The sequence below is a fragment of the Ambystoma mexicanum genome, chromosome 10, assembly GCF_040938575.1.
Source record: "Ambystoma mexicanum isolate Mex_15411 chromosome 10, UKY_AmexF1_1, whole genome shotgun sequence".
NCBI lineage: Eukaryota > Metazoa > Chordata > Amphibia > Caudata > Ambystomatidae > Ambystoma > Ambystoma mexicanum.
The window spans coordinates 375848516-376092308 of NC_090932.1; the positions used below are offsets into that span (position 1 = coordinate 375848516).

At 45.5% G+C, this 243793-nt stretch overlaps 1 protein-coding gene across 1 annotated transcript; it reads right to left on the minus strand.

Moving 5' to 3' along the window:
* Window positions 1-47844: 47844 nt before the first annotated feature.
* On the minus strand, window positions 47845-241599 carry TTI2 (TELO2 interacting protein 2). Its single transcript, XM_069617966.1, has 7 exons — window positions 240954-241599; window positions 220254-220440; window positions 187903-187995; window positions 175690-175877; window positions 174993-175136; window positions 48421-48583; window positions 47845-47989 (listed from the first exon to the last, which is right to left on the minus strand). The coding sequence occupies exons 1-7, from the start codon at window positions 241505-241507 to the stop codon at window positions 47909-47911; spliced, it is 1410 nt and encodes a 469-aa protein (XP_069474067.1). The 5' UTR covers window positions 241508-241599; the 3' UTR covers window positions 47845-47908.
* Between the last annotated feature and the right edge of the window lie 2194 nt (window positions 241600-243793).

A 243793-nucleotide genomic window follows, 5' to 3' on the forward strand; every position in this document is an offset into this window, starting at 1 on the left:
AAGGAACAGAGGGCGGGTAGGAGAAATAAAGAGCCTAAAAAGACCCATTTTGTGGAGGAGGTTTGAATCTTCCAATTTGAAGGAGAGGGGTCCTCGGAGGATTCTGGGAAAAGGATCTTCTCCTTCATGGATGGGGCGGGGGGGACTCCTCACAAAGAAAAATGGGTCCCAAGAAATCCTGATCAAGACTGGGTAGATGTGGGGCCCGAGTTTAAACCGCCCATTATTGAACCCCAGAATGACCAGTAAGAAAATCTCCTTGTTCAAACCAATTCTGGGGACTGCCTCCAAAAAGGGGGGGCAGCCCAGAATCAAAACCAGAGGAGCCCATAACTCCCCCCCCCATCTCCAACTGTCACCTTTTTCTTACCAGTTCCCAAGATCCCAAACAAAATCCTACCCAAATCACCCCTCTGTCAGAATCCAGAGCAAAGAAATTAACCCACCAATTGGCAAAAAATGCGCATTATCTTTGCCTCCTTGAGGAGATGGAGGGAAGATTTTATGCCCCGGTCCAAATACAGGGGCAATGTACATTTTTGGCACTGGTGGACACTAGATCCCAAGCCACCTTCTGTCAAAAAGGGCCTTTGATCAGTTGAATTCAGGAAGGGGGGGAGAAATACCAAATCCCTCTCACCCCTCTTCCTGGACAACTTCAGAACTTCGATGGGAATGAAATTCCTGTCGAGGGGACTGCGGATTTAGACATTAACATTGGGTTACACAAGGTGATGCACCCAGCCATAGTTATGACTCCAGAGGACACACCATGTTTACTAGAGAATGACATCCTGCATAGACTGTCTCCCCTCAAAGATTGTGTAAACAAGGTCCTCTGGAGCCAGACTAACCGACCAATAAAATTAAAACATAGTGTCAACCATGTTATTTTAAATGGCACATGCCACATGGTTGAACAAAAACCTGACCAAATTGAATTCCATTTCCAAAATAACCAAATCCCTGACGTGACAGTGATTGCAGTGGGACAACAAACTGGTGATGGGAAGTCCTCTCCATTTCTGAAAATCAATCTTACTTCCAGTCGCAAGTGGCATTCCACACTGGAAGGGAACACTCTGAAATGCTATACAAATTCACAATCAGAAAATCCCACTCCTATAGGCCAAAATGATGAGAAATCAGCTCAAAGCTTGGCTGACGTTCAGAAAATTGGAGAGCAGTTGTTCATCCCTATTCAGTTAAATGAGGGGAAGGACTCTGTTCTCGCCAACGGTTAGAGCTTCATCAGCGAAGCCATGTTCCGAAAACTCCCAAAAGATCCAGCCATTCCAACATTTAAATTGATAGACAAATGGGAAATGGACCTGGAAACACCCAATTCCAGACATCTCCTGCCTAGCAGGTGTATGCTCAAAATTTGGATAGGCAATAAGAGCATGGTCCATAATTGTTGGGTCGTGCGAGATGTCCCTGCTGCATTTTATTTAGGCAGCGACATTCTCAATCGCTTTGCCATTAGTTTGGACCTAATAAACTTCAAAGCCTGGTCCCGATAAGCGAGTAATCCCATGGACTTTGATGACCCAGAGAAATCATTTCAGTCAGCTCAACTGCTGCCGTATGCAGTTGAAATTCAGATTGGAAAGGAAGTCACCATCCCAGAATGGACCCGACTATTCCCACTTAAAGTAAAAATTAAAAGAGGACAGAAACTGAAAAATCCTGATGCTTATGTTAACCTCAATGCCCACTTCCAACAGCAAGGGTTAGGGTTAAACCCAACACCACTATTCAATACAGTACACGACAGCATTCCAATAGAGTTGGATAACAGCGACCTAAAGCATATCACTCTGGGTGCAGGCACCATTATTGTAATGGCGGTTGATGACCAACATTTTTCCATAGATTTAGGTAACAAACTGATAGGACCGATCCCCAATGATGTTTTAACAGTGATAGCGACAATGACAACACCAGACAGGATCTTCACTCAGCAGGGGGGGAATTTCCTGGTGTACTCTTCCTGCCCTTATGGTAAGGAAGATGTGACCTGTGACTTCAGGAGGGATGAGGTGATCTTTCACGTCCAGCAGGACTGCCTTCCCCACCTGAAGCCATCAGTCCAAGTCAGTACTCTGACCAGGGACTTCTCCACCCAGCTGGAGGAGGCCGCTGAGATAGCCAAACCAGAAGTCTTTCCGGGCTTCAGGCAGATGGTTGAAGAGAGTAAACCTAGCTGATGCCTGTGAGACTCTGGAGCAGAAGCAAAAGTTGAAACAAGTTTTCTTAGATTTTCAAGATCTCTTTGCGGTGGACTCAAATGACTGTGGTTGCACCGACATCCACACAACAACAATTCCCACGGACCCTGGCATGACTCCAGTGTTTGTGAAGCAATATTGCTTGCCTCTTGCATCAATGGAGTCCCTTACTGAAATAATTAAGAACCTTTAGTCCTGTGGGATAATTCATCCAGTCCACAGCACCTTCAATAATCCGGTGCTGGGGATTTTGAAACCAAACGGCCAGTGGAGCCTCTGTGCTGACCTAAGGGAGCTCAACAAACAGGTCCACAGGTCCACACTTCCCGATGGCCTCTTCCCTACATTGACCAAGGGCTGGCCCAGATCCAGAGGTCAAAGGTATACACTGCCATTGACCTGACCAATGGATACTGGACTGTATCTGTCAGTAGGGAGGACCAATACAAGCTGGCCTTTACCTTCGGGGGCAGCAGTACACTTGGACTCCCTTCGGATACATCAACTCGACAATAAATTTAACATCTTTCTGCATAAGGACATGCCCGACTTGGGTGAAAGGGGTAACCTGGCCTATGTAGATGATGTTCTAATCAAAAGCTCAACTGTGGAGGAACACATAGCTGAGATCTGTTATGTTCTGACACAGTTGAGGGCTGTCGGAGCAAAACTCTATTTCCAAAAGGCACAGTGGTATAGTCTCGGGGCATGAGATAACTCCGGAGGGTCTCTGTCCCCAGGAAAAGAAAGTAGAAGCACTACAGACAATAAAAGACCCCACAAATCTGCGGGAACTAAGGAGCCTCCTTGGACTGACTAATTACAGCAGAAAGTTGAGGATTACGCAGAGATGACAAGACCCCTGATTTATCTGTTGAAGGGGGGGGTCAAGTGGGAGTGGGGTCCAGAACAAGCCGAGGCAGTAAGACAACTCAAAAGAAGCCTCTCACAAGCGCCTTGCCTACCTTACCTTGTCAAAAACAAGGAGTTCTTGGAGACAGAGTTCTCAAATACATGCTTGACTGCAGTATTATATCAAAAGCATGACAAGGTCAATAAAGTAATCTCCTATGCGAGTAAGACTTTATCCTCTGTGGTGGAAAAATTCAACGATTGTGAGAAGGCACTCCTGGCAACGGTGTGGGCATTAAAGAATTACCGCCCGTTTATCCAGGTGGAACACATCATAGTGGAGACTGCACACCAACATTTGCGATATCTTCAAAGTGACAGAATCCGGGCCGGAAATGTGAGTAATTCCCGATTACTTCCTGGATTCTGTCAATCCAATGCTTTCCTGTGGAGGTCAGATGTGGCCAAAACAAGAAGAGTCCCCTCGCGCAAGGCCTGGTTGACTTGCAGGATTGTGCCAGGGAAAACTGTCTCGAGGACAAAAGTCTTAAAATCAAGGACAACATGGAGGCATACCTTAATTCCTAAAATTGCAACCAGATTGAGGGATCTGTAGCTCAAATCTTCCCTATTATCGTAACACAGTATGATTTGAGTAACTTCTATTCAAACATTGCTTCTGTTCCGAACTTGATCCATGGTGTTGGGTTCCTGTTTATTTCATCCTTCAACATTCCATACATTATGTTTTTGTTGTTTCCCAAATAAACATCACATTTTATTTCGTTTTTTGGAATGCAACGGGTTAAACCTTAAGTTTTTTCATCTCAAACACTAACTCGAATCATATAGACCTGAGACATCCACAGAGATGGCTGAGGCTAGATACCTGGCGTTTGCAGAAGACCTGGTGGAAAACATTTTGGCAAATCCATCTATCCTAGGCACAGAGGGTATACCAGAAACAGGAAGTAGTGGCAATGAGTGGAACAAACTTGAAATCCTGAAGAAACAACTGATCCGAACGGAACTGCATGGCACAATAATGATAGAATATCTACGTGCGCATGAGACTCCCATGCAATTAATAATCAGAATTGAACTTCAAATCTTTCTGGAACAGGTCCAATTCAGGAAGGATTGGTCTTATATATCAAATAAGCGCACAAGAGATTGGCTTGTGCTCATTATAAGCACAACAAAGACAGTATCAGAGAAAATGACGAAGGAGATCCAAGAAAAACAGGACACCTTGAAAACATCTACTGCCATTGCCCTATACAAAAAAAGTATCGAAGAACTCAATGCTACAATGAAAGATTTCAAGGAATTTAACCTTAACAAAAAAAGTGGGTAAATTAAGAAAAGATCTTGCCAGTTTCACAAAAGAAAAGATATACCCCTACGTAACCGATGCCTATTACGAAGACCAGAGCGAAACAACTGTACAAACTGGCCAAAAGTATAACCAATACAACAGAAGGTGAATACACCCACGCCCAAGACCATCCAATTGGACTTTTTCCAGTGGTAGTTCAAGCGGAAGTAACCAAAGCTTAGCAACGACAAGTGGCCCCTCGGATATACCCAACAGCAACGCCCCCACAGCCCCTCAGTTTTTTCACCGGGGACAGGGAAAAACAAGGAACAAAGGGAAAAGGCCAATGGAACACCCAATGGCAGAATCAATCTCCTCGAGTCACACACAGCAGGGGACGGGGGTGGGCAGGCACTCCACCATAAAAAAGAAAACCGTGACCTGGCAGATGGATCATGATACATCAAGCACAAGACGACCCAATAGAAATATTGCTGGAGAAATACAAAGAAATGTTCACATGATACAACCATCTACAACCCAGATACTACCCCTTTGTGAAAACTCATTGGTAATGAACCTCTCTAAAATGGCCCTTACACCGAACAACATATACTTTTGGAAAAGGGCCTCTCCTTCGTACCTACTGCACAACATGATCCTTTTCAAACCCGGATCGAGGCAGCCCAATTGATCCGCAAAATAAGATTAAAACAATACTTTGGCACCCTGACGGTGACGGAATCTGACGAAAGGTCTGAAAACGGCGCTACGGACCTAAAAAACAAATTACCTTTTATCCACCACCGAATGGAATATCTCCAGAATCCATTACATTCGAAAAGCGCTCTTTAAAAGCATTGAAAAACTTGAAAAACAACAACACCAGACTTTTCATAATTTTTCAAAACAAGAAAAAATAGCTCTAAGAGCACTGGCAGACAATGACCAGATTGTAATAAAACCAGCGGATAAGGGTGGAGCGACTGCAATACAAGATGTGGAAGATTACAATAAAATGATCCTAACACTTCTCCAAGATCGAACCAGCTACAGAAAGTTGGGTAAAGATCCCACTGAGGAAATCCAGAACTTGATCCAACCCACCTTGGAAGAAGCCATTGCTGAAGGCCATATTAGCCTAAAAGAATATGAATTTCTATCTCCAAAAACACAGAGGAGACCAGCATTTTACACCTTACCTAAAGTTCACAAAGGGAAAACACCTATCCCGGGAAGACCCATAGTATCAGGCATAGATTCAGTCCTGGAACCCCTTTCCGAATTTGTAGATTTCTTCCTCAGACCAAGAGTTAACAAAATGCGCTCCTATCTCAAGGACACAACGGCTGAGGGACCGAAACTTTGATACAGAAATCCATCTACTGGTAACTTTGGACATTGAATCATTATACACACGAATCCCTCAAATGGCCACTTTGCAAGTGCTTGAGAATATTCTCAGGAACCTGGATCCACCGCTAGATACTCAAGTAAACTTGATCATGCAGCTGGCGGAAATAGCACTCACCAAGAACTATTTTCTATACGAACAAACATACTTCGAGCAAATATCAGGCACAGCGATGGGGGCAACCTACGCACCAAGCCTTGCAAATCTGTATCTAGCAGCCTTTGAGGAGGACACTATCTATCCTAACACAAACCCTTGGAAACCTCGGATAGAACTTTGGTCACGCTACATAGACGATGTCCCGATGATATTCAGAGGCACTGAACAAGAACTCACAAGATTCATGATCTGGCTCAACGAACAAAACAGATATTTGACGTTCACTGAAACTCATAGCAAATCCAAGATACACTTTCTAAATCTCCAACTTGAGGTACGCAACAATACCATAACTACATTGGTATTCAACAAACCCACAGATAGTAACTCCTTGTTGACATTTTCAAGTTTTCATCCGGCCAGCCTGAAGAATAACTTACCTTTTGGCCAATCCTTAAGGTATAGAAGAAATTGTTCAAACATCTTGGATTTTGAAAGACAATCAGAACATCTGGTGAACAAATTAAAGAAGAGAGGGTACCTTAGACAGACCATAAAACAGGCCCTAAAAAGAGCATGCAACATACCATGCGATATCACTCTGGAACAGCATGAAAAACCAAAGAACTCCGAAGACAAGGTAACAGCTATTTTTACTTTTTCTCCTCTCACCAATGAACTCAAACAAGAAGTTCTAAAACGTTGGGCTATTTTGAACGTAGAGGAAACAAACTTGGCTCCCCCAAGATTTGCAATGAAAAGAAACAAGAACCTGAGGGATTCTCTCGTCAAAACCTACAAAGAAAAAAGCCTCCCTCTTGAGACACTGTGGAATCGTGAAAAACCATCAGGACACGCTCCATGTGGGTCTGTCAGTGCCTGCCCTGGAACTATGAGAACTAATACCATAGGTATTGGATGGAGCCATCCATGGATACAGAAAGATATGACCAATTGTAACAGCAAGAATGTAATTTATCTTATTACATGCCCGTGTGCCTTAAGGTATGTAAAGATGACCACCCGTCCGACCAGAATAAGGCTGGCAGAGCACCGCTCTTGTATACAAACTAAAAAAATCCCAGCACCCATGGTGGAACATTACTTGGAAAAGAACCACAGTCCAACAGAAATCCAATAGACAATCCTTGAAAAGGTGAAGATTCCAACAAGAGGATGCAACATTCAAAACCTGCTGTTCAGACGCGAGCAAATGTGGATATACAGACTCCGCACAGATGTGAAAGGCTTAAATGAATCTATGTGCTGGCAAACGCTAGCAACTCTTTAACTATTGTTTACTTGTCTTCCCTTTAATTTGCCTGTCCTAAGAATTATATGTGGACTCTCAAGATCTTTCCTGCAACATAACTGCATCTCAAATGACACACCAGTTGCTATGATTTATTTGTTTGACACCATTGAGCATGTTGTTGCAAGTACGAACCAGTTAACCTTACATTCTACGAGATTTTTCAGTCCTTGCTACAGTGGTATCCATATTCTGTACACTAATTGTATCTAGCACTTTTTGTGACACATTGAACTTATCAACATTTTTTCCGAGAGCGCTATGTATACAGATGCAGTCCCATTCGACGTTCCAGAACACAAACTAAATGTAATTCGGATTCATGTTATAATAACCTCTATGCCCCCAGAATGTTTGAATGGCACGTCTCCACAGTTAGCACTTTAGTTTCCACCTTTGGACACAGAACCTCTCAAATTATCCTGGTTCATTAGCCCTCTTCATGGCATCACATTCCAATACTTTTCATCCCTACAACACACCAATATGGCCCCCTTGACTGTGGTCTGTTTTTTGTGTCTCACGGCATTACAGCAACAACACATAGTGAATCACATGACTCTGCACGCAACGATACAAACATATCGGAGATGTAGTTACACAAACTGATGTCGCCGCTGGGAATGCATTACCAGGAATCACCCTGATACAGCGGGAGGTAAGCACAGCACATAATGCAACTATATTAGCTACCTGCCCCCTGTTACCACGGCTCTCCCGAGAATATGGTAGAGGACTATTGACGGAATTCTGTACTGAGTCCCTGCACATATACCGTAACCTTTGTTTTGGCTCACGCACACCATCCTGCTTAGTGCAATCCAGTAATAACTGCAACGGGTTGCCCGTGAACACTTTAGAGGACTATGTATATAGCCCTAAGCAGAGCCTCTGTATACATGCCTTGACCCTTGTCTTTGGTTTGTGCATTCCTTGCGCCTATTGAGCGCACTCCGTGAAGTACACACCCACAACTCTGTCTCCTAGAGACATTGTTGTCTGTACTAGCCACCAAAAATAGACCCCATAATGGGGCAGTCTCCCAAAATACATCCCCTGTTTCTAACAAAGAACTAGGATGTGTAAATCACTAAGTGTAAATACACCTGATAGTTTGGGATTTCTCCAGCTGGTTGATGTGCTCCTTGAGGCCAAACTCCTCTCGAGTTGACCTTTGTAATAACAAAGCTAGTTTTTAATGATCTTTTTGAACTGTGTAAAATTGATGCAAGCGTGCCGGCTGGCATGCAGCTTTAGTTCCACCACACCCTAATTGAAACCTTACAGATAATACTTTCTCTATAGGTTTCCAAAGAATGCACGATAACTTTGGATTCAGAACATTCGCAATAACTATGCTTGTGTGAATCCAGGACCCTGACACATGGGAGTTGTCATCTTTGATGGGTAAGATACAGATATTAGTATGACATTCAATCTCCACAAAGGAACCTGTGGGATATGTCCCTAATGGTCTTTCTTTTCTCTATCTGTCCCACTCCCCATCCCGCTCTTTCACCACACAGGGTAACAACCTATTGAATACTACAGATTCAATACCATTCGAAGAAGAAATTAGACCGCACACTAATCAGTGCCGGTCCCCATAGCCCTAAAGAAAGTGGTCTCAGCAACACCTTCACCACTGAAACCGGTCGGCTTTTGTGTGACCTGACAAGACAAGATACAGATCAGAGAGATCCTTTAATCAGGCCACATTTCAATCCCAATAGTAGGAGGGATTGTGTATTTAAAAACCTTGGGAACAGAGTTTCTAACAAGACATGCATCTCCGAACCTGAAGAAATAGGAGTTGTCTCAAATTACCTTTGGTGCTAATAAATATTCTGTGAAGTGAGTTCACGTGATATAAATTCTGCCTCTCGATTTATATGCTGCCTCCACTCTCTGCCCTTTGCAACTTATTCAGAACAGGACTGCAAGACTTGTCCTTGGCCTCAAGCCCAGGGATCGTATCGCTCCAGGACTGAAATCTCTGCACTTTCTCCCAGTGGCTGCGAGGATTAAGTTCAAAACCCTCTGCATTGTACACAAGGCCTTCGGGGGTCTGGGGCCGCGGATACCTTCAACTCGCTCTTCCTAAATATCTTCCTTCTCAAGCTCTTCGCTCATCTGCCTCCAACTCCCTCAGGGTCAGTCGCTTCTCCAAGCAACAAGTTGGTGGCAGATCACTCTCTTCGGCAGGGGCCTCTCTCTGGAACAGCCTTCCTGCCTCTCTCAAAACTCGAGGAGAACCATCTCCAGTTCCGGAAACACCTCAAAACCTTCCTCTTTGCTTCTGCTTTCTCTCCTCCCCTCCCTTGCTGAACTCCTGACTGAAATTGCACTGGTTACCTAGCCACCCTTTTTTTGATCTCTGGCCCAGGCCCACCTGCACTGCCTCCCTGGCAACCCCTGCACTTGGGGACAGTTTTTCTGTATCCCTTCAGTCCCCCTACCAACACCTATGTCTGCACTCCTTGCACTTGCCACAATCTGGCTGTTTTATTGGTCTTATTTTATCTTATTTATTACTCTTTCCCATGTACGGCACTTTTCCCTCTCCCTTCCCCCTCATGCACTTTTCCTTTTTCCCCCCTTCCCATGCACTTGCGCGATCTGAATGACACCTGGCCTAGTAGGATCGTTGTCTGTCCTCCCTTGTCCCCCCCTAGCCTCGTCGCACCTTGAAACACTTGTGTATAGGCGCATTGTAAATGCCATATCATATGATATCATATATCATATACCAGAAAAGTATTTTTTCAGCCGAGAGACATTAGACCATCTCCTCTATTTTTAACCCGTTGCATTTAAAAAAATGAAATGAAATGTGATGTTTATTTGGGAAACAACAAAAACATAGAAAAACATAATGTGTGGAATCTTGAAGGATGAAATAAACAGGAACCCAACACTATGGATCAAGTCCGGAACAGAAGCAATGTTTGAATAGAATTTACTCAAATCATACTGTGTTAGAATACCTTAATTCCCCACACAAAGTCTATGAAGAAGACAAGTGTGAGGGAATGCCCACTGTTTATGTGGATGGGTGCTCCTACCATGTTGACAACAACGGGGAAAAGGAACTTGTGGCCGGCGTGGGGAATGCATGGGTGAATGATATCCCTGAACCCTCCGCTGGGTACAAAATCGATCCCCAAAATAGTCAAGTGGTAGAGCTGATGGCTGTGCATCAAGCCATCCTCACTGCTGTCCAACACCAACTCATGAACTGGTCATAATCACTGATTCAGATTATGTACGGAACGGGTTTGTGGAGCACCTGGTTAATTAGAAAACCAGAGGCATGCTATGTGCTAATAATAAACCATTAAAACACAGAAAATGTATACAAAATATTGATGATCTGGTCACCTTGAATTGGATGACCATCTATTGGAAAAAAAATCAAGAGTCATTCTAAAGTAGAGGGACCAGACAAAACTGGAAATGGCCTAGCTGATCAGCTGGCCAAAACCGTCGCCATCCAAGGGGATCTACTTGAGATAGAGTCCAAACTGGGGGAAATCCAGGTCACTGCTATCACTAGGTCCCAGACAAATGCTCACAATGAACTCTCAACTGCACAATGGAGTAAAGAGACCCCAGATGCTGATTTGATTACGGCTCAAAAAGGGGATCCAATAATCGGTAAGTTTTATCAACACATTGAGGACCCTGAGAACTTTCCCCTGACGGATACCGATTACATTGGGAAAGAGGACCTCAGAGTGTTGATGAAATGGTATCAGGTAATATCCCCATGTATATGGTCGCCGTAAATATCATCGCCGGAAAAAGGTTGCGGCGATATTATATGGGTGACCATATATATGGGGAAAGGGGCAAAACAAACAAAAAATTAAAAAAAAAAAAAATTTGGGGGTTGCGGGGGTGTCCTAATGTTGCCACAAAAAACGGCCATTTTTCGGCAATATTTTTACATGGCGAGATTTTTGTGGCGATATTACATGGAACCGATGAAATGTCCAAAAATGTTACGAATCCAAGACGGTTTTGTTGGTGAGGAGATCCATATCTGGCCATGACCAGTGGGTGGTCCCTACCTTATTCTGAAGCCCGATGCTAAATCACGCCTATAATGCGGCCACAGCCGGTCATCTGGGGTTTAATACGACATTAGAAATCTTGCAAGAGGTTGCATACTGACCACACATGGGGCAGGACCTCCACCAATGCTTGAAGGGGTGTCTTGTGTGTGCACAATTTCAACCAACATCACTCGCACACCGTGCTCCCCTCCAAAAGAGGGGGATGACACTACCTTGGTCAGATTTGCAAGTTGATTTTATTGGGCCCGTGATTCGCTCCTCGAGAGGAAACAAGTACATGTTGACCGTAACATGGCCGTTCACCAAATGGGTGGAATATCTCCCGGCCCCAAATTGCAAAGCAGAAACAGCAGCTGCCCTGATGATCAATTACATCACATCTTCTCGCGTTTTGGACTACCCCAAAGGATTGAATCAGACCATGGTAGCCACTTCACTAGCGAAGTGATGACAAAGATGTGGGAGATACTTGGGGTCAAAAGGAAACTACACATTGCCTACCGCCGTCCTCTAGTGGTGGAGTTGAGAGGTACAATACTATTGTGATCATATTAAAAAAGGTTGTGGCAGATTCTGGGCCAAGTTGGGACATTCGATTACCCTTTGTCCTGATGGCCATCAGAACTACCCCTTCCTCAGCAATGAAAAATGTCTCCATTTGAGCCGATGACTGGACGAAGGATGGTGCTACCCCAGCATCTGCTCTACAGAACCCAAGAGCAGACCTTGATAAATGCCTCCACAACTCACAAGTACGTTGAGAATCTGAGAAAACACCTTCAACATGCTTTTGCCTATGCTCAGCAGAATCTAGAACGATCTGCAGACAGTATGAAGACCCACTATGATCTTAAGACAACTTAAAAGGAATATCAAGTAGGAGACCGGGTCTACTTGTACGATTTCCAAAGGAACCAAGCCAAAGAGCGCAAATTCCTCCCAACTTGGCGGGGACCTTTTAAAATTGTGGACAGACTCTTACCAGTCGCCTACAGAATCCGCATCCCCAAGGGCAGTTTGACAGAAGGGGAAGACAAGTGGGTCCACATAAACCAGCTGAAGAGTTGCCACCCCAGGCATACTTTGCGGCAGATAGAACGGCTTACCGGAAACCCAGAGGGGGGAAGTTCTGGATACCTAGAAAAATTACTAAATATTCATTGATTGCACCTAAGAAAATGAGTAGAGGATCACTGAAGAGTAGATAGGGAATATTGCCAATTGTTAACCAATGCAAGTGTCTTTCCCACTGCTAGCATCCCCCCCCTAAAGACGTGTGGACACAGTAGTGGGAACATTTCCATAACCATGCTATGTTCCATTTTCTAGCATTGAAATTAAGAATCATCCCAAGAAGCACCAAGGAGGACCACTCGGGGACCGGGAGGAAGGACCCATGGAGCCCAGGATGCCACTCCATACTCCCAACCGGAACCAGCAAGGAGAGCGTGTCGCTTCAATCACTGACGGGAGAAGCCACTGAAGTTCTCCACACGGACAGAAAAAGAACATCCCAATCTCCCGACTTCTCCTTGACAGGAGGTCAAAACCAAGTCAGGAGGGGGGGGGGGGGCTCTGTGGGATGTATTGACCCACTCCGCTATGCTATGCGGCATCACTCTGATAATATGGTGCAAGGAACTGCAACAATGGCGGCAAAACTCTTGTGCATGCCAAAAACCTACAAAAACGCATGTTTAAACGCACAAAAAGATGGATGTACAACCTGCCACCCATGGTGCATGTGTGGTGGAATAGAGCACACTGCAGAAAATGTGCCGGTGGGCTCCATGAACAGCAACAGAGGGCAGAGAGAGAAGCAGCACTTTGCAAATGAAACTCCAAAATGTGCCTATAAATGACATTTGCTTTGTTGCTAAAAACTCCAAAATGCCTATAACACAACACTTCTCAACATCCAAAACCTTGCTTGGCGCTAAAATTCACGTAATCTAATGAAGCATTGCGAACATACAAAGTCCTAATGTGAAGAGCAAAACATTGATCAGAAAAACTGGATTGTCTGTAAGATGACAGCCCCTGTCAGAATCTGGGTGCAGTACCTTGGGCTACCTGAATGACAGCTGGCAAATGAGTTACTGATAAAACTTCAAAGTGATCCAAACTAAAAAGTCTGCTGGATTAGCAAACATAAAAAGGATTGTGGCTAAAAATAAAACAGATCTCAGTTGCTTTCTATCCCACTGAGTTAAAGCTAAGAAAGTAATGTATGTATGTTTGATGCAACAAGTTTGGTTTTTCCTGGATCTTTAATTAAGAATAAATTAGCTTGGCTGAGCTACAACCCTTCGGAAGTGGACAAACAGGTTTCTTCCAGGGGGAGGGACATTCTCTCAGCAGAAACTCACAGGGAGATGATAATTGTGGGTTAACCCAGACTTTTGTCTACAGAAAGAGTGAACAATAGCAGACCCTTCAGCCCAGGAAACAAAATTAAATTGTGAGAGGGTCTTAAATGGCTCCTGGAAGGAACTTCCCCAAGGAGGGGCATGCTCCTGGACTCCAGGGAGAGAAAAAGGGGCATACTATTTGCTGTTAAGCATGAACAATGAACAATTTTCAGAGACTCATAACTTGTGATTCAAAGTGGTGAAAAATATAAAAAGGACAAAGTTGTTAATCTAATTTCTGGCTACATGTTTTAAGAGGCGACAGAAATGTGTGATATGTTCTGGACAGGAATGGCAATATATGTGGTTTTATGTGAACAGTATTAATCCTAGCATTGTGAAAATTTACACACACATCCCTATGTTAAGCACACACATTTGTGGAAATTTGCATAAAGTTTGGAAATTGTGTTCATAGCAAAAAGGACAAAATGTTGTTGAAAGTTGAAACAAGATCCCACAGCTGCAGGGTTTTGAATAACAGATGCTACATAAAATATGGAATCTTTGTGTGTGACTTGTGTAAAGGTGATCAATGTAGAAATGTGTATTTAGTATAAAATTTGATTTTGAGACTAGTGGCTAAAGGGAGGTTTCTAAGAACTGTAAAGCAAACCATAAAATGTGACATCATACGGCCTTGATCCAATCACTCAAATGCAAGGCGGAGATGGAAGTTTTGATCGAATCCCAGCTCACAGGGGCTAGCTTAGCTAAGCCGATCCATACACCCACTTTGTGATGTCATTTGAAAGGATAAATAGAGACAGCTAACAACACATCGGGACTCACTGATCCAGTCACTTTCCTGATTCCGGCGAAGCACTCTGATCCAGCATTCTAAATCCAGCCTTTAACATCCTTCCAGATCCGGATGCCAAGACTCTTGCCAGCAATAGAGAACTATTGATTTTCAGCAAGGCCCAAATCCTCAACTTATTCTTGCAACCCAGTGAAGCGCTGTGGTGTGAGAAGGCCTTTTGAACTAGTATCCTGAAGTTCTCTGGCTTGCTTGAGGAAGGGCAGGTTCTGTGCAAATCCGGTGACCGGCCTAGCTGATCCGATCCCGTGCATGATGTGCTGTTCTTAGACCAGATCCAATCCATGACCAGATCCAATCCATGACCAGAACGGACGGTCTAATTTAATAACTTATTCTGCGAGGAATAATAGGAAGAAAAGTGACCCATAGTATATTTGCATTGTCTTATCCCAATCTCAACCCATCCCATCTGTAAATTCAGAATCATAGTTTTGTCAGAACTTTTCGTGCGCTGATTTCTCTCATTTGTTTTATAAAATCATAAGTCATTAGTGATTTTGAGTAACTAAAGTGAATTCCAGAAAGACATAGAGCATCCACCACGTGAAGGGTTACGCCGGCCACATAACTGTGGAGATTCATGTGTGGCATCCTATTTTGCAAAAATGCCTCTCACTAAAACCTCTACAGCTCCCTCAGTTTTTATGATAGAAATGAAGTTTCAACTGCTACTTGTACCTAACATCCTGAGCTATCCAGAGAACCCAAACCCACATTGCATCTCCCGTTATAGCGAATATCGCATAATGACAAGTTTGCCGCGATTTTACATTGAGAAATTTTGCACGTGTGAAATAGCTTTCATTTAATTCCCACTTGGACTTTAAGATTTCAAATGTTTTCTTCTGACTAAATCATTGCTTGTGATGGTGTGCAACTGTTCAAAGCGGCTCCCATAAGAATTTATAACAATTTAAGTATTTTTGACCACATTTGGTGTTTTTGCTCAGTTAATTCCAAAGACAATTTCAAAGCCCTTCTGACAGCTGAAAATTCAATTCCGTTTTTCTCTTGTGTTTGAAGGGGGAAGGTTGGACTGATATTCTGTTTGATTTGTGCCATTCCTGAATACCTGCTCTCTCTTCCCAACTCTTTACATTGCTTATTCGGGGGTTGGAGAGTGTTGCAGGGGGAACCTATAACCATAGTGCCATCTGTTCCAAACCAAAAGTATTGTTGTCTCTGCTGTATTTGTTTTTGTGCCCATTGCTGATTCCTAGTGCATTAAAGAGATTATTCAGTGTTCTGTCACACCATTGGTGATTGTTGCTTACCTATTAAAATATATTATGATAACATTTTAAATACATAAATAAATATTTACCTTTGCAAACTAGCCTGATTCCTGGTTCAGTGTGACCGGGGGGGTGGGGGAGGGGGGTCTCCGGAGAAGGGTGCGATATGAGTGGTATATCATTCAGCATTCAGAATATTGAACCTATAGATAAAAATAAATAAGGGTTTCATTCACGCACTACATGCCGGGCGGGACTTGGGTGTATGCTGGATTGAAATCACTTACATCAGCAACAAACCAACAATGATCCTATTAAAAAAGGTGAACAAGGCGCAACCTGAACCGTGTACCTCCTTCACCACTTTTGATAACATGGGCTGAGGGTATAGTATATTCCGTAGAAGGCGATGCGAGTTGGTAATAGTAACAACTGAAACTGCATTAGTACAATTCTTCCAAAATAAAAAATGAATAAAACCAGGACTTCAGTCAAGATGCCACTGCCGATTGGTCCAACACAAGCTTGTTTGCATGGGTTTTATTCAGGCAGTTGTAACAAGTATTCTTTTCCCCCTGATGTTATACCCAGAGTGCCTAGTCTGCAGGAAGTGGGAATGGGCAGCAAGTTTGGGGAACCCTCACAAGATCCAACATGGTGGAACACCTCTTTGGACTGTACCACTATGTGCTCTGGAATGCACATGTGACCTTTGACACTGCTGTGCTGCAATTGCAGGATGGGGACGTCTGGAGACCATCCCAGCCAATTCATATTGGTGGACCATACTTTTAGAAGGAAGCAAAAAACTTGATAAGCAAAGCCCCTTACTTATACATTTCAGGAAGGGGCTCATGGGTTCCTCTTAAAGTATGGTTCCTCCCTAACACTAGGTCCACATATTCTCCACTCCCCACCTAACTGAAAACTGGGTGATCTGCTTCCTCCACTGGTTGCTTGAAGATCTCTTGCTGCAACAATGGCCTGTTCCCACTGATGGCTCCCTGCACTCCTGTATCTCTGTTTCCCTGTGTACTCCCTCCTATGACACGGGGAGTGGTGCGTTGATTCTTGAAGCTAGGCCCACGCTCAACAAATACCCTCATCATTTTATGTAGTATAAATCAAAAAGGTTCAGGCTATACCATCTTCACAGATAACCATTTAATCACATTAATGACATAAAGGTCACTCTACCTGTCAGTGTTCGGAAGCAGTTCCCTGGTAGGGTGCTGTCAGGCAATACCTTAAAACAGAAATATTGTTGGGACCAGTTCTTCGACCAAGACGACCCTGGGTTCAACAAAGTCTATGGTTAAGCCAAAAACCAAGCAAAAGAGGAAACCCAATGCCATGAAGTGCAAGCCTTCTACTCTTGAGGAACATCAATCTGAGGCTTTGATGCTTGTCCAAACGCCTTAAAAGGAGATAGATATCCTAGACAATGTGTCAACTTCTCTAAGACGCAGAGACAATCCTGAATTGCAAAATACACTTTCAAGAGCAGACTTGGCTAAGGGTGAAAGGGAGGGCCCCTCCCTTGAAGGCTGGCCAGCTATCATTTAGAGGGAGAGCCTCCTGGGGCACACAGATCTATTGGGAAGATGGGTTCCTGTACAGTTCATCCACAGAGGACACACTTAAGAGGCAACAGGGTGATGGTGGTGACCCCAGGCTGCGAGGCCCTTCCTACATCTGTTGACACAAAGGTCCTTTTGGTATCAAGATGACTAAGGCAAGGTTATCCTTATATTTATACTGGCACAAGATGGAAGGCATTGAAGGAGCTGCCTCACTTGTTAGCTATCTGGCAAGTCTGGTACCAAGATCCAGGCAACTATGGAGACACTCCCTGCTATAGGGATGCCTTTTGAGATTTGACATTGTCAGTTCCCTTGATCCTCCCACTTCGTCATGGAATAGATGTATCTAGGTGGTACAAGATCATGCCATAAGATAGCCAGAAGCCATCCCACTTAGAACAGTAACTGCCAAGTTGGTTGCTAAAGTCCTTCCTGTCATTTTTACCAGAGTTGGATTTTTTAAGTAACTTGTGTTTGATAACCAACTTCATGTCCAACTATTTGACAGAAATCTGTAAGGAGTGTGGTGTAACATGTATGTTTTCAATCACGTACCATTCTCTAACCAATGGGTTGGTTGAAAGCATTAACTAACTCCTTCAGAGAAAATACTGGTGTTCTATAGGGGGTCCCAGATAGGTAAGTGTGATATCCTTCTACCATGTTCCTTATATGCTTACAGAGCTGTTATTTATGAGATTCTTTTCAGCCTCTTTGAGCTACTCTTTGGCCACTTGATCAAGGCCCTTTGGCCTTTGTGAAGGAATGATGGAAAAATCATCTTCAACTCCAAATCTGAACATTGTAGACTGTTAGTGAGTGTTAGATCCGAGTAAAAAGAATGACACAGATGACAAACGCTATCCTGCATGCAGGCCCATCTCAGGCCTTTCAGTTGGATTTCATACCTGGATCGGAGGCGTTATTAATGGAATCTCTGTCAGAAACTCCACTGGCTGGGTTGGTACCGGATTACCCTGTATGAGGTTTGGCCTCCTGGCCAGTCATGTTCATGCTTCTTGTTCTATTTCCTGGTTCCATCACCTCCATCCTGAAAATCCTCACATTGAGGGAGAGTGATTTCAGGAACTCCACTGCCACAGGTCGGTCCCTTGGCCCACATGGGGTCCTGTCAATCTGGCATGTCACTGTGAAGTGGCATTGGTACAACCAATAGATATGATGAAAGTAGAAATCACCATAAACTACATTACCCAGCAATGCATCAGTCGCATGATAATGTGTGCAGCCTCACTTTTATATGATATTTTATTTGTATCGCGCTTGTACACAAGTGTTTCAGAGCGTGACAAGGCAGGGGAGGGGAGGGGAGAGCAAAACAACGATCTTACTAGGCCCAGTGATATTGAGAACGTGCAAGTGCATGGGAAGGGAAAGGGGAAAAGTGCATGGAAGGGGGAGAGTGGAAAGTGCAGAGTAGAGGAGAACAGATAAATAATAATAAATACAAATAAATAGATAATGAAGCAATAACAGGCGTAGTGCGGTCAGCAAGTGGCAAGAGCTGTGTTTACGGCAACAGAACTTGGTAAGTATGATAAGTGCAAAAAAAGAAAAATGGGGTGTGGGGAATTGTGGGGGTTACAGATAGAGTCCCCAGTGCGAGTGGTAGCCGGGAGGCAGTTCAGAAGGGTGGCAGGGTGAGCCGGTACCTGGGCCCGGGGGACCGAGGGTGGCCAGGTGCACATTGCCAAGAGAGCGGATCAGCAGGGCAGAGGGGGAGCAAAGGCAGATGCAAAGAGGAAGGTCTTGAGGTGTTTCCGGAACCGGAGATGGTACTCCTCAAGTTTTAAAGTGGCAGGGGGGCTATTCCAAAGGGAGGCCCCAGCCGAAGACAGATCTCCCCCGAGCTTGTTTCTTTGAAAAACGACTGACCCTGAGGGAGTTAGAGGTAGAGGAGCGAAGGGCTCGAGAGGGGAGGCATTTGCGGAGGGATAAGCTGAAGGTATTTTGTGCCCAGGCCCCAGAAAGCCTTATGGACAATGCAGAGGGTTTTAAATTTAATCCTTGCATCCACTGGGAGCCAATGGAGAGATTTCAGAGCTGGAGAGATAAGATCCGAGGGCTTGAGGCCAAGGACAAGTCTTGCAGTCCTGTTCTGGATTAGTTGCAGAGGGCGAAGAGTAGAGGCAGGTAAATTTAGAAAGAGGCTGTTACAATAGTCCAACCTAGAGAGAACCAGAGCTTGGGAGACAATGAGCTTCTGTGGGGGGGGGGGGGAAGGAGAGGAAAGGAAATATACCTCTGAGGAGGAGCCTTAGGAAGTTTGACTTTTTAGAGACCTCCGAGATGTGGGAGGAGAAGGAAAGTGTGGAATCAAAGATGACCCCGAGGTTCTTAGCAGGTGGGGATGGGAGGAGGGCCAAGCGAGGCCAGCCAGAGAGAGGGGGGAAAGGAGAAGGTGTGCCGATGAGGAGGATCTCAGTCTTGCTGGCATTCAGGCAAAGATCATTGGCGGCACACCAATCTTGAATGGCAGTTAGGCAATCCGAGATGAGAGAGGGAGAGGAGGTGGCCGAGGGCAGCCTCAAAATGAGTCGAGTGTCGTCAGCGTAGCACTGGAAATGTGAGCAGAGTGGCAATGCAGTGGGCGAGAGTTGCCAGGTATTGGTTGAAAAGCCAGGGCGAGAGGTTAGACCCCTGGGGAACACAACAGGTAGAGAGGAAGATGGATGATAGGAAGGACCCCAATTGGACCTGTGAAGGTCGATCAAAAAGGAAAGAGGTCAGCCAGGCCAGAGCCTGATCAGTGATACCCAGGTTCTGATGGAGACGGTTGAGCAGGATGGTATGGTTGACCGTGTCAAAGGCAGAAGAGATCGAGTAGGAGGAGGAGGACAGAGGGAATGTTAGAGTCAAGGTTGGGGAGCAGATCTTCACGGATGTTCAGAAGAGCAGTTTCCATAATTCTGCCCGCTCTGAAACCAGACTGGTGGTCACGGAGACAGCCAACAGAATCAGAATGAAGGTTAAGCTGAGAGATGGCCAGCTTTTCCAGGAGTTTACCGAAAGGGAGTAATGGAGATTGAGCAATAGCAGGACAGGAAGGATCCGCCGAGGGTTTCTTGAGCAGAGGATGCACAAGGGAGTGTTTCAGAGGGGAGGGGAAGGCTCCTGAGGCAAAGGAAAGGTTGCAGAAATCAGCAAGGGCCTGAAGCGAGGGTGTCAATGTGGTCCTTGATGGTTTTAGAGGAACAGGGATGAACCTGTTTTGATGAGGCTTTCATAGATCGGACTTGTCTAGCAACCTCATCAGGGGAGAAGAGAGGAAAGGAAGAGAAGGAGGGAGGGGGGTGGTTAAAGGGGGTTTAGCAAGCACAGACTGAGGGGGAATAGGAAGGGGAGGGTGGACAACATGTCCTGGGTTTTTGAGATAAAGTGAGTGCAAGGTCATTGTAGAGAGCCTGGGAGGCAAGAGGAGGGGTAATGATTGCAGCAGGGTAGGCAAGCTCTTTGCAGATTTTAAAGAGTTCGGCCGAGTTGTTAGATGTCGCAGAGACACAGGTTTGAATGTGGACTCTCTTCTTGGTGCGGACAGAGTCTGTACTGCCTTTGGAGCAAGTAACAGGCCAGTTTGTCAGAGGATGAACAAGAAGCCCTCCATTTCCTCTCAGCCACCCTACACTTACGTTTAAGGGTAGCTAGGTCGGAGTCACACCAGGAATTACACTTGGCTTTGGACTTCAAGCGGATCCTCATGACAGGGGCAAGAGCATCAGGAGTAACAGAAATGGAAGTGTAGAGAAGGGAAACGGTTGTGTTCGGGTGTGAGTCAGCCGGAGGAGGAGGGGGGAGAAAAGGTGGCAGCGAAAGCCTCAACTGACACACGCTTCATAGGACGGGCAGTGTAGGTGTGAGCTTGGCTTGGGGGGAAGAGAGTGAGAAATGCGAGGAGAGAAGGCAGTGGTCACTCCAGGATACAGGAGTGGTCAGAGGGATAGAGAGGGGGAGGCCTGAGGATATCGGGACATCAAGTGTGTGTCCAGCAGAGTGTGTCGGGCCAGAGGGGAGGATAGAGAGTGAGAGGGAATTGCCAAGGTCACGAGCAGAGATGATAGACAGGGAGAATCGAGATGGATGTTGAGGTCACCAAGGAGGAGGAGTTGAGTAGTAGAGGCCAGGAGGGGGGAGGAGGAGAGGTCAGCCCACTCGGAAAGAAAAGAGGTGTTTGCCCAGGGGGCCGGTAGAGAGTAGCAACAGTAAGAGAGTGGCTAGGAGAGATTGAGAGCCTGCAGACAAGGCATTCGAAGGAGGAGTAAATCTGAGTGGGAATGATGGTGGCAGCAATCCATTCTGGAAAGATCAGAGTTACATCCCCTCCGGGCCGGGAGGATATAGGTGCGGAGAGGATCTTCTAACCATCAGGGAGGAGAGTGTCAAAGCTCGAAGAGGAATTGATCCAGGGAGCAATGCAATCCTTAACAAGTGTATACAGGCTTTTGTGTGGCAATAGTCCTCATTTTTCAGGGATGCGAGAACCACGCCTCACAACTGCCAGCACGGGAACTGTGATGTATGTTTTTGTTTCAATTACTGTTCTGCTGCTACCCGTCCTGTTTTTGTTCCGTTCTTCGGCTCTGCTTCACCAGACAGTTTAGGCCAATATCAACTCTCCTGCCTTCGGATCCTGCTCTCTTTGGATCTTCTTTATGGCTAGTCAATTTAGCCTGTTTTCTGAATTGATGATAGATATGTAGGACAAGTATGGGGTTTGCTGTATGGAAACAATTTTATGGAGTGAGACTGGGCTATGCTGGACTGATTTATGAATTGTAATCTCCTTAATCTGATCATAACCAGTCCTGATGGGGAATATCACTTGATGTCACTCAATGCCAGTGACCATCTGCATTTGTCGTAATTGAACTGATTATAGTCACAGGCACCAGCCTTAGATCTCTATTATTTATTATGCTTATGTGATATACATGTCTCACTTACTCATGCTTTTCTATTGCAGCTAGGGGGGATCTTGATCTCTTAGTCTCCTGGTGGGTATTCTTTCTTGCCTTCTATAGACCTGAGAAAGGGAACAGGATTAGGAACTGTTCCCTCTCTTTATGGGTGCATGAAAGGGCTGAAGACTGACTTTGGGTAATTTTTTCTATCCCCCCCCTTAGTGAGAAGGGGGCTAGACCCGACAGATTAAAGAGCCATCTTATTTTATGCATCCACTAGCCACCATGGAACAAGCACCAGAGCCTGTGGCTTCGCCATATAGGCCACTAATGTCCAATTAGACTAGTTAAGGGCCAGGCATCACCCCTTAGCCGATAATGCACCAGGACTGGAGGCTTAAGCCTTGTATGTCCCAGAAGGACAGCTAGCAGTTCAGGCAACTATAGGAGGGTCAGTATCTATGATCCGCTTTCCTTCGGCTACACCGAAGAATTTGTGTGGTAACCTCAAGTTTTCCCAGATCCTTCTTAACCAATGCTGTGCACATTTTCTTTCTACATTAGCAATTTTGCCAGACTGTGCATCTAAGGCAGCCTTCCTATAATATTTGGGAGGGATGGCTTTTGCCTGGGACAACCCTCTGCTGGTGTGAAATGCCCCTCGATTATATGAATTTGATGCTTTGACTCAGGCTCTTGTCAGGGTTTATACCACCTGTTAACAGTACAAAGCATCACACAAAGGTCTGGGAGCGGCTCTACTGAGAACAAACATGGCTTAATAAGCTGTTCTATGGGTGGGTTCCGACACAGGAGGGTCTACAACCATGTTTTAGCTCAATGTACCTTTCAGAGAGGATAAATATCCATTTGCATATCCGTCTGGTCATACCCACCTGGGCAATCCAGCACCCAAATGCTAGGCAATACTCCTATGAACAAAACTTCCAACAGCAACCCCAGACACGTCCTGCTGACCACAGTGGTGAAAGAAAAAAGTTGACGACTGCGGTTTGCATGTGCAGTTCAGACAAAGTTGGGGCAGTATTTTGAATGAATGTTCCCTGTTTAGTGAGTAAGGTGCTGAGCAGGGCTGTATGAGGTGGTTTGTGGCCTTAAGGCTTTTTGAGAAAGTGAAGCATAATGCCTACCTCTTAAAAGAAGAGCCTATTTCACCGAGTCATCCACTTGAATCCCTGAACTTGAAATACAATAGTAACTTGGACAGAAGTTTGTGAGATAGCATTTCCATGTAAATCCTTTGTCAGGCCCTTAATCGCAGAGTGTCGGATTACAGGAGATCTTTTCTCGTGCAAACAGATGCTCATGAAGCAGGTATTGGTGCAGTTTTATCCAAACTAGCAAAGGAACACCCTATATACTTCACCAACAAGCAGATTAAGCAGAGAGTTGAAGTTGGATACATCTAGAGTGCTTTACAATCGTGTGGTCTTTGTGAAGTCAAAGCTCATCGGGCGAGGTCAACCTATACAAATTCAGACAAACCCAGCTATCCATCAAATAGTGCAAGAACATGGATTTTGAATTGCCAATACTGCGATTATTGCATATATATTGTAATGCAATCTTTTCATATACATTGAACAATTTCAATCAATTTCCTCAAATGCTGGTTCATTTGTCCAACAAGTTAATTGATGTTGATTAATGACACTGAATTCTGTAACAATCTTTACACTAACAGAATTCTATGTAATCCTCTGAATCCTATTTCGTGCACGTGGAACAATTTCAAAACATTCCTCAAAAGACTTTTCTGAGTCCATATTTACTGCGCAACATTAACGTTTAATTGCATGCAACAAAATCTGTCATCAATGTATCCTGCCCAAATGAGCTTTGACCCACCAGGTCTTTTTCCAGGTTTAGATTGAGGCTTAATTTCCATATTTGGTGCACTTGCATAGCAAGCTGTGTTGGCATTACCATTACAACGCAAACTTACTCTGAAAGACAAGCAAGAGATTTTGAGCTGCTACAGAGGCCCATGGCGGTTCTAACCAGGCCCTGCGGTGCGAATGTGTTAAGGTGGACAGCGGCCACGTCTTAAACACATGCTTGGTTTTCTGCCGATTTTTAGGGTACAGAATTTTAAAGGGGCAGCATCATTATGCTCTATGTGAGCAAGCCAATGCTTGTCACAGGGAGACCAGGACTGTTGATTTTGGGCGACTTGGTTAACATTTCTTGGGCATAGGTGCACCTTTGATAGGTTTTAGAGGGTTGGTGCACTTGCTAACTTCCCTATCCTATCGAGCGGGATTTACTAACCTTGGGTTCCTCATCCACTAGCATGAGGAGACCGCTTCCCCTCTTAGACACCCCACTATAAAAGTTTCCAGAATCAGGAATGAGCTTCATTACAGAGTGAATAAATCTCCCCATGATTCTTTAATATTTTCCTCACTCTTCTCCATCTCCATCATGAAACGAAAACTGCTACTCTTACTTTTCCTGGGGAGACAAAGAAGACTTCTTCTGTGGTATAGTATGAGGAAGACCATGAGGTTCTCTAAAATACCCGACTGCCTCAAAAACAGCACCAATCAATAATACCAGAATACTATCCATTTCCCCATGGGAATCTGTGACAAAGTCAGAGGGTCAACCGCACATCCTGTCTGCCTGAGAGTAGGTCTGCCAGGACCTGATACACACCCCAACCTGACTAGCTAAGCATCCTGACTATCATCTGTGCAAGGTGAAAAAGAGCTGCAAAAGAAGAGGGGAGTAGGGTGTGGGGGTCGGTCAAAATGGGGCATGGAGATAAAATGTGTCCTGTCAGTAAGAAAGGAGGTGAACCAGCTGAGGACGGTGCCCGAGAGTTTTATCCTGTGGGCTAGGAAGTCTAGTAGAATGGTGCAGCCAATGATGTCGAAGGCTGCAGAGAGGTCCAGGAGTAATAGTAGTGCTGGGTGTGCATTGTCAGTGATATTGTGGAGGTCATCAAGGATGTGACCTGTAGCAGTCTCTGTGCTGTGTCCAGATTGAAAGCCACATTGGAAGGGATTGAGTATGTTGTTTGTGGTGATGGGTTTTTGCAGTTGGGTAGTGGCAAAGTGTTTAGAAGGTAAAGTGAATAATGTGCCTCTGCTCTGTAGTAAATTCGACAGGTATAGAGGTAAAAGATGCATCCTTGCTGCATTACCCTTATTTGAACTGATAGTCACTTTAGTAAGTCAGGATATAGAAACAGTACAGGTGCTGCGCCAGGCAGACATAGAAAATCAAAACAAGTTTATTAAAGAACTTAAGAATGTATTAATGGTCCATTTAGAAACATTAGGTACCGTAACCCTTAAGTGGTGTATAGGCCTTATTAGACACAATGGGCCTCATTACGAGTTTGGCGGTAGCCGTGCTAGGTTGCTGCCGGGGTCGTGAAATTGCCAGCACCTGGCAATGGGCTATTACTGGGGCATTCCAGCCCCAGCGGACCCGGTAATTGCCCATTGCCGGTAATCATTACTCCCCATGCCCATTTGAGTCCCAATGGGAATGGGGAGGTCAGATGCACCGGCACCATTCACGAATAGTGCCGGTGCAGCCGACCTGGTCTGTGAGCGTGTGCCACTCTCTCCGCCAGGTCAGACTTGGCGGGCAGAAGGGCACCCGCTCGCAGACACGTAGTTTGCCAGTCTGGAAATAACAGTATCGGCAAGCTTACTGGTACTGTTTCTTCCAGACCGGCAAACTTGTAATGAGGCCCATTGTTAGGTTGCTTTGTAATATGATCCTTGAGATCAGGATACAACATAAGTATATGCCAGTTTTTTCAAAAGATTCTTCAAATAGTTTTGTTTTCATTTGAATATTGGATAATTAATCTAACAATGCCTTTTTTGGATTCACTCGTGTTGAGTTTCAAACTATTCCGTGCTGCGACACTTTCTCTTACTTTGTTGACACATTGGTTTGAGTAACCCATGTTTAGGAACCTGTTTTTGATAGTCTCACATTCATTTTGGTATCGTGTGTCTGTGCTACAGTTTCTCCTAGCCCTACTAAATTCGCTAGTGGTATGTTGTCTTTGGTGCTTCTTAAATGTGAGCTGTCAGTGTGTAATGTAGCATTCACCTCTGTCTTTTTACGATACGTTTTTGTTTGTATTGTTTCTTCTTCAATGAAAATGCATAGATCTATGCATAGATCCAAGTAGTTAATCTCATCCTTATACTTTTGTTATGGTCTAATATGAGGCTCAGCCCAAAATTGTTTGTTCATGCATACATCAAACTGTGTAGCACTTCCTTTCGATATAATTAGCACATCGTTGTTGTATCATAACCATTTTACAACATTCTTGGATAAGATAGGGTGAGTCGTTGCGTGTTTGTGTTCAAATTCTCCCATTAACAAATTAGCTAAAGATGGTGCCAAACATGTCCCCATTGCTATACCTTTTGTCTGCTGACACAATTTGTCAATGAATATGAAAACATTGCTTTTTAATACAAAGGCTAGTAATTCTTTTAACATCTCCACAAATAAAAAGTAAGATGCCGATACATTATGAAGTGTGTACAAGTGTAATCAGCATTATCTAGTGCCAGCTTGTGATGAATGGATGTATATATTGCTTTGACATCCATTGTTCCAAGCATGTACTCCTCTTTGCCAAATGGGGAAATGACTTTATGACTGCACAATTTGATTGCATTAACATGTACAAAATTAATAATCTGTAAAAAAAAAAAACATGACACTGCTTTATGAAATGACTGTACTAACACAATAATTGAGAACAAGTAGAACACAAAATGGTAAATGTTAGATACATCGTTAAGCAACCATTTACTAAGAAAAGATTGATGGCAAATTAACTGTGATAATACACCAAGGTTTTCCGGCTTATAACAGTTTTTTTTGATTGTGCAAGGCCTTGATAAAACCTGACAAAGGGAGAAACATTAGCATGTACCACCATCAAGTTAATGTTGGCTCAGAAAAGAGCTTTCTAATAAAGCACTTAGGACTGTGCTACTATACCTAATGTTTCTAAATGGACTATTAATACATTCTAAACTTCTTTGACAAACTTGCTTCGATTTTTAATACATCCCGGCGCAGCAACTCACCTAACTTTTTCTATACTGGGTAGTGGCAAAGCATTTCATGATTCTGGCAAGGTATGGCAGCATAGTGATGTGGTGGTAATTTTCGGGGAGGGTGGGGTTGAGAGATAGTTTGAGGATGGGCAGGATTTATCCAATTTTGAGCGCAGAGGGTTAAGTGCCATGTGAGAGACAGGAGTTGATGTTCAGCCAGTGGGTAGTGATTGTTGCGGCTTAAGATGGGATACATAATTTAGGCAGGTTTTGTTTTGGCAGTAAGGGTGATGAGGGTGTCTGTATCAAAGGGGTGGAAAGAGTCGCATGTTTGGGAGTGAAGAGGGGTCTGGGGGTAGTGAGCGGGGGTAAGAGTGCTGAGGGGAGAACCGGATGTGTATTTTGTAGTAGACGTAGACCATGAGGGATTTGCATACTGCAGTGAATGGGGGTTTGGATGGTGGTTTGTAGATGGATTTGACATCGTTGAATGGTTTCTCTGTATGAATGGGCGGTGGATTAGAGTTCCTGGATGTAATGAGTGCCTTTGGCATTGCTTATGAATGTTTTCTATTTGTTGCAGCAGTCTTTTGAGCAGTGTTCTCGTGGTGGGGTATGGTTTGTTTTGCCAAGCTCTTCCTAAGGCTCTGGCTTCATGTTTGATAGAGAGGAGGGAACTGTTGAATCATAATTGATGGTGGTGGCTGTGGGGTTTTTGTGTTTTGAGGGGGACAATTTTGTTGAGTTCGTGTATGGTGATGTAAGGATTGAAGGGCGGGATGTGTTTGGGGAGGAAGGGGTGGTATAAGTGGTGCAGAGGCTGTGTCTGTAATGGGATTGATTTGTCTGGATAGTGTAAGGAACTCACGGTGGCAACAGTAAAGACAGACACAAGTGATCACAGTTCAAGGGTGTAAATTGAACTCTATATTGGGTGAGATAAACACCTAATCTAAACCTAAATCTAAGATGGGAGCAAGCTACGACTATCAAATAATAAGGCAGTCCTAGTGAGGTCTTGTCAAATAAAAAGGGCCTATGCTAAAAATAAACAATTGCCAATCCTTACTACTAAATAAAAAGAAAATGTAGGATAATGTCCACCAGAAAAGAAAGACGCGTTCACAAAATGATAAGTCGTGATGGTATGGCTGGGTCTCCCTTCCCCACGTTTGAAGCAGGGGACAAGGAGGGTCTCTCAAGCACAGCACACTCCTTGATCTCATCACCACGAGGTTCACAGTTCCAGTTCAACAATATCAAAACCTTCAGAGGCAAAGTATCTTCCCTGCACTACCTTAGATTTGGGTACTGTTTCACTGCTGTGTTCCTTTTAATTCTATGTGCATTTTACACTGCTGTGTTCACCTAAATCTAGGTGCATTTCACTGCTTTTTTTTATTGTAGATTCATTTTACACAGCTGTGTTTTATATAGGTGCATTCTCCCTGTTTGGTACCTTCAATTCCAGGTGGCATTTTACCCTGACATGTCTCTTAAATCTAGTTGAATTTCCACTGCTGTGTTCTCTTCAATCTGGGTACATTTTCCCTGCTGGGTTCTCTTTAATCAGACCCTCCAGCTTATAGCGATTTTTGCGATCCTACAAAATGCTGTGAAAAATGGCTGTTTACGCAAAAACTGCTCTTTTTGCAAAAACATCCACAAAAATTGGTGTTTTTGCAACAAAAAAAAAGAAAAAAATACTCAAGGGGCCAGTTTCTCAACTTTTTTTTTGACTCAGGAAATTAAATGCACAAGCACATCTCATCACTTGAGCAAAAAAAAAAAAAAAAAAAGCAAAAAAAGCAGTCCGATCCACAAAGGACATCTGAATGGACGCTTCTTATATGCGCCTATTCAGATGTACTTTTTCACCCCTTTGCGCAAATCAGGTGGCGTTTCTGTGCATTTAAAAGCGCATCCAAAATTGACAAGCAAGATGCGCTTTTAAATGTGGCGAAATTGTAGGCCATCCTAGCGGCCACTTTAAATACGTGCATGAGGGGTGCCACTGCTTTACAGGATCTTTATTGACCCTACTGACTCATGCAATACTTAAACATGTTTTATTTATTTATTTTAAGTGCGACAGCTGCTGTCTCACTTGTATTTCTGTTCCCCAAATGGGATAGAAATGTGTTTTTTTGGGTTGCATTTTACAGTGGCAGGACCCTTAAGGGCCAGTCACAGTGAAATGCACAGGGAGCCTGTAGATCATTGTCGGGAGAGAACACAAACGTATTCAAGGCGGCTGGCCAGCACATCATTTGCACTACAGCTCAGTCCCGTGGAAATGCGCAGGTCACTTTTGAGATTAAGGTGACCTGCTCATTTTAAAAAATGGGTTATATAAAAACAGTACATCCTCTGCTCTATTTTTAGATGCCTTCTTTTTTTAGGCCACAATCTGGTTTTCTTCAAAAATTGAAAAATGGTCACAATATGTGAGAGAAAGGAGGGAGAGTCTAAGTGATGGGTGAGCTGTGGTGTGGTAGGCAAGAAAGAAAAGGGAGATCAGAGGGAGAGCAGTGGGTCAGTGGGGGAAGCGGTGGGCAAGAGAGCAGAGCAGATGCAGTGGAGCGGTGGGCCAGAAATCAGAGAGCAAGCGGAGGTACAGAAAGTGGAATGAACGTGGGCTCAGGGGTAGTAGTGGGCCAAAAGCAGAGAGCGGTTGGCCGGAAAGGGGCAGTAAACTGCAGATTGGGAGAAAGGATGAGGAAAGAGTGCAATAGAAAGGGAGAAAGGATGAAAGATGCAGAAGTAGCATGCAACGACTGTATACTGCGGGAGGAATTGGGGAGCGTACAGTGCGAGTTGGGAGTATGATTTGGAGTTTGGCGTGCAAATTGTGACTTGGCAGTGTGGCGGAGCATGTGAGTATGTGTATGACTGAGCATGAGGTTCATAAATACAAGTTGTGATGGGGAATTGGTGAGACGTGTGAGGTGTGTTGGTGAGAGAGGTGTGTGGATGTTTGCTGGATTGGGGAACATAGAAGGGGAATATTTTCAGCATTACAACTGATAATGATTAATAACATTAACAATATTAAATAGGCATGCACATTAAGCCAAAAAAGGTAGCCAAAACAAACACTGTTCTGCAAGCCAGAGACATCTAGGACTCTATTTGATACAAAAGATATATATATTGACACCCTAGGCTCTCTTGTAGCCTTGCACACGGCCTCTTTCCTGCAATGTACCAATCTTGCACCCTCCAGTCAATAGAAATTGCGCTGCAAAAGTGCCGCCATAAATAAAGGTTTGTGCCGCAAAATAAGCGATTTCATGCCGCAAAATCCTGGGAGGGTCTGTTTAATTCTAGGTGCATTTTTCAGCATCTCTCATATCACCTACCCAGCCCCTCCAACCCATCCACTCACACCCCCCTGCTACCAATTTGTCTCTGCTCCCTAGTCCCACATCTCCAAGTCTTAGCTCTATTCCCCCTCCCTCACCATACCCCATTTGTCCACCTATGCACTCCATGTAAGAAAAAATATAATCATTGGGTTCGATATGAGAGCCGTGCGCTAGCGACCACCCTCAACTGGAATCTGATGTCCAAAAACCGGCAGTGAACACCCTTTCTCCATACCCACCCACCTGGGGTTTGGAAAATGTGAACATGAGTGATGTCTGAGAAGGGTGACTCGCGCTCTCGGTATTAAACATCAAAAAAGTTATTGCTTGGATGATTCAATTTGGATATAGTAATCAAAGTAGCAAAGAGCAAATTGTAGACACGCGTTCAAACTTAGTAGTTGTTTTCAAGGCCCTTTTCCTAAGAAACAGTACTGAATCCTTAGTGGAATCTTGTCCCTTGGTGGATCGGTGAAAAAGCAGAATATGTGACGTGTAGTGATAAGCACTACGGAGCCAATGCTTGTCACGTCTGAAATTATGTCATGTGTCTAGATCAGCTTGATGCTAACATGTTATTACTCAAATCTCTAAATCGGTCACATCTTATCTCAAGTTTTCAATGAGGACTGGAATGCCCAAGCGGCAATCAAAGGGACAAATCCCTGCTCCGTGCCCCCCCCATGATTCCACCACTCTCCCCACGACCGTTGCAAGCACAGGCCTTTCAGCCCACCCTTCATCTTCAACAACACACACCACAACCCCCTGTGCGATCAGGAACACGCGCCCCTTCCTGAAATCAAACCTGATCTCTTGCATTCTCAACACCACCAGCTTGGTCTCTAAAAACAAATGTAACATCTTTGACCTTATCTTGGATGAAAACCCAGACATCCTCTTCATCACAGAGACCTGGTTTGCAGACTATGAACCCATTGCACACGAGGCATTCCCCCAGGATACAACCCAATTGTTCAGAACAGACCCAGAAGAGGTGGTGGGCTAGCCATCCTACACAAACACCATATACCTTCTCAAGGGCAACTTAGCCAGCAGCACAGATGATAAATCTCGCCATCTCTCCCTGGCTACCTTGCACAGCTTTCTACTCATTTAGAGACCCCCTTGCTACAACAAACTCTCTCAGTGATGCTCACTTAACTACCTTCAACCAATATTCGACGCTCATTATACTAGGAGATTTCAACATCTGGTTTTACCCCCCCCACCCCCTTAAACCCAATGACCCGCTCTTTCACAGATGACCTTTAAGTAATCAATCTGACAACTCATTTCACTACCCACTAAAACCGAAGGCCACACACATATCCACTCTGCCCAACGCCCCCTAACCTGGACAGATAACTACACAAACTTCTCCCTACCAACCCCACCAACCGCCCCCTCCCAGGGCCATGTCTGGCCTTCACCAACCTCTGTTCCCCTCACGCCACACTCTGGAATAAAGTGATTATCACCGCGACATACCCAATTCCCTGCTCAACTCACTCTCAGTACTCTCTCTCCAGGAAGGCCCTCCCTCCATTAAACTCTGATAACTGTCTCTCCACCGCACTAGCACAAACACAACCTATCGGAAATCAGGAGCCTTCCCCAAATGGTACACCACCCACCTCAAATCTATCTAAACTCTCAAGCACCGACTGGAACCGAATTCAAGTGATTTGCCCGCGGCTGAAACTACCGCGGGCAAAACGTTTACATGAGAAAGGTGCGAACTACCAAAAGTTTGAAAATTTCTTATGCGAACACACATACATACTCACACCCACCACCATAACACCCCCCACCAACACCCCCACCCATACCGCCAACATAAACAAACCCCACTTACCTTCATCTTCACGCTGGGTTCCTGCAGCACCAGTTCCCTTTCACTTCCGTGATCGGGAACCGGCGCTGCAGGGTCTTTTTTTTGTAATTTATTTTTTTTTAAACGGAAGGCTGCGGGGGAAGGGGGTGTCCCCCGCAGCCCCCGCTCACTATAACAGAAAGTATAGTGAGCAGTGAGCTGGGCGATGCAGAGGATAACCCCGCAGCCCCTGTTTTTATTTCAATGCTACCACCAAAGGTTCGAACTTTTGGTGTTCAAACCTTTGGTGGTAGCATTTTTTAGAACTTTTGGTCATTGCAACCATTTTTTTACAGTAAAATCGTCCTACACTACTGGAACCGACCTGGAGAACCAACCAGACTCCTCAAAACAAAACCTCCCTGGCAAGACTAATAAGGGCCTACAGGTTGTAAACTAGAAAAGACAAAAAAACATCTATGGGAACAGAATCAAACTCTCACAACCCAAGCCAGAAATTGCACAGAACCATCTCTGAATTCAAGTCGCCATGTTGCTCAACCCCAACCCCGCTTTACTCCCCAATCCCTATGCAATTCCTTGTCTGAACATTTTCATAACATTGCTATCGATGGGCATAGTGCCATCCTCTCTAAAACAGCAATGATCCCCCGCCTGCTCCCCTGCCCGCCTCCTGTCCCCTACCCCATTTCCATCTTGATGTAAACCCTCTCCTCTTTCTCCCCAATCTCACACAAGGAGTTCCTCAGGCTCCTAGCACAAAGCCGCCCCCGCCAGGCTCCCCTGGAGACCCATGCCAACTCACACTCCTCAAGAACATCCATCATCAACCTGCATAGGCAGCATTGCACGGTCAATCCTTAACCAATCCCTCACCTCAGGAATCTTCCAGCAAGACTTCAAAACCTCTGATGTAAAACTCTTCCTAAAAAAAATCTCCTTAACTACCGGCCCATTTCCAACACCTGCTTCATGGCCAAACTCATGGACTGCACAGCATACAAGCAGCTCTGGCACTTCACTAAAGCCAACAAACTTCTTGACCCAGCCCAATCAGGCTGCAGACCCCTCTGAGGAACCGAGTCCTCCCTGGTGTCCATTTGGGATGACCTAAAAACAATGGATGCAGAAGGTAGCGCTGTGCTCATTCTTCTTGACCTCTCAGCCGCCTGCGATACCATCAACTGCACCATACACCTAGATAGGCTACACTCCTTAGGAATCAAGGACACTGCTCTCACATTAATCGCCTCCTCCGCCATCTCTAATCGCTCACAAATCATGCTCCTGTACCCTTTTACCTCCACCTCTCGCCCAGTGCTGAAAGGGTTGCTGCAGAGAGCATTCCCATCTCCCCTCCTCTTCAATATCTATTTTAGCTCACTGCCTGCACTAATCTGCTCACACTGCATCTGTTACAACTACGCAGATGACTCAGATCATCCTCAAAATCCCAATATCGCCAGGCACTACCCGTCCGGATCTTTTATCATGCCCCTCTCATACAGACCACTGGATGGTGACCAACCACCTCATCCTCAACCCTGGAAAAATAAACATCTTAGTATGCAGCAAAACAGCTCTACTTCCCCAACCTATCCCCTGGCCTCACTCTCTAGGCCCACTACACCACCTGCTAACTTCCACTTCAGTGAAAAACCTCAGATGCATGCTGGAATCGAATCATCCCACTCCGAACACATCAACTCTGTATCCAGAACCTGCTTTTCCCACCTATGCATCCTCAGGCAAATCACCCCATACCTCACCTACCCACACAGAATTTCTGCCATCCTCACTATCATCCTCTCCCGCTAAGATTATGCAAACTGCCTTTATCTCAGAAAACTCCAAAGAAAACAAGATGCAGCAGCCCACCTGCTCTCATTGGCCTCACACCTAGAGAGCACATTAGCCGCACTGAGACTCCTACACTGGCTCTCTAATGGCTGGACATCCTTTAAAGCGATGTACATTGTTCACTGTGACATCTACAAGACCAGTCCCAAATTCCTTCAAGATAAACACATACACTACCAACCCTCCAGGACCCACAGATCCGGCGCAGCACTTCTCCTCGTTATCCCCCCCCTTGTCACTCCACCAGACTGTGAGGTTCCTCCTCCATACAGGAACCCACCATCTGGAACTCTCTCCCTCTCCACATCTGCCACATTGACAACCACCTCACATTCAGAAAGCCCCTCAAAACATGGCTATTCCCTTACTCTTGCTGAATCCCCCCTTCCACATTATCCTGGACTACTCACACACAAGCACTGGCCCAGGCCCACCAAAACACCAACAGCTCACGTTTCGCAGCGGCCCACCGTGATAAACTCACCCCATTCCACTCCCACAGATGATCACACATCACACCCTCCCCAGACCTACCAACAGTCTAAATGGTGCACTCTGGTTACCGAACAACACCTGAAAATCTGGTAGCACCTTGAACCTTGCCACTGAAAAATGACTGGACAAGCAGACGAGGCCTGAAAAATGCACCAGGGCCACAACCAAATTCCCACTGAATACCTAGAGGCCCTGCACCTGCAGACCTTCCCCCTATAAAAGGGGGCTTGCCACAAAGACGCAGAATGCTCACTTAGACATATCACTAGAGGTAGCAATTGCAGCGCCCAAGTTTGATTTAGGGACAGGACATGTTAGGCACTTAGATGGATTGCCCCATGTAATTATCAAAGGTGCTTGCCCAAGCACTCGGAACGCTCAATTCATAGGTTCACTGGAGGTAGAGAGGAAGTGCGCCAGTTCAATTTGGGGTATAGGACATGGTATGCACTTAGATGGATTTGGGGGCAGGAATGGTGATGCACTAAGATACTCCTGGGGGGGCATAAAACAACGCACTTAGATGGTTGTTTCTTTTGGGGATGGGAAATGGGTCATAGGTGAGACCTGTACAATATGGGCAACCACCATGCCACAGGGTTGGACCTATATATGTGGGTAGGCCTGGCACTGCATCTAACTTACACATGTGGTTCCACTGAAAGCATTACACCTACAAGGTTTCAACTTTTTGTGGGTGATATATATATATATTCAATGAAAAAACGTTGTTAAAAGGGACGTTATGATAAAGTTGCACTAATAACCTATGAAATTCAGTAAAAAAAACGTTGTTAAAAGGACGTTATGGTTACAAGTAAAATCGAAAACCCCCTGAAATTCGCTAGTTATGGTAAGTCAAGCAACCATAACTCGCGCCACCACCGTGCATTGCTAAGACTAACACCCAGGACATCAAAGAGGACATCACAAATATCATTGATATTGATAACAAGAGGTCAACAAGGGGCATCATAGGAGGGGGGGGACAAGAGGAAGACATGGGGCATGAGCGGGGGGTGGGGGGGAACAGGAGAGAGACACGGGGCATGAGCGGGTGGTGGGGGGGGAACAGGAGAGAGACACGGGGCATGAGCGGGTGGTGGCGGGAACGGGAGGGAGACACGGGCCATGAGCAGGGGGTGGGGGGAACAGGAGAGACACGGGGCATGAGCGGAGGATGGGGGGGAACAGGAGAGACACACGGGGCATGAGCGGGGGTGGGGGAAAAGGGAGGAAGACACGGGGCATGAGCGGGGGTGGGGGGAACAGGAGAGACACACGGGGCATGAGCGGGGGTGGGGGGAACAGGAGAGAGACACGGGGCATGAGCAGGGGTGGGGGGGAACAGGAGAGAGACACGGGGCATGAGCGGGGGTGGGGGGAACAGGAGAGAGACACGGGGCATGAGCGGGGGTGGGGGGAAATGGGAGGGAGACACGGGGCATGAGCGGGGGGGGGGAAACGGGAGGAAGACATGGGCATTGAGCAGGGCGTGGGGGGAACAGGAGAGAGACAAGGGGCATGAGCTGGGGTGGGGGGAACAGGAGAGAGACACAGGGCATGAGCGGTGGGTGGGGGGGAACAGGAGAGAGACACGGGGCATGAGCGGTGGGTGGGGGGGAATGGGAGGGAGTCACGGGCCATGAGCGGGGGGAACAGGAGGGAGACACGGGGCATGAGCGGGGGCGTGGGGGGAACAGGAGAGAGACACGGGGCATGAGCGGGGTGGGGGAAACGGGAGGAAGACATGGGGCATGAGCAGGGGGTGGGGGGAACAGGAGAGAGACAAGGGGCATGAGCGGGGGTGGGGGAAACAGGAGAGAGACACGGGGCATGAGCGGGGGTGGGGGGAATGGGAGGGAGACACAGGGCATGAGCGGGGGTGGGGGGAACAGGAGGGAGACATGGGGCATGAGCGGGGTGGGAGGGGGAACAGGAGGGAGACACAGGGCATGAGCGGGGGTGGAGGGGGAACAGGAGGAAGCCACGGGGCATGAGCGGGGGTGGAGGAAACGGGAGGAAGCCACGGGCATGAGCAGGGTTGGGGGGGGAACAGGAGGAAGCCACAGGGCATGAGCGGAGGGTGGGGGAACGGGAGGGAGAAACATGGCATGAGCAGGGGTGGGGGAACAGGGAGACACGGGGCATGAGCGGGGGTTGGGGGAACAGGAGGGAGAGACAGGGCATGAGCGGGGGGTGGGGGGAACAGAAGGAGACATGGGGCATGAGCGGGGGGTGGGGGGAACAGGAGGGAGACACGGGGCATGAGCGGGGGGTGGGGGGAATGGGAGGGAGACGGGGCATGAGCAGTGGGTGGGGGGAACGGGAGGGAGACTGGGCATGAGCAGGGGGTGGGGGGAACGGGAGGGAGCCACAGGGCATGAGCGGGGGTGGGGGGAACAGGAGAGAGACATGGGGCATGAGCGGGAGGTGGGGGAACAGGAGAGACAAGGGGCATGAGCGGGGGGTCGGGGGGAACAGGAGAGAGACACGGGACATGAGCTGGGGTGTGGGGGAACAGGAGGTAGACACAGGGCATGAGCGGGGGTGGGGGGGAACGGGAGAGCGACACAGGGCATGTGCGGGGGGTGGGGGTACAGGAGAGACAGGGCATGAGCAGGGGGTGCGGGGAACGAGAGGGAGACACAGGGCATGAGCGGGGGGTGGGGGTGAACGGGAGGGAGGCACAGGGCATGAGCAGGGGGTGGGGGGAACAGGAGAGAGACACGGGGCATGAGCGGGGGTGGGGGGAACAGTAGAGAGACACGGGGAATGAGCGGGGGTGGGGGGGAACAGGAGGTAGACCGGGCATGAGCGGGGGGTGGGGGGACGGGAGAGACAGGGCATGAGCGGGGGTGGGGGGACGGGAGAGACACGGGGCATGAGCGGGGGTGGGGGGGAACGGGAGAGAGACACAGGGCATGAGCGGGGGGTGGGGGGGAACGGGAGAGACACACGGGGCTTGAGCGGGGGTGGGGGGAACAGGAAAGAGACACGGGGCATGAGCGGGGGTGGGGGGAACAGGAGAGAGACACGGGGCATGAGCGGGGGCAACAGGAGAGAGACACGGGGCATGAGCGGGGGGTGGGGGAGAACAGGAAAGAGACACAGGGCATGAGCTGGGGTGGGGGGAACAGGAGAGAGACACTGGGCATGAGCAGGGGGGGTGGGGGTTAACGAAAGGAAGACATGGGGCATGAGCTGCTGGTATCTTACTGTGCAGGCGGCAGATCCCGCTCCTCAGCCCTCCGCAGGACACCGTGTGGCGATGGCATATATCCTGGCAGTCCGAGCAGCCCGGGACGGGTTGTATGCAGGGTATCTGTTGACAAAGCCACTCGATGCGAAAGATAAACAAAGATGGCAGGCTTCTTTGAAAATACGACGCACTGCACGCTTCACCGCAGTCAATGGGAAAGTGCGTCACATGTCCGCGGACATGACGCAAGCCGCTTGCCCAATCCCTGTCCTGTCCGCGGAGCAAACAGGGAAGTGTGTCCGCAGAGCGGACATAGATATCACTAATTTTTTTCACTTACATTTTTGTCATTTTTAAAAAAAACTACTGGATGGATTTACACCAAATAAAAAAAAGCACGCTTTCGGGACCAAACCGCCGCTCCTGCCTCAAATTTGGTGCAAATCCGTCCAGCGGTTTGGGCTGTAGGCGTGAGCAAAGTTTTGGGACCCCCCCTATAACTTTGCCCCCCCTGGACTAAACCTCACCAAAACTTTGCAAAAAAAAAAATCAGAGTGGGCCATATACTTTTTTTTGCAAAGTTTGGTGAGGATTCGTCCAGGGGGAGCGAAGTTATAAGCTGCCCAAAAAGGGCTCTTCCTATGGAAACAGCAACTTAACCATAACTACATGGCCACTACCGTGGCCATGATATAGATATATATATATAATACATTACTCACCGTAATCGTATTTCTGATGCTTGTATCTGCTTAGATTCACATGCTGTGCATAGGCCGACATCTAGTGGAAGCTGCAATGTATTAAAGTTGTTTTCAAAACTCAAAAAGGGACGTCGACAGGGCGTGCCAGTAATACTATCCCTAATGTGACTTTCACTGTACCCATGATCCCTCACGCCTCTAAGTCCCTCCGATTGTTATTTTTCTGACATGAGGTAGCATGAGGTGTAGCGGGAGTACAGTTGTATTCAAGCAGATACTTATCAGACAAGCTCATAAGCATCCATGCGCCTTCTCTCCGAGGGGAGCAAGGGTGGGTTGCATGTGAATCTAAGCAGATACAAGCATCAGAAATACAATTACGGTGAGTAATGTATCCCTTCTGAGGCTTGTGGAATCTGCTTAGATCACATGCTGTGAATAGATTAGCGATCAGTGGAAGAAGAAGGAGGAGGAGGAGGTGGGATGCGAGAAGGTTCATGAGCGAATAAATGTCTTAGAACCGCTTGTCCCACTTATGTATCTGTCTTGGAATGAGTGTCAATGCAGTAATGCTGAGTGAAAGTATGTATTGAGCTCCATGTAGCTGCTTTGCAAATACTGTCTAAGGGGACATTTGAAATGAAAGCCAGAGTGGCACAAGTACCTCTTGTGGAGTGGGCCCTCAGCGTAAAAGGCAGTGTTTTATCCAATAAGCAATAGCACAGTTGGATGCATTTGACTATCCACCTAGAGATGGCATTCTTAGAGATGCGGTCACCTGCTCTGCCTGGCGCTATGGAGACAAACAGTTGATCTGTCTTTCTTAGCGGGCTGGTCTACGTAGTAGAGAACCGCTCTCCTCACATCTAGTGTGTGGAGTTTTACCTGAGCAAAGCTTTTGGGCTCCTGGAAGAAAGCCGGTAGCTCAATAGACTGGTTTACGTGAAATTTGGAGATGAATTTAGGTGCGAACCTAGGGCGAGTACATAGAACCAGCTTGTCCTTATGTATAGTAAAGAAAGGATCCTGCACTGACAATGCTTGGATTTCACTAACCCTTCTTATGGAAGTGATGGCTACTAAGAAGGCAGTTTTATAAGTCAGGTGTTTGAGACTAGACTTGTGCATAGGCTCGAATGGGGGTCCCATGAGCTTAGCGAGTACCACATTGAGGTCCTAAACTGGCGGTGGGTTAGAAATTGGAGGGTGGAGTCTCTTTACCCCTTCCATAAATGCTTTGATGACTGGTACCTTCCACCGTGAGACCTTGTTATGGGAAGTGGTGTAGGCTGACAAGGCCGCCAGGTGGACTTTTAGGGAGTTGAACACTAACCCTGCATCTAGCAAGTGGAGCATGTAGGTTAGAATGTTAGATGGAGTACAATCTATGGGGTTGATTTGCTTAGTCTGGCACCAGATTACAAATCGTCTCCATTTGTCATAATAACAGTGCCTTGTGTTTGGTTTTCTTGATTCCTTACAGATATCCATGCATCTTTGCGGTAGAATCAGATGGCTGAACTCTGACTTCAGGAGCCATGCTGCCAAGTTCATTGATTGTGGTTGTGGGTGCACTGTTAGTCCCTCGTGCTGGGTGAGTAGGTTGTACTGGCACGGGAGCTTGATGGGAATCGCATATCACCAGTTTGCGCAGATGTGGATACCACGGTTGTCTTGCCCACATAGAAGCAACTAGGATAAGCGTAGTCAGTTCCTTGTCTAACTTGTTCACCACCTTCCTTATGAGAGGAGTTTGGGGAAAAGCGAAGGCAAATTTCCCCAACCAGTTCATCCATAGGGTGTTCCCCTTGGAGCCTGGCTGGGGGAACCTGGACGTGAAGTCTGGGCATTAACGATTTTCGCTTGTGGCGAATAAGGCTATAGTTGGGAAACCCCATTGAGAGAAGAGTTGTTCTACGACTTCTTTGTGTAGACGCCACTTGTGTTCCTCTGGTAGGGGATCTCTGCTTAATGAGTCTGCTAGAGCGTTGAGTTCCCCTGAAACATAGTGTGATTACACGAACATTCCGTCTGAGTGCCCATTTCCAGATTTTCTGTGCAAGCCTGGATAGATTTGGAGAACGTGTACGCCCGTTTGTTGATATAAAACATTGCTGTGGTGCTGTCTGTTAGGATCTGCACTGATAGGTTTGTTAAATGGGGTTCGAATGCCTGAAGGGCCTTGAATACTGCCAGAAGTTCCAGCACATTGATGTGGTTCTGAGCTGCAGTGTGAGACCACAGACCCTGAGCTGTGTGGTGAAGGTAGTGAGCCCCCCACCCTGCCAGTGAGGCGTCCGTTGTGACCACTGCCTGTATCTGTGGGTCGTAGAAGGCTTTACCTCTCGTTAGGTTTCCTCTCGTCCAACAGCGAAGATTGTGTACAAGTGTTGGCGAAACGACCACTAGATCGTCCCATTGACCGCTTGCCTGAGACCACTTTTTCGCCAACCACTCCTGTACGGGACGCAAGCGCGCGAGGAACCAGGTATATGCAAGATGCCATCATGCCCTTTTAAACGCATTGCTTTGCGAGCCCTTATCTGGCGGCCGGCCTGATAATGTGGTATTTGCAGTAACAAATTCTTTACTCTCGCCTCTGAGGGAAAAGACCAATCCTTCCTCTGTGTTTAGGATGGCTCCTAGGAACTGTTTGGAAGTGCTTGGCACTAGGCTTGATTTTTTCTCGTTGATTGAGAAGCCCAATTGAAAGAGGAGGTTGATTGTTGTTTGGATGTTTTGTCTGCAAATCAAAGGCGATTCACCTGTTATGAGCCAGTCATCCAGGTAAGGGTACACGGAGATTGCTCCCCTACACAGGTGCGCTGCCACTACCGCCAGTACCTTTGTAAATACCCTTGGAGCCGAGGCTATTCCAAAGGGCAGCACCGTGAATTGGTAGTGCACGTTCACTATCTTGAAACGCAAGAATTGTCTGTGCGCTGGGAACATTGAAATATGAAAATAGGCATCTTTCATATCCAGTGTTGCCATGTAATCCCTTTTTTAGTAGCGGGATTACCTCTTGTAGCGTAGTCATGCAGAACTTTTGTGGCTTGACATACTTGTTTGCAGGGTGCAAATCTAATACAGGGCACATTGGTAGATCTTTCTTTGGCACAAGGAAGTAAGTTGAATAAATACCCGTTTACCTGATCGGTTGGGACCACTTCTATGGCGTCCTTTAATAGAAGCACTGTTATTTCTTCTAGAAGGATCTACTGATGTTCCTCTGAGTGGATCTTCTGTCAAGGGGGTGGTCGTGGGGACATTGAAGTAGTTCTATGCAGTAGCCCCCTGCTACCGTGGACAGCATCCATCTGTCCGAGGTGATACCCTCCCATGCTTTGGTGAAGTTGGAAATGCGTCCTCCTACTGGAGATGCATGGGAGGGTACCTGGAGCGGAATGTCTCTTGCTCTGAGGTGGGGTGCCACCTCGAGCTGGGCCTCTGCCCCGACCACCACAACCTCTGCTTTGCCCTATGGATAGCCTTGGAAGGCCCGTCCTTGATTATTGCCATAGGAACCTTGGCCTTGATTGTAGCCGGATATCCTCTGTGAATTTTGGCCCCGAAAACGGTGAAAATTACCATTGCCCTTTTGACCAGTAGGCTTGTTTGTGAGCTGACCTAAAGATTTTAGAGTGTCATACTCATCCTTTGCGGTCTTAAGTGCATCTTCTACAGCCTTGCCGAAGAGCACATTAGATTCCACTGGCATATTTATTAGAGTGGCTTGTGTCTCTGGCCTAAAGCCTGACTGGCGAAGCCATGCATGCCTCTTTATAATAATCCCCTCCGCAATGACCCTTTCCGCATTGTCAGCTGCATTGAAGTTTGATTTGCGAAGGCAGGTCGATACGGCCCTTCCGTCTGCTGCCACTAGAGCCAGTTGCGATTTAAGTGGCAACGAGGCAGATGAAAGTAATGCAGAAATCTCCTCCCACTTATGGCAGTTTTAACTTGCCAAAAGTGTAGCATTGTTGGCAATTCTAGTAGGATAAGCCGCGGAGGAAGCAACCTTTCTGCCCATGGCATATATCTTTCCTTATCTGGTGGGGCCCTCGGAGGAAGCAAGGGGTGTGCCTGCTCTTTTTCTTGTTGTGGTAACAACCAATGAGTCCGGTTTTAATTGGCCTCTTATATATAAGGGGTCTGATGGTGCAGGCCTAAATAGTTTTTCCACACGCGGGTTAACCTCCCATGTGAGATTGGGTGCTTCGAAGGAAAGCTGAATCCTGCGTTGGACCGATTTCAATAGCGGGATAAACAGACCTACTGTCTTTTTATCCCCCAGTATCTGTTCAGCAAAGTCTCTATCTTCCTGAACTGCCAGTGTGTCAATCCAGAAGTGTTCTGCCGCTTTGGCTAAGACTTCATTTAGGAGGGGTTGATTGTCAACAGGGGAATGGACTGGAGTGTCCTGCTTGAGAGGGGAATCTATGGAGTACATAGTAGCCTCCTGGTCTGCATCTGGGTCCTCATCATCCCCATAATAGAGTTAATCTGTATCCTCTTAATTAATTTGAGGGTCAGATGTTTCCACAAAAGAGAGATCTATTTCAGGGTCATATAGATCTATAACTTTGCTTTGTACGGGGACATTAGAGCGAGACCTCTTAGAAGGCGGTTGAGAGGGTAGGGCAGAGGCTTGAGAGCCGGAAGGGGCTGAGGTGGGAGGAGTGGAGTAAAAACTTTGAAAGTAATCTGGGTTCTTTTCATAAAAATTTGCCATGAAGGTCATTCTTTGCATAACCCTGTCGATATCTTGTGAAGAACATTCCTTCGAACTTGGGATCACAATAGGTTGAGTGGAAATACCCATATCCTTATCAGTGGGAGGTATAATCTTTGGCCTAAAGTCCTTAGGTTTCTCTGTGGGCTTGGACAATATTCCCTTTTGTAATTACTTGTCCCTAGTCGGACTCCTGTCCCTATGAGGGGTCCTAGAGGACTTTTTATGATGTTTTTCCCCACCCTGGGGCCCAGAGGAGTGTTTAACAAACTTCTTGGGGCCTGCTGTTTTATCAGACGAACATCGAACTTCGGGTGTGGGAGCCGAGGCTTCGTCTGCGGATGATCGATCTTCGGAAGGAGTTTTTCGTGCGACACCCTTGCCGTCTTTCGACGGTTGAACCCGGTCGTGTGGCGATCTTGAACGAGATTGCACAGAGGACCGGGACTCGTTGGACCTTTCACGGGGTGTCGAACGCTGTCGAGTATTCAACTCGTATGTCGAATGTCGACCTGGGGCTTATGTGTTTGGTGGTGTGTGCTTTTGTACTGCTGCCGCCGCCAGTTCTAGTCCCCACAACATGGCCGCCGGCCTGTCCTATGGGGTCGGGGATCTGCGTCTGAGTAGCTGAAGCTAGTCCAATGCCCTCGCCGTCCAAAAGTGCGGCGTTGCTGCCATCACTAAAGGCTCCCTCTACCTCCATGGCCTCGAGTTGCCTGGCATAGTGTGCCCAGCATTTGGTGGAGCAGTCCTTCAACGTCTTAGGCTAGAAGAGCCTGCACGCTCAACAAGACATTTTGACGTGGTCTCTCGGGAGACACAAATTGCAAACTAAGTGTTTGTCGACCCAGGGGAATTTGCGATTACATTTAGGGCAAAACTTAAATGGTGTATTTTCCATAATTATGGGTTATGGAAATGGCAGCTGGGCGAACAAAGTGTAGGAAGGGGAGAATATGCATTCTAAAATGGCCTCCTAAAACGCCGCCCCCCCCCTTTCTCTCTCTCTCTCTCTCTCTCTCTCTCTCTCTCTCTCTCTCTCTCTCTCTCTCTCTCTCTCTCTCTCTCTCTCTCTCTCTCTCTCCTTTCTGGGCCGAGGCCCAGTGCGGCCTTCCAAGGCCGTACGGTCCGTCACGATGGTCTCCGACGGGCAGTTTTCTTTTTCTTTCCTCGGCATGGTGTTACAGCAGTCGATGAAAGGGTAGAAAGAAAAACTATTGTAATTGTAGAAAGTCAATGGCTTATCGCCGAAAGGAACTCTGCTATATGTGTCCGTCTAGCATGGCGGAAAAAAACTATCTGAGGGGCCTCGACGCGCGAGGGATCATGGGTACAGTGGACGTCACACTAGGGATAGTATTACTGGCACGCCGTGTCGACATCCCTTTTCGAGTTTCGAAAACAACAACTGTAATACTCCACAGCTTCCACTAGATGTCGGCCTATGCACAGCATGTGATCTAAGCAGATTCCACAAGCCTCAGATAGATCATGATGGGTCCAAGACATACTAGAGACTTTTGTATGCCATTATATCTAAGATCGCCTCTGTCTTTATTTGCAATATGCTTAAATGATCTGGTTTTCCATACAACAGCTTCGTTGTAAGATGGCACCCATTTTATGCCGCTGCGTGTAGTCCATCTATTAGATGAGGACAACTGCGCACGCGCATGGCTTAAACATAAGAAAAACTTTCCAGTCCTCGTAGATGAGGAACGCAAGGATAAGAAACGGAAAAAGCTCAGATCGGACTGAGTAGGTAAGAATAGAACTACGTTTACATTTTGCGCCCGATGCTGTATTCAGCAGTCGGTTTCTCAGGGACACTACGTTCTATAATTATACACGAAAGCGAAAATGATGAAAAAAAATGCACACACGCTGGATGTGTGGGAGTAGGCCGTCCGAATTTTTTTCGGGAGAGCTGACCAAGAAATATATGTTTCTACAGGTCGCACAGGAATATGATAGCAAATATGCATCCTTTACAGTTAGCAGTTACCCGCACTCCCTGATGTTGAGAAAAACCACAGAGGGTAAGACAGGTTACCTTTTTGAAAATTGTTCCGCAACTATTGAGTAATTGAATAAGCATAGGTATTAAATATAAACATTGTTCCCCCTCCCTATTTTTTGTATCAACTACAAGTGGGGTGCTTTTTTTTGTAGAAGAGTGATTTGAGAGAACTCTTGTATTGCGACAGTATGGTAACACATGCTGTGGCCCTGAAGAAAGTGGATAATGATCTGATTCGGTCGGCCAACACATGACCCTTTTGCAGAGAAGGAATAGCACGAAGCGGCATTTGAAGAAAAGAAATTCCTTTTAGCATTTCTTCACTTTCCTCCCATGCGGGTAGAAAGTGTTTTTGTAAGTGAGACATTGCACCAGATTAGAACACTTGGGTGCAACTTGTATTTTACGTGACACCAATATATGGTGATCCTTTTTAATGTACCATAACAGGAGCCAAATAGGTCCTGCAAAGTACTTTTAAAGTGTGATTTTTGCAGAACAAAGGAAGTTAATTAAATGTGAGGAGTTCCATTCCGCAAAGCAAATTACACACGCCAATGTTAAGGGGTTTTGAAAAACTTGAAAACAAAAGAAAAATATCAAATAATCAGATACTATTGTCTTGGTGACTAGATTAAGATAGGGCAAGTTACTTTACTCCTATCCCCTCACCCTAGATAAGCGGCCTACCAGCGCTGGCTAGGGATAGAAAATCAATAGGGTTTAGATAGATATGTTGGAGGGCAAGATAGACTGAGGCTACATACATGGAAGGAATGTGTGAAGGAATTGTGAATTTTTAATAACCTGTGATTCTCTTGTGTGATAAGTAATCTGGGGATATCAACAGGTGTTTTCCCCATTAGTCCAATTGTATGTTTGTGGTCCACTCAAAGCATTGCACCTACAAGGTTTCAGCCAACCTATGACGCTCCAATTTACTTGCTATGCAACCCCTTTGCATCTATAACTGCTCAGGCTAGCTGTGCAAAGGCACAGTGGTTACATGCAAGTATCCCCTGCCAGCACGCTTATTAGATTACCTGGTTCATCTTTTTAGTATGTGGAAGACATGTAGTAGCTAAGTCTATTTAATGTATTTGCCTATTGCACTCAAAGAATCCCACTAGCCAGGCCCTCCAATGGTAGCATTCTAACCCCACAAGATGCACTCTGACTACCAGCCTATCGCTTTGGGAGACTTGGGGGTAGACCAGACCACAGTGCCAGAAAATAAATCAGACAAAGCGACATCAAAGATAAACTCTGTCCTAGTTGGTATGTATAAACGCATCACGTCTGTGGACACCTGCCACAGGCACGGCTCTCCATCCATGCACTCTAGAATGCAGCTACAGCTATGTCAAATTCGGTCGAGCGGCTCACATAACTTATCACACTGAAACCCCTGACATCCCTCAACACCACTACCATTAGTATACAGCGACAACCTACAACCTCAAGACAAGTCTGTCTAGATGGGCCCAAATCGAGTCTCCCTCACTAGCGCTCAGTCTTGACAACAGACAACACCCACCAGGTACCTGACCTCTTGCGTTGCTTAATGGAGCCCAGCCCGCCCTCCTTGGCAGAATGCATCTTAAAGACTACACTTCGATCTTTTTCAGATACCTGGACTTCGGTCCCCGAGGGTGTTCCACCCACAAAGTGCATTGAGGTCATACAAATGGGACAATGGCGCTATACAAATGACTACAATACAATGGTGTTGTTCCTAAATAACACATTTCTTCCCCCCCACTTCTCGTATGATGTGAAAAGTAGCACTTCTGTGCTGCATGGAAGGCTTCTGGCTGCAGCCTATTGGTGACTGTTTGAAAGAATCAACAAACTCTTCTGTGGCAACATCTATCAGCCAACCACACTGATGAAACAGCAGAACGTTTTAAAAATAGTACTGACCATCCTGCAAATGAAAAAAACTTCAAACTACAAGAATTCTCCTCAGTGGTTCCTCTTACTGTCTGAAAAGAACATGAAGCTTCTATGGATGGAACTCGGTGAGGGGCTCTGAGTCGCAAGAGCAGGCTGACGAAAAGTCCTTGGGTTCTCAAAGAGGCACATAGCTATTTAGCAGCATACTGTGTTTACATGATTTAAAAAGCTATTTTTACTAATGAAAGTTAATTTGAAAGAGCCCTCGCTTCTCAGCCTTAGTGGTGTGGATCTATCAAAGAGACAATAATGGATAAATAATAGTATAGAAGGTATTTAGAAATGTTACTATCACTCACAAAATCATTAGAGCAAGTCTAAGAAAGGTAGAAAAATAAACTTTAATAAGCTGAGTATTTGATAAACAGTGCAATATCTGCTTCAGGTCAGACATCCTGTTGCACTTTCTCTAAACATTGTAATACTTGTGGTTCTGTGCAGGCGTGGGAAATTCCTTCCAGTATATCCTGAAAAAGATAAAACATGAGTAAATTGCTCAACATTTCACAGATAACGGCTTTGAATATGGTTGCAAGCTTCAGTGTCAACTGTCGCTCAAGAAACAGCACACGACTGAAAGTTCATGCACCACAACTGCACCCCGACACAGGCGCCTTATTAAAGAACGTAGCAAGCCTGGTATCGCATAAGAATATGCCACAAATTAAGGCACTTGTCCTGGTACCCCTTAATGCAGTTTTTCTGTAGTACATGCATGTAAAATAAACCAGATTTCAAGCTCTTCTATTGTCAGAGGCTAGACCAATGACACACATACTTTGAAAGGATTTGTCTTTGATCACATAAATCCCTAGAACGCTCTTCTTGTTGTGCCACATTAAATGTTGGCCCCCCTGGCCAGAGATTCCCCTTTTCATTTTCAGCGATCTCCACTTACCTTAATTTGTCGCTCTGAGCATCGGTCAAGGAGAATGAGGCAATGTGTGGCCTCCTGCAACATATCGGATTTAACATGCGGTGGGGTGAGACTGCAGTCAGTGGCCACGTCATATATAAATCGTAGGAGTGCCTTCAGCAGCACAAGGAGCCTGCAGGGTATTCTGTTTCAAGAGGGAGAAAAGAGTAAAATGATTAGCTTCACAAGACGGGAATACCACTTCAGTAGCACATTAGCCTGGGAAGTTTCCATGAATATAAGAAAGGCGTTTACAACCGTAGAATCGCATAGCTAGGGGAAGAGCAACTGCAATATTCTGCAAAGTTGCTAGTCTCAAGAAAAGCAGTCAATTAACAGAAAGGATTGTAAACATGCCGATTATTTTGATTGCCAATTCGACATCTGGGGTGAGGAGGAAAGAGATATCCTGACCTTTGCCTTTTATCCCCTCTTTTTTTATAGAGTACTGAACTGGGGTTTCATACAGCTGCATTGTTTCAGCTATTTTTAACAGCTATAGTGGCTCGGACACAACAGAGGGACATGGTTACATGCTTTGTAAGTGTATCCTCTGAATGTGAGCTGTGGGGAGCGGCCGAGTGTTTGGCAGGGGAAACAGAGGAGAGTGTTCAGTGAATTGATAAAGCATAGTTAAATAGGTGTTTTGAGCTTTGTATTAATCTCCCCATGTAAATGCAATGAAAGGTCAAAATGTTAACCCGTTCTCAGTGTTAAAGTTATGGGTATATTTATATATAATCATACATGTTTTAATAGACTTTCTTTTGAAAGTTTACACTTTGGGCACTTTTGATTCAAATCGACCAAGTATATATACATGTATATGTGTATGTGGGATTAGTGGGGGGGGGGTAGGGGGGGTGGAGGGGTGGTTATGAGGTACCCCTGTTTTTAAAAAAAAGGAAGAGGAGCCAAGATGGCGAATGAGACTGTAGAGGAACATTTTGTTGCCAGTTCCTGCTCCCTCACCACTGTCATATTGAACAGTCGAAGAAAGAAAAGCCGTAGATGGGACGCCCTGCATCGTTCCTATACGGCATTGAGTGTATGAGAGCTGTTTGGCACTCAGACAGCCATACAGAATGTACTCTCACACTGAAAGTATGAAAGAAATTTGCATGGAAGAAAGCTACATGGAAGGATGTCGCTTGCCAAGATGTCAGAATACATCAATGAATACCATGGACAGACGTTAAAACGAAATCTGACGAGGACAAAGTGTCAGAAGAAATATGAACCTATATTGAAAAAATCTGAAAATATTAAGTAACAATCTAACTGAAGCACTTAGAGTAGCGAACATAAAGCTAAAGTAATCATGGATCTCAAAGAAGACAAAATAACTTACTGACCAATAACTGTAATTATGCAGTAGCGCAATGTAGAAAGAAAACCTACAGAAGCTTGCTATAGAGGAATATATAATGTGGCAACGATGGCCATATTAGGAAAATGGATGACGGCTCACAGTGAATTGAACTAAGCTACCTCAGAGACAGGCCAGGCTGTAAGAATCAGGAGCTTGGAAAAAGGGCTCCATGAGCAGACCAGACGATAAGTCAAGGTTGGCACAGAGCAAAGATGGCATTTAGGGGGATAAGCGCAAAGCATAAAGGGAGAACAAGGATAAGTTCTGAATTTGGGACATTCAATATAAATGAAGATGAAAACATCTGTGAGAGCCAAACTGCATAATGTTCATATGAGCTGGAGTGAGCAAGTCTCTAGAGGGCAAAAGAAGCAACAGCACCCTGCACAATTTAATCAAAATGCAGTTAATGGAAGGTCGAAATTGACAAATTCGTGGTCTTTTCACATGTGACCCAGAAGTCAAAAACAAAGCCTATTCATTAGACCCTCAAGTTAACATAGTGTTGTGCTCACACTCCCTTGAATGTTTCAGGACAGTGAGCAGCAACAAGGTCAACTACAAACGGAAGACTTAGGCTGATGGCATACCAATGACAGATGAGATTAATTAGAAAAATGGGGAGTAGTCTGACGGGATTCAAACACCTAGGTTTCATTTCACGTACGTGCTGCTAAGGATCCAAAAGTCCAAGGTTGAGATAGAATTTCAACCAATCAGTCGGGTTGGGGGACAACCTAAAACAATGTTGTAGGAGCCAATCCACTGTTGTGTCCACTATAATCAGTACTATATGTGTTTAGAGGTAGTTCACGGCGCGCCCTACAGACAAGGGGTAGCCAATGAAGCACTACTCCTTAGATGTTCTCTAAGTAGATCTGTTCCCTTCACCAATCCCTTCCCTGGATAGGTTTTGTATTTTGCCACATAGAATGACGTCATAGATGACGTATATTGAGGTGTAAGACCTCTATGTAATCAAACTTGGGTGGCAATGTACAATCAGTCTGATGTTTATCAGGTCTCCCCATTTAATTGAATTGATAATAAAGTAGTACATTGCCATATTCCTCAAGGCTGTCCTGTTATTTGGTTTGTGCCCATTACTGCAATTCCATCTAGCACAAAAAATGCTTCAAAGTGCCAAAGCACAATTTGGTAGCAGTGTGGATGGTTGCGGTGTAGTCGTCCTAGGCCTGATCCAGACCCCTGGATCGCTCGGCTACTCCTGCCATTAGCCAGACGACCGCCGTTTTCTGTCGAGATCAGCACGCAGAGTCATGTGTGAAGATTTGATTGGCAGGTCCCTCTTTAACGAAATTCCTGGATGGAAGGTGCCCCGTGGATGGAAGGGGAACTGGTCAGTTCAGGGGGAGAGTCGATGCCGGAGGACTCAAACTGAGTCACGGATTTAAGTAGAACATCAAACGTGGCAAAAATAGAGGGAGAAATTGTGTTATAAATAATAAATGTAAAAAGTAACAATTTTTTGGGGGGAGATTATGAAGAGAAGTAGATTCCTCGATTCCTGGTTTCGAGGAAATTGAAGGTTACACACTAAGATAAAGGGTATTAAGGATTTCTGAGGCAAGGCCTGCGGAAGAGTTGTGTATCAAACTCCAGAATGGAGTAAAACAGTGAAGAAGATACATTTACGAAGATGATAAAGGAAGGCTTACGCAGTCAAAATTTCAATAAGTACACATGTGGGGGTATAAAACTGTTTAAAATAAATCTTTGGTTGTGTCTAGACTGATAAATATAAAACGATAGTAAAAAAATTTGAGATGGGTGAAAATAATGACCAAGAGATTGACGTCAATCAGGAAGGGAAAAATCAAAGGAATGTAATACAAGTAAAGAAGAGACTCTTTTAATGTACTAACACCACAAGAATGATAATACAAATTGGTAGAAAGTGTAAACGAAGGAGGAAACAAAATATCACAGATTTTTTAAAATAAAGTGAGCAGTTTAAATATATCCCGAGTGGGATTATAAACGGTGATTGATGGTGCCTGCGCCAATTGATCGGTGCAGTATATTTGATCAAATAAAGAATGAAATAAAACAACGGTAAGTGTCGACTATCAAAACCGATCTGTCATCATGGGGGATACACCTCTCTTACATTTATATACAACACTACCAAGATGCACAGTGAAAATAAGGAATTTTCATTCGGAATGGGTTTGAGGCACGACTAATAAGACACTCATACCGTGGCCTCAGGAGGGTTCACTGTCAAAAGACATATTGTGGCATACAATGACATATTTGCATGCCACATATAAGGGAAACAAGTTGCAGAAAAGGCTAGCCATTTTGGATTTGGAAAATGTACCAATGCGAGCAAGAAGATCCAGCGCATAGGGAGTGGATACTCAATCAGGATAAAGGGGAGGATAAAATGCCATTGGCTGCGCTTTCACCTCCTGAAGAGAAGAGCACGGACAAAGAGGAGAAGGCATTTTACACTTTGAAGGAATTAAAACCAGTGGAAGGGTATGTTAATCCAACATATGCGCCCCCCGCTTATAGAAGTGAGAATAATGTGGAGGAGAGCAAAAGCGGAGAACGCAAAGATATAGCAGCGCGCTATCAAAGTGAGCAGCATGATGAGAGGAAGGACAAACAAGACAGACGAATAGAGAAAGAAGCAGGAAATAAAGTTAAAGCTAAGGAAATAATAGTACAGAATTAATGGATGGGAAGACAAATATTGCTTAAGCTAGACAATAAGGGCATTGGTTGGGTTCGAGAAAGAGAAGAGCAGGATAGAAAGAGAAGGAAGAAGAAAGAGCATACAAGCAAGAGAGGGACAAAGAGTGCAAGTGAAGGGAAAAACAAAGAAGACCCGAGGAAAGAAATGAAAAGGAGAGGCTTGCAGAGAAGAAACAGGAAGAGATAGAAGCCCAAAGAATGAAAGCACGCTATGTGAGAAACCTGAATGTGTCTCCCTAGCTAGTCCCCGGGATCTGTAATCCAGGTGGCCAGGACACAGCCATCACTATTGGATCCAGGTCCTGGGCGTGGACCAGTGAGGGAGGATCACCTGAATGGGGGGTGTTAGGTAAGATTTGGTGTAGTACTCTTTGGGTGCACTATAACAACCTTTGCCTCCTGGCAATAGGGACCCAACCTTTGGTATAAGTCTGAACTACACAGGTTGGTAGTGTGGATGGGCAGCCATGCTTATCTCAAGAGGGGTCAATGTGAGCAGTAGGGTAGTTACACAGAGAAAGTATTCAAATACACACAGATACTCAAGGTTTCTTGATAAAACTATTAATCATTGATTTACCAGTCAGTTAACCAAGCCTTCTTCAGAAGGGAACACTATAATAGCAACACTCAAATATATTGCAAAAATACACACTCTTAGGGTTTTCAGGATCAGCAAATACGCATTGGGGATGGCACACAGACACTTCCTACAACCTCAGGTGACTTAAATAGCTAGGACCCTGTGGACATTAATAGATCACTGTTGCATTCAGAGTATGCTTATAAGAGTGTCAAAGGAAAGAGTTATTAGAACAAACAAGAGATCACAAATCTTCTTAAGGAGGCAAATACTTTTTGACCCCCCAATGCAGAGTAAGTAAACCCCTTCCTGGAAGGACAGGTGTAACACAATGCCAGAGGAGAGGAGAGTCATTCAGTGAACCAGGCTAAGCCAATGTCGATGGACAAAAGTCTATGTGGCTGAAGTACTTCTTGCAGGTAAGTAAAAGCCTTTGCACAATGTTTTAGAAGTCTTTGAAGAAAAAGAAGAATCAAATGTAGGGTCACAAGCTGTTAGGCTTGTGAGAGTAGAAGATGCAAGCAACTCTACAACAAGAGTTAAGTTCTCTTTACAGTACCTTTGGTTAGAAGAAAAATGCAGCAGAGGACTTCTGTTCATGTGCAGCTCTGCAGATCCGGTTGTTCCTGGGCCTCAGTCGTGGGGACAAGACGGAGGACTTCTGGGGACTGCAATGGGACGGTCACCGACAGCAACCAGCAATCTTCAAACAACTTCGGTGTTTCAGCTACTTGCATCTACCGCAAAGAACACCACTGTGGTTCCTGGCTGTTGAGATGGGCTTTCCTTGCTTCTGGGGTCCAGCACTCTGTTGAGGTGGCTCAAGCTCGGTCAGTCCTGCTTCCTGGGAGTCCGGAGGATCTTCCTGGATCTATTGGCCAACTTAAAAGGAACGCATACTATCTGGTGTTCATCTCCCTGGCTATTCGGTTCCAGCAGCGACTGCTGTGGAAATTCAACCAGCTCCGAGAGGATGTCCAGGTGGCTTACTTTGGAGTTAATTGGTCCCACCAACTCAAGGGAAGAAGTCGTCCTTGCAGGGCTTCTCTAGTCGAGGGGAATTTGGAGCTTCAGCACAGCAGCAAGGCTTCACTGAGCAAACCAACAGTCCAGGAGTTTGCAGCAGGCGTCTCTTCCAAGTTCTTCTTCGGATTCCTTCATCCAGTGGTCAACTCCGCCTTCCAAGCCAAAAAGCCTCGCCTTTTATAATGATGATGTGATAATGATGTGTTATTTATATAGCGCCTTAATCCAAAGCGCTTTACAGAGCACATATCTACATACAATATCACCCAACCGAAATTGGTACTCATTTATCGACCTCGGAAGGATGAAAGGCTGAGTTGGCCTTGCTGAGATTCGAACCCGCGACCTGCAGATCACGCTCAGATCACAGCAGTGAGCGATGAACCCGCTGAGCTAGCTTACCGGCTTTTATGCAGGTTTCTCCCATTCATTCCAGCCTAGCTGTCAGCCACCCAGTAGGGTGGCTGTCCTTGCCGGACAACCAGCCGGCCAATCGCCTAAGAGTGTATTCTTGTCTCCTAGGAGACTAAGCACAGGGTGTTTCGGGCACCTGCCTCACTTCCTACCCCCGCCAGACATCATGGAGTCAGAGGCGGGTTTCACTCGTGAAGCCCGCCAAAGAAACTGAACAAAGGGACCAAACCTCGTTTGGCACGCAGAGTAAATCCCAAGAAGGACCTAAACAACAAGAAATGGCGTAAAAAGAAAACCAGGGCCATTTTGACAAAAATGGCACCCATGGGTGCTTCACTGCAGCTACGAATGCAGTCCACGGTAAAAACACCTCACGGTAGTAAAAAGTAATCCACTGCCACCAGCCATTAATTGTGTAAAGGGCAACATAAAAATGTTACATGAGAAACTAGACAAAGGGGATACTAAGTAACCCCTCCAGCACAGTTTTGTAAGATGGTGTGTGCTGCGTAGAAAGTTACAAATGTAAGTAAAGTCAATTTCACTTTACTGCTCTTGGAAACAGTAGATATCCAAGAATAAGTTATTTAAACCTTGGGAAATCTGAAAGGCTTTCCCTGTGCCACTGCAGTGAAGATGCTGTGTGACAATGCAAAAAGATGCCTATGGAGTTTGTCAGAATCCAAAATCCAAACGAAACACAGAGTTTAAATCACAGAAAAATACATGAGAGTGGGAAAAGGGTCTCACTCTCTCCATGTTAAACATTAAAAAAGTCTTAGAGTCCAGCAAAAGTGCTGGGGGTCTCTAAGGTGGAGAGGAATTAGCACATTTCTGAGAATTCTTCCTAACAGGGAGTCCTCAGGGAGTGTCACACACCGACAGGCGAGACACATCATCCCCCTTCCCACAGCCCCCCTTTCCACCACGAACACTTTTGCACAATACAAACGACAACAGACTAACACCAGAGCCGTTTATCTGACATGTCCCTATAGCAGGATCTGGCAAAGTCAGTCAACTGATCTGAATAGCACACACTCAACGGCCCTTTCAATTCCCCACAGGGATAAAAGGTGGAGCCAGAAAGCACAGTTTGAGCAAGGTGAGCACGGCAGACAGCACGACGAGACGGCTATCACATGGCAGTTCAAGAAAAGGAGAAAGGCGGCAGGAATCGAGTGTGGTGAGGAGAGAAGTGACCTTGCCCTTTTCGTCCCAGACCTGCGGAACCTTCATGCAAGAGAGCCCAAGACCACAAACAATAGCACAAGTGTCTTGCAGCATATGTCAATGGTACACAGAGCAAGCTTATGCCGATAAGCAGGAGCGAGGGAAGCTCCGGTACCTGTGGTACGGGCCTCGACTCCCAGAAAGCCAACAACCAAGCGGTTCATCACAGTCAGTGAGTTGAGGGGAGAATTGATAAGAACCTAGCCGTGTGGAGTGAGAGAATTGCAAAATGGCAATTTTTAACCAAGTTCAAGGAACTGTGAATTAACTGTAAAAGTGGTAATGGGAGACCAGCTGTAGCGGGAAACCGGCACCACGTGGGTGCTAACTGAAGAGACTCTGGTCGATCCGCATCAGAGAAAATTACAGATACCAGCAGGCCATAGGGGAGCCTGCGGAATAGGTAAAAGTGGTCACACTGAGGGTTACGCACAATCCCTGTACAATCGAAAGACTTTAATCTGCAAACTAACTGAAAAGCAAGGGAAGTGAATCCCACATTGAGAGAAACAAGGGACGTGAATCCTGCATCGAAAGAAAGCAAGGGAAGCAAAACCTGTAACACTCGAGAGTAAAGTGAACGTGAAGTCAAGAAGGGTCAGCACCCAGAAGAGGGGAGATCTAGGGGTGAACCCATCACCCAACGAATATTGGAAACAAACTTTCATTTGTTAAAAGGAACTTTTGTTTTTTGTTAGCTGAACAAGTCAAGCCCTCGAAGGCAAGAGACTCAAGTGAAACAAGACTTGGCCATCGACAGTCCTGCAAGCAGGCGGAGACTGTACTGTGCTACAAGCTGCCATCTTACCCCGTGGTCAAAAAATGGGGAAGGGAGACCCAGGCCACTGCAACCTGACATTATTTTGAGAACACTTTTCTTGAGAAATTCCCCACACCCTTGTTTTTGTATTAGGTGTGAGGTTTGGCAATAGGCTTCTTAGTATAGGCCCTTCTTGTGTTCTTATTTTGACAATGCCAATAGGACTGCCTTATTATTGTTTGATGTTCGACGCTTGCCCCCATCTTAGATTTAGGTTTAGAATAGGCATTTTTTTAACCTGCATACAGAGTGTTCAATAAACCCCCTTGAACTGTGATCACTTGTGTCGGTCTTACTTGTTGTCACCATGAGTTCCTCACAGTAGGTTGCAATGAAGGCGAGAAGATGAATCGAGGGATATGAGGAGAAGAGAAGAAATTAATAAAAATAGGGGATTAAAAGATAATGAAATAGAATATTTATGCAATAGGAGCATAGTGCCGATTGATGCACAAAAATAATTGGATGAGAAGAGAGGGTCACAACAGCCCCGTAGGGAACTGCAAGGAATGCCACGATCAGCATGGGCTGGTGGACAGTATACAGGAGACATGAACAAAGGCTTGGGAAGCTATAAATGTACAGAACCCAAGATAATATAGATGGATCTCTATTCAAGGGAACTGAAGATAGATCTGGTGAAATCACAGAACATTGTCTTTAAACAGATCTGACCCCGAAGACGCAGAAGGAGACAACAGTCACACAAGCTGGGACATAATGATGTCAGACGAAGAAAGGGAGGAGAATGAAAGGGTGCAAAGAGAGGGCACAGGCAGGTTTTTAAAAGAATCGAGTGCAGAAAATGGGATAAAACAGCAGATTTACAGGACCTTAAAAGAAGGACACCATAATCAACCCCCTATGTTGAGCGACGAGCAACACGATCACGCAGTACAGGGGATATATCCACACCATATGTAAGCAGGTTAAGACCAATATCAGGAAGGAAACTAATGGGTGAGGCTCCTTATGTTGAGCGACGAGCAACACGATCACGCAGTACAGGGGATATATCCACACCATATGTAAGCAGGTTAAGACCAATATCAGGAAGGAAACTAACGGGTGAGGCTTGCTCTGCCTTGAAGACAAGGAGCGTAGGTAAATATGATTGTGAAGCAGGATTTTCACAATTCCCATTGTTGGCGAAGGGGGGGGGGATGACCACAATGTATACCATGGCCACAGATGGCTAAAGATAATTTAAGGTGTAAATTGCCGAGTTTAACTTCTGGTGCGGAAAAATGGATTTGTGGGTTAGAGAGGATGATCTCAGGAATGATGTTAGCTATAGGCGACAAAATTCTAGGTGAGCGAGCGGACGACATTTGGAAATTAGCAGAATACGCAGGTGTGACTACGCAAAACACATAATAGAGCACCATTTAATAATTGCAGAGCAGAAGTATGCCGAGCGCTCACAGTGCAATATTCCGATAGATCAGACATGGGTAGGATCATGACTAGGAAAATGGGTTAGGATGAAGATCCTGTTTATATTCAAGATATTCAGGATAGATGGAAGCAGGAGACTTGCGAACCGTGGGATAAAATGGTAGCATTATTTTACCACATTTTGTGTCAGGGGCTGCCTGAGCCGGTGCAACTGCAATTGAAAAAAAAATAGGTAGGAATGGAAGCAAAGCCATGGCCAGAAATACAACTGGCAATCAAGCATCACTGACGATTAATGTAGGAGAAAAATAAGAAACCAGAGAATAGAAAGCAGGCGGAAGGAAAATTAGTTCAGAAACTAATTGTCCAAAATAGCCATTGAGGAAGCGGTATTGACCAGTAATGGACGGGTGACACAGGAGACACAGTCAGGGAAGCAAAATCAGACTGGGTACAATTTTTGGGCAAGAATAAGAGGGAATGGGCCTAGAGGAATAGGACAAGGTGGATTTCGAAATGTTCAGGGAAGAGGAGGATTAACAGTAGACAGCCACATCAATGTTGGAATTGTGGGAGAATGGGACATACAGCTGGGACATGCAGAAGCAGAGGAAGCATGCAACAGAATTGGCAAGCTCCAAGAGGGAGGATGGGTTATATGCCACAAATGAACACAGAATCGCAGGAATATTATGCTCAACAAGGAATATTATGCCCAATATTACACGCATACACCGACATATGCGCTGCAACTCCCACAATTGCAGTCAGCACTGCTGCAAATGCAATCGCTGCAGGGGCAGCCACCGCAGGCACCCATGCAAACACAGCAGGCCCAGCTACAGCAAACACCAATACAGCAGCCAATTACCACAATGGAACACTACTTCAGGAACACAACAGGAACCTGCACCCAAAATGAGGAGTGTAACTGCGATAGGAGGAAATCCTTTCACAGGTACGGTGGTGGATTTATATACACAATAGCACAGCCCAAAGAGTGACTTGATGTGTTCAGTACCATCAGTAATACCATATCCCCATGATGAACCAAGGGTCAAGGTGACAACAGAAGGCAGGACATTTTCATTTTTAGTAGACACTGGAGCCACTTGTTCCTGTGTCCACGAAGGAAAATATCCAATGTCAGGTACTGCCATGAATGCTCAAGGGTTCTCTGGGGCGACAAATAAAGTTCCCTTTTCCAGATGAATTGGCCATTTCCATAGGAGAACAGGACATGCCAATGCCATTATTATACTCTAGGCAGTCGGCAGTCAATATATTGAGACGTGACTTAATGACCAAACTTAACATGACGATATCTTTCACAGACGTAGGAATAGTGTGCTCTACTCCAGGGATACACTATATGAATGTGGGAGAGTTTATACTAACCTTTATAGGCCAGAAAACATTACAAGGAGTGCCTTTAGATCCAGAAGTATTTTTGTAAGAGTGACCATTTTATTATTAGGGTTACCCAGGTTTTAAGGTATAATATTGAGAATACCATATTCATTTTTGTTTAGGTCAGAAATCCCTATGGACGATGAGGAAGGGCAGATCGTTCTCTTAGAATTAGAAGCAGCTGTGGTCAGAGAAGAAAGGGTGAAAAGGGTGATGCCGCATGGGACAAATGATGAAGGAAGGAGATGGAGAAGAGTGAGCCCTCTGTGAAGGATACAGGTTGACAGCTTTGACAAACAAAGGACTGTTTAGAGATTACTATTCTGATGAAGTAGTACTTTTTATAATGTATCACTTATTGGAATAAAGTAAAGAAAATAGAAATACTGCAGAGAATGGCATTGGTAAAAAGAAGACTGACATTTTTTCAGAAAGATTTAGAGAAGGTGCCAGAAATGTTGTGGACCAAGAGCCCATATGATGTCCGTTTATTAAAAAGGGATAGGTGCAATTAAAATTAAATTAAAATCAGGAGCTCTTTTACCACAAGCAAAGCAATACCTCATGTCTAGAGTGGCGGATGGAGGTATATTTCTGCTTTAATGAAACAAGGCATATTAGTGCCATCAGACTCATTATGTAACACGGCTGTGTAACCTGTGAATAATCAAAGGGGTGTCGTGGAGATTTATTCAGGACCTTCGCCACCTCTAAACAATATAGTCGAAGCAGAGTTTCCTTTAGCTCCAAATCCTGCGACGATACTGTGCAACATCGGTCAGCAGCCACAATTGTCGAAATAAAGAATGCATTCTTTTAGATTCCCCTTCATGAAGGCTCACAAGATTGGCCTTCCTTTTTGTATAGAAATACGCACCCGAAGCATACTGGTTTGCCTCAGGGCTACTGCGAGTCTCCTTCGATCTTTAACAGAGTCCTCCAGATGGACTTGGGTAATGTCCAACTTGAAAGTGCAATAATTCAGTATGTGGGTGACAAATGTGTAGTGAGACAGAAGATGTAGAGAAGACTCAGTTAAACTCAAGACAATACTCTCAGAGAAAGATACAAGGTAGAGAACGAGAAATGACAATATTGTTAAGAGGCTGTCTTGTATATAGGACAGTTGATCTCTCACGAAGGGAGAAAAGTGACACCTGAAAGAGCAAAAGCGATCATGAAAACTGAGCACCGAAAACAGTGAGGAAAATGTAACAGTTTCTAGGCCTATACAGTTATTGCAGGGCTTGGGGTTTCGATTACAGTACATACAATCACTTTTAAAAGGGCTCAAAGAAGCGCACGTAGATAAAAAATGCCATTGGGAGGGTCGGGGGGGGGGGGCAGAGGAGTTGTTTTTATTGATGGCCCTTCACAAATTGACAAAATGACTGGGGAAAGGCATACTAGGTCAGCAGTAGTGAAACTGAATAGATAAGATGAATTTGAGGTTGTAACAAGCACAAAGTTGTCTTCAAATTATACAGGAGCAAAACAGAAAGGTGATGGCTGGAAGGTTTTGAATTAATCATAACCACGGACAAAGCTCTGGGCAACCCTCCAGACCATAGCTTTTCAGCCTGCCAAGCCATTACAGAAGGGGAAAAGCATATGCAAATCAGGCTTGGACCTACCAAAAAAGGGGCAATCCAGCCCGAACTGCTAGGTCACATCCCATCTGCACGAGACCACAAGCATCCCCAGAAATGTTTCAGCCTTGTTGGGTGTCATCAGTGATGAGTAGCTTGGGTCTCTAGGCCTGGCAGACTCGGGACCCACGCCTGGGCATACTCGTCCCACTCGGGGTGACTTTAGCAAAACAGAAAGGTGATGACTGGAAGGTTTTGAATTAATCATAACCACAGACAAAGCTCTGGGCAACCCTCCAGGCCATTGTTTTTCAGCCTGCCAAGCCATTACAGAAGGGGAAAACCATATGCAAATCAGGCTTGGTCCTACCCCAAAAGGGGCAGTCCAGCCCGAACTGCACAGGCTGCAGAATTAGTGGCGTTCATCAAACTGCTGCAAAGCTTTGAGGATGAGGAAGTGATGGTTTATTCTGACTCGGCCTATGTGACGTCAACTGTGCACGCAGGTCTGTCACGCTGGAAAAGGAGTGGCTTTGTCCATGCAGATGGCACTTCGGTGCAACATGCAGCCCAGTTGGATAGTCGAGCTCCACAAGAACAGGATTTATGGAGAAAGTGGGTGTGTTCTTGCTAGGTAGGAATTAGTGCAGTCCAACTGGTGTGGAACTAGACAAGACCTATATCTTGGTCTTAGGTAACCCACCTTTTAAAATAGGCCTGTACTACACAAGTTGGTAGTGTGACTGAGCAGCCAGGCTTACCTTAAGAGGGGTAATGTGAGCGGCAGAGCTGCACAATGAAATCAGTAAACACACATATGCAAGTAAACATTTACACACTTAAAGTTATAATGTATTTATACACAACTATATTTAAAGCATTCTTTAAAAAGCAGCAGTTAGTTGTAACATTAATCCCAAATTAGGATTCAATTCAAAACAGTGAACAATAAAGCAGGTGAGCAATGAATTCATATGTTACACATGTTCCAGCACCCAGAGGTGACATCAGTTGAGGTCAGTATAACATTTATTTTGGTAACAACTTTGCATATTGAGTTCTTTAAGGAAGGAATGGTTAGGGTTAGATCAGAACAGACTGATAAGTTGTAAGCACCGTTAGATTCTCCCAAAGGGCTGCAGGCAGTCTATTATCCGAGCATCAAAGTGTTCAACATTTAAAACCTGCAAAGGAACAAGCACTGCCAAAGCCAATAGAATTGGAATGAGGCCTTTAGGGAGCCAGGACAGCCAAAGTCAATGGGCAAAGTCAAAGTTCTGATGCACGTTTTCTTAGAAACATTTTCTTAAATAGTCAGTGTTCAAAAGAGAAATCACAGCAACTCAAGTAGACTCTCCTTTAGAAAGCACAAGCTGTAAGACCAGTGCAGGTAAGTTGAGGTCAACTTAGTGTAGGGTTAAATCGCACTCCCAAAGTTTGGAAGCACCCAAAATAGCAAAAGGATAATGCACCCGAAGCCCCACAGTACCTTTGAAATGAAGTTGTTCCAGCTGGATGTCTTCTACATACAATGCTGCAGACCGTTGTTCCTGGTCCTTGGTCATGGTGACAAAAGGGAGGACGTCTGGCGGGCTTCTGCGGCAGCACTCGAGAGAGGGTCTCTGCAGCAATGGATTTCCGTAGATTCAGCAGCTCTTTGTGGTCACCTTTTCTCAGCGTCAAAGAAAAACAAAAAGATCCAGTTGGATTTCCTTGATCCTTCGGTCCTGGACACTGGTGAGGGGACTCTGGATGCAGATTTCTTGCTTCTGTAGGGTCCTCTGGATGCCCACGAAAATCTGTCCTGATTCGCACGACAATCTACTCACAGATAGTTGAGGTACCCCGCACGTATTGGGCTTCTGCAGGCTTGGAAAGTCGCAAATCGGGAGCTGCGCCAAAATAGCGTTTGTCTCGAGGCTAGTTGGTCCCACCAGCCTAAGGGAGGAAGTCATCCTTTACAGGTCTTCCCTGTCGATTCAAAAACAGGGTCAGCACAGTAGCAGGGCATCGCCGGGCACTTTGTGGTCCAGGTCGGTGCTGCTGGCGTCTTCTATCTTCTGCTTCAGATGTTGTCCTCCAGTGGCCAACTCTGCTCTTAGTCCCAAACATCTCGCTTTTCATGCAAGTTCCCATTCATTCACAGCCCTAGGCTGTTAATCACACAGCAGGACAGTCAGCCGGCAAAATGGAACTAGTTTCACTCAGGCACACCTAGAGACAAAGGACTGGAACATTTTGGGACTCTTCCCTCACTTCCTGCCTTCCCAGACACACTGGTGCCTGGACGGTATTCAGTGCTGAAGCCCGTCAAAGGAAAAACCCACAAAGGACTCAACCCTGATGCAAACAGAGAAAAAGCCTAGAAGAAACTAACAAGAAATGGCGAAAAAGAAGTAAGGGGGTCACTAGGTGGTAAAAAAGAAACCACTGCCACCAGCTATTCAAGTGAGTTAGGGTAACAAAATGTTACATGAGGAATGGGTTGAAGGAGTTACTATGTAACCCCCCCAGCACTCCACATAGGGTGGTGTGTGCTGGACCTATAAAGTAAAGACAGACAGGGGTCATCTTACTATTCTTGGGAACAGTAGTTCACCAAAGAAAATGTAGTTAAACATTAAGAGACTGTCTCAGTGGCACTGCACAAAAGGTGCTGTGTATCACAATGCAAAACGCAGATGCCTATGGAGTTTAATAGACTCCATAAAATAGCAAGGAACATAGAAAATCAGAGTCAGGAAAATACACGACTGAGTGAGAAAAAGGCCCCACTCACTGTCTCTAAGGTTAAAGGGAATTGGCACAGAAATTAATATTCTCCCCAACAGTTCATTATTCCCCACTGAGGCAATTTGGAGGCAGGATGGCACTGGAAAGCCAGTTATGCCTCTAGCATTTTTGGGAGTAGTGCTGGAGCAGCTTCACTACCCAGCACATATGACTTGAGAGAGTCTAGCTGCAACAATTGCAGAAGAGTGGTTCTCTCCTAATCTCCAGGAGCATGTGGCACAGTTCATTGTGAATTGCATTATGTGTCAGCAAAGTTTGTCTTGCATTGAATTTATTTCTAACAGTAAGAGGAGCAATTCCTAGACCCAATGGCCCATTTCAGCATCTACATATAGATGATGTATATAGTCTACAGATATATAACGGCTACAGATATATCCTGGTCGTAGTATGTCCTTTTTCTAGATGGATAGAGGCAGGTCAATGCACACACCCTGATGCTTTGTGCGCTGGCAAGTTTCTGGTATGCAAGATGTTCCCTAGGTGTGCGGGGGGCGCGCATTTTCGTCTGCATATCACCCACAGGCCATTGCTAACTGATGGAGATTAAACGGACTCCTCAAAGAGAGGTTAGCCAAAATCATGATTACTTTAAGAAAAAGGGTTTGTTGCATGGTCTGCCCTTGCTTTGTTTACAATGAGACGCCATCATGGTTCGAATCACCATCTAACTCCTCACGAGTTGGTGACTGGATGCTGTATGAGAACCCAATTCACTCCAACTAGGGTAAGAAATGATGCCCACAGTGTTGGGAGGGCATTGTGTGACGAAATGCAGGATTATTTAATAACAATGATTGCAAGTGTTTCTTTCATGTCTCAACAGATCAAGAACAGAAGGGAGGGGTCAAAAGGAAGTATCAAAGACAATCAATTGCATGAAACAGAAGATTTGCTAAAACCCCCAAGGTTGTATCCAGGAGAAAAGGTGCTTGTGCGCAAATTAATTTGCACCTGAAGTATGCCCCGCTTTGAGGGTCCTCCTGAAGTGGAGGAAGCTAGCCCCAATGCAGTGAATTGAGGGGGCGAAGAGCATGGCTATATCTACACGACGTAGGCGAAACATCAGCCCCCCCGAAGACATCCCAAGAGAAGTAGTTCTGCATGTGCCGATTCATCCAAACGAAGCAAGAGAAGTAGTTCTGCGCATGCAGACCTGCCAAATGGCTAGAAACGAGAATAAGGGGAAAGAAGTGCACACAAGCACTATAGATTAGGGTTCAATGTTTTTCAAAACCAGCGAAAGAACATTGGTTTCCAGATTTAACAGGAGAAAAAAAGACTTGCAACTACCTTAGAACACTCCTTTTAGACAGGCTCAAGAGACAATGAGAGAAGAGTTCCGGACTTTGAAGAAGGAAGAGCATTGATCATCGTTTAGGATGCCCATCATTACACTAGAATATACATTATCTGTTCTTTTTTCCAACATACTGGAGACTTATCCAGCTTTAATGCTTTAATAAGAAGAGGAATCAGTATTAAATGTTTGGAGGACCCCCAAGAACAATTGTATTGTCTTGAGAGTGATACTTGCAATAATATTTCAGTTTTTGATAAAAAAAGTGATTAAAAAGGAGAAACATTTATATATTGAAGTAAATGGAAGATGGAGAGACTTTAACATTTTAGAGATTCATTGCCATCCAGACAAATGATAGGTTTTCATGTGATATTGATGGTGATATCAGCTGGTATTCTGATTTTCGTTTTCCTCATTATTATGGTAAAACGTAATGTTGCAAAAAAATGGCACTAACATTGCGGGTTTAAATGAAACATCCACTGTTGTCCCCACTAAAGGTATAAGCAATGTGTTTTACAATACAACTAGGATTCTATTTCGATTTAAAAGTGATTTTGAGGGAAACCAGGAAGATAAAACACATATCTTGATAATTCAGCTCATTTAAAAAGTAACCTTTGGTACCATCACATAAAAAATGTGGGAAGGAGAACGTCAGACAAAAGTTGTGTGTTCCCTTATACCTTATGCTTTGGGAAAAATTCATAGCTACAGAAGTAACAGTGAAAAAGGCACATTGCCTGACACCTTGCACTTTGCCTAACCAGAGGACAATTCCAAGGCAGGACAGCATCCATAGTATGGGTGAATAAAGTAACATCGCCAAGAGAAGGCAATTATGTACAAGATATAAAGTCAAGAGAAAAACAAGAAATGAAGCACCGAATAATAAAATATGAACAGCCTGGAAAAAGTGGAGCAGGAATGAAGACTGAAGAAAATAAGGTGCTCAAATATGAAGACAAGATTGGGGAGGAAAGACAAGAATGTTGCGAACAAGGCCAGCTATGAATTAAAGGAACACTGCTTACTGCCGAAGGATGGGCTGAAGGTATGGTTGTGTGCAAAACACGAGCATTAACCGGACAATTGGAAGCAGTCATGGTGAATGTAGAAAAAAATGTATTGACCAGTGGCCTAAAACTGCACGATTGTTGACATGAGTCGGTGAGGGGGAACCCCTGCAAATACTACCTCTGAAAAATGTAAGTGTGGTCGAGTTTCTGACATTCAAGGTATTAAAGAAGGAACAGCACAGGGGTTGAAATTGCGAATCATGGAGCAGGAGCTGAAAGTAGCTCCTGGGTGCCAGTAATTTTACTGTGTGACCAGGAGCTACTCATGTGAGCCAGGAGCTTTTAAAATTAAGCTTCATTATTATGCTGTTAGAATAGTGCACGTTTAGTGGATATCAGATCAAATAAATTATCTTTTTATTGTTCTTATGGTGCTAATCTGTGATGGAAGGGATGGCTATTTTGTAAAGCGTTTCAGCATTAGAAATATATGCCACATAGAACATAAATTTGAGAAAGCATAAGCAGGTATATCAGTTTCTAAAATCAGATGGGGGACCCCTGTGGTGAGACAAATAAATGCAATGTCAATGTTACTCATCAACTTGATACTTTCTCTGATATTAAAATGCATACCAGACTTCAAATTTTCATTCGAAAGCATTGAACCAAATGAATATTTGTAAGACCTAAATATCAATTGTTGGACTAAAGAAATGTGTAAATTACTGGCATGATTTTGATTATTTAGAAGGACCATGTTATATAGTTCTCAACACCTCACTCCCGCAGAGCTAGAAATGATGTTCCCATTTGTAATAACTGGTGCATAAAACCTAGTAGTTTAGAAGTTTTACCAGACATGGCTCAGTTGTTAAAATAGCTTAGACAAGACAAGCATAGAGGGCTCGGCTGCATCATCCTATAACTCAGTATCAACAGGACGTTTTTTTTTTTTTTTAAAACTCTTTTTATTGACTTGACAGCACAAACAAGGTCCAGAGGCAGACCGCAAGGCACTGACACAATTTACAAACAGTATGAGGGAAAAGCATATACAATAACATGAATGTAGTATGACATTAAATGGCAACACTCCGAGAGTAATATACCGGTCCCGGGGTGATATGGTATTCAGGGGGAAACATCAGGGGATGTAGGAGAAGATGTGGGGGGTGAAGCCATGGCAGCAATATAGTCCCGAAATTTCGGCCATATGTCTCTCGGTCTAGAGTGGGGGTGTTGTATAGCGCTCCAGGACTGCTCAGTGTCGTGAGCCCATGTGACCGATCTGAGCCACTGGGTGTAGGTGGGCCCTCTGGGGCGAAGCCAGCAGAGTAATATGCAGCGAACTGCCAACAGCATGCTGAGGCCTGCCAATTTCTTAGCATCACGGGAGAGCTGTGGGAAATCGTGGAATAGACAATGCAATGGAGTGGGGGTGATTGGGTGATCTAGAATATCTGATACTGTAGAGCAGATGTCACGCCAGAACTGGGATAGATGGGGGCATAGCCACAGCATGTGTATATAGGAGGCCTGATCCGCGCCGCATCTAGGACAGGTAGGTGGGTTAGTGTGAAACATGCGGTGAAGTCTCACGGGTGTGTGGTGATATCGGTGTAAGACTTTAAACTGGATGAGCTTAAATTTAGTGTTGTAGGAGACCTCATGAGTACGGGCACACATCCGAGCCCATCTCTCATCAGTGATTTCGACTTCAAGGTCCTCCCCCCATCTGCGTCTGAGGTCGGTAAAGTGGGGGGCCGCTCTGGCCTGAAGCAAGGAGTAAAGTCGCGACACTTTGCCCTTGAAGGAGAGATATGAACAGAGCTCCTCTACTATGGGTTCATCGGTGGGCAAGGTGGGAAACTCCGAGTAGGTGGACCTGAGGTGTGCTCGCAGTGAGGAGTATTGTAGCCATACGGAGGGTCGTCGTCTAAGTGGGGGAGGGAGGTCCGACCATTCTATGAAGTTTCCCTGTTCGAATACATCACGTAAACTAAGGAAGCCGGCGGTGGCCCAGCGGTTGACCACCGTAAGTGGGATATGTGGAACATCGGGTAGGAAGTTCCATAGGGGGGAGGTCCCCGTGAAAAGGACGGGGTGAGCCAACCATGGACCAGAGTTTAGTCAGCGCCAGGGATGTGCATGCTACCGGGTTCATAGAATCTAATGGGGGAGAGAATGGGCGAAGGACCAGGGACCCAATCACTCGGTCACAGACAGCCAACTTCTCGAGGCGGACATGAGGGGGGGGGGGGGGTCAATAGTGTTAAACCAGAATGCAGCAAACTGCGATTGGGCCACCACCCAGTATCTGACGAAGTCGGGTGCATTAAAGCCACCCAACTCTTTAGGAGCAGTTAGTGTACCCAATTTGAGCCGAACGGCCCCCGAATGCCAGAGGAATGTGTTGCATATGGTGCGGAGAGTTTGAAAAAAGGCATCCCCAGGCCACAGTGGAAGATTGGTAAAGCGATACAATAATTGAGGTAATACGATCATTTTGAGTATGCCTATTCTGCCCGCCAGTGATAGGGGAAGCCTAGTCCAGCTTGAGGTTTTAGCTTCAAGCTTGGTCAAGTAAGTGTGATAATTGTCGTTTCGTAGCTGTGCCGTGTGCCTGGAGATCCCCACTCCCAGGTAGGTAAAGCTGGAGGACGCCCAGATGAACCGATGCAGATCCTGGGGGGGTGGGGTTGAGTCCGTAAGCGGGAATAATGCAGACTTGGAGCAATTGACTATTAAGCCTGATATGTCCCCAAATCGGGCCACATCTATCAGTATCGGTAGGAGGTTAATGTCAGGGGAGCGAACAAACAATAGGGTGTCATCAGCGTAAAGGGAGATGTCAGTCTGGCCCAACGTGCGCAGCCCTCTGTGTGAGTGTGACTGTCGGAGCATGTCAGCAAAAGGTTCCATGGCAATTGCGAAAATGAGCGGAGAAAAGGGACATCCCTGACGTGTTCCTCTAAATATCTGAAGGGGGGGAGAACATCTGTCTTCTGTGCGAACCTTCGCTGACGGAGCCGTGTAAAGGAGCTTCACCCAGGCGCGAAAGTTGGGGCCAAAGTTACATTTTTCGAGGACGCACCACAAGTACTTCCAGGAGACCGAGTCAAATGCCTTGTGCATGTCTAGAGTGGCCGCCACTGCTTGTGTGGTCGGGTCGATTCTGTTAAGGATATTAAAGAGTCTCCTTAAATTTAGGGAAGTGGACCTACCCGGGACGAAGCCCGCTTGGTCTGGATGAACAATGTGGGACATGCATGGGCTCAAGCGGTTAGCAAGGATTTTTGCAAATATTTTAATATCGCTATTAATCAGGGAGAGGGGCCTGTAGGAACCGCACTGCGTGGGGGTTTACCAGGCTTGAGGAGCACAGTGATGAGTGCCTCACGCAGAGACGGAGGGAGTATGCCCAATTCACACGACTCGGTCCACAGGGCCAGCAGGTGCGGGGCTAGTTGGGCTTTGTACAGTTTGTAAAAGTCCATCGGAAGCCCATCGGGGCCAGGGGCCTTCCCCGCCGCCAGTGAGTCGATGGCTTCAATAATTTCTTCAAGGGCAAAGGGCTGCTCGAGGGAGGCACTAGTTTCGGCCGATAGGACGGATAACGGGAGATTCTCTAAGTAGGAGTTGATTTCGGCTGTTTGGGAGTTGTTGACCTCAGAGTATAGAGACGAATAAAATGCAAAAAACTCAGAATTGATGTCTTGGGGGGAGGTGGCGAGCGTGCCATCAGATCTAGCTATGACCGGAATGTTGGGGGCACCCAGTTCGCGGCGAAGAAGTCTAGCCAACATTCTGCCGGGGCGTTCCCCCTCACCGTATTGTCTAGCCAACCGAGGGGAGTCCAGGAACTTAACCTCGCGTTCAGCAAGGCCACGGAACCTGTCAAGCTCAGTGCCCAGATCTACTAAGGTGGCCGGGGAGTGATCTACTGCGTACTGTGCCTCGTAGGCAGATAGCGCCGATTCGCTGGCGGCGATATCGGTACGGATGGTCTTGAGGATGCCGCTGCTCTTAGAGATGGCGACTCCCCCTCGTGTGTGCCTTGAAGGCTTCCCATAGTACAGCATACGTGGATACAGAGTTTCGATTAATTTTGAAATATTCCTCAATTGAGGAATCAAGCTCGGAAGCGAATGCCTGATCAAGAAGCGCGCGAGGGTTCAACCTCCACAGCCTTGGTTTGTTGGCGTCAGGTCCCCAATTTATGGAAATTAAAACTGGCGAGTGGTCCGAGAGTGTCCTAGGAAGGATGGCTAAACTCGTTACGCATCTAATCAGGGAGTCTGTGACCAGCCATCTGTCAATTCTGGAATGAGAGTCGTGTACTGAGGAATAAAAGGAGTAAGTGCGGTCGTCGGGGTACATTAAGCGCCAAGCGTCCACCAGTGCCAAGCGGGGGAGTGAAGTCAAGATCGTGTAGGCCGCTCTAGATAGCTGACGAGGGCGGGAACCGGCCCTATCCAGGGTGGCGTCTAGTATAGTGTTGAAGTCCCCGCCCCATATGATGGGGATCAGGGGGTAGCTCTCAAGTAACGTGACTAGGTGGTTGTAAAAGTCGGGGTCGTCGATGTTGGGACCGTAAATATTGAGGATGATCACCTCCTGGTGCTGCAGTACGCCAGTGATGAGGACAAATCTACCGAGTGGGTCTATGTGAGATTGGTGACAGGTGAACCGAAGGCTGCTGTGTATTAGGGTAAGGGCGCCTCGACTCTGCGTAGAATAGTTGGTATAGTATCTCTGGGATCCCCATTGTCTGGCGAATCGCTCACATTGGTCTGAGCGAGCGTGGGTTTCCTGTAGGCAAAGGATCTTCACTCCATGGCGTTCAGCGTGGAGCTGGATCTGCCGCATCTTCCTATGATTGCCCAACCCCCTGACATTCCAGCTCATAAAAGTCAGGGACGTGTCAGCCATTGTCATAAGAGTGGTGGTGGGATGAACAAGGGTGGATACCCGAGTCGTGAGAATAGTGTGCCATAGGTATACGCAAACGGGGGGCTGTATATGTGGATTGTTTGGGTGCAGTGTTTGCGGGACCCCTGGAAGCTGTCAAGACATTTTTAAACCAGAACGTTCCCTTCCAACCCCCCACCCACATCCCCCCCCCAAACAGAGGGATGAAACCCGAACAAAACCAAAACAATCGTGAACCTTTAGGCATCGACGCCTGGGGGACTGTTAGCAGCCGGCCAATGGCCGCCGGACTGGGGAGAGCGGGAGGAGGTTTATGTTAAGTGATAAGTAAAGGTGGATAACACAGAGCGGATGCAAGATGTCACGGTGCCTGAACCATAAGCCAGGGCCCGCAGTGGAGAGGATGGGACCGTGCGGTCCTTTACAACGCAAGAGGGGAGCATGCAAAAGACTCATGGTTGGTGAAGGACCGGGGTGCCGGAAACATGGCACAGAGGTGGACGGGCAAGGAAAGTAGGATATGTCTGGGCCAAGAGTTCAACAGTGTGGCAGCGAACATTGTTTTCGCGGGAAGATAAAGGGGGGCAGAAGCAACCCCACAGCGAGGGAGGGGCGCCACGGTGGAGCGGTCCCAAGACACAAATGCAATAATGGGTGATAGGACATGTGAGACTTGTTAACTTTGCTGAGATCAGCCAGGTATGTGTTCATCAATGAATTTCGAGGCCTCTTCCGGGATGGTGAAGAAATACGTTTGATTGGAGTGTTCGATCCTCAGTTTGGCGGGGAAAAGCATAGAGTACTTGACTCCCAAGTCCCGAAGTCTTTTTTTTACTGCGAGGAAGGTTTTACGCTCCTGCTGAACCGCCACCGAGTAGTCCGGATACAAGTGTATTCTAGCCGCCCCTAGGTGCAGTTCCCCTTTGGCTCTGGCCGCCCGGAGCAGGGACTCACGATCACGGAAATTGAGGATCCTGGCTATGATGGGGCGGGGCGGAGCACCAGGCCTGGGTTTGGGAGTTAGGGATCGGTGGGCTCTCTCAACTGCGAACTGTGTTGACAGCTTGGGGCTGTTCAAGAGCGACAGTAGAGTGCGTTCAACAAATTCCTCCATAGGCTCATGAATGTTGTCCTCCGGTATCCCGACAATGCGGAGGTTGTTTCTCCTGGAGCGGGATTCCAGGTCGTCATTTTTCTTTTCGACCGCAGAGACCCGGCTGGTCAAGGTGGCTACAGCGGTACGCAAGGAAATTAGGTCATCTTCAGCGGTGCCAACCCTTGTCTCAACCTCAGCGACTCTGCTGTCTGTCCTCTCGATATGGGCCTTAATAGACGAGATGGTTCCATTCATATCGTCCAGTTTAGTGTGGAGCGTGGTAAAGCCCTCTCGTATGTACTCCAGCATTTTCTGCGAGTCGTCAGAGGTGGAGGGCGTAGCGGTGGATGGAGGTTCCTCCGGGGGTTCAGAAGGCGACTTAGAGGGGGTCCTGGCAAACATGTTTAGGGAACTCTGCTTTCTGTTGGAGCCGGCTCCCTTAGTCATGGTGGAACGCAGGTCTATCAGCAGGAGTGCTATAGATGGGGAAGCGGCGAGGCAACATCGCGCGGAGCTTTTATCCGGGGGTTCACTGCAAAGGGATGGAGGGGGAGCAGAACCAGGCTCCTGCGGTATGGGTTGAGTGTTACGTTGCAAGGTGGGGAGGCGAGCAAGTGCTGCACCAGCAGCGGTGGGGGGACAACCAACGGTGGAGATCAGAAGGCAGGGGGGAGTTCAGGCTCCAGGATATAAGTAATGTCGTCCCCGGCCTGCAAGTGGAGCTGGATGCATTAGGCCGCAGTATATGTCTGGGAGAGGCGGAAGGGCTGGCGCGGCCGGCACAGCAGGCGACGGGGCCAGTAGGGCCGCCCCCCGCACCCCTTACCCCGCAGTGAGCAGTGCTCCGTAATCCGTGGAGGCTGGCCGCAGTGGCCACAGTGGCCGCGAAGACAGTGAGGCTCCGGGTGAGGGTGAGCCGGAGTGAGGTCGACAGCAGCGGCGCAGGAAGCAGGGGGCTCGAAGGAGAGAACCGCAACGGGGTCCCCGCCGTGCAAGACAGCAGGCGGGGAGCTCCGGAGGCAGGGAGGAATCCGGGGTCCAGGAAGATTAGTATGCCGCCCTCGGCCTGCAAGTGGGGCTGGATGTAGTAGGCCGCAGTATGTGTTCGGGGGAGGCGGGAGGGCTGGCGCGGATGGCACAGCAGGGGACGGGAGCAGTAGGGCCGCCCTCCGCACCCCTTACCTCGCAGCGAGCAGTGCTCCGAAATCCATGCAGGATGGCCGCGGTCACCGTGAAGATAGTAGGGCTCCGGTCGAGGGCGAGCCAAGTGAGGTCAATAGCGGTGCAGCAGGAAGAAGGGGGCTCGGAGGAAAAAACCCGCAACGTGGGTCCCGCCGTGCGAGACCAGAAGGCGGGGAGCTCCGGAGCCCAGACCGTTCGGAGCAGCGCAGCCGAACGGCGGTCCGCCAAGGCGAGGTCTACAGTATTGGGCGGGGAAGCAGGAGTTCGAGTCAGAGAGATGCCGGGTGAATCCGCTGTCTGCGACGCCCCTCCCCCGCAGCGGCCCCCAGCGCCGCGCTCTCTGGTGAGAGGGGGAGCCGCGGGTCCTGGAGGCGCAGCACGGGTCGAGGCAGAGACCGCAACCCCGGTCCGGGCGAAGAGATAGAGCTCGGTCCCAGGGGGGAGCCCGGAACCAGGACTTGGCGAATGGGTTGGCTGATGGTTCGTCCACAGGCACCGTCGGTATGGCGTAATAACGCAGTGTTTCAGGGCACCTTTTAGGTCTTTTTCGGCTCTCCCAGCCCGGAGTGCGACGATCAGGCGGCCATCTTGCTTCGGCGCAACAGCGCCCCCCCCAACAGGACGTTTTTGTAACTAATCAGGATCCCACATTTTCTTCTTCATGACCTAGAGTTGAGGGCCACCATCAGAAGCTTAAGAATAATGGCAACACTGATTGGGAGGGTGTACCATTACTTTACTTTTCACTAAATGTCTCTGAATTATTTTCAGTTCTTTGATGGTGGATGCAGTCCAGGTCCTGCTGAAACTAATCACTTTGCAAACCTGGTTCTCAGACGAACTGAAGAGGACATCTTGTGGAGCTTTGGTGTGTTCATCCAGGTGACACTTCCTACTCCACCCCCTCCACATCCCCCCCAGAGGTGGACTGGGAACCAAATGAGGCTCTGTGAATAAATATTGAAAGTGACCCCAAATCACACATTCAGTAAGCCCAACCCTCTTCCTATGAGAAAATGTGGAAATAATAAAGGTTAACACACAAAAGAGGCCCAGGGTGCATGACCACAAGTTAACCGTTCAAAACATAGGCATCAGGGCCTTCCGTCAAAGTTTCTCTCCCAATAACAGTCCCTCGGCCCGCATGGTCCCTCGCAATCCATGATCATGTGTGCTTTCGCGCCCCTTCCATCCTTCGTACGACCGCGCGTTCTCAGCCCGCTTGGTCCCTCGCGATCCTCGATTCGGGTGCGCTTCCTGCCCTTCTAATCGCGGCTCGCTAGCACCCCTGTGCCCTCTGCACGTTCTTGCCCTTCGGCAGGCTGTCCCCATCCCCTTTTCCCTCCCAGATCCTGTTGATACGCTGTTTTGCTATGTGTTTCTTCCTCTGGGCCCCTGTGCTTATTTCACTGTTCCTGTTTTGGTTTTTGCTTTCTTGACTACTTATGTGTACTGCCGACCTCCATTTGTTTTCTCTCTTCTCCGTAGGCTCCCTGTTCCTTTATCTAGCCCTAGCTTTGCCTGGTTGTTCCCTGTTGTGTCCTTTCATTCAGGTTCCCTCTTTCTGCCTACTTCTGTATGTTTTTCACGCTTCTCCTTATGTTCCCTTAATCTTCGTTCTTTTACAGCCCCTGCTCTGCCTGGTTGTTACCCTGTTGTGTCCTTTTCCTTTCAGGTCCCCTCGTTCTGACTGTTAACTGTTTTTTGTTCACTTATACTTGATTACTCTTCTCTTGTCTCTTTGTTCCCTTTGTTTAAATTAATGATTTACTAACTTGTTCTCGTCTCGTTTGGTCTCGTCTGCTTGCACCTCCCACCCCTAGTGTCTCCCCCTTATATTACCCCCACTTCTCACCTCCCCCTGCTTCCTCTCGCCTCTTTCCCCCCCACCACTGCATCCTCTATGGAGCTCTCTTTCTCCTATCTTCTTTAACTGATTTTCTATTGACTATCCTGCCCTTCTCACCAATTCTGGTAGCAAGAAGTTGAAAATAGACATGCTGGTCTCCAACCCAGGCCGCCCCATCGCTGACACCTACACCAGACAGACCCTCACCGATATCCGCTGTGTCGTTCCTTCGCCAGACCTATGGACTCCTCATATGGTCTATGTGCTCTCTCTCCTTTCTCTTACTCTCCCATTAATGGTGGCACCCGGTGGGAGGCACTCCTGGCCTCCTCCCACTACTCTAAGTTAATCATTTAGGTTTACCTGAATGGCACCGTCTTGAACCAAGGCCCTCGGACCAACCTCCTCATCTTTGATAGACGCTTTCCGCGCCTTATCTATTTCCTTTCCTCTCCTGCTGTCCCTCCTTCGGCTTCCTTGCCTCTTTCCTCGGCAACCTCTCTGGTGCCCTCATCCAGCTCCTTGCCCTCTCCTCCTTCCTCTTCTGCCCTCCCTCGGGCTCTTTCTACACTTGCACAGGGAGCACCTCTGATATGTACCACTCCCAGGAAGTCTTTCAAGTGTGGCAACCTTCTCCACATTGCCACTCAACTCTCGCTCAGCTGTCAAACACTCCTCCGACATCTGCCGTCTCCTGGAAGAACTCTGTCTTGATGTTCTCGGTCTCACCGAGACCATGATTCACGGCCAGTTCCGTCACAAGTTTTTACACTCACCTCTCTGATGGCTTTAGGATCCTCTTTGTGCCCAGATCCAAGTGTTCTGGTTGGGGTGTAGCCTCAATTTTCCCGGAGTAGATTCCTGCCTCTATCATTCCTATGCAGGCCTACTCCTTTAAATGCCTCGTCTGCAGGCTTTCTCTCTCCTTGGCTACTATCTACCGGCCACCTGGCCAGGTAACCTATTTCCTCTCCGAGTAGGCGGACCTCTCCTGCTTACTTCAGCCCTCAACCACTCAACTCCTCCTCCTTGGAGACCTCAACATCTTCCTGTCCCGCCTCTGGACTTTATGATCTTGTGATATTAATATATATATATTTCTCCCTCTCCCCCTCCCCCTCCCCCCCATGGCCTGACTCGCTCTGAAGGGCACACTCTGGATGTTCTGATCTCCTCAGACCTCCCCTTCTCTAACCCTCTCCTGAAGTGACCACTTTTTCCTCTCATCTCATCTCGCTCTACCACTCAGGCCGAACCAAACCCCACCCTGCCCTGCCACCCACCTTCTTCCCATGAAGCGTCTCAGTGGAGGTTTTCGCCGTCACTTTCTCTCCCCCTCCTGCACCTCTGGCTACCTCACATCCTGACACAGCCCTCTCCAAGCTCCATTCCTCTATCTCTGATGCTCTTGATTTACTTGCCCTTGTCATGAGGGTCCACTTGAAGCCCAAAGCCAAGTGCAACTCCTGGTATGACTCAGACCAAGACACCCTCAACTGCAAGTGCATGGTGGCTGAAAGGAAATGGCTGGCATTGTGTGCATCCTCTGACAAACTGGCCCGTCACCTGCTCCAAAGGCGATACCGACTCTCTGTCCTCACTAAGAAGAGAGCTCATATCCAAGCGTGCTAGGTCGAATTCTTTAAAATCTGCAAGGAGCTGGCCAATCCTGCTGCAGTCTCTACCTCTCCAGTCCCCTCCCAGGCCCTCCACAGGGTCCTGGCTTCTCATTTCATCTCTAAAACCCAGGACATCCCATCACCCTCTCGTCTCCTCCCCCTTCTCCCTCTGGCCTCCCTGTGGCTACCTCTGGCCTCCCTGTGGCCACCTCTCCTCTGCCTTTCCTCTGTTCACCCCTGACGAGGTGTCTAGACAAGTCCAATCTATGAAAGTCTCGTCAAAACAGGTTCTTCCGTGTTCTTCCAAAACCATCAAGGACCACATTGATACTGTTGCTCCAGCCTTTGCCGACTTCTGCAATCACTCTTTTGCCACGGGAACCTTCTCTTCCCCCCTAAAGCACTCTCCTGTGCACCCCTCTTCTCAAGAAAACTTCAGCCGACCCCTCTTGTCTGGCTAACTATCGCCTAAACTCCATTACCCCTTTACCGGGCAAACTCTTGGAAAAGCTGGGCATCTCCCAGCTTAATCTCCACACTCAATCTGTTGGTTGTCTCCATGACCATCAGTTTGGCTTCAGAGCTGCCAGAAGCATGTAAACTGCTCTCCTGAATATCCAGGAAGACCTGCTCTCTAACCTTGATGCCAATCACCCCTCTGTCCTCATCTAACTTGATCTATCTCTTCTACTTTCGATATGGTCAACCATGCCATCCTTCTCAACCGGCTCCGTGATAACCTTGGTATCAATTATCAGGCCCTGGCCTGGCTGAACTCTTTCCTTTCGGACCAACCCTCCCAGGTCCAACATGGTCCTTTCTCTCCTCTATCTCACCCTCTACCTGTGGTGTTCACCAGGGGTCTAACCTTTCTCCTTGGCCGGTCAACGAAAACCTGGCACCTCTCGCCCACCGCATTTCCACTCTCTGCTCCAACTTTTAGTGCTATGCGGATGACACTCAGCTCACTTTCCAGCGCCACTTTGCCACCTCTTCCCCCTCCCTCAGCCCGGATTATCTGGTTGTAATCCAGAAGTGGTGTGCCGCCAATGACCTCTGCCTTAATGCCAGTAAGTCAGAGATCCTCCTCATTGGCACACCTGCACCTCCCTTTCCTGTCACTCTCTGGCTAGCCACTCTTGGCCCTCTTCCTGCTCCCACTTGTGAGAGCAAGAACCTCTGGGTCATCTTCGACTCCACACTCGCCTTGTCTCCTAACATCTCTGATGTCTAAGAAGTCAAACTACCAGCTGCACGTCCTCAGAGGTATTCTTCCTTTCCTCACCTCCCCCCAGAATCTCACTGTCTCCAGAGCTCTGGTTCTCTCCAGGCTGGACTACTGCAACAGCCTCTTTCTAAATCTGCCTGCCGCTACTCTACACCCTCTACAACTCATCCAGAACAGGACTGCGAGACTTGTTCATGGCCTCAAGCGCAGGGAAGATATGTCTCTAGCCCTGAAATCTCCCCCTTGGCTCCCAGTGGTTGCAAAGATCAAGTTCAAGACCCTCTGCATTGTCCATAAGGCCTTCTGGGGATTGGGACTGAAATACCTCCAATTCTCTCTTCGGAAATATCTTCCTATTCAAGCTCTTTGCTCCTCCCACCTCAAACTCCTTGAGGGTCAGCCGCTTCTCTAAGCAACGAGTTGGTGGCAGGTCTCTTTCTTCGGCTGGTGCCTTCCTCTGGAAGCCCCCCCCTTCCTCTCTGAAACATGAGCAAAACCAACTCCTGTTCCGGGAGCACCTCAAGACCTTCATCTTTGCTTCTGTCTGCTCTCTTCCTCTCCCCTGCTGATTGCCTGTCTGATACTGCACTGGTCACCATCTGAATTTAGCCCAGGTCCCTGCCCGCCCAGTTGCACACTTACACTGCCTCTTGGCAACCCCTGCACTTGTGGTCTGTATCTGCAACCATACAGTCACCTTACCTGCACATATTGACACCTGCCGTCTACACTTAAACACTCGCACTTGCCACCTGTTGGCCACACTACTTGTTTTTGATTCCATGTCTGGCACTTGCCCTCCTCCCCTCCCCTCGGCACCTTTGCCATCTCCTCTCCACTGCACTTATGCAATCTCAATGTCTACAGGGCTAGTAAGATCGTTGTCTTTGTCTTCCCGTTTCCCCTCCCTTGCTTCGTCGCGTCTTGAAACACTTGCATTTAGGCACAGTGTAAATGCCCTATATCTGATTGCAGAGGGTCTGATGTAACAAACACAAATGTTCCTTTCTTGTTATCATGGCTTTAACATTCACAAGTTTGCAACTGGTCTCCCTCGTTCGGGCTCGGACCACGGACCCCCCCCCCCTTTGGGCTCAGATCCCTTTAACACAATGTTCACAATTGGTCTCCTTCGTTCAGGCTCAGGCCACGGATCCCTGCACTTCTGAATGTGTGATGGGTTTTGCCTAAAGTGTTGCAGAACCACTTTGATTCACATCACACAATTGTTCAATCTTCTACTTTAGTTTCTCTTGGCGGGATACCTCGCAGAGATCTTTGAGCACAAAAACAGTGCTGACCACTGTCAACAGTATAGTTTATCTTTCCTTCTCAAGTTCAAACATTCATCAGCAGTTTAGCTTTACTTGTGTCTTTCATCACAGGCGTTTAACAATGTTCGTTCCAGTGCTCATTATAGAATGTTGCCGCTTGCAACCACACAAAACGGTCTTGCATCGGTCTCCCCAACTCACCGGCTGTGTGGATCTTTCTGGGGCTTCTTTGTTGTGGGAGCCAAGGACGATACCACAGCGGCTGCTGCTACTTCTCCCCACCTTGGTCAGCTATGCTGGAGGGCTTTCGGTATCTCCGACACACAATGCAGGATTCTTCAGTCTGGTTTCCTGGTTTTACGCTTTCTGCCTCAAACATGCAAACATTTCTTGAAAGTAACAGTGGATTGCCGAAAAGGTTAAAGGTATTTCCCTTCTTACAAACCCTTCTTGGTTTGCAGTCTTTCTTCCCTCGTTCAGCTGCCGACTCGAAACTGCTGTACCTTCTTGTGCTTTGCTTCTCTCAGAGTGTGCTTTCGTGCTTTGCCTTTTATCCGTGTGGGGAAGTTTAATGGAAGACAGGTGTGAGTGATTGTCAGTAATTGCCTGACCTTGCCTGACAACAGAAGCGGGACATAACTGCTTGGGTGCGAGTCTGTTTTCTACCAGAGTGGGCTGTCCTTGTGAAAGTGCTGGAAAAGGGAAAAGCTGATGGGGTGGGGAGGGAGTTCCCACTTATGATACCTGGTAAGACGGGGCAAAGGTATTGCAGGGGGAGGGATTCCACATCACCCCATCCGTTGTCCCACTCCCACAAGACCCCATCACCCAGGTGGATCCTCCTGCACCGGTTCACCCCAGGAACTGGCCCAAAAGCGATGGCTGTGTCCTGGCCACGTGCATGACAGCTCCCCCGGGGACTAGCGGGTGAGAGACCTTCTGGTGTCTCAGAGCCTACCCATTCAAATGGGCAAAAAACAATACTAAATAACTGGGAGTGCGGTTATCAGCGGGCGTTGGCAAACTACATGACATTAAATGCCCGCTGGTGCTGGCACAAATTAAAGAGGACATGGCTAGATGGGGAGAGCTCACAATTTCATGGTTCAGTAGGATAAATGTAGTCAAAATTAATTCTGCATCTGCGGTACCTCTTCCAGTTGCTCCGGATCAGTGTTTCCGAGGCAAGAAATCAAGAGACTACAAAACGAGGCCACTGCATTTATATGGAAGGGGAGAAAAAATAGGATCTCCAGAGCTAATCTGTTGGCTGAAGCTAACATGAATGGTCTGCAAGCACCAGACTTTCAAACATACTGTGATACAGCACAATTGTGGATGCTAAGGGAATGGTGACAAGTAACAGTGGTGGGCTATGGATACAGTGGTGGGAGGCATTCCTCTATGGAGAGCTATGTGGTTGCCCAAATGTGCGAGCGCTCCCTCACTATATGATAACATGCTTAACACCCAGAGGCTTCTAAGCGCGGACCGATCCTGTGTTGCTCTGTGTCGTCTTGCTTCCAAGGCGAGCACGTTGCCTCCGAGCTATACTCCCGGGACAACTGTACTAAATATACTAATCCGGTGACTACGACAATGCTGATTTTTTTTAAAGTCCGTTAATTATTTTCAGAGTAACACAACATACTAGCAACATACCCCGAGCCAACCTCCCGCACACCCAAGTCCCTTACTGTCCACTCCCCCCTCATACATGGCAATACAGTAAGATTTCGAACAAAACAGTAAACAGCACAGCTTGCAGTCACCATAGACATGAGTACAGAATCTCAAGCTACAGATTACAGTACACCCGCTGCTGGGTTTCTAGGAGAGAAAGGGTCAGGATTCTGTCATTGTAAATACATCGCTTCGAAAGGGAGACCAACAGTCTAGTGGCCTACTACGTTCTGGAAGGGAAGCAGCATATTGCGTTTCTCTATATTCACACAGACTCATGTAGGCCATCCATTCTCTGCATTTTGGAGCTCTGGCTTTCCCCCCAGGACTTGGCTATTACAGTTCTAGCGGTGACCGATATTCCTGCAAGAGGGCGAGACGCCAAAACTCTGGGGTATCCTGCCGCAAAGTCCCAAGCATAGATGACATTGCAGCTCCTACCGAGAACCAGAATGGTTTCACCCGTGTACAGGACCAGGGAACATAAAAAGAATCAGCCTGTTCTAGAGCACACGTGGGCGGCCTGTCTGAGTAGAATTTGTGCAGTCTTAGCAGAGATTAGTAAACCCTATGTAGGAATTTATAGTGTATTAGTCGTAGACGGTTGTTCAGAGACAGTGATTTTTGTCTTACGACAAATTAGTGTCCAGTTAGAATCTGTGAAAGTTTGCCCAAGGCTACCTCCCTTTGGATACGTGACTTGTCAGTATGAGGGACACTTTGCGCACTGATGGCGTTATATATGTTAGAGACTAGTGATATAGAAGGAATCCAAGAGGCAATGCTTTGCAGTATTGGCGATATCACAGGGGATATGGGGTAATCAGGCCATATTGACTTAAGAACTTCCACGCATCCTGTAATACAAGAACATTGTAACCGTATCGGATTCACCTCTAGTTCGTAGTGCCTCCCAGGATATTAAACTACTGTCAAGCACGAGATCCCCTAACAAACAAATCCCTGATTTCCCAAACAGTGTCTGGAAAATAGTATCTCATGTGTGATCGGCAGACCCCTAACTTTATAAATTGTGAATGTAGGAGAATACGAGGCAGTGAGCCCCATCACACCAGCAGCTTTGTGCCATGCTTTACAAGTGACTGACGTCGGTTGCATTTTGGCACAATGCCATGTAGGGGGTGTCTTCCGCAGGAGACCTTTTAGATCGCCTGGGGCCATAAGGAACAAGTTACTTACCTGTAACTGTTGTTCTCCAGCATGGGTCTGGCATGGATTCACATGCTCATGAATATTCCCCGTCGTCAGGCTCTCTGCGTCATACTGACCACAGCCAATGACTGCCCTCTACCTAAGCACCGCCTCTGGCAGCCATCTTCAGATTTGGAAGCACGTGAAGTGGCAGTATGACCAAGTGAAGAGCCGCAGAGGGGTAGGCGGGAGGGTTCGCATGTGAATCCATGCCAGACCCATGCTGGAGAACAACAGTTACAGGTAAGTAACTTGTTCCTTCTCCAGCATGGGGTCTGGCATGGATTCACATGCTCATGAATAAAGAATACATAGCAGTACACACATGCACAACCACGGGAGGTGGCAAAGGCTCAACATTAAGCATCACATCAACTCAACATTAAGCATCTTACCTCCTCACCAGGCTCACCTCAGGCGAACAGGTTGCGCAGCACTGCTTGGCCGACCCTGGACTCCTCCCTGGAATCCCGTTCGACGCAGTAGAATTTCGTGAAGGTGTGCGTCGACCTCCACGTAGCAGCCCTGCATATGTCCAGCAGGGGCACACCAGATAGGAACGCCGTGGTAGCTGCGATCGCTCTGGTGGAATGGGCTCTCGGACGGCCGGGCAGCGGTCGGTTTGCCAACCGATGACAGTACATGATACAGCCGGAGAGTCATCTGGAAATGGAAGCCTTCGAGAGAGCCTTCCCCTGATTGACAGGTCCAAAGTTCACAAAGAGTTGTGACGTCTTCCGAAAACACTTCGTGCGGTCCACGTAGAACTTCAGCGCTCTAGCTACATCCAGCGAGTGCAAAGTCCTCTCAGCCGGCGACGAAGGCGACGGGAAGAATACAGGCAACACCAAGGGTTCGTTGAGATGGAAGTCCGACGGTACCTTGGGCATGAAGGAGGGGTGCGTCCTGAGCACTACCCTCGTGTCGTGGAAAGTCAAGTACGGGGCCTTGCAGGAAAGGGCCTGGATCTCTCCCACTCGTCGTGCGGAGGTGATGGCCACAAGAAAAGCAGTTTTCCACGATAGAAACTTCAACGGAGCCGAGTGCAGAGGCTCGAACGGAGGTCCCATGAGCTTGGTCAGCACCACGTTGAGCTCCCACGCCGGGGCCGGAGCCTTCACCGGCGGGAACGATCTGAACAGTCCCTTCATGAACTCCTTCACCAGGCGATGAGACCACAAGGACATCCGCCCCGTGGTTCTGGTGTATCGGGAGATCGCAGCAAGATGAATCTTGATGGACGCGTGTGCCAGGCCAGCTTTGGCCAGCGTCAGCAGGTACGGCAGTACTTGGGGAGCCGTAATCCGTAGAGGGTTAATCTTCTGTGCGTGGCACCAGACAGAGAACCTCTTCCATTTGTGTCCGTAGCATTTAAGAGTCGAGGACGCCCTGGCCTTTGCAAGAACCTCTCTGCAATCGGCCGGTATGTCGTATCCTCCAAACTCTAGCGCTGCAGGAGCCAGGCCTGCAAGTTCAGCGACTTCGGGTCGTGGTGGAGGATGGCGCCTCCTTCCCTGGAGAGTAGATCCGCGTCCGCCGGCAGCTTGATCGGCAGGGACGCTGACAAGTCCAGAAGGTCCGGGAACCATATCTGCCTCGGCCACGCAGGTGCGACGAGGATCATCCTGCACCGTGACCTCTTGAGCAGGTTGACTAGCCGGATTAGCAGAGGCAAGGGAGGGAACGCGTAGAGGAACAGGCCCTCCCAGGGGAACGAGAAAGCATCGCCCATGCTCCTCGTCTGGGGAAACCTGCTGGCGAACCTCCGGCACTTGGTGTTCGTCGCCGTCGCGAACAGGTCGATCTGGGGTGTGCCCCACCGTCGGAAGAGGCGATCCACCAGATCCTGCCGTAGTTCCCACTCGTGGCACGAGCGCAGCTCCCTGCTGAGTGAGTCGGCGATGGTGTTTTTTATCCCTGCCAGATGAAACGGCACCAGAAAAATCCTTTGGGCGACGGCCCAATGCCACAGGTCCTGCGCCTCCTTGGACAGCGCTGGGGACCTGGTTCCACCCTGTTTCCTGATGTAAAACATGGTGGTGGTGTTGTCGGTGAAGATCCTCACCACCTTGCCCTTGAGGGACGGAAGGAAGGACCTGAGGGCCCAAAACACTGCACGGAGCTCCAAGACGTTGATATGCAGGGACTTCTCCGTCGGAAGCCAGAGTCCCTTCGCGTGCAGATTTTCGGTGTGCGCTCCCCATCCTTCCAGGGAGGCATCCGTAGTCACAGTCTCCTGGTGGGCTGGGGTCTGGAAGTCCATGCCCGCCGTCAGATGCGCGCGGGTGCCCCACCACCGTATCGCTCGTCGGAAGTTCTCGTCGAGCTTGATCCTTTCCTCGAAGCTGCCCGTCGTCTGGATCCAGCGCGCATCCAGGAATTCTTGCAACGGGCGCATCCGGAGCCTGCACATGGGAATGAGGTAGATGCAGGAAGACATCATCCCTAGGAGGGACTTGATGGACCTCACTTTGGCCGCGTCGGCCACCAACATCCGTTGCACCTTGCCCAAGATGGTCCTGGTCCTCTCCTCCGACGGGGAGGCCAGAAGGGACACTGTGTCGAGCCTCGCTCCTAGAAACAGTGCGACTTGCGCGGGCACCAGGTGGGATTTGGCGTAGTTCACGGAGAATCCCAGGTCCGTGAGGAGTTGGACGGTCCTTGCCGTGTGAGCCACGGCGAGTTCCCTCGTCTTGGCGCGGATGAGCCAGTCGTCCAGGTAGGGGTAGACGTGGATCCCCTCGCGGCGCAGCTGCGCCGCCACCGGTGCGAGGCACTTGGTAAATACCCTGGGTGCCGACCGTAGTCCGAAGGGAAGGGCTCTGAACTGGTAATGACGCCCTTGGACCACGAACCTGAGGAATTTTCGGTGCCCCTTTAGGATGGGCACGTGGAAGTAGGCATCCTCCAAATCCAACGACGATAGGAAATCCCCTTCCTCCAGCTGACCCAGGACGTGCTGGAGGGTGACCATCCGGAACTTCTGAGCCTTGATGAACTTGTTCAGACGTCGGAGGTCTAGGATGGGGCGCCATCCTCCCGTCTTCTTCTTCACGAGGAAGTATCTTGAGTACACTCCGGAGCCCCGAAGCCTCTTTGGGACGATTTCGATGGCGCCCTTCCTGAGCATCGCCTTTACCTCCAGGAGAAGTTGAGGGACGTGAAGTTCTTTCCTGGCCACGGGGGGGACGCGCGGGCACCTTCTTTGAAACTCGAGCGCGTGGCCCCGGGCCAGGGCGTCCAGCACCCAACGGTCGGTGGAGATGGACTCCCACACGCTGACGAAGCCCGCCAGCCGGCCTCCCACCGGGGTGCTTCGGTGGGGGCCCGACCCCACAGTCGGTTCAATCCTGCTTGGACGCGGCCTTGCCGCCTTGACCTCCTGGGCGACGACGGCGGGGTCCGCTAGACTTGCCTCGTCCTCTGTAGGCCTCTTGCGACGACGAGCGGGCCGCTTGACGGTAGGAAGCGAAACCGCCGCCGGAACCTCTGGAGGCGCCCTTGCCTCCGCTGCTCCGAAAGGGCGTCCGACGTTGCTGCAGAACTCCGAGGGCCCGGGCCGTCTCAGTATCTGCCTTGATGGCCTGAAGGGAATCGTCCACTGTCTTGCCAAACAGGTTGTTCCCGTCGAAGGGCATGTCCAGGACTCTGGTCTGGACGTCCTGCCGGAAGTCCGTAGCTTTGAGCCATCCACGACGTCGAAGGCAAACGCCGTTGCCCAGCTGGCGGAACCCAGTGTCGGCGATGTCCGTCGCCACGGTGATGGCGTGGTCCGAGGCCACCTCACCTTCTTGCAGGATCTCCAGGGCCTCGGCCCTCTTGTCGTCCGGCAGAAAATCCAGCAGGGGAGCGATCTTGTACCAGAGCTCCCTGTCGTAGCGGGCCACGATAGCCAAGGCGTTGGCCGCTTTAATCGTCGTCGCTGCCGACGAGATGACTCTACGTCCCATAGCATCCAATTTCTTTCCCTCGCCGTCCGGCGGGGAAGTCGATGTGGAGGCAGCACCCCCCCCGCTTTCTTCCTGGCTGCCGCGGAGACGACGGAATCCGGGGTAGGCTGCGCCCGGAGGCACAGGGGGGCCGTGTCCGGGACCCGGTACTTTTTCTCGTACCGGTCTCTTCTAGCTGGCGTCGTGGAAGGGTTCTTGAGGAGGGAAAGGCCCTCATCCCAAATGTCGTCCAACAGAGGCACTGCGAGGACCGTCTTCCTCTTGGCCTCGCGCCGCTGATAAAGGAAGCCTTCCTTTTTCTTCTCCTCAGGGCAGAGTTGGAAAAGCTCGGAAGCCCTGGAGATCATGGAGTGAAAAGATCCGATCTCGTCGGGCGGAGAAGCCCTGGCGGGAGGCGACGACGGAAAATCCTCGTCGTATGCCTCGTCGTCCGTACCCGTAGCTGCCGTGTCAGTCCCCGTATCATCCCCTCGTGTGGACGGGGAGGAGGGCTGGACGGGGCGCGACGGTTGAAAAGGAGGTGGTGGATGGATCCTTCTTTTCTTGGTAGGGGGAACACCAGAAGGTCCCGGTTCTGGATCCCCCGACGGGGGAGGTTCCTCCGTCGGTAACGGTAGCCTCGTCCTTATCTCGGAGCATAAGGACTGTATGGCCAACAAAATGGCCGCCGAGTTGTCTTGCGGCGCTGGCAGAGGGGAATCCGACGGGCGAGCAGGGGCCCCGTCGGTATCCTCGACGATGTCGTCGTCGTCACCTGCGTCGGGGTCCATTCCGACGGGCTGGCCTTCTTCCACGCCTAGGCCGTGGCTTAAGACCTCGATCAGCTCCTCTTCTGAGGCTGAGGCCGAATCTACGACGACGCCCTGCCCCCCCTTCTTCCCTACGGAGGGTTTCACGGGGGTCCTATCGATGGGCACAAAAGAAGACTCCCTCCGAGGAGGCAGGGAGATTCTGGGCCCCGAGGTCGCCACTACTGGTGTAGCCTCCACAGGCTGAGCCAGGGCCGCCGCGACCGTTTCGATAGAGGGCTTGGACGGATGGATCAAGGCCTTCACCACCTTAGGTGCGCTCACCGCCTTATCCTTGAGGGAGGGGGCACTGCCACGCTCCTCCTCTGCCTTAGAGCTCGACCGGGGCCTCTCCAGGAGCTTCGCCGGGTGCTCGGCCTTCCTCTTACCCGACCCAGAGCGTTGGCTCGTGGTTGATGGTGCCGGGGAGGGTGCGCCCTGCCTGGCGCCCGTAGAGCCCGACCGTTCGGCGCTCCCGGTGCCAGCGGACTCGCGGTACTTAGCCTTATGTTGGGCCCCCGTCGCCGGGGCGCCCTCAAAGGTCTTAGAAGACCGCTCGGATTTCTTCTTCTTCTCGCCAGACGGGCTCTTACCCTCCAGCCAGTTGGCGAGACGATGATGGCGGTCCTTCATTGTCCGTTCCGACATGTTGCCGCAAAGCGCACAGTCCTTCTCCACGTGCGTCTTGTCCTCATGAAGGCAGTAAAGGCAGAAAGAGTGTTCGTCCTCCTTAAAGACGTTCTGCAGCTGGCATCCAGGGCAGACCCTGAACAGCTTTCCGGGCGTCGAGCTTCCCTTCTCCTGGGCCATCTCTGAGACCGGGCCTGAGAAGCTTCTGGAGTCCTCCGAAGTGTAGCTCGACGAAATCTTCACCCTTGAGGGGCGCAGACGAATCCGACACGGGTCCCCGTTGATCGGATGTAGGATCGGTGGAGCTTGAGGCTCTTTTGACCGAAAGAATCGAAGTTTTTTTGTGAAAAAAAGCGCGAAAATAGCACTAACGCTCGAGAGCAATAGCACGAGGATCCCAACACATGAACGTGCGGTAAAAATCTGAAGATGGCTGCCAGAGGCGGTGCTTAGGTAGAGGGCAGTCATTGGCTGTGGTCAGTATGACGCAGAGAGCCTGACGACGGGGAATATTCATGAGCATGTGAATCCATGCCAGACCCCATGCTGGAGAATCATCTTTTCTTCTAATGAGATATGTGGTAGATCAGATGGGGGTGGTGGAACCACCACCAGATAAAGTATTGTAATTGAGCAGCTTGGAAATAAAGCTAAGGATCCGGGTATTCCAATCCCCCCAATTTGTAGGGCATCGCCAGGACCTCATAGGATACCCTAGCCTGACGTCCAGCCCATACAAGACGGATCATAAGTTTCCCAAGTCTAGTCCAGAAACACGTGGGAGGGCAAATTGGAGCGTTATTGAAGATGTACAGATATTTTGGGAGCAGTAGCATTTTGGCTAGGGACTTCCGGGTTGTCCGTGAAGGCCGAACCCAGGTCTCCACCCTATATTCCATTTGTGTTTGATTTGTGTTAACACCTTCAAATAATTGCTGTTGAAGAGGGATTGCGGCAAAGTGGTGATGTGAATTCCCAGATATCTCACGCCCGTCGGGCACCACCTGAAGTCAGCCATTATATGCTCACGTTGGATTCAGTGGTAACACCTCCGATTAAGCTGAGTATATCGCTGCCTGAGGCGGCGTGTATAGCAATCAGACCCATTGAAGGTACTCCACACCCAAACTAGAACGTTGCAAGACCTCAAATAGGAAGGGCCACTCCACTGAATCAAAGGCCTTCTCCATGTCCAGAGCGGCAACCACAATGGGAATCTCTGGATCGACATTATGCATAAGTGTGAACAAACAACGCAGATTGTTCTGTGTGAATCTACCCGGGATAAAGCCCGCCTGATCTGGAAGGACCAGTATTGGCATGTGTGGGAGGAGACTATTGCTAATATTTTCGCAAGAATTTTGTTATCGATATTAATTAACGAGAGCGTGGTTTATAGGATGAGATCTTCATGGGGTCCTTGTCATGCTTCAAAAGTATTGTTACTATAGCTGACCTAGTGGATGCTGACAAAACCCTGGTCGCAAAGCCTTCCTCAAACATGTGACAAAGGTGGGGGGACCAGCAGATTGACATATTCTTTATATATTTCTTTTGTGAGGCCGTCCGAGTAAGGTGCTTTACTGCAGCACTGATTTCTACATCTGAGGGAGGTTCATTCAATTGTTCACCCATTGCTGGCTCCAGCCATCCCAAGGCCACTATGTCTAGATATTGTGAGATAGAGTTGTGTCTGGCATTCAACCGCAATGTATACAATGGATCATAGTATTGTCCAAATATTTCATTAATCACCAAAGGGGTCTTACTGGTGGTTTCATCTGGGCCTTCAATCTCAACAACATCCGCGGATGGAAGCGCCTGTCGAACCGCCCACACCAGAGTGTGGCTGGGCTGATCGCCTTCCCAATAAGTTGCTGCCTGATGGAGTCTCCCAAAAATCTCCCCTCCCTTTCCATGAGGGGACTCATTTCCTCCCGATGTTCTCTAAGGAATTTACAAATTGTGTGGGAGTTGCTAGTTCCCTGTTGCTTTTTAAGTTCCCTAATTTTATGTTTACACCTAAAGATAGACCCACAGATAGCATTCTGTACTACACCCTCCCTGGAAATACAACATCCCCTGATAAACAGCTTGAAGTCCTCCCATATAACTTTGTTATCAGGATTGGATTCCATGTATGTTGTAAAAAAAAAAAGTTTATATTTCCTGTCTAATATTCTCACAGAAGAGGGCATCAGTCAGCGCACGTGCACGGAACCGTGCCATCAAGGTCCACGTGGGGGACAGGTAAGATGGACCTTCACTGGGGAGTGATCCGACAATGACTTAGAAGTATATGTGCATCTGAGGCACCGGGAAGGAGGGTTGAGGAATCCATATTGTAATCGATCCTTAAGGAGCTACCATGTATCCCAGAGTAGAATGAATATTCCTTGGTAGAGGGGTGCAGTACTCTAAACAGGTCATGCAGACCATGGTATTCTTCAAGGTCCAACCATGTAATCACAGCCTTGGGCAGCGTGGTCTGTTGTGACGCTGACCGATCGAGGGACAAGGACAGAGCCATGTTAAAATCACCTACCCAAATGGTATTTTAAGTCGAAAACCTATGCAAGTGGTTGGCAGACCCAGTATCTCACCCGGCAGGAGTAGTAAATGGCCAGCTGTAGCACAAATCTGGTCATGCAGTTTAAATGCTAAAGAGCGATGTATGTATGTGGCCACTCCCCGTGAGTGCGTGGAGATCTATAGACTCCCCACCAAGACAAATTAGGGAGCCGAGCATCCTGGGGCCAGGTGCGTCTCCTGGAGCCATAGTTGGCTATCAGACAACTTTTGTGGGGATTGGTGAATCCAAGAATATTCCAAGAAAGCAGATGATATTTTGACATGATAGCCACCCAGTGCTAACCTGGATCGTCCAGTCAGAAAATCTGTATAGGTTCAGATGTGTGTCATTTTGAGACCATATACTAATATTGCCACCCTACTCCCCCAGACTCCTCTGCGAACAACCCAACTCTGCCAACCACCCAAGCAAGCAACCACAACATATTGGCATCACCCTCAATAACACAGCTTAAACTACAGCGGAAACACATAACCACAGTGTCTGCAAAATCAGGGATGCCACAGGCGGCCGACAATGGCGGCAGGTGCATCAGTCGGAGACAATGAGGTGCGGCACAATAATTTCAAAAGTAGCAAGAGAGGCATTAAGACAGAGTGCAGGACATCGCATTGTCAGAGAGATTGCCTCAGAGAGCCCTGAGGACTCGGTAGAAAACCGCTCTGCAGCATCAGTGGTAGTGAAGATGGTTTTTGAATGTCCCATTATGTACCACACAGAGTTTAGCGGGGAACAGCAGGATCACCTCTCACTCATATCAATATGCTCACTCTCAACTTTACACAAACAATAGAACGCAGCTATACCCCTCAATCAATTTCGGCTTAGCTGTACGCATACCTACACTACTCCATGAACACCCTCCATGAACACCCAACAGCCTGATAGAACGCAGTTATACCACAAGAAAAAAAAAATCAGCCTCGCTGCACACACATTTATTTATTATTTATTACATTTGTATTACACCCAAGCCCTCAGGTATCACGTTGTAGTAACAAACATATTGATAATAATTTCATAGCATTCAGAGTACATACAAATCAAAAACAACAATACATATTGAGCACATTGGTTATGGTTACATAAGTCAAATACTGTTAGGTAAAGATTTGAGGTAGTACTGGGTGCACTACAACAACCTTAGCCTCCTACCAATAGGGACCCAACCTTTGGTCTAAGTCTGTACTACACAGGTTGGTAGTGTGGCCTAGCAGCCAGGCTCATCTCAAGAGGGGTCAATGTAATCAGTAATGCATTTACAGGGAGATTCACAGTCACAAGTATTCAAATACATACTTCTAATCAAGGTTTCTTGATAAAACAATTATTAATTTATTTACCAGTCATTTAAACAAGCCTTCTTCAGAAGGAACAATATAAAAGCAACAGCAACACTCAAATACACTTCAGAAATCCACACTCTTAGGTTTCTTACATTCAGTAACTTCCCATTGGAAAGTCCTCTCACCTCAAGGCACACATGCGGACCCACACAGGGTAAAGAGTGTCTTGTGGAGCTGAAGCCTTGACATACTGCAGCGTGCACACAAGCCTTGTTTTCACATCAGCATCCACAAAGTAAAAACATGTGTATGCCCAGGGTCTCCCTCTCCATTCTTTTAGACAGGGGAAGCAAAGGAAGCCAGCAGCCAATAGACACCAACAAAACTAAGTGTGGCATGGGTGGGGGGGTAGAGCAATCACTCTACTCCAGAAAGCCCTCACCACTCTACCTTGCCTCTCCATGATGTTGACTGCCATAGAATTACAACATGCATACTAAAGTGATTAGTGACCACCAACTGAAATACATTCTTGGCTGGACTATAAATGCTGCACTGCACTACGCACTAACATACTGTTATGTTATGCTACTTGCCGTTTGTATAGTGCATTATATATAATTGGTAGGTCTGCAAAGCCAATGTTAACTAGTGCCATTGTTAACTAACCTATAGAAAGAATGGTCAAGATTAGCCTATGTTACCTTAAAGAGGTGTAATAATCATTGGCGTGCGTCACATCTAGATAGAATTGTGAATGTTAGCACATGCAGACACAGAGGGAATTCCTAAGCTTAGCATGCATCGCATCAAGATGGAATTGTGAATGTTAGCATATGCCACACTTAGATGGACTCCTCAACCTAGCCTGCGTGGCATCTAGACAGACATACAAGTCAATGATTGTTATACGTCTCTCCTGCCAAGCCTGGACCAAGCGTGCAATCATGAATCAATAACCAACCACTAACAATTTCACTCCTCTGCATACACCTCTCAAACACAAACCAAACACAACCAAAAGCCTTAAACGCAGAAAGCTGCACAAACTTCACTACACTGCAACAACAAAACAAACCGCACAGACTTGAACAGCACACGACGACTACCGACCGTTAAACACCAAGCTCAGCTGACGGACCCACTGGGCTGAGGCTGCCAACAGCACATCACTGATATCTTGCACTTTTCCAGCTCATTCCCACTAACTCACCCCCCCCCTTTTTTTTCAGAACCGCCAGAGCGCCAGGGGACCACTCTGGTGGTGATAGTGCGTGGTACAAATATCCTTTAACATTAACATTGGGGTTGACCCACACACACTTCCTACACCCTCAGGTGACATAAATAACTAGGATACTTGTGGTCATTAGTATAGAACTGTTACATCTAGAGTAGGCAGCGAGTGTGTAAAAAGAAAGGTTAAACAGATTAAACAAGAGATCTCAAATATTTCTTTAAGCAGCCAAATACTTTTGAAACCCCCTACCCCCCAAAGCAGAGTAAGTTAACTCCTTCGTGGAAGGATAGGTGCAACACAAAACAGAGGAGAGAAAGTCATTCAGGGAACAGGCTAAGACAATATCAATGGGCAAAAGTCAATGTAACTGAAGCACTTCTTGAAGGTGAGTAAAAGTCTCTGCACAATGTTTTTAGAAGTCTCTGATGAAGAAAGAAGAATCAAATGTAGGGTAACAAGCCAGGAGACTTGTGAAGTAGAAAAGCAAGCAAATTTACAGTGAGAGGTAAGTGCTCTCAGACTTTACAGTACCTTTGGATTGAAGGAAAAGATGCAGCTGATGACCTACATTTCTGTGCAGCTCTGCAGATCCTGTTGTTCTTGGGCCTCAGTCGTGGGGACAAGAGGGAGGACTTCTGGGGACTCCTGCATACAACAGGCCAGTCACAGACCGCAACCGGCAAACTTTCAAATCAGTAGCACTTCGGTGTTTCAGCTTCTCGTGACTACCGCAAATAGCAACACCGCGGTTCTTGGCTGTCGAGGTGGACTCTCCTTGCTTCTGGGCTCCCGCACTCTGTTGAGGGGGCTCATGCTCTGGAGGATCTTCCTGGAACTCTTGGCCCACTTAAAAGCAACACACACAAACTGGTGTTCCTCTCCCTGGCTATACGGTTTCCAGCAGCACTCTGGAAATTTCAACCAGCTTCGAGATGGAGTTGATTGGTCCCACAAACTCAAGAGGAGAAGTCGTCTTTGCAGAGCTTCTCTGTTGAGGCAAACTTGGAGCTTCAGCACAGCAGCAGGGCTTCACCGGGCAAACCAACGGTACAGCAGTTGCAGCTGGTGTCTTCTTCCAGTTCTTCTTCCGATTCCTTCGTCCAGTGGCCGACTCTGCCTTGTAGCCAAAAAGCCTCGCCTTTTATGCAGGTATCTCTCATTCATTCCAGCCTAGCTGTCAATCGCCCAGCAGGGTGGCTGTCCTTGCCGGACAGCCAGTCATTGCAGAGTGCATTTAGGGCTCCTAGCAGACTAAGCACAGGGTGTTTCGGAACCTCCCTCACTTCCAACCCCCATCAGACACTCCAGAGCCAGAGGCGTATTTCACTCGTGAAGCCCGCCAAAGACAAAAATTAACAAAGGGACCAAATCTGGTTTGGCGCGCAGAGTAAATCTCAAGAAGGACCAAAACAAGAAATGGCGAAAAAAGAAGACCGTGCCATTTTGACAAAAATGGCATCCATGGGTACTTTACTGCAGCTGCGAATGCAGCACACGGTAAAGACAACACAGTAGTAAAAAGTAACCACTGCCACAAGCCATTAATTGTGTAAAAGGTAACATAAAAAATGTTATATGAGATGCTAGACAAAGGGGCTACTAAGTAATCTCTCCAGCACCCTATTGTAAGATAGTGTGTGCTGGGTCTAGAAAGTTACAATGTACAGTAAAGTCAATTTCACTTTACTGCTCTTGGAAACAGTAGTTAATCCAAGAGTAAAGTATTTAAACCTTGGGAAATCTAAAAGACTTCCCTGTGTCACTGCACTAAAGGTGCTGTGTGACAATGCAAAAAGATGCCTATGGAGTTTGTTAGACTCCAAAAACCAAAAGAAACACAGAAAACAAAAAGAATTATCCGTAAAAAAGTCCCAAAGTTCAGCAAAAGAGCTGGGGTTCTCTAAGGTAGAGAGGAATTCGTACATTTCTGAGAATTCTCCCTAACAAACATATTCTGGAAGCCCGCCTTCTTAGAATCGAATGGATCTAGAGGGGGGCAGAAGCTGGCTGGTGTTGACTGGGTATCAGCTGGCTAGAATTGGTTAAAAAGCCATGTTTTTAGTACCTTTTTAAAGCACTGGAAGGAGTCTTCATTTTTGATATTTAGTGGGAGGGAATTCCAGTGTTTGGGGGCCAGGACTGGAAAGCTGCTTCCCCCTGCTCTGGAACTTTTGTAACGTGGGACCACAAGGAGTTTTTATTGGATCTGAGCATTCTGATAGATTCTTTTTTACTTAATGAGTTGTTAATATAAGAGGGTGCTTTCTTGGCAAGACATTTATGGGTAACGCACAGTGCTTTGAAAATGATTCTGGCCTTGATGGCAAGCCAATGGATCTCCCTCCTGATATTAGAGATATGGTCTGCCTTTTTTAGTCCTAGGGCTGCTCATAGAGCTTTATTTTGCATTAGTTGTATTTTGTCTAGGTTGGCTTTGGAGGTACCTAGTAGGAGTATGTTGCAATAGTCCAGCTTGGATAATATTAGTGCCCTGGCTAAAGTGATGCAATTTTTGGGGGCGAAAGGAACTGGCGACTGAGGGCAATTCATTTAGAAGTGTAGGAGGTAGATGAGGATAATGCATTTACATGTTTGGATACTGGAATCTGAGTACCGTCAATGTTCACTGACGTGTAGTCCAAATGGCGGGGCATTGATTTTCGTTGGGGAGCACAGGATGAGGATCTCAGTTTTCTCATTGTTGAGGCAAAGACTGTTTAAGGCCATCCAATTTTGTATTATTGCATACATTTTGTTGATGAGCAATGTGTCATGGTCATAATTCCCTGTGATTGGTAGGAGGATTTGGGTGTCACCTGCAAAATTGGTGTAGATGACACCCACGACATCCAATGCCACACACATGAGCTTCGTATAGGCATTGTAAAGGGTAGGTCATAGGCCTGACCCTTGGGGCACCCCTATGGGGACTGGGATGTGGTCTGCAGACTCTTTGCCAATGAATACTCTAGATGTACGCTCCGCTACAAAAGGATAAATCTAGCAGCAGCAGAATGCATAATTTTCCAGTGCCCCTAATGGTGTCCATCTGTATTTTCAAGTCAAGGAGTGCCTATTGTATCCATGATTTTGAGCAAGAACAGTACTGTGGTTATGGGTCGGTAGTTCGTCAGGACTGTAGGGTCCAGGGATTTTTTTTTTTTTGGAGTGGGGCCCCCCATGCTTCTTTTATATTGGCTGGAACAGAGTTCATATTGAATGAGGCATTGATGAAATGGTGATGATTGGTGTGAGGGTGGGGGCACAGTTTGACTAACTGGCTGGAAAATTGTCCCCTTTATAATTGGAAGCTTTTAATTTAGATATGGTATCTAGCACTAGGTCTTGGGTCACTGGGTTAAAGTGGAATAGTATGTTGCCATTATCATTAGTTATGCTAAGAGAGGAAACTGGGTTGTTTTTATCGGCTAAAGTCTTTCTTTTTGTGGTAATTTTATTTTCTAGTAACTCGATTTGGGAGAGTAATGCATTTTGTATGGTGGTACACCATGCTTTGCTGGAATTAGCTGGCGTGGTGGCTGGGGTAGGGCATTTCCAGTTCTCTAGGGATGGTGAAAAGCTCCTTGGAGTTGGAGGAGGCGTTGCTAATATGTGTGTTGTATGAATTGGTTTTGTGGGTTATAATGGTTGCTTTGTAAGTTTTGTTGGCCGCTATGATTGCTTTAGCCGAGTCTACAGTGGGAGATTTTTTGTGTATGTGTTCCGAGGGTCTTTTGGTGCGCCTAAGTGCAACTAATTCATCATTGAAACAGAACCTTGTTCGTTCATCAGAAGATCGTGTTTTACTTGTGATTCGTGCTACTGAATCGATGGAAGTAATAAGACACTTGTGGTAGATGTCTGCGAGGTGACCAGGGTTGTCACTAGTAGCCATGTTGATGAGGTCTTTACTAAGGATGGGGGATATGTTGTCTGCTGTTCACTTCATAATGTTTCATGTTTCATAGGAGCCAATTGTCTTAGTCATAGGGGAGCATTTCTCATTATTCGTTAGTGTAAAGTTGACACTATGGTGATCCGTCCAATCAAGGGGTGTAATCGAATCGATGGATACCTGCGAGTTAATTGTGAGCATCCAATCGAGTATTCTGCCCTTGTTTTGAGTGGGAGTGTTCACTAGTTGTGAGAAGTTCATTTCTTTGAGGGCAGTGTGGAAGGTATCTGCTTTATGATCCTGCTTATCCTTGAAACCCAAGTTGATGTTACCAAGGATGATGCATCTGGTATTCGGTTTGATGAGGGGTGCTAGTAAGAGGGGGATATCAAGGTCCGGATGAGTGTTATTATTTGGTAATCTATATATAACCAAGATGTCGATTGTTGTTTTAGGGTTGGATGCTAGTTTGGCTTGTAACCTTCTATTTCTTCAAGTGGGCAGGACCTGATTTGCACACTGGTTTTGGCTATTATAGCCACACCACCTCCCTGTGCATTGGATCCGTCAGTCCTGAGGATATTTAAGTCTGGTGGAATGGCAAGAGACATTAAGGGGCCAGATGCTTGGTGCAACCAGGTTTCTGTCATCACTAGGTGGTCACATTTTTGGTCGATGATGAGATCATGGATCTCAATAGCATGAGCTCCAAGTGAACAGGTATTAATGAGAGCATCTTTAAGGTTAGGTGAGGGTTCTGGCAGGGGCGGGGGGTTTGTGGTCAGTACCTGTGCTCCTTTGGAGCTGTGGGGTCGTTTAGTGGCGGTTTTTATGGTGTCTTATATTGTTGGATGTTTGGGAGGGGGTTGGTTTTATACAATGTTTGCCTGCCCAGAGTCGGGATGGACTTTGGAGCGATCTGTTCAATATCTTTTCTTAGACAGTTTGAATGGGAATGTTTGGTCTGTGATCTTAATCTGTTTAGTCTGGTATTGCCCTGAATGGGATGGGTGGCAAGTGAGTAAGTTAGTAGGTGCATGGTCTAACGCTGTCATAGGACTGGTGGTGGTAGGCTCCGAATTGATGGAAATTAACATTTTTTATGGTCCAGGATAGGCAGGAAGGGTGGAGTGGATGATAGGAATGGGGTAGGACAGGGGATGTGATGATGCCGGTAACAGGCAATCCTAAATAGGCCATTAGCTTGGAAAATATTACATGGTACTGTGTAGAATAAGCACTGTGTAAATCACCTTCAGTATAGGAATAACTGAACACAATATAGAAATTAGCCTAGCACAATACAGAGTTTACCTAACACAATGCAATCACTATTAAGATATAGGGTAAGGTTATTACTGGAAAGGCGAGCCATAAGGAAAGGCGAGCCATAAGGTTTTTAACATAGATGGAACAAACAGAGGCCCAGATAATGGGTTGAACATATGAATGTATTGTTAGAACATATGCATGTATTGTTAGATATGGGGACTGAACAGGATGAAATACGGCTATGTGATGGCATACAAATCGACCTGTCGGGGAGGTACACAATACAATTCAGCAAGGTTAATAAAGCAGGGTAGTACCCTTCACGACTGAGTGGGCGTCAGTCTGCTAGATTACACATGGCACACAAATGTACATAGTTGGTAGGCGAGCGGAGAGTGCATGGGAGCATTAAGGTAATGCCGTAGCCAGGTTGAGGACCTAGGTGGTCGGACGCAGTGTACTCACGGTATGTATTGAAGTACGATATATGATATGATATTTTATTTGTATCGCGCTTGTACACAAGTATTTCAGAGCGCGACTAGGCAAGGGAGGGGAACAAGGGAGAACACAGCACAACATAAACGATCTTACTAGGCCCAGTAACATTGAGAACGCGCAAGTGCATGGGAAAGGGAAAAAGTGCATGGAAGGGGGAGAGTGGAAAGTGCAGAAGCCAAGGAGCGCAGATAAATAAAATAAATAGAAAATTGAGGCAAACTGTGCTGTGTTTAAGGCAGCAGACTTGCAGAAAAAGAAGAAAAATGGGGGGGGGACTGTATACAGATACAGTCCCCAGTGCAAGGGGTGGCCAGGAGGCAGTGCAGGAAAGAGGCAGGGTGAGCAGGTACCTGGGCCAATGGGACAGAGGGTGGCCAGGTGCACAGTGCCAAGAGAGCAGATCAGCAGGGGAGAAGGGGAGCGAAGGCAGAAGCAAAGAGGAAGGTTTTGAGGTGCTTCCGGAACCGGAGATGGATCTCCTCAAGTTTTAGAGTGGCAGGGAGGCTGTTCCAGAGGGAGGCCCCAGCCGAAGATGGAGATCTACCCCCAGCTCGTTTCTTTGAAAAACGACTGACCCTGAGGGAGTTAGAGGTAGAGGAGCAAAGAGCTCGAGTGGGGAGGTATTTGCGGAGGGATAGCTGAAGGTATTTTGGACCCAGGCCCCAGAAAGGCTTGTGGACAATGCGGAGGGTTTTGAATTTAATCCTTGCATCCACTGGGAGCCAATGGAGAGATTTCAAAGCCGGAGAGATACGATCCCAGGGCTTGAGGCTAAGGACAAGTCTTGCAGTCCTGTTCTGGATAAGTTGTAGAGGGCGGAGAGTAGAGGCAGGTAGATTTAGAAAGAGGCTGCTACAATAGTCCAAGCTAGAGGGAACCAGAACTTGGGATACCCTGAGCTTATGGGGGAAGGAGAGGAAAGGAAGAATACCTCCGAGGAGGTGCAGTCGGAAGTTTGACTTTTTAGAGACATCAGAGATATGGGCCGAGAAGGAAAGCGTGGAGTCAAAAATGACGCTAAGGTTCTTAGCCTCGCAGGAGGAGGGCCAAGGGAGGCCGGCCAGAGAGTGACGGAAAAGGATAGAGATGGTGTGCCGATGAGGAGGATCTCAGTCTTGCTGGCATTCAGACAAAGATCATTGGCGGCACACCAATTTTGAATGGCGGTTAGGCAGTCCGAGAGCAGCCGGAAAATGAGTTGAGTGTCATCGGCGTAGCACTGGAAATTTGAGCAGAAAATGGCAATGCAGTGAGCGAGAGTTGCCAGGTATTGGTTGAAAAGCCAGGGTGAGAGGTTAGACCCCTGGGGAACCCCACAGGTGGAGAGGAAGATAGATTATCGGAAAGACCTCAGTTGGACCTGGGAGGGTCGATCAGAGAGGAAAGAGGTCAGCCAGGCCAGAGCCTGATCAGTGATACCCAGATTATCACGGAGACGGTTGAGCAGGATGGTGTGGTTGACCGTGTCGAAGGCTTCTTGAGAGATCAAGAAGGTTGAGGACAGAGGGAATGTTAGAATCAAGGTTGGAGAGCAGATCTTCACGGATATTGAGGAGAGCAGTTTCTGTGCTTCTGGCCGCTCTGAAGCCAGACTGGTGGTCATGGAGACAACCAACCGAATCTGAATGAAGTTTAAGCTGAGAGATGGCCAGCTTTTCCAGGAGTTTGCCCAGAAAGGGGGTAATGGAAATTGGGCGATAGTTTGCCGGACAGGAAGGATCAGCTGTGGGTTTCTTGAGAAGAGGATGCACAAGGGAGTGCTTCTGAGGGGAGGGGAAGGATCCTGAGGCAAACAAATGGTTGCAAAAATCAGCAAGGGCAGGAGCGAGGGTGTCAATGTGGTCCTTGATGGTTTTGGAGGAACAGGGATGAACCTGTTTTGACAAGGCTTTCATAGATCGGACTTGTCTAGCGACCTCGTCAGGGGAGAAAATAGGAAAGGAAGAGAAGATGCTAGGGGGGGTTGCTTAAAGGGGGTCTCCAAGCACAGACTGAGAGGGAATAGGAGGGGGAGGGGAGGCAAGGGTGGACAGGATGTCCTGGGTTTTAGAAATAAAGTGCGAGGCAAGGGCATTGCAGAGAGCCTGGGAGGCAAGAGGAGGGGAGGAGACTGCTGCAGGGTTGGCAAACTCCTTGCAGATTTTTAAGAGTTCGGCCGAGTTGTTGGATGCCGCAGAGACACGGGCGTGAATGTGGGCTCTCTTCTTAGTGCAGACAGAGTCAGTATTGCCTTTAGAGCAGGCGACAGGCCAGTTTGTCAGAGGATGAGCAAGAAGACCTCTATTTCCTCTCAGTCGCCCTACACTTACGTTTAAGTGTAGCTAGGTCGGAATCATACCAGGAATTGCACTTGGCTTTGGACTTCAAGCGGATCCTCATGACAGGGGCAAGAGGATCAAGAGTATCAGAAATGGAAGAGTAGAGAAGGGACAGGGTTGTGTCGGGGTGTGAGTCAGCCAGGGGAGGAGGAGGGGGAGAGAAGATGGCAGCGAAATCCTCAGCTGACACACACTTCATAGGTCGGATGTCCGAGAAGGTAAGTGGAAGTGTTGGGGTGTGGTTGGCTTGGGGAGAAGAGAGTGAGAGATGGGAGGAGAGGAGGCAGTGGTCACTCTAGGAGAGGGGAGTGGTCAGAGGAAGAGAGAGGGAGAGGCCAGGGGAGATCAAGACATCAAGTGCGTCTCCTGCAGAGTGCGTCGGGCCAGAGGGGAGGATAGAGAGGGAGAGGGTATCGCAGAGGTTGGGAAAGAGCAGCGATGAGGGACAGTGAGAATCGAGGTGAATGTTGAGGTCACCAAGGAGGAGGAGTTGAGTGGTTGAGGCCAGGAGGGAGGAGGAGTGGTCGGCCTACTCAGAGAGAAAAGAGGTGATTTGCCCGGGGGGTCGGTAGAGTAGCAACAGTAAGAGTGGCTAGGAGAGAGTGAGAGCCTGCAGACAAGGAATTCAAAAGAGGAGTAAATCTGAAAGGGAATGATAGTGGCAGGAATCCACTCAGGAAAGATCAGGGCTACGCCCCCTCCAGGTCGAGTGGATCTGGGTGTGGAGAGGATCTTAAAGCCCTCACGGAGTAGAGTGTCAAAGCTTGTGACAGAGCTAGCCGTGAACCATTTTTCCGTAAGACCGAGGACATCAAGGCCCAGTTCTTCAAGGAGGTGGCAGATGTCAGAGGCGTGTTTGACAGCAGAGCGAGAGCGGCAAGATGAAGAAGGTTGCCGGCCTTAAAGACCTTCCTGCGAGGGGTACAAATCTGAGGTACATCCTGCGGAGTTGTGAAGGTAGCCTGAAGAGTGGCAGAGGAGGAGGAAAAAGTGGGTAAGGTAGCCAGGGAGTGAGAGGCGGGGACAGCTGGAGATGAGGAAGTTGATGAGGCGAGGGAAACGCCTATCGAAGAGGAGGAGATTGGCCTGAGGACCTTGGACCATGACAGTGCCATTTAGGTAGACATTAACGATGACTCTGGAGGAGTCGAAAGAAGCCATGAGGACATCCCAGCGAGTGCCACCATTAATGGGAGAGGAGACGACACGACAAAGCACAGATCTCATATCGGGGGTCCATAGATCCGGCGAAGGAACAACAAAGAGGATGTCGGTGAGGGTCTGTCTGGAAGAGGCGCTGGTATAGGTATCAGCGATGGGGAGTCCAGGGTTGGAGGCCAAGATATCCTTTTTAAATTTATTTTTTCCAGACTTAGTGAGAAGGGAAGGGTAGTTGATAGAGAAGCAGTTGGAATAGATGGGAGAAACAGAAAGCGCCATGAGTGGAAATGAGAAGAGGCAGAGGGAGGAGTAAGCAAGTAAAGCAGTATTGAACAGTCACTGGGCTAGCAGGTTACAATCAATGGCCAAAAGTTAAATGCAGAAATACCCTGAAGTTGAACTTTCAAGTAAATGTAAGAATACACCCAAGTTTGACTTAAAAGTTACATGGGAGACCAGTAGTTAAGGAATTTAGAGTGGTAGTCAGATGGTAGAGGTGAGTATAGATAAGCTTCACATGAGAGCATGACAGGAAGAGTTGAGTACCCTCTGAGAAGGGAGTACAGGTAAATCAAGGTGGGAACTAACCCAAACAGAATATGGTAAGAGTCATGGCAGTCCAATAGTCCAGGGAAGCAGCCTCAGTGACAGAGGGTTTGGCTGTTGCAAAATCTCATGTTGCAGCCTGTGAAGCAGACAGAGAAGCTGACAGGGACCTTAGAAAGTAGACCTTTGAAACAGGGGCCGGCAGAAGCCTGCCGGTCCCCCGATTGGCTTGAAAACAAAGCCAACAGCCAATCACTGCAGACGATGGAGGGAAGCACTTCAGATACACAGCCAGCCTCATGCAAACAAGGAGGCTAGGCAGCCATGATGGAAAACCTCAAACACACTGAGGCAGCAGGAAACATCCATTTCATTGAAATGAGTCAGTGCAATTTAAAGCAGAAGGTTAGAACACACTGCCAATTTGCACAGTGTAATTTCTGAAATTAAAATGGTTTGCCAAGTGAATTTTTTTTTTTTTCCTGATTTTTCGTTTTTCTTTTTAAAAGCTTTTTTTTGTTTATGGTGCTGTAGGGACAATGGCAATGCACCTACCTGGTGCAGAAAGCGTCTGTGGGCCCAACCGATCAGGAAACATAGGAAGGGTGGGAGCTTCAGAAAGACCTCGAGCTCCGTAGGATGTAGAAGGCAGAAAGCAGGGAAAATCACAGTAGTCCAGCTGACGGCACGCACCGTCACAGACAGGCTGGACCTTTGTTGGCAGCCCTTTGTGGTCGAAAACCTCTTACTCGGGCTATTGGCCAATAGAATGCAGACTCAGTGACCACCTCCCTTGCTGCTCACATCCACTGACCGCTCACAGCCACTGTAGCATACCTTAGATTAGAAAACAGCCACCAACGCGTCAACCACCCTGGCTGCACACATACTGAGTGCACACAAGCTCTATAGACTATATCCACTCGCTCCACTGATCTGGACTGCGGTTCCCAAAGGCGTTCAACCCACAAACACTTTGAGATCATACCAATGGTACATAATGCGCTATACAAATGCACAATAACGATGATTGGCTGCTCCGTTACCCAGAGGGGCTTAGGGGGGTGGGGTGGGTTCTGGTCACCAAGGAGCAGTGTGCACTTTCCACCAAAAAAGAAATTGAAATTGGTGGGGGGGGGGGGGGGGAGAGGTTCCCACAATATCCATTAACAGTATTTCCGCAAATTGATCCATTTGCTCTATGGGGGTGGATTCCGGGACCCCCCAGGATAGGTACATTGTAACACCGAGATCTCCCCTCCTGGTCGTCATATTTAGCCGCTATTTTCTTCACGGCACGGTGTGGGTGGGAGACCTCTCGTTGCATGGAGGATATTTTATCCTCACATTCACCAATTCTGGTCTCTGTTTCGGTCATGCAGTTGTACAATTTGTCTATCTGTACCGCAGATACATCGACCTTACAGGTGAGTATCGATTTACGTGCCCAGTTTATCAGTGCTATTTTCTAGAGCAACCAGAGTCTGATTCAGAGCAGCAACGTCAAGGTAAAAGGGGCCATCGGCAGGCGGTAAAGTGCCAGGAGGAGGATCAGATTTTGCAGATTGTTAAATCTTTGCCTGTTTCTTTGGGTTCACCATGATGTTACTTGCCCCCAGAGTGGTGGTGTTCCGTCTCCACATGTTTCAGAATGCCCCCAAATAGTAGAGGCCTAAAGTTGGATACAAGTGATCAGGGATGGTGGGAACACTTGTCCCCCGCCACCCTGAGCTGTGGCTCCCAGGGTGAGTGATCCGCCTGTTCTAGCAGAGCCTGAGCCTAACACCAGGCAGATATAAGGCTGGCGGAGTGGGTGTATTCGGATTGATATGCAGCTTAAGTTCCCACACCACTCAACAGCTCAAACTAGGAATAATGTCTGCAGGCACCTCACGCAGCTGTGTCAAGTAGTTTCCTTCGCTCTCCGAAGCGCCCTCACTGATCCGTTGGCTGCTCATAAGCTCAAAGGGCCCTACAATTAATTGACCCACAGCCAGGCCCAAACCCTGCCCCGGTAACGCACAAAATGTTGTAGGAAAAGCTCCAGGGTCCAGGCCGAGGGACAGTAGGCAGCACACGTCCCCATCTGCTCAGGCCGCGATCCAGATCCCGTGAGCTGAGACCTCAAGCGATGGGCCAGGAAGGAGGAGACGGGTACCCACTGGGTCAAGGCACCCACAGCCGTTGTGAAAAAAAAGCAGAGTATCGGGCAAAGAGGTGAGTGCGAACACAGCACTCACCGCCGTTCGATATATGCACCGTAGCCAAGGACCTCACAGATGCTGTTGCCCAGAAGTGCTGGATCCCTGTTGCCATAGGCTGGGGTCTCAGAGCTCATCTCAGGACGCAGGCCCAGTCTGGACAACAGCAGTTTCAGGTACCAGCGGGACACCTCAGCTCTCCAATGCTGTCGGAATGCAGGGGATTTGTCCCTGGGAGACAGGACAAATTAGAAGGATTTACGAGCCTGCACCGGAGCGCCCAGACGGTGGCCATATCTGTCGTTGTGCAACAACGCTCCCTCACTAAGACAACGCTGTTGACGTGGGACAGACTGAGTTGTCCTGGATGGGTATAAGTGAGGACCCCTGTAAACCCCAGGTCCAGACTTCACAACAGTGCTGGTGAGGGGCGACTTTCAGGGCTGTAGGGATAACAGAGGTTGGTGCATCTCAGACCCTTTTAAAAATGTGGCTGTTAAAACTTTTCTGGAATGCAAGCAAGAGTATCATTTAAGGGAGAAAGACAATTTCCAATACTATCAGGTCAGACATTGGGCAGAAAGTAAGGAAATCAAAGAGACTGCAATAAGACAGTTATCATCCTTCGAATAATTTGCCGTAGGGGACTCCATGACAAAAGGACTGATTTCCATTAAATATTGCATCCTACTAAATGCCAAAGGAGAAACAATGGTTCAGCATGAAAGCTTGGAAAAAGGACATTGGTAGCCTGGTCACTGCGAAAGAGTGGGAGGGCATATGGATCAGGGCCAAAAAAACATCTGTGGTAGTGCAATTGAAAGATGCGACTTATAAAGTGATAGCACAATGGTACATGACCCTGAGACACAGGGAAAGTGTTGGAAAAAATGTGGGGAAGAGGGGGTGGGGGGGGATCTTCTTTCATATCTGTTGGAGCTGCCCCAAGATCGTGCTTTTTTTGGGGGAAGAGGTGAGGAAACACATTTCAAAAAAGGTACTAGGGTGCACATTCCCCTCTGACCCGTGGCTGGGTTATTGGGTATACTGAGAAAGAGGACATACCCAATGTTCACTGAAGGAGAAGTGTTAACAGTGCTACTTGTGGTGGCCCAAGATGGGCATTGCTTCAAAATGGAGGCATCACGAGACACTGCACATAAACGTGTGGTGGGCTAGGTTATGGGCAGTACTGGCGCTGAAAAAATTAACGGCAGACCCAACAGATAAGACAGAACTTCACACGCAAATGGGACCAGGCGACAACGTTCTTATCCTCCAAATCTATATACACCACATGCTAAATTAGGCTTAAGGGACTAAACCGGCTTGATATATTAGAACCCATGTGAGGTGCACCTGCAGGCTCAAAGCAGAACATAGACGGATAGGCGATGGGGGTATTCTGACCTAGGCTTTTGAGAGGGGGGAAAAAGCAAGAAAGTTAATTTCTTTGGCTGGAGGTGTCGGTGGGAGGAAGCTTTTAGCATGTTCGATCTCTGAACTCAATTGCAACGATAGACAGTTGTTTTGAGGGGCATTATTTTCATGTTGGGAAGAAGAATACACTGTATGCTTTTAAAAATAATCTTTAAGCAGATTGTGATGCTTTGTTACTGAACAGGTTGAAACGCAAACTGCTTTAGAGAGAAAGAGAAAAAAAAAAACACTGGTCAACCAAAAGTATCGAACCAAAGTGCAGATTTATTTTTATTTATGAAAAGTCTTTGAATAGAACCATAATCATTACAAAATGTCTGGGCACAAGCAGCATCCTCGAACCCATTTTACTTTAGGAAAGAAATCCCTTCAGAGATGTAACATAAGCAAATTGGTTAAATACACTCCATAATAAACAAAACAAGATGTTCAAATATTTTTTACATGTTTTCATCCTCAAGTAAAAGGAAAATTAAGAAAGGGAAGGAATGCACCCAATGTGCTGCAAGCACCAGTGTAGACCACTACCTTTAAGAAAATGCAAGCTCTACATAGGCCAACCAGGCACTACAGTGTCATTGGCCCTTTCATTTTGTGGAGAATGAAGGATGGTACTAGAAAGAGTTCAACTACCATTAGGTTTAGGATTATATTGCACATACTGGGATCCGTTGGCCAGGACACTGTGCGTGTGTTCGCTGTGGAACTTTTGAATAATGGGAATGCACTCAACCCCAATGACGTCTCTGGTTGACCAAAATCTATGCCATGAGGCCATAGTACGGAGTTACATAGACACACAGTATGTAGAGCAGGACATTGCGGGTATACCTAACCCTGTAAGTAATGTCAGAGGAGGTTGGATTCATTATGCAGCCTACAATAGGTACACCCTTGGACCAGAGGAAGGTTGATTGTTATCTCAAGTCTCCCGGAGCTAATAATGTGCCGGCACTGGTAACCTCACATCTTAGAGTGGAGGAGCAAATACCATTTCCTCACAATATTAGGAAGAAAGTATTTCAGAGCATAATACAGCAGTAGAGTTTGTCAGTATTAATATCATGTATGACAGGGAGTAAATGTCTGTGGGGAAGACATGTATTAATGCAATAGACTCCATTGGTGAAAATAGCCTTATTTAATATGCGGTACTCCCCAAGAACGCAGCATATATATATTGTTCTCCACAATATAATTGTGTGTATATGTGCTTGACATAGACATGGCTTCGGATACAGAACAAGCCTAAAATTGAGCAGGCAACACCCCCAGGTTGTGTGTTTTTGGGAATAAATTGTCTGGAAGGCATTGGAAATGTATGAAAATAAAATGGAGTGTGAAATTATTCCTATCAAGATCACACTCAATGACAATAGCAGCGTTCATTTTATTTTAGTCTACAGACCCCCTATAGCGATGCCTTCATTTAATGATTTAGGTAATCTACTTTTACCTTCACACAAGCCTAACTGTGCTACGATTCTATCGGGAGACTACAACTGATGGAGAGGGGATCCCAAGGATAAGCAAGCTATGGACTTGGAATGAATGTTAAAAACATGGATATGCATACTTGTAACTCTAATCCCTCACACATCAGGGGGCATACATTGGATTGGGTCTCTGTTAGAAAAATTAATGTTGCCACTATAAAAATGACACCTTGTATCTGGTCTCACCATTCGGTCATTGTGTGTAATGTGCAATTACCAGACCTTTTGCAGTGAAGTTATAAATCTTCCAAACAAATATTTGGTAGACATTTAAAAAAAAAAAAGAAAATCTACAGAACTGATCGTCTGTATGGAAGAGATTATGAAGCTGACTACAGACCAGAATTCACCAAGCAAATTGGCGGAATTGCCACTGTTAAAGCTAAAATTGCAAGGGACTGCTCCAACCACCAAGATTGGTTTACTACAGAACTGACGGGCCTTAAAAAATCTGAAAGACTGGAGGAAGGCATTTGGGTGAAAAGTAAAACTCAGGAAAATAAAACGGCATGGAAATTGATTGAAACAGAATATAAGCATGAAATTTATGAGACAAAGAAAAGCTTTTATAACTACCAAATAAACAGGGCGGATAATGACAAACTTGAAATATTCAGGAAATGGGAAAAACCTAATGCCTTGGAAAGACAACATGACTGACTGAGAATTCATGAGGCATTTGCTGAAAAAAAAATATCAGCATGCAATAAAATCAGTCATGATATTAACCAACAGTACACGTGAACATAGGAAGGATTGAAGGGTACAAGAAAAAATCAGGCCAGTCACTATCACAGAAATAGAGAAGATATTTAGAGAAGATATTTAAGAACATGCATCCTACCACATGTCCCGGGGATTCCCTAGCATCGAAAAATGATCCTAGAAAATGGGAAATATTTTGCCCCATTTCGTATTAGATTCGTTAACACTTACTTTGCTCATGGATCAGTTCCATCTTTATTAAGGAAGTAGTGGTGACCACCTTGAGGCAAGGTTTAAATGCAGTACCTTCTGGGAACACTACAAGCAACTATGACTACAGGTGTAAGCAGACCAACCTTTGGTACAAGTCTGTATTACACAGTTTTGGTAGCGTGTTGAGCAGCCAGGCTTATCTCAAGAGGGAATGTGTGCTGTAATGATGTTACACATAAGTTTACAATCACAGGTGTTCAAATAAACTCTTACACACACTCGGTTTCCTGGTTAACTACTTATTAATTTATTAACCAGTCAGTTATAAAACATTTATTAGAAGGAGGCAATCAATAATAACACACACATACTTCAATACTGTACACTCCAGTTTCTGAATCAGGAAAGACCCTTTTGGGATGGCCCATAGACACAGCCTACAATCACAGGTAGCTTTAGTAACAAGGGTGCTGGGGACATGAATATCTTACTGTTGGCATTCAGAATACTTTTCACGGGGCGTAAAAGGCAAAGGTTATTAGAACATAAAGGTTACAATTATTCTTAGACAGTGCAAATACTTTGAGTTCACCAGAAGAGTCAATTCAATTCAATAGGCTAGGCCAAAGTCAATGGGCTAAAGTCTTGGATAGGATAAAGCAGTTCTGGTAAGTAAACGGAAAAGTCTCTGCACAAGTTCTTAGGAGTAGTTTGTAGCAAGAAGAATCGTGTGTTTTGGGTCACAAGCTAGCAAAGGCTGCTGACTTGTGGGTTGCCAACCGGGCTACTCAAGGATTCTGGGGCCACTCACAAAAAGGATGAGGGGAAGCAGCACAAGAAAAATGACAGAGCATTCTAAAAGCTCCAATCCAAAAGAGGGCCACAAACATTAGAAGGGTAAATACCATGGGAAACAAAGCCAGTCTAGTGAAACCTCTGGTGCTAAACCAGAGGGAGGTCAGCAGAAGCCCCCATTTGTCAAAACATTTGGAAAATGTTATGCTTGTGGGTCAACTGACAATGTGAAGGGGGTCCTAGATGCAAGGGTAAACCTTCAGGGGTCCACACTGCCTCCTTAGCCTTCATCCCACAGGGGGCAGGTCATATGGCAAGTGAAAACTTTCATCTATATGCTGAAGACCCCATTGGAGTCTCTGCCAGTGTTTCTTTAGCGTCCCTCGGTCTGTGGGAACAGCAGAATGTAGAGGTGTGTAACACTATTCCACATAACACAAAAGAATATTACAAGGACAGTGTACTTGTGAATGGTCAGGAAACCCCTGGCATTAGAGACACTGGGGCCAGCATAACAGTGGTGGATGAAACCTTTTTCAAACCTGAGGCTGTTACTAAGTCACCCAAAGGCCCCATCAAGCTTGCTGGAGGCCCTATCCAGATGGTTCCAATACTACCAGCTCTCAACCAATGCAACAATATGACTGTAATAATACCTGTCAGTGTAAATCAATGAGGTGCCTGGGAGAGTCCTTTTGGGGAATGACTTAAAAGCTCTAGGAGTTGTATCAAGCACCCCCAGGCCTGCCAGCAAGGAAGCAGGAGCAGACTAGGAAGGCCAGAGAGCAGACTTTAACTGACTTTCAATGGGAAGTTACTGAGACACCTTTAACTCCCAGTCCACAGGAAGAGGCCACTTCTCACTCCAGGAAGAAAGAGACAAAGGGGAAACCTAAAGTCTCAGGAAGTAAGACAAATGAGACACCTGTGCACAAAACCAGCACATCCCAAGCTCACACCTGTGACCCCTCCACCAGCTGAGGCAGAACCATCCAGAGGATGGTTGTTAGGCAGAATTACAGGCAGTACCCTCTGGGAACACCACACACAATTAGGACTACAGGTGTAAGCAAAAAACAACCTTTGGTATAAGTCTGTACCACACACTTTTGGTAGCGAGCTGAGCAGCCAGGCTTGTCTCAAGAGGGCATGTGAGCAGTAGAAGAAGTTGCACAGAAGTATCACAATCACAGTGGTTCAAGTAGACACTTACACACAAGGTTTCTTGGTAAAAAAATACTTATATATTTATTTACACAATCATTTGTAAAACATTCACTAGTAAAAAATCAACTCAATATTCAACACCAATATACTACAGCACAAAACTCAGTTGTAGGGACAGTTTTAGCTCCCCTGAAAAAGGAGCCAAACGGCACTTTAATACTTTTAAATAGGAATAAAAAAGGCAGAGGTTTGTACAAGGGGTTAGAAAACACTTCTTTCAGATAATGCAAAGGTTCAATTTACCAGGAGGGTCAGTTCAATTCAATAGGCCAGGCCAAAGTCAATAGTCTAGTGTTCTTGGATAGGACAGCACTGTTCTGGTACAGATGGAGATTTTAGAAGTAGTTTAGATGAAAGCGAATGATATGCTGGGTCACACGCCGATTAGGCCTGCAAATTGGAAAAGTTTCACAAACTTTCACCGCGAGAGTTAGGATCTCTCAACCGGATGGCACAGTACCTTAACGTGACGCAAAAAGATGTAGCTGAAGCCGTTGGTTCCTGGCAGTTCCTGCAGATCTCTCTGTTCCTGAGCCTCAGTCGCAGGGACAAGAGGGAGGACGTCGGGGGACTTCTGCACTGCACGGGATCGTTGTCGGAGCAAACAAAATGGCGTCACTGCAGCTCAAGTAGCTGTGGCTTCCAAACACAATCTGGTGCCCTTCTCCCTGGTTAACCTTAACCAGCTCCGAGAATGGTATCCAGGCGTTTGCAGAGTTGATAGGTCCCACCAACTCAAAGGAAGAAGCCGTCCTTGAAGGAGCTTCTGTGTCGAATGGAGATCTGGCGATTCAGAGCTGCCTCAGGGTTTCACCGGGCAAACCAACGGTCCAGTGGTTGCAGCAGCCGTCCTCTTCCAACTCGTCTTTGGTTCCTTCATTCCAGTGGTCGACTTTGCCTTCCAGTCCTGGATACTTGCCTTTTTAAGCATTTTTCTCCCATTCATTTCAGCCTAGCTGTCACTCACCCAGCAGGGTGGCTGTCCTTGCCGGACAGTCAGCCAGCCAATCACACCAGAATGCATATGGGTCTCATAGGAGACCAAGCACAGAGAGTTTCAGGCACCTCCCTCACTTCCTGCCCAACCCAGACACTCAGACGCCATGGACGGACTTCAGTTCTGAAGCCTGCCAAAGACTCACGAACAAAGGGACCAGACCTGGTTTGGCGCGCAGAGTTAAACACCAAAAGGACCTTTCCACAAAGAAATAGCGAAAAAAAGATGGCCCGAGTCTGTTTTTACAGAGGGGACTTGGGCGCCATATTGAAAAACATGGTGGCCCCGATGTTTAGCTACCGGTGTTAGCGGTTGGGAAAAATCATGGTAGTTAGTTATAAAACCACTGCCACCAGCCATTTCAATAGGAAAGGGGAGCTTTTGACAGCTACAAGATTGTTTAGACATAGGGGATACTAAGTAACTATCATATGGGAAGATAGTGTGGGCTGGGTATATGAATGTAAAAAGACTATTAAAGACAATTTAACTTTACATTCTCTGGGGAACAATAGTTCATCCCAGAGAAGGTATTTAAACCTTGGGAAGTCCAAAGGACACCCCTGTGCCACTGCACTAAAGGTGCTGTGTGGCACCAATAAAAAAGATGATGCCTAAGCAGTTATCTAAAACTCCATAACCAAAGAACACAAGAGTAAAACACACATCAAAATACATGAGAGAGTGGGGAAAAAAGGCTCACAACCTCTCCAGGGAAAGAAAACAAGTCCTCAAAATCCAGCAAAGTCGGTGGGGGGAATTAGCACATTTCTGATAATTCTCCCTAACAATGGTGAAACAGCTACTGGTTTGTTTATTTATTTGATATAGCGCAATACCAAAACCCTCAGGTAGCTGGGCGCAAGCAATACAAGGATACTTGGGAAGCTTAGTTACAGTGGTGGAAGGTAGGTACATTCATAGAATACATACATAGAATGATGAACGAGGTTATAAACAAGAAGCAATAATACTGCCACAAGTTAGCAGTGATCAATGGGTCCACTAGATATACCAAGATACAGGCAAGTGATACAAAAGAACAAATGCAGTTGATATAGTCAGGCCTGGCAGTCCTAGAGAAAGTAGTCGCGAGTGGGTAGGGCAGGGAGTCCATTGCGATGTAGTGTTTCGGCATCATTAGTCCGTAGCCAGGTGAGGACTTTTCGTCTGAATCTCGAGTAGGGTTGGTCAGTTCTAAGATCTAAAGGAAGTCTATTCCAAGATTGAGTGGCTATAACTGGGAAAGTGGAGCCGCCGGATGCAGTCTGTTTGTATCTAGGAACCACTAAAAAGGTGTAGGCATTAGATCTCAGGGTCGGTCAGAAATTCTCTTGACAAAGCGCTCTGCCAAGTAAGGTGGCACTATATTGTTAAGGCACTTAGAGGTGAGAGAAAGTGTTTTAAGGGAGATCCTGTCTTTAATCTTAAGCCAATGAACATCTCTTCTGAATGCAGAGATATGCTCTCAATTCGGAAAGTTTAGAGCTGCTCTAGGGGCATTATTTTGGAGTCTTTGCATTTTATCAATATTGTACTTATTAGATCCAGCGTAAAGAGTGTTGCAATAATCCAATCTGGATAGAAAAAGTGCATTGGCTAGGGTAATACAACTAGTTTCAGAGAGAAATGGTCTGCAAGCTTGGATCAATTTACAAGTATAAACTGTAGACGATGCTAGTGAGTCAACTTCGAGAGTCGAGGTAGAAGCCAAGGGTTTTGACTGCAGGCAGTACTTTGAGAACATTGTCATCGATGTTGAATGAAGTGTAGCTAGAGTTAAGTTTTTTAATGGCCATCACAGAGCCTAAGATCAGTAACTCCGTTTTATCGTCATTCAAACAGAGGCCATGGGATGCCATCCATGTCTGAATGAGGGGGCATATCTTGTTTACCACGGCCGAGTCTTCCAAGAAGTTGCCCGAAAAGGGGATGAGGATCTGAGTGTCATCTGCGTAATTAGTGTAGGTGACACCCAGTCTGTCCAACTTGTCAAACAAGGGCTTAGTAAAGATATTATACATGGTAGGGGATACACATGATTCCTGAGGAACGCCACAGGAGTCTTGAATAGGGTCAGCAGCTGCTGGAGGGGAGAAGATTCATTGTAAGGTTCGCAAGGAAGGATTGCACCCAGGTTATGGCATCACTTGAGAAATGGGCAGGTGACCTGAGATGGTTACATAAGACTGTATGATCCACCAGGTCGAAGGCTGCCGATAGGTCAAGGAGGAGTAGCATAGCCGATTTCCCATTGTCCTTCAACTCGTCAATTTGGGTCTTGAGGTCAATCAAGGCTGTTACATTGCCATGAAGGGGGCAGAAGCCAGACAGGTGTGAGCCTAGTAAGTTGTTAGCTTCTAGGTAAGTCCTGTATTTGTATGTAGGCTACTCTGTCAATCATTTTGAGTCGGTAGTTGGTTGGTATAGATGGGTCTAATGTTTGTTTTTTGAGCAATGGTAACACCCAGGATTGTATAAGATTATTAGGTACAAGGTTCATTTTAAAGGGGGTGTGGATGAGCTTCGAGATAAATGGGGCTAAGTCTCTAGCTGCATCCTTTATAATTTGAGCTGGACAGTTATCTCCTTTGCAGTTGGAAGGTTTAAGTGAAAGAATAATTTTTTCTGTTTTGGTAACGGATATTTTTTTGAAGCTGAAAGGTGAGGGGATGCTATTATGCAAGTTTGGGGGTGGTTGCTGCTGGGGTGAGGACTCAGCCGGAACGAGCAGAGAGGCTTTCTTTTTGGCGATTTTGGATTGGAGGGAGGTGATTTTGTCTGAGAGTGCATTTTGTATATTAGTACACCAAGGCTTATCCTGAGGGGTATTATCAACCTGAGGTATAGGTGATTGCATTTCGCGCAAGATAGAAAAGAATTCCTTCGTGTCTGATTTGGCCTTAGATATTCCGTCGTTAAAAGTGTTCTTTTTCAAGCCGATTATTTCTTTTTTGTACAGTTTAGAGTGGTTACTTAGCATAGCTTTGTTCTGTTCAGTGGGTGAGTGGCGCCAAATTGATTGTAACTTTCTTTTTTGAATCCTTAGTTCTTTCAAGTGTGGGGTGAACCAATTATTAAGGGGAGATGTCCCTCTACCTTTGCAGATTTTAACAGGAGCGATGGTGTCTAATGCCTTCGTCATGGCGCTATTAAAGGCTTCCACTAATGGGTAGGGTCTGTATTGTTGGCAAGATTGTAGTGAGGAGATGTGGTAGTAATTTTTCCACAGTGATGTCTTTTTTACTCCTAGTGGGGAGAGGTGGTGCCATGACTGTCTTTAAGGCAGATGAGGTCAAGCGAGGCAGAGAAGGTAATTAAGTGGTGGTCCGTCCATGATTGCGGTGTTATATTAGTGATAGTAATGTTGCAATTCAGGTCAGCAACCCAATCTAAGGTCCTACCCTTGGTGTGTGTGTGGGGGTATTAACTTTTTGTGTCAGCACGTAGTCTTTCAAAAGTGAGGCTACGGATAAGGCATGTTTATCATTGCTATCACTGAAACCGAGATTAAAATCTCCCAGCAGCAAGATTTGTGCATGGTCCTTAGTATTGTTGGTCAGGATACAGTTTAAATCATCCTCAAAGGAACCCAAGGGTCCAGGTGGTCTATAGATCACATGGATGGTAAGGGTACGGTTACTGGAGAGGTGTAGTTTAGCTTTGAGAGTCTCACAGGAGTGGAGCGATGGTGTAGGTGAGAGTCTGATATGGATAATAGCTAGACCGCCGCCTCTGGCGTTAGGTCTGTCAACTCTCAGTAGTTGGTACCCATCTGGTACAGCTAACATAATGGCAGGGCCTGCGGCCTCATGGAGCCAGGTCTTGGTTATGACTAGTAGGTCCAAGTTACTCCGAGCTGGAAGAAGTCCTCCCTCCTGTTGGAGATCTGGACCCTAAAGACCATCCTGAGCTGCAGACTTTGCTTGCAGAGGTGGCCCCTGTAGGGCAGACTTCAGCAGAGGTCAAATAGAGTTTCCTACTCTTTAAGGACTTCAACAACAGGCAGCTTCCCAGCTGGAAGGGCAGGAGCCAGGGAAGCACAGGCTGTACTGGGAGGATGGCCTCCTTTAGAGCGAGCCAACTGAGACTACCCCAGGGTACTACCGGAGACTTTCTCTTTACTTCTACTGGCCCAAGAGGGTTTCTGATGTAGATAAGTACTGTAGGAGCTGTCACACTTGTCAGACTTCTGGCAAGAGTGGATCCAAGAACGTGGCACACTTGGTGCCTCTTCCAGTGGTGGGAGACACTTTTGAGAGGGTAGGGATTGATGATGTTGGTCCCTTAGACCCTCCCACATCTCCAGGTAACCGATTTATATTGGTGGTGGTAGACCATGCTACCAGGTATCCTGAAGCAATACCTATGAGGACTGTTACTGCTCAGGCAGTGGCTAAGGCCCCGTTAGGGAGAATTCTCATAAATCGCGGGAGCCATGTTTTTCAAGATGGAGTCTGAGCCCCCTTTGTTAAAACAGGTCCCGGTCTTTTGACCGACTCAAACCAACCCAGGACAATCCTTAGGAGGCCCCCAGGGTCTTTCACACCAACCGCCTAAAGGCCTATGTCTCTAGAACAGAACTGGGAGCTTTGCTTCTAGCCTCTGCTCAGGAGGAGAGTGCGCCTCTAGCTGACCTCCCCAGGGGACAACCTTTGGAAGGAAAGATGGGAGTTAATCTCTTCTGATCTGACACTGGAACAACAGGAGGAGTGCAAATCTTTGTTAAATCAGTTTTCCCCTCTGTTTTCTCAGACAACAGGCCTGACCACTTGGGGCCAGCATGATATCCTCACTGGTGACCGTCTACCTGTTAAAAACAGGGGTTACAGGATGTCAGACCATGTAAGAACCCACATCAAGGAAGAGGACAAGAAGATGCTTGATCTTGGGGTAATTGAGCCATCTACAATTCCATTGTCTAGTCCAGTTGTACTAGTACCAAAGGCAGGATCCAAGGAATTGAGATTGTGTGTGGACTATAGAGCTCTAAATGCAGTCACCACAACTGATGCCCATCCTTCACCTAGGACAGATGAGCTGGTGGATAAACTTGGTCCAGCCAAGTTCCTCAGTACATTTTACCTAACCTCAGACTATTGGCAAATAGGCCCGACGGACCATGCCAAGGAGAAAACTGCATTTTGAACCCCTGGAGGCCTCTACCATTTTAAGGTTATTCCTTTTGGACTAAAGAATGCACCTGCTACATTCCAAAGGATGGTAACATGTTCTGAATGGGATGGAGGAATTCTGCATGGTATACTTGGATGGCATTGCAGTGTTCAGCCCTACTTGGAAAGGATATATTGACCACTTGATGTGTTTTGCAGGCTCTTGAGCAGGCCAATCTGACCATAAAGGCAAGTAAATGTCAAATTTGTCAGAGTAACGTGGTCTACCTTCGACATGAGGTAGGAGGAGGTGAAATTAGGCTATTGCCTAGCAAAGTACAAGCTGTACAGGACTGGGCCCTCCCTACTACTCAAACCCAATTGGGAGCCTTTTTAGGTCTCACAGGTTACTATACGAACTTCATTGAGAACTATGGGTCCATAGCTTCTCTCTTAAATGTGATCTCCTCACCCAAATTCCCCATGGTCAGGTGGAATGAGGAGTGCACTAAGAAATTTGAATGACTTAAGATGGCCCTTTGTCAAGCTCCAGTCTTGAGAGCTCCAGACTACAACCAATCCTTTATTGTAAAGACAGATGCTTCCAATACAGGTATAGGTGCAGTTCTGAGTCAGCTGGATGAGAGTCAGGGAACACCCAATCTGCTTCATCAATAGAAAACCCAAGGACACTGAAACAAGGTGGGCAACCATAGAACGTGAATGTGTTGCTATTGTGTGGTCTTTGAAGAAGTTTAGACCAGACTTGTATGGATCTACTTTTGTAATTCAAACAGACCACCAACCCTTGAGATGGTTAATGCAAGTGAAGGGGGAAAATCCTAAATTGTTAAGATGGTCTATCAGCCTTCAGGGGTTTGATTTTACCATATAACACAGGTCAGGGTGTAATCTCCAAAATGCTGATGGTCTCTCCAGAAAGTTTGACCAACTGGAGTAAGGAGATTAATCCAGAAGTGGATTAAATCCTCCTGTCCCTTAGTCTCAGGGGTTTAGGGGGAATGGGGGGGCGAGTGTTAAGGAGAATTCTCAGAAATGTGCCAATTCCTCTCTACCTTAGAGACCCTGAGCACATTTGCTGGACTCTAGGACTTTTGAATTTTTAACCTGGAGAGAGTGAGACCTTTTTCCCCACTCATGTATTTTTTCTGTGTTTTGAACTCTGCGTTTTTGGAGTCAGACAAACTCCAAAGGCATCTTTTTGCACTGTGTCACACGGCACCCTCAGTGCAGTGACACAGGGGAGTCTTTTGGATTTCCCATGGTTTAAATACCTTACTCTGGGGATTAACTCGAGAACTGAAAATCGAGGGTAAGATCTGGAAGAAGGTCTTAGGTTTGCCAAATGGCACCCCGATTGTAGGTCTGAGGTTCGAGTTTGGCTTAGGATCACTGAAATCCCAAATGGATTGGAAGTTACTCTCTCTTTATAGATTGATTGCAAATCCCTTGGGAACTCACTATACGAGGACCTACAGGTGCACCTCCAAATGGACCATTAATTGCTGCTACAAGACCTAAGGCGGTTGGTACAGGAGATCCTCATTAGTTGTGGCAGTGACGAGGACACACTATCAGTAAACCCAATGAAGACAAAGAAGGAATTAGTTACTACAGATTGGATTATGACAATTGACCAAATTAGGTCATCTACCGCAGCAGTACCTCTTTCCAAGTATGACAAGAAACTTGGATAACTTCTGCAGAGTCCGATTAAACCTGGTCCATATGGGATCAGTTCTTGCTCGCTGGGGTTGTGAGGAGAGATCAAAAACGTGTTGCCCAGTTTGTAATGATCCAAAAAAAACAGACAATCAAGCATTTGCTAAGGTCCTGTAGGGGGTGAAAGGGGGGGGCGTGGCATGCCAGAGAAAAATATCTAGGGCCCCTTACTGTCTGAATAGACTGGTTATCTTCTGAGATGTTTGGGAGAGAAGGATTGCTGGTTATGAAACTTCCTTAATAATTAATGGGGTAAGAGTTTTATAACAGACGGGGTTAATTCTGTCTAAATATTGCTAAAGAACTGTTGACCCGTTCGATATTACATGCGTTACTTACCGGAAAAGCATTTCTGATGATTGTATCTGCTTAGATTCACATTAATATAGTTTGATATCCAGTGGTCACCGCAGAGTATTTCCTCTCGTCTTTCGAGAACGGAAAGGGGACGTCGACATGGGCGTGCCTGTAACACTATCCCTATGTGACGTGTACTGTACCCAGAATCCCTCGCGCGTCGAGGTCCCTCCGATTGTATTTTTCTTCCGTGAGGGAGCCTATGAATACCGTGAGTAAAGAAAATGGAGAAAGTAGTAAGAGGTCTATGTTTCTTCCATCCGAACGGGGAAGAAGGGTGGGTGCATGTGAATGTAAGCAGATACAATCATCAAAAATGCTTTTACGGTAAGTAATGCATGTCTTCTGATGCTAGTTAATCTGCTTAGAATCACATGCAGTGCACAGAATAGCGAGCAGTACCCAGAGTTGGAGGTGGGTTGGGAGGAGGAACAGTAGTGAAAAGATGTCTTAGTACTGCTTGCACCACCTGAGAATTAGACCTAGAATGAGTGTCTAGGCAATAGTGTTTTGTAAAGGTGTGTACAGATTACAGAATTCCAGGTTGCCGCTTTGCAAATGGACTCTAGCTGAACGTTTGCAATGAATGCTATGGAAGTCCCAGTGCTTAGAGTAGAATGCGCTCTAGGCTTGAAGGGCAGTTCTCTCTTAGCAAGAGTATAACGGAGTGTGATGCATTTAACAATCCACCTAGAGATTGCCGATTTAGACACAGGATCCCCTTCTCTACCAGCTGCCACTGAAACAAAAAATTGGTTTGTTTTCCTCAGTGGTTTATTTCTGTCCAGGTAAAACATGACTGCGTTACGCACATCTAGTGTGTGTGTAAGATTCTTTCTGCAATGTTCGTAGGGTTCTGGAAGAAAGTAGGCAGTTCAATTGATTGGTTCACATGGAACTTGAGATTAATTTGGGCGCAAATCTAGGATGAATGCGCAGAACCACCTTGTCTCTGGATAGTAACAAAAGGGTCTAGTACTGAAAGGGCCTGTAGTTAACTTACACTTCTTATAGAAGGGACAGCCACTAGGAAGACTGTCTTATAGGTAAGGTCCTTTAGACTAGCCTTGTGCATAGGCTTAAAGGGGGATCCCAGAAGTCTAGTTTGAACCACCATTTAAGTCCCATCCGGGAGCTGGGTTAGAAATGGGGGGGATGAATCCTTTTAATCTCTTCCATGAAAGCCTTAATAACTGGTATTTCCCACAATGACACCTTCTGCTGTGACGTAGTGTATGCTGAGAGGGCAGCTAAGTGCACCTTTAGTGAATTAAAAACCAGTCCTGAATCCAGTAGGTGGGTCAGGTACAATACAATGTGAGTAGGAGAGCAGTCAATGGGATTGACGCCCCTGGCATTAAACCAGATAAAGTGTTTCCATTAACTGGAATAGTGGTATGTGGTGTTGGGTTTTCTTGCCTCTCTGTATGTCCATACATCTCTGAGGGAATTGGAGGTGTCCAAACTATGACCTCAGGAGCCAGGCCGCTACGTTCCGAGTTTGTGGGTCTGGGTGGAGTGCCTTCCCTTTGTCCTGAGACAACATGGTTTACCGTCAAGGGAGTGTGGGGGAGACAGAGACATCTCCATCAGATGGACGAATCAGGGTTGGCGGGCCCACATGGGGGCCACCAATATCATGGTGACTGGTTCCTGGTGCATCTTGTGCACCATCTTGTTGAGTAGGGGGAGTCAGGGGAAAAGCATAAACAAATTTCCCTTATCATGTGATCCAGAGTCCGTTCCCCTTGGAACAGTTCTGGGGGTACAGGTCGATCTCTGGGAAGTCCTATTCTACGAAAACGTTGGATACAATGTCTTTGTGTAATCGCCATTCGTACTCCATAGGTAGCGGGAAATCTCTGCCGAGTACGTCTGCCAGAAGATCAATTTCCCCTGGAACATGTTGTGACAACAGGAACAGGTTGTGTTTGAGAGCCCATTTCCAAATGTTCTGGGACAGTTTGGACAGCCCTGGAGAGTGAGTGCCCCCTTGCTCGTTCAGATAGTACATGGCTGTGGTGCTGTCTGTGAGGATCAGGACCATCATCCCTTGCAGTTGTGTCTGAAAGGCTTTCAGTGCTTTGAACACTGCTAACAGTTCCAACAGGTTGATGTGGTTGGACGCTATGTCTGATGACCAAACTCTGTGCGCTGTTTGTTGAAGCAGCTGAGCCACCCACCCTGCGAGAGATGTGCCTGTAGGGAGAGTGGCTTCCACTGCGGGAGTGGTGAAGATTTTCCTTTTCAGAGGTTTTCCCTCGACCGCCACTGTAGCGAGAGTACGAGGGCTGGCGAGACAACTATTCGATCGTCCCATTGTCCGCTGGCCTGACACCAGTGGCTGTTGAGCCACTCCTGCATTGGACGCATGTGCAAGCGTGCGTGAGGAACCAAATAAATGCACGACACCATCATTCCTAACAGTCGCATAGCCTTGCGTACCATCACCTCTCGACTGGCTACATACTGAGGGATTTGAAACAACATGTTTTGGACCCTCTCGTTGGATGTGAAGACAAGACCGTCCTTTGTTCGAATTAGAGCCCCTAGGAATTGCTTGACTTGACTGGGGTCTAGGCTGGATTTCATCTCGTTGATGGAGAATCCCAGGCTGAATAAAAGGTCTACTGTCTTTTGGGTATTTTTACAGGCATGTCTTGTAGGAGTCCCCAGTTATGAGCCAATCGCCAAGGTAAAGATAAACCGGGATGGATAGCCTGCGCAGGTGTGCTGCTGCCACTGGCAGTACCTTCGAAAATACCCTTGGTGCCGAGGTTATACCAAAGGGTAGTACCCTGAACTGATGGTGCTTGTCTTGCATCATGAATCTGAGGTATTTTCTGTGCCCCGGCAACATTGAAATATGAAAGTATGCATCTTTCATGTCCAATGTTGCCATGTAATCCCCCTCTGTGAGCAGGGGATAACAGAGAAATGTAAAGTTAAATTGACTTTACTAGTCGTTTTAAATTCATAGACATTCATTTAAATTCTGTCTATCTTCCTATAGAGTGCTGGAAGGGTTACTTAGTATTCACTAGGTCTAAACATTCTTGTAGCAGTCAAATGCTACCCTTTCCTATTGAAATGGCTGGTGGCAGTGGTTTTATAATAAACTACCATGGTTTTTCACGACCGCGAACACCGGTAGCTAAAATAATCGGGGCCGCATGTTTTTCAATATGGCGCCCAAGACCAGTCTGTAAAAACAAACTGCGGTCTATCTTTTTTCGCTGTTTATTTGTGGAAAGGTCCTTCTGGTGTTTAACTCTGCGTGCCAAACCAGGTTTGGTCCCTTTGTTTGTGAGCCTTTGGCGGTCTTCAGGACTGAAGTCCGCCCTTGCCACCTGAGTGGGGTGGGCAGGAAGTGAGGGAGGTGCCCGAAACACCCTGAGCTCTGTCTCCTAGGAATCCCAAATGCCCTCGGACGTGTGATTGGCTGGCCGACTGTCCGGCAAGGACAGTCACCCTGCTGGGTGAGTGACAGCTATGCTGGAATGAATGGGAGAAAACTGTTTAAAAAGGCGAGTTTCCAGGACTGGAAGGCAGAGTCGACCACTGGAACAAAAGAACTAAAGACGAGCTGGAAGAGGACGGCTGCTGCAACTACTGGACCGTTGGTTTGCCCGGTGAAGTCCTGCTGCAAATCCGAATTGCCAGAACTCCATTCGACAGAGAAGCTCCTTAGAGGATGGCTCCTTCCTTTGAGTTGGTGGGACCAATCAGCTCAGAAGACACCTGGATACCATTCTCAATGCTGGTTAAGGTTTAACCAGGGAGAGGGAAACCAGTTTGTGTCTTGAAGTAACGGCTACTTGAACCGAAGTGACTCAATTTCGTTTGCTCCGACGACGATTCTGGGCAGTGCAGGAGTCTCCCGACGTCCTCCCTCTTGTCCCCACGACTGAGGCGAGGAACAGCGAGATCTGCAGGAACTGCCAGGAACCAACGTCTTCAGCTGCATCTTTTTGCTTGACATTAAGGTACTGTGCCATCCGGTTGAGAGATCCTAACTCTTGCAGTGAAAGTTTGTGAAACTTTCCCAACTTGCAGGCCTAATCAACTTGTGACCCAGCATATCATTCTTTTTCGTCCAAACTACTTCTGAGACCTTTTACAAAGACTTCTCCATGTGTTACCAGAACTGATCTGCCCTATCCAAGAACACTAGACTATTGACTTTGGCCCGGCCTATTGAATTGAACGGACCCCCTCCGTGTACACTGAACCGTTTTCTAATCCATTGTACAAACTTATGTCTTTCTATTGCCATTGAAAGTAATTGAAGTGCCATTTGGCTCCTTTTTCAGGGGAGTGCAAATTGTCCCTACAACTTTAGAGTTTGTTACTGTAGTGTATTGGTGTTTCATATTAAGTTGATTTCTACTAGTGAATGTTTTCCAAATGATTGTGTAAATAAATGTATTTTTTTTACCAAGAAACCTTGAGTCTAAGGGTCTACTTGAACCACTGTGATTGTGATACTTCTGTGTCCCTTCTTCTACAGCTCACATTCTTTCCCTCTTGGGATAAGCCTGGCTGCTCAGCTCGCTACCAAAAAGTGTGTGGTACAGACTTATATCAAAGGTTGGTTCTTGCTTACACCTGTAGTCCTAATTGTGTGTGGTGTTCCCAGAGAGTACTGCATACAATTCTGCCCAACACCACTGTGTCTAGAAACTCATGTAGCAATCAAATACTTCTTTTCCTCTCGAAATCGCTGGTGGCAGTGGTTTTACAACGAACTACCATGATTTTTCCCAACCGCCAACACCGGTAGCGTTAAATCGCGGGAGCCATGTTTTTCAATATGGCGGCTGAGCCCCCTTTGTTTAAACTAGGCCCGGACTTTTTTCACCATTTCTTTTTGGAAAGGTCCTTCTAGAGTTTGTCTCTGCGTGCCAAACCAGGATTGGTCCATTTGATCCTACAGCTTTGGCGGGCTTCACGACTGAAGACCGCCTCTGGCGCCCGAGTGGCTGGGGTGGGCAGGAAGTGAGGATGTGCCAGAAACTCTGTCTAGTCTCCTGGAGACTCAAATGCACTCTGGCATGATAGGCTGGCTGACCGTCCGGCAAGGCCAGCCACCCTCTGGGTGAGTGGCAGCTACGCTGGAATGAATGGGAGGAAACTGGATAAAAGGCAAGTCTCTTGGCTTGGAAGGCAGAGCCGACCACTGGAACAAAAGAACCGAAGACGAGCTGGAAGAGGATGGCTGCTGCAACTCCTGGACTGTTGGTTTGCCCGGTGAAGCCCGGCTGCAGGTCCAAATCGCCAGGTTCTTCTCGACAGAGAAGACCTGCAAGGACGACTTCTCACTTTGAGTTGGTGGGACCAAACAACTCGTAAGCCACCTGGATACCATTCTCGGAGCTGGTTGTATTTTCCTCAGAGAGCTGCAGGAAACCGAATAACCAGGGAGAGGGACACCAGTTTGTGTGCTTGTATACAGCTACCGGAATCGAAGAATTGCCATTTGCCAGCTTTTGATATGATGGGGAGCAGGTGCAAGTGGATCTAGGTCACCTGGCCTAAGCCCCGCCCACCTGGTACCTTCCTGCCTGCTGCTCTTTTTCACCACTTAGCAAGCCCCGCCCACCCGGTGCCTTCCTTCACCATCACTGTCTTGTGGCCAATGCTGGATTTGACTTTTATGGACTTCATTCACGGTGCGTCACTCTTTCTCAACTCTCATGCTGGACTTCCTTTGCATCTTGTACTCATGGTGGCCCTGAATAATGCTGTTCCCATCTTCATCTTGTATCCTGGCTTGCAACATTATGTGCTACTACTGACTTCTGCAATTGTGTTTGCTCTCCACTCTTGCTTCTCCACTCTTTTTGACTGCTTACTCTCTTTTCTCTCCTCCTTTCCCTTCTCCTTTTTCCTATCTCCTCCCCTTACTTTCTTCTATGCACTTACTCTATCAGAATTGTCCCTGGACCTAATATGATAGCAACCTCGTCTGTTTCCTTCACCCTCCCATTATTGTTTTTTTCCTCCCCACCACCCCTCCAGCACTATCTGAAATGTCGTCAGGCCTAGAATGATAGTTGCTTGTTTTGTTCCTCCCCTCCCTTTCTGCACCCCTCTCCTTCACCTTTTGTTTTTGTCCGGCTCTACCAGAAATGTCGTCAGGTTTAGTACGGTAGTCACCTGTTCCATTTCCTTCCCACTCTCCCCCTCCCTTCCTTATCTACAGCTCACACTCCCTCTTGATATGGCCTGGCTGCACAGCTCCACTACCAAAAACAGTGTAGTACAGACTTCTACCAAAGGTTGGTTTTGCTTACACCTGTAGTCGTAGTTGTGTGTAGTGGTCCCAAAGGGTACTGCATATCAACTTTGCCAAACACTGGTGGCATGCGGTGAGGATAAATTGTAGAGTTGTTACATTGAGAGTTCTGCTTTACTTTTGTTCAAACAGTAACCTTCACGAGGCCAAGAAGCACTAGAAAAGCAATTTTATCATGCCCGATATGGAGAACTTCAGACAGGAAGCTCTAATCATTCTAACATTAGATACACTGAAAGATGTGTAAGGTCAGGAATCTCCCTGTTAAAAGGCAAGAAAAATGAATTGAATTTCAAAGTCTGAAAAGTTGGTCTGTAACACCTACTCCTTCAGCAAATGTGGAAAATGTTGATGAGGATGATGATAATTCAGCGTATAACTCTAATGTTATTGAGGAGCAAGAAGAGTTAGAGGAGTCTCAGGATGTGAGCCCCTCTGCACTTCAACAAGTTCTTAGGCCTCAATCTTTAGCCACAAGGACCCTACCAGGTCCAGTATTGAGTCCAGAATTTGTCTCTCTTGAAAAAACAAGACTTGAGTTAGAATTCAAAAGGCTCCAAATGCAAACTTAAAGTAAAGATCAAGAAATCAAACTCAGAGAAATGGAATTGCAACATGCTCTTGAAATGAAGAAACTGTCTCTTGAAAATGGTTATATCCCAGAGATTCTAGGTCTTCCAGTACTAAGAGACCTCACATGCCTAAGGAAGCTTTGAGTATGTATGAGGTGAAGCTTGATATTTTGAATTGGTTGGGTGCTTTTGAGTAGAACTATGGGATTCAGGGTTTCACAGGGAATCAGAGGATTCCTTGCTTTTGTCCAGGCTGCCCCAGGTTGCAACTGATGCTGTAATGGAGGTGGGGAAACTTGAAAGATTGGAGTATGAAAATGTGAAGCTAGCTTTGATAGCTAGATTTGGGAAAACTCCTTTCCAGTACCTTAAGAGGTTTAGGACCCTCAAAACATGATGGTACCCCTTGGGCTACCTGGGTGTATGAATGTTTGAAGAACTTAGATGGTTGGGTAAAGGGTTACAGAGTTAACACTTTTGAAGGAATGAGAAATCTATTTTGGATGTCTGCTCTCCTGAGCTGAGACAGCACTTGGCTGACTCTAAAGAGATTGAGCCCAATAAATCACCAAAGGCTGCTGACTTATGGGTTGCCAACAGGGCTACTCACAAGGATTCTGGGGCAACTCAGAAACAGGGTGAAGGGAAGCAGCAAAAGAAAGATGTCAAAGAGAATTCTAATACCTCCAATTCAAAAGATGGTCCCAAACAGAAAAAGGGTAAGCCACAAGGGAAACCAAATCAGGCTATGGAAACCTCTGGTGCCAAACCAGAGGGAGGTCAGCAGAAGCCCCCATTTGTCAAAATATTTGGAAAATGTTAGTCTTGTGGGTCAACTGACCATGTGAAAGGGGGTCCCGGGTAAACCTTCAGAGGTCCACAATGCCTCCTTAGCCTTTTCCCCAGAGGGAGAAGTACATATGGCAAGTGGAAACATTCAACTACTGGCTGAAGACCCAACTGGAGTCTGTCAGTGTTTCTTTAGTGTTCCTGGGTCTGTGGGAACAGCCGAATTTAGTCTATAATTCAACTCCAGATAACACAAAAGGATATTGCAAGGACAGTGTACTTGTAAATGGTCAGGAGACCCCTGCCATTCGAGACACTGGTGCCAGCATTACAGTGGTGGATGAAACTTTTTTCAAACCTGAGGATATTGCTAAGGCACTCAAATGCCTCACTAAGCTTGCTGGAGGCCCTGTCCAAATGCTTCCAAGACTACTAACTCATCCAGTGCAACAACATGACTGTCAGAATACCTGTTAGGGTGCAGAGTGAGGTGCCTAGGAGAGTCCTATTGGGGAATGACTTAAAACTGTATCAAGCACCCACAGGCCTCATATTAAAAGAAAACAGGAGCAGACAAAGAAGGCCAGAGAGAGTACCTTTAAAAAGGACTCTCCAGAGGATGTTACAGAAGAAACTATAACACCCAGTCCACAGGAACCAACAGCTATTTCCGAGAAAAAGGAGAAAAAGGGGAAACCCAAGGTCTCAAAGATAAAAAAAAAAAACAGAGAGCACTCCTGTGCAACCAACAAGGACATCCCCGAGAGGACTGTCCCAAGTCACACCTGTGACTGCTCCACCAGCTGAGACGGAGAGCGAGGAACAACCAGGAAAGGTTGAATCAGCTGCTGAGGATTCAGAGCTACAAGAAGACCTTCCCCCTGTTGGAGATCTGGATCCTAAAGACCATCCTGAGCTGCAGTCTTTATTGGCAGAAGGTGGCCCCTGTAGGGCAGACTTCAGCAGAGGTCAAAGAGTGTCCTACTCTGGAAGGACTTCGCCAACAGGCAGCTTCCCAGCTGGATGGGCAAGAGCCGGGGAAGCACATGTTGTACTGGGAGGATGGCCTCTTCTACAGTGAACCTACTGAGTCTATCCCAAGGGACTATAGAAGACTTGTAGTGCCTCTAGAGACATCAGTTCCTACAGTTAGCCAATGAGATTCCTTTGGCTTGTCACTTAAGCTTTAAGAAGACAAAGGAAAGGCTTTCTCTATATTTCTACTGGCCTAAGTTGGGGTCTGATGTAGATAAATTCTGTAGGAGCTGTCACACTTGTCAGACATCTGGCAATAGTGGAGCCAAGAATATGGAACCTTTGGTGCCTCTCCCAGTGGTGCGAGTCCCTTATGAGAGGGTAGGAATCGACATTGTTGGTCCCTTAGACCTTCCGACCTCTTCAGGCAATTGCTTTACATTAGTTGTAGTAGACCATGCTACTAAGTATCCTGAAGCTATACCTATGAGGACCGTTACAGCTCAGGCTGTTGCGAAGGCCCTACTTGTTATTTTTAGGTAGGTTTTGCTAAGGAAGTCATCTCTGACAGGGGATCTAATTTTATGTCCCACTACATGCAGGCCGTGTGGAAAAAACTGGAGTGGCTTACAAGTTCTCAACTGCCTACCATCCCCAGACGAATGGGTTGGTAAAGAGGTACCCTTTAGGAGAAAGGGGGACCTTCTCCTGCCATGCGTTCTCTTTGCTTATAGAGAAGTCCCTCAGGAGGGAGATGGATTTAGTCCCTTTGAGCTTCTCTAAATTGGCCCAAATTAAGGAGGGGTTGGAGAGTGCTCCTTGCCCCAAGCCAGTGAGAGTCACTGACTATGTGCTAGGTCTGCAGAGGAGAACGACATGATGACAGATGCATCTGATAAATTGAAAGCAGATCAGGCTCTGGTGAAGCATGAGTATGACCAGAAGGCCAACATGGTTGAGTTTACTCAAGACAAGCAAGTTCTATTTATGGTACCTACAAGGCAGAGGGCCTTACAGGATAAATGGATTGGACCCTTCAAGGTTGTGGGAAAACGTGAAGAGGTCAATTATTTGGTGGATTTAGGCAATCCTAAGGAGGCCCCCTGGGTCTTTCACACCAACCATCTAAAAGCCTATATCTCAAGACAGAAGTGGGAGCTTTGCTTCTAGCCTCTGCTCAAGAAGGGGAGGAGAGTGAACCCCACCTGCTCTCCTCGGAGGACAGCCTTTAGATGGGAAGATAGGAGTTAATCTTTATTCTAATCTGACACTGTAACAACAGGAGCAGTGCAAGTTTCTGTTAAATCAGTTTGCCTCCCTGATTTCACCTTCACCAGGCTTGGCCCCTTGGTGCCAGCATGATATTCCCACTGGTGACTGTTTGCCTGTTAAAAGCAGAGGTTACAGGATGTCAGACCATGTAAGAACCCACATAAAGGAGGAGGTCAACAAGATGCTTGATCTCGGGGTAATAGAGCCATCTACATGCCATGGTCTAGTCCAGTTGTACTAGTGCCAAAGGCAGGATCCAAGGAGATGACATTCTGTGTGGACTATAGAGCTCTTAATGCAGTCACAAATACTGATGCCCATCCTGTACCTAGGACAGATGAGCTGGTGGACAAACTTGGTTCAGCCAAGAACCTCAGTACATTTGACCTGACGGCAGGCTATTGGCAAATAGCCCTGACAGACCATGCCAAGGAGAAAACTGCATTTAGACCCCAGCAGGCCTCTACCAGTTTAAGGTAATGCCTTTTGGACTAAAATGCACCTGCTACATTCCAAAAGGATGGTTAATTAAGATCTAAATGCGATGGAGGACTTCTGCATGGCATACTTGGATGACATTGCAGAGTTCAGCCCTACTTGGAAAGAACATATTGATATGTTTTGCAGGCTCTTGAGCAGGCCCATCTGACCATAAAGGTAAGTAAATGTCAAACGGGTCAGAGCAAAGTGGTCTACCTTGGACATGAGGTAGGAGGAGGTAAGATAAGGCTGTTACCTAGCAAAGTACAAGCTGTACAAGAATGGGCCACCCCCTCTACTCAAACCCAAGTGAGAGCCTTTTTTAGGTCTCACTTGTTATTATAGGAATTTCATAGAGAACTATTGGTCCATAGCTTCTACCTTGAACGTGGTCTGCTCACCCAAATTCCCGAAGAAGGTCAAGTGGAATGAGGAGTGCACTAAGGCATTTGAAGAACTTAAGAAAGCACTTTGTCAAGCTCCAGTCTTGAGAGCTCCTGACTACAGCCAAACATTCATTGTGCAAACAGATGCTTCCAATACAGGTATAGGTGCAATTCTGAGTCAGCTGGATGAGAAAGGCAGGGACCACCCTATCTGCTTCATCAGTAGAAAACTGAAGGAACCAGAAACAAGGTGGGCAACCATAGAGCGCAAGTGTTTTGCCATTGTGCGGTCTTTGAAAACGTTTAGACCATACTTGTATGGATCTACTTTTGTGATTCAGACCAACCCTTGAGATGGTTAATGCAGATTAAGGGGCAACATCCTAAATTGTTAAGATGGTCAATCAGCCTACAAGGGTTTGATTTTACCATTCAACACAGGTCAGGGTGTAATCACCAAAATGCTGATGGTCTCTCCAAAGTAAGGAGATTCATCCAGGGGTGGATTAAATCCCCCTGTCCCTTAGTATGGGGAACGGGGGTAGGGGGGGGACGAGTGTTAGGAAGAATTCTCAAATGTGCCAATTCCCTTTTCATTAGAGACCCCCAGCAACTTTGCTGGATTTTGAGGACTTGATTTTTTTACCGGAGTGTGTGAGCCTCCCCCCCACCCCACTCTCATGTATTTCGAATGTGTTTTTAACTCGTGTTCTTTGATTATGGAGTTTTAGCCAACTCCATAGGCATCATCTTTTCATTTGTGTCACACAGCACACTCACTACTGTTTCCCAGAAAAAGTAAAGTGAAATTGACTTTACTTGTCTTTTCAAATTCCTAGACCCCAGCATACCCTATCTTACAATAGAGTGCTGGAGGGGTTACTGAGTATCTCGCGTCTAGAAACTCATGTAGCAGTCAAATGGTACCATTTCCTCTCGAAATGGCTGGTGGCAGTGGTTTTACAACGAACTACCTTGAGTTTTCCCGACCACGAACACCGCTAGCGTTAAATGGCAGGAGCCATGTTTTTCAAGATGGCGTCTGAGCCTCCTTTGTTTAAACAGGTCCTGGTCTTTTTTTTGCCATTTCTTTTTGGAAAGGTCCTTCTAGAGAGTTTGCCTCTGCGCGCCAAACCAGGTTTGGTACCTTTGTTCCTACGCCTTTGGCAGGCTTCAGGACTGAAGACGGCCTCTGGCGCCAGAGTGTCTGGGGTGGGCAGGAAGTGAGGGAGGTGCCCGAAACTCCCTGTGCTTAGTCTACTAGGAGACCCAAATGCACTCTGGCGTGATTGGCAGCCACCCTGCTGGGCGAGTGGCAGCTAGGCTGGAATGAATGGGAGGAAACTGGATAAAAAGGCAAGTCTCTTGGCTTGGAACGCAGGGTCGACCACTGGAACTAAAGAACCGAAGACGAGCTGGAAGAAGAGGGCTGATGCAACTCATGGACCGTTGGTTTGCCCGGTGAAGCCCTGCTGTAGGTCCGAATTGCGAAGTTCATCTCGACAGAGAAGCCCTGCAAGGACGACTTCGCACTTTGAGTTGGTAGGACCAATCAACTCGTAAGCCACCAGGATACAATTCTCTGAGCTGGTTGTATTTTCCTCAGAGTGCTAAAGGAAACCGAATAACCAGGGAGAAGGACACCAGTTTGTGTGCTTGTCTACAGCTACCGGAAACGAAGAATTGCCATTTGCCAGCTTTTGGACCAGTGCCCGTGCAGTACAGGAGTCCCAACCTCTTCCCTCCCTCTTGTCCCCCACGAGTGACACTCAGGAACAGCGAGATCTGCAGGAACAGACGTCTTCAGCTGCATCTTTTTCTTCATTGTAAGGGACTGTGAACACCCGACCGAGAGAACTTACCTCTCACTGCGAAAGTGCTTGGAACTTTGGCAATTTACAGGCCTAGTCAGCTTGTTACCCAACATAGGATTCTTTCTTTCATGAGCTACTTCTGAGAACATTGGTAAAGACTTTTCCGTTTAACAACCAGAACCGTTTGATCCTATACAAGACTTTAACCCATTGACGTTGGCCTAACCTATGGCATTGAAACAACTCCTCTGGTGAACTCAAACTATTTGCAGTGTCTAAGAATACTTGTAAGCCTCTTTTTATTAACCTATGCCTTTTTGCTCCTATTTCAAATGCTCTGAATGCCATTTTGCTCCTCCTTAGTAGTTTAAATGCCTCAGAACTGATAGTGTAAAGAAATGAAGTATATTTTTGTGTGATATAGATTGCCTTCTTCTAGTGAATGTTTTATAACTGACTGTGAAATAAATGAATAAGTGTTTTACCAAGAAACCTTGAGTATAAGAGTGTATTTGAATACTTGTGATTGTAGAGCTCTGTGTAACATCATTACAGCTCACATTCCCTCTTGAGATGAGCCTGGCTGCTCAGCTCCGCTGCCAAAAATTGTGTAGTACAGACTTATACCAGAGATTGGTCTTGCTTACACCTGTAGTCTTAGTTGTGTGTAGTGGTCTCAAAGGGTACTACATACAAACTCTGCCTAACAGTGCCTTAGGAGTGTATGAACAATCTGCTATTAAATGTTTTTTTTAAATACGAGTGGTGGAAATATTTATTTGAAGAGCTTTAATAGCTGCCATTTTGCCTATTGTAAAACATACCATAGAGTTGCAAGGAAGGGGGCCTGCCTGCTTTCTGACAACAATGGATAATACAGGAAAGAATTCAATTTAGAAATGTAATGTTGACTGTTTGGACACTGGCAGGCCATGATTTATGTGAACATATTTAAAGAATAACTGCTTGGTTATCTGTCTGGTATTAATTCAGTTGAAGTGTGCAAACCTCTTTAGCTGGGCAAGCATTACAAAAAAATGCAAGACAGATATATGGTTGGATAAACATTCACCTCAGGGGTCACCTTCGGTAGAAAATAAGGATGTGTCCTAATGGCATCCTTGTCCATGTGAAATAACAAATATGCCTTGTGACAACAACGCCTATATATTTCTATACCCTGTTTGGCTGAAGTAATAGAGACTAAAAATGCTACTTACCCAGAAAGATGCTTTCTATTCTATTCTGCCAATTGTTCGAAAGCGATACCCAGAAGGTTAGAAAAGGACTACATTCAGGTCACAAGAAAGGGAGGGTGGGGGGTAAGAACAGTGTTCTAACCAGAGGATACACGTTTTCAAGCCCCTTCACAAAATCAGAAGTACATACATTATCAAATAAAAAGGGAGGGCGATCATGGGCATTCATGTAAGCAATTATGGCTGAAAGATGAAATTCTGTGACAAATATAGTCATTTAGCCTAATTAAGTAAATATGGAGATACCATATTTTCTTGACATGCCCAAGGCTGCACATTTCTCTCCATGTAACAAAAGGAAGAATCATGCACTAAAAGGCTAACAATGTTCAATTTGAAAGACATTTTGAATCTATAATATCCATACATATCGTGACGAGTTCAAGTGTCCATACTGTAAGATCTCAGTAGCCATGCAAGTTCAACAACAGGCTGGTTGGTTGGTTGAAACAGGCTCCCTAACAGTCCAAAGTTCTGTGTTCACCACTAGTTTGGCCAAGCTAGCCCGATCATGGATCTTTTTAGGTTTAGCCTCTTTTTGATTCACAATGGTGGAGGAATTGGAGAAAATGCATATAGAAAACATCCTGAACAGAGCATTTCCCAGTGAACTGGGTTCAGGGAGCACGGATGAAAAGCTTGGCCATTTTGCAATAACGGCAGTGGCAAGAAGATCTTCACTTTTTATATTCCGCAAAGGAGTGATGTAACCCTTGATGCTGATCACAGACTATGTTTTTCTGCCATCAGCCTGCTTAATGTATCCCTGTGATGTCTGGGCTGTGTAGCCTACCAAATGGGACATGTATCATTTACAATATACACTCGCACTAAGAATGTGAGGCCCCGCCTGTTCCAAGGATGCCGGTTGAACAGACAGCTAGGAAGGAGCAAGGTGAAGTGTTCTGTAAGGGGGATCTTGGAATGAGAATAAACCTGAGAACGGATTGTAGAACAAAAATCAAGGCCAGATTGACTCCGGAAGCTCCAAATAACTATTGCGAGGATTCGTTCTTCAACCACATCTCATGCATGACTAGGGGACCCATGTGATCTCCCCCCCCCCCTCTGCTCCCCCGCATCCCAAACGAGAGTTGTTGGGCAGGATTTTCAATTATATAATAAATATTTTTCACATGGGTCAACCCCAGAACATTTTGCTGTACTTTGTGATTATTCATCCTTGTTTCTGGGTGAGTGACTCTTTTTCCCCCTCTCAACCTGTCTAACTCTTTTTATGGGTGACGTTTTTAGGTCTCTCCATAGTGTATGGTTGAAGTTCTAGTTTCCTACAACTTAGGCTGGGCTGCTACTTGGGGCTCCCCTGTTAATTTCTCTTTCATGTACTTGGGTGAACTACAGTTCCCAAATAGTAAATAGGGATTTTCATCCCCCTTTACATTTTATATAGTGAGCCAGTATGCCCCACCTTATGTGGAGTGCTGGAGGGACAAAATGTATCCCCTTTCTTACTTACCTGGTAATATTTTGTTACACTTGCAAGTTTTACATGACTGGCTGGTGGCAGTGGTTTTACCTTTATTACTCGCAGGCTGTTAATTCAGTCTCGGTAATGCACAGAAGGGCCACCATTTTTCTAAAACTGTGGGCTCCTTTTTTTCGCCATTTGTGTGCTTGCTGTTTGAGGTCTTCCCCTGACATTCTAGGTGGGAACTACCTCAGTGGAACTGAAACCGAAGAGGAAGAAGAAGAAGAAGAAATTAAGGCCGTAGCGATTTTCAGCGACCATAGAGCCAGCTGGAACCCTTCCTTCCAATTGACCTCGGGATCCCAAAAAGGATGACCCAGAGCCTAGTGAGATCCACTAGACTCAAAACTACCTGCATTTTGAGCCATCCCACGTCGTACTGCGACCTTGAGGGGCTGCCACAATTCCATGGGACCTCGAGCTAGTGTGCAGTGCACAGTCTTCCGAATTCCAAACAGATCTAAAATGTTGGTGGCATCCTGCTGGAACTCCAGGGACACGATTTGAGTCCTAATAGTCCCCTCATCACAGTAATGGAACCTTGCAAACAACGGGAATCCTACTGGTGATATTCAGTCTTCTTCTGGCTCCTGAAAATGGTGCCAAAACCACAGAGCTGAATCCAGCCTTGAGGAAACTCTTGCCTGAAACCTTCTCCGTTGATCCACAACTTGCTGTATAGCCTGTTTAGAATAAGCCTGCCTTAGGTTCTACCTACCTAGAATAGCCTGGAGTAATTCTTAAAGTGTAACATTGGGTTTTGCTTTCCCTGGTCTGTTTTATACAGATGCTAAACAGTCTTAGGTCTATATACACCTTAAAGTTGCTGATAGCGCCTTTAAAAAGTATATAGATCTTAGTTGCCTCGAGTTAAGTTTTGCTTACCTGAGTCTGCGTTCCAGTGACCTTAAAAGCAACTGTAATAGTATATTACATCATTAGGTTTTACCTGCCTTGAATAGCTGTGTGCCATTCTTGAAAAGGGTTCTTTAAGTGTAGTGGACATTGGTCTGCCTGGTGCATCCTAAATTAGTGTAACGAGTTCTTGCTTATCTTGGACTGTGTTCCACTGAGCTGAAAAGCAACTTTAATTGTATATTATACCAAAAGGTCTCACTCACCTAGTAGAACTGTGTGTTATCATAAATGTAATTATAGGTATATACTGTTCCTTGAATCTGTGTTCCACTGTTCAGAAAAGTATCCTGGTAACGGGGTTGGTTAATTATGTGATTCCTTAACCGAGTGTCACCGCATAACTGACAGGGTCTACTACCCTTGAAATACTATAAAATAACCTTAAAGTAACTACTGGTTTTACTCCCAAAGAATAGGTGTGCCCTAGACTAAATGTGTTTGATAAGATCTGGCTTACCTAGCAATACTGTTAGTGTTCTAAATAAGGTTGATGCTTTGCTCTGTGTACTTTAAAACATAGGGCCTCATTACGACTCAGGCGGTAAGGGGTTTACGGCGGCGTAAACAGCGCCGACCCTTACCGCCTGATTCCGAGGTCCCTTAGCGCCATGGAGGTTTTAACACCTGCTTTTAGCAGGTGTTAAAATCCATGGCGCTAAGGGACCTTGATGTTAATTACGCCACCGTAATTTACGTTGGCGTAATTAACGCCTTCCCCACTCCCATTATGCCCTATGGGGCAAAAATGGGAATGGGGAAGGGTAAATGGGGATTGGGGACTTACCGCCCCGCCAACCTCGGAATGGGGCGGTAAGTCCGCCAACCACCATGGCGTAAACGTAGTTTACGCCATGGTGGTAAAGGTACGACCCAGGCGGTAACTTACCGCCTAGGTCGTAATGAGGCCCAGAGTGTTGTGTTTTTATTTTGTGTTTATATGATCTGTGATAGTACTTACTTTCCCCAAGATTTATCTGGGCCGACTTGTATTTAAATAAATGTTTTATTTTTACAATACATAGTGTTTCAGTGTTTCTTTGGACCATATGTGTACTACAATTTATTTATGCTGATTCTGCAGTCCTCTCTCCCTCCCAAGATACACCGGGTTGCTCTGTCTACGCTGCCATATACCCAGCCTTATACAAAGAGCGGAGACTTCTACTGTTTGTTTAATGGTTTTACTAAGCCTTTAGGTGCACTTCTGAAAAACTGGCCAAACACCTTTTATTGTCTCTTCATAGTGTATATGTTGATTTTTAGTTCCCTATAACTTTTGGGCTGAATGCATTTTACTAGGGCAGCACACAACATCTTATGTGCAGTGTTGCTGGGTTGCCCTTGGGCCTTCCCTTCTTAATGTCTCTTTTTTTTGTTTTTACCTTGGGTGAACTACTATTCCCAAGGATGAAGCAGGATCTCCATCCCCTTTACATTTTATGCACGTTACCCCCCTTTCTCAATGACCTAGTAAAATTACCAGGTTACCAGGCGCACACGGAAGTACAAAGAAGTACTGTTGGCTGTGGAAGGCGACCTCTCTGGACAACCGCCCAGCGAGCCGGCAGGAGAGCGGACGTCTTCGCCGAGCACACAGCGTTTGCTTGTCCCTCAATTTTAAATCTACCCTCTGATTGGGTTTCCTTGTTTTACCACGCCCCAGGCTCCGCCCACTCCCTCTTTCAAATACACCGTGTGCAGCGCACTCGCGCACGCACACGGAAGTACAAAGAAGTACTGTTGGCTGTGGAAGGCGACCTCTCTGGACATTTTCTGCCTTCGAAATCAGCGGATGTCCTACCGCCCAGCGAGCCGGCAGGAGAGCGGACGTCTTCACCGAGCCCACGGCGTTTGCCTGACCCTCAATTTTGAAGTAATTACTCCTTACTGTGAACTTTTACGTGTTGCACAGCACTAGCGCGTTCACGTCTAGCGCGAACGCCTGTAGTTAAACCTAAAATCACCTGATAGTAATAGTGCTTCCTCTCATTTTTTGCAGTCTACTCTCTGATTGGGTTTCCTCGTTTTACCATGCCCCAGGCTCCGCCCCCTCCCTCTTTCAAATACACTGTGTGCAGCGTGCGCGCACACGGAAGTACAAAGTAGTACTGTTGGCTGTTTGCTGTTTTGCTATTTTGCTAAAAATTGACAAAAAGAATCTGATTGATGTACAATCACTCTGAGCCGGATCTAAGTTACTGCACCTGGTAAGATAAAATTTTAACAAGCTTACATATAACATCTGTATTACATAACTCCCGATTAGGACTTTCTCTTTTAATCTTGCCACATTGGTGTTCCAACATAAGTCTAAACGTGGCCCCTAGCTGATTAATTAACAATTGCTTACCACTAATTATTTGACTCTCAGTGATTTAGCCTTCCCATAAAAGTTGCTCTGTGCTTCGACTTGTAGAACCCGATACGACATCCACCCATACTAGTGATGGCTGCAGGTTTACGGAGCAAATGCAATGACTTGGGTTCCACGACACTTACATCGTCTAGCATTGATTTACTGGTATGTCCTGGCCGCACGGCATATATCGAACCTGCTGCTTTAGATGCATTGCCTTCAGGAGCCAGTAGGGTTGTTAAAAATTGCTCAAATTTGTCTCCACTCGCAGTCATGATACGCACTAGCGATACGAGTTCTTCACCTATCCTTTGCCCCTCTCGTACTCACAACATAAGCAATTTTAAGAATTCCCAATCTATGACCTCTCAGGAACTCTTAGAGAGGTCTCTCCCTATTCATACTACTAATGCACAACATGGCCTCCTTATTAAAAACATGGCTGCCCTCGATGATCAAGTCTCTCGTGCCATCGGCACATTAACTCCTCTCTTATATGGTCCTCCCAAACTGTCTGAGGACCTCCGCACAATCATTCGGTGATCTGGATCCCATACTTTATTCTGAAAGTGGGAGTATTCCTAATAGGAAAGATGAATTACCACCCCCACGCATGTCATATTCACCTGACATTGCAAATACCCCTATAAGACCTTTTGAACTTGATCCAGTGGATGGTCCAACTGATGCTGATGAGAACAAAACGCGCTCTCCACATACCTTTCCTGTAATTATCAAAATATTTGATTTATTAGATAAGGGGCATGATCTCACCCATCTTGAATTGAAAGACATAAAAGGCACTTTATATCACCTATGTTCCAAAATGGACAAGATAGAAGGCTTTATTTTTGCTGCAGACACCTTACGTGCCATTAACAACAACCAACTCCAACCTGCTCGGGACCTCTTTGAAAAAAACACTCAAAGTGGGCATGGAGCAATCAGTGTCCCCCATTACCTTTAAACAGTTCCTCCCTTCCCTCATCTTGTAATTGTACATCTGAATTAAAAGAACTTAAAATCTTAATTGAAGCAATGAATTCTTCTATCTCTTCCCAACTGACCAAATTAGTCCCGATCGCCGACTGCCCAGACAGTCCCTCTACTTTGTTGAGAGTTCTGGACGAGCAACAGTTGAAAGAACCTGAATCCCCTAGCTCTACAAAGAAATTCATGTTTATGTCTCGCCATGCAAAAAAATTGCACCTTAGAGCAATGAAAAGGAATGTTAAGAGGCGAAAAGAACTAATGGAGAAAAACGCTGACATAGATTCTGCCAATAATACTATTCAACCGAGATCTGAATCTTCTCAGACTGCCGAACATGAAATGGTGATAGCAATCTCTGATGAAGAGAGTATTGATCTACAACAACTTTCAAAAGCAAGCCAGGAAGCATTAATCCCAACTCCTTCCATTAAGTCCAAACTTCCATCTAAAAAAAGAGCGATTGAACAAATTCAGAAAAAAAGATCTACTCTCAATATGATTGAAGCAACACCACTTTCACATCTGAAATCCAATTTAAACAGCTACTTCCCAATCTCTGGAAGAAGCTGTACAACCAGAAAGAATATTATAATTGAACAACAGACTCCCAACGATGATTCAATCAGTAATCATCCTAGACAACCAGATCTAAGAAAATCCTATAGTGCCGTTTGCTCTGAGCTCCCAAGCCATGCAGAGATCCCGGTTGTGAAAAACACAACTAATATTAATAAGTTTTCAAATATGATCAATGGCAAAGGAAAAGTTTCAGTGTTAGAGTCAGTTCTGAACCAACAAAGGGATAAACTGACAGAGCGTATCATTAAGAACGATAAATTGATGGTATCTGACAAGGTGTCGGATATTGTACAACTTATTCCATCAAAAAGTGATACTTTCACCCACAAAGTGGGAGAAAAAACCATCTTTGCTCCCGCTCGTATATCCATACATGGTCCCGCTTTGAGCAGAGAAGCTCCTAAAACATACTCCAATGATCTGATGACTAGTCGTCAAGACTCCCTTGACACCTAAAAAAGCTATAGAGGAAGGTACACTTAACATTGAAACACTTATGAAGTCGCTTCAGACAGAGGTGTCGATGAAGCCCCAGGAAGAAGTTGTACTTCCTCCTTGCATCGAACCAATAAGCTCAGTGAAAGTCCCTCATGAAATCCTAGACATCTTGAGAAAAGCCATACATACCAACGACTTGTACGATGAAACCTCGAGTAAAACAACATCCTTATCTGCATTCCAGACCTTGAATAATGAATCACCCCCTTCTTTCCAAAGCAAATTGAAATACCACGAGAGCTCACCTGAAGTCGTGAATAAACTTCATCTCGTGGGCCTCGAGGGCAATAGGGAGTTGACCGCAGGGAAGAGGATAAATCGATCTTTTATCTTGTCACTCTTCTCTCGCATACCTCAACTCAGAATGGTTAAATCCGAGGACATCCTTAGAGTCTCGATTTCACAGAATGACAACTGTAGAGCAGTATGCTACCTGAGCTCCGAAACAATATTGAAATTTATATGGTTTAATCGGGAAGAGATTAAAAACCATGGGCTAAATCTAACCACCCATGAACTAGAATCGCAAGCCAATGATTTCCTTGCCTATAATGATCCAGCTATCTCTGCAAAAGCAGCAAGCGTAATTAGTGCTCAACAAACCAAGGGTAGTATTGATGGCGACTTACACACACTCCTAGCGCACATAGCCATAACAAAGAATATCCCTTGGCTCAAACCAATGCTCACTGCTACTCTAGGATCTAAAATGTCATCAACCACCTCATAGCTTGCACAACACAGATCACATAAAATACTTTCATGGAATAACTGGTTATGCTAACTTCATTGGATGGAATGCTTCTCTTACTCCCGAAAAACAACCAACTATTCTCATATTACAGGAGACAATGAAACTGACCAAATTTACCATCCCAGGGTTTACCACGTATTGCAAGGTTGCAATGAAACCTCTGTTAGGCCGGCCTAGTGGTGGTTTGGTAATTGCTATAAATAACTCGATCAATCTCCAGTCAAAGTGGGTATGGGAATCTGCAAACCTATTGGGTGTACTTGTACAGAATGTTTTGTCAAAAATGATTCCTTCAATTTTAATTCTCTCTCTATACTGGAACGCTGCCACATCTTTGATTGAAACGATGCTTGATGAATTAGACGAATGTTTAGAGTACATATCCAGCAAATACCAACCATTAGAAATTATCATTGGCAGTGATTTCAATTGCGACTGTAGAGAACTGAGTGAATGTGGACAAGATAAGCCCTCTTATCTTTCCCGGGGAAGGGGCTCACAATTCAGGGAGCTACTGGAAAATTGGGATATGGACATAGTTGCAAGTGATGAAGTGAGGTCACAGATTACATGGTCCTGTGGATCTAAATCTTCGACAATTGACTTCATCTTTGTTACCCGAACTCTATCGACTATTACACTATCTACGCATTGTAGCCGTATCCTAACCAGTGACCATGCACGCTTAAATTGCATTTTGAAATGGGAAAGTAGGCCTTTGGTTGTAGATCCCACACTCTCCTTAGTAGAGATTGACCGTCCCTTAACTTCCATAAGATGGAATCAAACCCTATGTCAGCAATTTGTTAACTATGTATTCCAACAAATCCAGTCATCTCAACTTTTTGACAAAACGCCTGAATTGTTAAGGAGAAATGGTTATTCTGAGGTGATAAAGAAAGCCCTATCCATATTCAGTAAAAAGTATACGGAGAGTGCTCATCCTCATCCATTTGACTCCACCTGTAAGCTCTTGAAACGGGAAAAAAATAAAGCAATAAGACAACTTAAAATATCGGGCTTGGGAGCAACCCCACTTTAGGTTCATTCAGGCACAAATTCTTAAAAAATACAAGAGGAACCTGAAACAAGCTCGCATATTGAAATACAACAGAGAGAATTGTGATCTAATAAGAGCCATATCTATTCATGACACCAGAACTATATGACGCACGATCAAAAAGGGTGATAAAAGAATCCCCCTGATTACCCTCTCTTGTATATCTGAACGGGTATAGTTTGACTACATATCAGCTAAATTTCGCATCCCGATAAGATTTGAATCTGTGCCTAATGTGCAATTGTGTTATAGCACGATCGCCCGATTGAATTGGACTCATGATCATTTCAAATGGGCTATTGCGAAAACATCTTACTCTAAATCAGCAGGCCCCAATGGGATTCCTCCCTGCCTCTATAAAGCTGATCCTGAGTTTTGGATAGAAATCTTGAAACCCAAATTTGATTCAATTATCAGTACTGGACACATTCCTTCCTCATGGACTACAGCGAACATTGTCCCTCTATTCAAAAAGGGCGATCCTGCTCTTCCACAGAACTATAGACCTATCTCATTGATTGACACAGATGCGAAACTTTTTGCCATTCTTCTCCTACATGACCTTGAAAAACATATTGAAGAGAACAACCTTTATTCTAAATACCAAACAGGTTTTAGGAAAGGAATGAGTACCTCGCTTAATGCTGCCGTCATGTCCCATCTTGTCGCGAGCACAAAAGGCAAGAACGCTCAAGCAGTATATATGGCTATGATGGACATGACATCCGCTTTTGATAACGTAGTACGAAACCTATTATGGAATAAATTGAGATCAATGGGAATTCCTACAGTATTGCTATACTGGTTTATTCAATTACATACTAACACCTTGTACAAAATAAAAATTTCGGCAGTCGGTAGAACAACTGATCCCATCACCACATCGATTGGTCTGAAACAAGGGTACAATTTAGCTGCAACTTTCTTTAATCTTTACCTTTCTGATCTGGATAAGGAATGGGATCACAGTAATTTATTCTCAGTTAAAGTTGGTGCTCTAAGACTTAAATGGATTGCGTTTGCAGACGACATCATAGTCTTTGATCCTACGCCTGCTGGATTGCAAACTAAGCTTTTGCTTTTTCAAGATTTTGCAGTTGCTCATAATCTCACTCCAAACCCTGCAAAAACGGCTATTTTAAAATTTGGTACCAAACAAAATAGTAAGGGATACAAATGGGAAATTATGAAAACTCAAATCACATGCACTTGTAGTGCGATATACCTTGGCTATAACCTGACAGATCAAACCTCATTAAAAGCTTGGACTGACTTAATCAAAAATAAGTCACGTCCCTTACTATCTCAACTAAAAATGATCTACGCAAAATACTGCAAATTTTCACTAACCCCATTGATTGACTTTCTGACATTAAAAATTGAATCAGTCATCCTATATTCCATAGGCATGTGTTTAAAAGATGTTACTGCAATTTTGAACACCACGCAAGGATCACTGATAAAATCTGCCATGCACCTGCCCTTAAATATACCAAACGCAGTGATACGTCACGAGCTCGGGTTGGTTGCACTATCAACACGCTGGAAATGGCGTCAAATATCAGGCTACGTTTAGATTCATTTTGCACCCAAAAACTCCTTGTACGGTGACTTGAACAGCATGCTGAAATCTTCCTCTTCTGCCTCCTTTAATGAATATAATAGTAACATGCAACATATTTTGAACTCCATTGGTATAAACATAGAAGACGTATATATCAACGCCCCGCTTTTGCTAAAAAGAAACTCTTTGAACAAGATTGGAGGAACACAATTGATAATATATCAACATATCTCATGTACAGGAGTATGGCGCGTTCTTAAAACGACGTATACCCAGATATGACCATGTGGTTTTATTTCCATGCAACCATACCCGAGAAGCCTATATTAGGTACAGGTTAAATCTATACTACACAAGAGAACGTATTTCAAATTGGGCTAAAACTGGGAAACCTACGATAATGAAGTGTCGCTTTCCATCGTGCAAAGAACCGATTGAGACAATGAAACATCTTATACTGGAATGTCCACATTTTAGTGTAATGCGGACTAATCGGTTCTCGAAATTTGTGAACACAGATTTTGAAGATTGCTTGCAATTTCTATGGACTCGCATGATGCAAGGCACTCACAAACCGATCATATTTGAATTAGTCAGTCTGTGTAAGCATATCGAAAAAAAAGAATTGCTTACATTTTAATACTTGGAGGTTATATAGTGTATGACACAATACCCTCCATTTTTTTTTGTGTAATCTGTGTACAATATGACAAAGTTTTATGCTGTAATATGAATGTAATTGATAATTGAAATGTAAATATTTTATCCTTTTTTGTAATTGATTTTGTAAAGGTTCTACAAAGTAATTTTTCTTTGTAATTAAACTAAATACAAATAAAAAAAAATGACCAGGTTATTCACCGTAGTGACCACCTTACTCCTAGTCTAAGTCCCTTTTCCTCCATACTTATGGGACATCTCTCCGTCCTGTGGGACGGGACCGGAGCACTTTGTAAAAAGCATCCATATTTTTCCCAACAATGTGTCCCTCCTCTCTTTCCTGCGCGGGGCCCGGCACACGGCCGTAACCCCGCTCACCTTGGCTCCGCCCCATGCATCGCCCATCAGTCCTTTTCTATCGCAGGGTCAAAGACCCATTAGCAATAACAGTGGAACCTTATTAGAGGGGACGGCGGGCGGGCCTATGGAGGAAAGGGGACTATGGACTAGGAGTAAGGTGGTCACTACAGTGAGTTACCTGGTAATACTCCTACGTCCTGTCCCCTTTCCTCCATACTTATGGGAGATTCCCAAGCACTCCTTACAGGAAATATGGGTGGATGGAAATACCCCTTACTGAAACAGGTTCTTCAGCACAGCCTGGCCGAACTGAGCGTCAGCTCTAGAGCTCATATCCAGGCAGCCCTGCTTACAGAAAGCAGGTGGGGAGGCCCAAGTAGCCGCTTTAGCGATGGACTCCCAGGGAACATACTTCTGAAAAGCAACTGCGGCTGCCTTGCCTCGCACCTGGTGTGCATGGATATCTTTAGGAGGTTTCAGCTTTTGGAGGGTGAAGGATTCCGTGATACAGGCGGTAATCCATCTGGAAATAGATGCCTTAGACGCCGGCCTGCCCTGAGTCTTACCGAAGGTCACAAAACTTTGGGAAGAGCTCCGAAGCTCGGAAGTCCTGTCCAAGTAGAACCTAAGAGCTCTTCGGACATCCAGGCAGTGTAGAACCCTTTCCGCCTCTGAGGCAGGGTTCGGAAAAAAGACCGGAAGGGAAAACATCTGATTCAGATGGAATTCGGTCACTCCCTTTGATAGGAAAGCTGGGTTCGTCCGAAGGACTACCTTGTCCTTGTGAAAGACCAAGAAAGGGTGCTTCACCGACGATGCCTAGAGCTCACTCACTCTCCTCGCTGACGTAACGGCTACCAGAAAGGACACTTCCCAGGACATGTACTTGAGGTCAACCGCAGCCATTGGCTCAAAGGGTTTATGGCACAGCGCCGTCAGGACTACATTTAGGTCCCAAGGCGGGTGCGGACTACGAACCGGAGGGTAGAGGAGTGTCAAGCCTGCAAAATGCCTCTTAACCACTGGGTTACTCAGAGAATAAGAGCATTGGTTTATAGCAAGATAAGCGGAAACCGCTGAAAGGTAAGTTCTGCATGACAGAACATAAACATCCGACTCTGCTAGGGAGGACACGAAGGACAGCACCTTGTCAATCGTAGCCACCCTTGGATCCAACTGCTTTTCCAAACACCAACGACAGAACCTGAGCTATTTACTCCTGTATTGGGATCTGGTCGAGGATTCCCTGGCTGCCTGGATAATACGCAGGTTATCCGTAGACAAGTTAAAATGCTCTAAGACTTGAACTCAGGCACCATGCCGCCAAGCTGAGCAATTGTGGGGAGGGGTGCCACATCTGCTGTTCCCCTTGATGAAGAAGATCTGGGGTTACTGGTAACCTGATCAGCAGAAACACCGACAGGTGTTGAAGTTCTGAGAACCAAAAACTGGCCGGCCACCACGGGGCCATGAGCAGAAGGGAACAGTGCACAGAGTTCTTCAGCTTCCCAATTGCTCGAACTAGACGCAGAGGCGGGAAGGCGTAAACTCTCATGTTGTGCCATGGAATCTCGAGAGCATCCTCCAGAGAGGAGGCTCTCAGCCCCCCTCTGGAGGCATACCGAGGATGCTTCTTGTTTACCACCGTAGCGAAGAGGTCCACCTCGGTTTACCCCAACGCAAGAAAATCCATGAGAGGATCTCCGCCTTCAACTCCCACTCGTAGCTGACCACTGTCCGCCGGCTGAGGGCATCCGCTGTGACATTCAGCTGGTCCGGGTTGTGCACTGCAAGCAGCCAGACGCCATGAAGCATGGCCCACTCCTATATCTGGATGGACAGATCAACCAAAGGTGCCCACCCCGCAGGCAACAAAAAATTGTGCGGAAGGGGTATCCGAGCATTCCGGTCATAAACTGACCAATAAGGATGCGCACAAGAACGAGAAACCAGCCCTACACCTGAGGCCGATGGCGCACCTGTAGGGGTAGCGTTCAAAATGGCCGCCGCGGTCGTGGGGGGAACGGGCGCCATTTTGTCATCACCTGAGGGGAACTGCGGCACGTGAGGAAGTGAGGCAGGGGTTCCCGTCGATGGATCAGGGGTCTTAACTTTAGCCTTAACATAAGGATCCTCGGCAGAGCCGGTACTATGAGGCCTGGAATGTTTCTGCGACATAACAACCGCCAAATTAGTCTTCTCAGGAAGGACCTCGGCGCTGCCGGTAAAAGAAGAATTTCCCTTCTTTGCCCCCTCAACAGATCTGGTGTCGCCGCAAGAGCAGGAACGGTGAGAAACAAACTTCACCGATAAGGCCTTGCAAGACCCTCAGAAATATTGGTAGCTTTAGCCTCTGTACGAGGGACCTCGGACCCAGATCCGGTAACAGCCTTACTCGCGCGGGCCTCGAACATCCGTTCGGTAGCACCAAGGCCTCGGGGCGCACCCTGGAATAAGAGCCAGTCATCCAAATACGGATACTCATGGATACCCTGGAGACGAAGTTAGGCCGCAATCACCAACATCATCTTCGTGAAGACACGCGGCGCCGAGCTGAGCCAAAAAGAAGCACTCGAAACTGGAAGTGCTCCTCTCCCAAAGAGAAGCTGAGATATCTCCTTTGTGGGTTCCAAATCAGGATATGCATGTATGCGTCCTGAAGATCCACAACGCTGAGCCAATCGCCCATCTGCAAGGAGCAGCGTATCTGGCTGGGCGTGATCATCTTGAATTTCTCTTGGGGTAGGAAAAGATTGAACTGGGAAAGGTCTAGGATGGTGCGCAGGCCAGCCTGGTTGGGTTTGGACACCGTAAACGGCCAGGAGTAGAAGTCCTCCCCTCGCTCCCCAAGGGGAACGGGTTCCACAGCTCTGAGGTGCAGAAGTTTCTGAACCTCGGCCTTGAGGGAGGGTGAGCCCGACAGCTGAAAAGGAGGGTTGAGGGGTGGGGTAGGAGGTAAAGGTAAGCGGAAACCCGCTCGAGCGACTGACAAGACCCATCTGTCTTCTGTGATGGCCTGCCACGCCTCCCAATGAGACGCAATGCGTCCTCCCACCGGGGTCTCGTGCGAGCGTGGAAAACCCTCATTTGGCAGGCTCATCGGTGGCGGTGCCTCCTGAACCTGATGAAGAGGCTGAGGAGCGGGAGAAAACCCGCGTACGCTGTTGTCTACGGCGGTTATTCCCCGCAGGAGTATCCACTCTGCGAGATTTGCAGTTGAGGAAGCCCCTAAAACCAGAGGAAGGTCGACCTTGCGACAACGGCCTTTGAGACTTGAAGGGATCTTTAACCAGAACAGACAATGATTTAGCCGTCTGAGTGCTATCTTTGGTTTTGGTGAGCTCTACATCAGTAGACGAATGAAAAAGCTCCTTACCATCAAATGGAAGGTCCAATACTTTGTCTTGCACTTCCTTCGAAAACTTAGTGGCATGCAACCACGCTTGCCTCGAGGTATCAACCGCGAGCATCATGCCCCGAGCCGAGGTGTCTAAGTGATGAGCCGCAGCCTCCAGGAGATCCTGGGACAAGACCCTGGCATCGGAAAGGCCACCTCTGAAGTCTTCCAACTTCTCGACTGGAATGTGCTCCTCAAACTCCGACAGACCTTTCCACATCCGCATGTTAGCTCCCGCCAAAATCAATTCGGCATTGGCTTGCCTGAGCTGCAAGGCCGAATTGGCAAAGATCTTCCTCCCTAGGGAGTCCGGGAGCTTGTCCTCCTTTCCCAAGACATGAGTAGCCGTCGTGGAGGAGGATGCTGCAGGTCTGGACTGCAACATGGCCGCAGCCACCACTGTGGAGGAGGGAGGTGGACAAGACGACAAGGCCACTTCCTCCGAAGAGTGTAACCTGTAACCTCGCGTCAATCTTTTAATTGACAAAAAGTCCTGAGTGTGGCTTCTCCCAGACTCTTCGGACCTCGGCCAAAACATCCTTCTGCAGGAAAAGGCCAGTACGCTCCAAAGGAGACAGGGTGAACGCCCCAGAAAGCACGCCCTCCTGTGGAGCAGGTGCCTCGGGAACTGGAACATCTAAGAAATTCATCATGTCCAGTACCTGGTCATGAAAAGCTCTAACAGAGCGGGGAAGGTCCTCGTTGTCCTGCTCGCTTTGAGGGTCATATGACAGATCAGGATCCTGCTGAACCGTGTCAGGCACTGCCTTGTCCACTGGGGACAACGGTGGCACAGGCGGAAGAGCAGGGGCAGGCACCACGGGCAAAGGAGGCGCCAGCGGAACCACCAGAGGAACGGGTGGAGCCGGGGGCACTGGTGGACAAATTTCCTTAAAAAAGCCCTTTGAAATACTCCCTCATGGGGTCGGTGCGCATTAGCGCATGAAATTTACCGACAAAAGCGTCCTCAGGAGATTGCTTCGGAACCTGAGGAGGCCTCTCATAAGGTGGACAACCCCAGGGACGTAACGGAGAAGGGTGCCACGCTGGGCCCTCCGTCGACGTATCCACATAAATCAGGGGCCGCCCCTGCAGGCAACAAAACATTGTGCGGAAGAGGCATCCGGGCGTTCCAATCATAAACGGGCCGGTAAGGATACGCACAAGTGACCTTAGGTTCACCCGAAGGACCGAACCCTACACCAGGGGCCGATGGCATAGTCGTAGGGGTAGTACCTAAAATGGCCGCCGCGGGAAGGGCCGCCATTTTGTCTTCATCTGAGGGGAACTGCGGCACATGAGGAGGTGAGGCAGGGGTCCCCGTCGATGGATCAGGGGTCTTACTTTTAGCCTTCACATAAGGAACCTCGGCAGAGCCGGTACTGTGAGGCCTGGAATGTTTCTGCGACATACCAACCGCCAACTGAGCCTTCAAAGGAAGGACCTCGGCACTGTTGGTAAAAGAAGAACATTGCTTCTTTGCCCCCTCAACAGATCTGGTATCACCACAAGAGCGGGAACGGTGATAAACCGCTTTCACTGACAGGGCCCTGCCCGGCCCCTCAGAACTGTTGGTAGCCTTAGCCTCTGTACGAGGGACCTCGGGCCTAGGCCCGGTAATAGCCTTATCGGCACGGGCCTCGAACATCCGTTCGGTAAACACAAGCCCAGCCAAGGCCTCTGGGCGGACCCCGGTCTTGTTTTTGAGGGAAGCCGAAAGAGGCCTCAGAGCAAGCTCCGGTACCCTGTGACTCAGTAGAACTGGGTCTACACACAGCCCCCACAGGAGGGACCTCGGTAGTTACTCCGGTGTACACAGGCCCCTAACGGAGACCCTCGGAGAAAACTGCGGTAGAATTATTAGGCCCGACAGGCACCTCAGGGCGAACCCTGGTGACAGAGCGATCAACGCCCCTCCCGGCTCGAGAGGAACCCGGAAAGGTATCCCCCGGCCGGGGTGCTCTGAAAAGTAAAGAACTTACCGGGCGTTTCTTCTTCTCGTCGATGAACGCCTGAAAATGAGATGGGGGAGTGCGTCGGAACACCTCCTCCCACCGTTCCAACCGACGTTGAACAGCCCGGACCGAAAAGGAGTCACAGTAAAAACAGGAGTCCCAACGGTGTTCCGGACCCAAACACTCTAAGCAAAGAGGATGGGGATCTGCCCTCGCGAAGCGACGATGACACGAAGAACAGTCTGGAAAGTCTAATTTAAAAGACAGACTAGAAGATGAATGCTAGCAAGAGCCAGAGAGGAAAACGGTGAAGAAAGTCTTCCGAGGATGCAAGTGCGTCCAGCCCGATCGAGCGGAGAAAAGGACTGATGGGCGATGCGCAGGGCGGAGCCAAGGTTGGCGGGGTTACGGCCGCGTGCCGGGCCCCGCGCAGGAAAGAGAGGAGGGACACATTTTTGGGAAATTTTTGCTTTTTACAAAGTGCTCCGGTCCCGTCCCACAAGACGGAGAGATGTCGCATAAGTGTGGAGGAAAGGAGACGGGACGTAGGAGTATATGTGTTACTACAGCAAGCCAACTCTTATGGCTGGAGGCAGTGAATCTACTTTAATGACTTTTTGTTCAATATTACTCACAGGTTATCAAAGCAGCAGTGGGAATGCGCAGAAGGGTCACCATTCTGCCAGAACGGTGGCTTTTTTTTTGCCATTTCGAGTGCGCTTGTTGTTTCTTGGGTCTTCTTCTGTTGTCCTAGGTGGGGGGGGGAGGTCCTGGTTGAAGTTTTGTCTTCGTGGGAACCCTTTGTGTTTCCTGCTGAGGCTCCAGAGTGTCTGTCAAGGCAGGAAGCGAGCGAGGAGTCAAACTCTGCAGCCCTTTGTCTTCTAATCTGCCTGAAAGGAACCAGTTCCTACTGGAGAGCTGTCTGTCCTGGACAGCCACCCGCTCCTTTCTGTAAATTTCAGGGACAGTTTGCAGAAGTTGTGCATGGATTCCTGGATAAAAGTCTCTGGGAGTTGAAGAAAAGTCAACTACTGGAACCAAAAGAAGAAAAGATGTCCGATTCCAGCGACCAGAGAGCCTGTTGTGTGACCAGAGAGTCTGCTGTGAGACCAGAGAGCCTGCTGTGAGACCAGAGCCTGTGTGAATGCTTCCTTCCAGGTGACCTGGGGGTCCTGAAGACGGTGACCCATAACCAGAGGCTGGTGAGACTAGCTAGTCTTGAGAAAACCTGCATTTTAGAGCCATCCCTAGATGTGCTGCAACCTTGCTGGGCTGCAAACTGCCAAGACCAGGGGACCTTTTCTCGCCAACACGTTTATGGACTCCCAAGACACAATTCGAATCCTTGAAGTCCACTCACCGGAGTGAAGGACCAGATTAGCGAAGAGAATCCAACCGGCGTTGAACCTTCATCAGGTACTTGTAAAAGGGCACCAAATCCACAGAGCCATGAGAAACCTTGAAGAATCCTTTGTTGGGAGCTTTTTCAGTCAACTGCTACTGCAAGTTCCCTTCCAGTATCTGCTCTTGTCACCACGACCAAGAATCCAGGTACCAGTTCCTGTGCTGCTGCATCGTACAGTTGTCTGTCCTGAAGCTCCTCTTCTCTGCTAAACTAGTGCATTGGCTTGGGTAATACTTATTTTAAGTCTTGTGTCGATCCTGTGCGGCTGAGTGGGTCGTGTGTTTGGGACTTCACCCAAGCCCAAAACTGGACCACATCTAGGAACCTTCTTCGAAGTCCCTGAACACTTTCTACTAACTCTGAAGTCTGTACTTACTTGTTCGACGACATATCCTTCGGACCTCTGACTTTCCTGCATCTGAACCCTATCCTGACCTGCCTACTGCTGGCTCCTAGACTACAAGGGGTCCCACTTGCGCCTCCGAGATTACTAATGCCCTAAAACAGGGAAGGACTTAAAAGATAAGGCTTCAGACTTGAAAACAAAACAAGTGTTAGTGTGTGTAAAGTAAACAATCACAATATTTTGCCTGTAACTAATATTTATTGTTAGAACGACGCGACGGCAGGCACTGCTTTCAGTGGCATGCTACAACTGTCAAAACACACTCCAGAACACAAACACATGAATAAACATACTAATAGAGAATCAGATGAAGTCACAATATCGCTTAGTCCTTGTATATAGGAAAACATATGCATTGGACTACAAATACTAATACGTGCTTAAATGCCTGATAACTAAATTGCTACATATTAATAACAGACTGTTGAGACTTGCCAATCCTAACACATCACTCCCTTACAGTTTGAACAAGTTTATTCCACGTAGTAGTCCTTGAGCCAAGACCGCTTATTCCTTGCCCTCTCTGAATTTGATTCCGTTCTAAGATTGACTTGGGGATCATCACTAGATTCTCCTTTGTGTAATTGTTCACTTTCCTTAATGCAACAGTTTGAATGGTTGTCAGCATGGTTGTCACTCGCTCCATGGTCATCTGCTTCAGCACTATGTGAACATCTGACTAATTTGGACATAGACCAGCATTCTCCCCCTTCCATAATAACCACATTTCCCCTCACAACAGCAATCTTCTTAGAGCCAATAAACTTGCTCTCTAGACATTTAGGAGTCAACCTGAGATTTCTCACAAAAAACTAAATCACGGGGGCGTGGCCTGGAGTGCCAGCGATGAAGCAGCTCCTCTGATGGCCTCCGCTCAGATCCGCGGCTCAGCGTTAATTTTACCTGTTTCCAGCTAAGTTCGTTGGTCATGATGGGGAGCCTTCACCTGCTGTGGTCCTGGGCAGTGGATGGCAGCGTTTTGAGGGCATAACGCCTTTGCTAATGGCGAAAACGCGACGGGGAGTGCGAAGGCCTGCTCCCGTAACACGACCTAAAATGGCCGCCGCATCCTCGCGACTCGCTCCAGGCTGGCGGCTAGCTGCCATCGTCTGCCCATGAGACGCGTATGAGGCTCATCCCGCCCGACACCCTGCACCGGAGCGTCTCTCCCTCCCCCCCTGTGCCTGGTCCTCGACGGTGCGAGGCCCGACGCCGGGGCCCCTGTGATCACCCGACTCGCTGGAATTGCTCTCTCTGCGGACCCTCCACCCTCGGCTTCCTGGGGCGCCCCTGCCCACTTTCTGCCTGCTGCCTCTCCCGGCTACCACCGGAGGCCCCCCGTGATCCCAGCTCGAGTGAGAGCCACACACGTCGCCCGGCTGAGATTGGCGGCCCCTCCGCTCCACCTCAGCACCCTCTTCGATTCCTGGGGCGCCCCTGCCCATCTTCGGCCTGCTGCTCTCGGGGGTGGGGCCCTGCCTCCCCCGGCTACCATCGAAGGCCTACTTGTCGCAGCGTGGCCCCGGCTCGGGGGTTGGCCACGCACAGGTGAGGTGGGCTGCCCCTCAGCCCTGCCCCAACAACCCCCCCGGCCAGCCTTCACTCCGGAGGCCCTCCATCTCCAGCTACAGCGTGGCCCCGATTTGAGCAACACACACCGCCCTGGGACGACTTTGTCTCTTCTGGCCCTCTGCTACCTGCTCTGACACCCCCCCCCCTTCGGGGTTACCCTGAGGCCTACCACAACACCCCCTCCGGTCGCCTAATATCCCCGCCGGGAGGGCCCTCGAGCTCCACCCACTCCGACCCCACACGGAGTGTGTCCCCCCCCTGCGACTTCCTGGGGCACCCCTGCCCACGTCTGCTCACCACCGGCTGGAGGTGCCAACCGCCACCTTCCTAGGCGGACGCCCTGCTCGCTGGACTACCCAACTTTGAGGAACTGTTCTATTTCACAAGAAGCTGGAGTCTTAACCTGTCCGCTCCACCGCCTAGGATCCTCGGGCCCCGCACATCTATTTTGGCCGCCCCCCTCAAACCCTTGCAAAACGAGAACTCGGGAGTCACCCTTGGAGGACGTCCCCTCCCCGCGGAACGATGGCCAAAGCACTAAAGGCTCCTAAATCAGCCGACATCTCTGCTATGCTGCAGGCCTCTGGGAAGGGTGGGAAGGCGGACCCCCTCAAGCTCACCCCCCAGAAAACGTCTGAGGGCAGCGCAACGCTCGCAACTAAGGAGGATCTTCAGGCTTTCATGTGCGATATTAAATATGAATTCAGAGCCTGCATGTCGGAACTCACCGCCAAATTGGAACAGACCGAACAAAGTCGCCGGCATCGAACTGAGGGTTGGCAAGGTTGAGGACCTGACCACGGACCACTCCGCCTCACTGACGGAAATTCAACGCACTGGCCAATCGCTGGTTGCAAGAACTGAAATCCTTGAACATAAACAGGAGGACTTGGAGAACCGCTCCGGCCGCAACAACCTACGTCTTCAGGGGGTGCCTGCCTCGATCTCTGATCAGGAGCTCCCGGAATACGTTAGCACCTTCTTCCAGTCCCTCCTGCGAGACCTGAACGAGACTCAACTGCTGCTGGATCGGACCCACAGACTGCACCCTCGCAGAGGGGTCGATACAGACCTCCCTCCCCCCCGGACATGATCACTAGGGTCCACTTCTACACCACCAAGGAGGCCATAGCAGCGATTGGCCGCTCTAAGGACGAGTTCTCATTTCAGGGAATCCCGATACAGATCTTCCAGGACCTCTCCCCGCCGACTCTTCAAAAGCGCAGAATGCTCCAGCCTCTGTCACTCTTTCTTCGGGATCAGCAGATCCGTTATCGATGGCTCTTTCCTACGGCCCTACAGTTCTCGTACAAGGGCACTCAGCGCACCATCAGCCACCTCGACAATGTGATGTCAATCCTCCGCCCAGACTCCCCAGAGACCTTCGACCTCTCCGTTCCGATCAAGCCCAACCTCAGAAGCAATCTCCCCAAAACCGAAACGGACCCCATGGTCCAGAGTGCAGAGAAATCGCAAATCCAAATGACACGCCTTAACGCCTGCACTGGAACCATGACCCTGGAACGACCCTAAGCTTCACATCTTGCCGCGGATCTGACGCGGTCCATAACGCCCTCCAAGGCGGATGACACCACTTTACCCTTGGAGAGACTTTCAAACATGTTGGTGCTGTCGAATGACAGCCATGTTGCCTAGGGGACATGTCGATAGTTCTAAATCGACCCCCCTGGCTGCACTTTGGTCCTCCCGTTGGAGGTCGCTTTTGAATGTGTTTTCTCCCGTTGGAGACCAGTTGGACCAGTTTAAAAAACCCTCTTCCACAGGAGACTCCAACTCAATCATGCTCTCACGTCCATGGCTGACCTAACCCCCCCACGACCCCCTTCCCCCCAGCAAGAAGATCACCCGGACCAACCCCCTCACTTGAAACTCAAGTTCACCTCCTTGAAAGTTAGGGGCCTGAACTCCCCCCCCCCCCCGCCTCCCCGAAGAGGAAATCGATCCTACAGAGGCTACAAGACAACAGGTCGTCGATCACCTTTTTGCAAGAGACGCACCTGATCCCGGCGGACTTTTCACGCCTGCGAAGCAAACTCTTCCCACTACAATTCCTCGCCTCTAACGGCACTAAGAAGGGGGGGCACCGATATTTTATTCGCAAAAGACCTGAAGCCTCAGATTCTTGACTCACTAGAGTGCCAGGAGGGTCGCTTTATTGCAGTCAAATGCTCCATCCATGGCCAGCTCTACACCCTTGTCTCGGTGTACGCCCCGAACGAATACCAGGAGAGCTTCTACCAGGATCTGGAGGTCTCTCTCCTCCCATTCATCGAGGGGCATGTCGTCATGGGAGGAAACTTTAACGGGGCTCCGGACCCTCTCAAGGACAGATCTCACCCCCAGTCTTCTAGAGATTTGAAGTTGGCCGCTGGCTTGCTCCAAATGTTTCGCACACTAAACATTGTGGACTCTTGGAGGGTTCCGTCCCCAGACGAACGGGACTTTACCTTCTATTCATATGTGCATCGTACCTTCTCCAGAATGGACCTAATCCTGACCTCCCCACAGATCCTGTCCTTCACTGATGATGTGATAATTGGCCCCCGGATCCTTTCGGACCATGCTCCAGTTACTCTGACCCCGCGGTCTCATGACCCAGACCCCCACCCCCCTCTGCGCCGCCGGTGGTGGTGCCTCTATGACCCTATCCTGGGAGACATGGCAGTGAGGGACTCATCGCCAACTCCATTAGGAACTTTTTCGCTGAAAACCGGGACGGGGACACTTCCCCGGCTAACACCTGGGACGCCATGAAGGCGGTCCTCAGAGGCGAGCTGATTGCCCAGGGAGCTGCATACCACAAAAGGAAGAGGGAGTCGTGCGACGCTTTGGAAGTAGCAGTCCGAGAGGCTGAGGCTACACATTAAAGGAAGGGCTAGGCCCCCAAAATCTACAGGATCCTGCAAATGGCCAGGAAACGGCTGGAAGCCCACTATGCTGAGGCTACGGCGAATCTGCTAACCAAGTCTAAGCAATGGTACTACGCTCACAACAACAAGGCCAACAAGCTCCTGGTTAGCAAACTGGCAAAGGCGAAGAGCAGAAATACTATCTTAGACCTCCGTGATCCGCAGGGGGTGATCCACTATACTGACCATGAGAAAATACGCTTGGCAACAGCCCACCACCTGGAAATAATGACGGCAGCCCCGAGAGATCCAATTAAGCAGCACTCATACATCCAAGAGGCGACCCTACCACACTAGGGGTGTCACGGTATTAGTTTTATGACGGTATGATAACCTTCTTGCCAAATGACGGTATATCATGGTTATCTCGGTATAGCAGGTGGAGTTAACTAATCTTAACAAATATTTTCTAAAAGGTCATAAATTGTCAGATTTATCATCAGAAACAAAACCAGGCACCCAGGGCCAGAATTGGGCTTTTCAACATACTTTCCACTGAAATGCCACCCCTTGCTTCCACCAAACAACACAAACACATGTGTGGAAAGGACTACGGGTGGGGGGGGGGGGGGGGGTCCTGCTGCGACTGGCAAAGCAAACTTAATAGCTTTTCTTAAGTGGTAATTTAGGCTTTTTAGGTCCCCCACTGGCTGCTGGTGAAGATGAACATGTTGCCATCTTTATAACCTGCATGCCACAGATCAATGGAGGCTGATGGTAGTATAAGCTTGTGCGCATACACACACACACACGCGCGCACGCACGCACGCAAGCACGCGCTCCCTTTGCGTTACAGCCTTTCGCAGTGTGACTTATTATATGTAAATTCAATGATAGAACCAGGGAAATCCCCCCCATTGTCATAGGTTTAGCAAACATTATCCATTATAAATATATAAACCCAAAGCCGCCAACCGAAAGTAAACCCTTTTCCTTCTTGGCACTGTATTTATTCTTCCTATTGCTAACATATTGATTTTGTGTCAGGCACGTGTGGTTTATGGAATGTAATTAAAAACTGCACCAACTGAAACTACTTCGCAGATGGCACATCCAACATTACAAGACCAAGACTGCGCAGCACTTGCTTACTGCAGCCTTTCCAAATCAGATTATTTTTCAATTGAGTGGTTCACGGTGTCTTTAACGGTATACCGTTATACCGTTACATCCCTATACCACACCTGACCCAGACGGCCGGGGAAGACCTGGAAGCCCTGATTACAATCGAGGAGGTGGAGGCGGCCATTAAGAGCTTAAAACCCAGAGCCCCGGGCCCGGACGGATTTTCCACTCGATTCTACAAAATCTTCCGGCCCCGACTAGCAGCCCTCTGGCCCGCCTCTTCAACTCATTCGTGGCCACTGGCACCGTCACCCCAACGATGCAAGAATCTATTACAGTCCTTATCCCCAAGCCCGGGAAAGACCCTCACGATATCGGCTCATATAGACCCGTTGCGTTGCTAAATTTGGACGCCAACATATACTCTAAAGTCTTGGCCAACCGTCTGGCACCTATCCTCTCTAATATCATAGACCCGGATCAAACAGGCTTTATAAACCACAGGTCGACGAAAGACAACATCCGCAGGGCCCTGGATCTCATTGAAATCGCCACTCGGGATTCCCAACAGCTAGCCCTATTGGCATTGGACGCAACTAAAGCGTTCGACAAGGTGGACTGGTCTTATCTGCGCCTCACTCTGGGGGCCTTTGGCTTCGGTCCGACCTTTCAGAAGATGATCCTGGCGAGCTACCAGTCCCCCAGGACGAGGCTGAGAGTCAACGCCCGCAGTCGGAGCCAATCTCCCTCACGTGTGGAACGAGGCAGGGATGTCCTCTATCCACTCTGCTTTTCGCTTTGGCCATGGAGCCGCTGGCTCAACGAGTCCGGAAGAACCCCCGAATCAGTGGCCTATGCACCGGCTCTGCGCAACATAAAGTGGCCCTCTATGCGGATGATGTTTTGCTTACCATCACAAACATTGAGAGATCCATGAGCGAGTCCTTTACTGAAATCCACAACTTTGGGATAGTCTCGGGATTCGCGATTAACTATCAAAAGTTGGCGGCGCTGGGAGTGGGCATGACGCCAGCTGAACGGGAGGGAGGCTCTGGTGAAGAGGGGTCCGTTTCAATGGAGCATCAAATCGATCCCCTACTTGGGGGTTCATATCCCCGCACGCCCAACGGAAGTTTACCGAGCTAACTTCCCACCACTCTTCGAGGAACTAGAAAAGGATCTGACCCGCTGGCAACCCCAAGACATCTCCCTCCTAGGCCGGATCACGGCGTGCAAAATGAACTTACACCCGCGCTTCCTCTATGCCTGTGCCGCCCTCCCGATCACCATTCCGCTTCCCCCCTTGCAGCGGCTCCAAAGAAAGATGGTGGACTTTATCTGGAAGGGGAAGAAACCGCGCATCCCGGGGAGAACAATGATGGCAAGCACGAGATTGGGAGGCCTGGGGTCCCCGACCTCCACAAATACCATATGGCGGCACAGTTGGCCCACCTCCAGGCATGGGGACTTGCTACGGGTCGACCGAAATGGGTGGAGATCGAACAATCCTGCCTCTCTTCCCCTTCGCTTCCTCCCGTTCTTACCCACAGCTTTACGCCGCAGCTGGCCGGGCACTCTCACAGCTACAAAACATACAATTAAGGCCTGGGAGTGGGCTCGAAGACACCGGGGCGTCCCAGGAGACTTGTGTGCGCTCTCCCCAATCTTCCTCAACCCAGCTTTCTCCCCCGGGGCCCGTCCCCAAAACTTCAGAAACTGGGTCGCAGGGGGCCTCGCCACTTTAGGACAACTTTTTGAAGGGGACACCCCCCTAACCTTTGAACGATGCAAGATGACTTTTCAGTTAGCGGAAACGGATAGGTACTCCTACGCTCAGCTCAGACACTGGTGCTCTCACCCACAGACACGAGCGGCGGCCACAAGACCCCTTACCTCACTGGAACCGACGGTGAGCGACCTACCGGCCCGGGGGAAAATATCGACCTTGTATAGGCTGCTGTAGGAGGACCCCCTCCGGTCCAGGCCTTCCTACATGTCCCAATGGGAAACGGACCTCGGACACGCCATCGAGGACCATACATGGGTAGACATTTGGACAAGAACGCAGACGTCTTCCCGCTGTATAACCAACAGAGAGCGTGCCCATAAACTACTCCTGCGCTGGTATTACCCCCCTATACGCCTTCATCACTTCCAACCAGCACTAAACCCGCTCTGTTGGCGACTTTGCGGCCTCCCAGGATCCTACTTCCACATGTGGTGGACCTGCCCCCGGGTGCAGGAGTTTTGGTCTCTCTGTCTAGCCACCATTGAAGACGTCACCCAGGTGATCATTCCGCTCACGCCCAAATAGGTCCTTTTAGGGATTCCATTGTCAGGCTCATACCCGCGGTCGGGGAGAAGAGGCCCGATATCCCAGTTCCCATTGGCGGCCAAGATCACGGTGGTCCGCACCTGGAAGTCCGCGGACGGACCCTTGATGGCCCTTTGCTGGGTCAAACTTTGGGATATTTTAATAGCTGAGAAAGTCACGGCAGCCAGGGTGGGACGGCTTCATCGTTTTCGGGATATCTGGGAACCAGTGCTAGACTATGACCGGAATTATCCGGCCCTGACCCACAAACCGCCCCTTGTCGCAAGGGCCCTTCACGCTATGGAGGACCCACCAGTGCCGCCGAGACAGTCTGACTAAAGCCGAGAACTATGCTTGCCGGGGAATGTGCGGGGTGGGTGACGGGGACTCTGGGTTACATGACCTGAGATACTATATGTAATGTTCTTGTAAAATCTCTCCTGTGTGTCGAATGATAAATAAACTAATTTTAAAAAAAAAACTAAAATCATCCTTTTTCCAGTTTGTTTTTTTTTCCTTCATCAAATTTCTTTTTGTATTCATCTTGTGCCTCCCTAATGAGTGCCATGATCTTCTCACAATCTATGTTGACACTCTTTGCCATGTCCAGCCAGCCTGGACAAAGTTTCGTGCCTGGTTGTCTACCTTTAAGCGACTTAAACAGGGATATTTTTGTAACAGAGTGCGGTGTGGTACAATAGTTCCATATCATTTCTCTTAGAACCTTTGACCAGTTCAATCCCGAAGCCATGGCTAGTTGCAACCCACCTTTCACAAACCTATTGGCCCTTTCCACCAGGCTATTGGCCCTGGGGTGATATAAGGCTGTCCTAGAATGTTTAATACACAATTTCTTCAGAAAAGCCTTCATCCTATCAGAACAGAACTGAACCCAGTTATCGGTGACCACCTCCGCGGGAAAGCCCTCCCTGTGGAACACTTCCTCAAAAAAATAAAATAATTTCTGTGGTAGTGGCCTCACAAAGTGCTTTCCACTCGATCCATTTAGAGTGGTAGTCTACTAGTACCACTAAGTACCTGTAGTCATCTCCTAAATTCTGCAACTGACCTACCAAATCAACAGCAACTTTTTGCCAAGGTTCGTTGGGTACACTAACAGGAATTATTGGTACTTCTCTGATCGTTTTACTTTTATCTCTTCTCTCACACTCTCTGCAATTCCTTACACACCTCTCATCACCATCAACACCAGGCCACCAGAATGATCGTCGTAGGCATCTCTTTGTGTCACCCATGCCCAAGTGTCCCTGGTGAGCTACATTCACCAAATGAGATCCGACACCGCTTGGAGGTATTACTTTGCTACCCTTCCGGAGTTTAAGACCATATTCCGACAAATTTAATTAATCTTTCACTCCATAGTATCTATCAAACCCTCTTTCAATCTTATGCTTGTGAGGCCAGCCTTCTTTAGTCCATTTTTTACTTGTTTCAACACAGCGTCCTCTTGATCAGCACTTTCCCATTTACTCTTGTCTATGGCATTATATTCAATTTCTGATATATTAAACTCTTGACTCTCAGGAATCTTACTTACTTCATTTCCACCTGTTGGTAACCTGGATAGGCAATCTGCCACAACATTTTCTTTACCAGGTATGTATACCACCTTGAAATTGGATCCCAGTAGCTCCACCATTCACCTTGATATTCTGGGAGATCCCTTGGCCCACTCAACACTGCCCATCAACTGAACCAAAGGCTTATGGTCTGTCCTCACAAGAAAAACTTGGCCCCAAAGGAAAAACTTAAAATATGAAATAGCCCATGATACTGCCAACGCTTCCCTCTCAATGACGGAATAATTGTTTCCACACCCCCCCCCCCCCGTCAGTGGTCTTGCTGTTATGTGTTCAACCTTACCAGAATCATATTGGGCTAAAGCAGCAACCAGAACCAGAGTACTTGCATCTACTGATAACAAGGTGTTTTTCTGCCTGAAACAGCCTGGATAATACCCTTCTTATAAAGGACATTTTTTGGCTTATATTGTTTACAGCCGGTCTAGTGGCCGACTCCTTATTGTTCCTTTTATATGCTACAGGTCTCAAATGCGAAATTCTAAGACTATAGTTTCCTTGCAATGTCGCAATTCCTCAGAGTTGACGGTACAAAGCCTATGCCGTTGAGATTACATTATACATGGAAATAACTCAGTGACTCTGCGCCAATTTATTTTTGTTGATTTTGTTGCATTTTATTAAGTCAAAATTAATTCAAAATGCCCTGTATGATGACACGTGTTTCAGCTCAATAGAGCCTTTCTCAAATCTGGGCTACTTGAATGCACTCCAGAGATTCAAAATATATCCGCTGATTGTGTTGCTCTGGTTTTAGTTATATTGGGCTCATGCACTTACTTTTGGTGAATATGTTCTTAGGCTAAATACGAGCGTATTAAGAGATGTTATTTTGTATATGTTTTAAATATTATAATTTAATCATTATGTATCCCGCATTATTGTACATCCTAATTTTTAAGTGAATATTATGTAACGCGATGCTATCCCGGCTGCAATCCCACAATACATTTTTTGGACTGATGCTCGATAAGTCAATCTGGATCTATTGTTCTAAGTTTACCTCGCATTTCACAATGAACTATATAAATTTCAACTCGTACACCTGTGACATTGGCATGAGTGCAATCATTGCTTTAGAGTTCATATTATATGGGATACCAATTCAGCCCAATTCGCACCAAATGGATGATAAAAAACTGATAAAATTTGTTGGACTGCAACATGTCACCCTGTCCAAAAGGGGCGGGGATAGGATAAGAGCTTTACGGCAAGCTGAAGCAAGACTCATTTGTCACTTTGACACTACAGCAACAGGCCTAAACAAAGACACTGAAATGGCGTTGTTTCTTTGAGTGTGGGATATGAATTTAGAGCCATATGTGACTATTAAGCCAACAGCTTTAAGTAATGTACCTATTTGGACAATGTATGTATGAATAGGAAATGAGTACCTTTGTGAATTGGTATCCCATATAATATGAACTCTAAAGCAATGATTGCACTTATGCCAATTAATCTGTTGATAGAACTGTGATGTCACGAGTATACGAGTTGAAATATATATAGTTCATTGTGAAATGCGAGGTAAACTTAGAATAATAGATCTAAGTAAACAATTGTTTTGCAAACACACTGCGCATAAACACTAATTGAGTCCAAAGTGGTATAGTGGATTTAATTGTCACTGAGGTAGCCTGACACGTGTTTCGGGCACTTGCCCTTCAACTGAGGCTGTGAGTTAGGTGTGTTCAGTGTGAACCTAATTAGGGTAAATGAGAGAATAATTTAACATGCGCTCCACTGTCACTTGCAATTGCACTCAAGGGTTTATGTAAAAGCGTTTCCGCGTATCAGCGTCTCCGCTGAATGGAACGAAATGGAGCCGGCTGAGTGCAATTGCAAGTGACAGTGGAGCGCATGTTAAATTATTCTCTCATTTACCCTAATCAGGTTCACACTGAACACACCTAACTCACAGCCTCAGTTGAAGGGCAAGTGCCCGAAACACGTGTCAGGCTACCTCAGTGACAATTAAATCCACTATACCACTTTGGACTCAATTAGTGTTTATGCGCAGTGTGTTTGCAAAACAATTGTTTACTTGGTTCCTTACTTGGCGTTAGATTTGGCAAATCGCGCCTCCTGCATCCACCTGCAGCTTTACTCACTCCAACCAAATATATTAGATCCTTGCGCTGAACCTCAAACCCCCCCTCTTGCCACTCAATTCGAATAATAGATCTAGATTGACTTATCGAGCATCAGTCCAAAAAATGTATTGTGGGATTGCAGCCGGGATAGTAAATTTACATCGCGTTACATAATATTCACTTAAAAATTAGGATGTACAATAATGCGGGATACATAATGATTAAATTATAATATTTAAAACATATACAAAATAACATCTCTTAATACGCTCGTATTTAGCCTTTGAACATTTTCACCAAAAGTAAGTGCATGAGCCCAATAAAACTAAAACCAGAGCACCACAATCAGTGGATATATTTTGAATCTCTGGAGTGCATTCAAGTAGCCCAGATTTGAGAAAGGCTCTATTGAGCCGAAACACGTGTCATCATACAGGGCGTTTTTGAATTAATTTTGACTTAATAAAATACAACAAAATCAACAAAAATAAATTGGCACAGAGTTATTTCCATGTATAATGTAATACCCTTCTTAATTTGCTGGAAGGCTTCTTGACATTCATTCGACCAGTCATATTTCACCCCTTTCTTAAGCAGATCTCCCAAAGAAGACAATATTGTAGCAAAATCCCTGACAAATGTGTGGTAATACTCCGCCAGACCCATGAAAGAACGTAATTGGTCCTTGTCTTGGGGCTGGGGAGCATTACTGATACGCTCAATGAGTGATTGTTTGGGAGCAATGCCATCTTTGGAAATCTTGTGGCCCAGATACTCCACTTCCTTGACAGCTATCCTACACTTGTTCCTTTGAATGGTTAAACCTGCTCCTCCAAGTCTGTTCAAGACAGCTCTAAATATTTCATCCTGCTCACTCATCATCCGCAAATACTAAAATATCGTCCTGGAACACAGTAACTTTGTTCAAACCTCTCAAAACCTCCTCCATCACCTTCTGAAATACAGACGCAGCCGAAGCCAATCCAAACGGCATACGATTGTATTTAAACATGCCCTCGTGATAAAGGCGGTTAAATACTGAGACTCTTTAGAAAGGGGAACTTGGTGATAAGCCGCTGAAAGGTCAATAACTGAAAACAACTTGGGTTCACCAAGAGTGGAAAGAGTTTCTGAAATGTTGGGAAGGGGATGTCTCTCAACTACTATATTCTGATTTAAACTATGTAGGTCAACACATAACCTTAATTTCCCAATGCTTTTGGCCACAAGAACTATGGGTGACAACCACTTTGTAGCTGTCACAGGCTCGATTACACCTTTGTTCATGAGATCATTCAGTTCGTTACGTAGTTGTCCCTTCATATTCAACGGCACATGTCTTACTTTATGAACAATGGGCTGTGCATCCTTCTTAAGTTGTATATGGTGTTCAAAATGTTTAAGTCTTCCTAGGTTCTCAGAAAATACTTTGGGAAACTCCCTGGACCACACGTCCTAAACTTCAGGATGGTAACTGGTTCAAGCGCACTCGCTTGTACTCTAACTCCTAGGTTTCTTTGCTCCTCCCATCCCAACAATGAAGCACCTTTCTTTGCCACTAAAATGTTTGCCTTACATAGTCTCTCCTTGTACACTACTTTCGCAGAAAATTGTCCCAAAATCTCTATAGAGGACTCGCCATATCCACATGGTTGAATATCAGTCGGGCGAATCACATTTTCACTTTTCCTCAAGGTATTTATTAAAGTGTCCCGTGAGATGATAGTCCACGGAGAACATGTGTCGACCTTCATCGTGATCTTGCAGCCATCAATATTAAATTCATCTACAGATCCCTTTGCCTCTCCGAAGATGGCTGATATTTCAAATACATGTCTAGGAACGGGCTCCTGCGTGGTCGTCACTTCTTGTATGTTGTAGCTCTTCCGAATGTTTTCTTCACTGTTGCTCCAAGGTTCTACAATATTAATGGATGAGCTCTTGCAAACATTTGCAAAGTGTCCCTTGCCTTTGCATTTAAAACATTCAGCAAATTTGGCTGGGCAAGAGGGATAATTCGGTCCATGTCTGGGACTGCCACACCTGGTGCATTTTGTGTTCCACATCCCTCTTCTGTTCGTGTTGAAATTGGATTTCCTCCTCTGGTCAATTGCACATACAGCCTGAGATCTCTGCTTATCAATTTTCAGTTCCTTGACTTACTGAGACGTCTGTTCTATACTCCTAGCCAATTTTATTGCGTCCTCCAACTTCATGTCTTTGGTCAATAGTTTTTCCTGAATCCTCACATTGTTTGTGCACCTAACAAGTTGGTCTCTAATCAGTGAGTCAGTTACATGATCAAATTCATATGTGTGGCTTAATGTTCTTAGCGAGGCAATGTAGGATTCGACTGATTCAGATGGTTCTTGCGTGCGTTGAAAGAACTTGTGTCTCTCAAAGCTCACATTCTTTTTTGGTTCAAAATGTTCTTCCAATCGCTTGAGAGCAAGGGCGAACTCATCAACATCACCAGCTTCTGCTCCGTGGCTCCTCGCTAGGCCATCAAACAAACTCCGTCCTTCAACACCGAGATTATGGAGCAATAGTGCCTTTTTTTGTGCTGAGCTAAATCTACCCCCCCTCTCCACCCATGGCCACCAGGTAATTCTCAAAAATATCCTTCCACCTGTCCCACCTAATGGGTGGTCGGCCAGGCTCATTAAAAAAGGATATGAACTGTATCAGATTAACGGCTTTGAAGAGACAGGTGTCCCATCAATGTGCAAGGTTGACTGACAGCAAAGTCGAACAGTGATGACGTCACTAGTGACAACATGACATAGCAGCGTTAGTCATGAAGCAAATTTGCATTCCTGCATTAAGATACAGATACACACAAGCATACATGAAGAACATGCGTATACCTTCTGTAGATAAAGTACAGATACATTTACATAATGCCAGAGTGCACTGCTGAGTGTTGCCGTGGAGTTGGCAACCTGCCAGTCTGTCTATTGTTTTCACTGACTGATAAAAACCCATCCGCTTCGCAGAGCGAACACAGTGTTTACTGCTGAGTGTTGCTGTGTTTCCGGGTGAGGAGTTGAGGACTCAAGCTATGCGTCAGCGACCTGACCCGGGGAGGAACAGGTCAGCTGCGAGAGCAACAACGAGGCAGCAGGTAAGACTGTTAGTGGCACTGGAGTCTCTGTATGGATGTCGCAATTGAGGCTGTAAACAAAAGTGAAGGGGGCACCGTCCATCAAGTCCGGGCAAGCGGCAAAGCTTGCAGTGAACTACCGCAGCAGTTAGACCACTGAGAAGGTGGAATGGGAGGGAAATCCGGAGTAAGGGATGTGGGCAAATCCCTGTCTAATAAGAAGCTCCCCATCGGGTTAAACAGCTCTACCCTCACTGCATCGGTCTGGCAGGCGGACCTTATAGCGAACCAGTGCCCAATGATAGACGCTGACCAAACTGCCTACGGCGTGCGCTACTGAAGGAGAAGTATACATCCTGCCTTTTACCCCCAGAAAAGTGTTTAAAAGGGAAAGGTTTGAGGGACATACAGGGTATGAAGAGAGGACTTCAGGCAAGGACATGCAGGAAGTGGTGGGCCGGCAGGAAACTAGCTGGAGGGAGAATTACTGCAGGAACCTGGAAGGTCAAATATCACCTTTTTCTGAATGGTCGATAGTGAATTTTACTCCAAGTGACTGTGACCCACAAGCTTTCAATAGGGGAAATAATGCAGTGAATATAAGCAAAGCATGTGTGATGAAAAACTCAGACCTGGCAACCCGTTTATCCAAGGATATCCTGGATTTAACAACTAAAATAGCCTCGCAGAAGTTTTTGAGTCTAACGAGTCTCAAGGAGTAACTGGACACTTAGACAATGGCCAACAGGAGAAGGTTTTTCCAATGCAAAAACTGACTGTGGATCAGGAAATGGAGCCCGATGATGTGAGAGACGAGATGTGTGGGGGAGCAAAACCCCCTGGAGGGCCAATATCCAAGTGACCCTGACACGTTTGAAAGAAGGTCAGAATCCTCAGTCAGTAGTTCATCTGGGACCTCATTAAGGACTTCCCGAGGAGAATTTGTTTATCTAGTGGAACAACAATATCGGGAGTTGGGGATTTCAAGGATGCAATGTCCCACTTGCACTACACCCTTATGGCTCCCCTCTCAATCTCAATGGCTCCCTTCTCTAAGCTTTAGGAGGACCTTAACGACTCACAGACAGAACAAGCCACATTAATAGCTATGGCTCACTTTTCGTGAGCAAGGTCCAAGACAAATTAGATAAAGAAGCTGAAGCATCAATAATCTGGCAAAACAGACTGATCTAGCCAGAAGAAATGCAACAGACAAATCTGGGATGACCACCTGGATGCAGGGTCCTTGGGGATTGGAAGTGGGATGCCCCTAGGTAAGACACAGTATTCCACCCTTTCCTGTTAGGAAGGAACCCTTATACCAGTGGTGGTTATGGGATATTGTTCTCAATGTTCCCTTGGTCCTGAGAGGGACAGGAGATATCCCCACAGACTTGTTAGTAAGAGGAGAAGGAATGGAGACGAGGTACTGTGGGACAACACACAGTATTCCCCTTGTCCTTATTATAACCAGCAAACCCTCCCCGACCTTTAGGGGTCACTGTAGAGCATATTCCTCTTTATTCCCCTCTTGGAGTACATGACAGTACTGAGACAAGGAAGAAACAACGGAGGATGTTAGGGAGAATTCTCTTATAAGGCTAATTTCCCAAACCTAGCGAGTCCCCCAGCAGCTTTGCTGGATTTGTGGGGTTTTTTTTCTCCCGCTAAGAGCGAGACTCTTTTCCTCCCACTCTTAGGCATGATTTGAGGTAGGTCTCGGACTTTGTGTGCTTATGGGCGATGGAGTCTTTTTACTCCATAAGGCATCATCTGTTATTTGTGTATGTGTTACACAGCACCCTCAGTGCAGTAACAAAGGGGTGTCATAGTGACCCCCAAACATAGACTCCATACTCTGGGACGGACTACTGTCTCCCAGGGCATGTAAAGTCACCATTGACTTTACTAGTCCACAATTATGAACAGAACCAGTACAAACCATCATATTGTGGAAGCACTGGAAGGGGTTAATTTGATTGCCCCTGGGTCTGTTTCCAAGGGGGTACTGTCCAGTCCCCCCTCGTCGAGTTTCTGGCTGGTGGCAGTAGTTACCACGCAAAATATTCCACCGGAATATTTCCTATGGGATTTTCCCATTGATTTTAAACGCACCACTTTTTGGTGCAATGTTAAAGATACCGCCGGTTTATTTATTTAATATTAAATCAACGGTTGGGTCTTTTCACCAGAACTCTTTTCTAAAATGGCATTCGTGTCTGTCTCTGTAACTCCAACCAAGGTCGGGCCCTTTGTTCCACTTTTTGGCGGGCTTCTCCACAGAAGCCCTCCAAATGGTGCCACTCTGTCTGGGTTCCACAGGATGTGTGGGAGGGGAATTGGCAACCTGGACTGCGTTGCCTTAGCAACCCAAGTCGCACTCTATTCTGATTGGCCCAGTGGTGAGACGCCCGGCTCACCAGAGTGACAGCTAGGCTGTTGAATGGGGGTTTTTCTGCATAAAAGCAGGGCTTATGGGATTGGAACTTCAGAAGTCGCCACAGGACCTAAGAATCCGAAGAGGGAAGAAGCCGAGCCATCTGCAACGACGATACCACCGGTGGAGCCCTGCTGCAACGAACTCACCACTTTCCCAACGACAAGATAAGATCTTCTGCTGGACGAGTCTTCTTCCTTTGAGCTGGTGGGATCAACCAGTTCGCCCCTTTCGCCTTCCAAAGACGTCCCTTGGTCGAATCGCCCATGCCAAGCACCCCGGCGGCCGGATAGCCAAGCTTCACCCCTTTGACCGCGAATAAAAGGAACGCCCCTTTTAACCGGCGAACTCCGCGGCTGGTTTCATCTCTGTGCAGTGCATCGACTCAAGTTTCCTCCTCGACGAGATCCCCTCTTCCCCTGGTCGAAACAACAAACTGTAACCACTGCCAGGAACAACTGCTGGAGCTTCCTCTCTCTTAAGGTACTGTGTTCTGCCTGGCCTCCCTTTCCAGGGATTGCTAAAGGTGACCCTTACCATCCTTGGCTTTCCAACTGGGTTGGCCCCAGACCTCCTAACTTTACTTCTTGAATCACCCCAACCTCTTTTGAACATTCTTCAAAGACCTTTAGTGCATTTTAAACTGTGTGATCTTGGGCACATTTCGCTTTGCTCCATTTAAAGTGGGCCTGGCCTATGAACTTTGGCTCTGCAGTGTATACTGCCTTGACTCCCTTGCTTTGAACTTCGAAAAGTGTTGGGAACTGTTTTATTTTTATGCCCTGCCTTTTTCTCCCCCTTTAATGTAACTATTGGCGTGCTATCTAGGTTACGTGCTCACATCTGTTTTAACCCTGACTTGTCTAATAGTTATCAAGGGAGGTGTTTATACTTTACCTTACTGTTTTAAAATGCTTTTCATTTAGAGTGCTAGTGTATTTCCTAAAGTGTTTTTAGCTCTATTGTGTATACTCTATATACTGGCCTACTCTTCTTGAGAGAAGTCTGACTGCTCAGCCACAGCTACCAGGTAAATCTGGGTGGTGCAGACTGCTACCAATTGGGTTTACTGCTTACTCCTGTAATCTTAATCTTTTTGCAGTGTTCCCCAAGGGAACTGCACATGATTCTGCCTAACACGGGAATGAACACTCCACACTTTCTCCGCTCTTGTACTGCAACGAGCAAGAAGCCACTGGGAGTAATGAACACCGCTTACACTCACCATTTTGGTACTGGAACGAAGAAGATGATGAAAGAGGCACACCAGTATACTGTACAGCTATGTCCTACTAATAGGTTCAGGCAAAGTCTGGCAATTGACATCAAGTATGCCCACTTGCAAACTATGAAAGTCTCAGGATAGTATAAAAGGAGTAGTCACTGAAAGGAAGGCGAGTAAGATTGGAGAGCAGCTGAGATGCCAGAATTAGCCAGGACCAGTCGGTGGAGAATGAGACCCTGAGACGCAGACTTTGCAAAGTGAGGCTGTGAGAAGAAACGCGGCAAAGGGAGCTGTGTCTCCGGGGAGCTGGAGAAGTCCCGAGAAGGGAGCCGGAAGGCATGCTAGCTCCTTGAGAAGTGGTTCGGAGAAACGCATGTTCCCCTGGGCTGAGAAGAGAGCACAGGAGTGTCCGAGGGGGCAATTGAGAGGCTATGACCCAGCAGGGAAAAAAACACTTCACTTGTTTCCAGCAAGAAGCCAAGAACACAACCAGTGAGTTTCAACTAATAGGATACCTGGTATGTGAAAGGCGTGAGTGAATACAATGTAAATGACTAACCGCTTGTGAACAAATGCACGCTCTTAATCTCTGAAGCCACGCGAAAGGTGGAGTCTGAGCAAGATCCCCAATACAGAACAGAACGAAAATAAGCAAACTGCTCATATTGAACTTCGAATGTAAATTTGTAACATTGAATATTGAACCTTACTAAAACAGCAAAATGCTGCCTTTAAGAAACCATCAGTTTATTAGTTTATTGAATATTGAACTCAATGAAACAACAAGAAGCTGCATAATAGACACTGCTTGTTTATTATTGAATACTGAACTACACAAATAACTCCTGTCTGTTGAATAATGCATGGCTGGAAAATAATTCAAGGTTCCTGGCTGTGAGACCTCCAATGGGTGGAATGTGCAGTGTGACACCTACACCAAGACCAGAGAACCCCTATATGCTAACAAGGAGCCCTGCTATTGTGTTGAGGGGATAACTACTATTGACGACTATGAGACTTGGGGAGGGGGAACCTTGAGCTATGAAGAATGGCTGAAAGTCAGTTTAAAGACCCAGCTTAAAGATACTTCTTTTGTGAAATTTCTTTCATTTTGAACATGGGGAAGGGAACCCCGAGACTCACTACCCTGGAATTATATTGAAATTGAGGAAAGGCCATTTATAAAATGGTGTGGAACTTTAGTACTTTAAGTCCAAGAGAAGGTAATTTGAACATTGTGAGGAACTTTGACATTTGGGGAAAGGAAACTGGCAATAGCTCAGAACTTTGCTTTTGGAACATTGTTTAGTTTATGGTTGACATCCCTCCACGTTGTTCTGTCTTAGTTGCGAGGGCAATCATAGGCTTTGGACACAGACAGACTTTTCAGTTGAAGTTACTGACACAGACTATCCTTAGTTTCTCCCACCTTAGCATAGGGCCTTACACCATCCTGACATTGTCTTTTAAAAAATCCCTTTGTTACACATTGAATCTGTTGTCTGCGTCTCCTTACATGATGCCAACCTCACAGCTCTGAGGCTCATAGGCATGTACCACAACAACAAATAAAAAATATTAATACTGGTACTACTGAAGAGGAGAAAGAAGTGAGACTCATTACTGGGACTCTCATACTCGCCCCAGTAATATTAAAAAAGCAGAAAGAAGAGAGAATCATTAGTGGCACCCTCATACTCGTAAGGTGAATACAAGAGAGAATATTTTTGGCAATGTGTATACTAGTATCACCAACTATAAAAGAGAAGGCGAGAAACGAGTTTACTTGAGAATCTTTAGGACTGCCCAGCCAGGAGAAAACGGCAGACAGTCTATAGAATTAGTACCAAGTGTACCAAATAAAGAGCAAGCAAAGAATAACCTCACAAGGGGAAAGCAAGGTGTCAAGGGTACAAGCGAAAAGCTAAAGAGCCCAATTACTGAACTGTATAACTGGTCAAAATATTTGCAAAGAACCATCTACAATTAACTTACTAAAGTGACTGTGCTGAAAAGTAGACCACAGGAGAAGGGAGTCATTCTGTGCTTAAGTTGGTATTGATAGTGATACGGACAAACAAGTTGCTTCCCCGGTAACGTTCTTTCGATTGGATATTCCTCCCACACATTTCTCATTTTATGATAAGTATCCTTCCAGCTTCAGCAAATCTTTTTGCGACAGATGGCGCTGTGTGCTATCTCATCAAGTCTATGGGCCTCATTACACGGATGGCGGAGAACCATGGCGCTATTAGCGCCATGGTTCATGCCGGTAAAATACTGGCACCGCCTTGGCGGAAAGGGAAATTACCGCCCCATTCCAAGGTTGGCGGGGCGGTAATTCCCCCTTCCACCATTGCCCTTCCCCATTCCCATTTTTGCCCCATAGGGCATAATGGGAATGGGGAAGGCGCCAATTACGGTACCGCATTGCGGTACCGTAATTAGCTCCCTGGGTCCCTTTGCGTGTTGGTTTTTAACGCCTGCAAAAAGCAGGCGTTAAATCCCCCAACCCGCAAAGGGACCTCGTAGTAAGGCGGTAAGGATTTACCGGTACCAGTATTTTACCGGTAAATCCTTACCGCCATCCGTGTAATGAGGCCCTATGTCCCTTGAGAGCCTCCGCTCGACTGTTGATGTCATCATCATTGCAACATGTGTTCAGCACTGACCTCTGCAAGTTGATGTGCTCTCTCCACTTGCGTATATGCTCTATAACACGGTATTTTGCCGGCTTTGCTTCTTCCTCGCTTTCGCCACACTTGCTGATTCTCAGTCTTCTCTTACTCTCCCTGTCTTTTCCCTCTCTCCTCACCACACTATATTCTATGCACTTACACTATCAGAATTGTCATCAGACATAGTATGATATTGCATGTTTGTTCCTCTCCCTCCCTCCTCACCTTTTGTCAATCTCTAGCACTACCAGAAATGTCGTCAGGCCTAGTATGATAGGCTGTCTCATCTCCTACCCCCCCCCCTTGCTCCCCTCCCTCCCTCCCTCCCTCCCTTTCCATCCTTATTGTCAAAGCTCTTGCAATCTGAAAGGTCGTCAGGCCTAGTACTATAGTTAATTTCACATTCTTAATGTCTCAAGGCCTTAACAGAATGTCATATTTTCCCTTGCTCCCTCCCTTGCCTAGGCGCTATACAAATAAACTATCAATAAACAATCAGTACAAATGGCACATGCAGCGCCCGCTGGCTTCAGTTCTGTTTTTTCCCCCTCCCGTAGAGGAATTAACAGGTGTACCATAGACCATAGGCTTCAAGAAAGCGTGAAGCGTAAGAACAAGTAAATTCGACGGCGGGGTAGACCATGAGGAATATGTGGGAGGAACATCCAATCGAAAGAACGTTACCAGGGGTAAGTAACTTCTTCGAAAAGATTGTGTCCTCGCACGTATTTCTCATCTTATGATAGACTCCAAAAGCAGTACTAATTTGGTGGTGGGAGTACGAATTATAATTTGTTATAACTTGTCATGGACTGAATGAAGGACTGCTTTTTTTTCCAAAATGTTCCTTCCCGACAGGAAGATGAATCTAGGCAGTAATGTTTCACAAACGTGTGAATAGACGACCAATTGGCCGTTTAACAGATGTCTTTTACTGGGACACCTCTCTGAACAGCAGCAGAGGTTGCGTTAGTTGACTTTAATGCCACACTACCGGCAGTACATATTTTTCTCGCCCAGGCATCTACTCGCTTATCATCCCCATCAGGAGGGATAGAGGGGTATGCTGATTGCTTAGTCGATGTAGCAGCTTGAACCACTAAACATTATGGTGTTGGATGTTTTGTTAAGTACTCTGGGTCACTGCTGGATGGCCTAGATTTCCTAGCAACATTTTAATTAATTGCAGCCGCAGTCTCTTGTGTCTCCCAATTTGCAGAGACCCTTTTTTGTAGTGCGGTGTAAAGTGGCACACTTGGATCTTTTTGGAGACCCTAGTCCAAAATATCTATCGGGTCATCCTGTTCAAAAGGAGTAGGCCTGCTCAACCTAAAAACTCCATCACCTTGCTAAACGTTTCCTATATGAGGAGTCAGCATGGTCAGTAGGATCTGGTTTACCACATTCCAGTTCAGGAGAGTATCTAAACTACTGGCTGACTGAAGGTCATCATACAAGTCTTTTAACCTAGACTCTTTCTGAGATGTATTCATCTGGCACATTAGGGGTGCCATATTGTAACACACATGGTGGTGTGTTATCATCTGAAGGTTCATTATCTTCATAGACAGAGGTTAAAGACTCACAAAAATATTTCCTTTGGCAAGGGTTTGAAAACCTTTTCCTGGATTACTGTTGGCTTCAACAACTTCGAAGTAATCGTTGACGACTTCAAAATCAGAGCCAATTTCGTCGGAGTCTACTTCGACACTTATCGACTGCTCCGACGCCGGCACTTTTTCGAAGGAACCCTCGATGGACTGGATTCCTGACTTGTCAAAGCACTCAACAAATTCTCATCGGATCAATATTTTTCTGGATGCTGTACCAGCTTATGGCTCGGTTTCGAAGATTTCGTCTTCGACTCCCCTTTGTGGTCTTGATGCAGATCGCCAGTGCATGGGCTTTCTGCTTGTCCTTTGAGAGGGTCGGGCTGCATTCTTGAAGATTTTAAGCATTTCTTTACTCAACACATCCCATTTTGCTGGGGAGTCCGACTTTGTTGTCATTTCATTACCTCGGTCAAGGAATCACTAGAGGTCAAAGGTGACCTGTGACGCTGTTCCTTGGTCGTCGTCTTCTTCAAAGAAGATGACTAAATATGACATGATCGACCCTCCCGATCGAGATCTTTTAGATTTTTTCCATCGAGGAGAATCCCTCGACTCATCAGTCTTTCTTTTTGAGCTCTTCGAAGGTGACTTCAAAAGGCAACCTCCCCACAGCCAACTTACCTTTACGCTCCCTCAGAGCCTTTTCGGTCATCGCCTGACAGGAGTTACAGTCGGAGGTATGGTGACCGGTACAAAGGCACCACTGACCTATGCGATGGCAGGTCAGGATCGGCATTTTCGATCCACAGTCTTGGCACTTCTTTAAGCCTGTCTTAAAGCCTGTCTTAGGCATTGATGAGCGGATGGGGGAAGACATTTTCGTTGATCGGAAAAAAATTGACAAAGTTCAATGACGAACCAAAGTGTGCCATAATTCTTCGAAGATTTAGCTCGGAAAAATGGAACTCAAGCCAACGGCCGATTTGTGCGCGATTTGTACTGATGATGACATGGACAGCTGAGTGGAGGCCCTCGAGGGACATTGACTCGACGTCACACAGCAGCCCCGGTCGGGAAAAGAATTATTCTGAAGCAGCTGAAGCTGGAAGGATAATTATCGTATTCCTCATCTTATGATAATTATCCTTCCAGCTTCAGCTGCGTCAGAATAATTTATTTTTTGACACTCCATTTGAAAGAATAGTTTTGCTTTAGACAAAGGACAGATCTTCCTTTTGGATTCACTGACGAATTACTAGCCCCCAAGTTACTTTATGTTGGGTATGGAAGTCCCATAGCTTAGAGATAGTTGGAAGTTTGTCTTCTTTTATTCAATATAAAGTCCAGTAACGGAAGAAACCAGTCTCTGTCCACCTTCTGACCCGCCACAGGAAGGAACTTCATATAACCTTCAATGCAAAAGCTTTTTCATAAGAGTAGACAATCTTTTTAGTTCAAACCATAGGAAAGAATTTCAGGCTGTAAATAACATTTCTTCTGAATGTGGATACTACCTTGGCCAGGCGTGCATTATGGTGCATTTCATAGTTTCCAGAATTGCAAGTCTAGATGTTTCCTCTGGTCCATCATATACTTCGAGGTACCCTAGGAGCACACGCTCCAGTCTCTTAAGGTGTCGCACCACACCAATATTCAGCCTGCCAAAAGAGTAATGAAAAGCAGATTTAGTTCATGCTCCTCCACATAAGAGCAAATATGTGTCCCGTCTTCATTCCTCCTGTCTGCTTTCTAGGATTCCCCTACCCAGCCTTGTTTCCTCCGATATTTCCCAGAGCTGTGAGACCCCATGGTGTAAGGTTTTGATTAGGGGAAGAGTCCTGCTACTGGAGTCACTAAGCAAGTTGCACAGCTAGTTCTCAAATTGGATCCCCTGCCAGTGCCCACTTGAAGTCCACTGAGAGCACACTTTTACATTAGTCATTTTCAGAATTACAAAAAGCTTTTTACATAAGTAAATTCCATCTTACAATTAAAATATGTTCTTATAAATCCAATTAGTTTTTATATACACCCTTATTTCTGGTCATCCAGAAAAACGTTATTGTGGCTATTGGATAGACCCCATCCTGGATCCTGCACAGCAAACATTTGGCATTCCAAAAAGGAAGTCCATTAAATTGTCAATGTGTCTATTAAGCTGAAGTGACAACTAATCTCACAAAATAATTAAATCAGACAGTTCAATTATACCTTTCCACAAACATAGGCAGATGTTTTGCATACACCCTGCGAAGGAGGATTTTGGGCTCCATCTCCATTTGGGTGAGGATAAGCTGAAAAACATCATCGCAGTATCTGATGCGCTGGCTGGGCCCTCTGGTAACTTGAGCAGATCTTTCCAGGACCGGCAGCAGGTCTAAAAGGCAAGACAGGACCGCCTGAAGCAGAAAGAAAAGTCACAGTAGGGCAAATGGCTATGACTACCATCTGCACTTTGTTAAACCTACATACTGAAGTCATTTTGGGGGTGGAGGAGTAGAGGCACGACGACAGGGGAATAAAATAAAAAATAAAGAAAGCTTCCCAACCTAACTCCCTCAGTTAATTGCTCTTTTCATTGTTTAGTCGACTGATTCATAATGTATTTGCTTCTACTGTTATTGTTTATGTAATTTGTTGTTCAATTGTACAGCGCTTTGGCGTAAAGCACTTAATAAATCAATAAATACAAAAAATACAAAAATGTATTTCAGCTTTACACAGCAGCCTTGGTGTCCTCACATTAATGGTAGTATTGTTAAATATCCCCCACAGCCATTTGCTGACATCACAGTGGTTCATAAATCCAGTTGATATGGGGAATTTCAATCTTTTTCCCCTTTCTACATCTTGTGCCTGCCTTTTATACCTCTAATCTGACCATGAACGACATTCAGAATAAGATAGGGAAGGACTCCTGAAGTCTAGGCTCTATGAAAATATTGCAACAGTAACTTACCCTGTGTTGGTGTTTTTTTAATACTAATCTGAAACAAAGTATTGCAAAGGTAGCCTTTAACTTGCCTAAGTGCATACTGCTATGGTGTTCTACAAAAAGCAAGTATTTAATGCATTATCCATTGGTTTTTAAAAACAAAAGCATTACAAGTCTTGAAATGTGCTTACCTGCTATTGTTGGTCCTGTTTATTCATGGTTTTCATCAAACAGAACATTCTGAGTGTGCTATAACAGTGGTTTTACTTAACGGTTAATTGCATAAGGCCATTCTATATGTTTTTACACTATGCTTTACTCACCTAACAATTGCTTTCTGAACTTCCCATGTGTACAAAGACGGTGATCGACCGGGGGCACATTGGGGCCGAATATTGCTGTGTCCCGTGAGAAGGAGGTGGAGGATCAGACTGCTGATGTGACTGGCGGTGCTCCATGGGAGCTGGCTCTGACGGCCGCCTCCACAGATGTGGGTAGCGCCACCAACGGAGCCCGGTGCTGTGGCTGCCCAAGAGGTAGAGGGACTACCTGATCAGACAGCCTGCACCGGACCACCATCTTCCCGATGCTGTACCTCTGACACCGGGAGGAATAAATCATCAGAGGAGTGCCGCATCAGAGGGGGGCAGGCTGCTTCTGGGGACTGCGCCGGTGGCCCATCGTGCAGGTCTGGCTGCTGGACACCACCTGTTGCAGCAAGAGTGCTGCGCTGGAGCGGCCCTAGGTGCCGACGCCCAAGTGGGAGGCCCCGAGACCACATATCACCCTCTGCTCTGTCTTCCAACTCCCTTCTGCAGCCTGTCTGTTTATCGGCAGCCTGCGCTGCTCTGGTATATTGGAGCGGAGTGAGCACATTGGATCTGCAAGACTACACTCCGTAGGAACCTGTTGGCTGGGCTGGTGAGTAGGGTAGGCACCTACCAGCGCGGACGTGAGGACAGTGTCCCTGTGCTGTGTGGGTGACACTGGAGTGGCAACCATGCGACGCATCAGATGGTTGAGGAGTGAATGCATTCAGACGGGCCATGAGCAGGGGAATGGAAGAGAGATGGCGGAAGCAAAGAGGAAGGTCTTGAGTTGCTTCTGGAACTGGAGGTGGTTCTGCTCAAGTTAGAGGGGAAGGAAGGCTGTTGCAGAGGGAGGCCCCAGCCAAAGAAAGAGATCTACCCCCAACTCAGTTTGGAAAAACAACATATCCACAGAGAGCTAGAGGTGGATGAGTGGAGAGCTCGGGAAGGGAGACGTTTAGGAAGAGAGAGATGGAGCTAGTGCGTTGCAGGTCCCATAAAGCCCTGTGGACAATGCAGAGGGTCTTGAACGTGATGTTTGTCGCCAGTGGGATCCAACAAAGATCTCGGAGCTGGAGAGATACGATCCCTGGGCTTGAGGCCAAGGACAAGTCTTGCAGTCCTGTTCTGGATAAGTTGCAGAGGACGGAGAATAGAGGCAGGAAGATTTTTAAAGAAATCTGGGCCTAGCCAAGACTGTGTGGGCTAGCAGTGGGTGACAGCTAACATTTGTGAAAGGCATCAGCCTGCAGGTTTTGGGGGGCCCGGGAGGAGCATATAATATTCAATGCCAGTTGAGTAACATGACAAAGGGCGCCGGGAAGAAGTTTGGCCCTATCGATTCTTTCACCAATACTCAAGTGATTACCCCTGGGCCCACTGACCCGGGACTGAGAAGTGGCCCAAGCACCGAGGCCGGGGATGCCCACGAGGACCAGCTGCTGGCTGCCATGCAGAGGGGCTTCATGTCCGTCAAACTGGATGACGTGGCAACTTTTGTTAGTTGAAATCTGAACTTGAAAAAGAAAGTGGCTGCATCAATAAAGTGGAGAACGGGATCGGGGAGGTGGAAGACAAGGTGGGCCAACATGACCGATATAGCGGACCTGAGGGCAGAACTGACTAAATTCAGAAGGAAATGTGAGGATCTTGAGTCGCGTTCATCGCGAAACATACGCATTGTCAGAGTGCCTGAAGCGGCAGGCAAGAGGCCCATGCTCATTGAAGATTTTTTTAAAAAAAATTGAAGTAGCAAAGTTTTCTACACATTTTCCGGTAGAGCGCGTACACCATCATTGCGAAAATGCTCAACTATAGGGACAAAGATATACTGAAATTATCCAGGGAGCAGCATACACTTATGAATCTAACAATATCCATATTTAACCGGATTTCGCGGCCGGGGGTCCAAGTCCTGAGAAGATCATGTGACACAGTGAAGAGGCTGAGGGCCCTACAAATCCTGTATGCCCTTATGATTCCTGCTAAGCATCGTATTCAACATGGAGGCCGGGCACATTTCTTTGATAATCCAGCGGACGCCATTGCCTATCTGAAGGCGTCAATTCTGCTTCGAACGCGGCTGGGCAGGAATGATCAAAATCCCAATCAGGGAGCAGAGGTCACGCGGAAGAACGTGGGAGATTGAGCAGGAGGCCCCTATATTGATTTAACTAAAAATGTGTATTGTTCAGGCACGTGGAACTGTTAAATTGAAGCAGTGGCATACGGCCACCTGGCTGGCTGAAGGAAGCCGTGACTGCTCGCAGCGTACCCAAGGAAGTTTCCACGGCTGTACAAGGGTTACATCGTCAAGGTCGGGTGGATGGTGAGGGTAGGGGGACTGTATGGGATGTTAATAAGAACATGTTCGAGAACTGGGGTATTGGCCTGGAGTAGGCAGATTGGGGAGGTGGGCAGGGGGAACAAACAGGTGTTTGGTTATAAAAGTTGGCGGACGGGTCTTCAGTCAAGTGCAACGTTATGTGACAATCTTTTGGGTTCAGGGGCACATACACAAACAATGTATTTGTTGACAATGTTGTGATCTGGATGAGAAATCTTTCCTTTATCAATTCCCATCCAAAGATTCTGGCTTTTTAGATACTGCCGAAGATCCATAAAAACACCACTGCACCACCAGGGAGACCTATCGTGGCAGCCATAGACTATTTTAGAACCTTTATCCATTTACGTCGACTGGTTCTTACGTCCCTTCGTTCAAAAAATGCAATCATATATAAAAGGATATAACAGGGATGATTAAGATTGTACAAAACCTACGAATTGAGCCTGAAGACATCTTGGTAACACTAGACGTCACATCAATGTATAGGAGTATTCCACAACAAGAATGCATTTGTGTGCTAGAAAAGTATTTGAATAGGCGGACAACAACTTTAGCCGCAGTACAAACAGCATTCATTCTCGAATGCACAATACTAGCCCCTATATGAAGGGACTTTTTTTCAATCAAAAGCATGGCACAAGTATGGGGGCAATATTTACCCTGACATTGCCAACCTTTATATGGACAACTTGGAGATGGAATCAATATACCACCAGGACAATCCATTCAGGGAGAAAGTAATTTCGTGACATCGTTATATCGATGTTTTTACAATATGGCTAGGCTCTTCAGAGGATCCGACATTTTTGTGACATGGCTGAATCAGCAAGATGAAAATATTAAATTTACTATGAACCAAGACAGGAACAGAATGCCCTTTTTAGACTTGGAAATCATAAAAACAACTGAAGGTTCTTTAGAAACAGTTTTGTATAAAAAAAACCTACCAACAAGAATATGCTGTTAGAATATCACAGCCTTCGCCCATTGAGCCTTAAGGAGAGTTTGCCTATAGGACAATTTTTGAGGATCGGTAGAAATTGTACAAAGATCACAGACTACGAAGCCCATTGCAAGGTCCTTAAAACACGACTAAAAGACAGGGGGGTATCCAAAACGACAGTGCAGAGAACATATAAAAGAGCGAAACATGCCAACAGAGATGTGTCTTAATCCATCAAAAAAGAACAACTTAGATAAAATAACATGTGGTTGCACCTTTAGCCTCATAAGTCATGGGCTGAGAAAGGAAGAACCAGCATATTATAAAAATTGCAGACTTCAACCCCAACCCCCCCCCAGGTTTGCATTCAAGAGGCAGAACATTTGAAATATAGCCTGGTGCATACATACCCGGAACAGAAACAAGTGGGAACACAAAACACTCACAGGGGCTACCACCAGTGATTGGCCACTTAAAGTGTGCTAATTGTTCGGTTTGTGTTCTCACTAAAAATATGATAAGTGTTGAGTTAAATGGAAAAGATTGAGGTCTTAAAACGTTTACAAATTGTCTTTCCCAGTGGGTTGTGTATGGGATTAAAATGCCCATGCAACCTCTTATATGTTGGGAAAACCATACGACCTGTGCGCCAAAGGATAATGCGAGCATAGATCTTGCATAAAAAACAAAATTGACAATAAACCTCTTGTGGCACATTACATATGCCATCACCACAAACTGACTGAAATGTTTTGGTTCATTATTCAAGTAGTTAAGAACACGAAGAGAGGAGGCGATAGAGAACTAGCCCTAAAAAGGTGCAAACAAAAATGGATATATAAACTCAACATGGTTCCCAAGGGCCTGAATACATCGGTATAGTGGGGTATTATTTTTATGTAAAGAGGTATGATCAAGCAATTGCATTCGTCCCCCAGATTACTGAAAAAAAAATCATGTAGGATACATCTGTAACATGCCCTCGATGGTTATATCCCATAGAGGAATAAGTACAATTATATATAGCAAGCCAAAAAAGGAGTACAAGTAAACTTGTATGCGAAATATTGATATGGTAGGGACATTTAGAAAATATTCATAAAATAGCCCCTGAATGCATATGATGAATGAGATAGTTGTTATCCAAAGCATATGCTGAAAAATAAATGTAGAATTATGTAAGAATGGTGTTTGTGTAAGAATATGGAAGCACATGTAGTTGAAAATAAAATTTGGTTTAACAAAAACATTCTTTGCAAATATCAAAAAAATCTGTTGAACATTTGACTTGTCCTTAGTTTATCACTGCAATAAAGTTTTTTGAGAAAGTCTGGTTGAAAAGAAAAAAAGTGCAGAACTTTCTGAGGCGTTATCACGTGATGGTATCACATATTTGTAATAAATAAAACATTAGAAAAATTGGCACATGTAATGTCTAGAAGATGATAGTATTGGCTGAGAAGACTGTAGTACGTGCAATATGTTAATATGTGGATATATTGGCTTATTTCACGTAGTAATGAAATGTATTACATGAAGAATAGGCGCAATATCATGTGGCGACCCTGTACGACGACATCACGGGATAGTCCAAAAGAAATCATGTGGCATTAGGTAAAGGAGTATAAAAACAGCCAAAAACGCTGCAGTCCTCTTCGATCCTCGTTCTGATCCTCGGCGGGACAGGAAACAAACGGGAGGACTTCTAAACAAATGAAAGTAAGTGAAAGATACAACACAAAGGACTTAAATGCAAGATGGTACTGCGATAGAAAGATTGACCACATGCATTATGCTCATGCCCCAGAGAGCAATGAAAAAACTGTAGTGGAAGCCAATATGTTAATACTAATAGATATAACAAAAGAAGCCCAGGCTTCGCAAAACACTATAGCAAGGTTTCAAAGTAAGATCATAAGAAAATGAAAACCTGACCATCTTTGGTTTTGAAGGGCGTTAGACGATTGGTTGGTGAAAAACCCATTCATCAGTGAATAGCAAAATTAAAAATCTGCTGACAACATACCCAACAAAGAAAAGGTTGGTATTACAAAAATGAGTAAACAAAACATCATAATAACAGAAAGGTGATGACATCTGAAATATATTAAAGTATAAGCAACTGACTGTCTGTTGCAGGAAAAAAGATTTTTTCCAACTGACTTAGAAGCAATCCTAGCTGCAATCTAAAAGAAATACCTGGGTAGTGTATGAGAAACCTATACAAATTAAGAAGCTCAACTCCAGTTTTTGAAACAACTGGTTACTGTCCACAATAGTCCCATGATTTAGGTACTAGACATTTGTTTTTTTGTTTCCCCCCAATTTTTTAGAAACATTTTTTTACATTGTTTTTTCTTTTACATTTCAGTGGTCTAAACAAAACGATTTCCTAGGGGTTTTCTGTGATTTTGTTCGCTAAATTTAGAAAAAATGCATTTGTCCTGAAGATGGCCACATCACAAAAGACGTTAGGGATAACGTCTCATTCATCCTCTAAGGCCGAAACATATGTAGATATCCGAAAAGGTTTTAAAATACAGAAAAACCAGAGACCTAAGTAAAGGTCTCGAGGTATAAGATTTTTTTGGTGACCAAAAGAGGAACTAGAATATTGTTATGATTTCCCTTTTGTCAAAGAGTGTAAATGGCAGAACGTGATGGACTAATGTCACTTACTAACCCCATGATTAAGTTATCCTAACTTGCTGAATTACAATTGTGTGAAAATGTTTCTGTAAATTCAGCCTTCATACAAAGATGTTTTAAATAAGACACTTGACAAATCTAATTGTTTTTATGTGTTGAACTGCATAATTATGAATATAATTTGTTTTAACAGTAATTTCTTTGAGAAAGCATTTGATATCTATTAACCTATCTGTTGATACAGACATTTTGGTGCACTAACAGACAGATAGATAGGTAAGATAGATAGATAGATAGCAGAATGAAACTTTTCGAAAGAAAGGCGACTTGTGGAATGCACTCCAGGGAGCAGCTGCAAGGGGGGAAATGTCCCTGCAGCAGTTAATACGAAAGAAAACACCTCTGTATTTCCTGGCAACCCGATTTTCTTTATTGATATTTATGCGTCAGGAAAAGGAACCATTTTAGCAAAAGAACGACGCGTTTCGCGGTATGCAAACCGCTTGATCACGTAGGTTACATATACACCTTTCCTGCTTATATTACTATTTGTTGAATGTAGAAAAATCCTTGCCCACCATTCCCACAAAATTGTTATGTTACAAGAAGCACATGCTCTAGGACCACGGCATGCCGGGTTTGCACCGAAACTGGGGCAGCAAAGATACTATACATCCTACTCATCACAGGCTAACAAGTGCTCATCCTGGTGCACCGGTCACCACCTTTTGAAGCGGAGGAGGTTCAAGTGGACCCGGAAGTGAGATACATAGTTGTTAAGAGGGGAAATGCCAGGCAAAACGGTTATATTGGTAAAAAATACTTATGGACTAAATGTGGACGACCCAAGCTTTTACAGCCACATATCTAGGAATTTAGTGAGGGTAGCTGACACCCACATCATATGGGGAGGTCACTTTAATACGATCCCGGACATAGCCAGGGACCAGTCGAGAACCACACAGTGCGGACTATTCAGTGCAGTGATAATGGTTCAGTGTGCGGAGGGATAAACACCCGAGGGTGTCCAATTACATGTTTTACTCGATGGTTCATTACGCAATGTCCCGGATTGACCTATGTCTGGTCTCTACTGTCTGTGCATCAAGTTTACAGGGCTGTAGGATCCTACCACGCATCCTGTCAGACCACTCGCTGGTGGTAAAGTTGTTGCTGCTGGGTGACTCGCCGAGACCCAATCGCATGTGGAGCATGGCACACACAGTCATACTGGATGCTGCACTCGTGACATCCTTACAAGAGAAAATAGAAGTGTTTTTTAAAGTAAATGATGGCACAGTACTGAGATAGGCCATGATATGGGAAACGCGTAAAGTGTGGCTAAGCGTGGCATTGACTTTGGTGACTACTGGGGTACTGAAGGAAACCCAGCGTGAGAGGCGCACAACCGATCAATGGTATTGAAGGGGCAACGGGACAGCTTTTGACGGCGGCTCCGGCAATTCCTGAACTACTACATGGCGTTCTATGCAAATGCGGACACCTACACGGAAGTGGGATGGACCGATTGCTCTCCAGAGTCTTTCAGCAGAGGGCCGCGATGCACTGGATAGGCCTGGGACTATAGAAGAAATAGCTGAGGTAATAAGCTTGCTGGCATGTGGGAAGGCTCTGGGCTCCGATGGCCTCGGTACAGAGCTTTAAAAAGGTGTATAGTGGGACTCAGCCCCGCAATTGCTCAAGGTTTGCGAGGAATCGTTTGAGGCCGGACAGTCTCTGACCTCGCTTTCGGACATAGTTATTTCAGTGTTGCTGAAACCCAAAATACTTCCCATTTTAGATGGTCTCTTATCATCATTGATCATTGATTAACGCAGACACTAAGGTTTTTGTCAAAGTGTTAGCAAATCGGCTCCTCCCACATATTTCGCAACTAGTGCACCCGGATCAATCAGGCTTTATTCCTACTCGATAAACGGCTTTAAATCTACAACGCCTCTTCTGTATTATTTCACAAATTAATCCTCAGGCCAAGGCGGCAGCAGCATCACTGGATGCTCCAAAAGCCTTCAATTCTGTTTCATGGACATTTTTATTTGGGGTACTTAAACACTTTGGGTTTGGAGACAATTTTATCAGTCATGTGAGATTGCTCTACACCAACCCGGTGGCCAGGGTTCAAACCAATGGGGCGATATCCCGTACTTTCACATTGGCACGCGGAATGCGACTGGACTACCCAGTTTCCCGCCTATTGTTTGTACTCATGAAAGAACCACTCGCCCGACTGATGTGGGAACAGTACGGACACAAGGGAATCCATAAAGCAGGACCCCCCCAGATCATTTCCTTCCATGCAGACAACACTCTGTTGTACATACAAAACCCTGAGGTGAACATTGGGCCAGTGATGGAGGAGGTCGCTAGGTTTACTAGTCATTCAGGTTACAAAATTAATAATGCAAAGTCAGAGCTGTTCCCACTCACCGAGGGCACTACGAAACCAGATGACCTTATGAGATTTAGATAGGTCCCAACCAGTTTTAAATACCTGGGTGTCCCGGTGTCCTGGATTTAGAAGTCATGGTATGAAGAAAACCATGAAGCATCTCTCAATACACTGGCTGTTAAATTGAAGTTGTAGACCAAACTCCCCTTGTCCCTATACGGCAAACTAACCCTGTTGAAAATGGTAGAGGATCCCAAACTACTATATTATTTCAATACTATCCCGTTATGGCCAGGGTGTACATTTTTCACAAGACTCCTGCCTGTGTGAGTTGAGAGGGGCTGACAGAACCTTATGACTGATGAGGGTCTAGCTGTTCCAGATTTAGAGTTCTACTACTTGGTGGCACAGGTGCAATACGCAGGACATTGGTATGTGTCAGACCCGGTCCTAATACACTATAGCGATATGCAGCATCTCCAACAGATTTAAAAGAAGTCATGCTGGAAGATCATTATATCTATTCCTGTACATTTGACCCGGTGCGCACAACTGTAAACGCATGGGCTGGAGTATTAAGCGCCTGGAAAGACTACTCCTTATAGTTGCAAGATCCCTCTGTGGAATTGCCCAGGGCTTCCCCCAATGTACGATCCAGATATACAAACATCCTAGGATCCAGAGAAGGTAATGGTTCTGGGAGATCTGTACCCGGGAGGGAGGTTTGTAACATAAAATGAATTCACAGCAAAGCCGGGAGCCAGCCATGTTAGACCATTGCAATATTTCCAGATGAAGGCAGCTGCACACCGTAGATGGCCGCCGTTCCTGCAGGAACTGAAATCCTGTAAATGTATAGATGCGATAGGGTCAGGTGATGAACCAAGGAGACAAGTATCAAGGCTAGAAAGTCGCAACTGAACACAGCAAGGGCAAAATGGGAGAGAGACCTTGCTGCGAGCATTGACAAGACAAAGTGGATAGGTACTGCCTTTTAACAAAGGTCGTCTCACTCAATGTACTCATCCAGCTCATACAACTCAAAGTATCGAATCGACTACATTATACACCGGATTGGGTTTCACATTTTTTTCCAGATGCAATTAAGTGTGTGAAATGTGGCGGGGAGGGAGCCGACTCGATGGGCATGCTTTGGAATTGCCAAAGGACAGCACAATTCTGGTGGGAGGTAGCAGAGATGATGTCTGCTATGATGGAATTCCCCCCCCCATGCTCCTTCCTCTTAAATATTAACTGAGCGACATAGGTAAAGTCTCCACAAACGTATGTAGACCATTTAACATGGGCTATATTAGTGCAACAAAAAAAAATATTTTGATTAAATGGAAATCCAGAATGGCACCATCATGTCAGGAATGGCTCAGAGTACTGACTCATGTTAATGAAAAGGGAGGAGGGATACGCGAGGACAGTCACGGCTGCGAGTAGGCCAAAAGACATATTGTGGGCCATTTCGTGAATATCTCAACAGTAGCCAACAGGGAAATGAACAATCTTGAAGTGGAATGAGTATGTGCAATGTGAACCAAACAATATACTTTCTTCGGAACGGATTGATGTAATGCATAACGTCAAACAACCTGTCTGCCTGTCAAGTAAAATAAATAAATAAAAAATGGTTGCCGGGAGAGGAGGCAGAAAGATCAAGGTATAGTATTTAGATTATGCAGGTTGCTGCTTCCATCAATGGTTTGAGTGCTGTATTTGGGCTTCGCATGTCCCAGTGATCTTGAAACGGTAGAATGTGGTCAATGAAATGTGCCGAGATTGAGACAGAGTTCTTGGGATAGGGTTTGTAGGGTGAAGTGTTATATAATTCTTTGATAGTTTTGAACATTTCCTTCCCAGACTATACGGTATGCGCGAGGGATGTTCTTGGTCGTTTCTGAAATGTAGATCAGGGTTTGTCCATAATAAATTACGTGTCTGTTAGGAAGTAGTTTTGCCCGAGGTCGACTGGATTCTTATTCTCCAGGGCAAGTTTTTGCAAAATCCATAACTGAAGGTTGTGTAGTTGTTCGTCTGGTACAACATTCTGCTTGGCGTCCTTCCAGGGTCCGATAGAGGCAATATTTTTTTGAAGTTGTGCAGCTGTGCTTAATATATTACAAGTGATGGCTTGGTGGTCACACCAAGGTATGAGTAGGGCATACCCTGTTTTTCATCATTCAAATTGTGGAAGAAAAACGTAAACAGAGTCATATTAACAGCTCCATGCCATAAGGAACTTGGAAGGATCCTTATTCAACGTCCAGAAGCCTTTATTTATTTTATTTATTGGATATTTGTAAGGACTCGACACATGCAACATGTCATGTTATCCAACTCTGATCTTTGTAAATCCTCCATTTGCCATGGGTCTGGACTCCTAGTACAACTGGGCTTCCGGCATAGGAAGAGAAAAGCCCAGTAAATGTTGCTGCAGTTCCCCGGTTAAGTGCTACACACAGGATTTGGGTAAAAAGGTTACTCAGTGGCATGCCACTTAAGCCCAGTGATTGGTCTTTGATATTGCCAAACCATCATTTCTCGTTCAATTCCCTTTACTGCAAGCAATGTATACCTAGCAGGCGCAGAATGGGAAGCTATGGCACAAACAGCAAAATAAATCCTGTGATTCTCAGACCAAACATTTTTCACCTGATAAATAGGAAACTTCGCACCACATGCAGACTACATCTGTCTCACTGAACAAGTGTCTAATATAAATTCTGGAATAGCTTATTGACCAGATACACATTTCACACACACTCATTTCACACACAGTTTGAGAAGAATGTCAACAAGAAAAAAGCCCATCTCTCGTACCTGAATTAGGTCAGCCTCAGGTGTGTAGAGATGATTAAACAGGGCATGATATACGACCTGTAACCGGTTATACTGCAGCAAGTCAGCAGCCGGCTAGGAGACATGAAATAAATACTATATTTTAATGACAGAATAACATGAATCTGGAGATATAGCAATACATTAACAACACTTTCTAAAGCATACGTTTAATATTATACAGATTCTCAGAAGGTGCAACCTGTAGCCAGGGTTTGCATTACTCATTAGTAAAAGGGAGTCCAAACAAAAACAAAGCGCAAGTATTATGCTTAACTGTCTTTTGATTAAAAAACAGTGACAAAACCCAAGACCCGCAAACCTGGCTTATTTTTATTTAAATTTTGAAATGAAAGGGTACTGCTGCCCCGTCCTTAGAAGGCCATTGCCATGAAATCATTTCCGGTCCCATATCCTTCCTTTCGTTAGTGCAATAGGATGCATGCAAGTCTCAACAGAGGTCCACCACAATAGAAATGCTGAGCCAAGCAGCCCCCTTTAATCAAAAATATCTCCAATGACGGCTAACACTCCCCTCTCTCCAACTGGAAGGCCAAGAAAGGATGCAGGATAAGGAAACAGTGAGCAAATTCCCTGTACTCCGATTACCCCGGTCCCCCTGGCTGGATGCCGTCTGCATAAGAACTGTGTGTGTAAGCTGAGAGCAGGCTATACTCTTCAAAAGGGTGCAAGTCAGCAGAGGAGCACCTAAATGACAATAGTATAAATTCCAATCAAGGGTTTATAAGAAACTAAACATGCATTAATAAAAGCACCAACAACCCACCACTAATGAAATACAGAGAATGCAGGCTTTGGGGAAAGGGGCACAGACTTAAAGACCCTTTTTTGAACTTATTTGACTTTTCTAAACATTCTACTTCCATTTATTGAACCTGGTATAACAACGTTCCTTCAGGATTATCAAAATGGAAACATAATAGAACATGCTACGATAGATCATTTGAGAACGTGAGGATCAAGGGTTGAATAATTAAGTTAATTAATTTGTGTATGTGTGAATGTGCATTGTTTTTTGCCCCAGAATAATCTGAAATCAGGGAATCCAAAGTTGTAAAGAATGTATTGAACAATTTATGAAGGAGGCTGGATAAATAAAGAGTGCCATGTTCATAATAGCTTGAGGTCTACTCCATATGTCAAGAAAAGGGGAGACCGCTAGAAGATTAGTTGAATTAAGAATAATAGTCTCAAATATTATATTAGCAATGGAAATAGCACTAAATTTAATATTCTCTGTGGTCCATAACATGCCATTGTTGCTCAGGTCATCCCTGGTGCATTATGGTGAAATAATTCAGTTTTAATTTTATTTAATGAAATAGTGACTCGTGAATAAGCCTGACAATAGTCCAAGATATTAGCAACAGACAACACAAGGTACAGCAGAGAAAGGAAGAGGTCATCAGCAAATTTCCAATTTTAAGACTTTGATGGAGTTACTCTGAAAGTGGATAAAAGGTTCAACGGCCAATAGAAATAACAGGAACACAGAATACCCTTTTCTTGTTCCCTATGAAGTGGGCAATTAGGAGAAAGTGTACTATTGACCATAGTAGATACTTGCAGCTCTGTATATAAGGCTTTAATCATGGAAATAAAACACAAAATCACAAGAAATTAGGAGCGAAGAGAAGGCACCATAACACATGATTGAAGGCCTTTTCTGCATAGATGTCCATAAAACCAGAGAAGGACAGTCCCTTGACTCGGGAGGATAGCTTAGTGGTAACTTGCTCGTCTTGGAAGCAAGACGACACAGAGCAACGCAGGTACAATCCCCAGGTCCGCGCTTAGAAACAAACCTCTGGGTATTAAGTGTGTTATAAATAACCTATCAAACCCTGAAAATCCAATTGTCTGTTATAAGAAGACAAATGACCTTTAGGGAAAGCAGGCAAACTTGCGTGAACTATACAGAGATGGGAATACATAAAGTGGTGATAAATAATGCCTATAACTGCAATAATGCCCATAGTGTATACCACTTCCAAACACAATTATTGAGTATGGTCGATAATGAGTAAGCGAGACAGGGACCAGTGCAGATGTAAAGTAAGTACCCTTTACCAACATATATACATTTTTGATAAAAAAATAACCCCTAGGGCCTGGAGGATAGCCCTGGGGCAACAAATTTGTCTTGGAACAAGTCCACACAGGTTCGAATCCCAGTCTTGCGCTTAAAGACTGATCTCCCATGTTAAGCATGTATTAAGAGACTAATTAATTGGTTTGATAAATGTTACACTTGTATTTTCCAAAATTCATACTCTACAATAAATCATGTATTACAATTTTATTGCAGCAAATTTCAAAATGTCAACCACAACCACGCCTTTAGAGCCTGCAAAAAAAGGAGCTAGGTTAGTAAAGTAATTTGCATAAAATAAAGTAAATGGAACTACTGTTTAAATGTGAACATTGAAAACCATAAAACCAACCCTTTTGGTTACTTATTTAATCATGCAATAATAAATACAACTTTAAACAGTGGCATACTATTTATTTTTTCTACAAATTCATACGCTTCAGAACTTCAATAATTGTTTACACCAAATTCAGTTAGGTGTGTAATGCAAGATACAAATTAATACGAATACAGGCACTAGCGTACCATTCCTAGCAATATACACAAAATGTTAATATGAATGTATGCAGTAGCATCAAATGCCCTTACAATTATAATGCACAGGTATGTACAGCAAACAGTACATTTTATATTGAACAAGCGCCCTTACAATTATAATGCACAAATGTGCACGCTAAACAATAAAAACAGAATGATACATAACGTACAGCTTACAACCTATATGCTGTACATGAGCATATTCATTTATAATGTACGCACAGGTGTGCAAAACAGCAATTAGAAAGCCTCATTATTTATATATTACATGGACGCGGTAGCGTCCATGTAGTTATGGTTAAGTTGGTGTTTCCATAGGAAGAGCATTTTTTGGGTGGCTTATATCTTCGCTCCCTCAGGACGAATCCTCACCAAACTTTGCAAAAAAAAGTATATGGCCCACTCTGAATTGTTTTGCAAAGGTTGGAGAGGTTTGGTCCAGGGGGGGCAAAGTTATAGGGAGGGTCCCAAAACTTTTGTTTTTTCCCATAGATATAACGGGAAAAAAATGTTTGCGCATGCCTACAGCCCAAACCGCTGGATGGATTTACACCAAATTTGCGGCAGGAGCGGGGGCTTGGTCTCGAAAGCGTGCTTTTGCAAATTTGGTGTAAATCCGTCCAGTAGTTTTTTTTAAAATGACCAAAATGTAAGGCAAAAAAATTAGTGATATCTCTGTTCGCTTTGGGGACGAACTTCCCTGTTCGCTCCACGGACAGTGCCCTGATTGGCCGAGCGGCTTGCGTGATGTCCGCGGACATCCGACGTGTTCGCTGATTGGACGGCGTGTTGCGTGAAGCGCGTCAGATTTTCTGTGGCGCCCGCCATCTTGCATTCGCGGACGACCGCGGACAGCGCGGTGAAACTTGGATTAAAAATTGTATCTAGTGGAGTGTGTTGGTGTGTAAGAGTGTTTGGGGACGGTGGGGGAGTATGAGATAGGTGCAATGTTGTATTTTTTTTAATGTGCTAGACGCTTTTGTTGTGTTCGATTTGTCTGCGGACAACACGGCTGTTCTGAAATGTTCGTAAATAAACAGAATGGATTCGGTGTCAAGTTGAAAGTGTTCTAAGACGACGCGTGGGGTCCTGGAATGTTCGCAGGGGGTATCCTGATGACGCTGTCCGTATCGTCCTCTGGCAAGTTGAATGTGTTCTAGGAACTTCCTTGTGTCCGCAGACATTAAAATGGTTCAAATGCTTGAATCTATGGGTGTGATATGCTGCGGTGGTTGTGGCCAGGGTATAGAATGTTGGGTGCATGGCCATTTGGCCATGCACACAAGACTCTATGCCCTGGCCAAAACCACCGCAGCATATCACACTCAGTGGCTTATAACTTTGGGTCAAAAACAAATTTATAAGGAACAATGTTATAAGCCAGTATGGGTGTGATATGCTGCGATGGTTGCATTTATCATGTTATACTTACTATTTAGATTATTAACGGGAGTCCATGTTTTTCTTGTTCATTTCTGTGATAAAAGAAAATAGCATGTTAGTATTAGTATTTTATAAAGACTTATTACATTGTACAATCACCATTTTTTCTTTTTTATGACCCTCATATTTAGTACAATTTGCAATTTGCTCAGTTTCTGTGTTTGTTGCTAAAATCATTGTGTCTGTGGGAGAAAAATCCATGTTGGATTAAAAAAAAAAAACTTTTTCTGTTATGCTACAGTTTATTTTTTGTTTGTTTTCAGTGTTTACTTGTTGTTTCTGGCTAATCCTTTATACATTGGATTGTTCCAGTTTTTGGGAGCAGTAAGATATTAGGTATTTGTTTGGATATTGTAAAATTTTGGAGCAGTTAGATACCAGTAGGCGTATACCGTTTATTTTTTTATAAAATTTCGTGGTATTGCTTTATCTATTTGGATATTTCTAAATTTTGGGACAGTTAGATACCAATTGGCGTATTCTAACTGTCTATTTTTTTGCTCTATTTGAGTGGTATTAATTTATCTGATTAGTTGTTGTAGCATCTTTGGGCAGTTAGATAGCTTTTGGAATATTGTGACAGTTTATATTTGTTTTACTACAAGTGTACTTAAGGTTTAAGTACAGTTTAGTTATCAAATTTTGGTTTTAAGAACATTAAATAAGCGTTTGTAAGATTTGCTGGTAATCTCTGTTTTAGAGTAACAGTACTATCATTACATTCAAACCATCCACATTTCTTTTTTATATATGCAGTGTAGTGCCCCGAGTTGTTTGTGGCTCCTGCGTGGTAGATTATACCTATTGTTGTGAAGGTTTTCCTACCAAGTGATATTTGACCATGTGTGAATCCAGTCAGCTTGCAGTTCTTTTTGGTACCATCTGCATTGTAACGTAGAAGCATTAGTATTACGTATTTACTATGTGTTTGTATTACTAACGTGGAGCGATTATCTGAATTGCAGGTCGAACATAATCTACCGTGGTTTGCATTTTGTACAAGTTGCTGAAATTGAACGGATTCACAATTAGGTATTGATATATACACAAAGCGCTCATTGGGGATTTGTTCTTGTGTCACATTGTTGCAGAGAGTGCATGTATGTTTCCACATGTATGAAATCTGGAAGATTTCATTTATAGGTATGTTTTTGTTTTTCAGTGCTAATAGTAAGCACATTAGAAATTCTTGTGGATCTTCCTGTGAGTTTATAGTGAATTTCACCATTCCAGCACAGTAGTCCAATTGTTGTCTTATTCCATAAACACTATACGTGTTGTCAGGATTGTTTGCTGCATTTCTGTGAAGTACTAACATTTGCAAACACAATGGGTCTGTACTGTGTAAGTAAATGTTCTCAACAATGGTGCTAATTGAAATAGAATATTCATTGCTACATTTGCGTAGCAACTTACACCAACTATATTTGAGAGTTTAAATGGACCGGGTAGTTCTGTATCTGACTGATTTTTTTGGAGTGTGTCTTCCTTCTTTGAAGAAGTACCTGGTTTACTTTCCCTAATTGATTCTTTTTTGCTTGTGGCACTTGATGAAGTATTACTTTCTTTTACTCTCTTTGGAAGATTTGCAGTGACATCCTGTTACTTTTCTGTTTGATTTATTTTTCTTTTGTAATGTTTTACTTTTTCTGGAACAGAATATTTGTTTAGATGGGGAGTGTATAGTGAACAAAGTCTATTGTATTCTAAAATGCAAGGAATATCAGCGTTTATTTTAATTGCATCAAAGTTGATTAGAAATAGACCCTCAAGTGTACATAAGCGTGGTAGTGCTACGTAGCTCATGCCTTCTTTAAAGACTGTGTTACCAATGTCTATCATTGCTTTGTCTAGGGTAAGACCTTGTGATTTATGAATGGCGACTGCGTATGCAAGAGTTAGAGAAAAATGTTCTCTGCATACATACATGTCTTTGAAGAGAAGGAATTGAGCTGTTGAGCGTCCTATTCTTTTTACTTCTAAAAGTTTGTCAAAGAGAATATTGACAAACTGAATTTGGTTGTCATGTGGGTATGTTTGAAAGCCAACAACTGTACCCAGTGCTCCATTAACTAGTCCTTGGTCTACGTCAAGGTTACGTTTCAGCATTACTCTGCAATTTAAGGATAATTTTAATATCTTTTCCAAGGCTGCTGTGTTTGAGATTGATTTTTCTAAACTATTTAGTCTTGTTGTGGCTTGGTCACCCATGGGTAGTGTCATTCCATGTACATCTAGTTTGTCTGTCACGCTAATTTCCATTATTGGTTGCATTTCTTTACTTAACATTATTTCATTGAATTTGAAACAGCTTGCAAGAGTTGGCATTAAGGCCATACAATTGACATTTTTGTGGGCTAATTGTTCCATAACATCTGTAGCACATGCATTATCACCATAAAGTGCATGAATGTGCCGGGTTTTCAAGATTGCTTCTGCTTCTTTAGAAAGTATACCAACTCTGAAAGTTTTTAAGCTGTTGGCATAAGTGAGATCTGCAGATTGGCGCATGTTTTCTGTTAATTCTCTGTATTGGAAATGTTGCCAAAGGTTGACATTTCCAATGCTGCCAACAGTTTTACGGCAGAGTTTGTGTCCTAATGTTTTAAAAATAGGCTCACCTTTTACTGGTGCCAGTTGAAGAAGATCTCCGAAAACAATAATGTGTTTTCCTGCAAAGAGCTCTTCATAGTTTGTTTTGAGTACTTCTTGTAATCTGAGGTGAATCAAAGCCAACATTAGGTTGGACACCATGCTCACTTCATCTATTAGTAGCATGTTCATTTGTTTCAATACTCTGCGTAGTTCCATTGCAGCTTCTGCAGAAAGTTTGTAATAATCTAATTTGTTTTGGTGTTCTACTGGCAGGAGTAGTAATCGGTGTAAAGTGACACCACCTATGTTGTAGGCAGCTAAACCTGTGGGGGCAGTGACAACAGCTGACAGTTTGTTGTTTGTCAATTGTTGAAGGAACTTACTGATGATTTTGATTAGGAATGTTTTGCCAGAACCAGCTTCACCACTGACATACAATAGTATAGGTTTGTAATTTTGACGGGTGCATTTGTTGTCTTCATGTTGTACACCATGTGCAATTTCTTTTGTTACTTCTTGAAAAATGCTACGTTGCTCATTGTTTAGCTTTGATTGTAGTATAGTTTAGCTTTGATTGTAGTATAGTTAAGTCTTCTTTTTCTTCATACTGACACATGGTGTTTTCTACTTCTATCATAGCCATTTCTGCTTCATTTGTTATTAGTGGGTCTCCCAGTTGTTCTTGGCTTCCTGTGATAGAAAGTTGACTACTGTCAGGAGTGTCCTTATCTAGTTGGGCCTGGAGTTCTTCTTCGTGTTGCTGTTCATTGTGCAACATTGTTTTGTACTGTGCAAAGTTTACATCAGTTATACTGCTTTCATTTGCTTTGAAAGTGTCTTCATATGAGTCATAGTTATCTAGTATTTCTTCTTTTCTCCATGGTTTAAAGAGTTGTAGCAGGGACATGTAATATACTTCTTTATGTTGAGGAGTCTTTAATGACAATTTGATATGATTAATTAAATTTGGCTTGGTGAGTTTTACTAAGCTGCCTTCACAGTTTGTCACTTTGTATTTACGGTTTTGTTCATCAGGTTTTATATTATTTTTGTATGTGTAGTTTTGGGCTATGTGGTATAGGCTCATGGTTTCCAAAGTGGTACTCCTGTTTGGGTAGCATGTGTCCAATAAATTGTTTTTTAAAATGTCTTGGCTGTTGGGATCATGTTTGGCTATTGTTTCTAAATCTTCATATGATTTTAGTAGATTTAGCTGGACCAAGACTTAGCCATACTATATTTGCAGATTTACCATACAATGCAGTACCAGTTAATCGATCAGCTGCTTCATAGGATCCACATTCTCTATGGGACAGCATTTTTATGCCCAAGCTGTATAATTTCTGAGACACTGTTTTATCTGATGAGAGGTCATTCCAGAGGTCTTGGAGCTCTGTCTTTTCTGATTTGGTTAAGTATGCTGTGACATATCGTGCAACTGCAGTAGAATTGTCTGCAATGTACTGCATGTCTATGTTTGCATTCCATAAGTGGGCAATGATTGCATTGTAATCATTGATGTATTTTTCTTCTTTTCTTTTTATGCAATATGTATTTTAAGTGACTTACCTTTAACACTATGTCTAAATGAAGACATGAGGTTGTTCACTTGACCTGTATTTGTAACTGGTCTAGGGAAACCAAATCGGCATTTGGTATAGTATTTCCCTTTGTTTTTGTATTTGCGATGACAATATTTGCCACATTTGTGTCTTTGGAATTGTAAAATTTTTTCATGAAGATCACTATTTGCGGATTCTGATGGAATTTCACAAGTGACATATTTTTCAATAAACTGTAAAACAGTGGCATCACTGTCTTGACCAAATTTAGGAGCATCTTTAATCCATAAATGCATGTGGACATGTGGTGCTCCTCTGGCTTGGTATTCTTTTCTCCAAAAGAAGTGTTGCACTTCTCCAAGGGGAGGAACAGTTTTGTTACAAATAAAATGTAGCATAGCAATGAAGCGATGGTGAAAATATCTTGAAACATTAACAGGATCCTGTGAACAAAGTTCTCCAGGTGTTAGTTGTTAGGCAGAAACCTGTGCAGTTCCCTCTGGGACCACTGCAAAAGATTTAAGACTACAGGTGTTTGGCAGTAAACCCACTTGGTAGCAGTCTGTACCACACAGATTCACTTGGTAGCTGTGGCTGAGCAGTCAGACTTCCCTCAAGAAGAGTTAGGCAGTATACAGAGTATTCACAATAGGTCAAAAGAAAACAGTAGAACAAGTAAACACTGACCAGAGCTTGGTGTAAAAGATATAATTATTTATTTAAAACCACATCTAGTACAACACATAGGCAGTAATGTTAAGCAGTTCAAAAACACAGTCACTAAAAGATATACACTCTCTTAAAAGAAGATTAGACAATTCGTAAGTAAAGCCACACTTATTTTCAGACAGCGGTGAGCGCTTAACACAGATGGCACGCTAATAATTTGTTTTAAAAAGGGAGAGAAAAGCAGAGTATAATTTGAAACAGATCCCAACATTTTCAAAAGAACATAACAAGAGAGGAAGGCAAAGTAAAACCGTGAAGTTAGAGTTCAGAAGGCCGGATCCACTTTAAGAGGATCAGAACGAAATGTGTCCAAGGTCACACGGTTGAAGTGCACAAAAGTCTTGAAAAGGTTCAGAAAGAGTTGGACAAAAGAAAGGGACGAGTTAGATGGTCAAGGCGGCCAGCCCAGTCTAGAAGGTTAAGGGATTATTATTACCTTGTAGCAATCTTTAGAAAGGGAGGCGTGGCGGACACAGTACCTTAAAGTGGTGAGAATACTCCAGCAGGGGCAGTTGTTCCTGGCAGCAGATGCAAGTCGGTGCTTCGTCCAGGGGAAGAGAGGATCTCGTCGGGGAGGAAGACAGGAGTCTGTTGCACTGCCAGGGAAGAAACCAGCCGCGGGGTTCTCAGGTAAAAGGAGCAGTCTTTTTATTCGCGGTCAAGTGGCTATCCGGTTGCCGGGGTGCTTGGCTCGGGCAATTCGACCACAAGACGTCCTGGGATGCGAGGAAAAGAAGGTAAACTGGTTGTGCCCACCAGTCAGGGGAAGAAGCCTCTCCAGCCGGGAGATCTTCTCTGTTGTCGGGAAGTGGTGAGTCGGTTCCGCAGGGCTCCACCGGTGGTGTCGTCGTGGTAGGTCGGCTCAGCTTCTCCCTCGTCGGATCCGCAGGTCTTGTGGCGACTTCTGAAGTTCCAGTCCCCAAAGCCCTGCATTTATGCAGCACACCCCATTCACTCAGCCTAGCTGTCAATCAAACATGCTAAGTGGTGGCCAATCACACAAGAGTGCGGCTTGAGTTACTAAGGTAACTCAGTCCAGGGTGCCTAAACCCCCTCCCACACACCCTGTGGTACCCAGACAGAGTGGCACCACTTTTGGAGGCTTCTGTGGAGAAGCCTGCCAAAAGTGGAACAAAGGGCTCGACTTGGGTTGGAGTCACAGAAGAGAACACAAACGCCATTTTAGAATCAAGTCCTGGCAAAAAATACCAACCGGCGAATTAATATTAAATAAATAAACCGGCGGTATGTTCGAGGCTAAGAGAATTAATTAATTAAAGTTGGTAGCCTCGAACAATGGGAAAATCCCATAGGGATATATTCGCGGTCGATTATAAAAAGTAGTATCAACTGCCACCAGCCAAAACTTGTTCAGGGGGGGAAGGAGACGTGCCCCCTCGACTAACAGACCCTGGGGCAATCGAATTGCCCCGACCAGTACATCCACAATATGATGGTTTGTACTGGTTTCTGTTCATAATTTTGGACTAGTAAAGCCAATGATGACTTTACATGCCCTGGGAGACAGTAGTCAGTCCCAGGGTATGGAGTCTGTCGTGGGGTGTCACTATGACACCCCTGTGTCACTGCACGGAGGGTGCTGTGTAACACACATAGTAAAAACACCTGAGACCCTATGGAGTAAAGGACCCCATAGCCCATAAAACACATTAACAGTCAAAGGAACACCATAAATCATGTCCAAGAGTGGGAGAAAAAGAGTCTCACTCTTGGCAGGAGAAAAAAAAAAACCTCCAGAAATCCAGCAAAGCTGCTGGGGGACTCACTAGGTTAGGAAATTCAGCCTAAACAGAGAATTCTCCCTAATATTAGTATATCTATGTTTGTTTTGTTTTCGTTTGATATGCATAGGAAAGCATGCAAATCTTCTCATGCATATTCTGCACAACTTAATGTAACAAACCAAGTGGGTGGGCCAAGGTTTCTGATCATACAATGTACATCTCCATGGCGTCGAAACCAGTACTCTTTAGTACCACGCATATTTGCTAATAGATTTGTAAGATTTGCTTGTAAAACCTCATCTTTTTGTTGAACTTTTTGTAATAATTGTGTAGCTGTCATATTTTGAAAGTGTGATCCTGATTTTAATATGTGTGCAACTCCGTAACAAAGTTGCTAGTTCACTTTCAAAGAGTAGGTGGAATATGTATTCCACATTTTATCGAAATCTGGGATCTTCAGAATACATTCGTAATGAGCGATATTCTGATGCTGATATTTGAATAGGTCTATCATCGTATCTTCCTTCTTTGCCAGTCGGAAAAAGTAGAGGAAAAGCACGTGCTTCTATACCTTTTTCCCATATGCTGATTGGTGATCCTTTTGTTTGACGCATTTGGTACGTTTCCAGTGCATCTTCTATGGTGTCATTAGAGTGCAATGGATGAATTGTATAATGGTCTAAAGTGTTTGATATTGTAGCAGGATCTAGGAGCTCAAATTGACCAGCTTCTTGTGGCTCTTGAATTATTTCAGTTGTATCTTTCAAGTTTTTTCAATATTAATTTCTTTGTAATAGTCATTATTCTCTGTAAGATATTGCAGGGCTTCTCTAACTTTATGTAAATCTACCAGTTGTTGCCAAATTTTTTTGTCTTTTGTAGGTACTCCATTTACCTATATAATTAAAGATAGTTGCATTGGACGTTGCACTCCTAGAGTGTGCACATTTTCTTTTAGATCTAATGGTAAATACACTACTTTTCCACGAATACCTTTCACTAATTCAGAGGGAGGTAATTTTGCAGTTTTTGGTTGAAGGCGTATTATTGCTTGAAATGGGTGCACTGTTTGAATTATGATGCCCTCATACAAATTAAGTTGTTGAAGGGGTTTTGGTAGTGGATATAATTCCAAGTTATTTGTGATAGCACGTGAAGGAGTTTGGTTGTTGTCAAGTTTTGTAGTGCAGTAACTGCAAAGTATTATGGGGTCAGTTATTTCGTATTTGTTTTCTGCTATAAGGCAGAGAGCTAATTCAAACCATTTATATTCTTCATCGTCTTCAGTTTTTGTGTTACTTTTATAAAAAGTTCTGCAGCAACATACACACACGTGGTTTGGTACTTCAGCTGAAGTTCTTTCAAATTTTAGTATTTCTTTTTTGTATGTGTGCAGTGAAAGGTTGTCATGTGCAGAATTGGTACGAAGTTGGTTTACAGCTAATTCATCTTGTAAGTGGGTTTCACTTCCAAAATATTTTGTCTGGATATAGTCGATTTCTTTTAGTAGGTCTTTTGCTGTACCATGCAGAAGAATGTTATTTAAATTGGCTAGTGCTAAAGCAGGACTTTTAGCATAGTACAGTTTATAAACTAGATGTCTTATACTTGCATGATGTGTCGATATCCTTTTGATATCATGGAAGGTTGTTTTGCAAGTAGGTCCTGTAATGCAGGCCAATGAATGTCCTTATAGTCCTGTGTACTTGCGTACTGGACAAGCATCCATATTTTGCAGTAGTTTAATTTTGATTTTGTCTTTGCTTTTCACATATTGATTGAGGAATTGGCGTAAAGACGAACATTTTTTGGGAATGTTACACATTGACATGCATGGCCATTTGTACACTAGATGTTCCGATTCAGTTGAATGGACGGGTAAATCTACGTTTTCAGGGCATATTTTTGTAAGGAGTACTTGTTCCATTATGGTATTATTAACCTTTTCAGAACCTCGACCACTGCTATGTATGCAGGTGTATTTGTTTGCTTTTGTTTGTATGCTTCTTCATTAAAGTATGGTTCTGTGCTTGTAGTGTGACTCCATTCACCTCCACAGATATTTAAGAAGTTATTTCTGTTGACATTTCGTTTATTGAGAAGTCTTTTTTGTAATTTAGTTATTAGTTTTGTTAGTGGTTTTATTCTGTTTAACACTAAAATAAATAACTTTCTTTTGAGAAGAATTGCACTGTCTATCAACGCTTCTAAGATTACTTTTCTACGATAGGTTTGAAGTGTTGAACCTGGTTTCTCTCCTGTTTTTATAAGATTTTGAAGGACTTTGTGATGGAACATTTTGGCTAAAATACTTTTCTTGGTATGCTTACTTTGTACTACATCAAGATTTATAGAAGAAGTTTAGTGATAGTTGATTTTCTGTTAATTGTTTTTTGGTTTGTTTTACTTTTTGATAGAGGCAAAGTTTTTGTACTAGATACTTCTTCCGTTTCACTTCATGACTATTAGCTGTTGTGTTTCAACTTTTTTTTACAAATTCTGCTATAGATGGTTGTTTATGTTGGAGAGTTTTCTTTTCGTTTGCTCTACTTCTGCGTTCCTTTCTACAGAGTGGTTTTTGGTAGGCATACTTTAGGGTCTGTTGAAAAAAATACAGAATGTATGGGTTGGGGTGTTTTGGAATGCATGTGTGTTGTGTGCATTAGTGTTTGAGTAAGATGATAAAGATGTATGTAATGGTGTGTGATTGTGCTTTGGAAGTACAACTACTAGGGATGGGTATTCTTGACTTAATGGGTTACTAAACTGGGGTTCAGATGACAGAAAAAAGTAAGCCAGTGGTTTGGAGAAGTATAAATAGTATATCTAAAGCTATAAAATGAAAACAGTTGTTTGATCTACAACATCTAAATTCTAACTGCTGAGTTGGGTAATTTGTGTGTCGAAAAATAGGAAGTTGTGGGCCATTCTGCCAGTAAATCACTGTTTAGGACGGGGGGATTTTTGGTCAGAATGGTGCAGAATCTCTACTTTTAGGCACGGAAATAGCATGAATTAACCTTACAGTGTGTTTGAGTAATAATTCAAATATTATGGTAACATTTTACTTACTTTTTTTCTAATATGAGCAGTTTACTTCTTAGTAGTTCTTTGTACTTCAAATTCGGCTGCTTCTTTTCTGGAGAATGGTCTTCACTGCAATTGTAAAAGAAAGAAATTAGTAATTTGGTTTGTATATAGCACTGTTTTTAATTTAGACAGACTTTTTTAATTGAAGTGCTCAGCGCCTTCTTCAAAACCATTAAAACTATCTTATGACTAACTGTAGGAAAGAAAATATCTTTACTATGGCTTGTCAAAATCATAATGTACCACTGTATACCACTATTCCTGTAACTAAGCTTTTCCACATAATAGTGAGTCCATGTGATAGCCTGCTTTTCCACGTAAGAGGGAGTCAATGTCATAGCCTGCTTGTCCTACATAAATGTAAGTAATTATATAAACTAAAAAAATTAAAACCAAGTATGTGTTTGTGCAAATATTATTCTTTGAGATTTGATGAGAGTGTGCATGTAATTTTGTTTGATCATATGTAGTCTATATATTTTATTTCAAAAATGTTAGTTTAACATTATTTGCGTGTGTGTGTGTGTGTATACGAAGAAATTAAACGGTATAAAGGTTTGTAAGTAACAGTTCATTTTAGGAGAATGAAAAATGATCATAGATTCATTTTACAGATTATACAAGGTAAAAGTCTGTTAGAAAATGTTTTCATGTACTGTATAGAAAATATGCATACCTGTAGTTTGTGTTCATGCATATGGATATGGACGAAGCTGCAAATAGAAATCTTGGAGACTTGTCTAGTATTTCTCGTAGATCGTGCTTGCCAATGGTATGAGACTTGTAGTCCGAGAGATTCACCGTACATTTGCAGTGCTGATCTATGATGATGCAGTTACATGTAGAGGTCTTGGATTTGATTGGTGGATGGTCATGTGATTTCCTAGCTACATCCAATGAGGGAATGGCACAGAGAGTGAATTGGAAATGGTAGAAGGGCTGTCCATGTTACAATATGTTCGCGGACATGGCGGTAGTTCTAGGACACCGCGTATTACATCCGGGGACTTTGGGGTGGGGAGGCATGCAAATGAGATTGAATGTAGGAAGGGAATGGTCAGTAAAGTTTAGTGAGTGTGTTGTGCTAGGAGAGGTTTTCTCAGATATTCTTTTTGCTGAGAGAAGAACAGATAGCTATGGCTGAGTGTTTTAAAAAACAGATTGTGTGGATTTTGGGAGACTCGTGGATACATTGGTTGAAGGTGCATGCAGAAAGCTGTGAAGTATCTATAGATCTTGGATTCCCACATGTGGAAGAGCACTGGCATGGAGTCCGTGGAATGAAGTGGCTGGACTTGCTACCTCTCTGTGCAACTTTGAAGATCGAGGAACATCCAGACATAATTGTAATTCATTGTGGAGGGAACAGTTTAGGACATGTGTCTGGAATTTCTTTGCAATTTGCAATGAAAGAAGGACTTCAGAAGATCATGGACATGTTACCAAACTCCAAAGTATTTTTTTCACGGATTGCGCAGAGACAAATGTGGCTTCGTTCTTTCTCATGTGGTCCACAAATGGAGAAAGCAAGGCGTAATGTTAATAAGTCTGTTTGTGCATTTCTAAGAGATTTTGGCATTTCCTCTTTTCACAATGAAAATATTAGGTTTCGTAGTACATACATTTTTCGCAGAGATGATGTCCATCTTACCTATGCTGGCAATCAGATTTTTCTGAGAAATGTACAAAATGCATTGCAACCTTAGGTGTTAAGTATGTATAATTTTTGACATACAAACAACTCCCAAAGGCTCTTTTCAGAGCCACCACTTCCTCCCAGAGAAAAATGCAATGGTTACAATAGGGTAGCATTCCAATTTTTTTTATGTTCGCGAACTGTCCGCAGACTTTCAAGAAATAGAAAGGGCCCTGCGTTATTTATCTTTACTTCTGTTTTTTAACTGTGAAAGGCGGCTCTGAAAAGAGCCTTATTTTTTTTTGTGGTTATTTTGTATTTTTTTTGTTTTTATTTTTTTTTTTATTGTTTTTACACACGACACACTAGGAAAGGTGGGTAAGGGGGGACACCAACCACAGGGATAAGAAAGGGCGAGCTGAGAGAGGAAGATGTAGAGTGGGTTTTATTTGGGTAGTGAGCAGGTCTTCTTGTGCTCTGAGACGATAGTCTCAAAAGCACTGCAAAGTCGCTCCCCCCTGCAGAGTACTGTGTCACAGTACATACATACATACATACAACTGTGACCCTCGAAAGGTAAGGGTCATCAGAATTCTGTATGGCCTGTGAGGCAGCTTGACGAAGACCCTGTCCCAGAGAGGTGTTCCTTGTGGTGACAGGATCAGAAACGGAGGATGAAGTAGAGGCAATCAACCGACTACGCTCTTCGCAAGGTACAACCTTGCGAATGGCCCCAGTGTGGAATGAGTTCAGGTGTCGCTTCATGGTCGTAGTCCCAAAGCTATACGAACCATGCCTCCCGCGACTGAGTACCATTTTGCACTCATTGCAGGTGACACGGTTCGCACGAGCTTTAGGACCATTCCCATGAACATTAAACAACCGCCACACCCAAGAATCACGCCGAGGGCAGGTAGTAGGGTTTTCCTCTACCTCATTCTCCTCATCCTCTTCTTCCTCCTCCTCTCTATCCTCACTCCTGTTCCCCTCTTCAGGCCCTTGGGAAGGTGGTGGTGGTGGAGGGGGTGGGGGTGGTGCTGAGGCAGATACAGCACCAGGTGGCAGTAGTGGAGCCACAGAAGCCATCAGGTTGATGGAAATCTGCAGGTTGCAGCAAAAATCTCTGCTCTGTAGAATAGCCAGAAACACAATGAGAATGAGCTCTAGGGCGTGGTCTTTTAAAGGGGTGCGTGCGTGCGGTTCGCGGACATGCGCGCGGTTCGCGGACATGCGCGCCGTCCGCAAGACAGATCGAACACTAAAAAAGGTTCAAAAATGCACAAAAACTATGTGGAAACTTAGGATTAGTATGTGGGATTTGTGGTATGTGGAGTTTTTAATGAGAAATATTGTGGATTACTTGGAAATGTACTTTAGAAGTGTTCGGAGACACGAACAGTGTCCGCATTCAGAACACGCGATCAGCGTGGGCACGGTCACATGATTGTTTCATGAGCATGTTCGCCAAGGTAGCAGCCGTCCGCAGGACACCCAATGTATGGACATTGTTTTGCGCATGCGTGTTGATGTTCTACGGACAGTGTTCGGGTCCTGAACTAATTAAAAGTGCGTCACACGTAAAACAAACAGTTACGGACAGCCGTTTGTTCTTAGCACAGTTTAATTTACTTGTGCACAATACGGACAGACATAGCGTCTCAAGCACACCTCCATTTTCGTTTATTTACGAACAAACCAGGACACCACGAGTGTTCTTAGAACATTTTCAACTTGCATGAGAACATTACGGACAGATATAGTGTCCTCGGGACACTTACATTTTCGTTTATTTACGAACATTTCCGAACAACCGCGCTGTCCGTGGACACCTAAATTGGTTTTACCACAAAGAACTGAAAGTCATTACAACACAATATAAAAAAGTAACTTTATTTAACATATATAAAAAATTTATGACTGAGAAGGTGGTGAGAAACAAAAACAGGAGAATTAGGGTTTTCAATATAAGTGGGATCAGGTGAAGAAGGGATGGAAATCTCATCAAAACGTTGTGGTCCATGGATAGAGTTTGGGGTTAAATGATTGGGATATGGTGAGGGTGGGACAAGTACAGGTGGGACAATGGTATGTTGTTGGTGGTTTTAGGTGATCTTCCACAAAGTTCTTTAAATCCGTAAAATTTGCCATAAGTTGGAACATTTTGTGGGTAATGTGTTCAAGAGTGTTATCCACCGCTTCTTTTTCTTTGGAAGTTGCAATTTTTGTAGGGTCTGTAAAAAAAAAATATGTATATGTTGAATGTATACAAAATAATATTTATTAATTGGTTTATATAGTAAAGTGTGTACCATTAGGTGGACTATCTTCTAACATTTCGTCTTGTGGGAAATGGTCCTCTAGTCATTCCAGAGTACTACACATTTCTGTGAGAAAACACAAAAGTAATATGTTTTTTTTTCTAATATAGAAAGTTTATAAATATGAGTAAAATGAAGTGCACTTACTATTTCTGGTAAGATATGTAATCAGTAGTGTATACGTCTGGTCTTGCTGTTAGTTGTGGAGTGTCTGTGAGGTAATTATGTTGGAAGCCACTTTATCTTTTTTTGGTATATTCCATTTTAGAACATATTGTATTTAAATGAATGGTTAGTGTGTTACATATATGGGTTACATTTCTTATGTATTACTACTTATACTTTGTATGTGTGCTGCTTTATGAATTTGTTAAACGTTCCTATGTTATGATATAATAATTACACACACCCCCGCCCCCAGAGTTTTTAGGTGCTGGTACTGTGGTCCGAACATGTCCGCGGACCGTCAAATTCAGTAGAAAGGGTTCAGTATGTTCCATATTACATGTACATAAAGTCAAAGTTATTATTGTTAAGTTGTGCTACTAAAAAACTATGAAATTCAGTAAAAAAAACTTGTTAAAAGGGACGTTATGGTTAAGTTGCGCTACTAAAAGTAAAACCGAAAACCCCCTGAAATTCAGCAGTTATGGTAAGATAAGCAACCATAACTCGCGCCACCGTGCACTGCTAACACTAACACCCAGGACATCAAAGATGACATCACAAATGTCATTGATTACATCACTGAATTTCATAGGTTTTTAGTAGCGCAACTTAACCATACAGTCCCTTTTAACAAAGTTTTTTCACTGAAAATATATATTATATGATCCATTACTCACTGTAAATCGTATTTCTGATGCTTGTATCTGCTTCGATTCACATGCTGTGCATAGGCCGACATCTAGTGTATGCTGCAGTTTTAGTTTTTTTTTCAAAACTCGAAAAGGGGCGTCGAACTAGGGCGTGCCAGTTATACTTTCCCCAGTGTGACGTCAACTGTACCCATGATAACTCACGCGTGTAGGACCCTCAGATTGTATTTTTTCTGACATGAGGTAGCACGAGGAGTAGCGCGAGTACAGAGTATCCAAGCAGATGAGATAGATAAGACTACAAGTATCCATGCGCCTTCTCTCAGAGGGGTGGAAGGGCGGACGCATGTGAAACTAAGCAGATACAAGCATCAGAAACACGATTACAGTGAGTAATGTATCCCTTCTGAGGCTTGTGGAATCTGGTTAGATCACATGCTGTGCATAGATTAGCAAGCAGTGTTAGAAGAAGGAGGTAGGAGGTGGGATGTGAGAAGGGTCATGAGCGAACAACTGTCTTAGAACCGCTTGTCCCACTTGAGTATCTGTCTTGGAATGGGTGTCAATGCAGTAGTGCTGAGTAAAGGTGTGAATAGAGCTCCATGTAGTTGCTTTGCAAATGGTGTCAAGGGGTACATTTGCAATGAAAGCCAGAGTTGCCCCAGTACCTCTTGTAGAGTGGGCCCTCGGCGTAAAAGGCAGTGTTTTATCTGAAAGGGAGTAGCACAGTTGGATACATCTGACTATCCATTTAGAGATGGCACCTTTAGAGACGCCAAACATATTGTGGTTAATAGGCCTGGACATGCACAGATGCGAGTGGCGAACAATATTATGCATAGACCCCAAGCTAGCGCTGCGCAATATAACCGATGAGGAGCAGTTCAATGACAATGATGGGGAAAGAATAATGGAAATATGCATGCCTTGTGACAGAATGGTCCAAAAAAGAAGAGTGACGAAACCCCTCATGGCCACTGTCAGTGCACCACCATCATTTTTCAATGAGGATATGCAACAGGTACCCACAAAATGATGGACCACCAACCCCCATGATGTAGGGCTCTTACAAGAGGTGACGCCAGTTAAGATTAAACTCAAGCCTGTTGTGGCTCAGAGTAAAACAATATCTCCTGTCGAGGGAAGCAGAGGAAAGAATAAAAGAAACAATACATGCACTACTACAACAGTGGTATTGTGCCATCAAATTCCCCTTGTAATACTGCGATTTATCCTATTAAAAAAGCAAAGGGAGGGGCTTGGAGGATGATACAGGATTTACGCCCACCTAATGACATCATGCAGAAGGAGTTTCCCCTCGTCCCGAATCCCACATCCATTTTGTGCAGCATTCCAAAATCAGCCACATGCTTCACAGTGGTAGGCTTGAAAAATACTTTTTTTTTTTCTTTCTGTACCGCTCGATCCAAGTTCACAATACCGGACTGCATTTACCCTAGGGGGGAAAAGATACAAGCATTGCAAATTACCACAGGAATACTGCGAAAGTCTGAGAATTTTTAACAGAATATTGCATGAGGATCTTGGCAATATTGATGTCAAAAGCACAGTGATACAGTACGTAGATGATCTTTTGGTTTGTGGGGAGAGTGAGGAACAATGCAGAGCTGAATCAAGCACACTACTAAACCTGTTGGCAAACAAGGGTTACAAGGTGGACAGAGGGTACTGCTTACCAGGGGTACTGTATCTGAGACAATTCATATCCAAAGACGGCAAAAGAATACTCCCAGACAGAGCAGCAGCGGTACGCGCAACAACAAGGCCTCACACAGTGAAAGACATGCAAAGGTTTCTTGGCATATGTTATTATTGCGAAGCATGGATACTTGACCATGCAGCATACACAAGGCCCCTGCTACAAGAACTAAAGGAGGCACAAAAGGAAAACACATCTATCACATGGACACCAGAGATGAACACTGCCTTCAAAACACTAAAGGAACTGATTTGTACAGCACCCGTTCTAGCGACCCCAGACTATGAACGAGAATTCTACTTGTTCTCACACTGTGATGAACACTCATGACTGCTGTCCTAACAAGAAAACATCCTTGGGACATAAGCCACTGGCCTACTACAGCGGTACCCTTGACTCTGTGATGCAAGGGCACTTCGCGTGCGAACAGGCTCTAGCAGCCACCGCCTTTGCAATTCAAAAAATGGCTCCACCATTGTGATGGGGTGCTCAGTAACACTGTTTGTTGAACACGGTTTGCAATTCTAGAACAATCTAAAGCCACACTTGCGACACAAAGAGCAACAGCTTATGAAATAATACTTTCCAGCTCTAACATTTACGTAGTGCATTGCAAGACAGTAAACACAGCCACATTTATTACTGAGCAGTGCACGATAGAAGATATGCAGAATAACGCTTGTGCCACATATGAAGCGGAGGGTGATGACAATCCCAAAGCAAATGAAAACGCCTTAGAAGAGGGTGATGTGTATTTTGTGGACGGATGGGCATCCATTTGCCCAGATAGGTGAGAAGCATGTGGGAGCAGCAGTGGTGAGATTAGAAGACGGGGAGTAGGAGATCATTGTACAAAAACGTTTACCAATGCATTACTAAGCAAAAGCTGCAGAGCTTGTAGCACTAATTGAAGCGTTACACACAGCTATGGGATGTGTGGTAACAATTGAGATTGGAAGAATTTCGGAGATACTCAGAGATGCAGCGAACCAGCTGTACATTCTCATTCTCCCTGGTCTTGGAGACCTTCCTCCAAAATTCAGCACTCTTTACTACCTACTGCCTACAACAGCCCCTGCCAGATATTATTGTCAAAGTCACTCTTTTTGGATTGAACTACGTTTTCATAGTGTTCCCTGCTTAGTTGCAGAGCAAGGGTATCACGCGAGCTTTGTTCTTGCCCAATTCAATAATGTCACTGTTAGCGTTGCGATACTCCCCATCATACCAGGAGTTGACACAAGTAGTTGGCGCCCTTACTGATTTACAGGGTTTAGTGACCACCGGGCCCATCATCATCATACCCTCAAATAAAGTAGTCATATGTTCTGCAGGGCCATTGGGGCTAAACATAAGTTCCATCTCTGGCAGCACTTTCTCATAAATAACAGATTCCAGGGTATCCTCAAGTATTGTTTACCATTTGACATTTGTCCTTGTGCCCGGACACAATATTATGAGAGGGAGGGCTAGAGAGCAAACACGCTTCTTCAGCACAATGCTTACACAGAGAGGTCTATGATCACTGTGGGATTGAAAGTCAACCTGCAAATCCACTAGCATGGGCCAATCTCTCATGCGCACAAATACATAATCTATGTGGGAAGATTTAGTTCCACTACAGCAAGTACTCCTGGCTTGCAATCCACTATTGGCTGCCCCGAGCTCCAGATTAATCAGCATGTGATTGATTAGTGCAAGCTTGTGTGTGTACAGTGCATCTTCATCATTCAATACATGTGCAAGGGCGTAAAGTCCTCCACTAAAATGACAGTGTTTGTTCCGAAGTTTCTCCTTGGCCAACTCTACTTTATGTTTTAAAAGGTTGATGGTACATTTTTCAGGCTTATAGATGGTTGGTTATATAATAAAAATAAAAAAAAAAAATGTCTGAGCCTCACCCCTTGTAGTGCCATCACAGAAATGTAATTCCAGAAGGTCATCCGAGTCAGAGGCCACATGCGAGACAGCACCGTTAAATTTAGTGTCACCCCAGGGACTGCCCCTCACTCCCTGCTTACATACAATGTCAAAAGTTTTATATCCCTGCAAATGGAAATCCGTAAGGGCCCATGTCTCCTGTAAACAAATGATGCTAAATTTCCTTATAAAACGTCACTCATTCACTATTGTTCATGTTCTTGGCCAATCCTACTTCATTCCAAGACACCATTACATCTCCACCATAGTCTCCTGCCAAAGCCAACTCCACAGCGACTGGTGAGATGATATTTGGAAGAGTAGGGCCTAGTCACTCAACAGAGGCCTTACACTTCATCTCAGCTATAGTTACGGAGGAGCAGGCAAAGTCAGCCAATCTACTTTTCCCCAATGGGATTGAATTGGCATCAATCTGGGGTGCTGCAAACCTGGCACAGATAATTGGCCACAGATAATTGGCCACTTCTGCATGGGGGATAGACTCTGATTTCTATTGTATAGTTGATCGGTGGGTAAGATTTAAGATCAATAGCCAGGAGCCCTTTTTTCCCTAAATTCCAATTGAATAAAATCAAAAGCACTGTTTCTGGTTAAAATGTCATTCCACCCGTATTATGGACATACACCCCCCGCCACAGAGAACAAAACCAATGAATACACCTTCCCTGGTTGCTATCCAATTAGGTGCCAATCTCTTCACTTTGTGCAGCAAAAGAATCCCAACACCGCAGCCCTCCCCCTCCCCCCCCCCCCCGTCTAGTCCATGCCACCCCTACGGGCCAGATGCCCCTGGAGGAGAATGTGCACCTACACATGAAAACAGGTAAGTTCCTAAAACAGATCTGCCAACTCCATAATCAAAGTTACTAGCATATGATTGATCAGCCCTCAGCGTGTGAACCACCTGGAGTGTTGGAATCGACATAAGTGATTGTATTGTATGCTGTGAGAAACTTGTGCCATTAGGTGATAGGTCTAAACTGCTAGAACCTCAAAAGCGCGGGGAAGGCGGGGGCCAGGAATGCCGGGACATAATCCCCATGCTGCCAGTGTAAGGGCCCAAACCAGCCATGTTGGCATCAGTGGTTTTAGTTACCTTTGGCTCCTTGGCTGCAAAGAACCCCTTATCGCTAACTGGACCGTCGAATGGCTCCACATTCTCAGGCCTCTTCCCAAGGTCATCAATAAGGGACACAATCAGTTTCTTCAAATCTTACAAATCAGCCAATATGATATTACATTTGCATCCAATTAACCATGTGCTAGTTATGTCTGGTATGGTAGATGGATTGTGTGGTTCAGAGGAGCTAGCAGGGGCCAGTCTGGATCATTAAAAAAAAAAAAAAAAAGAACCCTTCCAGGGCAGTTTGACTTTTCCTCTTGGGTGAAATTTGGTTTGTCATCTACTACTAAAGGGGGGTATCTATTTGAAGTCAGAATTGCATACTCAGTTGACCTGAGCAGAAGAGGGCGCATAATTAGGGTGACTAGATAGCAAACTTGCTAAGAAACCCTTTGCACGGATTAAAACAAGAGGCTATATATAAGTAGCTTTGCTAGGGGTAGTCTCACATTCAACGAGAAGTGGCTCAGTGCTGCCCGAGGGGCTCACAAATAACCCCCTCCTACACCAAGCATATGTACAGTTGCTCGAATATTATAACATTCACCCGCCCCCTTTCCTGTGCAACAGGTTTATTTTTAAAAAAGGCCAGTGGATCCCTGAACACTTCACTGAATTGTTAGCCATGCAAGTGCCAATTACAGTTTTGCCAGAGTTGGGATTGTGTGATGAAATACCTAAGCCACCTGGCTTGAAAGTCGAAGATTGGTCAGCAGATGGCTCAACACCAATGGTACACAAATTCACACTGATGCTGCAATTATTGTCAGCAACTGAAAAAGAACACAACAACATGTCCTTAGTACTAAACGCATTTCAAGCGTGGTTACTTGCAAAACCACAAACATAACTTTTTGGCAAATTGGGGACTACTTTGAAACTCCTGAACCAAATGTGTGAAATGGCAATTTCAAGTCATTTGCACCATCTGCAAAGCAAAATTAAAAAAGGGGTAACCCTACAAAATATAATTTAGGAAAGTCAGCAATGTTTGCACATATGTAAAATAAACACAAGCAAAAATATTTAAAAGTTTATAAAAATAAAACAAAACAAAATTCAATTAAAAAAAAGAAACAGTTCCACTGTTCTATATTTCATTTCACCTTACAATTAGTATTCTGCTGCGTATTTATAAATATGGACTGTTGCTTTTTAATAATAAATATATTAAAATAAATATTTGGATATATTGCACCCCTGCCACCCCTCATTTTGTCTACAAATAACATGGAGACTGGGGCTACAGAGGAGATGCACTGAGGTTACCTATGCCTGATTCTGCAGTGCCACACTGTTGGCAACTGAGCCCCACCCACCCCCATCCGCCCCATTCCCTCTGAGGGCAAATACCGAATAATGGGGGGAAGAGTTGGATCCCAGCCAGAGGCACCACCAACGGGTAGCCAAGGGGGGCCATGGTCACCCTTATAAAAATGCTGGCCCCTTCCCCCACCCAAGTCCAAGATTTCCATCGGGCCAACCCTATGAAAATTGGCTGGGGGCGCCATTGATCCCAGCTAGCTCTGAACTACAGGAACCAGAATTCCTTGCTGCAACATCCTGATATTAACAAGTATGATTCAACCTTGCACACATGACGATTGCTGAGGCATGAAAGCGTGTGCTAGGCGAGCACCACAGGACTGTGAGCCGATTGCAGCTGGAACCCAGAGTTGTGCCCCTGCTAGCCTTCATTTTGGGTACAAATTAGAATAAAAGTATTGCAATAAAATATTTGTATATTTCCAAAGTAAAATAATATATATTTTTAAGTAATTATAAATGACCCCACAACAAAATAATCTTATTTTTCAAATCCTGCATTTTACATTACTTATATTTATACATGAAAGTATCTTCTATTACAAATTAAAAAATACATATATTAAAATAGAACTAGAAGTTAGAATCAACTATGTTTTGTATATGCTCATGTTCACTATAATAGAATGTTTTATATGTAATAAATGCATACGACTAAAACAAAATGATACATTTCAATACAAATGTAAATGAACATGCACATTTTTAATATAATGAACTCAGTAAAATAATTTTAGTCTACAACATTTTAAATATAATAAGTAATTTATATATTGGGCTGGAGCTAAATAAGTAGCTTAAGTAAGAACCCAAGTCATTTTTTGGTGTTAGCTTTACTTACCCAATTTTTTTTTAGCTTTGTAAAATTTTGTTTTACCTATTTTTTTTAGCTTAGGCAATCATCCCCAAATATGTATTGGGGAGATTTACTAAGTTAAATTTACACCAATAATAAATTGAACAAGTACATAAAAATATTCATATTAGAACTTGTAGAACCTTTAATTGATATTTTTCAAAAAGCTATGTTACATTAATCAAATCTAATTGGATTTTTAATAAAAACATTTGGTATTTTTAATTTGACTCTTTTTCAAAAGTTCTTATTAACATTGCCGGTAAGGGACGGCCATCACGGATATATTTTCATAAATATGAATAATTGTACATTAAAATAATTTACATACTCTATAAATACCTTCCAACAATGGATACAATGAACAAGTACTTAAACATTTAACAAACAATTGACAAACAATTGAAAAACATAAAAAAGAATTTTAAAACACATTTTAGAATTAGATTCACAAGAGTTACATTAAACAAATATTAAAATCATAACGTTAAGGCAAAAAAATAAATCAATACATTTTAAAAAACACATTTAAAATCAATTATAATAAATGATTTGCAGACAAATCATTTTTTTAAGTAAAAGTATAAAAAGCTAATTAAATTACACATTTTCATGATCCAAAATTACTAGTCAACAAAATATACATAGAATTTATATATAACACTATTTAAAAATAAAACTATGATAAATAAAAATCACTATATAAACATTTGAATTGGAGAAAAAGAAAATTACAAAGTAACAAAATACAACATACAGTACACAAACAAAATGTACACTAAATAAAAAATAAGCACTCTTTATGAAAATGTATTTCAATATATACACACAATTTACAAACTTGTATTTAAATTATAATAGTTTTACTTGACATAAACACAAATACACACATCCAATTTCTACTAAAACAATAATCCAAAATGTAAATCGTAACAAAAGCAGTCCAAATATAATGCACATTAAAAACATGAATCAACACAAATAATTTCACATTTTTATCACACACAAACATAGTTATAAAAACTTTATCTCCTTCACTTAATAAATGTTTATAACCCAAGTTAAATATTACAAAATCAAAATACAGGGCGAGTTAAGGTTACCATTTTTCATTTAAATATAATATTGTTTTAATGTATTAATATATTATGTTAGCACCCTGTCGTTATAATTTCTAATGTTTGTAGACTTTAATGTTTTGTTGGCTTAACCTTACCCTTTTGTAAAAAATAAAATCCAAATAATACATAAGTACATATTTGTATATATCGTGAAACTACATTAACTGAAAGAAATGTGTTAACTTTCCAACAAGGTCAGACAAAACAATGTTAGTATTAAGTCACCATATGCTAGAAGAGGAAAGCTATGCTTAGTAAGAATTGCCCGTAACGTGATGCAAAATGAATATTCCACCAATTGTAGGGCGACGTACCCTATCGCGTAAAGTGGGGATACACCAAAAGATAATCTGGTATGGAATGACTTGTGTGCTGGAGAGAAAGGGAAAATTCATTAGAAGACAAAGCCACGAATAAGCAGCTCTTTTAGAAAGTTTCTAAATGCAGGTTGGGCTCTGGGAACCTAGACCTAAGCTTTAGTCAATGTGTAAAATAGCCGATTGATCACAATATCAATATCTCCCCAACACATTACTACGGTACCTTTCTTACTGAAAATACTAGACAAGGTTGCCTATACACAAATTCAAAGACACCTTGAATTACATAATCTATTGGGATCTAGACAATCTGGTTTCCGTCCACTCCATGGAATCGAAACTGCCCTCATTGATTTAAAGACCCAACTAGATGAACTGAGAGACCAAGGTAAGACAGCACTCCTACTTGATCTCTCAGCTGCTTTCCACCCATGCCACTAAATGGATTGAATCCTTTTTGAGCGAGAGAACAATGAGAGTCTTCTCCCCTTCGGCAGCAGCCGACCCTTCACCAATCACGTGCGGAGTCCCTCAAGGCTCTTGTGTCTCACCGACCCTATACAACATATTCACTAAACCCCTCTTCGATGATCTGGACCTTCTAGGTATCACCTACACTAATTATGCAGAAGATACACAGATTATCCTCCCGCTTTCTGGGGATCACAGTAAGGACAGGGAGTTGGTGAATAGGGTGTACCTCATTATTCAGGCATGGATGGCATCCCATGGCCTATGCCTGAATGATAAGACCGAGCGGATTATCCTGGGCACGCAGGTCAATATCAACAAGTTAGGCAAGGACTACTCCATGTTTAACATAGATGGCAATAGCATTAAGATCTCGAGAGAAGTAAAAACACTAGGTTTCTATCTTGATTCCACTAGGTCTTTCACTAAACAAGTTCACACCTTAGCTTCCCCTACTGCTTATACCTGTAAACTAATAAGAGCAGGTAAACCCTTCTTATCTAACGATAGTTGCATGATCCTAGCGAGAGCCTTAATATTATCCTGTCTTGATTATTGTAATGCCCTTTACAGTGGTGCTAACAAAACTATCACCAAAAGGCTACAAAACTATGCCCTCAGAGCTGCTCTAGGCAAAAATAAAAAGGGAACATATCTCCTCTATCAGAAGCCAATACAAATGGCTCTCCACCGACAATAAAATACATCTAAAAATGATTTCCTTGACGCACAAAGCCCTCAATAACGCTGCTCCTAGCTACCTGATGGACAAAATAAAAATCTCCAGTAGGCCTACAAGAACTCCCAACTCCAACTGCTTGGTAATTCCTAGATTTAAAACTTGCTAAAATTGGCAACACCAGTTTCCCCGTGCTAGCCGCTAAATGGTGGAATGCCCTGCCACACAACTTGAGAACAGACCAACCTTTCTCACACTTTAGAATGAGTCTTATCAAACACCTCAATGACAAAAATATGTAATGTACTGCTAGACACTTGTGCTATGCTACTTTATCTGAATGTATATATGTATTATTAGAGATATATCGCAAATGTAAATAATTATAGTAACATTGTATAGAACTGACCGCCTCGCTTTATAGCAATGCCCTATCTCTTGATCAGATCTCACCCCTACTAAGTCTGTACATACCTATCTCTCTATCACTGTAAATTTTGTAACATTGTAATTCTCTGTAATACTGTATTTCTATGTAACACTGTAAGCTTTGCATATTCTCTTCACTGTGCCCGGTTACCCCTGGGTCTGGCGCGCATTACAAATAAATAAACTAAACTAAAATAACTAAACCCAACTCAATGGTTATGGGGTGACATAATGGTGAATTAGAGTTGGGGATGTAGAAATTAGTTAGGGATAGATGTATTGCATGGAGTTATAGCTTTGGTTTAACAATTCTTCCACTTTTAGCAAAGGAATAGTCTGAAACCTTAGCAGCCAGTTTTCTACTAATAAATCTCCCTTTTTTCAAATTAAGAGCCAAAGAACATATACTACAGATAAAGCCGCATTTAAATCCCTTACCATCACCTGATCCAAGATACGTTTCCTGTAAGAGCAGAATGTCGGCTTTTTGGCATGGGAAAAAAAATGATCTTGTGTCCAGTGCCCCAGATAAGATTTTGAGGTGGGAGTATTTTACTCCCCATTTTTAAACTTTGAGAGTAAATGTGATTTTAAGAGAGTAAAAATTACTTTTCTCCTTTTCAAGAGAGTAAAATGTATGCAACATCCAGCCGACGTTTGCAAAAACTGAATGGAAATTATTACTATGCTACAGCTTTCTGCATTGTGACAGAATACACCTTTCATTATTTCTCTAAGGTCTGGCTATTTGATCTCTCGTGTATATATTTAAATGTTGAAAACACAAAAAACTAGCCAATTACATAGTAAAACAAACATGATTTTCATTGTGTGTTTTGAGGTTCGATAGCAGAATTGTCTTTTGATGTTTAATGAAAGTCCTCATTTCCTGGAGCTATTACCACCTAATGGTATGCCAATGTTATGATACAACAAACAGTGCAGGGGGGAAAGGACTAATATCTAATCTCATGGTCAAATGGTTATTTATATAGCGCTTTTGGCAAGGTGCTGTACATAGAACATATTTATCACAATTATCACCCAACTGAGGTTGGTACTTCTTTATCGACCTCAAAAGGCTATCTTATTGGCTAACATCGTTCAGAGGTCAGTTAACTGAGTATCGACTGAGGTATAATAATCACAGTGCCTAGATGTTGGACGAACCATGTATGAAGCGCTACATAAAGTTAAGTAACTATCTGGATTATCAAAGCGACAGGTTTTGCTGAGTTTCTATTTCAATTACAAACGAACTATCATTTGTTTGTTTTTGAACAGCGCTTGCACTTACTAGAGAGTCATGTTTTGGATGTTTTAATTGTGATGGTGTAACGACCATCACCCTTGAACAAAGACTCTGCTGCCACGGACAGTAATATAGATATAGTAATGTACCCAATTGACTGCAAGGTTGAATGTACGTAACTAGACCGTGCAGTCATACTTTTAAACATGTTTTCATAATTAGAGTGTAAATGAAAAGTGTAAAAATGATCTACCTCTGCACGATTATGCATACAGCACAGGAACTCTCAAAAATACAATTGTGAAATACTGGTTTGCCTTCACTGGAAAAGAAGCATAATTTATTACAAAATATAAATTTTCAATTGCAACTTAGTTTTCCACCTTATTAATTATACAATCCTAAAATTATAGAAAAATAAATATGCACAGTGGTGTTTGCTCCATGAGCAGTAACAGCAGAAGCAGAAGCTGAATGCAAATAAACAATCTGTTTAATCACAGTGTGCAGTCATTTTTGAAAGGCTTCAGGGAAATACATTCTGTATCAGAGGCTTTTATCCATGGCATGGCTTGCAATTACATCCATGCAGACAAAAATCAAAAGAAGCGTTCTGGTTTGTGTCAAGTAACCTGACCTTAGCACTGCCCACTCCTCTAAACTGGTCGGGAAATGTAGACAGGAAAATAATAAAGCTGTCATATTTCCAAGATTTACATGCGTAAAAAGGCCAGGTAAGCACCTTATTTGGGAGGCATGCTTGTGTTTCGCAGGGTGCCAACGATCTTTGACATTTAATGAGTTTACTTAATATTCTGAAGTGCCACAATGATAAAAGATGTAACAAAAGTCCCATGCAGGGCAAAAACATTCTACTGCACCCTCTTGGGGTTTCACAGACCCCACAAATGTGCACAGAAGATCTTAGAATAGTATTTACAAATCCTCAAATCAACTGAATAATAAAAAGCACATTAAACAAAAATATGGAAGATTGAATTTGCATGTGTGTCGCACATTGGAACACTGCTGCCCGCACCTTTAATCAGACAATCCTCATCAATTGATCACCCCCTACAACTGATCTTATGATTGAAATAAACATCCACCTATGGCACTCGTGCATATTCCCTCTCCCTTCTCCCCATCAGTAATGCTCAATCTCAGTAAAATCCTTGATGCTGCCGAATTGCACTACCTTACTAACCTCCAAAGGATGCCATTTCCCACCACCCTAACTCCAGCTCTTTCTACCTTTCAGCCAATGACTTTGCCCTTTAATTCACTATTAAGATCCATTAAACAAACTCCTCTTCTGTGCACCTGAACCTGCTTTCACCTCTTTTACCCCACAACCTCACCGTCTGAGCAGACTCCCATTCTCTGAATAGCTAACCAAGTTCTGAGCCTCAGTGGACCTATCTGCTCCACAAATCATTCAAGAGCTAGTACCCATAATATGCTCCCCATCTGTGGGCCCTACTATCTTGCTTTGAAATCTCAGCTATTCTGTTTATACCTGAAAAACAGATGTGTACTAAAATTATCAATGGTATCTCCACTCCCCCACTTCTTTGAAGTCTGAACCAGTTAGTATTTCAATGCATCTACTATTGCGACACTAAATCTATGTGACACACTCCAATCTGGGTTCTGTAGGTCTGACTCTACTAAAAACTGCCATTACCAATGTCAACAACTCCCCCCACCACTTGCCACACCTCAAAACTCTCCTCTAGCTTCACTCTCCTTGACCCATAACAGGGATAGAAATAAAGATTAGAGTTGCAGGAGCTAAAAGCAGCTCCTCTTCCAGGCTACAAGCAAGAGCTAAATGGCTCCCAGCTCCTCTCAATTTCGAACTCTGTATCAGCAGCCTTGAAACGGAGCACCGCTCTCCTCTCAACTCTCTCTGCTCTAGGTAGACAAGTGTCAGCATGCACTGTGCTTCGTTACCAACTCTCTGACTGATCCTATCAAAAACTGTGCGAGTCCCTATAGTCAGCATCATTAAAAGGACAGGCAGTCTGAAGAGACCTGGGATGATGATCATGGTCACTACTGCTTATGAATACATTGCTTTGAAATAAAGGTATCCTATAAAATCAGGAAAGATTGTTTATTCAGCGCAGTAAAAGGAGGTGGTAGGGAGAGTGCTGTGATGGCAGTGGTAGGAAGTGCGCTATAGATATTGTGCCTGCACTAGCCAAATTGTTCCTCCAGATTTCTGCCATTAGTGCATGGTATGCGGCCCTTCACATCAGTTAGCAACCATATTAACCACCTTTTATAGCATACAACCTTTAAATATGCCCAGGTAAACTCAGATTGTATCCCAGTGCTAAGATTTCAATAATCATACAAGAATTAACATGTGACAGACCCTGTGCAGACTGCTAGAAGGTGAACATTATGTGACGCCACTAAAACAGGCTTGAATGGTAGGTAGAAAGAGCACAGATTATGGTCATCACTGTCCCGACTTGATAATAGTGGCAATTTTACTTACTACATTCCGGATAATGTGATGCAGGCAGCTCACTCCCAGGATCTTGTTCTCAGTCCTATGGTCATCAGATATCAGAAGTGATGGAGGCAGAACACTTTCCAGGAAATCACTCAGCCACGGGCGGGTCACTTGATGTAATGTCGAAGAAAACACATTCTTTGTAGCAGGGTTCAGTTCCCAGGTATCTCTAGAAACACACAAAAAACACAATTTCGAATGAGGTGGCTAAGCCTTTGTTTGTGATACTTTCCAGTATCATAAAGGATCAAAGCAACATTTTAAAGGTGGAGCAGTATGAAATAAAATATACAGAAATCTTTGACTGCTTTCAGTGACATGGGGGAAAAGAGAAATTCAGTAGTCATTTTTAGTTCTAAACTTCAAGTACACAGATATAGACTAGTGAAAACAAAGATACAATCAAACTGTACAGTGTGCCCCTAATAAGGGCTGTTGGAAGCTGAAGAGTTTAATTTCAAAACAGAACCGACTACAGTTCAAATGAAGCATCCATCATCCCACCCCCACACCATTTTCCCAGAAACCAACCCTAATTCTTCCATGGACAATCCCTTCAAGCAACTAGAAAGTTTTGACCCCCAGCCCTACAACCAATTTCTCTCTGTAACCTTTTTTCAACGTCTGTAGGTTCCTGAGAGGAGACATTGCTGTGAACATCAAAACCACAGCCGGTTGTAATTTTTGATGGGCGGATGTATGGACCATGAACCCAGTCCTTCATTACATGCAAGGGTGGCAGGGAGATGCCTCACTGACCGCCGACTCACAATTTGCACATACATTTGCAAGCCGGTGAGGCGGGTGAATGGATCAATACAGAATGTAATGGTACATTACAAGTGATAAGGACTTCAGTACTGCCACCACCCTCTAAGGTTTACTCCTGCCTAGAACTTCTTTGTGATTGAAAAAAGGTACAGAAGGCGGCAACGTGGAAAGGAGTTGAAATTAATTTAAATGAATAGGCTAAATACCCTAAATTTCAATTTACCATCTACTACACATGAAATGCCTGTGCGCAGAATACAACTATCTGTGGCAACTGAGAGATTAGGAATAGTGAAGTATGTAAGGACTGCATGGTATCAAGAATAGACAGACACGTGATCACAGTTCAAGGGTGTTTATTAAGCTATATAGCTAGGTGGGGGGAAAAAACACCTAATCTAAGCCTAAATCGAAGATGGGAGCAAGCTACGACCATCAAATCAAAATAAGGCAGTCCTAGTGGCGTATTGTCAAATAAAAAGGCCTATATTAAGAAAACCTATTGCAAAATCTTACACTAAATACAAAAAGAGTGGGGGATAGGGTTCACAACAAATAGAGAAGTGTTCACAAATAATATGTCAGGATGCAGTAATCGTGGTCTACCTTTTGCACATTTTCCGCACGGAACAAGGCAGAACTCTGGAGCACAGTACTCATTCGAGCTTTCCCAGCACAAGAAGATAATTCCGTTTTCAGCTATCAGGATCTTCGATGGCCAAGTCTCTTGCTTTGTAAAAAGTCTCTTGCCTTCGAGGGTCTGATGTATTCAAAATAACAAAAGTTCCTCTCAATATGTACGTTGTGCGATGACTTTTCACCCCTGTATTTTCCCTCTTCCAGGCTTAGCTCCCCAAATATTTCAACGATCATCAGGGCATTCAGATGTTAGCTTTCCTGCTTCCGATGGCGTTATATGCTTTGCCCTTGAGGTAATGATTCTTCACCCCTGGGTCCCCCTCTTCCGGGCCTCAGACCCCTCCCGAATATCTGCCACCTTCGGTTGGGTTCACTATGGCTTTCATCACAATTCCTTCAGCTTACATTCTCAAATCTTGATGTCTTTTCAAACAGTTTTATGTGGACCACCCTCCGCCAGGTTCACTCTTGCCAACACACTGTTTTTTGGGACTTTAGACTTTGGCTTTTCCATCAGCGTCCCTCCTTTGGGTTCACTCTTGCCAATCTCACACTTCCTCAGACTTTCTTATGATGTGGGATTCACTCCCTTATTAACGATCATCTGCCGGTCAAAGACTTTCAACCGTAGAGGATTTTAATAGACCCCTGTGTGACCACTTCGACCATCTTCTTGCCTTTCCAAAGGCCTTCTGATAATAGTAAGTTTCAACAATCGGGTAATCACCCAGAGTTTCGAGAAAGAGCACCCACGTGGTGCCTGGCTCATCTGCAGCTGGCTTTCCCCTTATACATCAACAGTTCTTTGTTCATTCCGCAATCAGCCGTTTGCTATTTTCGTTCAATACAGTTCGGTTTCTGTATCGGTCCTCCCCTCGATTCACTGCTATGTTGAACCGCTTGGCTTTCTTTGTATCGGGAGTCAAGGCCGGAACCACGGAAGCAGGCGTCCCTCTCTGTCCTGCTTATCAGCGTAGAACGCTCTGTGTACCTTTGACATCTGCTGCAGCACACTTGGGCTATCGTTCGCGGCCTTACAATTCCTTCTGCGGAGGTCTCACGGGCCTGCTCGGAAAGGGCAAGGTCGCTTCTCTCCTGGTCACCCACTCGGTTTGCGCCGTCTTTCTCCTCCTCTTGAACTGCCATGCCTGGATAGCTGTCTCGTTGCGCGGTCTGCCTTGTTCGTATAGTGCTCTCATGCTCCAACTTTTATCCCTGTGGGGAAGGGAAAGGGCCATCAGGGGTTTGTGATTCTGGTCAATTGTTTGACTCTGCCAGACCCTTGTGTCAGGATATGTCAGGTGAACAGCTCTAGAGTTAGTCTGCTGTCTTCTACGGGTTAAGAAGGGGTTTGTAAAAAAGGGGGAGGGGGGTTTGTCATGAGAAATTATAGTCGTCGTCCTAAGGGGGCTGGTCAATTCAGAAGGGTGAGATTTGTAGGGTGTGTGCATCTCCCTGGGGGCATTCCCCCCAAGCAAAATCCTGGGTTCACCCATCCAGATGATCATCCCCTGCTTGCCCGCTCCCAGGGTTGGGGTCAGAGTGTCGGCCCTTCCCAGATCACATGAATAAGGGCTTCCTTGGTCTGCTTGGGAGAATACCCCCCGGAACATCACAAGTACCACCATCTCAAATTTGGAATCCTGCTTAAAACGTTCAATTTGACCAAATGCATTCCTGCAAATGGACATCAGAAATGACTCTTGTGAACTATGACCACATGGTGAGGGGTTTGGCCAATTTGACCGAAATATTTTACTGTATGGGCTAGTTGACCAAATTTAGGCTGTACAAAACGATCGTACAGCCAAAAAGTCAGTCAGCTATGACACACTGTTCCATTATAGCAAACAAGGGGAACGAGGGTTGCTGGGGTGGCCCCTACTCCCCTTTCTTGCTATAATGGGAAAAGGGAGTTGCGGGGTGTCCCCTGCTTCCGGGACATTGGAAGCGGGACCTCAAAACTGAAAGGGACCCTGCGGCGTCAGTTCTGACTCGTGTTGCAGGGACCGAACTGACACTGTAGGGTCAGAATGAAGGCAGCTACTGAAAGGTAAGAGAGACGAGGGTGGGGATGGGTGAAGGGCGTGGATTAGTTGATTTTGGCCGCAGCAAAATCAGGTTTGCAGTAAATCTGACTATGGTCAATTCCGCCGCAACCAATTATGCTGCAGTCAAATCATACCAATCCATGGAAGATAATAACATAGTTGTATTTATGCAATTATGTTTCTACTACTTTCTGGTTTTTAACGATCAGGACTTCTTTTGGTGGTCCAACATTACAGGACTAGGGAACGGGTTAGTCTGAGGCGTTCATGGTGGGGGGGGTGCAAGATTTTTGTTGCATAGCTTGTTTTTTTGATTTTCCGCTGCAACTATAAAATCCCTTTAACAATGTTTTTTCACTGAATTTCGCAGGTTTGTATTAGTGCAAATTTAAAGAACTATAAATCTCCCTTCAAAAAATGTTTTTGCAGCGCATACCAAAGTGTGCCACTTTCAGCAGCTCATGTTGAGGATGCAAGCCATGCGTGAATTGAGGCCTCCAGATAAGGTGAATACCAGGCCTTTTTTTTTTTTTAACACATGAAAATCTTGCAAATACGACATCTTTATTATTTCTCTGGGTACATTTACACATAGGTTTAGATCAGAGGGCTGCACAAAGGTCAGGTTACTTGAAAGAAACTAGGAGGCGTCTTTTGATTGTTATCTACATGGATGTAATTGCAAATTGATGTAATTGCAAGCCACCTCTGAAACAGAATATATTTCTCTGAAGCCTTTTAAAAAAAGAAACTGCACACTGTGATAAAGGGAATAGTTTCTTTCCATTCAGCTTTAGAAGCACCGTGCATAATTCCATGGAATTTTAGGATTGTATAATTAGATGGAAAACTAAGTCGCAATTGAGAATTAATATTTTTAACAAATGATACTTTTGATACTTTTTTCCAGTGAAAGCAAACCAGTATTGCACAATTGTATTTTTCAGAGTTCTGGTGCTGTGTGCATAATCATGCGGAGGAAGATCAATTTTATACTAATAATTTAATTTACACTGTAATTATAAGTGTGTAAAATGATGACTATGCATAGTCTACTTTACATCTATTCAACCTTGCAGTAAATGGGTTACATTACTATAAATGGTCAGTGGCAGAGTATTTGGTCAAGGGTGAGTGATTGTCATTTCACCAATCACAGGTGTTCTAGCCTACAATTAAAACATCCAAAACCTGACTTTCCAGGAAGTGCAAACACTGTTCAAAAACAAACCAATGAAAGGTACATTTGTAATTGAAATAGAAACTCATCAAAACCTGTCCCTGTGATAATCCAGATAGGTATTTAACTTCATGTAGTGTCAACATCTAGGTACTGCGATTATTATACTCAGTCCATACTCCGTTAACCAACCTCTGAAGGATGTTAGCCAATAAGATAGCTCAGCCGGTTGAGTATTCATTGCTGCAATATGTGCGTGATCGGTTAGGTTGCAGGCTCGAATCCCGGCAAATCCAACTCAGCTTTTCATCCTTTCGAGGTTGATAAAGGAGTACCGACTTTGGTTTTGTGATAATTGTGATAAATATGTTCTATGTACAGCGCTTGGCCAAAAGCGCTATACAAATAACCATTTGACCATTAGATTAGATGTAGAATTTAGCATGGAGTCATTGCCTCTCTGCACTGTTGTATCATAACATTGGCATACCATTAGGTAGAAATAGCTCCAGAAAATGCTATCGAGCCTCAAAACGCACAATACAATTCATGTTTGCTTTTACTATGTAATTGGCTAGGTTTTTAACATTTAAATATATACAGGAGAGATCAAATGGCCAGACCTTAGAGAAATAATGAAAGGTGTATTCTGTCACAATGCAGAAAGCTGCCGTATGGTAATGATTTCCATACAGTTTGTGCATGCGTCGGCTGGATGTCACATACATTTTACTCTCTTACAAAGGAGAAAAGTAATTTTTACTCTCTTAAAATCACATTTACTGTCAAAGTTTAAAAACGGGGAGTAAAATACTCCCACCTCAAAATCTGATCTGGAGCACTGTGTGAATTGCTCAAACATGACCCAGCCCCACCAAGCCACCAACAATAGCCACTGGACCTAGCCTACAAACCGGTGCAGTTCATACTATACCATAATGGGTTTGTGTGCCACTGTCCACGGCTTGTGGACATGGCCACAAACCCAGGGGCGTGGGCTTCAGAGATGTTGTTGGCCCTGTGAAGCAACCCGCAGCAGAGATTAGGCCAGGCCTGCAGCCTGACCCCCTGGCCACTATAGCCCAATTAGGGGACAGTGCCCTCTGCCCATGTCTTGCGTACATGGCCATTGGCCCAATCCCTGGACCATGAGGTTCAGCCATGTTGCCTGCCCCACAAATAAACCCACAGTAAACATTGTCAACCGCCTGTCTGGCAGAGTGGGCACCAGTGCTTAATAATGGGATTGTAACGCCACTGTTCATAGCTTGCATGAGTGCTGTGCAACGCCTTCCAGTGAACCAATCTCGCTGAAACTTAAATGGACTCCTGCTGGACCTCCAGAAGTAAGATTCCACTCCTTGAAGTCCCCTTACCAGAGTTCTAGAACAAGCTAGCGAGGCGAATTGATCAGAATACAACCATTCTGAATCTGCTTCCTTGAAAAGGGCGCCAAATCCACAGAGTTGTGAGAAGCACTGAAGAATCCTCTACTGGGAGCCTTTCCTCTGGACTGCTGCTACAATTTCCCACCCAGTGTCCATCTGCAAGCTCTTCTTCACTGCTGAGGTACTGTGTGGCTTGTGGTAATACTTACCTAAAGTCTTTGTGCCACTCCTGTGTGCTTAGCGTGGTGATTTGTGTAGTTGGGAGATCGCCCATACCGTTTGCCCAGGCCTGATGCTGGAACGCATCTAGGGAGCCTTCTACGAGGTCCCCAAACACTTTTACCAACTCTTAAGTCTGCTACTTGTTAGCTGAGAAATACTCCGGAACTCTAACTTTCTTAAAGTTTATGCCTCATACTGTTGGCCACTCGACCACCAGTGTCCCCCTTCTGCCTCTGAGAAGAAACATGCCATGGATTAGGGAAGGACTTTTAAAGTATAAGGGTTCTGTAAAGAAAATATAACAAGTGTTGCAAAGTACTTACTTGCTATGTGTTGGTGCTGTAACTGTATATTCCTGAAACAGAATAAGTTAACTTTAAAGTTATTACTTACCTGTGAATTGCTTACTGCCATTCCGAAAATTATTACAAAGTTATTTACTTACCTTTGAGTTGTGTTGCATTATTCTAGAAAGTAATGTTAGTGTAACTGCATATTCCTGAAATAGAATAGGTTACAAGTGTTGCAAAGTACTTCCCACTATTATGGAAGGGTAACTGTATTATTCCTTAGTATTGTAATTTACTTGCTTGCAATGTTAGTAGTATAACCAGCCCTACAGATAAGGGGGTGTATCGGCCAATTTTACTCCTCCAATATAGGCAAATGCTCCCCAAAGATTACAATTGGGAGTAAAAATACACACAAAAAAAATAGGAACAGACAAGTAGAATCGTGTGCCCCTGCTTTCACCCACACAGCTCAATTGATACGTTTGGACCAGTAGTGCATGTAGTACTGTTGGGGTGGAAATGAGTCTATCCCACCACCCTAGGCGCTTTAAAGTGACGCGAATCCCATATGAAATAGTGTAGTTACAAGGGGGATGCTGGAGGGGGGTGGGGGGGGTTAGAGAAGAGGACCGTGCTATGAAATATCGGCACAGATATAATATAGCGCGAATGATAGATACATAAACCCAGGGTGCGCCCTTAGAATGGAACGCCATTTTGTAGTTATGGTGGATGCATGGTCTTGCATAGACGCACAGCATAACTTTAGCTCCATGGAAGAACTGGAAGAACTCGGCTAGGCCCAGATCATTCTGACGAGATGAGTCCGCACAGCCAGTTCTCAGGGAAGCTGCCCATTGTCCCTCCATTGTTGCAATTACTCAGTCTCACAGGAGGAATGGCCCCTGAAAGGCCGTGAGACAACACCAGGCTCCTCACAGTGGCCATTCATCACAGCCAAACTGTCAGCAGGCCTCCAACCCATACCCAGCCTACTCCATGGCCCACACCACCACCCGAACCCCACATCCCTGCATTCCCAAATCGTAAACCAACTGGCCATAATAGATCTATTCATGTGCGACTGTTTCACCTCTCCACATAAATACATCCTTTGTAACACGAGTTAGAGGGAGGGATAAATTATAGATCAAAACAAGGGTGGGGGACGGGTGCGAGAGGTGCGCCATCAACAAAGCACAGAATGTGTGGGTCAGCTTGACTATTTCTTCCTCCCTTCCCCCTGGCATCAGTTCCTGAGCATCCCAGGTGCATGCCATAGCAATGTAGTATTAGGCTTAACGCATCATAGACGTTTTTGATAATATAACTTATGAGAGACCTGACTTTCACTCTGTGGAGAGGTGAGCCCAGCTGACCCACGTGGTGACTGACAGACAACGGAGAAGCTAACCAATCGTAGCCTGGCATCCCTCATGGAGCAGGCCCATGTATAATTGTCTCACCAATCAGCAATGTCAGTATTTACTGCATACCAATGACGTTTCCTCCCCTTTTGAACCACTACTTGTATTAAGTGAAGCCAGAATGTTCTCGAGCAGCAGAGTTCTTTGAAGATATTTTTGTGTTCTGTACAATTAAAACTCGTTATCCTTGCAAGCCATCTCCTGGCCTATTTCCATAGAGGGTTGTAGTCATTTTAGGCTGAGCGTAAACAGGGAATTACCATCATTTGGTCACGCTGCCGACGTGATCCCAACATCTCCATACCTGCGGAGGTATCCAAGCGGCCTCTCTGGAAGGGCCACACCCATCTACAGCGACCAGTCCCAAAACGTGTACACTGAGTGGCCTTGTGGGAGCCGTCTTTGCAGGATCCCGCCTACTCTTTGGACCGGGGTGCGGCCCCAAAGAGAGGTCCAGGCCGGTTGTGGAACCCCATGAACGGAGTTTTTCGGGAGAATGTGTGCACGTGAGTATGGCCTGCAAGGGATAACAAAGTAGGGGTGAATGTATAAAGCAGTTTGAACAGTGTAAACAAGCAGTGATTGAAATTGAGAGCGTGCCATATTTGTAGAGTGTGTTGATTTCTTTTTTGGTTTTTAATAATTTGAGGATATTAAGGAAAAGGAAAACAGAATAGGGGGAGTCACACCCCACCCGAGTCAGGGGGGGAGGCGCGGCGCCACATATGCACTGTATTGTCCAGTGTGTGAAAAATACAAGAACAAATATAGGAGCTCTGTATACTTACAGACCTCAGGAACAATAGTGGTTGTTGTTTGTACTTGTTATTTTAGTTTGTTTTGTTAGTGTATTTTATGTCAAAAGGAGGCGGCCTGTGAGGGGCGGGTACATTGAGCGTGTGGGGGCATGAAAGGAGAGTGTGAGGTTTAAGTGTATAAAGCTCTTGAGGGGGATAATGGGGTGTGGAATTGAACAGACGATTATTTGGGGGTTTAATCGATGATATTGGACTGTATTGCTGACAAAATCGAATTGCATATTTTTTAAACTATCGTTCAATTGTGGCACAGTAGCACAGGCATAGCCCCACTACCCGACACATGAAAGACACGACTATGGGGGTAGAAACGCCCCTAGACCACTTATGCAAGCCCCTACCCCTGTACTGCGAAAAGATTAAGAAATATCACAGCCAATGGGTGACTGAGACTGTGGGGGGCAGGGGGGGTGCCCCACTCCTGGCCAGAACAGGGCTCTTTTGACAGAAGCGTGTTGGAACATATATCTACCTAACTGACAGCAAAATACAAGGGATGGCCGTTGCAGAATAGAAGGGAAGTATTGAACCTCTGGTAAATGTTTGAGGACACAGAGGATGCCAAGTGGGAAAAGGACAAACGACGACAATAGTAAAGAGGCGGGCACAGGGGAAAACAGCAAGAATGTGGACGGGAAAAAGGGATATATCCGCTACCAGCTAACCCAACGGAAGGGTACACCAACCCAATGTGTGGGCACGGTGGTAGCAACACTAGGTACAGCCCCATCCCCTCCATATGGCTCACCCCCAGAAGTTACTGCCCAGACCGGAGTGAGCGCAAGAGACTAAGAAGTACCACTGGCATCAATACAGATAGAACTAGCAAGGCTGAGGGCAGCGTGCAATGTTACCAAAATAGATACAACTGTGCCGCCTATAGGGGCACCGGCACAAAAAGCAGGGGACCAGTGGAAATGTTATTCAGAATAGACAGCGCACCCCTAAGAACTGTTCACGTGGAGCGTGACAGAAACAGACAGCTTGGCCTATAAGAATGTAGGGTCCCAAAGAGGAAATGAAGAATATTGGAGTGATTTTGATGAGACTGAGGAGGAGGGAGAAGGGGACGCTGAGCAGGCGCCCCTGTGCATACTAAAGTTAGAAAGTTTATGGGACGGAAGATTGAGTGAGAGGTCTGGCAGGATAACATTGGCAAGCAAAAAGGCAAGTGAGACTAAAGGCGGAAAGGGCTAAATGAAAATGCAAATGCCATTGATACACAAGGGAGCAGGGAGGCCTCACTATGTGCTCTTGGCACAGACTGACAAGAATCAATGCATAAATTAGTTTTCAAAAATTGATTAGCAAAGATTGCCAATTAAACATGTTTTGATTAGCAAACAAACCCATTTGATTAGCAATGTTGTACTAATGCTTTTAATGCCACCAGAAAATACTTGTACTCAAGATATAAAATGAGCAACAATAAAGCAGTTTTGTATACCACTGAATTAAGACATTAATGAGATAAGGCAGGCCTTGCAAATTCTTTCTGTAAAATGGTGCATGTCACCACAAACCCACTTTAGTTAGGCAAACTGCTGCCACCCAGAGGCCAGCCATGCACAGTGAAACATGTATTTGACATTTACTGAAAACAAAGTAAAGTTTAAATAAAAAAGTGTCCACATCCCCTGCAAATGGTACTGGCCCTTCCTAAAATCTACTCGACTATGCGAGTGGACGAAAATACTTTGCGAGCCCCGGGTGAGTGTCTGTAAAAAGGTTTGCTGCATGAATGGACACAAATAAATAGATATGATAAAAAGGCTCTTAAAACAGTTTGGACAGCTCTCTCTACTGCAGGTGCAAATATATAATACAATCATAATAGGTGAGCAAAGTGAGCTCTGGAGGCCAACTACAGTGTACAGTTTTGCAGTAGGTCTGTAGATGTACAGACTGGATGAAACTATTGATCACTACTTTAAGTAAATATAAAGTTAGCTTTGAGTATTCATTGTGTAAAAGACTAAGCAGAGTGGATGACATAGCAGGCAGATAACTGGGCAAACTAGGCAGAATATTGTAGTTTGCAACCCTCTCACTTTCAGGGTACAGGGTATAAACCAATATGGTAAGATAGAATGTAAAGGAGTATGGCATCAGCTCATGTGTTGAGCACCAGTTTAGGGATGTAACGGTATAACGGTATACCGTTAAAGATACCGTGAACCACTTAATTGAACAATAATAACCGTCACATTGTTTATACCGTTCATACCGTAAAGTGTGCTTTTCAATCGGATTTGGAAAGGCTGCAGTAAGCAAGTGCTGCGCAGTCTTGGTCTTGCACTGTTGGATGTGCCGTCTGCCAAGTAGTTTCAGTTGGAGCAGTTTTTAATGCCATTCCATAAACCACACGTGCCTGACACAAAATCAATATGTTAGCAATAGGAAGAATAGATACAGTGCCAAGAAGGAAAAGGGTTTACTTTGGGTTGGCGGCTTTGGGGTTTATATATTTATAATGGATAATGTTCTCTAAACATATGGCAATGGGGGATTTCCCTGGTTCTATCATTGAATTTACATATAATAAGTCACACTGCAAAATTCACTCATCTCTGTGGGTATTCCCTGCTGCCATACCAAAGGGTAACATGTCCGTGAGTACTGAACACCTTTTGGCCCGCAAGTAAACTAAAGGCTGTAACGTAAAGAGAGTGCGTGTGTGTGTATGCGCACAAGCGTATACTACCATCAGCCTCCATTGATCGGTGGCATGCAGGTTATCAAGATGGCAACATTTTCATCTTCACCAGCAGCCAGTGGGGGAGCATAAAGCCTAAATGACCACTTACGAAAAGCTATTCAGTTTGCTTTGCCATTTGCAGCAGCCCCCCCCCCCCCTCCTCTCCACACATGTGTTTGGTGGAAGCAAGGCATTTCAGTGGAAACTATGTTGAAAAGCCCAATTCTGGCCCTGGGTGCCTAGTTTTGTTTGCGATGATAAATCTGTCAATTTATGACCTTTTAGAAAATATTTGTTAAGATTAGTTAACTCCACCTGCTATACCGCGATAACCATGATATACCGTCATTTGGCAAGAAGGTTATCGTACCGTCATAAAACTAATACCGTGACACCCCTTCACCAGTTGCAAGCTGTATGTAACCTGCAGGCCACAGGACTAGGTTTGCCATAAAAGAATTTGGCTGTGCGGTCATGTACATTTTCAAAGGTGTCCGCTCGTCAATATGATGCATCTTCACCAACAAAATGAAATCTAGATGACACTGAGATTTAGATACACTTCACTGTAAAGCATGGAGACAATGCAGTCTTTTACAGTAGCAATACTGTAATTAAGCATTATGTAACGTATTACATTTTTTGAATAGGAATCGAAAGCCTTTAAAAAAAAATAAAAAAAAAAAATAACACATACTGGCCTTCGTCAGACAGGATACAGTTAGCTCAATAACAGTATTATCCTTGATTATTTCTGGTTTGCAATTATTTGAAAAATCAAATTAAAATGTGCGTAGCAATCCCACACAGGCCTTTTGACACATGCGGGAAGGGGGATAAATACTGCTGCACTCTGCACCCATTAGTCCCTTTGAACTTGCAGTGAACAGAGAAACGAGGGCGTTGAGAGCTCTGAAGGCAAGAGAGGAATGCAGGGTGAGCTGTGCTTTCATTGAACAGGGTAACAAATATCTAACTTTCCTACACAAGTGCCAATTTAATTAGCAAACCTTCAGAATTACTTAGTGCTCTGCGACACTGCTTATTTTATTCTTTGAAGAATAATCTCCTTAACGGCGGGGCAGGGAGGTGGATCTATGCTTCTGAGAACAAAACAAGGGTGCCTTTAGCAATAGCAGGTATTAAAAGCTTGTTAGTAGCCACAGTTGGTGGTCAAGCAGAATATGTGTGGGTCAAAGCAGGGTACCCAGGAGTAACGTTGAGCAATGATGCCCATGATGGAGCGTCATTTAACAAAATTAGAGCCAGGAAATGGGGCGCATTGCAGCCAACGTTCCCAGATACTCCAGATTTACAAACAATCATGCAGTGTACAGTGGGCGATGATGAAGATGCAGATCAATACCTTCTCAGGGTCCAAGAGAGGTGTCATACATGCTTGGTAGGGATCTGCTAAGTAAGCTGCACATGACAATCTCATTCACAGACAGCGGTATGGTCTGTGCCACGCTTGGCATGTGTCCACTAATGGCAATACTTAGGATACATGCCATGGCATGTGATGTAGCGGTACGAGACATCCCTATCAACCCTGACATGTTTATTCACGGCATCACAGTGCTCACACGAGCCGTCCCCCAGTTTAGCAGAACTTGCTGGAGATTACCCACTGATTTCATCTTTCGGCCCGTGGTGTCACCAGAGTCAGTTGCAGGAACGATACTCTCCTTGGACTTAGAGGGCCTACTAGTGGATTGTAGTTTTAGGAACTGACCCCAACGGTTGCCAGTGGCAAACTGTGTTATGTATGTATCTATCCTACTGAGCCCCTTAAAGAATTGACCAATGCAGAACCTTTTGAGGATAACAACAATGACGGGGAAATAATCATCGAAATTAAATGTGCATACCCTGTGAGATCATGGCACAATACCGAAGAGTCCAAAGCCCCCTCATGGCTATTGTCACACTACCCCCATTCATCCAGGTAGACTTACAACATGTTTCCACACACTTATGGACAACCAACACACATGATGTAGGGATGTTAAAAGACGTAACCCCTGTAAGAATCACACTTATGGGGAGTAGTACTCCCCCGGGTAAAGCAATATCCATTGTCCAGAGAAGCAGAGGAGGGGAAATCAGGCAAACCATGCAGGCCTTGCTACACCAACAGATCATAAGACCCTCTACCTCACCATGCAACACAGCGATATACCCTTTCAAAAAGGCAAAAGGGGGAGGTGGAGGAAGATCCAGGATCTCTGCCTCTCAATGACGTAGTGAAAAAAAATAAAATAAGATAGTTTCCACTTGGCACCAACCCAGCATCCATTTTGTGCAGCATCCTCAAAGAACTCAAAGAAGCGACCCATTTTACAGTTGTAGATTTAAAGAACACCTTCTTCTTGGTTCCCCTGCACCCAGACTCACAGTATCTTACAGCATCTACCCAGGGCGGAAATCGCTATGAACACACTTGCTTGCCCCAAGGGTACTACAAAGGCCCCAGCATATTCAATAGGATCATACATGAAGACTTAGGTAACATCCAGGTACCCAGCACAATAATTCAATACAAAGATGATTTACTGGTGGGCAGATCTGCCCAAGGCACTCTATTGCCCTATTATAACTGTTAGCACGGGTACAAGGAAGACAGGGCAAAGCTCCAGTACTGCCAACTGGATGTACTCTACCTAGGGCAACTTATCTCTGCAGATGGAAAAATAGTCACCACTGACAGGGCAGCAACAGTGTGGGCCGCTCCCAAGCCATTTACAGTGAAAGACATGCAGAAGTTCTTAGGGTCTTGCAATTACTGTGGGGGATGGATTCTTGACTATGTAGCATACACAAGGCCACTCTTACAGGACCTCAAAGAAGCCCAAAAAGAGAACAGCAAGACAGACTCAAATAGCACACTCATGACAGCGGTCCTCACACAGAAGAGCACAATGGGCCACAAGCCATTGGCCTATTACAGCGGCACGCTAGACTCAGTGATGTATGTGAACAAGCTCTTGCTGCTGCGCCCTTTACAATCGAAAAAGGTTCCACAATTTTGATGGGGTTCTCAGTAACTCTGTACGTGGAACATTCTGTTTTGCCAACCTAGATCGCTCAAAATCCACCCTCACCATCTGGCGGGCATCAGCGTACAAGATCATTCTCTCAAGCCCACACATTCGCGTTGTGAGGTACAAAAATATAAACCCAGCCACGTTTTTCACAGAGCCATCCACTGATAAGGACTTGCAACAGCATGACTGCGAGTCAAGGAGGATGATATCCCCAAAGCCAGTGATAGCCCTTTAGGCGAAGGCGAGGTTTTTTTTGATGACAGGTCAGAGACAATTGACCAGGACACAAGGAAGAGACATGTTGGGGCAGCAGTGGTGCGATTAGAGGGTGATGACTATGAAACACTGGTAATGAAAAGGCTGCCCATGCACTACTCAGCCCAGGCAGCAGAGCTTGTGGCACTTATTGAGGCCCTTTGGGCGTCCAAGGAGTGTTATGCCACCATCTACTCAGACTCTGCATACATGTCCACCAAGGTACACACAGGTCTTTCGCCCTGGAAAAGGAGGTGCTTCAGGCGGGCAGACGGTTCACCAGTGCAGCATGCTGCCCTGCTCAATACACTGATTTGCACCCTCGCAGAACCCTCTGCAGTGGCGGTCGTTAAATGTGTAGCACACACCAACAACACTGATGAAATCTTGTTGGGGAACGCAGCCGCCGATGCGGAAGCCAAAGCTGCAGCGTATCTCCCGGTGCCCACCCCTGCCGAATATGTTATCGCACCAGTGACCACAAGACTAGAAGCAGATCCATACACAGCCTTTCCCATAACCCATAACTGGGAGTATACCTTGACTCTTCACTTTCGATGACCAGACAAGTCAGCGCAATCACTTCCGCATCCGCACACACCACCAAACTCATAAACGCCATCAAGCCCTACCTCTCTAAACCCAACTGCCTCTCTATAGCGAGGGCAACCATTGGAGCCAAACTGGACTACTGCAATGCACTCCTAGCAGGCACTTCAGCCAAAAACATAAACAGATTACAAGTCACGCAAAACAATGCTCTCCGGGCCGCTCTTAGTATCCCACGAAGAGAGCATGTCACTCAGGCCAGGCACTCAGCCCAATGGCTCCCAGTCAAAGAACGGATCACTCTCAAAATCCTGACCCTCACCTACAAATGCCTCTCTCTCTCTCCGCCCCGTAATATCTATCAGAAACCATCCTCAAACCTGCCTCCTCCCGTCCCACCAGGACGCAATACTCCAACCTTATCTGCATCTCACGCATCAAAAAAGCCAAAGCCGGAGGTCTGAGCTTCCTCTACATTGCAGCCAAAACCTGGAACGCGCTCCTGCAGATATTAGAGCGGAAAACTCACTCCACATTTTTCGCAGGAAACTAAAAACCTCATTCCTTACAAAATAATGAGGAAACTCTCAGGAATCCATGTAAATATTCTGCATTGCTAATGTATTCATGTCTACTGTAAATTCTGTATTATATGTAATTACTGTATCCTATGTAACTAAGATTTTGTCTGTAACAAGCGCCTCGAGGCCCCCGGGCTGAAGTGCGCTCTACAAATCTGAATAAAATAAAAATAAAATAAACCCAAGTGATATGGCTTGAATGTAGGGCACCCTCGGAAGAGCAAGAAATTGATCTTAAAAGTGGTCGCACAGTCTTCAATTGACCTCTTATGGAGACAGCAATGCACTGGGAAAGTAGTGATTTCTTTAGAACTGCTACGCACAGCATTTGAGCAATTGCACTACCCTTCTCGCAGCTCCAAGCCACACGTCGCAGCAGACATCCAGGAAGACTGGTTTATACCCAATCTCCAAGAACACCTCTCGACAATGGTCATCCAATGCACCACCTTCCAGGTGTTCAGTACAGGGGGTACACACCGAACACTGCGAGGCACTTTGCCCCGTCCCATTGGGTGGTTCCGTGAGCTGCATATTGACTATGCAGACATGGGGGAGAGATGCAATGGGGCTCGATACCCGATTGTGGTGGTGAGTCCGTTCTCAAGGTGGGTTGAGGCCGGTCCATGTGCCAACCCAGATGCCAAGTGTGCTGTAAAGTGGGGGTATGTGACTTTTTGAGGTCCGACAACAGCACCCATTTTTATAATAAACTCTTCATAGAGATCACAGGACTACTGGGCATAAAGCACCACATGTGTTCGATTTACCACCCACAAAGAAATGTGGTGGTAGAACGTATCAACAGCCTCCTCAAAAGCAGGCTCTCAAAATTATGCAACACCCTGAAAAAGAATTGGGTATACTGCCTACCCTTGACCCAGTTCAATTTGCGCACTCAGCCCAACAAGGATCACCACCGCTCCCCCCATGAAATAGTGACTGGCAGACAGATGCAGACATGCAACTACCCTGTGAGGAGGGCATCAGATGCCCATTGAGCAGCAGAAATTCTGGGAGAAGAATTCAAGGAATACTTGACAAACCTAACACGTGCAATCAATTGCGTGTCACGACAGATGGCACCACCGCACCCAGTGGATGCACAAAACGTGGCAGGTCCACCAAGTGAGCCAGCACCGACCCAACCATAGTTGCTGGGTCAGCTGGTAAATATCAAGGGTTTTGTAAGAAAATGGAACAATCCTAGGTTCTATAGGCCCTACGAGGTTGTGTTTTCCACCCCTCTCGCAGAGAAAGGGCTCCGATACTGGATACACCTCTCAGACATTCACACAGCCCCAACAAATTCTGCACCAGCAGCCCAAAGCTAATGCAACAGACCTACCTCATTTCATGTAGCTTAATGCTGACTATATAAGTGCATTTACAAGAGAAACATACATGCATTGCTGCTAAAAGCATCAGGTACCTAACAATTAAAACTCTCACTCTCTCTTTCCTCCTTACCCCCTCCCAGTTTTTACCTACTCTTACTCAGAATACCCACACCCTCCCATCCCTATATTTTACCCTTTTTTCTCCACTACAGGTACTGTAAAGATGAAGACGTCAACGTCAAAATGTTCATTGTCTAGAAATAGAAATGTAGTTAATAACACTAGAATGTACTCATGAGTGTGGCCTACATTTTACAGCCATTTTGTTTATTTTTCTAATGTTATTATTGGGAATATATTGAGGGGCATCTTTAATCTGGGCTGGCCATCCGAAAGAAGGGGGGGGCTTGGGGCAGGAGAACAGCAGTACACTTTTTAATTTAACCGAGTTGACCCCAAGCCTGGACTCAAATGAAAGCATATCCTCTAGTTTGACCAAACATGGAAACAAGACTATATACATACATAATGGAACTCTAGCAAATGACAGAAATGCCCACACAACTGTGTGCATACGCAACATGTCTGAAATATTACTTTCAAATGTCAAAAACCCTTTGTGTAATGTAAGCAATTATATAAATATTACAAAAAGCAGAAACAGGTTAGCAAAAAGACACATATTATGCCATAACAGAATGAAAAGACAAGTACATAAACCCAAATAAGATGCATAGGCCTGGATGCTGTGGAAGATATTGTCATCCCGAGCACTCCAACAGTTGGTATTCCGACATGAGGGCAGTGGGAAGGTGAACAACCAATACCAGTTGCTATGTGTGCTCCTTAATACCGCACACATCTGAAACAACCATGGTTTTAGTACCACCAATTATAGAGGCACAATGCCCAATTCATCTTGCGTTATGTAGGATCAGAGGCATTTTTCAGGCAGGCAACATCCATTTTGAGCTGGTTGATTCAGAAGCCCAGAAATGCAAAACGAGTGTGGCCAACACCAACTGTCTAAAACAACCATACCTGTTGATCGAAGGGGCGAAATACATTAACAAGTGGGCAAAAAAAACTCATGTGTAAAGCTGAAGGACTTTTAGGGTTTCCATAACAACTGTGGCACTTGTGAAACAGACCTGCGCACAGACATGGACAGTGCATGTCACAAAGCGGACCTGTATTGCAGCCATAGAGAAACCAGAAAAAGACTTATGAACTGTGCTTGTGAAGGAAATAATTCAGTCGGCTCAAACAAACGATTAAAAGAAGTGTGCCGATTCCAGACCTCAAGGGAACTGCAGTGCTGATGGACTACTACTAGGTGTGTGGCAATCCTGGAGGGGATATTGTTCGCTAGCTACGCTACACTCAGTCCTTTTAGTAGTCCCAGAAGAACACCTGAAAGAGGGTCCACTGCCTGACGAAGCACCCACAATGCCCCCAACAATCAAAGCACAGTACACTTTGCCACCACCACTTTTGCATCCTTCCCGAGAATCATATGATCAACTGCGAAGAAGAAAAAGAGCATCAAATTACATATCAACAGACTCATCCAACCTGCTCGCACAAATACCTGATGCGTACAAGCTATTCACATCAGCAGAGAAATTTTTTGCATCCTTAATACCCAGTGTGCAAATGCCAAATGGCTCCAGATCGTTTGTTGGGAGCTGATCCAATTGGCCAGCAATACCGAACAAAGGTTCAACGTCATAAATCGAACTGCGCGCCCTCAGGCTGACGACAATGCAGAACTGTTATGTACTGGATCTGCTGACAGCAATGCAAGGTGGTGTTTGTAAACAGATCAGGAGTCCATATGCAACACAAGGGGTCACCTGGAGTTCAGAAAACTACTCAAAACGTGGTTCATCGCTCCAGATTCAGGAGGAATCAACTACGAAGAAAGGTCCACAACGAACTGTGGATACCCCTGTAGGAAACCATAGACCATAACCTACGCCTCCATTATAAAAAGAGGGGGTGGGCGCACACCGCACACTCGACCCCACACGCCACCAATCCTAAATGATACTTGAATAGGTAGGGACAACCAACAGGATGGACAATAAGGGATAAATGCTGCGACTAAAACTACACCTGCCGCAGGGTGGGGAAGAAGCGGTTTTAAGCTAGATGCACAAACCACTGAGGTCAAACAAAAGAAGGCTCCCACTATCCACCACGCCTGCCAACTAAGCGGTCAAGGCAGAGTACCAAACACACAGGATAACCATGGAGGTTTAGTGCAGAAACTCGAAGACAAAGTGGTAAGAAATCGACAAATACTTGAAAACCAATATAACCGTACCTTAAAATTTCAATTTTCCACATAGTCAAAATACTGAAACTCACACAGCCACCTCTCTGCACAGCAATCCGCACGCACTTCACCACATTGCAAAAACAGACTAACAACACATAACTCGCCACAGCAGCAGATGGGAATTCTGGCACCGATCAAAAACCGCACTCAAGCTCAGCGAACGGTGCAAACCAAACTGAAGAGACCAACACGACATCTCAACTCTCACTGTCCTATTCCCACTACACCTGACTAACCCTCTCCCCCCGCCTCTCCCCCCATTCTTGACACCCTCCTTTGCAGATCCGCCAGAAAGCCTGGGGACCACAGCAGTGGCGACAGTGTGCGGTACAAATACCTTTAACATTAATATTCCTTTGCACCTAGTCATTCATGCACGTTAAAAGATACGTTTTCACCCCTTTGGATCAGGCAGAAAGAATAGAAGTATGTTCCTGTAGCTTTATGTGTACTTCTGGTCAAGACATATCTATGGATCCGTGTGGGTGAAGGGAGAGAGACATGCTCCTTTGTCCTGCTTTTTTTTTTTTTTTTTTTGGAGTATCTGCCTAATTTTAGGGAGACAAAGTGAGTCACTAAACCCCCAGAGCTGTAGCACTGCCCATTCCCCCTCTTGTGCTACAACCCACAGAATACAGCTGCTTCCCACAACATATTTGGTCCAGCTGCCAGTCACCGACAAAGCCGTCATCTTTGCGAGCGAACACAATTTCTGCATGGCTTCTAAAATGTTTTAAACTAGTCTTCTTAAATTGTCACTTTCCACTTCAACTGTACACATACACATTTATCACTACCCTAGTGTCAAGTGCAAATGGTGTGCCCTGCATAATGGACTATACTTAATGGACAAAACGTTAAAGTACACATCTCAGATTTGCAGTGTGATACGTACTCGCGCCTCTGGTTCCCCAGTGGTCCAGACACACAGGAGCCGATTTTGGCTCCTGCTCATCTAATCTAAATGTTGAACTGTAACATAACATACAGGATTTACAATATTCTGGAGCAAGTCGATTATGACAATATCTGTATTCACTTCTCCGGCAGACCCAGCCCTCACCCCCCAAGACACTCACTTCTTAAGCTGAGGTTTCAGAAGCACCATCACATCTTCGAAAACCCCACGCTCTCCTTCTCTGTGTCCACGGAGAAGTTCGGCAATGGATCCACAGCGTGATGCCCTTAGTAAACCCGCTAAGATATCCCTTGCCTGCGCACGAGATTCGCGATCAGTCCATGGCTTATCCGCAATATGTGTCCTGGCAAAAACGTATAGTGGTGCAACCAGAGACCCAGGCAACGTACACGATTCTTGTTTTACCGCCTCCGACGAGGCAGCGGTTTCTTCTTTCTCCTTCGGCCCGGTCTCGCCCTTGTGCAGGGCCGTTAGCAGAGCTTTGATGGCAGCTCCAGCACTTCGTGCTCTCTTGGTTACACCGGTGTCAGAGGGTCTTCCTTCCACCGAGAGTGCCTTTGGAGCAGCATGAAAGCAAATAGTTTTGGCTCGATCTGCACACAGCAGCAGATATTCAGGATCTAAGACACTTGTCGTTCCCTGCTCGGATCCTGGCGTGGGGAACCCCTCAAGCTCCTGGACATCCTCAATTAAAGGCACGTGTTTAGGTTCCATCGCATTCCGTTAGCGTCTATGTCTCAAAGAAACGCAGCACAACAACGCTCCACTTCCTCTTGATCACGTGGGTTGCACGTTCAGACGTGCCTCTGATAAGTCACGTGCCCATGTTTCTTTTATCAACTCGTCCTCTCTTTGCATGAGCGTGAAGCAAAAGTTTTGCACAAGGAAACGAGTTGGACGAGCAAGACCAAGAACGCTAGCTAGCACCGTAGCCGAGAGGGGGAAGCCGGAGTTTAAAACAGCGTAGTGGTCGAGAGCTGATGAACACCGCATACAAGCCAACATTCGGAGGCACCTAGGAGCAGTGGCGTCGCCAGGAATCAAATTTAGGAGGGGCACAGAGGGGGCCAAAGACAAAAGTAGGGGGGCACAGACAAAAGTAGGGGCAGAACATTGTCACAGCTCATCTTAGGGGGATATAAGGGGGGGCACAGGGTTTCACAGGGGGGGGCGCCCCCCAGGTCCCTCCTAGCGACACCACTGCCAAGGAGGGAGATTTCATGAGAGAATTCGGGAGAAATTAATTTCCCCATGGGCATGCATTGGGGCTAGAATTATTTCAGGCAGGAGTATGTGAAAAATAGCAATATTTTTCTATACTTTTCATTTCAAAATCAGGAGTCTCCTGCCTAAATCGGGAGGGTTGGCATGTCTGACACCGGCATAGCTCTCAACTCACCTGCTTTTGGCGGGTGTCACCATAACACAGCATTGTGGTTGAGAGCTGATGAACACGGACATACTTGAACATTTTCTCCTGTGCATAGGGACACAGTTGGGTAGTGTTGCATGTCACCCCTCCTGGGAGCATGGTAGCTCCCAGGATGTTGTAATGGATCACGTGGCAGTAGCCACGTGACCAACTTAATAAAAGACACAAGCTGTTTCCGGCTCGTCAGTCCCACAAACAGCTGACTCCGGTGTCCTCATTATTGCACCATGCTGGTGCTGCACCGCGTGCGCCAGGCCCAATGGAGGGGCCTTGCACCGGGACGGTGCCCCTGCTGGGCAAGGCCGTCCCACCTTCAGGTATTGGCCGCGTGAGCACGGCTGCATGGGCAACCCCGGCCTGGGTGCCCCCAGCATGGGCAACCCCGGCCTGGGTGCCCCCAGAGCCGGGGCTGCCGTGTGCTGGGTGATCCCAGCCACGTGGGTTGCTCCGGTGATCCAGAGCGAGTGGGTTGAGCCCCACTCATTTGTCTGCTGCGTGAGCGCAGCACCTATGGTCTGTGTCGGGTGCTCCTGGCACACTCGGAGGCCAGCCTGGTGATCCGAGGCTGGCCTACAACAGGTAATGAAGAATGGCAGCCTACCTGTGCTCACTGTCGTATTTAGATATTCCGCTGCCGTAGGCCCAACTAAGTGCATGCAGGGCCATCTTAAGCTATTTTGGGGCCCCGGCATAGACCTCTTTGGGGCCCCCCTCCACCCTGAATAAAGGGATCCAGAATATGTGGTTGCGCCACCTCATCAAGATCACAATCCATCGTTTTTGATATTCTGTTCTGCAGCGATCAAAATAAGAACTGATATTAGTATTCAGCCCCCTTACCCTCTTCATGAGGAAGGTACACCGACCATAGTATAAATGCAGGACACAGATCGTATGAAAAAGGTCCACATAATCCAGAATAGACTGATGGCTCAGATTGGCTGCCTCACAGAATGCAAACGTGCCCAGGCATGGAACAGGAGATCAACTGGATGAAAGGAGAAAACTACCCATGCAATGGCATATATAGTGGGTGAAGATTAGAAGCGAGCCGGAGGGTGTCCATATCAAGACGGACTGAGAGTAGTGTTGCCATTAGAGAGCAAAGGAACAAGTGTCTGTGGTGTGTAATGTATCAATGCACACTATTATTATAGAGGAAGCAACACTGCAGCCAGTGAAAACATGAGTGAGGCTTTTTTAAAGATCATACACTGAGAACGAAATCACTCTAAAGGGCAACAATTGTGAAAGGTCTAGGGCTGGCAATTTTGATAAGTTAGGCAATACGAGATTAAATGAAATGCCCAGGACCACACATTGGTTAAGAGGTGCTGTTGGGATTTGGATCATATCAAAATGAAGGAGGTAAACATTTCAAAGGCCAAAATACCAAATTTCGAGAGCCCCATTTTTGTGTGTGTGTGTGTGTGTGTGTGTGTGTATATATATATATATATGTCAGAAAAGACTGTTTTCTCTGCAGTCCATGGAAAGCACTCCCCCATTCGAAAAATGTTACTCCAGGAAACCGGTGTTCTGTGTCCAAACAAATGTTCTTTATTGAT

Bases quoted from the DNA above. Each gene is read 5' to 3' on its own strand.
- TTI2 (XM_069617966.1), bottom strand. From the start codon at position 241,507: ATGGAACCTAAACACGTGCCTTTAATTGAGGATGTCCAGGAGCTTGAG. The intron at 175,878-187,902 runs GTACGAGAGATG...TTTCTGCTTCAG, and splicing joins CTGAGGCTGACCTAATTCAG to GCGGTCCTGTCTTGCCTTTT. The intron at 175,137-175,689 runs GTATAATTGAAC...CTCTTTTGGCAG, and splicing joins CTGCCTATGTTTGTGGAAAG to GCTGAATATTGGTGTGGTGC.